General features: G+C 37.0%; 8 protein-coding genes, 1 non-coding gene and 1 pseudogene across 13 annotated transcripts; 3 read left to right on the top strand and 7 right to left on the bottom strand.

Annotated features, from left to right (window-relative positions):
- Window positions 1-36,272: 36,272 nt before the first annotated feature.
- Window positions 36,273-46,669, bottom strand: LOC121315592 (protein PRRC1-like). 2 transcript variants are annotated; one of them, XM_041249831.1, is made up of 9 exons: window positions 46,346-46,669; window positions 45,343-45,455; window positions 42,324-42,773; window positions 41,578-41,726; window positions 39,951-40,053; window positions 39,246-39,409; window positions 38,861-38,964; window positions 37,559-37,661; window positions 36,273-36,609 (listed from the first exon to the last, which is right to left on the bottom strand). In XM_041249831.1, exons 2-9 carry the CDS (start codon window positions 45,434-45,436, stop codon window positions 36,400-36,402), a joined length of 1,377 nt encoding a protein of 458 aa, XP_041105765.1. In that variant the 5' UTR covers window positions 45,437-45,455; window positions 46,346-46,669; the 3' UTR covers window positions 36,273-36,399. The 2 variants fall into 2 exon arrangements, with proteins under 2 accessions (XP_041105765.1, XP_041105757.1); XM_041249823.1 differs by having other exon boundaries at window positions 46,393-46,668.
- Window positions 46,670-54,840: 8,171 nt separating this feature from the next.
- LOC121315584 (multiple epidermal growth factor-like domains protein 10) lies at window positions 54,841-123,964 on the bottom strand. Its single transcript, XM_041249812.1, is given in 26 exon segments — window positions 54,841-56,093; window positions 56,450-56,656; window positions 57,106-57,150; window positions 57,271-57,394; window positions 57,733-57,860; window positions 58,401-58,637; window positions 58,975-59,098; window positions 59,100-59,104; window positions 59,805-59,933; window positions 60,300-60,428; window positions 60,915-61,043; window positions 61,933-62,067; window positions 62,800-62,946; window positions 69,409-69,511; window positions 70,353-70,516; window positions 71,427-71,547; window positions 71,853-72,027; window positions 78,009-78,221; window positions 86,544-86,680; window positions 87,307-87,427; window positions 88,045-88,291; window positions 104,473-104,565; window positions 106,175-106,275; window positions 107,846-107,947; window positions 108,341-108,473; window positions 123,682-123,964. Coding segments are annotated over 25 exon segments (3,393 nt in total). The 5' UTR covers window positions 108,457-108,473; window positions 123,682-123,964; the 3' UTR covers window positions 54,841-55,932.
- An 8,062-nt stretch (window positions 123,965-132,026) lies between these two features.
- On the top strand, window positions 132,027-169,197 carry LOC121315580 (E3 ubiquitin-protein ligase MARCHF3). Its single transcript, XM_041249798.1, has 5 exons — window positions 132,027-132,177; window positions 153,194-153,435; window positions 157,679-157,883; window positions 165,000-165,209; window positions 166,141-169,197. The coding sequence occupies exons 2-5, from the start codon at window positions 153,251-153,253 to the stop codon at window positions 166,297-166,299; spliced, it is 759 nt and encodes a 252-aa protein (XP_041105732.1). The 5' UTR covers window positions 132,027-132,177; window positions 153,194-153,250; the 3' UTR covers window positions 166,300-169,197.
- A 347-nt stretch (window positions 169,198-169,544) lies between these two features.
- LOC121315573 (lamin-B1-like) lies at window positions 169,545-189,861 on the bottom strand. The gene is made up of 11 exons (XM_041249784.1): window positions 188,987-189,861; window positions 180,431-180,587; window positions 176,949-177,074; window positions 176,479-176,649; window positions 174,576-174,701; window positions 174,110-174,330; window positions 173,027-173,252; window positions 172,822-172,926; window positions 170,687-170,806; window positions 170,467-170,565; window positions 169,545-170,170 (listed from the first exon to the last, which is right to left on the bottom strand). Exons 1-11 carry the CDS (start codon window positions 189,349-189,351, stop codon window positions 170,129-170,131), a joined length of 1,758 nt encoding a protein of 585 aa, XP_041105718.1. The 5' UTR covers window positions 189,352-189,861; the 3' UTR covers window positions 169,545-170,128.
- Window positions 189,862-191,526: 1,665 nt separating this feature from the next.
- On the bottom strand, window positions 191,527-198,819 carry LOC121315566 (protein JTB-like). The gene is made up of 6 exons (XM_041249771.1): window positions 198,596-198,819; window positions 197,507-197,611; window positions 195,922-195,962; window positions 195,038-195,123; window positions 193,600-193,679; window positions 191,527-193,190 (listed from the first exon to the last, which is right to left on the bottom strand). Exons 1-6 carry the CDS (start codon window positions 198,664-198,666, stop codon window positions 193,034-193,036), a joined length of 540 nt encoding a protein of 179 aa, XP_041105705.1. The 5' UTR covers window positions 198,667-198,819; the 3' UTR covers window positions 191,527-193,033.
- Window positions 198,820-201,616: 2,797 nt separating this feature from the next.
- LOC121315560 lies at window positions 201,617-206,767 on the top strand (annotated as a pseudogene).
- Window positions 206,768-210,602: 3,835 nt separating this feature from the next.
- On the bottom strand, window positions 210,603-224,458 carry LOC121315555 (phosphorylated adapter RNA export protein-like). Its single transcript, XM_041249745.1, has 5 exons — window positions 224,340-224,458; window positions 222,376-223,013; window positions 221,778-221,898; window positions 213,176-213,259; window positions 210,603-212,276 (listed from the first exon to the last, which is right to left on the bottom strand). The coding sequence occupies exons 1-5, from the start codon at window positions 224,439-224,441 to the stop codon at window positions 212,007-212,009; spliced, it is 1,215 nt and encodes a 404-aa protein (XP_041105679.1). The 5' UTR covers window positions 224,442-224,458; the 3' UTR covers window positions 210,603-212,006.
- A 904-nt stretch (window positions 224,459-225,362) lies between these two features.
- On the bottom strand, window positions 225,363-225,434 carry trnam-cau. Its single transcript has one exon. It is a non-coding gene; the product is annotated as a tRNA-Met (tRNA).
- A 505-nt stretch (window positions 225,435-225,939) lies between these two features.
- On the top strand, window positions 225,940-242,321 carry LOC121315548 (alpha-aminoadipic semialdehyde dehydrogenase-like). The gene is made up of 18 exons (XM_041249732.1): window positions 225,940-226,164; window positions 227,057-227,110; window positions 229,562-229,627; window positions 229,727-229,807; window positions 230,305-230,428; window positions 231,571-231,703; window positions 233,446-233,490; window positions 233,849-233,926; window positions 234,134-234,231; window positions 234,958-234,999; window positions 235,425-235,519; window positions 236,826-236,910; window positions 237,587-237,693; window positions 237,881-237,997; window positions 240,042-240,139; window positions 240,554-240,627; window positions 240,816-240,891; window positions 242,150-242,321. The coding sequence occupies exons 1-18, from the start codon at window positions 225,964-225,966 to the stop codon at window positions 242,202-242,204; spliced, it is 1,629 nt and encodes a 542-aa protein (XP_041105666.1). The 5' UTR covers window positions 225,940-225,963; the 3' UTR covers window positions 242,205-242,321.
- A 16,787-nt stretch (window positions 242,322-259,108) lies between these two features.
- LOC121315529 (GRAM domain-containing protein 2B-like) lies at window positions 259,109-275,063 on the bottom strand. 4 transcript variants are annotated; one of them, XR_005950284.1, is made up of 15 exons: window positions 274,650-274,738; window positions 271,502-271,628; window positions 270,392-270,476; window positions 267,231-267,300; window positions 266,637-266,740; window positions 265,939-266,034; window positions 265,703-265,774; window positions 264,924-265,001; window positions 264,360-264,471; window positions 263,621-263,737; window positions 263,440-263,527; window positions 262,822-262,926; window positions 261,032-261,089; window positions 260,775-260,862; window positions 259,109-260,433 (listed from the first exon to the last, which is right to left on the bottom strand). XR_005950284.1 is itself a non-coding variant. In XM_041249699.1 (15 exons), exons 2-15 carry the CDS (start codon window positions 271,612-271,614, stop codon window positions 260,392-260,394), a joined length of 1,305 nt encoding a protein of 434 aa, XP_041105633.1. In that variant the 5' UTR covers window positions 271,615-271,628; window positions 274,650-274,738; the 3' UTR covers window positions 259,109-260,391. The 4 variants fall into 4 exon arrangements, 3 of the variants coding, with proteins under 3 accessions (XP_041105633.1, XP_041105640.1, XP_041105649.1); XM_041249699.1 differs by having other exon boundaries at window positions 260,955-261,089; XM_041249706.1 differs by lacking the exon at window positions 271,502-271,628 and having other exon boundaries at window positions 260,955-261,089; window positions 274,650-275,063.
- Window positions 275,064-288,358: the final 13,295 nt, after the last annotated feature.

Here is a 288,358-nt window from a genome sequence, read left to right as displayed (position 1 = left end):
ATCTTTGTATGCAGTTTCATTCTTTTTAACTCTCCATTCTTTGATACTAATCTTTACTTTAACAAAGGAAGCATACATTTATGAGGTTCAACACAAATAATTAAAAAAAATACTGCATATTTTAGTGAATTCAGTGGTGGAGCTGAGTAAAAAAACTAAATTGTTATTGATATATTTAATAAATCCAGAAATGTATGTAAAAGAAAACAAAACATAAATAATCTGATGCTGTGAGCTAAACTGGTAGAGGGTCTATTCAATTGATCTATATGGGTATATTGTATATCTCATGATTTAAATGATGGTGGTATTTAGCTGTTTAGATCAATTGAATTGATCCTAGTTTGGTAAACAACTGAATTTAACAATAAAGTCCATGCAAAGTTCACAAATTAATATTCAGGTACTCTATACTGGTCTGAAAATATAGTCTCCATTAGAACAGCAAACAAAATCACATTAATAAGTACCATAGCCTAGAATCAGATTCTATATGGGCTAACATGTGTGCTAATGGTGTCCTGTCTTTATAATTACAATTTGATAACCAGTTCTCTATACATATTTGGTACTTTGTGTACTGATGCTACATCAGTACTTTTTAGAGGCTAGTTGACGGAGACCTGCTGTGACAGAGCAGAAGATCTGCACATGTGCTTGTATGTGTGTGAGAGTGTGTTTTACATCTGGCATCTTGGCTCAGGTGCAGAGGAATAGCCTGGGGTCAAGATGACCACCTTTACACAGTCATGCAGTTTAACTAGAAAAGCATGGAATGAGGCCAGGTGGGAATTGAATTACTGGTGTCAATGACCCCCTGGCCACAGCCTATAAAAAAGAGAAAGTAAATGTTTTTTGGAGATGGTTCAGTGAAGGTGTATGCCAAGTCTGAACAGTGGGACAGACAGTTAGAGAGTAAGACTAAGACTAAGATTAAGAAGAAGTGTACATGAGATAGCTGCAGCTTGGGTGTTGTTTTGTTTCACAATGTTTAGATGTGCTTTTGTTTAAACCTTTATTTTGTTCCAGTCTTTTGTTTATTTTTTGATTAATAAAAAGTATGGGTACTATTTCAAAAGCACAGACCAGCCTTGACCTAGGGGCTTTACCACACCTGCATATTATCTTCAGGCTTGGTCAACATTCTGGCATGACAAATGCTATCAAGATGTGACTGGTCTTTGCTTGGCCATGCTTGCTGAGAAGGCCAATTTATGGTTCAAGGTGAATTTTCTCTGTTGAGTGTTTTTTAATTAGGTCCAGTCTGTGACCACAACAGAAATGATTGGCCTATGTAAATTAAAAGTGGAGAATTCTAATACACTGTCTGTGTGTGTCTCACCATTAGGTTTGACCCTAATAGAGATCAGCTGTTTCCTTTAGAATGACTGTACATTGGACAGGTGTTCATAGTGAGATAGGATTCAGATTTAAGAATTTGACATCTGTGCTGAGTGATTGGAGTTATGGTAATGAGCATGTGAAAAAGGAGAACTCAGTAATTCATGTATCTCCTGCAGCAGCAACTCAAATGTCAAGAGGTTTAGGCAAACGTTTTTTCCTGTGTGTGAGGAACAAATCGCTTGGGTGTAAATTAATCAAATAAGTATGGTTCTGTCTCTGTATTTTTCACCCAGTAACAAAAAAAAGATGTTAAGGTTGAAATAGGAAGACCGCATTTGGAATTATATAAATTCTAACACAAACAAAGCAGAAGGTATATGTAATATGATTACAGTAAACTTCAAATTATTCACAACACCAAGTGCTGGTTTGTCAACTGGATTTACACTGACTTAATTACATCCCAGGATGGAGGTGATCAAAGGTCATTTTCAGCCGATGCGATTTTGTAGCCTGTGGGAAATGTCATAGTTGACAGGATATAACATGTCACCAACCATTATATTTGGTTCTAATCGGGTTTTGATCTTCTAGTGGTCCAATGTCTTTATTGATAATTTAAAACAATTAAAACAGTTATATAATTCACATGAAGTTTGGATTGAAGTTATACTTGCCTACTGCATTTCTGTTCAAATACTATCTTCAAAACATGAGCATGTACTCTCACACATATTGTCTCACACACACACACACACACACACACACACACACACACACACACACACACACACATATATATATATATATATATATATATATATATATATATATATATATATATATATATTATATATATATATATTATATGTGTCTGTGGCACTATTTGAAAATTGCGGTCCACAAGCGTCGTCCAACCAACCTGAACAACCTGGAGCAAATCTGCCAAGAAGAATGGGCCAAAATCACTCCGACACTGTGTGCAAAGCTGGTACATACTTACCCCAAAAGACTTAAAGCTGTTATTGCAGTGAAAGGTGGCTCTACCAAATATTAATGTGTGGGGGTTGAATACTTATGCAAGCAAGATATTTCAGTTTTTTATTTTTCTTAAAAATATTTCCCAACATAAAACCAATGTCACCTTACAATAATTGATTTTAAGTGTTTTAAAATAAAATATCGAACAGAACGAAATTTCAATGTACCATTTGTAATTCAGTAATATGAGAGAATTGGTCAGGGGTCTGAATACTTTTGCAAGGCATATATATATATAATATATATATATTATATATATATGATATATATATATATATATATATATATATATATATATATATATATCCGCATTTTGTTTACAATGTTTTTGTTGTGCTGTGAAATTAAAACTACATTATTTAAAATGATTGAATGATTTAAAAAGTTGTACACTGTCCTGGAATCCTGGAACTTATTAAAAGTTGTTTCAAACAACAACAAAAAAGTGAATGGCTTATAAGCGTTAGAGGTGTTCTTTGTGATCAATTCACCCAAAATCTAAACCTCCCATAGTGCTCTGACAGAAGTGTAAGTCAAGTCTATTATTAGTGTCAGGAGCAGGTTTCTTCACTGTGGGTGAGCTCATTAAATCTAGACTGAATCCAATTACTGAAGGACAGAAAAGATCACATCAAGTTAAAGTAGCCATTAATTATTACCAATTAAAATATAACCAATACAACTGTACAAAGACTACATGGTAAAATAAATCCCTCTTATAGATGTGCACAACTAACCTACAAAGCATTTTGCTTATTACCATTATTAATAGACTTAATAACGATATACTGAAAAAAGAAAGTTAATAGTGGAAAAAAAATAAATAAACAAAAAAAAACTAACTAATTAGATTCTCTGTGAACAATGTACCTAAGAGTAAATACTTCACAATATGAATATCATACCAGTACAGTATACTTTAGTCCTACTGTTTCCAGCAACCCTTCACCATATATTTACATCCCATAAAGTTACCATGGTGGTCTCTGTTTAAGTGAGTACATCACTCTATTCTGGTTTAGCACTCGATTCATTGCCCTGCTTCCTGTACTGTTCAAACCCTTGTATATGGTATGTACTGTCTATACTAATCCTTCCTTGCATCTGAACTGCATGTACTGTTTTCTATATCTAATGCTCATGTTAGTGCTCACGCCAGCAAAACAAGGAAACAACCTAATGACTGCATGTCCCCCAGCTGGATGGTATATTCCTACACCAGCCAGCAAGACAAACTAGCTCCCACTTTGAAGCTAGATGCAGCCTGCTCTGTGCATTGGACTGGATCAGAAATCCAAATGTTTCCTTAAGGTATAAGCCCCCTGTAAGCTACAGACTTATAGAATGGCAGCATTTTGGCAAATTCTGGTTTTCTAACACCATATCACAGCATTTTGTATTAATAAAGAAATGATGCTGAGCATGTTAATGCCAATTAAATTATGCATAAATATTTGCTGCACAGTTTTCAATGGAAATGTGCACTTTAAAAAAAGAAAACCTTTAAAAAATATTTTAAATAACAGTGTCTCCATTCAGGACAATAAATTGCCAATTTACACATTGATTTTGAAATAGTTATTTTTCCAGAAAGAAGAATGTCTTGATTTGAGATTGTTTCATTGGAAATCTGTTTTTCATTCTTTACACAAGTTGTCATGACTTATGAAAACAAATTGCCTGGCAGTGGTGGCTTCTGGATGCCTGTAGCAGATTATACTGGCTAGACAATGATACATCACATGTAATTTAAAAGCCCTATCAAGGGTCAATTAAAAAAAAACAGTTTCATCATTAGCTTCACAGATTAAACATGTATCTTTGGTACATAAATAACCATGATAATGCGATGCAGCCACTCGAATGGAACACTGTATTAACATAGAAATGTTATCAATCAAAATGGAAACCGAAAACAGTGGAAAATCTTGTGTGCAGGGTCAGCTTAGTGAAGGCCATGCTTCTTGGAGCTCAGCAGATGAAAGGTTGCCTTTTACTTTTCAGCACATGTCTATATAATATACAGCTATGGCCATATGTTTTGAATCACCCTATAGAATTAACTACTGTAATTTTGCTACATAAAATCCCATAAAAACCTGCTGAATAATGTTATATTAACATATCAAATTACATACCAATTTATAGTTTTTCATATACTTAACAAAAAAACTGACAAAAAATTGACAAATGTGACATTTTGAAATCTAACACTGTACTAATATTATGGCTTCTGGTAGACTTTTGTGATATCATTTTGTAGTTTCCTTGATAACATGATGCAAATAATGATCTAAATTATGTTCATATTATTTTATTTTTTAAAATTATGTCTCAATCCTAAAATTCTAGGTGATGCAAAACGTATTATTATTAATAACGTATTATTATGATTATATATAACGTATTATACTATTATGCATGATTCACTTCCCAGTAGCTGTCAAAAAATTTTGTCTAAGCAGAAAATAGGCCAATCTCAGGGTGACATTCTGAATACGCATTTTTGCTCACCTTTATTGATATATTAATTTGCATTCCAGAAAAACATCTCTGGGCAAAATGTATCTGCAAAGTTGCTTTTCATCAATTATTAATATCATATCAAAAATAGAAAATAGTTCCTACATCAAAACAGCTGTCATTTTCAGATAGGGACTGCAGCTTAACGAACAATACTGTGCAAAGCCTTTGACACTTTTGAAAGCATTAACATTTTAATTAGGTAACTTTTGTGCCCACTGTATAGAACAGTAGTTTTGTTGCTTTGACATGTTTTCTATTCTTTCCGTTTAGCCGAAGCAGTTTCACAATGCTTGTGGGTTGATTCTTGATTACCCAAGGAGGTGCATCTAGATGTTCAGAATTCAGACAAAGTATGTGGGTAAAATTGTGGCAATTTTGACAGCATTTGAAAAGGTTTTACTGTAAACTCCAGCACTTTGACTCCAGCTGTGTCAACATTGCTACTTTGATGACGTCTTAGACTGTGCAATGCCCTCCCAGGTGCCACTGTGTCTTTGTCGAGTCTCTCAAGATTCACCTCTGCAGACCAGTATCATTTCTGCTGTTGAAACTGTTGAACATATTGTGGCGATTCAGAGAGAGGGAGAGATGCAGAGAGAGCTTGTACAAGGTTCATATTCATAAAGCATTTTCCACCATGCTAAGTTTGCACTCTTTCTGTCATGCAAAAAGTTACAGAACTAGCAAGGGACAGGTAGGGGTTACTAAATTAACCTCCAGTTATTTATTTGAAAGTTTTAACTTCAATGTTTTGTTTTCATTATAGAAATGTTTAAGCATGGTAGTAAAGGCTTTGTGAATATGGGCCACTGTGGCAAAGTGGTTTGCAGTGCGTAGATGTAGAGGTGATGTGATTACAAGACAGAAGACAGACAACAAAGTTCACGGTCCAAACAATACGTTTATTTATAATCCCAGTCTGGCGACCACAAAGAATAATCCCAGTCAGTACACAACAATGTGTATTGAACAACGTGTTATAGTCCCAAAAGAATATGCACAGCTCGAAAGAATAAACACAGTAGAACACACACAAAGACCAGAGTGAGTCCAGAGTGAGTGCTAAAGTGCTCGTGGTGAAATACAATTTATTCGTGCTCAGTTGTGAAGTGTTGTCCGGGTTTCGTGCTGGCCTTAAGTGACAGCTCCGGATCGTGTTAGCCATATAATAATAAGAAACAGTACAATTAGACTCGACAAACAAACAAAACACTCACGGTTAATTCACAGTTCTCATTGCTTTGTTCAGCTTAACCATAACAAAAAGAATAGATCACCTAACCACGTCTCCTTTTGTACCATCAGAAACACCCCCTTGGTTAGCGAGTGCAACCGTTTCTCCTCCAATCCGCGTTTGCCACATCGCTTCAACTTCTGGGGTGGTGACTTCGTGTAACGTAGCTTCACCCCCTTTCTAAATGGCTGACTTCCACTTTTCCCTGGGAATGAATTGTCAGACCATCCAGTCCAGGGCACTCTGTTCCCTGTACACAGCGCCCTCACAGGTCGGGAGGGAGAGTTATAACCAAGATTCATTCTTTCTGTCACATCCACATTATTAGATTTATCTCTAATGTTGTTGAGGTCTTTCCTTTTTATATGATCGTTTTTGTTTTATTGGTTCTTGGCTGGAAGACACTTTAAATAAAACAATAATAATAAACAATCTGGTTAATTTAGAAAACCACCAATGTCTGCAGTACACAATATGACACAATATGTGAATGCATGATTAAAAACAAGTCCAGGAATGATATTTGTACCAGAACTAGTGCACTTATATTTTCACAATTCACAATTAATAATAGCAAGGAAACACATTTTAACTAGAGACAGATAAGGGATGGCTTATTAAGCAACATAGAAAGTCACTACCTTGGTTTTGGATTTGATCATAAAGCATGTCCAATAGCATCAAAGACCAAAACCCGCAATTTTCCTGAAAATGTTCCCAGTGTACTAAACAATTTGCAGTTAGGATTCATTAGGATTACATTTTCTTTTCAAGTTAGAATAATGATCACATTACCAATGCCACTCATAAAAAATGCAATGTCTTTGTTCCGTGACAGCTCAGTGCAACAGAAAGAATAAAAAAGGGAAATTCTAAATAAGAATGGGGTAATATTTTATTGAAATGTTTCAGAAAAATGAAATGTCTTATCTGACAAAACTGACAGGGATAATTGCGGTTGAACAGTTATGGATTAATTGAAAATATTTTATTCATAAGACGTTCATTTTACTGTAAAAATTGATACATTCAAGTATGATACAGAAATACCGGTAGATACTTAAAAAAAGATTTGGTTACCAAGGTAATATTTACACAATGCCAGAATACCAGGCAAGGCTACTTGCTTATTCTATTTTATTTATGGAATATAAGGATAAATCTGACTGTTAAATCTACCATTAAATCATCTGTAATATGTTGATACCAGATGCTAGAATATGCAATATGTTAATACCAGAGCAATTGGAATTCCACTGATTGGTGACTTTTGCTAGAATTACCACAGTCTTTTCTGGAACTGACATGTAAAGTGCAAGATCATTCTTGGCCTCATCTATTCTTGTGCTGACAGCTGGTGTACTACTGCAGGATGTTAACTGTTGATATAACAATCTTTTTTAGACAACCAATTAATGTGGTCAGTTTTTAAGACCTGAAATGTGTTTGTTTCCAAGTGTGATTGGTGAAGTGATTTGTTATTTAATTACAGCTCATAGAGGAAATAGTAACAGTAACAATTTCCCATAAGTCTAATATGATTATTACAATGATATACTGTTAATTATCATATATAAACTCACTGGCTATGTACACAATGGGAAAGCATGCACTTCACGAAAACAAATCAATAATGTCCCTGTACTCACACAAAGCTTACTAGTGTACCCCACAGCCTGTATCATTTCTAGTTGTGCAGAGAGATAAAGACAGGTTCCAACTAAAAGAGATGTCCCTAAGTGTTTTCTATCACTCAATGTTAAAACAACAAACCACTGTGGTGTTTGCCAGTGTTTTTTCTTCAGTAACGATGCTAAAATATTATATAAATTCCACCTTACCCAAATGTTGAGTGTGTTCCAGTCTGTCCTTACTGCTCAGTGTGAATCCATCCTGCATGTATTAGATTGGACCCTCCAAGTGGCATTTTGATCCCACTGCCAGACTGCCGCACTGAGATGTCCTGTGGCCATCAACACAGCGCCGGCAGTATATAACTCCGGTCTCACAGGCACCCCTGACTCACCTAGCATGTCACCATGCTCCTGTTTTCCAAGGACTCCTAATCCAGGCAACATGTTGTTAAATACATATCCACCGGGGTGTGAAATTTGACTTAAATGCTTAGTATGTGAGCCTATTGTATTCCAGCAGTTTTTCTTGAATAATGCACTGCAGCTGCCCCACAGCATTTATATGGCTTAATTTGTCTTTAATTAGCCAAAAGTTGTTTTGAAGATGATGGCCCTTTGAACTTCTTTCTAGTTGATGCTGGCATTGGATGAAATGTCACGGGATAGTGAATGAAATGTCATTTAATTGTATAGTCCTGTGGCAAAGTGGTTAACAGTGTGCAGGTGCTGGTGATCAATAAACAGACAATTATAATCCAGGTGCAGTGTTGTTTAATGATTTATAAAATGAACAGTAAACAATAAATTCTAAGTAATGTGTATTACTTTATTTATAATCACCGGGTTTGTCCTGTTCTTTATACACCCACAAGAAACACAAAACACATACACAAGTCTGTTAGTGAGTGAATTAGTGCTCATGGTGCAACACAGTTCTCCATGATACAAGTGCAGTGCTGTTGTCCGGTTTGGTGCTGGCCTTTGGCGACAGCTCCAGATTATGTTAGATGTCTAATCACAATAAACAAACAGTTTTTAGACATGGCAGTACAAACAAACAAAACACTCATGTTTCCACCAATCTCCTTTTAGGTGTGTTCTAAGATGACCAACTTACACCTAACCCTGGGAATGAACTGTTGTGCCATCCAGTCCAGGGTACTCTGTTCCCTTTACACAGCGCCCTCGCAGGTCGGGAGGGAGATCTAACACCAAAAATCATTAGATCTCTGTCACATATCCCACCGCTCAGAGTACAGCCGAAGGAAAACTCTGTTAAATCTACTTTTCCTATTACTCCCCCCTCCTGGGAAAAATAATCTGCATTTAGGTGGTCTTTCTCCACGTGGTGTACCATATGGTACATGAAGGGCTGCAGTGCCAGATACCATTGAGTTATCCGGGCATTGCTGTCCTTCATTGTGCTTAACTACTTGAGTGGGGCATGGTCAGTGACGAGATCAAATGAATGTCCCAGCAGGTAGTATTGTAAGGAGTGAGTAGCCCATTTAATGGATAAATACTCCTTTTTGACCACAGAGTAGTTGCGCTCTCAAGGGAGAGTCTTTTTACTGGGGTGTTCTACTCCGTCTAATGTCTCCGACTGCACCCAAACCGACACCCGATGCATCGTTGTGAAGGATGAATCTCTTAGTGAAGTCTGGGGTGATGAGTGTTTGGTCCTTGCAGAGTCTCTGCTTAACAGTATCAAATGCCCCCTGACATTCTACTAACCACTTAATTAAATTTGGTGCACTCTTTTTGGTGAGGTCAACTAAGGGACTGACCACTGTGGCATACTCGGGGATGAATCTTCGGTAATAACCAGCCAGTGGCGGAGGAAGAGGAAGATTGTCCCCACTGCAATACCTTATTGTGGGCCCCCCTCCCCAAACGTTAATTTAACCGTTATTTATAAACATCAAACACACCAAATCAAGTGTTCAATGTTGAACTATATTTAGTTGTCAGAATGTTAGCATGTATGAAACAGTATGTAATAAGAACGTGTTTTACCCACCTACTTTATTTTATTTTGCGTACATATTTACATCCAGCACTGCACTATTTTTTAATCATAAACAAACAGGTTTATGAACTAACCCTACTAGGATTCCTCAATTCTGCGATCACAGAAATGACTACAGTATTCACAATTCTGCACAGACATTTGCAGAAATTGTCTCACATAGGAAACCATTTTTATTATAATTATTATTTTTAAATCAGAAATGCAGGTATGTTGATTTGCTGTAGTTTATTTTGGTGCCCGCAGCAGCACCCAACAGCTTCCGTCTAAACTATAGGATGAATTGTGCACGCAGAATATAACTGCAAATGTCTGTGCTGAATAGTACCCCAAAACCTTCCATGAAGACGTGCCTCGTACCAGCCTCCGGGGGGAAAAAGTTAGGAATTAATAAGACAATAGCGATACCTGATGAAATGAGGGAGGATACAATCTGAATTACTGGCACTGCACACCGGCAGCTACAGTGATACAAATGTGTAACATCTACAAATATAAATGTGAAGGATATTATCATTGATTGCGTGGCCATTGTGCAGTTGCACCTGCTGCCCCTGCTATTGCTCTGCCACTGTGACAGGGTAACCCCAGTAGAGACCTCACTCCTGAGCCTTGGTTTTGGGTATTGCTGCATCCACCAAAGCCTGTACCTTGGTGACAAGGTCCTTTCACCCTTCCATTCCCCATTATAAATCAAAAATATTGCGTCTCTTTTTTGGCAAACGCACATTTTCTCAAGTTAGTTGTTAGCCGGGCTTTTTGGTTTTGACAGTATTAGCCAATGCGACCCCCTATTAAATTGGGACTCCAGTCAGAGAAAAGCTGAGCTAGATAAACTACAGCATGCAAGGATATACCGCAAGAGACTTTATGTCAGCCCGCCATGTTTTATTCACTTTTAAAAATCTCTTAAGTTGCAATACTATAGAGCAGCCCTCTTTTTTATGCTTGTCTGCAACTATTTAGGTCCCTCATGCTTTATTTGCTGAAAGACATGTTAAGTGCATTACCGCTTTACTGATGAAATGCCTTTTTTTCTGAACTGGTATTGGGGACAAGAGCACACTTTTTCTCACTGTTTAAATATTTCTCTTAATCTTTCAAATGCTGTATTTTTCCTGTGTATTTTACACAACAATGGGCTTCCAACAACAGGAACAGAAGCAAGACTCAATATTTCTATCCTGTATAGAGTCATTGATATTCTAGTATACACAGCATGTTGCTGCTCCAACACATTTACAACGGCTTCTTGGTGGAAATGTCAAACTTTTCCAACAAGAATATACCAACAACTGGTGCAACATAAAATAAAGAAACACAGAGCTACTTGTATAGAGCAGTACAATCTCAATAAGGACACAATGATGGGTCTTAACTTTTATTCTTCAGACAAAGGAGAGCTGCACTTATATACATATTTGCTGTAAGAACCAATGCCAGTGCCTTCATTGTGAATGGAAACAATGTTCACCACAAATCTATTTATCTTGGCAGGTAACTTATGTACCCTCCCATCCATGTCAGATTCCTCATCCCCTGATAGCAGGAAAGTTGCACCGGAGGTTGTTAACTTTACAAGGTAATCTCCTGTGTGTTATCATCCTAGACGCTTACATTTTCTTTCATAACGCCTATGGCAGATTTGTCACTGTGTCATTCAATTGCTGATAAAGAGTTTCCGCTGCTTTGCCCTGCTTCAGGCTTTCAAATTCCACTTTGTCACTGACATAGCTGCTTTATATTTAATGCTCTGTTTCTTTACATTATCTGGATAGTACACTATTATTACAGAAGAACCCTTGCCTCTAATTTTGAATTTGTCTGTGGTCCCTAACTTTCACCACAAAAGATAACTTTATAAAAACAACACTTTGAACCAATTAAATTTGACCTGCACTGTCTTGGTTCGAAGAAAAAAAAAAAGAATGAAATTCCGTCTCCACTTCAGATTACAGAGTGTGTGATGGCTGTCTCTTATACATCTCCCAGGCTTCCAATGGATTGTATTAATGATGAACCTACCTTGACCCAATCTAATGATGTGACATTGACAGAATAGCAGACCTTAACCTCATTCTCCTATTGTCACTAAATTGGGCCCACTCGGACTTAACCTTAAGACGGGCTGAACTTTTTTCAAAAAGCAGGTGCGGGTAATTGATTCTTAAGAAAGGTTAGAAGAAGTGATATCATTGTGAATTACAAGGTGAGACAACCTCGGGCCCTTATTTAAATGCTGAAAACTTGTGTGTGTGTCTTTAGAATTGAGGGCACAGATCAGTGAGAGTCTTCAAGAGTATCTTGTGTTGAGGGTTTGAAAATGATTTATAGTTTAGTGAAGTGTTTGCCATTGTAGTACTGGTGTCAGTCAGAAAGAGCAAGTGCCAAGATGTTCTAGAACTTGATGTTACATGCCCTCTGCTGAATTGAACTTCTGTGCCTCTGTGATTGCGGCAAACATAAAAAAAGGCCCAGACGTAAACCATACTTCTTAATTGTCTTGGGATTGTCTCAAAAAAGTATTTAATATGAAACAGACCGTTGCTATACACTACACACACAATCTATTTTAACACTTTTTTAACAAGAAGCTGCCACAAAGAATTTTAATATATTACAAAAGTGTGAGGATAGCTGTATGGATCAAAAGGTTGACATATAAAGCTTTGTCAGCTTGCATCAAGCCACAATACAATGTTATGCTGGGGCTCTGAAGTTGTTAAGTATGCATCCACACAGCATTTTCGCACTGGCAGTAGCATTACAATTAGATTTGTATTTTAATCTATTTTCTATAGACTCAGGAGAAAGGACCAGAGCTATCCTATATGGAGGATAGACGAGGCATTTGGTGACCAAGATAAATGAAGCTGCAGAAGGTATTCAAAACATTTGTGCCAGAACATAAATGACAAGTGCTGTCCTGTGAATGTAAGTAAAAGTGACTTCAAGTATGTAGCTTGAGTGGAAACAGATGTGTCTTGTCCAGTACTGAAGGTTTCTGTAATTTGGATCACAATAGCAAGACCTATTACATGTCACAGCAGGTTGCACGCTCTGTGCACTCAATTAGCCGTGACATGCTTATGCCCCCCAGTGGTGGTTTTCTGCGAACCCTGCCCTACCCAGGAGACTGTTTTGATAGACATATTAGTCAATGCAGCCACTGTGTGGAGGGATGAGCTGTTTGTACAGATACCCTCTACAATGCCCTTTGTGAAGTCACTGAGGTTCTCACACATCCAGTTCTATTGGAGCACCTCAATGCTTACAGAGGATTTTACAAATTACCGAAAAACCAAAAGTATGATAATTGTTCTTAATGCATAAAATTCCTAAAACCATCAGTTATCTTTACATATGTTGTTTGTTTTGTTATCTGGTATTTTTTAAAAGCTGCCTTAGGACAGCTCCCATAAAATGTCGTTCTAGATTAAGAGAGCTTGGTAAAGATAAAAACGAATAAGTAAATTAGTGATAGTTGACCAAAAACATTGCATATGTACAAAAGACATCAGAAGTCACATGAAGATGTGAAATCATAAAAATTGGACACAATTGTTGACTTGGCCTCTCACATTTATAACCCAGTTAAAAATACCAGATACTGTATGAGCAGTACTGGTTTTGACCTGGTCAGAGATTAGTTATACTGATATTCAACTGTAATGTCCAAGAGCTGTCTGTTCATACTGGTTCAAGAAAGACCATTTACATACGTATATCTAAATGTTGTAATGTGGTAAATTCTTTAAAGTGCAAGCAAGGTATATTGTTAAATGGGCCGAGAAGTTACAGCAGTTACCAGGCAGACCGAGTCATAATTAATATGAGATTCCTGACAACAGGAATGGCACTGCTGCGGAGAACTTGTTTATCTGGACAACAAAATACAGAGCGTAAGAGCCTTAGGAAAAGTATGAATGCTGTTATCTGAGGATTTGCACTTGCAGTGAAGCCTTTGTAGCAGCCCCTGCAATCTAACAGACTGTCACTGTGCTGTCTCTGCGTAGGTTCTGGAGCAGCTCATCATACAAATACAAAGAAAGGAAGGCAGCTCTGCATCACTATAGCACCGGTAAATGAACAGCGAGTAGCACATTAGCATACTCAACACAGCAGTAGATAATTACAATCAAAATCATCAATTCATCATTCATCAATGACCAGTATGAAAACTATATATAGTGACTTAAATAAATGTACTGCTATCAGTTTTAAAAGTATAAATCTGCTATGCTTTTATATTTTAAATGTGAGGCTCTCTTTGGTCAGTGAAGTTTTGTTACTTAAGGAAATATGCAAATATTTTGTTTGCTTTTTAGTTCCAGAGATTAGTAATGGCCCAGGAGATCGAGAATGGATGATATTTTTTTCATTGTTGCTTTAATCTGGTTTAAGGTTAAATAAAATGTGGGTTGTCCAATAAAGAAAAGTTGGAATATTACCATTGGGATACCACAAATACAAAGAAAAACTACTACCATTACACTGCAAGCATTGGCAACACAATGGGTTTGATAGGAGGCTGTGTGGTCTGGTGGTAAAGAAAAAGGCTTCTAAACAGGAGATCCCTGGTTCAAATCCCAACTAACTCACTGTGTGACCTTGAGCAAATCACTTAACCTCCTTGTGCTCCATCTTTTGGGGTAGACGTTCTTGTAAGTGACACTGCAGCTGATGCATAGTTCACACACCCTAGTACAGCGGTAAATAATTCCAGTCCTTGAGGGCTGCAGGGGGTCCTGATTTTTTTAATTCCACCTCAGCTCTTAATTACTGAATTTAACTAAATATTTGGTTAATAAGTCAAATCACCTATGTTTCCCAGGTCTTAACCAGTTGCTAATTGAAATGTGTCTATAAACCAGCCCTCAAGGCCTACCCCCGCCCTAGTCTCTGTATGTCGCCTTGGATAAAGGCGATTGATAAATTATCAAATAATAATAATACACTATGGTCCTCATATGGTAGCATGGTACAGTATAGTATATTTATAATATTGTTGGTATGTCAAAAAACCCAAGACGATGTCACGAACAACATTTGTGACTTTCCCACTGGTGGAAAAAGTGTTCTCATGAGACATGGCACGCATTTTCTTCCCATTTCAATTTTGAAAGCAATGCCATTTAGCTTGCATGCTTCTGTGAATGCTCTGTGGATGGTTTTTGCAGTTGTGAGCATCTTTTACATGAGGTCAGTTTGACCTCTGTACAAGTCTGTACAGATTTAAAATTACTCTGACCAAAAAGGTCTTCTATAGCAAATTGCAAAACCAAAAATAGCAGCAACAGACAGACCTGTTGAAATATTTTAGATGTTAGCCTTTAAGCGAGACTCGGGGGGCGGGAGCTGGGGCTGCTTAATTAATGTCTATCATTACTAATTTCCTATTTAAACCCCAATCACATGCACCTTGGCTGTCTAGTGTTTTTGCTTTCTCCTCCTCCTCCTTTCCTGTGCGCCTTTGCATCGGTCTCCGCTGGGGGGCAAGTGAGGCTCACTTCCCCGACCTCAGGTCAGCTACGCTACCTCTTCTTTCACATAGGGGAGTTCTCAGCGAGTGAGTCAGAGGGGACCCCCGCCCACACTATCCTTTCGCAGCTCAGGCGCTTATCTTACCGCGTCATGTGAGGCTTGGTTTTATTTCCCTCGGGATGTGGCCTGCTTTACGCTCATATTGCTGGAGTCCCAGACTAACCCATCTCTCTCTTTCACAGGTTCCCCGCGGGACGCCTCTCTGTTTCCGGCTTTGGAGGCCTGTGCCTTACCTTGTCTGAGGGCAGCACCAGTTTAGTCAGGGAACCCTTTACTATCCTTTCCTTGCAGGTCCTAACACACCAGGACTGTTCCTTTCGCTCCTAGGGGTGCCTCTGCCGAGCCAGACTCCTATTATGTGTTTTTCAGATCCTTGGGGCTAGAGCTTTCATGACCAATTTCAAGTCTGGGCCCTTCCATGCCCTTTCCTAAGTCTGGGCTAACGAATCTCGCTTCTATATCCTAAGTACAGGCTCTCTCCACCCGCTACACAAAAATGATAGAACTTGAAGCTACTGCATTAACAAGTAACTATGATGTGATAGGTGTTACAGAAACTTGGTTGTCTGAGAGTGATGGGGACGAATATAATATTTGTGGGTATACACTGTATAGGAAAGACAGGCAGGACAGAAGAGGAGGAGGGGTAGCGCTATACATAAGAAACAGTCTTGAAGCCCAGGTGTTAAATCTGGACAAAGAAAATAAAGCCTAATCAATATGGGTCAGAATAACAGACAAAAATTCAAAGGGCATAATAATAGGAGCATGCTATAGACCGCCAGATTCAGACAGTGAGCAAAATAATCTGTTATACAATGACATTAGAAATGCGTGTAGCAAAGGAGAAGCCATACTAATGGGGGATTTCAACTTCCCCCATATAAAATGGGAAAACCCGGTGGGTAGCACGAAGGATGAAATTGAAATGGTGGAAATGACAAATGACTGCTTCCTAACACAATTTGTCAAGGCACTGACTAGAGGGGAGGCATGCCTTGATTTAGTCTTTTCAAATAACGAAGACAGAATAACTAAAACAGAGGTCAGAGAACCACTGGCAAACTCAGACCACAACATGGTCTCATTTGAAGTGTTTTTTAAGACCCCGAAAGTAATGACTAAAGCTAAGGTTTACAATTTTAGAAAAGCAAACTATGAAGGTATGAAACAGAGACTAACAGAAGTAGATTGGAGTAAAATAGAGAAAACACCCACAGAAGAAGGATGGTTGTTCTTCAAAAATGTAGTACTAGAGGCGCAAAACAATTACATCCCTAAAGTAGACAAATCTAAATGTAAAACTAAATTGCCAAAATGGTTTAATAGATCAATTAAAAAAAATATTCAGCGAAAAAAGACACTTTACAGAGCATTAAAAAAGGACCAAAAAGAAAGTACGCAGAAAGAGTACACAGAACTGCAAATGCAAGTCAAAAAGGAAGTTAGAAAGGCCAAGAGAGAAATAGAAATGAACATTGCTAAGGGAGCTAAAACCAATTCCAAAATGTTTTTCCAATATTACAACAGCAAGAGAACATTCAAAGAGGAGATTAAATGTTTAAGAGATACAAATGGCAAAATCGTAGAGAAGAAAAAATAAAAATAGCAAATATATTAAATGATTACTTTTCACAAGTTTTTACAAAGGAAGATACTGACAACATGCCCCACATGTCATCCAGTTCCTATCCAGTTTTAAATAACTTTAGCATAACTGAGGCAGAAGTGTTAAAGGGACTAGGAGCTCTTAAAATAAACAAATCCCCTGGGCCGGATGAGATCCTCCCAGTAGTACTCAAAGAAATGAAAGAAGTAATTTACAAACCGCTAACCAAGATCATGCAGCAGTCTCTTGACACAGGGGTGGTACTGACAGACTGGAAAATTGCAAACGTAATACCGATCCACAAAAAGGGAAACAAAACTGAACCAGGTAACTACAGACCAGTAAGCCTGACTTCTATTATATGCAAACTTATGGAAACTATAATAAGATCCAAAATGGAAAATTACCTATATGGTAACAGGGTCCTGGGAGACAGTCAACATGGTTTTAGGAAAGGGAGATCGTGTCTAACTAACTTGCTTGATTTTTTTGAGGATGCAACATCGATAATGGATAATTGCAAAGCATATGACATGGTTTATTTAGATTTCCAGAAAGCTTTTGACAAAGTCCGCACAAAAGATTAATTCTCAAACTGAACGCAGTTGGGAATCAAGGAAACACATGTACATGGATTAGGGAGTGGTTAACATGTAGAAAACAGAAAGTACTGATTAGAGGAAAAACCTCAGAATGGAGTGTGGTAACCAGTGGTGTACCACAGGGTTCAGTATTAGGTCCTCTGCTATTCCTAATCTACATTAATGATTTAGATTCTGGTATAGTAAGCAAACTTGTTAAATTTGCAGACGACACAAAAAGTAGGAGTGGCAAACATTGTTGTAGCAGCAAAGGTCATTCAAAATGATCTAGACAAGATTCAAAACTGGGCAGACACATGGCAAATGACATTTAATAGAGAAAAATGTAAGGTACTGCATGCAGGAAATAAAAATGTACATTATAAATATCATATGGGAGATACTGAAATTGGAGAAGGAATCTATGAAAAAGACCTAGGAGTTTTTGTTGACTCAGAAATGTCTTCATCTAGACAATGTGGGGAAGCTATAAAAAAGGCTAACAAGATGCTCGGTTACATTGTGAAAAGTGTTGAATTTAAATCAAGGGAAGTAATGTTAAAACTGTGCAATGCACTAGTAAGCCCTCATCTTGAATATTGTGTGCAGTTCTGGTCACCTCGCTATAAAAAATATATTGCTGCTCTAGAAGGAGTGCAAAGAAGAGTGACCAGAATTATTCCAGGCTTAAAAGGCATGTCATATGCAGACAGGCTAAAAGATTTGAATCTGTTCAGTCTTGAACAAAGAAGACTACGTCGCGACCTAATTCAAGCATTCAAAATTCTAAAAGGTATTGACAGTGTCGACCCAAGGGACTTTTTCAGCCTGGAAAAAGAAACAAGGACCAGGGGTCACAAATGGAGATTAGACAAAGGGGCATTCAGAACAGAAAATAGGACTTGGCACTTTTTACACAGAGAATTGTGAGGGTCTGGAATCAACTCCCCAGTAATGTTGTTGAAGCTGACACCCTGGGATCCTTCAAGAAGCTGCTTGATGAGATTCTGGGATCAATAAGCTACTAACAACCAAACGAGCAAGATGGGCCGAATGGCCTCCTCTCGTTTGTAAACTTTCTTATGTTCTTATGTTCTTACTGTGCCACTAACAATTTATTTCTGCTTCTTTTGCTCTATCCTTACAGCCCCAGCATATGCCCTGTGAACTAAAATTTCTGTCAAGCCTAAGAAACTCTTCTCCAAACAGTCAAGATCACAGTTTTTGTGTTGCTGCATCTGCCAAAAATAATTCCTTTTTTAGTATTTAAGAATGTGCTGGATAGCTGAAAGAATGTGGCATTTTAAATATGAATGAAGGAAAAAAGTCATGTGTGCTAATTACAGTTGTTTGTTCTGGGTTGTTTTACATTTAGAAACAAAGGCCTAACATTTATTTAATTGATTTGACATACACAATCTGATAAAGGATACTGTCTGTCACAATGGCCTCTAGTTGTTATTTTTTATACTTGTATATGTGTTAGAGAAATCATAGGTTGCAGTACTTACACCACTTAATTTGTATGCAGGTAGTATGTTACGATTGCTTTCAATGTAATCTGATATTTTGTATATTGCCTTTTCATATCAATTCTGTACATTTAGCCAGGATTACCCTGTTCATAAATATTTTGTACATGTGGAGTATTCATGAGTGGAGAATGGGAGAGCGAGAGAGAGAGAGAAAGAGAGAGAGAGAGAGAGAGAGAGAGAGAGAGAGAGAGAGAGAGAGAGAGAGAGAGAGAGAGGAGGTAGCAAGCAGAAATAGAAAGAAAGCAATTGCTACGCATGCTAGTTTAAACTGGCACGATACTTGTTTGTTCTGTGTTCTGTTTGTTTGTTTTGGCCCTCGTGCCTATTTTTTTTTTTTTTTGAGAAAGTGTTTTATTTTGTTTAAACGTATTATTTCATTAATAAATACGTGCATCAGCGCATTTCATAACCCAGTTTGCTGTTGTGTGGTTTCATTTTTTGGTCTGAAGTCCCCATACACACCATCCTTGTCACACAGTGGTTTCCTCAAATTACATCTTGTAGTTATCCAGTGTCAATTCTCAGTTAACAATGACTGGGAGAGTTATAGGACTATATAAACCATTTCTGCAGCATATTAATCAACATACATATGCCATACAATGTTGCATTTTGATTGATTTACTTGTATTGTAATTTGTGTTATTTATAGGATATAACCCTATTGATTTGATTTCACGTTTGAGTATTCTGTTTTTTGCTTTGTAATTTTTATTGTAGTTTAAATAGCTATTTTCTTTTGTTTGTTTTTATTGTACGCTGCACATTTGATGGTATATACTGTATCTATGTTGATTTGGGATTTGAGGTTTGTAGGTTTTTGTGGGTTTTTTTGTGTTTCCACCCTGAAGTGGCTCACTACACTGAATGACCTAACAAAAATACTCACAAGGAAAAGAATATTGAGTACCCACAGGTGAAATGGCTAATAACTAATTGCCTCTAGATCAGGACTGGAGAGCAGGACCCACTCACCCTATAGAGCTACAGTAGGTACCTCTTGCTGCACTGTAATTCTATTGTTGTGCACATTGATTATACTGGCTGCAGACTACTGCTTGCGGTGTTTTTAGCCAATTCCACAGTTAATTTTTTTAGTGATTTTAATTAGTAGTTTTTAAGTAGCATATTGCACTCTGCCTGATTTTTTGTATTTTTTAACATTTAACCTGTCCTTAGAAATTTTGCACTCTGCCACACTTTTAGTATTTTATAGTATCTTTACCTGTTTTTATTTTAGTCCCCTCTTTATAATTAAACTTCTTTTACAGTGTTTCTTGCCTACAGAGTCAAGCAACCATGGAATCAGTAGACACTCCCTCCCCTTTCTCTCGCTCTTTCTCTCTCTCTGGATCCCAGCTTTAAAAAGACACAGAGTTCGGATACCAGTGAAGATCAAGACAAGGTAAAGGCGAGCATTGTACTTTTGGGCTGAGGCTGCAGAAAGGGACTTATTGTTTTTATATGTATTTGTTTTTTATTTGGTGCTGTTGCTTTTCTTTGTGTTGGTTTGCCCTCTTGTGGGGATAGTTGTTTATTTTCTTACTGATAAAAGAGGAATAAAAACCTTGCCCTGTCATTGTTCTGCTGTCCCGTCCTAGTTGTGTGGGTGGTGCATGAGTGTTGGCTCCCCTTTTGAGAATCCTAATCGACAGCTTGTTGCGGGGGCCCTACAACACATGCACAATGCTTTGTTAACCAAATACTTGAAGGGAACTTGCAAGTTGATTACTCAGTGAAAATAATTCTATATTGCTTATGGGCAGTCTACTGTTTTAATATGTATGGCCTCCTGCACAAGTCTGTGTTCGATTGTAATGCTTTTTAACTTGAACTGATAAAAGACAAAAATCTTCAAAGTCAAAATCCCTATAAGTCTGTCGGCAGAAGCAGCATTCATAAATAATGAAATACTAAAAATAAATTATTAAACACAAACTATAAAATAATTAGGCTCCTCTTCTTCACACTAGAAGTGCAGACATTGCAGTAATAGAGGAAAATAATTTCCTGTGTTGTAAGCTGTATGGTACAGTATATATAAAAATCTAAGGTATTTTTTAGCAATAGACAAAAACATTTTAGATAGAAAAACTGTAGCTAGAAGCCTCCTTTCAGCATTCAATTTCAGTTAATTTTTCAGCTTGTATTTAAGATTGCCCAGCTTTTTATAACCTTATGCTTGATCACTAATATATGCACTGTGAGAATCCCAAATGTTCCACCTTTTAAATAATACAACTGGGTGTATGGAAGTGCCACAGGGTTTCTACAGTAACAATATGTGTAATTAGTGGACCAAAAAGGCATATGGCACTTTTTTATACACTATACAACAAGCATAAAAATATTCTTATTTTCTTTACTGATTTGTATCTGAGTACCTGGTTAATCACTTACACATTGTTAGTACAGTATTCTTTTTTGTAGGAAAAAAGAAACAGCAAGGCCTAATTCTCACACACATGACTTTTCTCCTACTCATATTCAACCCCCAACTACATTACCCAAGCCCTGCTCACTGTCTACAGCCTGGCCTATCAGGGCCCAACAGAACAATACAGTCCATGTTTATGCAACTCTTTAGATAATGTGGAAAAACATTAGATCTGGGACTCGACCCAGGACCCTGGGACAGTTATCACATTAATATGCCTAAATATTCCCAATAACAATCTGCTGTTGAGAACTCTTCACACTACGCTCAATCGAGTTAGAACAAACGCCGGTCGAACGGTCTCATTAAAGTAATTCTTTTGTTCGTAATCGGGGGGGGGGGGGGGGGGGGGGGGGGGGGGGGGGGGGGGGGTTACAACGTTTCATCTTAGGTTTTTCGGTTGTTGTAACGTGGGACAAGAAATTTTCCAACGTAAAAGGTTGCAGATTTAAATAATTTCTGTAATTTTATATTTCATTGGTTTTAAATGTATGTTATTATTGTGTGGAGTGGTAGAGTGTTACTGAGGAAATGCACACCAACACAGAGCATCAAATACATTTATGAGAACATTTTCCCTTACACATTTTATATTCCCTTTATTATGAAGGACTTATAAAACCTATCCACTTCATAACCTTTTTTTAGCAATTAATAATAATAATAATAATAAATACTATTGGTTCATCCAGTACATAATATTATGTTGATGTGGTTCTAATGTATATAACAAGACATTCTGGCCCAGATTTATAGAAGGATTGCGCATGTTTTACGACAGTAAAACGGGCACTGAGGGTTCTGAATTCTTGTATGGGATTTGTAAAACACAAACAATGGCATAAACACACAATTAACACGTGACTTGTGGAGGTAATGTCTCTGTGTGCTTTAGCCCTTGAGGCATATGTAATTCTATATATGCATATGTAAATCTATTTTGCAAATGAGATATATTAAATATTCCGTCTAATTTATTAAAGCTGTCTGTAATTGCGGGCCTTGCACTTGCTTGATTATTTTAAGAACTCTGAAAAGCAGGCGTTAATTTGCGGCAGTCAGACAGTAGGCTATATAACAACAAGGTTGTGGGGGAGACCTGTCTGCAGCAAGAAGGAGACATAGTTTTCAAGGACAAAGAAACATTTCATAACATTTTGCAGAGAGCTAATTTTTTAACCCTTTTGATCAAGTCAGTTTGTAAATTGCGATTTATAATACTGTATTGTTTTGCAAACTCCAATTTTCAATACATGTTTCATAGCTTACATGACAAAAAAGAAAGTCTGCAAATAGAGAATATATAATCCATGTAAAAAAGGTTCTTAGAAGCACCTAAAAAGGTCTGTCCATAGTGGCAAAGCAAGGTTCTAACAAGAGCCTTTACTTCTTAGAGTCTAGGCATTATTAAAAGAACAGTGGAGGAGATTAAGAAAAGATGGAACGATATTCCGAGGTGCACAAAAGAAAAAGTCTCACAGGCATGTAATACAATGAGGGCTCATCCTCCACCGTTATTTTAGAAATGGAAGAAATAGGAGAGTTGTAACTGCATAGGACTTTAAGTAGAGTCGTAGTTAAACTGAAGACTGTTTGTTTGAATCTATATGGAGTTATTGTTGTTGAACATATTGCTGTACAATGGAAGGATTTTCCACTTGTTTGACTGCCTTGGATGTAAGTAAATAAAAATTATTGTTTCTGAAGTTTGTAAAGTCTGTACGCCTAGAATTATTCTATACGAAATAAGAAGTTGAACTAATATGCGAAGCACAGTATCTGGATGACGTGTCGTTATGTATAAGCAATCTCTGAAGTGGTACATTTGTTTATTAAGAAGCCACCGCACATCCTAGTGAGGTATTTCGAATGTGTAACACATCTTCTTGTGTTACAAGTACTGCTTGTACCAAAATCTCCACTTCCATATTTCGTTTCCAAGTGTAGCGTGCACGGGGGAAGGCAGCAGCAGGGCTGGTAGATGATGCAATCACATACGAAAACATAAGCCTAATATTGGCTCCATGCAAAGGAGCCAGCTCTTTTGTACAGTGGTATTGGCGTTATGCTTTAGTACGAGAGGTCCCAAGTTTGCGCCTGCACTCCATCTGTGTGTGGCGCCTGCCTGTGTTAACCGAAATCGCTACATTGGTATCAGAAGTGGACGCAGGTACCCCGGCACACACTCGTCGGACTGTAGCCTGGTGAGCAAGTCTCGGGCAGACTTGAGGCTGGCAAGGGAGAGTGTAGCATGCACGGGGGAAGGCAGCAGCAGGGCTGGTAGGTGATGTAATCACATACGAAGACATAAGCCGGATATACGCTCCTTGCAAAGGAGTCGGCTCTTTTGTACAGCGGTATTGGCGCTATGCTTTAGTACGGGAGGTCCCAGGTTTGTGCCCGCCCTCCGCCTGTGTGAAGCTTACTATACCAGAATCTAAGTCATTAATGTAGATTAGGACTAGCAGAGGACTTAATACTGATTCCTGTGGTACTCCACTGGTTACCTCACTCCATTTTGAGATTTTCTCCTCTAATCAGTACTTTCTGTTTTCTACATGTTCCATGTACATGCATTTCCTTGAATACCTACTGCAGTCAATTTGAGAATTAATCTTTTATGTGGGACTTTATCAAAAGCTTTCTAGAAATCTAAATAAACCATGTTACATATGATTTGCAATTATCCATTATCGATGTTGCATCCTCAAAAAAATCAAGCAGGTTAGTTAGACACAATCTCCCTTTCCTAAAACCATGTTGACTGTCTCCTAGGATACTGTTACCATATAGGTAATTTTCCATTTTGGATCTTATTATGGTTTCCATAAGTTTACACATAATAGAAGTCAGGCTTATTGGTCTGTAGTTACCTGGTTCGGTTTTGTTTCCCTTTTTGTGAGTATGGTAAATGTTTATAAGTGCTATGCTGTCCCCATCTTTGTAGTATACTGGATTAAGATGGACTTCAATGAAAGATGCAATCCATCAAAAAGACCAGATTTAAATTCCATACTTAGAGGTTGTAGACTTCATATACAATTGTCAGTCCACTGAGTTTTTTTCCTTTCACAAATTAATTGAAGCAAGGGATATTGAAGTCTTAAAAACAAATATGCAGCTTCACTAACAATGTTCTTTTTTGTTTTTTAATAAATGCACTTATGCGGTACTTTGTAATCTCATGCACCTGTTATAGCTGATTTTTTATTATACAATTGTCATGTAACTTGCCAGAACCTCTTTTAAGTGAAAACACTGGCACCTCAAGGGTTTCTGTATCCTGGATAAATAAAGTTTTATTCTTCGATTGCTTTTTTCCTGATGAGCTGGTCTGGAATCAAAACCACAGATCCTGAGGTGAAAGATTTCATCATCCCACTACAGTGCCACTGCCAACTCCCTGAGCCATGACCTAGCTTTTATAAAATATTTACAATAAATCCAATAGCTTTATTCCCCCTCTCCACAGGCAATGTTGGCAAACATTATTTTCCCCACATAGATTAATATTGAAACAGAGCCATCAGCATTAAGACAACAATTTCCCAGACTGGCCTGGCAGAGTGTCGGTCTGTGGGCATTAGGAATAATAAAGCCATTTGTTTACCTGTGCAGTTGGGACAGACACGATACAATGATTGCTCTTACTGTTGTTTCCAGGTCATATTATAAATGGCAGTCATTCCCAAACAAAATTTGCAATGCCCTTTTGGCATCATAATCACTGAGCGAGTGCTGACTATTATAGCTGACAATGACTCAGGAGATATAAACACCAAGATTGCCCTTTTATATCAGATTGGGAGACACAATGCCATCTAAAGAAGCACAATTTGTAAATTGCAGCGATGCTTGATGCGGTCCTGCAAAGCGTTTACCTTGCAGAGATAATGGCCATAGAAGGACTGTATATTTTACATGACAGATATTGGTCCATTATCAGTGTTTTCACTCTTTCATGTACTTGAGGTTGTTTCCTGTATTTATAGGATCTTATAAAGTTGAGACAGTCAGTTTCGCAGTCTGAGCACTTCTGTGCATTTTAATCTTGGATGTTATCTCAACATGAAACTCATTACACCCCTTACATAATTAAAAGAAACCTTCTACAGAACATTTCTTTTAGTTTTATAAGCGGACGTTGAAACAGACTTTCTCAAATGAGGCTACAGCTAACCCCCAGCATCCCACTGATAGACGTTGATAGTTATTACGTTTGGAGAGAGTCTGGTGAGGCATACAAAGAAAAGAAAAATATACCTACTGTCAAGCATGGAGGTGGTAATAGCCTTTTATGGAGTTGTTTTTCCTCTAATGGCACAGGAAATTTAGTTCTAATACATGGTAAAATGGATTCTTTAGCATACCAAAAGATATTGGCCAATCATCTGAAACCCTCCGTGACAAAACTCGGTTTAAAGCGCAACTGGACATTCCAACACAACAAAGATCCAAACCACACATCAAAATCTACTTCAGAATGCTTAAAGAAGAATAAATCAAGGTTCTGGAATGACCTGGTCAACGTCTCGATCTAAATTCGATTGAGAATCTTTGGTATGAGTTGAAAAAGGCCCTGTGCACAAGAGAAGTCCTCGGAATTTCAATGAACTGAAACAATTTTGCATTGAAGAGTGGTCAAAATCACAAATAAATCATGCCAAAAGCTAATTGACAAATATCCTAATCGTTTAAAAGAGGTTATTATTGCTAAAGGTGCCTCAACTAGCTATTCATTTAATTTTCCTTGTCAGGATATGAATACTTTTGAATGACCATTTTTGGAGTTTTGCAAAAAAATTGCTGAAATAAATAATTATAGATATAACTTTTTTTCTTCATCCACAAAAGCTAAACTTTTGCTACAAAAGATTTTTACACATTACCATTGAGGTATGTAAACCTTTGACTGCAACTGTATTGTATTGTGGGTAAAGTGTTTATACAGCAGAGGTCTGGCATGGAAATTACATGAGCAAACATCACACGCAGAAATGTGGACTAACTGAATTAAAAAATGACTGTGTGCCAGGCCAATGGTGGATTTACCTGTAGTTGGTTTTAAAAAGAGACTACATTTTTTCACTGGTGTTTTCAGTAAAACTGTTGAATATTCTGAAGAACACTCTGCTGTACTTATGTTAAATGTCATTTATAACCCTCATGATCCCTGGCCTCTCAGCCATTTGGTGTGCTCATTTCATTCCCTCTATTTGCTTGGTTGCATCTCTACTGTTTATTGGGATGCACACACATGAACAGATTAAAAACACGTTGCAGTTACGGTAGATGTTGCTACATGGATACCTCTTGCCTTCACACATACTAATGTTAGGAGCTTTCAAATAAGCTTTATTATTCTGTTTTTTTTTTTTACCTATGTACATCAAATCTAAACTCATAACAAGGACCTCATTTACATGGTATGCAAGGGTGATATTGTCAGTGTTGTGATTTGTATTATTCCTGAGTATCCATAAAACCTTGTATATTGTACAATGTAATGCCTATTGGCTCAGACTCAGCAAAGCTCAAATTAACTGGGCAAAAACATGGACCATTAATTGCAGGATGCATCATAACAAGAGGAACAAACACAGAGAATGAAAACTAAATTAGTTTCAAGACAGTCGGAGGGTTTAGTATCAGTCAAAATGACAAATGAACTTGGAGAAAATACAATCTCCAGTAAATCTGTTGCACATAATTATCTTGAGTGTGAACTCAAAAAGCACATCATTTAAATGAGGTTAAAAAAAAATAAAGATACTTAAGGCTTGAGGTTCCATATCATTGCAGCTGAGAAAATCACTCTTCAAGCTCAGGGATGCTTCAACCTTTTTTTCCATTGTATCCAGCTGTAAATAGCTGTAACTATTGATCAGAATGATGACCTACTCTCAGTGCAATCTAATTGTTGTTTTGACAGGTACACTGCTAATATATAATGTATTTTATTTTCTTGTGGATTGTAGAATTACCCTGACTCAAATACAGTGTTATTGCCATTGTCCGTCAAATGACCATGAACTTGGAGAAAATATACAATCTCACATTTAATCTGTTGCAACCACATAAAACTGTATCTTTGAAGTGTGAAACCAGTCAAAAAGCCTATCATTTAAATAGATGTTAAAAAAAAATAAAGATACTTAACATGCTTGAGGATTCCATATCATCTTAACTCATTGCTCTGAGAAAATCACCCTGTCTTTCAAGCTCTAGAGGTAGCTTGCAACAACTTGTTTTTTTTTTTTGTTTCCATTTCACATCAGTGCCAATCACTCAGCTCGTCCTCATCAAGACTGTAAGATATAGCTGTAACCTGCTTCTCTAGTCTGCTTTCTCTCTGCTCTCAGGGAATGCTGACCTATACATCTATATCCTTTTCCATCTTTGCTGATAACAGTTAGCTCAACAAGCTCTCTCCACAGCAGCCGCTGCTGCTGCTCCAGAGGTCACTTTATTGCTAGCTCAGCAACAACTCTCTAAGATTAAAGCTAATACCGGCAGATATTAATGATCTATCATTCTTCAATGCTGCTGTGAAGACTTATCTCCCATTTAACAAGGATGCTTTACTGTATTTATAAGGATCTGAAAAGACGTACTTTTAAATTATTATTATTTATTTTTATACAGTCTCTGCTAAAGTCTTTTAAGGCATGAATTTAATACTGATTGCCAGCCATAGGAATAATTACACATGCTTGATCAGCTGAAGAGTCTTTATAGAAGTAAGTGACAGAGCCACCTAGGGACCACCTACCTTGGACCAAGTTTCTCTGGCTTTTCTATTGTTGGCAATACAGAGTAGGTGTTTACTAGATGTCGTTGGCTCTTACAACTATAAAGACAAATCGGCCAATCTATCCTGTGTTACTGGATGCTGTTGGCTACTAAAACTGAAGAGCTGCTTCTCTTTTTTTTGTGTGCTGAAAAATAATTTTAAGATGCAACCAGCATAGATGTAATCAGCTTTTATCTAAACTAAAGCACACATTTAAAATATGTATCAAAATAGTAAATAGCATTCTTTTCTGTTCTTGTGACTCTCTTAAACCAAAGCATGGCAATTGACACATGTGTACTGGGTGTTAGTGTGAGCTTATCCAAACCATGAGTCTTGTGACCTGAGCTTGACTCAAACCAGCAGGCCTCTCAAGGTGAAAGGAATAACAACCCTGTGAATGAGCTCTCTGCACCCACAGTTGTGTCATCTGGTTTGGGTAATTCTGGACAGTATGTAACATTATTAATATCTAAGGATATTTAGGATGGACAAGCCACCAATCCTGAGGGCAAGGCTGTAATAACGTCTCATAAAGAATCCCTGGATATAATCTTGAGGGCAACGACTCTAAAGCTGCTTCTTTGAACAGTTGCTTCAAAGCATGCCTTTATCTGAGCTGAAGGTTTGGGAACAACATGAAAGGGAAGTGGATGGGACTCCCTGTAATAGTTAGCAGTTTAAATAAAAGGGTCAGTAAAGAGAATTGATTGAAAAACATATTGTACATATTGTGATATGTATAGCATAGACATTCATATAAATGCTGGTTTTTACTATGTCATAGGCCTAGACATGAAAATGCTATGATGGGAATTTTGCTAAATGTGTAATTTGTAAAATGAAGGATTGTTTCTTCTATTTTTAAGTTTTAAGTGTTTTTCATGAATCTCTTAACAAAAATAAACCAAAAAACAAACAAGAGAAATCTCAAGGTTTCATTCTCTCTAGGAATATACTGGTAAATAATGCTAAAAACATTCTGGTACGTCAACAAACATTTGCCCAGATCTTTAAAAAAAAAAAAAACTAAAAACTAAAAAAATGTATGTTGTTGAAAGAAATGGGGAAAAAAACAAAAGTACATGCCCTGCTTCTAAAAAAAAAAACATATTTTTAATGTGTAAGTAATGTAGCAATATATTCAGTCACAATTTTCTTTTTTGCTTTTGGTATCTCATCACCCATGGCATAATAGCTATTACTCTTCCCCTCATGTACAATAAAATGAAGAAAAATAAAGATTGCAAATGCACTTACTTTGCATCTAAATTAGCAGCTGAAGATATGAAATGTTTCCCTGCAGGGCAAAAACAGCCACCCCATGCTGCAGTTATCACTGGACACTGTCACATCACAATCACTCACAGACACTTACCCTCAAACCTTCTAACTGTTACAGAAACTAGAGCTACTGAAGTCAAACTAGCGCACCTTCAGACACACATGGGATTTGAGGGATTCGACAGCCTGCTCTGTTTGACCCTATGGTGTATCCTTTAGAGCTGGACTTCATTGCTTTTTTATAAGCTTTTTTGGGATAGGCACAGAAAGATGGGCCACACTCTTTATCTGGTGCAGAAAGATGGGCCACGCTCTTTACCTGGTGCAGAAAGATGGGCCACGCTCTTTACCTGGTGCAGAAAGATGGGCAATACTCTTTACCTGTGCAGATATATGGTTAAGCTCAGTTTTTAAATCCTCTCATCTGGCCCTTTTTCTTTAGTGTTTACTGAATATAATGCTAGTTCGTACACCTACTTACATTACTTGTAGTATTATTGTTATGAATCAGTCTCATTAAGAAGTGTTAAATTTGCTGCATCCTCATTCGCAGATTTGTCTCCTCCTCTGAGGAGTGAGTCTGTTGACCTACTTACCTTGAGTGTACAGAGCTCTTAGACAGAAAGAAATGTTCTCCTTCTGTTATTGTCTAAAAATAATAGTTAAGAATTTCTTTAGATTTACAAACCTTTTTGCTGGAAGTCTTTCAGTGAAGAAAACCGGCAACTATATGGTAACTATTTTACTGTCTTGATTGGCTTTTCTTACACTAACTTCTCACTCCCCTAGCAACCAGAGATAGAGCATGTTCTAGAAACACACATGGTGTTCAGTACAGAAAGAGAAATGTTAGCAAATATCAACCACGTTCAATCTGTTTTCAGTGTCTAGAGTGTATAATGTGTTTCAACACACTCAGTCCAGGAAGTTTACAAAAATGGTGTTTTAAATGTTATAGAATTCATAACTTGATTAGAACATTAATAACGCCACGATTTTTCCAGTTTTACAAACTTTATTAAAGCTTTCATCACAATGCAGAACCAGAAACAAACCAGACTTGAGAAGAAAAAAGGAAGTAAAGGAGAACTCTCTGGAAAGAAAGGTCTGTAACTTCACAGCTTGATTACATGAATTCTTACAAATCTTTTTAGGAACATATATCCATATTCCTCAATAGTTGTCTATTTATCGAATTGTGGATGTCAGAGATATATATATTTCTAAATATATCTACAATTTATTTAGTCATGTTCCAATTAAACATTGAAAAAATGTAAATGGGCCCCTTAATATAATCACATGCTCAAATTGTTTTACTTTTGTGTGTTTAAAGTGTTGTAAAAGTCTTCAGAAAATAGAATATCATCTGATCTTTTATGACAAAGGTAAGCCCAGTTAATGCCATCATAGCATAACAATGCCAGACATGATATTATTGGTCATTCTGAAGAATAGATTTTTTTTCTTGTATATAATAGTCTCAGGTATTTCTTGTAGACCAAATGACTGTCTATAACACAGGTATTGCCAGCAATAGAAAGCAAACCAGTGACCTATGGTAAAACCCATTTAAAATGACCTCTCTGAATGTGGCACTGTACACACACACAGCCTGCTTTTGAACTTAAGATCATCCATGTGGCTATTTTTCAATTCCATCACATCAAGGCATTAATAGCTGAAATCATGACTAAAAGAAGTCCATAAAGAAAATGTACAATATGTATGTCTAAAAAGGGGAATGCAGGTCTGTTTCCAGTGTGGGGTGGGATGTGTGTGGTTCATTATGCAGAATATGTTGTTTAAAATGCTGGGAATTTCAGAGCAGGAGAGCTACTGCATGTGAATGCTACTGTCAGGTCAGTGCAGTGTGTGGTGTTCCAGCTGTGATTCCACGTTTTGTTAATTCTGATTCTGTGGCTTGTTTTTTTTTGTTTGGAATTGTTAATTGTTACTTTAGTTTTAATAGTCAGTTTATCTGCATTTAGCACGAGGCATTGTTTAAGGTAGATTGGATTAATAGATGATTGTGATTATTTTTAATGCTGTGTGATGCAGGTTTTGATGTTACCTCTGTCATGCAGTAAAAACATATTCATTTTGACAGCTGAACTCTCCTGCGAGTGCTTAGGGGGCATCACAGATTATGGCTGTTAATGGCCCATCAACTAATAGTGACAGAAATCACACACTTCACACTACAGGCTATTGCACATTGCTATAAGACAGGTTAGTGTTCCAGCACTATGTTATTTTCTGTTAACATGCCTATTTATTTCCCAGCTAAATGGAGGTACTCTGGGTGCTGAAAAGGTCAGTAAGCTGCAAGTTGAGTTCTACCATATCCAAACCTTGCTTACAAAGGTCTGACTGCAACTCCTAATAATAGTACACACTGAACACCGAAAGGTTCAAATCAACATTTCTAGATCTCTAGACTGACAGCCTCTATCCCTCTTAGAAACAAGAAGCATCAATGCCAAGTGAACAGTTGGCTTTGTAATGTTCAATTTACGATGGTTAATTTGATATTCTTACCAGCGTGATACAGTTAGGCTTGTTTTTCCAATTGAAGCCACATGAAGAGGGGTCAGCTTAAATATGCATCAGGGTACCTGAAGTACAATCCAGTTTAGAATTCTATTCATCAGAAAAGATGTTATTAAAGATAAACGTCATTTTTGACAGGGCAAGTGACATGCAGAGAACAGGGATTACTGAATAAAAGCTGAGCCTTTAATGCAGCCTTTAAGCAGCTCAGGCTGTTTGAATGCCGACTCTAAACAACAAAACACGAAACTGCTTTTTTATACAGGAACGTTGATCGTTCAGGACACTGCAGACCTGGGGTTATTATTTGTTTGAATCCTAAAGATCTTGTTATAATGCTAGTTTTCTTTATATTATGGAAAGAAGTATTTGAACAGAAGGGTATGCCAAACTACATTATTTCAATGTAAACATAAACACAGCGGAGAATGAATAGTAATACTTTGAAACCAACCTGCTACAATCAAGATAGCACAAAGGATCACCAAGGTGTGTGACAGACAACCACAAGCAATTTTGAACAATCAAATAAAATTTTGTGAAATTTTGTGAAATAAAAAAGGGCCTAGTTATTAGTGTTTTAATGTACGATACAATTAGTCAAAGAATAAAAAGAAAGCACAACCTCAGTCAAGTTAAAAACAAAAAGCAAATCTGTTTTATACCACTTCACATTTCTTTTATGATCAGTATTAATACATAGATGTCCTTTAGTTTGCACTGCACTTTTAATTAGTCATATTTAAAGTGAACATGAGTTGATCAGCAATGTTTCATTCAATTTGTATAGTAAATTTATTAAGTTATGCATTTAGATGTATTGGATGATGTAAGATGCCATGAGAAGTCCACGCTATCTCTAAGGTAGGCATCATGGGACATCACCCCTAGAGGAAAACCCAGCAGCAGAGGAGGGAGAGGAATCAAGGAGAAACTCCCAAGGTTTTACTAAGATGACTGATATGTGACAAGGGAAACCACTGTTTCATCAAATCACCAAGGTTGTAACTAATATATTCAACATTCAACATGTATTAAAAGAACAATTCAAGGTCCAAGTGCTCAGAAGTGTTTACAATTACAGTATATGAATGGTTCTGAGGTCAGTTGCTCCAATGTTTTCTTTTGTTCCAACTGGCTACCACCTTCCTACCAGCTCAGGTTTTTTTTTTTTTGCCATGTTCCAGATTCCTAATAATCATGCTGTGTGAATACTAAATCTCTTTTGTATCCGGTGGCTGCCCACCATATCAATCAGATTAAAAAGTCTGGGGAAGATGGCAGTTTGTGAGATTGTTATTGACAGGCCACTTTAAATCACACAAGCTGCTGATAGATAAGCATCACAAGCTGCAAAGGTATCCATTAGTGCATTGCAAAATATTGTTATCTACACAGTTAATATCTTTCTGTCAAAACAGTTGCATCTATTAAAAATGCATTAGAAGCATCCATTTGGAGTTCGAGCACAACATTTATGGTTGCAAAGTGAGCTACAATATCAGCATGGCCATATCTATTCTATCAATATAAACTAGTTTACTGTTAGCAAACTGGCAAAACATCCCGAGGCATTGTTTCATCCCTGGCCTGCAGTACATTATCTGAACACATTATCTGATTGGCTTAGCAAAGTTCAGGTACATGATGCCTTTTATTTTTTCCTCGCTGTCAATGGGAATCATCTTTACAGATAAAAAATAAGCATTGGTGCACACTTGTATAATTAGATGATAACTGTTCAATAACTTCTATAAATAAATGACACAACACAATAAAAGCAGTAAACAAATGAGATGAGTCTCCTGAACATCAGTGGCACATATTTAAAGCATGTTTTAAAAAGACAATAAATGTACTGTATCTGTTGGGTTTTGTAAAATACTAAACTGATCAGAGAACATAAATAACAGTACATAAATATATTTGGAATATTATACAGTGTTCTTTGTGATGTATCTGATTAATCCGATTTACACATTAGAACAATTGTGAAACAAAAAGGGCTAAGAATGTTCACACAGTACAGTATATGCTTATCCCTGTTGTCAAAAAGGCAAAGCCACACACTAAAACCTGCCACATTAGTTGTACAACTTGTACCAGGCATCCGCTTTAGAAGAAATGCCAACAATGTTTTACTCGTAAAAAATATTATTTACTTCACAAATCTTGGGTTGTAAAAAGGTGTTTTTATAATTGTTAATCTTTTATCCCACATAATAAACAAACAACAATATAACCGTCTGCTAAAAATCTGCCATTTGTCCGAAACATAAAATGCTGAAATCTCATAGAAGAGTCACAGGTATGTATGCAAATCTCAACAGCAAACTAGTACTCTTATTTTTTTTTTTACTTTCACACTAACAATTGGCAGCCCTGAGGTCATTCACAGCTCTGTACTTTCTAGTTTTTCTGTGGTCACTCTGGGATAACGTATTATAGTTTTCAGTGGATTAACGGGGGAAAAAAAAAAAAAGCATTATTAAATATGTAATTTTTGGCAGGGCAAGTGATATGCAGAGAATAGGCACTACTGAATAAAAGCTGAGGCACATTTGCATTACACAGCCTTTAAGCAGCTCAGGCTGTTTTGATGCTGACTCTAAACATCAAAAAACAAAACTGCTTTTTCATACAAGAACGTTTCAGACACTGCAGACCTGGGGTTATTATTTGTTTGAATCCTAAAGATCTTGTTATAATGCTAGTTTTCTTTATATTATGGAAAGAGGTATTTGAAGGGTATGCCAAACTACATTATTTCAATGTAAACATAAACACAGCGGAGAATGAATAGTAATACTTTGAAACCAACCTGCTACAATCAAGATAGCACAAAGGATCACCAAGGTGTGTGACAGATTTCACAAACCCCAAGCAATTTTAAACAAAGTTCCCCTCATTGGGTTTTTAGTATTAAATTTGTCAAATCTTTCTGAATTATCAATGTTACTGTATTATACAAATATATTGTTACAATTCTTTATTTACAATATTCCTGTGATTCATTTGTTTTTACTCACATATCATGTGGTTGGAGTTTTTCTGATGACTGGAATCAAAGTGTGTTTGTTTTGTTTTTTGCATACTGTATATGGTTTATTCACCCTACAGTTTAAAGCCCATTTGTGTTATACTTATATGTGATATATATACGACTTTGGCAAAAAAATAACAATTTAGCAAGTAGAATAACTCCTTGTATATATTTTAGAGAACAAAAGTTTTTCCATAGATTACAATAAATGAGCCCATCTACAATGTCAATAGTTATATTTCAAATAATAAAATAAAAAAAAATAATAAAAAATAATAATAATAATAAAAATAATAATATAAAACTTTAATACATGGATCAAGAAACCTCCTTTAAAACCTTTCTGCACTCAAAGATTCTGAACAGAACTTTATCCGAGTCAATGATAAGAATTTAAGCTTCACTCCTAGTTCTGGCTTCTCTCGATACTCAGGGCTCAACATTAGCATCAGCTACTAGGTCCTATAGCAGCCAGATGTCAATTTTGAGTTCACACATTAAATTGAATTGATAAGACCTTAATTAGTTGCACATTTAACCAGATGTATCTTATGGGCCATAGACTTAGGCATGGCTAATAAGGTAATAGTAAAGCCTATTTTTAAAATTAATATTGCAAATGTCATGTCAGAACTGACTTCTGTTGGCTGTAAGACCAAATATTGTGGAAGCAGGTGCCTATTTTAAGCCTGGTTTCTGATAGACTGTACACCTCCTATTCAGTGATCTTTTATTACTCAGGACAGACAGCTCTGTAACAAGCATGGCATAAAGAGCTTAGAGGAAACTCTGAAAAGGTCCTATATCCCACTAAGGTCAATCAAACAATCCTTCAAGGTTTCACTGCTTACATTTTTTTTTTTTTTTTTTTTTTTTTAAGACCAAAATTCTACATTTCTGTTCAGATTTCCGTTGCCCCATATTAAAATCATTTTCAAAACATCTGCCATCTGCTAGAGAAGTTGAGGTTTCAGTTGGTTACAAAACACATTTACTTAGATTTTAAGTTTTAAACTTGAACAAACTGCAAACTGGAATGTTTAATTGCAGGAGCTTTCACTAAATCTTCTTTAAAAAAAAAAAAAATGTACAGTTATATTTTGTTTGCCAACTCATATGTTCATAGTACATAAAAATGAAACACACACTTGGATGTGTGAAAAGTTGTAGTCCTTTAGAAACCATTGGCTAAAATTGTGTTTTTGTGTTGCATTAAACGGTCCTGGGTGGCAGACGGTGTTTATACATTCCTGCTAAAGCTTTCGCCGCACTGTAGATCATCTGTCTTTGAGACATGCCAGTGAACATGACATGCCAGTCAGTCTTGCTGACATGAGGCAAGTTCCTCTCCATCACCTCTCCCACTGTCACCAAGAGACCCGACCACCTTAAGCTGTAGTCTACTGGTGTTAGAGTCTCAGCCTGTAAGGAACATTTAAAACAAATTACCATTTAGTTTGTATTCATAATGTAATGTGGTTATAAGCAGACGCTAATATGCAAACAGTTATTCAAATTCTAACATAAACCACACATCTGGTTACATTGCTTCTTAACCCCTTGACAGCCACTCGTTATTTTATTTTTCCCTTGGTCTAAATGTTACAGCGTTTCATGAAGTTAATCACTGTTATTATCTCCTGTCAGTTCAAGTCACTTGCTTCCAGTAAACAAAGTAAGGCCACATGTACCAGGATGATCTGCTATGGATACAAATTACTTCAGGATGCCACGACCAAGCACATTGAATAAAAGCACACACATTTTAACTGAACCTTTTTCCCCCTTTTAAGAGTCCTGACAGTTCTTAGTTTTACTACACACCTGTCATTGTTCACAACTTTAATTGGTAAACTCATCTGTCAATCAAATTTGGTAGAAATGGCACATGCCGCTAGGTCAACCAATGATAGAAAACAAATGATACAAAATACTGAGGGGAAACCAATGACTGCACAGAATTCACGTTCTTACAAAATAAACGATTATAGGACATAATACTAGTGGCATTATGTTACGTATGACTTTTTAATCCATCCCATTTCTTGAAAAACTTATTGGACAAGACGGTTTATTTTCAAAATCCCTGCCCATATGGAAGCAAGCAGTGCAATGCTAGTGTCGAACTGACAGAAGTGAACTACACAGAACTGAATACAACACACAGGTGAATCCCTTCAACAATTACCAGTCCATTTACAAATTAGATCAACCAAATCAAGGTTAATTGAAGGGAAAAGTAGAAAATCCAATCTTTTTGCATTACTCAAGGAGGACGTACCTGGTACATCCAGTGGCAGTCAAGTGGTTAAATATACTATGACCGTTGAATCCATGGGGAGTATTAATTATCTTCTGAATAAACACTGACCTGCTGAACATATTCTAAAGGCACTGGTGTGGCTTGTGTAAAACTTTCAATATGAATGCCATGGGTTGGGTCTTCAAGAATTAAGCAGCCAATATCAAACCACCTGTAACAATAACAAAATGAAAGAACTACATAGGTATTGTAAATATTCAACAATATAACCAATTGTTATTTCCATCAAGCACAGCACTAGCAAATATGTTGATCTAATTTCAAAGCACATTTGTGACATGTTATGTAATGTTCATGAATATGCAGTACACTTTTAATCAGTGATCAAACACAGTTAAGCAATCTGTGTTAAATCCATCAGGAATACAAATACGCCAATGCATCCTTTTACTTTTAATATATACAAATTTACCCAAGGCTACTTTCTTTTTAAAGTATTGTTGACAAGACTGATTAAAATGAAGAAGTTTAAGATTTTTGTGTGTGGGTGTGTGTGTGTATGCAGAACAGCATTTGAGCTTACAACAAAGGAATTTCTGTCTCTCAACAGTCAACCAACTCCACCCACACACACACAAATTAAATACATGAAAAATACTAAGAGGTTCACGTATATGTTCTAAGCCATAAAGGGTGCAATTCACAGAATGTATAATTTGAAGTGTAAAAACACATACAAAATACAGTACATGGCTTGTATATGTTCCTTGTTGATTCCTACTAATTTATTATCTGTTGTTTCCAACTAACGTGTGCAGCATCTGTAACAAAATCACTTGTAAAAGTGAAGTAAAATAGAAATGGAAAAAACTCATTGATACAGAAATTGACCTTGAAAATTATACAGAGCTGTGTACTAAATGTGAAGACAAGACTAAACAGAAGTCACAAGAACCATGGTAGCCATATTAAGTATGAGGTTTGTGTCAACAACAATCAAAGATACCCAACGTGACCTAGAGAATCATAGAATATAGTTCTGGAATGTCAAATCTCCACATTATTATGGCAGTCATATTACATCTCAAATGGTCAACAATGTATTCAATGTTTACCTTTCATAAACAAAAATATGAGAATCCCCAAGGAAAACACTGCAACAAATTTTTTTTTTTTTTTTTTGTTGTTGTATCTCCTATAAGGGTAGTTGTAAGGATCAGTTAGCACAAAAACGCAGTCAGGGGGATAAAAAAACAAAACAAACGAACAGGATCACCTTGGAATGTCCTGCCCCAGAATAACAACATCAAAAGAAATAAAAACTTTTTTCAGTTTTTTTGTGGCAGGAAGATATCGATCAACCTTGCTAGCTGAAGTTACATGTGAAGATAAAAGAAAAGTGCTTCTTACTTGTCAGGAGACAGCTCAGCAATAAAGTTCTCTACAGAGACTGCAGCCTGCTTTTCATGGATCACCCCAGCACGACGCAGGCTGTCTATCCGTTCCTGGGCACCCTGCAAGGAAAATGTAAAATACCAAGTTAAGAAATCAAAATTGTGTTGCCCTAGCTGTTTCGGCGTTAGCAAGAAGTATGCCAGCGGATGCATTACAATTAATAATCTTATAGCCACATGTGCTGCATAGTCTTTAGCTTATTGTCCATCTGATGCTATGCTAACATGGCCAGCTTTGTAATCACCTAGGTCACTCAGACCTTTTTCACTTTTCCAAAGGGAAACTAATTTCTTGTCTAAAGAAGACGAGCTGGAAACAGGGACATCTATATGCCACTCACTTTCAGTCCTGCTGCGTAACCCACAGGTTGGGATGCAATATTGGACTGACCAGCTTCTCCTGTAACCATCGCCAGCCCAAACACTTCTTGGAAAGCATCTCGAACAGCAGCAACTTTCACTTCCTTATTTGAAGTCACAACAATGTCCAGATCTCCACCAGATTCTAAAAGGAACAATTATAAAAGCATGAAGACGGAGGAACGTGATAATTCCTTCACAGAAGAGGAACATAAATTACATTAAATACATCTGAAATAATCTCAAAATATGGGTAAAAGTGGGCACATATATGTACATAGAGTATGGATGTTTGTACAGGTACTGAAATAATTTTCCTCTTGCATGGAGGAGTATGTAGATCTATCAATCTCAAGTCTGTTTTTTTGGGGGTTTTTTTGCTACCTGGGGGTTGGGGTGCGGGAATCCCCAAATCTTTCAATTCTTAAACCTATTGTAGGTCAGTCTGCAAAGTTAAGCCATTTTACCAAGATCTCACTTCACTTTCAGGCATTTTAGTTGTCCCTTTACCCACAGTACTTTCCAATAAATCATCTATCCAGATCCAAGCAACAACAATCAACCACAGGTCATAAATCTGCAAAACCTGCAACCACTGCACCAAGTTGTGTGCTGGTGAATGATGAAAGGGAGCTACACGGCAAGTACAGGAAACGGGTACACTGTGATACATTCTTTGTACTTACTGATATAGGGAGCCATTCCAGGATCCAAAGTGGTGATCATCGACTCCACAGAATGTTTGGTTTTATCAAAAACTGATTTTACCATTGGGTTTCCTGCAACACCCTAAAAGCATCAAGCAGAAACACATATGATCAGTTTCATGGCTGTTTTCTAAATCTACACCAAAAAAATGAACATACTATATACTAAAAGGGAGTAAACATGAAGAGGATTCGTAGTTATTGTTTGTTTTACCCTATGTTGCATGGCACAAGCCCAAAATGGAAAAAAACTAGGAAAAACAATATCACATTCATCTGATGACAATTTCACAGCTGGTGTATGATGTACTATAATGTATTGTACACAATACAGACTTTTACTGACCCCAATTTTGGTGCTACACACCACAGGGTTGAAGTCTTACGTTGAGTTTTTGATAGGTTTATGAATTGCATTATTTCTGCTCCCAGTCACTATAAATCCAGTTAAAACTGCACATCTATATGACACATACTGAAAAATTACTGTCTTTTTATGGCAATTAAAAAAATAAATAAATAAATTTAAAAAAAATTATAAAAATATGAAGGCGGCTAACTAGCCATAATGCTTGTTTAATTAAATCCAGATGATAAAAAATAGAAAAGCAAGTCTCTGCTGACTGAAATTTGATGTTTAATAGTTCTGCATGGTCTTACAGTTCCTGAAACTGATTAAAAGAGCTTTACAAAGTCATCTAAATTTTCATGGCAAGCTAGAGATATCCAAAGCAGGATCAAGGCAGGCAAAACTTTTTTATAAATCTTCCAAAAAAAGCAAAAATAAAAACCTGCATAAAAAAAACTACAGATTCAATAGTATGTTCCTTTTATCCAAAATATTTTAATAATGTAAAATGTAAAGAGAAACAAATGTTTTTATATAATCATATTCATCTTTATAGTGCATTGAACATAATTGACTGAACTTCCAACCTGCAAGTGGTATGTGTTATAAGAAGAACCACTCAAACAAAGCAACCACTGAGCTGACAAAACAGTAAGCACGTTCCAATTCTGCTGATTTATTAGTTAGGTGACCAATAATAGACCAGTATTTTTTAACAGTTACCCATGTTAATATTCTTGGTGTACGAGTAAATCATACAGGGCATTCTTTTTGTTTTCAGTTAAAATTCTTTTCTGTGCAGCACCACCTTGTGGATCGTTTCAGGAATGCTGTGTAATTCACAGGATGTGTGCCTGTTGCTAGTGAGCTTTCGTTCATTCACTAATGCACGGTTGTGTTACTACTGAATTTAGTGGTGTGAGCTTGGTTCATAAAAATTGCCGCCCACCCCCCCGCCCCGCCAACCACACAGTACTTGACTGATGAGGCCAGAAGTTAATACACTTGCCAAGAGTTACTGTGGCTCAAATATAAATTAACGCATGTTGTCAACTCTTGCACACTGAAGCGCTCTAACCTCACATTAAAATATCACACTCAGTTGTATATTGCAAACAGTGCTCTGTGTACCAATAAAATGCCTCTGATTTACAGGATACAGCCATTCTCTGTATGTTGTCAACATTTCAGATCAGGTGAAAACCAAACTTCTTCTTTAACACATTCCTTCATGCAGGTTACCTCACAGAAGCCCACCTTTATAAAGCCCCATATGCCTCCTGCATTGCCACTGTTCTCCATCCCCATCCTGGGATCTTCATGATTATCTGGGAAGGTGATTGGAGATTCAGCTCCAACACCAACAGACACAGCAGGCTGCTGAACCATGGGGTTTGACATCACTCCTGCAGGCAAGAAGCAACAGTGTGTTTAGAGAAGGGCCCTTCTCTAAACACACTCTACACAATTTAACTCAAGACAGCAAAACTTCAGAGAAATAACATCATGCAAAAACTTAAACTCAAATAGACAATCAATATAATGTTTCTATTCCAAAACTAGAGAAAAAAAAAACATGCTAACCATGTGGCATTATGCTATTACATTTTTTTTTTTAAGATTACCATCCAATAAAAACAGTGAACACAGCAGATATATAAAAAATCACCTTCTCTATGGCAAGTGCAAAACTGCATCATAATCTTATTACCTAGATTTTTCTATTTGCTTTTCATTCAGGCACAATGTGCCCTGTTTTTTAGTAATGGATACTCAAATGTGCATTATCAGTCAATGTATAACACAATTATTTTATAACAAAGCAAGGTGGCATGTGCCTAGTCTCAAAAACTAATTAAAATGCAATTTAAAAAACTAAGCTAATGAAAACATCTACAAGTTACCCATTGCTCCTAAGGTTGCCAGGTATCAACTCTTGACAGCCTACAAAACACATTTCGACCTTTTTACATAGAAGACTGAAGAGAAAAACAAACCATCACCTGTGACAGGCTGTGGGGTGGAGAATGATGGCATAAGAGGTGTCTGTGGAGTTCTCCCTGCGTGACCCCGAGTGATGTCATAGTGAGCGTTCATCGAAAAGCCTGTAGTGGGAGGACCAAAAGGAGGTGCAGACATGACAGGACCCGGAGGAGGAGCGCCAGTGGGAGGGAGGGAGGGAGAGGAGTAGGCAGCCATGGGGCTAGAGAAGGGGACACCTGGGACCGATTCAGCCAGCAGACTCACAAAGGGAATACCAGGGATTGAGGCCCCAGGAGGAGGGAAGGGAGAGGCAGCTGTCATGGAACCCTGAGCGCTGCCCAATGGAGGAGGCGCAGAAGATCTGATAGGAGGGAGAGAGGTGGAGGCAGGAGCCATGGTTGTCGAAAAGCCTTGGGTTGGGAAAGGTGACATGCCGGACGTGTTGGAGAGAGACAAAGGACTGGACATGGCTGAAATAAAAGAGAAAACAAAATATTGATTCAGAAAATGTCAATGTCAGCAATGCATCATCAGTATAAATATAATATGCAAATATAAAAGGAAAGGGTCACCAAGATGTGATGACTGAAACAAATGATATGCAAAGTGAACTCTGATACTTTTGACCCATACAAAGTTGCTCTAAAGTGAATACAGACCCTTTGGAAGTGTCAAAGACAGAAGTTATTCACATTTAAAGGGGCTATGTATACCTTTGGACTCATTAACTTTAACACTGCCATGCAGTGTTTGCATGACAAGATTAAATGGATGAATGGAATGGAGCTACAGGTTCGAAAACATTGTTCCCAATATGTTACAGTTTCTGGTGTCATTCCTTCAAGCATTTTGATGAAGCTCACAGTGAACTGGAGGGAAATGAGTATCCTACATTGAAGAGTAATGCTACAGTTTGAGAAACTTAAATGACACTTTCAGCCTCTTTCTTAAGATACTTTAGTGCAGTTGTCACGCAGCGACATCATGACATTCTCTGGCTTACATTTAATCAGTTTCGAATGCTGTCTGACCTTGAAGTTTACTCGAAAGTGCGCAGGCTACTCAAAAACTTCACAGGGACAGACCCTGTGAAGCAAAGCCACGCTGTTGAAAAAGCACTGGCTGACTTTGATGAATGGGAGAATGTACACGGTGATGAAGAGCTAGAAGGATGATGAAATGCAGCAGTATACAGCACTGAAGGCCACTACTGGAAAGGAATTAAGAACCTAAGAAAGGTTACAAACAAGGAGAGGCCATTTGGCCCATCTTGCTTGTTTGGTTGTTAGTCGCTTATTGATTCCAGAATCTCATCAAGCAGCTTCTTGAAGAATTCCAGGGTGTCAGCTACAACAACATTACTAGGGATTCCAGGCTCCCACAATTCGCTGTGTAAAAAAGTGCCTCCTATTTTCTGTTTTGAATGCCCCTTTATCTAATCTCCATTTGTGACCCCTGGTCCTTGTTTCTTTTCTCAATTTGAAAAAGTCCCCAGGGTCAACATTGTCAATACCTTTTAGAATTTTAAATTCTTGAATCAGATCGCCACATAGTCTTTGTTCAAGACTGAATAAATTCAATTATTTTAGCCTGTCTGCTTATGACATGCCTTTTAAACCAGGAATAATTCTGGTTGCTCTTCTTTGCACTCTTTCTAGAGCAGCAATATCCTTTTTGTAGTGAGGTAACCAGAACTGAACATAATATTCTAGATGAGGTCTTACAAATGCATTGTGAAGTTTTAACATTACTTCCCATGATTTGTTAAACAGGTGGAAGGAGCTTTAACCTGACTGGTAAAGAACCTTGAATGTGATCTTGTTCAAACTATGCTTAATCACTGTTCCAAATCAATCTGCTGGAAAAAAAAATACATAAATACAGTCACCATGTATTTTACCTTTTTTGCTTGTTCTAGTACATGCACTCTAATGTTGTCTGTCATTGTACATCAAGTCTGTTTCCTCGCTGTCCTATACGTTCAATCTATCTATTTAAATTTTCAGCAAATGAATAATTTGAGAATAGTGTTTGCTGTCAGTAGCAATACAGTAACCACAGTAATAACTAGTCTCCGGTTTGAATGTTGAGTTGAAGTGTTTACTTTCAGCAACGTTATTTCAGCCTATCACAGTAACAACACAGGACGGTGCTCTCTTGTCTCTAACAAAGCCAGGAAGGAGGCTTTGAACAAACTTTATCAGCACACTGTGAAGAAGTTACTGAACAAACAGCATGATCAGCAATTACACATGTAGACAAAACCACTAGATATTTTTAAGTACGATCTTTTTTTTGCCAATAATGTTTAGTACCTATAAGGTAATTTAAAAACTGAAACTTACACAAATACACAACCCTGTACTCAAATCCCAATTGAAAAATAAAACAGCTGTAGCTGACGGTAAAGCCCTCTTCTCCTGGTTCTATTGCTTAATTATAGACCTTAGAAAAACTGTCAGTTTCTTCGGCAGACTCATTTAATAATTAAAAAAAGAATTCTGATACCAACAGAATATAGCTCAGCACTGTCGTCTGGTATTTCCCTTTTAATCTAACTCCTCTAGTATCCTCTATTTACTGTGCTAGCCACTGCACACTGGTCTTTGGTGCGAGGTTTGCTGTGCTGTTCGGTGAAGTAGTGAGTCAGGAAAAGCAGCTCCTACATGCCCTGGGCACAGGATTTGTGCAGGACTGCTTTTTGCCAATGCACTTTTTTTTTTTGTTAAAATAGTCCTTTATGGTACCCTACATTTACATTATGCCAATCACTGAAACAAATTCCCTGTTTATGCCTTGGGGAGGATTTAGAGGGAACAATGCAGGTTTACAGATAAAAGACTTCAGCACACATCAGCGTGAAACTGAACTCTGAGATCTGAAGTCCTCTGTCAAACATTTACAAGAACAGAACATGGTCGGAACAAGGATCTGAACTGGAAGGGCCGCTGCACTAGAACAAGACATGGGTTTAACAAATCAAATAATTACAAACAAACTGACATCCATCTTGGTTTCAAATCCTGTTCTAATGCTTACCTAGCGAGACCGGGGCAGGGCTAACTGCTGCTGAGGCACTTGGGGGAGGTGGAGTGCTTGGGGGAGTTGTCTCAATTCCACTTTCTTCCATCATGTTTCTCTGTTGGAACACACTGCAACAAAATAAATAAACATGCAATTGCTTTTATTTTGCATTCTATAAATGTCGCAATGCTGTACAGTTCTCTCAATTATGAAGGAAGCATCTTATCTTTCCTGCTGCATTTACAAAATATAGGCTAGGCACACACCCTATAAAGTTTGCAAATGCAATTGCTTTCAGCCAGCATTGAATACATTTCCCATTCTGCAAATTAGTTTTGGGTAAAGGCACTAAGTTTTATAGTCCCTAAAACAACTTGTGCTGCAATTGATAAATCTTCTGAACCCAAGAAACTATTCCTGCGTTTCACTATCTATTGCAGCTTAAAGACGGTTGTAGCACAAGGCCGAGTTGCACTTTTTGCCACGTCTCCCAGCTTTCTGACCGCTAAAAACAAAATACAGTACAGGTACTACAGGTTGAATATTTATAATATAGATCAATACATGAACCAGCATTACCAATGTTTGTAAAGGTCCATGCATATTGAAATACATACACAAATAAATAAATTAGTGTATTTCGCTGCACAAATCATCGGTCTTTACTCGTGTTGAGACCGACTATTTCTGTAGCGAAATAATAATTCTTCTATCATACCACAGAAAACAATGTATACATGACGATGAATGTACTGCTGCATGAAAATCTGAAAACGTAATACCATACTGTGCTGTGCTACTGCATGCAATTCGTGTTGTTGGTATGGTAACTTGTATTGCTCCCATAATAATAATATGCTTGTATCAGCAGAACAGCTATGAAATTTAATGAAGCTTCACATTTTTGTTGTTGTTTAATTTTGTAAACAAAACAAGGACTGGCGAGTTAATTAATTGCATAGGTTCCTCGCTGTATCCGCTATTATCTCCATGCAAATTGATAATACGTGTCTCTCACCGAATTCCTGACAGCTGTGGAACGAAGGGGAGCGAACCTTTCCCTACCTCTTTCTTGTCGTGATATGCAGCTGAAATACAATGTTTTGTGCAGGGGGGAATCCCGACTCGACTCCTAAACACACATTTGGAGTTTCTGGTCCAAAATGGCCCCGGTTTAGTGACGTCAGCGAATGCCACGTATTACCAGCGTGGAGAGGCTGACAAAAAGCACCATTGTTTTCCTTGCGGAATGCGGATCAATGTTAGTGCGTGACAGTATGCCGTTTGAACATTAGCATTTTGTATTAGTCTATGCATGTATACGTTTTTTAAATTATTTTTTTATATATTGAAAACACGAATTTAAACATACGGAGCGCTGACGAAACTACCCAGTCGCACATGCAGAGTATGGAGTTAGACCATGGGCGTAGTTTGAATGCATTTGGGGTGGGCTGAAGAGTAAGGCAATAGTACTGTACACATACACCTCGAGTCTTACGATTGAGTCGTGACACACGTATTAGGACCTCTCACACGCGCACCTAATAAAATCTCACGCAGTTCCCTCCAATCCCACCTTAGTGGTCTTTATTTTGAATGTTTAAATACATTACTAGAACGTAGACGGTTATATTAGAGGTGACGTCACTTATTCAGATAAAAGTAATGTTTCTTTTATATTTTTCATTGATTATGAAGTAAAATAAAACACAGATAACAAAATCACAGAGTAACACTGGATGTTCTGTGACTGGTTAGTTCGTTTGTTTTGACCCCCTAGTGGTCACTTTTTATAAATTCCTAAGTGTCATGTTCTACTCTTAATTTCTCGATTGGTTGGAGGCATTACATGACTGGAAGTAAAATTCCCCATTGCCTCAGCACATTGTAGTACACTGCCTTGGAAAGCATTGTTCGTAAATATGTGTGTGTGTGTGTGTGTGTGTGTGTGTTAATTGTGATTTTAACATGCTTATTATATTGATGGTGTGCTTTATTGCGCTACTTCCAAGTTCTGTTAGTTTCCAGAGGTTGTGTAAATAAACAGCATTAGAGGATTGATAACCAGCAGTATTTTACGTTTGTTTCAGTGTAAGTATGGTTTAGTGCAGGGCTTCTAAAACTCGGTTCCTGGGGACCCCCTGTGGCTGCTGGTTTTCATTCTCAATTACTTAATTAGACCCTTAATTGAACTGGTAATTTGCTTAATTAGTCCTTTTTACTTGTTTTCAGCTCTTAAACAGTTGCAGTTCAAGTTACTTATCAAATGAAAAGGCTACCTTGAAATATGCAACTGTTCTATAGCTGAAAACAAGTAAAAAGATATAATTCAGCAAATGATCAGTGCAATTAAGAGTCTAGTTAAGTAATTGAGAGCTTGGTTGGAATGAAAACCAGCAGCCACAGGGGGTCCCCAGGAACAAGTTTGAGAAGCCTTGGTTTAGTGTTATACGATACACGAACTTTGACTATTGTGTGTGTATATGCTTAGGTTTATTTTTGTGTTATCGCTATGTCGTTACATGTTTAGTATATATTGTACGTATTCGTTATGTAAGTACTGGGGGTCAAGAAAAGTTACTTCCTTGTAGTGACCCCTGGGCAACGCCTCTGACGGCAAAAAGCTCTTCAAATCGAGCTTACCATGCAATGCTTAATCAAAATTGTGTAGACTGGAAATAGGTATATTTCGTATAGTATTAAAAATATGTCCAATAAGGTTGGTGTTATGTAGTTGTAATGTATGTACGCTTTGTAAGGAACAGCTGCAATTGTGATTAAGTACTGTGTTTCTTAGTTTCACACCATTTTGTACTGCTGCACGAGTGTTTAAACTATAAACATTTGCCTTCAAATGTTCTTCACGTCTCTTCGTGTAGTGAAAGAAGGAGTTTAACTGTCTGTTAAATTGTACAGTGTTACGTGCAAGGAGAACAGAAGGAACACTTGATAGTAAAAATATTCGGCAATAGTCGTAGGTGAAAGTGGAGACCGGAAACTCAATTAACTGAACACAACAATTTCGAGGAAGGGTATATATAGTACATCTGAAGTGATAAACCAACTGAGCACTTGTTAAATCTATTTTCGAAATTCTACCACGCTGTGCCCCATAGTGTGTGTGTGTGTGTTTCAATTAAATTTTCATGTAAGCATGCTAACATTTTTGAAAGAAACATAATGAAAACAATACAACCTTGCATGCAAATAGTCGCCTATAATGGGAGACTGATTTATAAACGACTTTACAAAACCTAGAAGTACAGTTAAATGGGATTGTAACAACACAAATCTGAATTATTGTTAAACTGCTAAAATCAAGAATAAAGCTGGCCAAATATAAGTCCGATAATGCATAAAATATTTAAAACGGATCACAGCTCATGTACAAGTATGCAATGATTTTTCTCTAAGATATCAAGAATGAAATGTAAAGTTCTATAAACAAAATAATGAAATGGTGGATTTGAAATCTAACAAAATACTGTACTACTAGTATGGCTTCCAGCAGGCGCTTGCCATATCATTTTGTAGTTTATTTGATTACATGAGTCTTAATAAAATATTTATGTGTATGTTCAAATATAGTTGTAGCCAAAAGTTTACATACCCCAATGGAAATGTATAATTTCTAGAAATTTCTCGACAGCAAAGAATTTTAGGGAAAATCTTTTGTAGCAAATGTTTTGCTTTTGTGGATGAGGAAAAAAGCTAAAAGAAACAGTTTTCTGCAATTATTTATTTCAGCATTTTTTTTTTATTTATTTTATTTTGCAAAAATGCTCATTCAAAAGTATATCCAAAACTAATGACTATCAATGTGACCAAATAGCTAAATTTTTGTTTCATCACTCCACAAAATCTTTGACCAGAACTCATATCCATCATTCAAATGCAGTTTTGCAAACTTTAAGTTATTGTCCTTGTGACGTTTTCCTAAGAGTGGCTTTTTCCTTGGCCTGCAACCACTGAGACCTTCACTCAACCTATGATTGAAATGGAAATCCCAGTCCCACTTGCAGCCAATTTACTTGAAATGTTTTTGGCAGTCAGTCTCGGATTACAATTAACCTTCCTCACAATTCTTCTATTTGTTCATGGTGAAAGAACCTTCTTTCTTCCAGACCGATGGAGCGTTGTGACAGTACCATGAGTTTTGAACTTCTTGATAATAGAAACAATTGTTGAAATTGGGATACTCAAATGCTTTGAAATCTTATTGTATCCATTTCCAGCTTTATGACAATAAATAATTGTCTGCCTAAGGTCTTCAGATAGAGCTTTACTTTTTCCAATGTTGATTTATTGGTAATGACAGCAGTCATCCTATGCCTAACTTTTATACTCTCTAAGAATGTGCTCATACAATCCAGCATTTTCTAGACTTTTCTAGAATTAGGTTCTGCATTATCATATTGAAATTTCTAGCACCTTGTAGACAATACTATCAAAAGGTATGAATACATTTGAATTAGCATTTTTTGAGTTTTGAAAAAAAATGCTGACATAAATAATTGTAGACATCTATTTCTTGTAACTTTTTTCATCATCCACACAAGCAAGACTTTTGCTACAGAAGATTCTTCCTAAAATTCTTTTTTTTTCAAGAAATTTGTAGAAATTATAAATTTCAATGGGGTATGTAAACTTTTGACTAAAACTGTGTATAGACACACATTTTTTTTTTTTTTTTTAATTGTGCCTCAATCCTAAAATTGTACGTGATGCAAAACTTTTGGTCATTGCTTTACATAACACCTACACAGTGAAACTAGAAAGTTGTCAGTAGAATGTTTCTGTTGTCCGAGTTAGAATGAACAATGGGTTATTGTATTAGAAAAAAAATAGATATTTGAATAAATCTTGTCATGACTAACTTTTTAAATACACAGTTAAACATTTATATGTCTCCTGTAATGTACCATAAGAGACAGTTTCATCAGTTTAATTTCACCTTCATATCATCTTTAGTTATAAATAGTTTTTTAAATTCATATTGGTGATATTAGTAATATTTATACCCTGTTTGTGTTTAGATCTGCCACTGTTTCAGACATGGGCAACTCTAACCCTTCCACTTCACCTTTGATCCAACCATGATCTTACATGTTTAATCAATTAACACTTTGTTCAGGTTCTAAAGCATGTAATTATCTAAACATACCCTTTCAGCCTTATGTAGAACAGCCCTCTAGGAACGGAGATGCTTATCCGATCAACTGAATCGACCCCATTGTCCCACAAAATAAAATAAAACATGTCATAATATAGTTATTCTTTAATATTCTTTTATTGGAAAGCTTGTTGCAAATGATCTACAGAAAACTAAAGCAATTTCATGTTTAACAGTGGCAATAAAAAGGTAATAATAATAATAGTTTTTCTTTTGGAAATTTCAGTGAATAAAATAACAAATTGTAATCTCATTTGATACAGTACATACACATTGAGAAAAGAAATGACAATGAGTGTGCATGTGTGGTTGCTGTTTACAGGTTATACATATTCAGATGTTTGCTTGGTGTCAAGCTCAGATGTGGTAGCTCTCATTTCTGTTCTGTTAGTGCAGTTGTATTGAGTGAGTCTAGCTATTATAGTTCTAAATAAAGCATCAGATCCAAACCTAGTGCTTTAACAGATGAATAAACCTGTTCATCAATGACAACAGAAATTGAAAAATATCAACTTAAACTAAATCTTCATTGTGTAAACTTCTGATAGACACAAATATACTTGCTCATATTATTGCTGATATTAAATCATATCTCATCTGATTTACAACATAGTCAAAGGAATACACACAAGGCCGCCTTCGGGAGGGGGGGGGGGGTCAGCCCTAACAACTGTCCTGGGCCCGAGCTCTATTGCTGGAAATATTTTCAAATGTTTGCATTCAAATCATACAATAAGCTTTAAGTGCCCCCCTTTCCTTGGCTGGGAAATGGTTAGCTTGTAAGCTCGCAACAGACCTGACACATACCGTCATCACCAGGGATCCTAGCTTTCCAGAAGAAAAATAAATAAATACAAATTCTCAGGTTAAAAAAACAACCTATAAAAATCTGTGTTATTCCTCAATTAAAATAAAAGGCTAAAATTGAGCTCCCACCATCACAGAAGTTAAACAAACAGTACTATTGAATAACAGTTAGCACAGGAATCATTTATTTGTACTCTTAAATTCTAAGGAAGTAACAAGCTCACAGGTGGCATCAATCATTAATATAAACAAACTTACCATTTTACTATAAACATTGCAAATACTTGTGTAATAATAATAATAATAAAAAATAGTATTCATACCAGTTTATCTCCGAGTTAGTCTTTGTTAACGGGATGGTATTGCCAAACTCTTTGACCCAATTTTAGGTGTGGGTTTTTTATCATTTTCTGCATTTTTAAGCAACTCGTGAAGTCGTAACAACGCACTGGATACTGAAGTAAACTGCAGCTCCGTTCGTTTCAACATGAATGTGACAGTGAGCCTCATTTAACCTTGACCTCTACCCCAGAAGCAGTTTTACTGAACAAATATGTTCACGCAAATTTAAAGCAAAATTGCCTGTATTGATGATTATATATGATACGTGTATTGATTTGATTATCAAACAAACAAAAAGCCTTGCATGCCTTTTGCCCAGCAAACTTTTTTGGGGAAAATATGCATCTCCATTAGGATCTTTTGCACACTGCCTGTGACTGTTGCTGAGGGAGTGTGGCAGGCTGGCGAGTGGATAGAGGCCCAGAGACAGTCTGTAGTTCAAAAAAATAATTATTTTATTATAAATACACAAAAATAAAAGGGCACAAGGGCCAAAACAAAGTGATTTAAACACAAAAAGAAAGACAAAAAGCAAAACTAACAAAAATAACAATTTCCAGGCTAGGCAGTGCCTTCATTGGATTTATCAAAATTCAAACATCACACTTCAAAAATCACACACCAAAAAACCACCAACCAGCTTCCTCAGCTCCCTCCTCCTAAATGAGAAGCAGAGGCCTCCTTTTATGTCAGGTGGCTGGGTGCTGATTGGTCGTTAATTAACCTAATCAACTAATCAACCCCAGCCACCTGAACATAATAAACCCAGACAGGTAGGGGAAATTAACCCTATCCCTGCCAATTTAAAAAGGGCAGCGCTTTGCTCTGCCACAGGGGGAAAGAGCTTTCAGTTTGATCATCAACGTTTTTCTCAAACATACAGGTAGGATTATTATTATTATTATTATTATTATTATTATTATTATTATTATTATTATTATTAATCATAGGACTTGTCTCGGGCCCCAAAATTCCTGGCTCTCTCTCTCTCTCTCTCTCTCTCTCTCTCTCTCTCTCTCTCTCTCTCTCTCTCTCTCTCTCTCTCTATGTCTATAGAAAGTCTACACCCCCTTTCAAAATTTTCACCTTTTGTTGCCTTATAGCCTGGAGTTAATTTTTTCATTTATCTACACATCCTACCCCACAACTTCCAAGTGAAAAAAATTGTAGAAAATTAATCAAAAATAAAAACTGAAATAGCTTGGTTGGATAAGTGTCCACCCCCTTGTAATAGCAATCCTAAATTAGGTCAGGTGTAACCAATCACCTTCAAAATCACACACCAAGTGGCTTCCACTTATGTTAAATTGTAGTGATTTACATGATTTCAGGATAAATTCAGCAGTTCCTGTAGGTTCCTTCTGCTGGGTGCATTTCAAAGCAAAAACTTAACCATGAGCACCAAGGAGCTTTCAAAAGAACTCTGGGACAAAGTTGTTGAAAGACACAGATTAGGAGATGGATATAAAAAAAATATAAAAGGCCTTGAATATCCCTTGGAGCACAGTTAAGACAATTATTAAGAAGTGGAAGATGTATGGCACCACCAAGACCCTGCCTAGATCAGATCGTCCTTCCAAACTGGATGACCAAGCAAGAAGGAGACTGATCAGAGAGGCTACCAAGAGGCCAATGGCAACTTTACAAGAGTTGCAGGCTTTTATGGCCAAGACTGATCAAAGTGTGCATGTGACAACAATGTCCCAAGCTCTCCACAAATCTGGCCTGTATGTTAGGGCGGCAAGAAGGAAGCCATTACTCAAGAAAGCCCACCTTGAATCCCATTTGAAATATGCAAAAAGTTTTGTAGTCTGACAAAACTAAAATGGAACTTTTTGGCCTAAATGCAAAGCGTTATGTTTGGTGCAAACCCAACACAGTGCATCAACTAAACAACTCCATCCCTACTGTGAAGCATGGTGGTGGCAGCATCATGTTATGGGGATGTTTCTCATCGGCAGGGACTGGGGCACTTGTCATGATAGAAGGCAAAATGAATGGAGCAAAGTACAGAGAAGTCCTTGAGGAAAACCTGCTGCCCTCTGCAAGAAAGCTGAAACTGGAACATAAGTTCACCTTTCAGCATGATAACAACCCAAAGCACACAGCCAAAGCTGCATGGGAGTGGCTAAGGAACAAAAATGTAAATGTCCTTGAGTTGCCCAGACACAGCCCCGACCTAAATCCAGTCGAAAATTTATGGCATGACTTGAAGATTGCTGTCCATCAACTCTCCCCTAGGAACTTGACAGAACTTGAACAGTTTTGTAAAGAAGAATGGTCAAATATTGCCAAATCTAGGTGTGCAAAGTTGGTAGAGACCTACCCCAACAGACTCACAGCTGTAATTGCTGCCAAAGGTGTTTCCACCATGTATTAACTCAGGGGGGTGGAGACTTTCAGTTTTGTATTTTTACTTTTTTTTTTCTCTCATTAAAAACTTTTTTTCCCCCTTAACAGTGTGAAGTATGGTGTGTAGATAAGTGTAAAAAATCATCACTGAAACTCTGAGGCACTGACACAACAAAATGTGAAAAAAGTTCAAGGTGGTGTACACTTTCTATAGGCACTGTGTGTGTGTGTGTGTGTATATATTGTGAGATAGCAGGGAGGGGGTTAAAATCCTTCCCTGCTAAAAACCTTGTGAGAATGCACATTTGGGTGTTATGGGGTTTAATTGGGTAATTGTTTTATTGTTTAGTAATCCCCTGCACCTGGTGGTAATTGTAAATTAGAGCCAGGCGCAGTGTATTCTGTTCCAGGCTGCTGCTGAGAGAAGAGCCTGACTGTGTGAGTGAGCAGTCGTATTGAGGTATTGTGTAAGGGTGTGTTTTTGAATGTTTGTGGCAGGTAAACGGTTTAGCTGTCCTGCGTGATAGTTAGGTTCCTGTTTATGTTTAGTGAGTGCTCCAAATAGGAGCTAGATGTTTGTTTTGTGTTTATTTCATTTTGTGTTTATTAAAAGTGCGCGTGAGCGCTGTTTCAGTACAATCCTGTGTGTTGGGTCGTGATTCAGAAGGCAGAAGAACCCGTGAGAGCCTGTGTGGAGAGCAAAAAGGTGACAAAATATATATATATATATATATATATATATATATATATATATATATATATATATATTCCACAATAAGTTCTTAAAAAAGGTAACAGGGCTTTAATAAACTTTACTATTACCACAGGAAAAACAAAAATACTGGACTGTCTAAGTTTGATTTTATTACACAATGGTATTTCTGTACAGTACAAATTGTCAACAAGCACCACTGCTGAATCATTTCTAAAGTGATTTACAGCTATATACATCATCTTTTATACATCAAACCAAAGCAGTACAGAAAAGCTTATATTAAAAAAGAAAGACATATCACAATACAGACAATTCTAGCATGTATAAAAAACAATATTTTATTTATTTTTATCATTTTTTTTATGTGTTTTTTTTGTTTTTGTTTTGCAATGCAAAAGGCCAGCTTAAGCATATTATAACAATGGGTGCATTTGGAAAAGTTCTCTTTGACAGCAGATAAGCAATGGAGGATTGCAGTGGATTTAACAAAAGTAGCAAAAATGCTGCACTGGGTAAAAGAAAAAAAGAAGGCTGCAGTACAGTACTGGTTACATGTACCTCTTGTTTAATAAAACTGTATCAGCTGCACTCTGCCAGACTTGTATTAAAAGTCTGTTCTGGGTATTCCTCTTATTGCCTAGTATATGTCTGCTTCACCATTACAAAAATAAAATCAAATCTGTGTTTTATTTGCTTGCTGTTGAAAAAACTAATGATATGTATTAATGATCACTGGAATAATTTAAAGTGAATTACCAGTTTATACATTTTTATTAAGACTTCTTAATATCAAATCACCCCTCAAGAGATTCACTGGGTAATTCCTGTCAAATCTTTCATCCTTACAAAAAAAAAAAAAGAACATTAACTAGCCTTTCAAAGGGATGCTTTGACAATCTAATTTGCATTGGTGTTATTCCATTCTGTTTAATTATTTAGTTTTGCCCTCTGGTTAACGACAGTGCAGGAAAGCTCTGATAAGGGTGTCCTTAGTGTGGCATCCTTGGAAATGTATGCTGAATTCGGAAACGTGCGTCAAGTTCTTCTTCAAAATGCAACAGTAATTACAATAAAGATAACAATAATAATAATCTACAGAAGACATAAACTGCCGGTGTGCAGGTCAGTGGATGACAGGTCTTCAGTCGGTCCACTGAGCTATGGGTCACCATGGTGCAACTGCTGTCTCTGACCTCCCCAGTGTTGGCTGGGTTCAATCTTTGCTGAGGTCCTTCCTTGGCAAGGAGGGACTATCCCGCACTGGGAGTAAATCGTAGTGGCATGGAATGTGACTGTTCTTTGGAAGATCATACGGATCCTGGACAAAAGACCCACCGTTGCTGTACTGTCCATGGACGACACTCACTGTAGGTTCTGAAGTGACCAAATATAACAGCTTTATAAGGTGACATGATATCATCCTCACCATCAGCAGCATCTTTATTATTACCTTCATATTGTCTCCTAACTCTTTCTTTAACTCTCACACAATGTATTTTTAATTGGGAAAACAGGAATAGAGAATGTGCAATTAAAAAACAAAACTGCTATAGAAAAAGACTACTCGGATGTGTTAAAATGCCATGAAACGTAATGTAGGACATACTTCTGTAAAATGTTACCATATGCTAGGTTAGTGCTGGATTTCCAGTTTTAACATGCTTTTTTCATGTGGTGCATTGTTAATCAAGCACCCTGTATAATAAACATTATCGTTTACTAGCACTTACCAACTTCGTAGACGTTCTTGTTGGTGGAGGCCGAGTTTCCAATTTCAGCATAGGGGGGATCTCTCTGTGCGGGTGACTTCATCTCCACGTAGCCACACTCTGTGTTCTTTGGCATCAATATCGGGGGGTCCTTTATGGTTGCATATGGGTTCTCTGTGCTGTTCAGTGAGCAGGAGCTGGAGTTATAGGTGGAGCCCTTCACCAGATCTAAGAGAACGGTAAATATAATATACCCAAGCAAGGGCTTATAGACTGTGCCATACCAATTACATTCAGAAAACTGGTGTTCAAAAATCCCAGATTTCTCTATAAACCAAAATAAGTCAAATTGGTTTGGAGCATTGAGGCTAAACAGAAATCTTTAAATCAGACAACTTCATATACTTTGTTATAAAACATTTGGAAAAATTTGAGCCAAACTGGGAGCCAGTGGATCTTGATCCGGTCCTATCCCTGCCACTGCCAGTGGGCAACCCCGTGATTTAATGTGTAACCATGGGAACATGACTTTGGAGTGCCTCAGTCTGTCTCAACTGAAAATGGTGTTGCATCTCTTTCTGTTGAGTAATGCTGGGTAAGTAACGTTACCCCTAAAAATCACACCCAACTGAACTGTACAAGTTAAATGCTGCATTTATGTTCAGGTACATACTTACCTTTAAGAGATTTTCCCAAGTAACTTCTGTCAACACCAAAGGCCCCTAGAAAAGATAGAAACAACATGAACTCTGGTTCGCTGAAGCATTTGAAGGTTACTTTACCTGCCCACTCCCTAGGAATACACTGTTAGCAGTTCCCAAACTAATTTGAAAAAAACTTACCAAGTTCGTTAAAGTAGCCTCCCTGTTTCCAGTCTGCCGGTAGTGTTCCTGTATAATCTGTCATTGGGGGTCTCTTTCTATGGTCCACATTTTTAAGGTTTACAAAAAGCTGGTTGTTTTTTGTCTGTTAAACAAAAAAAGAAAAGAAAAAGAAAAGTAATCATTGGCATATTAACTTACCGTAATCAAATCACTGTCCGTTATTTAAAGTATTAAAAGTGTATTAACTGTGGTTTTAAAGACCACTTTGCTATCCTTAATTATCTTTAGTACCCTTTTCACCATTATCAATGTTTAGCTGCACGGGGCCCCACTGCAAATTAACCGAGAAGAACCGTGGGAGCTTTCAAAATTATTTTTCACAGTACAACCAAGCAGAGCAATAACATCAAAACCTTTGGGACTTCATACCGAATGGAAGCAGAGACCACACGGCATCCATGTCACAGTGAAATCTCCTACCTTGCCACGGGCAACCCTCTCCATGTTGTTGATATGCGGTGGGTGAGTGCACTGGGTCAGTGTGTGATAGCTTGGGTTAGAGAAGTAGTTACTGTTGGGATTGCCACCATTAGCTTGTGGGATGGTGTCTGAAAGCACATACAAATAAAAAAAAGCCAGTCAGTGCCCCGGCTGTCCTGCAGTATAAGAAGAGTAAATAGGTTATTTTCAGTAGTGGTGTGGATTGGATTCCCCAGTGTTAGAAATGACAATTATGCAGACAGGGACGGATATAAGACTCCCATTGCATAGCAGTTTGATAAGACACACCTGAGCTTATTATCTACACATCGTGGCCAATCAAGCTTGTAGTATTGTTGAAAGAATCAGAAATATAATACAGTCATCACATTTTAAATCAACCAGGAACAACAGGAGATTAATTCAACAAAATATGTAGACTAAAAGTCGTCTTTATTGACATACAGCCATTATATAGCCTTATTTTTTTAAATTAAGTAAATGTTAAACTGCTTTTAGATAGAAAGATATCAAATCAATTGCAGTTATGCAGAATAAAATATTGCAGGGGCATTAACAGAGCCAGAGATAGCGACTATAACCAAAGTGTTCAACACTGCAGGGCTGCATTGGAAATGAGATTCTCCGGATTCGTTCTGTTGGTGTACCTGCGACGGTGTAGTCTGTGTTCATCACCCTCACGGCGGGGGTGTAAGTGACTGCAGGCATTGTGTTCTCCTTGCCCTTCTGCTTCTTCCGGTAGATAATGAAGAGGGCCAGGAGGAAGAGGACGATGAACACCAGGGCAATGATCCCTGTGATTGCTCCAATTTGGTGTGCGTCTGCAGGTACTGCTGTGCTCGTCCGACTCAGGCTGTTTAGGTTTCCTACTATTATCACCCCAGCTGGTAGGAGAGAAAAGAGGGTCAGAAACACATTGCAGTTAGACTCAAAACCTTTCTAATGAAAGTAAGAACTGATAATATATGAATTTTATCAACAATAATCATATATAATCGATATACTTGTACTTCATGCAATTTGTTTTAAAGAAATCTCGGTAATGTAGCAACCCAGGGTAAGTAGCACAAACTTGTCATTTGGAATACAGCCACAACAGATATTCAGACAGATGAGGACAGATGAGAAAATGCAAATAAATAAATAAATAAATAAACAATACAAACCAGAAAAAAATAATAACAACACAATACATTTTGACATAATGTCGCAGTGTTTTACCTTGATCACACCTTGGCCCCTTCCAGCCTGGGCTGCAGTAACAGGTTCCAGTGATATGATCGCAAGTGGAGTTGTTGAGACAGTCGCATACCTGTCGACAGCCGTAGCCATACGTGCCTGGGGGGGCATTCTGATAAAAAAAAAAAAAAAATATATATATATATATATATATATATATATATATATATATATATATATATATATATATATATATATATATATATAGTGCCTATAGAAAGTCTATACCCTCCTTTCAAAATGTTCACCTTTTGTTGCCTTATTACCTGGAATTAAAATAACACAACAAAATGTGGAAAAAGTTCAAGGGGATGTAGACTTTCTATAGGCATTGTATACAGTATATATATAATGATTTGTAATGTACTAAACAATGACCACAGTATACCAAGAATTAAGAATTAAAATTACAATTTATTATAATTATCTGTTACTTAGCATAATGTTTTAATGATAATGAAAAAATAATAAAATAAGTATCTAAAATGTAGATTATCAAGATCAAGAAATTGTGGCCCTTTACTGTAGTATTTGCTTAACCATACTACGAAATGATGTTCATAGTACAAAAAGTACAGTATTATGTACAGTGTGCAGTTTTTAAAACAAAAGGAATTTAAAGTTAGCCAACAGGGGGCACCAAAGTTATTGTTAAAATCCCTTGATGGTCAGACCATAATACATTATTGTAAATAATTCTGTCTAACACCACAATATTACTTTATAATTGTGTTCCCATTTTGCAATTGTACATGATAATTCTACTGTTATACTGATCCTATATTATGGTTTTATGTAGCTGGGCTTATTACTTTGTTCACAGTATTTCCCCATGAATCCTGTGCGGCAGGTACATTGTCCTGTTATGTGGTCGCAGTCCGCTCCATTCTGACACTGACATATCAGAGCACAATCTTTCCCGTAATAACCCAGGGGGCAGCCTGTAATGATAGGGACAGGACAGTAATAAAAAAAACAAACAAAAAAAAACATGATGCTATCATCTGCTCAAATAGTACCTCTCACTTTGCCCTCCTGCATTTTCTTATCTCTGCATGATTATATTTTTAAATAGAGGAATTCAGTTGGCATCTGCACAAGTGAAACAGAACAGTGCTTAGTTAAAGAAATACACTGATGCTATGACCTGTGAAAGAACCAAATGATGAGACATGACTAGGTTCAAAGTAAGCTGACTGTTCTGAGGCATTAAAATCACACATGTAGGGATCAGCAGCTTCGCTGCACACAATTCCGTGGAACTACTTGCTGAACAAAGTGGCTTACTGGGTGTTGACCTGACTTACGCTGTGTGCAGTACAGGCCAGTCCAGCCAGGTGTGCATTTGCACTCCCCATCGTAAGCACTGCAGTAGGCTCCGTTGTGACAAGTGCAAGTGTGGATGCAGTTGGGGCCCCACTGTCCTGGTGGACAGGCTGGAAAACAAAGGAAACACTTAATTTGGACACACAGCGAGACTTGGACATAGCACATTATTCACATATGTACATACCTGTCCCTAATCTAAAAACGCATTCACCTTTTTGAAAAAGAAGAAAAAAAAAAACACTTCCTTAAAGGCAACTTTTCTTTAGATTATGTTATGATTTAGTAGAAATATCTATTTACAGTATTTTCACATGTATTTCACATGCTACATTTAAATGTCTGTCTGAGATGAAAGATAAGTAAGGATTGCAGTTGTAACTTTGTCATGTAGAAGTACCGTGCCAAATGGTGTGGTTTTATCTTTCCAACAGGTGGCACTCATGAACCATCTTGATGATCGCATTGTGATTCGATACAAGTGTGTTTCAGGAATGACATTCTCATTTCCTTGTTTGAAAAGGAAATGATGAGTGAAGAATATCAATCTGCTCAAAATGAATATGTTTTAGGTAAAAGGGTGACGTGCCACTCACGCTGCGAGCAGTCACTGCTGATCCAGCCAGGGTAGCACTGACAGGACCCATCCATGGGATTGCACGTTCCATTGTTGGTGCAGGTGCAGATTCCACCGCAGCTCTTTCCAAATCTGCCCCTGGGGCAAACTGCAAAGAAAAATGAGCATTGTTAATCATCACTGGATCACTCTCTGTTTACATACAAGTACTCTGTTATAATTACTTTATTTTTATTGAAATTGACCTCGACCTATTCAAAATTGTCCCCTTAAAGAACCATGAAAAAAATACTGTTGAGAAATGTACATATTTTTTAAACACTCATTTTTAATTTTTTTTTTAATATTTACTGTTGCTATAATCTAAAATGACAGACAATGCCATATACAGTGCTGGCAAAGAAAGTGCATGGCTGGTGAATGTTTGTTGGCCTTCATAGAACAATGTTTTCAGGAGTAGCTTGAAGGACAATTAAAGTGAGTTGAAAGCTCAATAAACCTGTCTTAAGCTCCTGGGAGCAGAAATGATGGAAAAAGAAGAGACAAAGATTTTTTTTTTTTTTTTTTTTTTTTTTAAGAAAAGGCTTGAGTAATTTGAAGGAAAAAAGGGAAACTCAGTGGAACCGTAAATAAGCCATTAAAAAACAACCCTACCAGACAAATTGAAAATTCATAAACCATTCGCTGTTATAATTTGTTTTCATTTATTGGTTACCTGTATGCAAATTACTACTAATAATCTTTTGATTAAATGCAGTGTATTCTTTGCTATGATTTTTCACTAAAACATGTCCACTGCTTACTGAAGAAAGCGATGAAAGATAAAACAAGGACATCCTGGCCTCCCAGATTAAACTGCTTGACCACATTATTTTTATATCACTTTTAAAGCACCACAGTCTGAATCATCAACATGAACACCTGCATCATTGTGTACAGCTTGTTAAATGTGACAGCACAATAAATAGATACGAGAGCTGTTCAATGGAGTGTGCCATCCAAGGCCTTTCTGTTGTCTGATAATTAGTCATCCCCACCTTCATTGCAGAGGGCCCCTTTAAACCCTGGCAGGCAGTCACATTGTCCAGTCATGTGGTGACAGGGTCCATTGCTGTGTACGCACTGCGGGCAGGCCTGACTGCAACGGTGCCCAAAGAAACCAGGGGAACAAACTACAAGCAAAAAAAAAAACAAGAGATTCCTTCTTTAGCATACAATTCCTTAAATCTAAACTGGCCTTCTGGTTTCCAGAAGACATTAAGAGAACCCACAGCAAGCCCGATTATGATAATCATTCAAGTTCATTCATTTGATCATTTTTTCTCCAGGATAAAGCCATTTAGAGATGATCTCCTTTTCAAGAATGTAGACCTATTAAATATATTCCTTCTTACCAATGCCATGAATACCACAGTATAAAACTATTTTTAAAATCTTTGACTATGTACTCTGTATATGATAATAGCTAATCAATTATGCTGTTTTAAATATCGAATGTCTGTAATAACATTTGTAATTTTTGGAGATGACTATTATGTGTCTTCAGTGGCACTGGAACAATTTTTAAAGTGGGGGTGCTGAAAGCCACAAAACAAAACTGTAACCCCTGTATATGATGGAAGCCATGCAATGCCAAGGGGGTGCTGCAGCACCCCTAGTTCCAGCGCCCTTGTGTGTCTTTGTTATTATAAATGTCAATAAAATATTATTCTGAAAAAAAAAAAAGTTTTAAGTGAATATTGCTATGTATAAGCATCCATAATGGTATAATGAGAAACTATCTAGCACAGTTTCAACTGATGGAGGTAGAGGACAGGTATTCAATACACAGTTGCTTAATGATTACTGTATAAAAGAACCTGATTTACAGTGAATACACAGTAAGAACACGGTCCGATCCTTACTCCTTTGGCAGGTGGTGCCTCTGTATCCAGGAGCACATTCACAGGTCCCCTCATCAGGGGAGCAGGAAGCTCCATTTTTGCAGTTGCAGGATAATGAACAGTTTGGCCCCCAGCGTCCCTCTGCACACACGCTGTCACAATGCATACCTGCAAAGATGTTGAAACAACCCTTCAGAATGAAGAAAGGTGCTAACAATTAAGGGTGCACCCTTATCTGAATTTCAGAAACTACAGGACTTTGCCATCAACTTTATACTTTCTACTCAAGCAGGACTCCTACAGACATGGCACCTAGACACCCAACAACCAGAGCATGAACTCACCCTAATCCGCAGTCTATTGGTGCTAACCACGACCAGGCTCACTACTGCTGATACATTTGCAAAACAGCATAGTACATTCCACCCAAACTGAAGTCATGTATTTTTAGACCAGGCTTCTCTATATATAAGCCTATACAGTATGTAAGCCTATACAGAATATAAGCCTATACAATATGTTTTTATCCCCGCACTAGTTATGTGTCTAATCTGAACATGACACTCACTGACTAAAGGAAGCAGCTGCATATCCAGGGGGAAGCACTGCACTATTGACCAAATTACTATAGTTTGATTGTTACTGTAAGTTACAGATAATGACACAGTATGATGTGGTATGTGACTACAGATGTGGTCATTGTGAAACATCCACACTGAACAAAAATATAAACGCAACATTCAATTTCAAAGATTTTACTGAGTTACAGTTTATATAAGGAAATCAGTCAATTAAAATAAATTCATTAGCCCTAATCTATGGATTTTACATGACTAGGAATACAGATATGCATTATGGTCACAGATACCTTAAAAAAAAAAAAAGGTAGGGGCGTGGATCAGAAAACCAGTCAGTATCTGGTGTGACCACCATTTGCCTCATGCAGCACAACACATCTCCTTTGCATAGAGTGGATGTGCGATGTTGCTGCATATTGGCGGGAACTTGAACACGCTGTCGTACACATCGATCCAGAGCATTCCAAACATGCTCAATGGGTGACATGTCTGGTGAGTATGCAGGCCATGGAAGAACTGGGACATTTTCAGCTTCCAGGAATTGTGTATAGATCCTTGCGACATGGGGCCATGCATTACAATGCTGAAACATGAGGTGATGGCGGTGGATGAATGGCACGACAATGGGCCTCAGGATCTCGTTACGGTATCTCTGTGCATTCAAATTGCCATCACTGTCCGTAGCTTATGTCTGCCCATACCATAACCCCACTGCCACCATGGGGCACTCTGTTCACAACGTTGACATCAGGAAACCACTCGCCCACACGACGCCATACACGCTGTCTGCCATCTGCCCGGTACAGTTGAAACCGGGATTCATCCGTGAAGAGCACACTTCTCCAGAGTGCCAGTGGCCATCGAAGGTGAGCATTTGCCCACTGAAGTCGGTTACGACGCCGAAATGCAGTCAGGTCAAGACCCTGGTGAGGACGACGAGCATGCAGATGAGCTTCCCTGAGACGGTTTCTGACAGTTTGTGCAGAAATTCTTCGGTTGTGCAAACCCACAGTTTCTCAACTGTCCGAGTGACTGATCTCAGACGATCCCGCAGGTGAAGAAGCCGGATGTGGAGGTCCTGGGCTGGCATGGTTACACGTGGTCTGCAGTTGTGAGGCCGGTTGGACGTACTGCCAAATTCTCTAAAACGAAGTTGGAGGCGGCTTATGGTAAAGAAATGAACATTCAATTCTCTGGCAACAGCTCAGGTGGACATTCCTGCAGTCAGCATGCCAATTGTACGCTCCCTGAAAACTTGAGATATCTGTGGGATTGTGTTGTGTGACAAAACTGCACATTTTAGAGTGGCCTTTTATTGTCCCCAGCACAAGGTGCACCTGTGTAATGATTATGCTGTTTAATCAGCTTCTTGATATGCCACACCTGTCAGGTGGATGGATTATCTTGGCAAAGGAGAAATGCTCACTAACAGGGATGTAAACAAATTTGTGCACAAAATTTGAGAGAAATAAGCTTTTTGTGTGTATGGAAAATTTCTGGGATCTTTTATTTCAGCTCATGAAACATGGGACCAACACTACATGTTGCGTTTATATTTTTGTTCAGTGTAGTTTATGCAAACCCGCTAATGCATTCTTTATGATGTATGAATATTAATATTAATATTTGTTATTCATGAAATCTTTTTTTATTCATGTTTTTAAAAAGTCATTAAATATACTATGGCAAGCCTTTTGAGGGTGTAGCTTTACTATGATACTGAACACTTTATAAAATGTATGTTATCTCACCATTTAGTTCCGGTCGAAACAATTCCCAATTATAATAACAAGCAATAGGAAATAATTTCAGCACAAAACATGAAAATACTAAATTTGTATACTGCTTTATCCACCATGACCCACAGAAGCACATGACATGTTTTAAAAGGTACATTTCTGCCAGTCTTAACCTTCTGGGCTTCTTTTTATTAACAAACGAACAACTTTAAATTTTATGTTTTATACTCTAACCACTAAATATCTCTTTCAAAAGAAATGCCAGTAAAGATCCATTGTAGCAATTAGACCTTATTGAGTCTGCTGTGTTCTGCTGATGATTCATTTTGTCTGGTGTTGATGAGAAAAAGGACTGAATCAAGGGGTAAGTGCATAGCATTATGTAAGTGTCTAAAAGAACCTGTTTAGTTATAAATGTATTGTTTTGTTTAAAAGAAGAGGGGGAGGGCTCACAAAAACCTATCCATCACTTAAATTGAAACTGTCTCAAAATTATTAGCTGTAATTTAATAAACTATTCTAATTTGTATTCCTCTAAAAGGCAGGAGTGTTGTTTACAGGACTATTTGGTGTTTTGAGGCTGATAAGTAGTAATGTGATGGAATGCTAGGCCAAGGCTAGGGACAAAGAGCGCTTTGATGGCCTCTGCAAGTTGCTAGGCAATAGCTCAGTGGTCATGATAAACTCCAGTTAAGCAGCTCTGGAGAAATGTCTATGCACTTAAGGCCAAGCACATTATGCAAAGGGTACTGCCACTCCAAATCAGCATTCACTCAGCATCCAAACTAAAAATGAATGCGGGAAATATGTTTCTGGATAGGTATTACGCTTTTCTAGTAACTGAGCTGGCCTGGAATTACATTTAATTACGGTGCCACTGCAGCTTTTAAACAGTACCAAAATTTTTTTATATTAAATAACTATAGCACAGTTATAATACCATACTTTTTTTGTCATTTGGTACTTCCTAATTAAAGCATAGCAGTGCCATTATTCAAATGTAAACCTAGAGGTCACTAGAGCTTCTTGAGAAAAAATCTAAAGTTTAATGCATAGTTAAGTCTTAGTGTGTAGTGCCCTATTTGGTTTTCATTTTCTTATATATTTAAATATGGGTATATAATTCCCCTGTTGAAAACAACTCTGTTTTCTGGAAGATATTATCAGTCAACTGTATGGCAGAAATTTCAATTTACGTTAAGCTTCGTGAACTATACCAGAGTTTAACTGAGTCACATATATGTGCTTCGAGTTTAGACATGTTGGTACTGGAAATGAGTTTAGCTTTATTTAAAATTCAGTTTGCCAGCCAACATGTAAAAACAGCTAGAGTAATTTACCTATTTTTTAATCAAAGTACGTACATTTTCTAAAAGCAAAGGGGAGATCACATTTAAATAGAGACATGGCATCAAAGCTTCTCATTCTTGTTTTTCAATTACTTGGAATCACCATTGGTTGTAGGTGGTGGTGGCAGGGGATACCGATTTTCTGGAAAGTATTTTGAATTGGTGATTGTTGGGTCTACTTAATTAAATGTAAAGGAAGATTTGATTACCTGCAGTCTGAAACAATGGATTCATCAATAAATTATGTTGTTCATGTAAACATTGTGGGATCTATTTTAAGCATCTAGACTGCTAATCCAGCCATTGTAAATCTTTCTTCAGACAATCAACTGTAGTTTCACTGTACGCAGTAATGTTATTGCGTGGTCAATATATCAGCCAAGGGCCAAAACTCCTGCAGGTTGAGATCCACTTCTTTTGAGATCATGAAAACATACCCCTGTGTTTTGTATAGTCTAATTACAAAGTTTTCTAAAGAACGCAATCTCTCCCACCATGTTCTGCTACTGCAGAGTGTGATGGGATGCCTGTTTGTATTCTGTGTGTTGTTAAACACTAACAGCATCACTATGAAGTACTAAAGCCTGTGGCCTAGATGGGTTACTGATTTGAAACATATGGACCCAACTAACTATCAGCACACTAAGAAATACAACCACCTGTATCAACCAAAGAGCAAGCTGTGAATTAGAAAGAGTTGATACTCTATTATCCTTGATGTCCCTGTCCTCCCCAGCACAGAAGGGAATCGTTTCCTACTTTTAAAGAAGTCAGCAAGTAAGCCTTGGAACATTTCCCAATATTTAAGACAAAAGAGCACTTAGAATTGCTCAACATTTTACCAGTTCGTTCTTCATATGATATACATAATACTAATCACTTGAGCTGAGCATAACATTAGTCTTTTTTAATTGGACCTTGTACAGCAACATATGAGGGAATCATGTCCCCATCTTTCAAAACATACATTTTGAACTGTTTGAAAGTAAGCTGCATAATTACTTGACACATTTGATTAAAAAAAAAAAAAAAACACAATGATTTTAGGAATGTTACTTTGTATCTGTAACTGAACTGTTTAGAAGAATGCACAGTAGCTGGTATAGGGTTGGGAGGGCTTTAACATGACATTTTAATTTATTGTAAAAAACCTAAAGTACCATATGAAAACTTTCCTTAAGTCGGAAGGTAAAGATTCTGGTGGCTTTACTCCAATTGTTGTACACTCCAACTATTTACTGTAGGGTACTGTGTCTCTTTCTAACCCATTAACACTACCCATAGAACCTACCATTCCTAAAAAATCTCCCAATCAAGAGCTGACCAGACCCAATTCAAGTTATGGTATAAATAATTAAACCAACCAACATCTGGATTCGATAGCTGTCATCGGACTGGAAAGTGGCAGGCTTAAGCTCCACAAGGAGCTAACCAGTTTTGAAATGTAAGAACTATAAGTACCATGGGTAAGCCTTTCTGTGGAGGCACATACCAGTAAATCTAAGTCCCGGGTTAATCAGGGTTGGGGTTAGTTTGCTTGGATGGCAGCCATATACATATATATTTTAAGCCAAAAGCATGGTTTTAGTTTGCTAAATGTTTTCTTGTTGTGCACTTCCGTTCACTATGTAGGTCTGTCTGAAATGTGAAATTAAAAAATAAAAACATACAATAAATGACAGCATTTTGTTTTAAAGCAGGATATCGGGTGTCATACTAATGTGTTTGCAGCTGCTCCCCAATTGATTGACATTCTTTGCAGTCAGTGCTTCATGCTTTAACCTGAAGACACTACTGGGCTGAAACGATCTTCGATTGGGGTGTCCAAAGCTGGCAAGTCCGCACTTGTCTTTGTTCCAGCCCTTTTCTGGATGGTTGAATTGGACCAATTAAAACCCCACCCAGACCTTAAAGTACTTAATCATTTAATTTTGCCGTTAAACCTGGAGAGGAATGGCCCTTCACGACCATGACTGACCCCCCTGATCGAGCACGTGAAACAGTAACAGACACCCAAAGAGTAAAGCACAGAAAGAAATAACTTCCTTTAACCCAGTGTACTGCCTGAGATCTTGCTTTAATATGAAAAGGCATGTTTGCTCTTACATATGTTTCATATGGAACTGCACATTTGAGACCTACTGTACGTAGAGAATTGAAGTGCATGACAGGTAAGATTTATGGAATCATTTTGTTAACATCAACTGCTCACAGTTTCACACTAGCAATTTTCTGGACGTAAGCATCATATAAACCAGGCCAGATTGTTCCAGAAACTGCCCAGTGTCTATAGGCAGTTTCACGTTTTTAGACTATTTAAAGAAAGCACCTTTAGATTCCCATAAAAAAAGCAAAACAATTACTTTTTATAATTGTGTTTAAGGCAAAATAATGAACTTTGTGCCACAGTACTGCAAAATTGAGCCCCAACTGTTCTTTGACAGAGACTGATTAGACTGTGTATGATGAGCAAGCAACCACTTACTTGAACCTTGGTACAGGCTTAAAGAGGACAACAAGACTACGGAGTAGTCACAAGGTACCTTGCTGCTTCACTCATTGCTCTGGTGTTCATTTTAGAACAGATTCTACTAATACTGAATTAAAGAAACCTACATTTTAGCTACATACAAATGCAGAGTCCTTCTGGGAAAATGCCATCCTGAAAAAATGTATGGAGAGTTTCCAATCTTATGTTTATACCTTACTGTCCAATTGTAAATAAATTAAATTAACTATGCACAGCCTTTAATAAATAATACATATATCATATGATGGCTATATTTCTGATTTTTTCCCCAGAAGCACAAGATGATTTTTACACCATGTATTCTTTCATCCCAAATAATATTTAGTCATGAGCTAAATCTTGCTTGTATGCTTTCAATTTCCTCTTGCACAACTTGTTCCTGTGACTAATCTAACAGATGTACCTGTTGAGGTAGCAGTAACTGTAATGCTCACCTGTCCACCCTGCAAGGCAGCGGCAGTGTCCAGTGGCAGGATGACAGCCATCCGCATGACTGCAATCACAGCGTTCAGTGCAGTCCATTCCATAGGTACCGTCCTGGAAGAAAAAACAGACAGGCTTAGGCTGTAAGGTTGAACTGCTCATCCATTTGTACTGTGAATATCTCAAGTTTACTGTTCCCCATTGTTAATGTTTCAAAAAAAGTAGACAAGATTGGAGTTAAATGGCATTGCCAATGGGACTGCTCACACTCCAAAGGGAGAATAATGAATTAACTGGAGATTGTATATAAACAGCAGTCAAATAATAAGTTTGCACTTGGCTGGAATCAAAATGGCAGTCATGCCCACAATGTCACAGTGAGCCTTCTCTCTTACAACACTCATGGTTAGGTCTTTCAACTGGTGATCATTTTCTATGAAACATTTGTTAAACATATTTGTCTGATGATTTTTGACTAATTTGAGCTCTGAATGACCTCCAGAAAAATATGATTTAACAAAGGTCTTTTTTTCTGAACTCTTTTTTTTTTGTAAGAAACCTATGATTTTTACAGTTTATTCCCCAGTTTTTAAGCATAAACTAGTCATTTACTTATTTCATAATCATTTTCACATAATCCAAGCATGTGATCTGTTTATAAAACGTATTGTTTTGAAAGATTTAATGACAGTTTAAATGAAAATTATTGGCAAACATTATTAGTACTGTTTTCCACAACGTTGTAGTAAGCTGTGCATACAGTACTTTCTTAAATCTACAACAAATATAGTTGCAAAGTACTCATTGCTGTACAGTGTACAGACTGCCTTCACAACAAATTAGCATGCTATACATTTGCAGTGCAAGTATATTAATTGTTTATGAATATTGCTCAATATGAATTCCAATACCCGAGTACTATTTCACAATCAATCGTTGTAAGTAGCCTGATTACCTGACAATGAAACTCGCATTTCTCGCCTCTCCACCCAGGTGCACAAGTACAAATCCCAGTCAGAGCATTGCAGGCTCCTCCATTGGCACACATACAGGTTACATTGCAGCCAAGACCCCAGGTACCACTCGGGCAGTTTATTGAGCAGTCAACGCCATGCCAGCCTGCAAATACAGAAAGGGTTTTTTTTAGAAGAGAAGGCTTTAAAAAAGGAGAAGCTGTTTATTGTGCTTGTTTTGAACGTTTTCCAGGATGGGGACCGCCTTGGTGCTTTAGAATTTTTCCATCAGCATAATACCAAAAACATACATATTTATATCTACATTATAAACAAGTGCAGCGTTTCTCAGTTATAATTCCACAACAGAGGCACTGCCTCTCTAAAGACCTAGGCCATCTCTAACTTATCAAAATCATCCTTCCACATCTGCACATTCTTATACCTTGTTTCCATGGGCACGGGTTGACCATCAATCTGAGCTGATCTGGGCTCTCCCACACTCCTCCTGAAACCCTATTGATATACCTGAGTTGATGAAAAAACTCAATTTCCATGCAACGCGGGTTTGATGGATGTTGGCAGTTCTTTCCCAGCAAGCCTTGTGGCTAAGGTTGCATTAATTTGTGTAAACAACCGAAAGGATGGACGTTATTGCTTGCTTCTGAAAATCCTAACAATTCTTTGGAGCTTTTTGTTACTAAGAATAAACTAAACGAGAATATCAAAGCACGGAGAAACCTGCTCACCCCAGATTAGATGCTTACGCCCCCTCGTCACTTAATTGGTCCGTATTATGATGTACTTCCACACATCCCGCTTTGGCCCACTTTGGGAAAGCGTCAGAAAAAAATGAAGGGCAGCTCGGATTGGCAGCCAATGCAGGTCAGTTAAATTACCATGGAAACATAGAACATGACCCTTCTTGACCCGAGTTTCCTACTGCATGTGCAGAAAGTTTAAGCCATTAGAAAAATAAACTTCACCTCATTATGATAGCATCCCTCTAAATAAGGAAGAAGAATACATCATTTATATACTTCTCCATTCATTTATCCCCACAAAAACAACCCTACCTGCTTTACAGGTGCATGAGCCGTCCACTGGAGAGCACACAGCACTGTTCCTGCAGTTACAGGTGGAGGAGCAGTTCATTCCATGAGTCCCCAGTGGACAAGCCATTGAACAGTCTGGGCCCTGGAACATGAGCAAATTTTGTAATTCTTATTATTTTTATAATTGTTTGATTGACACTTTATAATCTCATACTCCATACTCAATCTTATACTTTTCATATAGCCATTAATCTAAAACCACCTCACCAATTACATTTAACAAGGATATGGATATGTACTGTGATACAGTATTTGGAATAATGACATACCATATATAATGTGCATATCCGATATGATTATATAACATGATCTGCATGTTTATGTATGGTATGTTTGAATGCTGTACTTAATAGAGGTCACACTATAAATCAGATCAGGATGATTTACCTTAAATCCAGGGGCACAAATACACTGCCCATTTACACAGTGGCAGTCAGCCCCGTTTTGGCAGTTGCAGATTTGTTGACAGGATTCCCCGTAAAACCCAGGAGCACATGTCTCATTGCAGTAGAGTCCAGACCAACCAGGTTTGCAAGAGCACTCACCAGACATGGGGTGACAGCTGGTGGGACAGGATAAAGGGATTTAAAGTTCGGGCTGGAAAGACACTTGTGTTCCAATGATCACAAATCATCATAACAGGGAAAACTACTATCAGAGAGAAACAGGACATCTATGTCAGATCAGTAAGACTCAATATCTACTTTGAATATGCAGTTGATACTTTTGGAATGAAAGCACATGATCACTTTTGCAGGAAGACTCATTATGAATGACACTTTAAAAACCCATCAATCATCGTTATACTAGTGCAGTAATCTGATTGATAATTCACCGCCTGTCATTAAAAATTCTTAACAAGCACATAAAATGTGTCACGAATTATGTTTATGCTTCATATGAATTCAACATTAATAAATAGCAAATAAAGTAATTTGTCTCTGTATCCGGTTTAACTGCCATTCTGTCACAGTGTAGTGTTCATTTAGATTTCCTAATGTTCTGATTTTAAAAGCTTTTTGCATGTTTACATAAACAACATAACTTCAGCGAGCAAAACACAACATTAAAGTACAAATTTAAATACAACAGCAAACCTGAGTAATACTTTAAACTTGGTAGAAATCAGAACAGTTATTCAAAACCCAGGCCCATAATACCTTATTGTATATTCTTGCAACAAAAACAAGGCCTCTGAGAAGTTGGAATATCAGTATTATTGGTAACTGGGGAAAAGCATAAGGAAACCACAACAAACATGATGTAATCCTCTGATAAACTGCTGGGATAGAATCACAACAGTGTTTTCACAAGTTTGAAGGCAGGGAAAGTAGTCAAAACAGACAGCAACTAAACCGGCCTTTGAAATTGAGCAATGTGTCAATATTACATTACATTATTGTTCCATTGTAAATCAATTTGTAAAAAAACACCTTTCATCTTTCATTGGGCTTTCAGAGGCAGGCCCTGGTGTTAACAGAAATAAAACAGATGCCCTCAAAATCTTATGCTTGTGTCCAGTTCCCATAAGACACATCATTTGGTGTACTCTGACTGTGAGCTCTTTTGGAAAACCCCTTTAGCTGAAATCTCACAAATTATAGTCAACTTAACTACAGTTCAATACATACCTTTTGATATTTAAAAAAAAAAAAATGTTGTTTGATCCCTGTGTACTTCGCATGCCATATACACTGAACAAAAATATAAAGCAACATGTAAAGTGTTGGTCCCATGTTTCATGAGCTGAAATAAAAGATCCCAGAAATTTTCCATACGCACAAAAAGCTTATTTCTCTCAAATTTTGTGCACAAATTTGTTTACATCCCTGTCAGTGAGCATTTCTCCTTTGCCAAGACATCCATCCACCTGACAGGTGTGGCATATCAAGAAGCTGATTAAACAGCATGATCGTTACACAGGTGCACCTTGTGCTGGGGACAATAAAAGGCCACTCTAAAATGTGCAGTTTTGTCACACAACATGCCACAGATGTCTCAAGTTTTGCTTGTTGCCAGAGAATTGAATGTTCATTTCTCTACCATAAGCCGCCTCCAACGTCATTTTAGAGAATTTGGCAGTACATCCAACTGGCATCACATCCCCAGCCCACGTGTAACCACGCCAGCCCAGGACCTCCACATCCGGCTTCTTCACCTGCGGGATCATCTGAGACCAACCACCGGACAGTTGATGAAACTGTGGGATTGCACAACTGAAGAATTTCTGCACAAACTGTCTGAAAACATCTCAGGGAAGCTCATCTGCGTGCTCGTCGTCCTCACCAGGGTCTTGACCTGACTGCATTTCGGCGTCGTAACCAACTTCAGTGGGCAAATGCTCACCTTTGATGGCCTCTGGCATGCTGGAGAAGTGTGCTCTTCACAGATGAATCCCGGTTTCAACTGTACCGGGCAGATGGCAGACAGCATGTATGGCGTCGTGTGGGCGAGCGGTTTCCTGATGTCAACGTTGTGAACAGAGTGCCCCATGGTGGCGGTGGGGTTATGATATCGGCAGGCATAAGCTACGGACAATGAACACAATTGCATTTTATCGATGGCAATTTGAATGCACAGAGATACCGTGACGAGATCCTGAGGCCCATTGTCGTGCCATTCATCCACCGCCATCACCTCATGTTTCAGCATGATAATGCACGGCCCCATGTCGCAAGGATCTGTACACAATTCCTGGAAGCTGAAAATGCCCCAGTTCTTCCATGGCCTGCATACTCACCAGACATGTCACCCATTGAGCATGTTTGGGATGCTCTGGATCAACGTGTATGACAGCGTGTTCCAGTTCCCGCCAATATCCAGCAACTTCACACAGCCATTGAAGAGGAGTGGGACAACATTCCACAGGCTACAATCATCAGCCTGATCATCTCTATGTGAAGGAGATGTGTCGCGCTGCATGAGGCAAATGGTGGTCACACCAGATACTAACTGGTTTTCTGATCCACACTCCTACCTTTTTTTTTTTTTTAAGGTATCTGTGACCAACAGATGCATATCTGTATTCCCAGTCATGTGAAATCCATAGATTAGGGCCTAATGAATTTATTTCAATTGAATGATTTCCTTATATGAACTGTAACTCAGTAAAATCTTTGAAATTGTTGCATGTTGCGTTTACATTTTTGTTCAGTGTAGCTTTATCCCATTATAAACAAGCAAGTCTGTGACATTCATCCCCCAACACAGTGGTATACAAAAGAATTGAGCTATCAATTACATGAAAAAGTAGATCACCACGCCCTTTTCCATTGTATTTATATGTGAATATGTAGGTTTGGTATACAGACATACAGATATGTCTTCATATACCCCCAGTTACTGATACTCACAATAGCTTGTGCTAAAGAAGGTCCTTAGAAAGTTTCATCACAACTTTGCATGTGGTTCTCTAACAATATGTGATTATATTATATCTCTCTCTCTCTCTAGCAGTCAGTCTATCTCTCTCTCTCTCTCCTCTCTCTCTCTCTCTCTCTCTCTCTCTCTCTCTCTCTCTCTATATATATATATATATATATATATATATATATATATATATATATATATACACACACAGTGGCTTGCGAAAACTTGAGCGTGCATAAGTATTCACCCCCCCAAAGTCAATACTTTGTAGAGCCACCTTTTGCAACAATTACAGCTGCAAGTCTCTTGGGGTATGTATGTATAAGCTTGGCACATCTAGCCACTGGGATTTTTGCCCACTCTTCAAGGCAAAACTGCTCCAGCTCCTTCAAGTTGGATGGGTTCCGCTGGTGTACAGCAATCTTTAAGTCATACCACAGGTTCTCAATTGGATTGAGGTCTGGTCTTTGATTAGGCCATTCCAAGACATTTAAATGTTTCCCCTTAAACCACTCGAGTGTTGCTTTAGCAGTATGCTTAGGGTCATTGTCCTGCTGGAAGGTGAACCTCCATCCCAGTCTCAAATCTCTGGAAGACTGAAACAGGTTTCCCACAAGAATTTCCCTGCATTTAGCACCATCCATCATTCCTTCAATTCTAAATAGTTTCCCAATGAAATAGTTTGCCGATGAAAAACATTCCCACAGCATGATGCTGCCACCACCATGCTTCACTGTGGGGATGGTGTTCTCGGGGTGATGAGAGGGGTTGGGTTTGCGCCAGACATAACATTTTCCTTACTGGCCAAAAAGCTCAATTTTAATCTCATCTGACCAGAGTACCTTCTTCCATATGTTTGGGGAGTATCCCACATGCCTTTTGGCAAACACCAAACGTGTTTGCTTATTTTTTTTCTTTAAGCAATGGCTTTTTTCTGGCCACTCTTCCGTAAAGCCCAGCTCTGTGGAGTGTATTGCTTAAAGTGGTCCTATGGACAGATACTCCAATCTCTGCTGTGGAGCTTTGCAGCTCCTTCAGGGTTATCTTTGGTCTCTTTGTTGCCTCTCTGATTAATGCCCTCCTTGCCTGGTCCGTGAGTTTTGGTGGGCGACCCTCTCTTGCCAGGTTTGTTGTGGTGCCATATTCTTTCCATTTTTTAATAATGGCTTGAATGGTGCTCCGTGGGATGTTCAAAGTTTCGGATATTTTTTTATAACCCAACCCTGATCTGTACTTCTCCACAACTTTGTCCCTGACCTGTTTGGAGAGCTCCTTGGTCTTCATGGTGCCGCTTGCTTGGTGGTGCCCCTTGCTTAGTGGTGTTGCAGACTCTGGGGCCTTTCAGAACAGGTGTATATATACTGGGATCATGTGACAGATCATGTGACACTTAGATTGCACACAGGTGGACTTTATTTAACTAATTATGTGACTTCTGAAGGTAATTGGTTGCACCAGATCTTATTTAGAGGCTTAATAGCAAAGGTGGTGAATACATATGCACACACCACTTTGCCGTTATTTATTTTTTAGAATTTTTTTAAACAAGTTATTTTTTTCATTTCACTTCACCAATTTGGACTATCTTGTGTATGTCCATTACATGAAATCCAAATAAAAATCCATTTTAATTCCAGGTTGTAAGGCAACAAAATAGGAAAAATGCCAAGGGGGGGGTCAATACTTTCGCAAGCCACTGTGTATATATATATATACAGAGCCTTTAATTTGAGTTACAACAGAGTTAAGACGACAGTCTGCACCTGAGGTAGCACAAAACTGTTAAATGTCCCAGTCTTAAAAGCACAAATATTGTAGTGGATCAACATGTTAACATATTTTTATGGGCAGCAGAAAAAATCACAATAACAAAGGGGTGGGGGGTATTTACTGTGTAACAATTGCAGGCTCTAATATCTCTACTAATATGTCTCTACCTGAAACAGCAGCTCCATTGAAAGAGTGGCCAGGCAGCTGTTGTGACACATAACAAATGGTCATCATCAACTGTGCCGGACATTTGAGCTTCAAGGACTGACACAATGCAGCGCTTGTGCTTCTCTGGCTCACGCAAGCGGCTGCACTTACTGAGAGAGAACTTAAGCAACAACAAAATCCAGTAGATCAACTACACAGAGGCAGCGTTGAGGCCCTCCCCAGTCAGAACAGGTCACCTCTATGAGAGCCCACGGGACACCTGGGTGAGCTGAAGACTCAACCTTTTACCTCAGAGATTGGTTATCATTTGGCCTGACCATCATAGCTTTGCCAGGCTCGTATTCCGATATATAATAGGTTTTCCAGAGCTGTTTTGAGTAATTGTTTGTTGTTGTTTATTCACATTGTCCCTGGGGTTGGTGTCCCTGTCAGCCGCAGTGCTAGACTAGAGTGATTAAAGCATGTCATGCTTGTGCAGTGGTTTTAAAGCAAAGCTCCTATGGAGATGAGGACTGGGAACCGGGAGGTCACTCACTAAATGAACCCAGCCAGGTCATTTCAGCTCCTCACTTCTGAATACCCAGATCTAGTAAAAACACGAAAAAACTAGAAAAACAATGCTATTTGGTATTGGATTGACCAAAATGGTTAACTACACAAATAAATGGGCTGTGTGGGTTTCTAATTAATGGTTGATTAGATAACTTAGAGGCTAACGTTATTTTGCAATTAACTGCAACAAGACATGTCTGAGTAAATGAAAATTGATAGTAACATAATATAATGTAAAGTAAAGTAACATAATGGCAGCCTCTTTGTAATTAGCATGACAACAAAATCTGAACATCAAAGGATATCCTAAATGAGCATCTACATTTTAGCTTTTAAATCATGGGTTAATGTCAATTACTTATGTGTAACTAGAAAAGAGTATTGAAAGAAGCTTTTTGTTTTAGGTAGATGGGGGGAAAAAAGACAAGATAACTAGATATTTGTTTAAATGTATTCTGATGTTGAGAAAGTGTTCTATTAATGTTATTTCTTACAGAATAGTCCCAATGTTCATATAACAGATCCTCGTGAATGTTTTTATTTTTAAGGTCCTCATTCAAAAAGAATCTATTTCATAAACAGCAGAGCCTTTATACAAACTCACTTATCAGAAATTATACCAGGCCTACTGTAAAAATACTGAATCAATAGTGACCTCTCAATATGCTGAAAAGCAGATCTTACCTCTGGGTGTTGTGAGAATGGCAGGGACACTTTTTGTCGCACTTGATCCCATACACTCCCTCTGGACACAGTCTGACCTCGCAATGCTCACCGTTGTAGCCAGCCTCACAAAGACAGGCACCGCTTATATGGTAGCACTTCCCTCCGTTCACACACTGGCATGTTTGGGCACAGTTTACTCCGTATGTTCCAAACGGGCATTCTTCCTGGCACCTGTAATGGGCATGACAGAATAGAAAGGGTGTAAGCAAACAAACTGCAAACATCAAACAAAGTAAAAGGATTCCTGTGATATTCCACACACAAGCTTGAAAAAACAAACAAACAATCATCTTTGCTATAGAGTTTTTGCCTGCAGCTTTCAAAACCCATGGTGTATTACACAACAACACTCCTTTATTTGTTGTTTTTAAACCAAGCCTAAAAATGATGTTGCTTTAACTGAGATTTACTTGAGAAGCTTCTATAAAAATGTTTTTTAAAAAGTGCATTGAAAAAAAGGAGCAAAGGAAAGCGCAGAAATCACCACTGTGTGCCTCATTTGCTTTCAGAACTCAGTTTTCACTGAAGGTACAACATGGTAAAAATGGTTTAAGTAGAGTCAAAAAGCACATTCCCACAAGATTGTTGCCTTGTAATCTTTATAAGCTTATTTAAAAATTATAAAGGCAGAACAGTCAAACAATGCACACACATCTAACTAACCAGAAATATTGTATAAAATAAAGTTTCAAATCATGTATTAAATAGTCACTGAGGAACTGGACTGCGGTTTGAGAAGAGGGAAAGGGGATATATAGCCATGTGGAGGTGTAAATAGAGCTAAGTTTTGGCAGGGATTGGGTTAAATCTAATTGGGGAAAGGCCATAAGTACAAAGGGGGATAACTCCTTTGTTTGTGGAGAAGGAATTAGGTGTTGAGTCTGACGTGATGCCGGTCCCTGTATTTGTTCCCTAAGTCTGTCCCAAGGGTGTAAAGTTGGAAAGTGGTGAAATGATGTATGGGTTAATCAGTTGAATCACAATAAAAGTTCCAGCTAATCAAAGAGCAAGCTGATATGTAAACACTTTGCTCCAAAGAGTTTATGAACCCAAATAGACTGACTGCAAAAAATTCCAGAAGATTTTTCTGGAGTTCCCACAGGAGCCATACATGTAGAGAACTCAGTGGCAGATTGCAGTATCTCAATATTTCAATAACCTCTTCATCCTTATCAGGACACCATGAGAACCACTTAATAGTGATATCCAATGAAAGCAGCTTCATTTAAGTTTTTGCATTGCAAAAATATCCCATAAAAGAGCTACAGTACAATAAATCAGTTCTTTGTTTTTTACACTACCAGAGACAGCTGTTGCACCGAAGGGGCTCTATTCAGAAAGTGGCGCTCATTTTCTAATAATATCAATTGCTCTGGGGTGATTTCTATAAAACAAATACTGTGCTGCCTTTTGACTGTTTCCTGTTCAACTCAATTTTTCAGAGTCAGTATAAACACTGCTCTCTGACAAATATTAGGACATCATTGACACACAGGCTTACAAGGATGCCAAACCAGGACAGCCATGTCTGCAGTGTTTAACATGCATCACCATCTTTTATACAGTGCCTCTGCACTACCAACTGTAAGCCTTAGACGGTGACTTTCAAGTTATTTTGTCAGAATATGTCTTGGTACTGGACAGATGTGAAGTCACTGGGGCTCGATTCTCAAACTGTTTCTAATGAACTACTTTTGTGCGGTTTAGGTTTTAACAAATATTAGGAGTGTAAATTAGTAAGTCTAATTCTCCAACACCTGTTTTGTGTTCGTAAAGGTAATAGCAAAATGACCAAAGTCTGCATTGTTTTCCAATAAATTTATCAGCATTCACATCAGATTAAAAAAATAATGATGTTTGTTAATACTGCCCTAATCAATCTTATCAATACTTTTATGGTTTCTAGGCTTCATAGATATATCTTCTTATTGTGTTGTTATATATTCTTATACATGTCACAGGGCTACACCAAATCATGCTGTATTGTGCATTATTTTTATATAAGGCCAGTACCAGTGTGTATATTGAAATATCAGAAATCAAAGCATCTATGCCTAGAATTTTACTCAGCAAGTTAAATATTCAGTTGGACGACTGTGTAGAACAGCCCAGTCAGGGTCAAGCAACCCCAGCTGTTTCAAACCAAAAATGATACCAAGGTATCTGACAACCCTCTTTAATTGATCAGACTCAATTTTTCCACATTCTATTTTTTATCTGAAATGTGCTCTTTGGGTTCTTTATCAATACTGCTGAAAGGCAAAGATAATTAAAAAGAAGACCAACACAGACTTGGGACTGGAACTTAACTGTACCCCAACAGATAGGATAACTAGGGCTAAAGACTAATCAAGTTTCAAAACTATAAACTGTATGTACCAGTTAGCAGCCAATGAATTATTTTATACTCTGAAATACATGTTATTTTCAGTAGCAGTTTTGCTATACTCTGCTCGCTGTTTTATGTCAACCCAGTGTACACTTCCACTGTAACTAATGACGATGTTAATGCATGTCTAATTTCCAAGCTTGGGATGATCATTGATTTAAACTAGACTGCATTGAAAAGTCTCTCCAACAGTCCAAACAGTTCATGCACAAATAACAACTCCTATAAATGTATGCATTCACCAATTGATTTGGAAAGCCTGAATTAGGTCATTTTTTACTGCTATTATGTCATACTGCCTCATATATGTTTAGTAATATAGTAAGCCCATTCAGATGCTAACACACAGTAACCTATATATTTTTAAAGGGTGAAAATATAAAATAAAATACTGTACACTTCCTATTTACCCAGCAGAAGAGGCAAATTATTGTAGAAGATAAAGAGACTTAAACCTACCCAGAGCTCTTATATATAATACATAAGCAAAATAAGCTGCTCTTCAAGTGTCTCACTGGTAGTGGACATCATAAAAATGAGTTCAGCATTCACAGTTGTCTTACTGCAAACATTCACCTTGGATAAACCTTCTGTCCCTTTCAGTGAAGTGCTTTCTTACAGTATAGGAACTCATTCTAAATCTGAACAAGGAATAGTCTTCCTCCAAGCTGGTTACACCCTTGCTGATCCGTATGCTTTCCAAACTTTCCATTTGGCAACATATGACATTTTTTTTCTATGCCAAAATACTTTTCTTGACTGTTTTCCAGCCCAAAGGGTGTGGTTAAAAAATAAATCTATGGTTTGTGGGAGTCAGTCATGACATGTGGGTTTGACAAACCCTTATTAAGTCATAAAAAAGCCCTTGTGTTGCTATTCCTGTCAGTTCTTTGGCTTTTTAAATATATGGTTTTGCTTTCTGATACTCTTAATTACCAGCTTAAGGACCTTCGTATGGGCTTGATGATGCACATCCTGATTTGAACCAAGTTTGTCCTCCTGAGGCTTTTACCAGGTTTTTGAAAACTGAGCAGATAAGAAATAAAAGTCATCATTTCATTCTGAGCCATTTTTTTTTAACTGGTACTGTAGCACTTAAAGGTACAATACATTTTGCAAAAGAAATCTAATTTATTGTTGACACAGTATAGTACATGTTTTATTAAAAAAATGACTGATATATACCCATAATGAACTTAGAGTTAAGCATAGCTTTAATTACTGACATTAGTAATGCGTGACAAACTTTATACAAGTTTACTATAGTAAAAGCATAGCAAAGCGTAATAAAGCATAGTGAAAGCATGCTAAAGCATAGGAAAGCAATGTAAAAAACAATGAGGTATGGTAAAACATATTAAAAAACATGGTAGACCAGGGTTAATTATGGTTAATGCATGGTATTAATATGGAAAAAGCATGGTAAAAGTGCAAAAAAATAAATAAATGTGCAAAAATACCATGGTAAACTTGTGTAAGGGAAGCTAAGGCAGTTTCGCTGCACATTTTATTTGAATGTTCTCATTTAATTAGTTAGGCTTTTCAGTCAGGTCATCTGGTAGCATTCCAAGTGCACATTCTGTAATAGGCAATACAGTGAACTGCTTTGTGCACTCCATGCCCTTTGTACATGTATGGCCTGCAGAATGTCTTATTCTATTGTAGACACAAATCAGGGCCTCTTTTGCCAAACTCACAAAGTGATCCACATCTCCCAAAAAAGAGATTTCACCAAATTATGCAGCACCATAAGATATTCTAAGTAACATTTCAGTTAGCAAACATGACAATATCAGCAAAATTTTATGCAATATATCATTATAAGGCTTACTCAAAATGGTCAGAAAATAAATGTATTATCACTGTACTATTATAAATTCCAGTAGTACTACCAATGTATTTATTAAATAAAACATATATAGCTGTATTACGATAACAAATCCTTTGAGTTTATCAAAATTCATATACCACAAACAGATGGCAAGTCAGGGAACAGAAATACACACATCTGTCCATTTGCACAAGCTCCTCTAAATGTTTAAAGATTCCTAAGGGTTTTCATATCATGTGGCTGCAACAGTCATAAAGCCACCAGCCACAAAGAATGCATCCACTTGCAGAGCCGGGAACCCATCCATGGTCTGGTGGTCACAGGAAAATCCTTAAACTTTCTATTCACTCACATCACCCATAATAATTGTATGCGGTGTTTATAGTTACATTTGATGAGTACAGATGGAAATGAAGAGAATAAATCAAGAAAATAAAAAAAAACAAAAAAGGGGGATTAAGAGGATTAAGTAGAGAAGGAGTTTTTCACCATTCAGTCAATCCAGATCATTTCCACATTATAGTTGTTCAATACCCTAAGTAAGGCAATCGTTATGATCACAGGTAGGTCGAGGCAGCTTGCATCATCCACTAACCACACAGTCCTTTTCAAAGTCTTCCTGTTTTTCATCCTACATTGTGTACAATACATAGTCTTTGTTAAGAATAAAACTAATTTGAGTCTTCCCAGTTACAGACCAGATAAGATTATTATGGATTTTCTGAATCCACTGTTAATCCTAGATGTGTGTCATCTGCAGACTTAACAAGCTTGCAGTTTGTGCAGTACAGTATCTTGGTCCAAGAAATTTCAATACATCAGGAAAACAAGGCTGCAGTGTTACTGCCTGTCTCCAGTCTTACTAATTCAATCAATTAAACAAACAGTTCCCTACCAATTAAGCTTTGTATAGAAGTTGCTAGATGATCTCATCTTGACCTAGTGGCATAACACCTGACCCCATGTTTTCCAGAACACTTGCATAAGGTACAGCATAAGAGGAACGTCTTGTAAAAAAAACTCAAACTGTGTTCTGAGAACTTTTTCAAAGGGAAAATAGGAATACAAAATAGACTCCCTGTTTTGTCAGAGGGACAGATTGAGTTTGTTTTCATATAAAATTATATTTTTTATAACATTCTAACATACTGGTCGACAATGCTCCTACTTTACCTTTCCAAGTGTTTCTTTTTTATTGCTTCATGAAACAAGATTATATAGAATAATAATTACGATCGCGCAGCTCATAACTAAAGAAAAAAGAGCACCAGAATACATCTAACATAACTTGCAACAAAGTTTGTGAGAATAAAGGGTCATGTGCTAATTCACAAGGCCATTGTAAATAACATGAATGGTGCAGACTTCGCCATTATAAATCTGATCTGCTTTATCATCGGGGAACCACAGTCAGAGCCATCATCTTTTTAGCTAGTTATAAAATATATTTAAAAAACACCTTGATTTATATTATGTTCTTCTACTTGTACCATGCAATGTCTTTTTCATGTGCGTTTAGTGTTCATTGCTCTTGATACCTATTGGTTTTGGGAGTGATAGCTCCAGGGTTAGGGTTAGGGTTAGGGTTAGGGTCAGGACAGAGTCGTGCCGTACACTTAATGCATTATCAGTTTAAGTTGCAATCGATAGTTAGCACTGTGGTACTGTATGTGAGACGATATGAAGCATGAGAAAAGGACTTGGGGGGTAGCAGTGTATGAAACTCTAAACTCCACTAGACAGTGTGGAGAAGCTATAAAAAAGGCAAATAGAATGTTAGGTTATATAGCCAAGACAGATTAATTAAAATCTACAGAGGAGAGCAACACAATTAATTCCAGGATTAAAAGGCATGTCATATGAAGAAAGATTGAAAGATCTATATAGCCTAGAAAGGAGAGTCATAGGTGACTTAATAGAGGTATTTAAAATGTCAAGGGGCCAAGGGTCTAAGCTGAAGAAGGGCATATTCAGAACCGAGGGGAGGAGCTTTTCACAGAATGGGTGGTGAACCATTGGAACAGACTGCCGGATACAGTTCTTAAAGCAAAGACTCTTGGATCCTTCAAGAATAGACTGGATGCAGTCATGAACAATATTGTATAACCCTCTCTGTGACCACAATAAGACCTTTAGCTAGCTGGAGGAAGGGTGCTTCATCTAGCCACGGATTCCTAGAGGTTTCATTTTCCCTATTTACCTGTTTAGGGGTTTTTGTTTTTCTTCTCCTGAGCAGAGTTGGGGTAACTCTGTAATTAAGTAACGTGTTACTGTAATAATATTGCTTTTGTCAATAACAATGTAATATAACACGCTACATTTTTAATGGGAGTAATATTACAGTTACTTTATGCAAAAATAAAATAAAAGTTTGTCTCGTTACCTATTCTCTGATGTACACCTACATTGGTGGTCTTTAAATTTTAATTCAGTTGTGCCCGTAAATGTGAACTGCTCTTTATTGTATTTTACAGATGCAACCTCAGTCACTGTTTGTAATCTGTGCTTTCTCAGTCAGCAGCAGCAGTACCTCATATGGCACGTGCAGCACAAAGGAATGAAAGTGTCTTGAGGGAATCAGATGATTCTCGGGCATTTGCCATTTACTCCCACCTTTTACTCCCAGAGCTCAGCAACTCTACGAAATCAAGTCAACCTGACCCTAACCCAACCCCAACCCTAGCCTTAAACAACGCCTGCCATAAAACCTAACCTCAAACCCAATACCTAACCCTAAACCTAATGTTCCTCTGTGCTGCGGCAGCACGCCATCAAACCAGAAACAACTTACGCCAGTGCCTTGAATATCAACACAATCCTTATGTTACCCCTTAAGACGTAACTGTTATTTATTTATCCTGGACATAGTAGCTTTCATACAAGCTTTATCAGCAAGATCGGGAGAGCGAGAGGAGAGAGTAATTTAATGAACCAAAAGAATAGGAACAGTGACAGCAATCTGCCCAGCCTGACCTGTTATATTTTGTGTTTGTGATTTATTTTATCTCACACTTTTTCTTTTGTGCTCTGTGAGCAGGTGTTGTTTTGTTAAACCTTTTATTTTATTTTTGTATTATTTAAATAAATGGTGCACAGCGTCTTTTGAACTGCAGTACTGCATCTTTGTTTTCTTCCTGCATCTGGGCTGACATCACCACACACAACATCCTGTCAGTTTTTTTTTTTTTGTTTTTGTTTTCTTTTAACAGTAATCAGATATAGCTTACATGATACACTGAAAATAACTTAATCCAGTAAATCAGACTAAATGGTTTAGTGTGATCCTTTCCCATGCATATAGACATAATGTTGACTTGTCTTCAGTTACTGAACCACTAAACCAATTGTGTAACAATTATTGTTGTGCAAACAGTAGGCTGAATGTCATGAGCAGGGTCTACTGTATGTCATTGTGTTTGGAGTTGCTTATAGTTTCTATTGAAGCATTTATATGAGGATTTCTGATTACAGTTGATCATTTTGTAAACTATTATCCAACACTGTTAGTCACTAAAAAACAAACTGTTTCCACATGAACCACTTAAACCACAGCACAGTTAACATTATCTCTGTTAATATAAAAGGATTACACATATTTGTTAAAGAAATCACAGCATATTGTTTCTCCCAGCTGAAAGAAGAATGACTAGGTCTATACGATAAATTGCAGGGCTATACTATGTTGTGACTGTGTCTATATTTTATTTCTGGAGTCTATCAATGCCAGCGGGTCATTTCTTTGAAATTGTGAGTACTTGATAGAATTGTCTCTGTCACAGGATAATACATTTATATATGCGACCTTTATGCAGGGCTCACATAGTGTTTTTTTTATAAGTTTTCTTGTTTGGATTTTTATTTCTATGAAGGAGTGTGAGGTTTAGAACTTCTGAATGTTTTGTGGATTCATCTTAAAATCTGTATACATTTTCAAAACAGGCACAGGTACTGTTTTTATAGCAAACCGTTCACCCAAAACACTCCAAAACCCACTTGCTGGCTATTAATAGATCTATGAGGATTTATGAAGACTCACTAGTATGCCTCAGTGTATTTCTTCACTAAAAGGCCTCCTAATCCTAACAAAGCAACAGGCCTCTTTGCTTGTATCAGTACATTTATAGTATAGAGAACTCCACTGACACCAGCAGAGAGGTAATCTGTACACTTGACCGAACTCAGCTGTCTGAATTTACAGGTGCTTTCAAATACAGCAGGGATGAACAATTTATCACAAGAAGTTCCCAAACATGTTGAAGCAGGCTTGCCTCACCTCTCTCCGGTGTATCCTGGGCTGCAGTTACACTGACCGGTAGCTGAGACACACATTCCTCCATTATGACACTGACACTCCTGGGAGCAGTTTTTTCCAAACCTCCCTTCTGGACATGGCTGACCACACACTGTGCCCTAAATCCACCACACAGGTCAAAAAGAGAAGAGGGAAGGAGGTGCAGAGATTAGGATTAGCCTCCCTTTCTGATAATTGTACTTTCTTTGATGACAATAAACTGAGCACATTCTGTTTGGTCTGTAGCTCTTGAGGTTCATTGGTAGAAGAGTGACTGTAGATTAGGGTTGCCCAATCCACCACACTCCAGGTTTAATAGGTAAAATAAATAGTTAACTACTTCAGCATCTGGATGGATGTTTATTTGTTTGAATAAAACAATTTAGAACAGGGAGAAAGGCTTGGACGAAAGGGCCAACTTTACCCACCCCTGCTGTGGATCATCTTTTCTTTTCTACAGTATTACTGGCAATGGCACAAAAATAGTAGAGTGGTACTGAAAGGAAATAGTAATACAAGGATTGCAGCATCAGCAGTATAAACCATTGGCAGAATGGTACATCACCGTGGTAACATGTTGAGTGCCAAGAATAGCAAAACTGCAAGTATACGTCAAGGCCAAGTGTTCTACTGTATCAATTTGTCAACAATTCCTTAAGCCAATATATATATATATATATATATATATATATATATATATATATATATATATATATATATATAGTTAAACAGTCAGCATTCGTACCATCCATCCAGCAGGGCAGGAGCATTCCCCAGTGACGTGGTGACACACTCCTCCATTTTGACATGGGCACCTCTCTTCACACTGAGGGCCATGCTTCCCAGGTGGACACAGGTCTTCACAGCTGAACTCCCAAAAGGAAAGAAGTATTTAGAAATACAAAACACCCTTTCAACTTACCAGATTCATGATCAACTTTTCCTTTCTATCTGCAGTTCACTGCAGTGCCTTATCATTTTGAAAATATAAATATACTATATTACATTGTACAACATAAGAAAACTGTTATGCTAACAATTAATGAATAATGTGAAAAAAAGAAAATATCTGGTGTCTGCACACGTTATTATTTTTCTTAATTTTCATGACTGCATCCCTGTTTTACCAATGTGCACTCATCATTTTAACTCCAAATACCCCTACTGCTAAGATAATTGAGGCAAATGAAGCAAGAATGAACTAACTGAAAGAAGACATGGTAATGATTGTGTAGCCTGGTGAAATAATGGCATATCCTTAACTCAAGGTAAAAAAAATAAATAAATAATGCACATGCAAGGTTAAAGATATTTCTTGCGTACAACATGTATTGACTATGTTCTGGCAGGAGTCAAAAATCTTTTCCACAGCGGCTTCTCATAGGAAGATTTAAGCCCGTTGCATAGTGTTATTGCAAGCTAACTGTTTACTAGTAGTGTACAGTAGTACTAACCACCACAGAGTAGTTAAGTGTTTACTCACAAGGCCCCAGTGTACCCAGGGGGGCACTTGCATTCTCCAGTAACATGGTCACAGGTAGCTCCATTTTGGCACAGGCATTTCTGTTGGCATCCGTTCCCATAATTCCCTGGACTGCAGCTGTCCTCGCATCTCCAGCCTTTGAAGCCCGGAGAGCAGATACATGCCCCAGTGATGGGGTTACACAAAGCTCTATTCTTACACTGGCAGCGGTTGCTGCAGTGAGGGCCCCAGTGTTCACTGTCACATGCTGTGATGTAAAAATAAATAAATACATTGATCAGTAAAAATAGAGGTTTTTCAACAACAAGCACAATGAAATAACTTAGCTATTTGCAGAGATTCTGTCTTGCCAACGTTATTGAGCCCACAAGCCTAACTGTACCATCTTTGATTCGGATCTCATCATTTCTGAGAAGCTAGATAACGAGAAATCCACAAAACACCAGATGCTGTAGGAAGTGGCATTGGTGGTTGTGGGCCTGGTGCTGTAAAAACTGAAGATCTCATTTCATTTTTTTCAAACAACAGCAGGGGTGTTAACCCTAGTGTCACTGCTCAATTCAAGAAGCTAAATGACCCCTGCCATTCCAAATTTCATTAAGAAAAATTTGTCTTCATTTTCCCAAATCCCATTGTTAGGAGGCAGGTATCACTTGACATAAGATACTGTATCTCTGAGGATCTAGATGCAATTTTCTTTTATTACCATTTGTAGCATTATCGTAGCTATTTCTTTCCATAAGACCATCAACTTATGTAGGTTACTCTCTTCCAGGACCATTAAACACAGGTATATTTAACATTTAAGTTAGTTATATTGTTGTAGCTGCATGGATATTAAACTAAAACTAAAAATGTATTTTTATGTCTCGTTGGTTTACTTGCTCATCGGTAAACCTTGGAATCTGGACCATTTCCAACTCCAACAACACTGCCTCTATCAGGGCTCTATGGGCCTCATTTACAAAAGAGCACTGAACATTCACAACGTATTTACTAACGGGCGATAATCACAGTGCACACCTTAAAGTGTGCAATAATTAGTTTGTTTGGAAACCAGGCTTTAACTACTGACAGACACACTATTTAAACCTATTGTTCTGGTCTGAAATCTATCTGGCATCGTTGAGGCATGACTTGCATTAACGTTTTCATATAAAGCAGTGAAAATTACCTGCAAATAACATTTTATATTAAGCATGAATAAACAATAATTAATATTATAATTTCTTAGATTTTATTTTATTTTATAGTTCATTACATTGGTACAAATAATTGGTTAAATAAAACACTGGACCAAACAAGGTATTATAATTTAAAATAACCTCCTCCATTAGAATTTCTAACTCCTCTGCGTGCAGTTTTAGTTTGCGTTGCCTCTGCCTGTCCCGTGGAGGGCTGCTTCTGTAGATCGCTCATTTTCGGTCAGTGTAAGCCACCTCCACCTTTCACAATAAGCCATTGACCAAAAGATACGCCTGGACTGCTGGGGCTTTTATTATCATGGTGGTCATGGGTAAGTCATTATCGTGCTCATTAAATTATCACTCACAATACATGTAGTGTGCACGCTATGGTACGTAACTTAGCCAAATAGTGTACGGGTAAATGAATGTGTCCTCTGTTAGTACATGGGACAGTAAATTTAGATTTATGGTGCACGTTACATCTACATTTAGCGCCCTTTCGTAAACGAGGCCCTATGGGTGTTATATTCAAAAGTGGCGTCTGTCTAGTAAAAGCTTAACAGCTGTTGCTTGTAATTCTATTAAAGACCCTGGTCATTAAAAGTTAAGCCTGTAAAAATGTTTAAATATTTTGAGATACCAGTGCACATTTATTAACAAAATTACTCAGTGACAAACATATTTAGCAGCCAACCCTATCTAAAAAAATAGTAAGCACTATAGACATTCACATTCAATTAACTTTATAACTCCAACATAAATACATTTAATAAAGCAGATTACTATATATTAAATATACTGTTGGCATTTTGGTATTTCTATGCTGCTACAGGGTTTCACTGAAACTGTTGGTAGACCAAAAATGTTTTGTGCTTAAAGGGATACATTTATCTTACTACTTGTATCATCCATCAATTCCATACTCAAGCAATGTAAAACCAATCAAAGGCTTAAGATAAGCGGGTGCACCTCAAATAGAGTGTGTCCTATTTACAAAGACTGACAAAGGCAAGGTACTTCAGAGAGTTGATGCTTCTATGCTTAACGGAAAGAGTCAGCTTTGTTTCAGGTTTTGTTAAATTGACCACACTACACTGAGCTGCAGAAAAAGACCCATCATTTCAAACTAAAGTCATTATTATTAATGCAGTATTAAAAGCCAATAGGTTTCTTAATTTAGGTTTACATGGGTTAGATAATGTGATAATCATGTGGTCAGAGCACATGCAATCGCTGCTCTGTGCTCTGTGGAACTTTGATAAGATTTGATAGTGATTCAAGGTTTTTTTGTCTCTCTCCTAAAGACTGACTTTCATTGTTCTTTTATGAACTGTTCCTGCGGCAGAGAAGCCAGACAACGAACACAGACCTACTTTCTTGTCAACTGGTTAAAAGTCCAGTATGCTTCCTTCGGCTGAGCATTATTTGAGGTAACATCCTATGATGCATTGGAGACATGATTTTACCTTTGTAAGATGCGTCCCAGATAACACAAAGGATTCGGCCTTGGGGGAATGGTTTGATGAAAAATCACAACTCCTCCTGATTGCCTTTGTTACCCCTTTTAAATATCCAACTGACCTGTGTTGTACATCACAGCACATACATTTAATGGCATTAGAATTGGTTCTTTCAATAACTGAGTTACATGCTGGGAGGAAAACAGCTGCTCTTCTTCTTGATCTTGTTGTTGTTGTTGTTCTTCTTCTTCTTCTTCTTCTTCTTCTTCTTCTTTGGTTATTATTATTATTAGTAGTAGTATTAGTAGTAGTAGTACTCTACTTGTTCAGTTTCTTTCTATGACTGTGTATAGGATATTAATTACTTAGATGCAAACATGTTAGGACATTGGTTTAATAAAATACACATTTACTTCGTCCTTGGATTTTTTTTCTTCCTTTACAACATCCCCAAGGGAAATAAAATTGCGATAAAAAATATGAAAGTGATTACTGTCATTCAGAACAGGGATGCAGGGCCCTGTGTTTAGTTTAATCTATGTCGTGTCATGTTTTGCAGAAAAGGCACTGCTAGTGTTGACTGGTCACTGATGATGGCCAAAACAAAGAGCAGAAACAGTATCTGTTAATTTTCTAAAATGAACATCCTTAGAGCTATCTGCTACAGACAGCTACAGATTTTCAGCTGCAGTTTGTTGAGGGTAACTAGCTGAATGTACATTAAAACAACTGCTATGTCAGAAAGGGGCTGCAAAAATGGACACACTAATTGACCTCTGGAATAAACCACAGAAGAAAGCAGTGAGTGGGGCAACTCGTCCACTTTAAAAACATCTACTAAACTCAATAAAAATAAATTCAACAACGTCTTAGATTTCAGTAATTTCTACAAGGTCTGTGTCAGAGAGGGGTGGATAATGTGCACAAGTGTCTTTTTGTATTTTTCTTTAGCGTTTACACACCGCTAAAAATACATTACTTGAAGTGACAAAGTCGGGGTGAGTGAGTATAAAGACAGCTTTTTTTGTTTTGTTTTACTATCTTTCAGTTTTTTAATTGTTCTTCATCCAAATCGGCATGTCAACTTACTACTTTGGAATTTTTTGTAGGTAATTGGTCACTCAGTTTCATAGTTACAGCTGTACATCTGTAACTGTAAAAGCAAGATGACTACCAATACTTTAAATTCTGTGAGGCAGCGCAGTGATTTAGACTATGTGGCAAGGCTCCAACTGTCTGTAGCCATCCAATATACAGACAGCTGGAACCTTGCTCAACCAGTCACATTGCTTGTTTCAAGTTCCATTGCCAGCGCTGGATTATAAGTAAGGTATAAACCACAATGGCTGTGCAGCTCCCATGATGTATACCACGCCTTTAACCACCCCAGAAGTGGTACATATCATTGGAGCCGCACGGACCGTAGTGTTTTATATCGCTTGTAGCACAGCTACCTGTCATTTGAGGTAACTAAAATAATTAAAACATATTTTAAATTAAGACAAATCCAGAAACTTATATTGTGTATACATCCACAGTGTAATATAGTCCCAAACTTAATTTAATTTACTGTTCACTTATTTATTAAAATAAATTGCACGTTTACTAATGATGGTCTGGGTGGAGTTTCAAATAACACTGAGGAAGGCAGGACAGCAGTTGGATTTTGAGGTGAGTTTGTGACCTTGTTATATGTGAGGCACACATATTCAAGTCCGTTTTCATCCTTTTGGATCTCAAAAGATGTTTTTGTTAGCTGTCGAACGCCCTCATGTTCACTTCATGCCAGATTAAGTTTAAGATCGAACCAGACTTTACGCATCAATCCGACCACGGTGTCAGGGGATAGTGCCTCAGTTTCACGCAGACGCTTCAAATCCAGGCTGGTAATTTGGGGGGTGGTATCTGGCCTTGTCTACCTGCTTTTCTAAATATTTTCATGACTGACAGAAATACATTATTGCTGGTTTTAAACTCACTCTCAGCAGAGATGTTAACACTTCAACTATTAAAATATCTATTTAGTCCAGCTCTCAGCGTTATAAAAGACTGAATACTGGTCGCCAGTTGAACTTCTTGCACTGGCATAACATTTTTGGACTTATTTCCTTAAAATAGAATTTCATTGGAGGCTGTGTGGTCCAGTGGTTAAAGAAAGGGGTTTGTAATAAAAAGGTCCCCAGTTCAAATCCCAATTCAGCCTCTGACTCGTTGTGTGACTCTGAGCAAGTCACTTAACCTTTTTGTGCGCCATCTTTCAAATGAGATGTTGTTGTATGTAACTCTGCAACTGATGCATAGTTCACACACCCTAGTCTTGTAAAGTGCTTTGCAATCCACTATGAAAGGCTCCATATAAAGATTAATATTAAAATGAACGTCCATATTTTTTTCTTTAAGTACATTAACAGCCCATGCTGTCATTTCTCTTAGTGTTCTTTTTCAATCTCAATCTTTCTTCTATTTCATTTAACTGTTCCTCATCTACTCTTATGTGTCTACTCTTGACAGTTGCTGGAACACTTATTTTATTTGTCTTTTTTTTCAGGTGAACTGCTGTCTTCACTCAGCAAGTTGGTGTTGTACCAGTTATCTGTTTTCATCCCCAAATATATCAAAGGAAATAGGTGTAATGTCACTCATTTTTGGCAGTAGTTTTGTAACTAATATCAAATAAAATGGCAGTTTGTCAAGGAATTTAGAATGTAGTGGTGAGTAGTGATTTACTCAGTGTGAAGCTGCTCATTAGTATGCAAGCCGTGCTATACGTTTTATATACGCACGGTCATGTGATGCTGTTTTACCAATCAGCCGTGTTATAATACACACGTATAATGTATTGCTTAATGGGTTTCAATAGTAGTAGATCCAGCATCAGGTTGTCAGGGATATCACATACTGTACAATGTTTGTACCGTATGTTTATTTCCAAAAACGTGTAACACTATATTAACGTATCTAGCGCAGAGAACATATTAACACCAACATTTAGGCAGGAAGTACCTGTATAACTGAGGGTTTTTCTTACAAAGTACAAGTCAAAGTAGTTAATGTACCTCTTAAGCACTGCTTGTGAAGAAATGCCATGTGCTATACAAGCTTAATGAGCAGCCTGTGTGAGATGTCTACCTCTCACACTGAAAGACATTGACACTGTAGCAGAGTGGAATACTAAACTGAAAGAACAAAAAAAATACAAAACAGCAACTCGTTTTTGCCCTGTAAAACAGCTTTGAAAGGGCAGACAACAATACAGTTCAGTGCAATATTATTGAACTATTTGACAGTATGCTACAATATTAATTTGGCCATTGTAAATCATTTCGGTAACAAAAATGCCAACATTCGTTATAAGGCGAAACACAAATAACGCGGTCTCCAATTATTAACCATGTTATAACTGGGTAGCGCTGGACAGAGAGATAGATAGATAGATAAATAGATAGATAGATAGACAGATAGACAGATAGATAGATAGATAGATAGATAGATAGATAGATAGATAGATAGATAGATAGATAGATAGATAGATAGATTTCATTATTGTTTACAAATACAGTATGACTGGGTGGGAAATGTTTTCTTCATTTAGTTTCTGAAGTGGTGACACCCAAGACTGGTACCACTGCACAGCACTGTAAATGTTTAACTCAACTTTCTTTGCTGAAAATTAAGACTGTAACTTTTTTTTTAAGTGTTCTTCGGTTGTTTTGCTCTATTGACCAATAACACCATTGTTGTATAGGAAAATAAAAGTTTAACTTGTATAGTACAGTAATCCATCGCGTATCTGCCCGTCACATATCTGTCCTAACCGTTTATCCACCACTGTTAGTTTACTATTGAACACAGAAGATTAGTTAAGATATTATACCAAAGTTTGTATGTGATCTGTGCGCTGCCACTGCTGGTAGTGTCACGTGAGCGCTTCAGTGTGATAGGTAACTAAATCCTATTTGCCTGCAGGGCGTATCAACCTCAACCTCCATCTCGATCTCCTGCCTGTCACTCAGCAGCGAATGCACACACCCATGCGGCAGACGGCTACTCTGTCACAAGCATTAATAACCTGTATCTTTCTAAACAAGGGATTTAGGGGAGCTCTCTAATAAAATCTGAATCACAATAATTGTTAGAATATAGTAATTGTTACAGCTGTGTATAAATGGTATTTAAAACTGGATTCATTCATCTGATATATTTACATATATCCGCCCTTACTCTCCACAGTCAGATATGCAACAGACTACTGTAGTAATAATAATAATAATAATAATAATAATAATAATAATAATAATAATAATAATAATCTGGAAATCAGAAAAAGTATGTCTGAAAAGGGTTATATTACCATACATAAACGATTAAACTAGTGAATCCTACACTTATAAATAGTGGCGGCTTGTCAGCCGAGGCAAGTGAGGCATGGTCTCACCAATAATTCCCAAAGGCTAAAAAAACATTTTGCATATTCTTTTTAATTGATTGAGAAAAACATTTAAGCACAGTTAAGCATATTAAATATATTAAAGTCTACAGAAGCGCTAGTGACATTATTTAAAAGTTACAACTCGCTTTCACCAGCAGCGAAAGTGCAACGCCAGAAAGCTGGAACAATGTAGTGCTGCCTCACTGCTGAGGGAGACACATACCTTGAGTGTCTCACAAAGATGCTTGTTACCATGGCAACTCACCATCTGGGGAGTCCCTGTCTGAAGGCACTGCTATGGTAACCATAGCTTGGTGAGGCACCTACTGGATTTGGAGCAGTTATAATTGGTGTGATTTAATTTTTTTAAAAGAATGTCTTCAGTTGAATCTGATATTATATGCGACCTGAGGTAAATAAGTTTTACAGTAAACTCCCAAGAAGAGATACGTTCAATTGTTAAGGACGTCAGAATAACACTAGCACTGAAGATTGTGAAGAAAGACGGTAAACGAACGTGGCAAGGAGTGCATAAAATGTCAGGAGGCGCTGTGAAAAAACTATTGTTGGGCATGTTTCCTTCTTTCAACTAAATAAGTCAAAGTTTCATCTTTTTTAATAGTATAATTGTCAATTTCTTTCCACGACATGACAAGATGCCTTTTTTTTTTTTTTTTTTTTAAATCAATGATTTTGTAATATTGTATTTGTGTCTTTATAGTGAATGTTCCACGCTGGTGTCACATAATGACTTGTAGAACAAAATACTACGTGGTTTTAAGTTTCTGATTTGCAAATTGGTTACATATACAGTTCTGTAAGTTGTGCATTGTTTACAGTGCTAATGTTGCTTTTTTAATTGATGGGGGTATATTTTACATAGCGACTGCAGTCTGTTATTTGAATGCATTAAAATGCTCTCAGAGGAGGCATATATGAAATTAGCTGAACAAAGTACATTTACTTTTAGTACATTAGCCATTGAGTGGGGGGGGGGGGGGGGGGGGTATGGGGGGGGGGGGGGGGGGGGGTAATAACTATTTTGTGATTTGTGCCTCACCTGTGAAAAAAGTCACATGCTGCCACTGCTTATACACAATTCCCATTACAAATAAGTTAAAAACTAATTGCAGGCATGCAAGAAAATTAACAGTTATTTCATAAATTATAAAAAAACATGTTCCCTGGTAATTTAATCTGCCAGCTGTTCAGAGAGGGCTAGCCTGGCAGATCTAAACCAGAGGAGGGAATGTTGTTTTCCATACATTTCATATCACCCTTCCAAAGCAGCACTCTACAGAAACCAAGCACATGGGAACCAGACACATCTCTGTAATCATAATCTAGAGAGGAGGGATGGCGTGCAGTTTCAAGCAAAACAGCATACTAACACCCTGTTAGATTTCCACTCATTGTGCTTGCCCAGTATCTGCAGTGTCTGGTGGTATGCATAGCAGTGCTTATATAATTAAGAAACAGATTGGTTAGACTGGTAGACTCTGTGTCTCTCCATCTTCTGAAAATGCATATGAAAATAACAACACCTAAAGGAAAGCTCAGTGAAAGCTAATTTTTGGTTACAGTAATTAAGACGTGAAATGTATATAGGAAGCAAACATTTCTGTGTGGCTGCTCTTAAACTAATAGTTTAAGCAGTCTACTGTTTTATTAATGTTAATGGATTTGATGAAAAGCATTTAACAGCATAGCTAAAATCTGATTCGTCTCAATAAAAAAGCATGGTAATAATGTTTCAGGGTGATTCACAGGAAATCTTGTGTGTGTGTTTTTTTTTTTTTTTTTGCTGACAGCATTTTCTTCATTATTTGCAATACTTTGAGCACAGTGTCCCTTGAGTACAGCAAGTGTACAGCAAATCTCATTCACAAATGTACACAGATTTAAAATCTTTGCATCTTTGCCTGGAGTTTATTCTCTATTATATTTCTTAAGTATTATTCACATTGCATAACACTGCCTGTATCTGATGCAGCACAAAAGGCAAAACAGTAAAAAATAAATAAAATGCTGTACATTTATCTAGAAAGTTCCAGAACAGAAGGTCGCAGCTTCCCACTGTGGGTTCGTACTTTACACTCCAATGGCCCTGCATAGCTGAGCTGGGGGAGGAGACCTTTGTTCTCACGGGCCGTTTTTCTTTTGAGCCCAGGGGACCCCACTCACCCTAGCCCAAATCCCACCCAGAATCTGCATTACCATGGGTTGACAATCATGGGTTGAGTAATCATGCTAAGATAGTCCTTAGCAGTCTAAATGCAAGAACAACACTAAATGCAGAACATTAAAAAAAAAAAAAGATCAATATTCATCCATCGTAAATGGTTAAGCCATATTTTATCCTTAACCTATATAAAGCTTACCATGTTTTTTCGATACCTATTGTATACAAAGCATCTACTATAATTGACCATGCTTTACAATGCTTCCCTGCTTGTAAACATGCATGCCTATAAAGTTCCATGCTATTACTATACAGTATAGTAAATCTACTCAACTTTTACTGTGACTATAAGGTTATATTAAGCCACTGGATAATCATGTTACTCCTGATGTACAGGATCTTATTGTAATTTTAAAAAAAAAAACTGGATATTATTGTTTTTCGTCAGAAACAATACACTATACTTAGCCAAGCGTTGTATATCACATGATAAATACAGGAATAACTTTTGAGTTTAAAATGTAACCTTAATGTACTTAATAAACTATAAAAGTCAAATAAACATATTTAATATTTTATCCGTTTGCACTGGAGGAAGTTTTTAAATGATTTGGTTTTCAATTTCATTTTAGAAACTGTAAAGATCATCAAATGCCAATGCTTCATGTGGAGCAAGACGAATTAGCAGCAGCTGGCAATGGTAATAGTTTCAAAATATGCACCTGAATGTATAGCCTTTCCTTTGACTGAAATCCAAGCTGTGTCTAATGTTACTACTCTAAGCATTTTCAATCAACAGGTCATTAAGAACTAAATAAACAGCTTAATAATCTTGTACTTTAGACACCCAATGGTGTATGTAGAACCAATACAAACTGTACATTTCAGCTGGCAATTTGGAATGCCTCAAAACTCAGTCTTAAGAAGAGCCCAGCCTGTGGAAATTCGATTTCCTTTTGAGGATCTAGTTCTCTTTTTAAAGCCTGTTTGCATTCTAAATCACGACAAAGTCTGTAGCCTGCAGCGTTTTTCTTCATTTCTTTTCTTTTCAGACTGGGCACAGAATAAAAGATTTTTTTTTTCTTTTTACTCCAAACAATAAGCTATCTTTTTGTTAAGATTTCCTGGCCAATGAACTGACAACATCAATGAATCTGGGTTTTCTGTGCTTTGAAGGAATCAAAGTCATATTGCATTTCACATTCTACATTAATCCACTAGGCCTCTTTCTAAGATTGGCTTTTAGCTAGCATAATACTGCCCAGTATGGACACGGTTTTACATTTAGTTAAAAGAAAACACATCTGTTCAAATGGACTGGGTACTAGACTTTTGGTCTCTTTTGCAATTAAAAAAAAAACACTGCCAATATTAAAAAGGTTCAAAAGATACTCTTTGTTAATGGACATGGCAATGTAGAAAGGATTCACGGTATGCTGACCTCAAACGGGGCTTTGTGTACAAAAATACTATAAAAAAATATATAAACAGCCCTGTCCCTGTCTGTTTTCACCAATGCAATCTGCAGTCTGTGCCAGTCCACAGCAAAGGCTGAGGTAAAACTAGAATAAACAATTGTAAGTTATAGCCAAAACATTTGTCAACTCAATTCAGAGGCCTGTACGTGTAGTTGTTTAGCATAGACTGTCAAAAAATAGAGTGATTGAGAATGGTTAGTTTGCTCCAAAAAGTGCATGCAAAACTAATAGAATAGGAAAAAGTAGAAATTAAATCCACAAAATACGATTTGAATTTTTAAAACCCTTGAGGAGAAGGGACTTTTATGGTGGCAACATTTTAGAAGAACTCCTAGGGCTCTGTTCTGATAAAGTGAGTGCAATCGTAAACGCATCGGTTAAAGTCAATCGCGTCTGCCCCGCAGGGAGTGGCTTCTCCAAAAGAGTGATTCTGATGAAATTTAAAAAAAACAGTGCAAGCACATTTCTCGCTCTCTCTTTTTTTTTTTTACTTTATTTGCTACACTAAATTTAAATAGACAGATACGACAGCGAGGAGGCAGAATATTTTATGTTGACAGACAACATTCAGAGGGCGAGTGCGCTAGAAGAACAGAGACTTTCTTTCAACAAGCAGGCAAAAGGTAAAATACATGAATACTGTATTTACGGTCGGATTGATTTGGAACAGTGATTAAACATAGTTTGAAAGATAAACTTCGAGTTCCTTTATCAGAGATTTAAGCCATCCTATTGACCAATCAGGTTAAAGGAAATCTCCAATCCATTTTTTAATTCGTTATAATGTTTCAAACTAGTTAGGCTTGTAAATTATAAGGCAACCAAACCGATACCTTGTTTCAGGTCAGCTGATAGTAGTGACTTACTTCAATCACAGAGACAAAGCAAATACATTATGTTTACACAGCAGTTAACTCATTTACAGTTGCACATGAATACACGCACACACACAACACTAGCAACAAGCAGGGAAAGGACAGACAGACATACACACACAGATACAGAAGTGGCATTCCTGTTTTGCTGCTCTATACTGTATGTAAATATTTCCACTTGTAATAATTGCTATGAAAATAAATTGCTACAGTCCTCGTGAAAATAAACGTAGCAGTCCATTGTATCTGCAAAATTAGATTTTTTCATTCATATATTTATTATTAATTTACGAAAAATATTCTTACGTTTTGTCATTTTTTTCATCTCAGGCTTTTTTTTTCTTTCTTTGATTTGATGCAGAGAGTTGCTACTTAGGACTACTTTACTTTTCATAGTGTGTTTGTGCTGTCATTAGAATCGCTTCGGTGAATATGTTAATGATAACGCGTCCCGAAATGTTTGCCGACCCATGGCGATAGAGCAACAGCTCTATAACATGGAAGGCCATCCGGGTCAAAAATGTATTATTTAGTACGCGTTCAAATATTTAGTACATGTATTTATTTGGACTAATCAGAATACATAAAAAACGATGTGATCTGAATAAATGTAAATTAACTATGCATTTTCTACGTAGGGGCTGGGCATTTTACAGACATGCAGCGGAATTACAAGACTAGCCAATCACTTTAGGGATAACATTTTTTCAATTTCAGACATGAAATGCGCTTAAAAAAAAATCAAGAATAAGGAAAATTGCAAATCGTTGCGGCGAGAGATTTAATTCTACAGTGCAAATATAGATTTGCTGAGTGCTGCCGACTTCTTGAAAATGCTGACCATTCAGTTTGTATAAATGTACACCATTGTTTTGTTATTTTCTAATTGTATTTATTTCAGTTCTACACTAAAATATTGAGTTACCATAGCTAATATTAGAGTCAATGTCAGATCTTAGTTACAGTGGGGTTACCACTGAATTAAAGCAATTTCTAAGGCTCCTGAGGCTGATTTTTAACTGGATAATTTATTACACAGTTAATAATTTATTTCATTTTCAGCAATATGGCTGGCCAAATTAGTATGCATAACAATTAGAATTACAACACATACTAATTTTCCCTATTAAGTGGGGTTGAACTGAGAAGAAAAAGGCGTGCTTCAGTGCAAAAACTGCTTACTCTTTTACTTGGTGCACAGTAATTCACACACTTCCCTTTAATAAAGACCACCTGTTCATAACTACATTGGTTTTTAGAATCAAACATTCACATTTGAATGTAAAACATTATAGGTATATATAACACCTGCCTTTGAGTGTCTTTTGTGTCTAAGATAATGTGTCAGCAGAATAAATATGACCTGATATTGACACACTGTAAACTACCCAACCCAAGATTCTGCCATATTCATTGAAGTAACTATTGGTTGTCCACATACCACATGTACAACAGCTCTGTAGAAACAGGATGTTAGGATTGTTTTTAGTTTTTTTTTTAGTTTTTTTTTTTTTTTTTTCTGAGGCTGAACTAATACCAGTTATATATGGCACTTACTTTACCTTCAGTTTCCACTCCTCATCAAAAGAAAAGTTCTTTGTGATCTTGAAGGTTTATACACTAGGTACATGTTCAGCTGATCCTAAAAAAACCTTGTTTTAATCTTTAAAATCATGTTTCTAAATGATGGAAAAATATGTTTTTTTTTTTTTATTTTACTGCTGTGCATGTTTTGAACAAAAAATACAAGGTTTTGTTTGTGGGTTTTTTTCGCTTCTTGAGGGTGGGGGGGGCTTGGGGTTAAACATGGTCATAACTGTCCCATCCCAGGTTTTTATCACATGACCTTAAAACTGCCTTCTAGATATCTTTGTCACAGGGTTGCACATAATTTACACTGGTTTCCATTGTGTACAGCTTCACAGACAATCAGACAGAGTGATAGTGACGGGTTCTGACAGACGTTTCAGTTCAGTAGCTTTAGGGGATGTCCTAAAGCATGTTAGTGGACAGCTCTTATTGATCTGTGTATTGTGTTAGGTCAATATATCTTCATTACAATAATCAAACCAGGCCCTGTATGTGCCTACGCTACTCTTTATTGGGTTATGTCTACATTCTCAATTGTGATATGAATAAAGTATGCCTGTGACTTTATTAGGGCTATCCTCTACTGCAAACATACTTTAAAATGCTAGTTGAGTTGACTGTCATTGAGATGCGCAGCTAAAAAATAAAACACTTTTGTGAAAGCAAGGTCCAGCTTAGACTAGCATAGTAAAGAAAGAGGTATGGTTCAGCATATCAAAACACATCGTAAATAGTAAATACAATGGTGCAGCCATACGAAACTCATGTGAAATCGGCACGTTTACCATGCAAAACTGCAGTAAGTTAATGAAATGATTTCAACATTTATTTACTTACAGCACAGGGTCATTATTCTGACTTACATTTTCTACACCATACTTTTAAAATGCTTGGGTTTGCTGATGTTTGGTGAATTGACTGGAGATTTTTTGTTCTTTTAAAAAGCAAATAAAGTACATTAATATGTGCTGAAATGCAATATGCGAGTGTTTGGGGGAGGGTGTTAATATTTGATATACAATTCCTGTTCCAAAACCTCTTTCAAGTAATATACAAATGTGATGTAATCATACCAGGCACAATAAAGGCAATTAGGGTAATTTTCACTGCCTAACATTGTTTTAATTCAACATAAGCTATCCTTCAATTCCCATAGCTAAAGAGGCCTAGTATGTTGTGATGGTGTGATTGTTTTCTTTGAGTGTATAGTTCCTCATCTTGAAGTTGAATGGGATCTTTAACCACCAAGAAGCAGACCTCAATTACCGCAGCTTTGAAGAGGTGGCTCCTCCAGCAGCCCAGGAACCCAAACACCAGGCTCCAGTGTTGGCAGATGGGGCAAAGCAGGTCAAAAGCAGACTAGGCCCAGATCTGTTTTTTTGGAACATCTTGAACACTGCTTTTTATTCTATGAGACATCACATCTGAAAACTCTGAAATAAACACCCTGTGTTACGTACAATGCTGCAGAATCTGGTTGAGATCTGGGGGAGCGAGGCACTGTCTAAAAAAGGGCCATCATAACCTTGTGATTACAATAGAACAAATTACAAGTTGTTTTGTGTTGCTTGATTGTCTTTAAAGGTTATGGAAACCAGCTTTGCCAGCTGAAAAGATTTCCAGATTGATTCTAAGAATTCTAAGATATATATTAATCCAGCAGCTTACAGTAGCTTTCAGCAGTACAAGAATCCACGGAATGGGATTTTATTTAAGGCTGGTGGCGATCGAGGTATACTTTAGCTTGGAAACAAATGAAAACATAAATACAATTTATAACAGAAAACAAATGTTTCTGCAAAACTTTCTTCCTCAGTTTTTATGCACTTTTATGCATATTTATTCAACCCTGCTTAACAAATATTTCAAGAAGTCTCTCTTGCAAATTTCCTGCGCTCCTGCATTAATTGAGTATATGTCAATAAGATTATAAATCACTTTTGAGAAATCAACCAATTGAATCAAAATTCCAGTTGCTATCTTAGGCACAGATGTCATCCTTTGGCATAGCTCTAAAGAACACTTTCTGTGTTTGATAGAAGTTCATGAGTATAATACTTTTTTTTTTTTTTTTTTTGGTGTTATTTATAATAAATAAAACATTTGGTTATGCTGTCTCTTATTATAAAATACTAAAAATAAAATATTTGAACAGCCATGAGAAACACACTTCACACAAAGTATTAACTTAATAGTATTAAATGAAAAGTTCTCAATTTTAGTGGAACAGCTCAAAGAAACTCCAGAGCAGGCCAGTACTGGTGATCTCTGTACTCTGATATCTCCATTTCATCTCCCAGGCATACTGCAAGATGGACATGATTACTTTTAATTGTGGTTGAAACATAAACAGAGCACAATGTGAGCAAGCACCTGCGCACAATAACTTTGAACAATGGTAACAATGTCTTAAATACAAACAAGTGGATTAATCTTGCCGATTCATGCCCTCACTCTGAACCTAGGACACCCTTGTTGTTCAAAGGGAATGGTATCACAATACACTCTCTATTTTGGTCTCTAATGTCTTGAAGACTGCTGTAATTGTAATCAAGGATCTTGCATTGGCAAGTGCAAACACAAACAAAATCAGTGGGAAAAGTCTAAAATCCTTTCCTTTTACTCTAACAAAACAAAGTGGTGGTGTAATTTAGTTACTTTATTTCCTTTAGTGAAACAGCCAGAACAATAGGATCAATTGGCTGCAAAATTAAACGTGTCCTCTTCCCTATTTTATGCCGGTCAGGTTAATGGACAAGTTCCAAAAGTCAGTGTCTGAAATACATGTGAACAGAAATCCTCATTCCTTCCAAATTCCAGCCAGGAGAACAATACCAGAGTGTAACCATTCTTTCCAGGTCAAATTTGCTACTCAGTCCTACTAAGACAACACAGGCTTTTAGTTAATCCCTAGAGACCTTACAGTTTCAGACATAACAAAGACCCTTTTATTAGATTTTGCAACTGTTGTTTAGACGAGAATTAAACAGCTGCGTTCAGAGAATCACTTTCCTTAAATCAAGCTTTGCAATTGTTTAGCAAAATCATTCTATTTTGGAACAGTGTGGCTTGGCTATTTATCTTTTTTATTATTATTATTAAAATATGATGAGGATGAAAAAAGGCTGAATGCACATAGATCCACAGTTTACAATGATGTTCAGCGTCTGCCCCCGCTGCACAGATGGAAAAGCAGGCAAGACTGACACGAGCAGGTGAGGACTTACCACTGGAGCAGTTGGGTCCACCCCAGCCAGGCTCACACTGACAGGTGTTGGGGGCACTACAACGGCCGTGGACACATTTTTCAGTGCAGTGAGCTGCAACAGGGAAGAGAGAGCGAGGGAGAGAGAACAAGGGAAAGTGAGGTCAAATTACATTTCTTCACACACACACACAAACACATCTCTAGTCACCCGATAACGTCTCAGGAACACGAGTTGACAGTGTAGATAAATGGAAAAAAAAAAAAAAAAAAAAAAAGCATTTTAATTCCAAGCTGTAAGGCAACAAAAGTTGAACATTTTGAAATGGGGTGTAGACTTTCTATAGGCACTGTATATATATATATATATATATATATATATATATATATATATATATATATATATATATATATATATATATAGATATAATAATAATAATATTATATATAATAAATTTTTTGTAATGCCACCCAATTAACACCATTGGCTTTAGATTGCAGTGGGCAACTTGTCTATTTCACTTCACTAGAATTATTATATATATTGAACAGAAAACCTGTTTGAAAAAAATACAGTGTAGCAAAGCATGTATAATAACTAATGATGGCATTTATTATTATTATTATTTCTGAGTGAAATTAAGCTTTTCAGGCATAGTTTATATCTGTATACAGGTTTAGTGGAACCAAGTAATGCTATTATTTGAATCAATGGTTGGCTGTTCCCGTGTAGTTTGTACAGTTTTTATAACTTTAAGATCAATAAAAGACAGTCCATGTGAAGAAAAAAAAAGTTGGGGCATGGTTTAAATAAAACAACTCTATAAGTTTATATAAGTTAGGTAAGCCTTTCTATACACTGTAGATATACTGTATGCAAAAAGTGTGACATATGTATGTACAGCATCACTACCAGAACATAATTAGATATTTTTGCCTTCTCTTGGTCCTCAAGAAACCCAATTAGAATTGCTCTTATAAATTTGAGCTACTTGGCTAATTTAACCCATATTTAATTCAATGCGTTTATACCCATATATTCAAAGTCTGCCAAATAAATAAATAATAATAATATTTAATTCAACGTGCTTATATAAATTCAAAGGCAATGTTGTGAATGCTTTAAGGATTGAAACTAGTTCTACCTTTTTTCTGTCTTCTTGCATACTGGGCATCTATTAATTGTAATTTAGAGGTAATATCATTTGCCAGGTAACAAAGATTGACATTTGGCCTCATTATAATTCTATCTGTCTAACTAGATTATACCACGTCTATTAACTAATTCCTTTCTTTTTTGTTTAACTGGGTGTTGACAGCGAGGCACTAGCGCTGCATTCATATCGATTTCTTTGTTGTTTTTCTGTAGCCCTCGGGGCAACAAGCAATGGCAATGTGCAACTTATATTGATTTAATATAAGCTTCAAATTAGATGTTGATTTGCATTGCAGATCTATTATATGACTTTTAAGAATTTCCCCCTCACTGTCTAGCAGCCTCTGGTGCACCAAGTTTGGGGTATGTTGCTGTTTTAAAAGAACTCCTAAGGACAAAATTAGATGGTAAAGTGCACTTTACTTTTCAATACATTTTGGAATGAATTGCCTACTTGCAGTGATTGAAGGATTAAGGCATTCCTATCATAGGAAATACGTAGCAGCAGGATAGTTAAGGGATAATGATCTTCACTTTACTTTCCTCTTTAAGAGTAAATGATACTTACGAACACACATCTCTCTGCTTTCATAAAATCCAGGGCAGCACTGTGATTTCCGCCTGTACATTGTTTTCTCGCCTCGCCTATAGGCTGTTCTATAGCTGACTCTATCAACAGAAAAAAAAGATACGTTAAAGCAAAGGGCATTACCCAGTCCTGTTCAAGAGAATGCAATAATATCATGCAATCCAAACCCAGGATAATATCGTCATTAAAATAAGACCTCCCAAGGTTAGAGGTTGAAGATGTTTAATGGACCTGACAAGGCTATTACTTAAATGATCATGGTTCTATTGCAGCATACTAAATTTAGGCCACTCGATGTGTCTAACTAGTGGATTGAGCAGGTTTAGTCCACTTGACTGGACTAAAGTTAGTACACCTTCTAATCCCGACAGCAGAGTACCAGAGGTTAATCACCACAGGTAGCTCATCTGCTAAATGAGACTAAACAAGATCCTGATTGCGGCGGCGGCATCATACCAAATCAGATTCGTGATGATCCTGTTCAAGTGGATTAACAGTACTGTGAAGGATAAGACTAAATTAGTATGCTTGCTTGTCCTAAGCATTTATTGCTTAAATTTGTTTGCAGAGGCAGCTGCATTTTACCTCTAAAATGACAAGTACATTTGAAAACTTTACTCTGTACATTTCTTATGTCCGTCACATTCGGGCAGTCAGATCTGTGAGAATAAAGTCTTGAGAAATATACATAGGCCCTACATTTTAAATACACTTTTTAATCATGTGCCTTTGCTACCGTTTTCAGTTTAATGCAATACAATTTCAGTTAATATGATTTACCTACAAACAACTAATGGTCCACTATCATGCAAATAAACTTCTCTATGCCTATGCAGCAGTGTCGACAACTTAAATGCAAGTACAGTCAGATCCACCAGTTTGAAATGTGCACGAAAAAGACATGACATTTATTTTTACTTAAATATGTTTGATGTAATAAAAATGCATTATTTACTTTATGAAGAATAATTAATTCTATAGGGTGATGCAAAACTTTTGGCTGTAGCTGCAGGTTTGTTCCCACGATCAGTTAAACCAATTACCGGGATCATCTGCTTGCTACACTGCAATCAGAATTAAGTTAGTAGAGATATGCAGGATTTTCTAGTCCGTATTTCAGTCCACTTGACATGGACTAAATCGCTGGTACGCTGCAATTGACGCCTTGTTTTTTAATCTCATCCTCATAAGCCTCAAATTAGACCCCAATTTGGTAACATTTTGCTAACATTTTGCCTATACAGCATTTGTTCTGGCAATTGGGGTCCCTTATAAAGCTTTACCATGCAAACAGTCAAAAACATTGCCCAGCACAGTAACAAAATTGTAAAGCATTAACAAGAACTCTGAACTGGAAAGAATTATGGTAAAGCACAGGAAAGTCCTAAATACATATGGGGAAAAACGGTGAACTCATTAGTTAGAATTCATGAGTTAGAATATAACACAGCTTACAAAAAAGCAGTGATGTTCTTTCTTTGATATCCTTTCTTTGTAGGCAAACATTATTATAAAAACAGCATGCACTATTTTGAGGTTTTGTTGGTTTTTAAATATACTATATTAGACTATTAGACTTTGGCTTTTCTGTGACAATGAATACAAAAAGTAAGTGTGCGTCCTTAAACGTGAAACTTTTCAATTTCTCACCTGTGTCTCGTGCATTTGAACCAGTTCAGGATGTCAGTACAGCTGGTATAGTAAATCTGATCAAACGGATGTGCGTAGGACTCTTGCACACTAACAGAATAACTACAAGAAAATAGCATAATAAGTTACTAGAATGTATTGATACCAAGTGCGTGATACAAACTCAAGACTTTTTAAGGACAAGGCCTCTTAATGATGTCATAAGCCTTTGGGGCAGCTGAAGGGATGGGGTATCACATGCTCTATGGAATGCTTAATATAAGTCATACTGCAAACTATGTAACAATTACAATTTGTATAAGGATGACTTATTATGATAAAGGGCACAAAACACAAAATACATCATTATACAATACACAAATGTCTTACACATTAAAGCACAGACACTCATATTCAATTTGAACGTACTTTAAAAAAAGCCCAAGTATAAAACTAAACTGCATACTTATTATAAACAAAAAATCTGTATCACTATAAGTGCTAAACATGACTTACCTTTCCCAATGGCTGCATACATTTGGATCCTCAAGATTCAGTGAAGATGTTGCTCGGACTAAGTAACATACCAAGGCAATTAAGAGGGATCCACAATGATGTGGAAAAGGGACCATCTTTCAAGATGCAAAATCTATAATAAAAACAACACATACTAGTTAAGCCTGAAAGATACTTTTATGTATAGAAGAATCTAAAATATAAAAAATGCGTCCCATCAGGACACATGTTTGGCAAACACTGTTGCAGCAGCAAAGGTCATTCAAAATGATCTAGACAAGATTCAGAACTGGGCAGACACATGGCAAATGACATTTAATAGAGAAAAGTGTAAGGTACTGCACGCAGGAAATAAAAATGTACATTATAAATATCATATGGGAGATATTGAAATTGGAGAAGGAATCTATGAAAAAGACCTAGGAGTTTTTGTTGACTCAGAAATGTCTTCATCTAGACAATGTGGGGAAGCTATAAAAAAGGCTAACAAGATGCTCGGATACATTGTGAAAAGTGTTGAATTTAAATCAAGGGAAGTAATGTTAAAACTGTACAATGCACTAGTAAGACCTCATCTTGAATATTGTGTTCAGTTCTGGTCACCTCGCTATAAAAAATATATTGCTGCTCTAGCGACCAGAATTATTCCGGGCTTAAAAGGCATGTCATATGCAGACAGGCTAAAAGAATTGAATCTGTTCAGTCTTGAACAAAGAAGACTACGTGGCGACCTAATTCAAGCATTCAAAATTCTAAAAGGTATTGACAGTGTCGACCCAAGGGACTTTTTCAGCCTGAAAAAAGAAACAAGGACCAGGGGTCACAAATGGAGTTTAGAAAAAGGGGCATTCAGAACAGAAAATAGGAGACACTTTTTTACACAGAGAATTGTGAGGGTCTGGAATCAACTCCCCAGTAATGTTGTTGAAGCTGACACCCTGGGATCCTTCAAGAAGCTGCTTGATGAGATTTTGGGATCAATAAGCTACTAATAACCAAACGAGCAAGATGGGCCGAATGGCCTCCTCTCGTTTGTAAACTTTCTTATGTTCTTATGTTCTTATGTTCTTATGTTCTTATGTTCTTATCCACAGATGGATGGTTTGGTGGAGCGCTTTAATCAGACCTTGAAGCAGATGCTGAGACGTTTTGTAACTCAAGAGCAAAAACACTGGGCATCACTTCTTCCTCCATACCTCCTTTTTACAGTGAGAGGTTCCGCAGAGTTCGATAGGGTTCTGCTGCTGCTTCCCTCATCAGAATCAAAATTATGTGCTAAATGGCAGGGGCCATATGAAGTGATTCAGGCTATAGGAAAGGTGAATTCTGAAATTAGACAGCCTGGGAGCTACGTAAGCTTATTGAGCAGTTCAGCCATGTTTTTTTTTCTGACTTGCCCAGCAGAACTAACTTTGTTGAATATGACATTATCTATCCCAAAGGTGTCACAGTACGAGAGAGACCTTACTGGAGCCTGGAAATTCGACAAAGTGGTGTTCGCAAAGAGGTTTGGGACATGGCTCTAACTTGGGGTGATTTGGCCTTCCAGGAGTGAGTGCTGCAGTCCAGTTGTCATAGTGGCCAAGAAAGACGGCATCAACCGCTTCTGTGTGGACTTCTGGAAGGTAAATGCTATTGCCAAGTTCTTTGTGTACCCTATGCCTCAGGTCGATGAACTTCTAGATAGACTGGAAAAGGAGAAGTTTATCGCTACTCTAGACCTGACAAAGGGATACTGGCAGATCCTCTTAACCTGCAGTTCTAGAGAGAAAACCACATTTTCAACCCCTGAATATGCAGCAGCATGTATTGATGACGTAGTTATTTACAGCTCCACCTGGCGAAAGCATTTGGCTAGGGTTATTGCCATCCTTCAGTCTCTAAGGGTAGCCTGGCTGATAGCTAACTTGGGAAAATGTGCGTTTGCCAAAACAGAGACTCAATATTTGGGATCTTTAATGGGGAATGAATGGATGGGTGAAACCCGTTGTCACCAAAATCCTGACTTTGGTAGATGCGGCAATCCGCAAAACCAAGACTCAGATGAGGTCACTATTGAGATTAGCTGGTTATTACCGCCGCTTTATGCTGGTTAACCCTTTAGTCGACCTCACCAAAAAGAGTGCACCAAATTGAATTAAGTGGTCAGTGGAGTGTCAGGGGGTGTTTGATACTATTAAGCAAAGACTGCCAGGCCCCCACTCTCATTACACCTGGTTTCACCAAGAGATTCAACCTTTGTTAAGACAATTATAAAAATGAACAGAAGTCAGTAGTGTCACTTCTTGATGAACTGTTGAAAATGAAATCAGTTTTTGAGCATCATATGCACACTGTCACAACCAGCTTGAATCATCAGGGTATTACAACCTGCAGGATCCGTTGCTTTGATCACCAAGTTAAAGAAGCAAACCAGTCCCATAACTATCCAGACATCCAAATACAGGTTGTGAAGAGTTTCCAGTCTAGCATATGTAACATACAGGCTCATTTAAAGTGGGAAAACTCCTTGGTTCCTTGATGAACTTTCCTTGATGATATCATTTGCAGCTAGTTTTAGCGAGTTTCTAAACAGAAGAGAAAAGCACAAACTCTTATACCAACCCGATCTGTAATAGAAAGCTACAGAAATAATATACTGGTACCACAAGAAGCATTCCACAAGTTCAAGTCATAGGATGCTTATAATTATTAACATAAGAAATCTATTAAAAAACATATGTCGTTTTTAGCCAAATTCTCATCTATATTGTCACTGTCAGTACTGCCTGTCAGATATCATAGCCAAACTGAATGCCAAGGATGACCTGGTACGTCTGCTTTTGATTTCCATCATTGTTTCTGGCACATGATTTGCCTAGTGATGATTAATGTAATCTTGTTTAAGGCAATATTCACTGGTCCAAGCTGAGAGATAAATACATATGCCCATACACACTGTCCAATTACATAATGTCTGTGAATGTTTTCCATGTGCTGTTTTCTCATGACACTCTGCAAGGACACCCTGTTCTACATCAGTGCACCTCAATGCATCCTGGCCTTAAGGCCCATCCCTGTTTTTCAGACGGGTGTCTGATGAGCTATTTCAGTCAAACTGAGCTGAATTGTGATTAAATAAGGTCTACAGCTATGGCCAAAAGTTTTGAATCACCTACAACTTTAGGATTGAGAATCATTTATTTGACTTTATTTAATCAAAGAAACTACAGAATTATACTGCACAAGTCTACCGTAATAGCAGTACAGTATTTCATGTTAGATTTCGAAATGTCAGTTTTCAATTTTGTCAGTTTTCTTGTTAAGTATATGGAAAACTATGAAGCGGTATGTAATTCAATATGTTAACGTAACATTATTCAGCAGATTTCATTCGATTTTATGAAGCAAAATTAGTTAATTCTATAGGGTGATGCAAAACTTTTGGCTATACTGGAGCTGTAGATTCAGATGATCAACATTAAAAGTGTTTGAATCACATAGAACTTTTCAAAACTGTAGCTTCTAATTTTGAAAGCAATCCATCACTACCTTCCATAGTTCCATTGGCATTTTTTGTTTTTTATCAAATAAAAATAAATATACTACAATAGTAAAAACTAAATGTCTCATTTCAAATAAGACATGGGGATGTGCAGAAAGTTCAAGCTTGATTGCTCTTTTAGAAAAAAAAAAAAAAAATCTTAACATTTATTTAAACATAAAACCATTAAAAATCAAAGCTAAACTTCATCTTAAAGGGAAAGTGATACAAAATGAGGAAAATGTTTTAAACTTGCTAGATGCACTACCATATAAAAAACTATATAATTGCATTACTACATATAATCTACAAATACACAATCCACATTTGGAATGACTTATTTACAGTGTTCTCAAATGCAATCCATTCTCTGAGGAATTACTGGGGTGTTGCTGATACTTGTGTATTATATACAGTTGTGGTTTTTTGGATCTTCTTTCAACTGCTTATGAAAAGGAATGCCTCTAATAATTACTAGTGTCCATTCTCTCCCATTCTACAGATGTGTGAAAGGCAGCATTCTGCTGAAGTGGCAACAAGCCTGTGAAATCTAATTTTAAACAGAAAAACAAATACCCTGCATATAATAGGAAATGCGTTTTGAGACAGTATGAATAATGGCCTTAGTGGCAGCCATGCAGCAAGGCCATGTGATAGGCAATACAATACTCATCAAAAGCAGCAGAGCGGGTACTCCTTACCATAAGGAGTCAGTAGCTTTATACTGATATTTTGTACATTGCATGTTGTTCCATTGCTTTTTTTCTATAATGTTTGTGATCATTCAGAGCTTCCCCTACTGCAGTTATAAAACACAGTGTTTCTTCTTTGTTCAGAAGTCTGAGTTTAAGGTTCTTCAGTTCTAGTTGCCAGTGACAAACATAGACTGCATTACATAGATCAGCTGGAGTGCCTTCAAAAAAATAACCAAATAAATAACCAATAGCGCTGTAATACAAATGCAATGTGCATTAGCCCATGACCCTGAATTTACCACATCTGTAATGTTTGACCTCTACAGGAAACGGGGTAAAAACATGAGAAACCCTTCTATGTACTGAATGGTTTACTAATATTTTTATTTCTGATGAAACAAGTCAGAATCGACAGATGGGAAGCAGGATTTTCAATGAATTGCGTTATGTATGTATTATGTATTTACTATAAATTTTAATGTAATGCACGTATTATGTATTTAAATAAACCATTTTTAACAAAAGAAAATCCTGTAAGAGCCATATTTTAAAATGTATTTTTTTTTTTTTTTTTTTTTTCACGTGTCTGGTTGTCACAGAGACTGCCGAAGTGGGAGGCATCAGAACCAGGAAAGAATGAAATACACAACAGACAGGATGAAATGAAATGATGAAGACGCCTGCTGGCGCCAATTTATTACAAAATAAAAGTTTTTAACAAACAGAAAACAACAGGACACGGCACTTTACGCCAAAATAAATAGACAAACAAAAACCGACTATACTTAACAAAACACGGTGCACAGACAGATACACTAACAAACACGGTGAGCAGATAAATAAACAAGTATCGTGCTGGTCCCACCAGCACGCAATAGCAATTGATATTTTAACTCTCTCTCTCTCTCTCTCTCTCTCTCCCTCTATATATACTGTTGTGCTGGGATTCAATTACTAATTAATTATTCACTTGAATCCCAGCACGTGAATTAATTATGTGCAACCTCAGATATTTATTATGTGCTCAGATATTAACTACTTTAAATGTACGTGAAGTGATGTACAATCCGGTGCCTAAATACAAATATACATTTTAAACACTCGTGTTACAAACCCGTTTATATCCCGTGTACCAATGACTACACCAACATTTAACAAACCACACGCAACATAACAGATAATATACACAGGGGCAGGCACTTTGTCACACTGGTCCAGTACGACTGATGTTGGATTGACCTGAAAATTAGTTTATGGTTTCACGTTTGGAGGGATGAAACAGGTATGGTTACAAATTTTTACAACAAACCGTTCCCCAACAATGCTTCAAAAACCCACTCCCTGGCTATTAATAAAGCTGTGAGAATAATTACTTGCGATCGCACATTGCTGTGATTTGCTGTGTTAGACAAACACCCTTCTAGTTTATGTATACAAATAGCCAATGGGTAGTAAAACAACAATGTTCCAATTTGTTTAAACATCAGGATATATGAACAGCCTTGATACTGTTATTCCATGTTTGCCAATACAAGAATAGGTAGTGCTTCAAAATAATTCAAGTTTGATATAAAATTCACAAAATAAGTGCCTCGTGAAGAACACCCTCTACCTTCCCCCATTTCCCCCATATAGGCTGACTGGACAGAATAGATGCATCAAAATCTTTGCCACAGTGGCTCGATTGTAATGACTGGGTTCTGATGTCATCCAGACCCTGACAATGTTTTGTCTGGGAAAAGTAGAACCCGGTTTGTAACTTCCCTGTTACAACTGGATTTTCTGCAGTTAAATACACTCTTCTTGTTTTACTGGGAGGAGAGTCACAAAGCATTCCAGCAATTGGCAGTGCCGTCACAGCTCAAATTCTATGCTTCTCCTGTTGGAAGCAGCTCTTCAATGGAAAGCTGCTTTAAGAGCACTTTTTCAATATTCTTTGCCTCATTATAGTGGAACCGTGCTGTTCCCATGTCTCTGATCAGTCTTACTCGATGACACACAGGCTTTTTTGTGATTTATTTTCAGTCAACGATACATAACTTTCTAGTCAGACTTAAAGGAGTTTTCCTTTATAAGGGTGTGTGTGATGTAAACAATGGTCCAATGTTTTGTTGTGGTGTTCAGTGTATAGCTATGGCTGCTGTTAACTGTCTATTATGCCAGTGGAATATATTGAGCTTAGTTTTTTGTCAACTTTTTCAGCAAATGGTTTATACATTTTTTAACAGTAACATTTTTAACATTTTTCTCAAATGTAGTCTAGTGTGACCCCACATTAATCTTTGATGTACTGTATCTATGTATGAAAAATATGTTTTCAATTTTTTTTTTTTTTTATGAAAACTTTTTTCAATATGCCCTAATAGGCTTCATGTTATGTTTTTAATATATGTATGTTGACTTGACAAGTCAGGCATGTTCTTATTTTTTTTCTTTAAAGGTTGACAACGTAAAAATATTACTGAATCAATATTTCCACCTGTCAGTGTTTTTTTTGTTTGTTTGTTTTTTTATGTGATTTACAAATGTGAGTGAAAACATTTGTCTGAATGAGAAAATAATGTATTCCTTTCCTTCTATCGCATTAATATGAGCAACATCCTAATACCTTTAGAAGCACCTGAGCCATATGGCAACTGGCCAGTTTTGTGTTCTAACTCAAGATACATTTTAAAAATCAGCATCTACCTAATAGTCTGAAGCATTCAACATGGCAGTGTAAGCCTACTTCACTGGGAGGCAGGGGGAAAAGACCCAGCCACCATTCCACACCGGTGTGGAGAGTGAAGCAGACACATAACTATCTCAGTCTTTACGTCAGTGCAGTAGCGGCTGAAGAGTTGTCTTATCGTATGGGGAGGCTGAAGAGTCTTATTATTGTATAGGGAGGCTGAAGAGTCTTATTATTGTATAGGGAGGCTGAAGAGTCTTATTATTGTATAGGGAGGCTGAAGAGTCTTATTATTGTATTCTGACTGACACTTTTCATATCTTTTTAAAGTTTTACCCCAATTTGGTTGTTAAACGCATTTTCTCCACAAGCCAGCAGAGGAAAGAAAACAGGAGTCTATTCATAGTTTATTCTAATAGATTTCAAGACCACATCACTTTAATATACTTTGCATACAATATTTTCTAAACAAAGCTGTTAAAGCAGGAGAAAGGCAGACAAAAGCATCAAGCACATCCTATCGACTTAATTTGCTAAACTTAAATAAATGATCAACAAAATAATAATATACCATTCTGTACAGCACATATGAAACACATTCATTTAATAAGAAGGAAGCAAGGTACATAACATTTTTAAGAAACAAACAGAAACAGTACTCTTAATTACATACAGTGCTGTGCATTTTTTTACTCTGATGCATTATGAGCATCAACAATTTACTGAAAGCCTCCACTAGTGTTTTCTACTATTATAACAACCTTGACTTGCATAAAGAAGGAAAAACATTGAGTGAAATAGCTCGCATCACTATATTTTCAAGGTGTAGAAGACAAGCGTGTTGCAGTAATAATATCTCTGTTAAGAAAGGGGAACAAGACTAAAAGGCTAAAATATGCACAAGAACACAGACATTGGACTATGGAACAATGGTCAAAGGTACTCTGGACTGTTAATGGGTGGACAACAACACCTAAGCTAATAAAATAAAAATGTGATACAAAATAAAAGTACACTGTCGGTTTACAAAAATAAAGATAGCAGTGCTTCTCTAAGAGCAGGACCCTCTTCATATCGCTGTTGTGCAATTCTTGCTGGCAGCTGAGGTAGCTGTTCCTCTGCTTCGCTGTCAGCAGCCACCTGAACACCTTGTTAGGGTCCTGGCACAGATTGTGCAGGATACAGCAGGAAGTAATAACTTGGAGAGTAAACTCGTTGTTCACTTCAGTACACTTCAGTAGTATCCGCCACCTCCCTTTCAATAGCCCAGACGCCTGTTCAACCACCACTTGGATTTAGCCCAGTATATTATTAATAAAGATATAACCCCCCCCCCCACTGTGGGCGGCAACACTAAAACAAAGTATTAAAAAAGCCAGCATGATCCATTAGCAAATCAGAAATTTATAACCATTTATATCAAACACGATGTCATGGTGATTTCCCCTGGAGATTCTCTCGTGTAACCTTGTTGTTTCCTGCTAAACAGCAGAGACTCCAACTGGGCCTTAAGCATGGCTAATTTAAATATCAACCCTCCACCATCTCCATTAATTTGCATAACGTTGGGGAGAAAGTGGGCGTTGCCAGTAAATTGAAAGGCTTCACATGGAAACAGAAAAAATGTACCAAGTCCATGTTATTTCATGAGACAAAAATGTCTTGAGTAAGAATAAACACACAACTAAGCCAATCTGGGAGGACACACGTGTGGTGATTGGCTAAAACAGGCTAAAGGGGAGAGCTGCATACCCCTTTTGGCCCTTTTTGAGATGGCTTTACTCAGTGTTCCATGCAAGCCAGCTGAAGAAATGGAAGAGTATGATTGGCTAATAGATGTGCTTATCATAACTAATGAGGGGACAAGAGCGCATCTGCCTCCTCCTCCTACTAGTCTCTGGTTAAGAGAACACCCCTTCTCTAAGCCGGATTTAGCCACCAGACAATATGAATTAATAAATAAATATGTATTACTTGTCATGACACACGTGCAACAGCATATGAAATGAACTCAGTTAAGTAAAAGAAAAGCAACAGGCAAGCGCATGTTAATAAACTATAACACACAAACTAATGTCAATACACTATCAAACTGAATTGCCACAGCACCCCTACACATGTTAAAAAATGCAGCAGCAATATATAAGACATGCATATGATTTAGCAGAATGATGAAGCAACTCACCAGAACACCAAATTGCAACCAACTTGTGCCTGATTCAGGTTTTTTTTCGAGAGCTTGAACCATTTCCAACTTTTTGTAGCAAGAAAAAGAGAGGTGCAAGTGTTCTCTTAGGAGACCTTCCTATAAGCAGAGGCTACTATAGTACATATAAATAAATACATACATTTTTTTATTTATTTCAATTTTGTGAGAAGGCAATGCCTCCTCTGCCTCCTCTGACAAGCCACAACTGCTCCAGCGATACCTTTGCACCAACAAATTGGTTATGCAAGAAACTATAGTTGTTTGTCACATTGGTTAAAAAGTGAATCTTAGCCATGGAGTATTGATGATTCAGTAATCCTGGAAAGAAATGCTTGATAAATGCTTGGTAAGTAATATGTAGACAGTCTTAACTAAATTGAGAAGAGTAGAGTCTTCATTTTAACATATGCCATGGGTTGTCAGGTACAACTAAGAAGCCATTGTTATTGACAGTGTGTGCAAAGCAGGAGGATTTAAATCTCCAATTACCATGGACTCACTTACAGGCCCTGTCACAGCTGCACAACACATTTTCAACAACTGCTCCGTGAGTAGACAAGAAGGCTGCTGTTTTTGCACAAGACTGATACAGAGAGCCGGCCTGTGGGGTAGATTAAACTAACCCTATAGCTCTTTGATGAACTGAGCAGCACACACTGGGTATATTTACAGAAACTCTTCGACACTGGCGGACATTACTTCTGATGTGTTTCCAAACACTTGAAGAAGCTATGGACATGTCTCAGTTTTATTACTGCAGATATAGCTCGATGTCTTCTTGTCACATCATTAACTTAATACTGTTTTGTAAATCAGATGTCTTTCGAAGAGTGTTTTCTAAGTTTCAAAGCCTGTTTGTATTCTGTCTGTCTAACTGTGCACACATCCCTCCAGTACTGGATTCAATACTTATGAAAATACATATTTACAAATAGGAGAAAAATAGGTTGGCAATTAGACCTTGGTTACTATATTAGTGTACACATTTGCATGGCAGATACCTGGTGCACATATAATCAAATTATTATGATTATCAATTAAATGTCATTAGCACTACAGAATGATCTGTGTAGTTTTATTCCCCATCTGACTTACAAAAAAATCAAATCACACCCCTGAGTTTCTTTGTGGTACCTTGTGGTTTGTGTTTATTTTGTAAAGCGGATTTAGAAAAGAATGGGTAATGTTCCTTCTGTCTATCCTTAGAAAACACTTGCATATTTTAAAAGGATGGATTAAACGATAAATGCAGAGGGAGGTTATCCTCGTTCTTTGAATAAGAAAAACTATTAGGCATAGTGTTATCAATATTTGTTTCAAAATCATCTTTATGATTCAAGCCTCAGAAATGTTGACTGCAAACAACTTGTTCTAAAAAGGATGAGACCAAGACTTTATAATAAACTCACCAGAAACACATCATGGAAGTCAACATACAGCATGCATCAACAGATTTAAAAAAATCTTTATATCTTATTAGTTTCTTCCATAAACACAATATAAGCAACTAAATACTAATACATCTTTAGTAACTGTCAGAATAACAGATATAAACAAACTTCTTGGATAGACAAGATGGTGGTTAACCTCCTGGCTTGCTTTTACAAGCAGCTTCCTGCCCTCACCCCAGCTGCAGCACTTTCAGGGGCTTCAGGCATTGTTTAAAATAGTGTTTCAAACAGTGGGAGGCAACAGTCTTTCTGCAAACTGGCACACAGTCCTTATGTAAGGAAGAAACACTGTATGTCACAAGCTGTCCAATCACTGTTCAGTAAAGGTCCTTTTCTTAAGTTTTGTCTCCCACAGAATAAAAACAGCTTGTCTGCTTAAGCCCTGCGCCTGGGAGGCCTGTATTCACCTCACTTAGCTGTGCTCTGCCATGGTAGTCACTCTTCTCGGAAAGTCAAGCTTGAACCTGTAGTGGTGCCCAGGCATTCTGCACTGGCTGGAATCTTCACACTTCCCTAAGCAAGCCTTGTATTCCTTAAAGGGCTTCAGAACACAAGCTTTCAACCCTTTGGGGGCCCACTGTAATTACACAAACATTAAACCAGCTCAAGTCTGAAGTTTGTTTTCAACTACCAGCGAAGCGTACTAGGAGAACATAGCAATTAAAAACTGCTCTTGCTTGGTTCTGAATAGCTTCCCATTTGAAGTCCTCTCACACAGTTTACACTATATTCTGGTTGACATGTTTTACTATGAATTTCAGGAAAATTAAAGTAACCTCATAATGAAAATATATCCCGATTTTCATGTGCCTATGTTTTCAATTTATATAAAAACTAAGAATAAATGTTCATTTTTCTATGTTGCCTATTCACTGTGCTACTGTGATTTAAATCAGTTTGGGGTTTACTGGCTGGTAGGTTCAAGTGACAACTTATACATGGTTTACTGAATTAAAAAATGTTTAAAATATCATAGAGCTATAGTTTTATTCTGTACAGAAGTTACTATATGCTGCCATCATACACAGTATACTACTTGCAGCAAGTAAATTCAGAAGAAAGGATAGTATCCTTTTTTTTAAATGGTATTCTTTTTTAATAAAAGTATGCCTTCCAATCATTTGTTGTTAACATTCATCCTTAACAATTTTGACTTCCCTTTTGAAATTAAACACAAGATTGTAATATCTCTACACATATAACCTGTGACTGATGCATTTGAACAGCTGTTTGCAAGAAGTTGGCAGTGTGGTCCAGCATAGAATGCCAGACACTGCCTCACTGTGTGATCTTTGAACAAGTCCCTTGCCAGCTTTTATGAGATATGGGGTAGTTCATAAAACACATGCCAGTTTTAGTTTTGCTCTTTCTTCTAATGAAAAACAAAAGATCAGGCAATTTACACGGGAAACTCCATGCATTTTTTTTTTAAATGTGTGCACTTATGTACCAAAATATCTATAGAAAACGGCAAATAGTTTTTTAACATGGGGTCCTATTCACAAAGCTTTAACGGACAGTTATTTAAAGAATAATGTATTTAAAGATTGTTTCAAGATGTGTTTTCTTTTTTTAAGCATGTTAACCACAAAGTTTGAGATTAAAGCCATCTCAATTTGGACCAAACCCTAGGAAGACACCCTTAGGAATTTATCATTCATTCACAACATACTGCAAGTTAACATCACAAGCGAAAGAAGAATGTCTGAAATCTATACTTCAGCAACTTGCCTGTCAAGTAATTTGATCCACCTTTCAGAGTGTTTAAATTTTTGGTCTATTCAGTGGAATTATTCAAGCTCAGCGAGGCTTGGAAATGAGTTAAAGAGGTTTAATTGCCTGTTTGACCATGACTGATGAAATCGTAATGCCTTCAATTAGCGCTTTTGGGTTCGTAAGGCTCCATCCAACTTGTAAATACTGTATATAGTGTGTGTAGCTTTAATTCCTTTAAAACATGTTCACTAAATATGAAGTAGTTCTGTTTTTCACTATGGCCTCCTGAGGGCCACATTGGGAAATAAAGATGCTTGTGCCTCTATCAAGAAAAAGGCTGCTGTTATGACCGGGACCCCCCACCCCCCTTCTCGGGGGAAAGAGCAGTTTCCCTGCCATCTTCTAAACTTCCGTAACGGTAGAAGATTTGAAGGCATTTTCTTTGTTGCTTTGGGGAACATTTAAGAGCCACTACGGGATGCCCATATATATATATATATATTATGGAAATATATATATATATATATATATATATATATATATATATATATATATATATATATATATACACACACACACACACACACATTGTGCATTCATATTGTTTAACATATTACATTTACTTCTGGTGCTAATTACTGTTGCCATAAGGGATGTTGTTTGTGTTATTTTCTTGCAGAAAATACATTTTGGTAATAACCTGGGTAACACTACAAGAAACTGATGAAACGTAAGTTAATCTAATCTACTTTCTTGTACATTTTACCTCACAGAATTTGAGTGAATGTCTGAAGTTCTGGTTTAGTAATTTCAGCATATGAGTGGGCAGAACATATTGATTTCACATTAAATAATGTCAAATGCAAATGTCAAGTGAAACTTACTGGACAAAAACATCTGTTACAGTTACACTGCCGCAGTTTCCACAATTCTACTGTTTGTTTAAACAGTCCACGTCTGGTTACAATATACTGCCAAATACAGTATATCTAAAAGGGGAACCTGCTCCTTTTAACCCATTCAATTCTCTCTTTATCATGTGTTGTTTGTTACTTTGTATTTCATTTTATGCTGTGTTTGGTTTTTTTAAAACATTTTTATAAATGACCAAACATGGCACCTGTACAAATGATAAGGTAAAAGTGCACCACTTCCCACCAGCATAAGAAAGGGCAGGGAAGTTAAAAGGTTTTTTCTTTTAATAAAAAAACAAAGTGTATGAATAAATGTTTATACTCCTTTAAGTGAAGCCATCTGCACCAAACCTTATTTTTATCTCCCTAACCCTCATCCTAAACCTTTCTCCTTTGCGAAAGCTTTAATTATAATTAGAAATAATACTGCTTGTATTGCCCACAGCTGGGTGGTTTGCCACTCCCAAATGTAAACAGGAACAAATGAGTGCAATCAGAGGTCCAGAGATTGTAGCTACTAGGGGCATGCTCCCAATGTGTAAACCCTAATGTTAGCTGCTACAACTATCCCATTGCTTGTTTAACAAAGACCTAAACTGTGAATTTAGCTTTGTTTCATAAACGGTACTTAACTCTTTCATCGAATCTGTAGACAGAGCTGCTGTTTTGGGGTATCTCATATTAGTTTGTTGTTTTTTACACTTAACTCTTGTTGTCCCCATTTCAAATAGCAGACACCAGAAATGCGGTCACTTCAATATTTCTCAATATTCTTAACTGTGCTACAGAAACCATCATGCCGATGACCACAAAAATATCTGTGAAGCCATGTGTCAAAATAACAGCACAGAAAACAACATCTGTGGAGCCCAAGTATTATCATAGGAGGCTGTTAATGGGAAAAGCAGGTCAGAACCCCAGACAGGTGGACAACCCTACAAAAATCACCCTGGAGATCTTAAAAAAAAAAAAAAAAAAAAAGTAACCACTATTCCCAGTCCACCCTTTTACCTTGGTAAAAGCATAAAAAAGTTTCCTGTGGTGTTGTTGTTGTTTTGGGTTTTTTTGTTTTTTTTTAATGTTTCACCTGCTTAACATTAAACAACACAGTCTTTTGACTGAGCAGTGATTGAAGTCAACCATGAGTAATGGTTCCTTTGTGAGCATGTCACACCAACTGCAGTAATACAAAGACTGTGACTTCAGGCTAGGACTCAGACCTATACTTTCACACAAACAACCATACTACAGAATGCGGTCACTTTGGCAAGATTTCTATTAATAAAATTGTTAATGCATATGGCATTTATTAACTTGGCTGTTGTTAATGATGCTGTGAGTTCTTTTTTGTTTTTTCAACGTACACCCCCTTCATAACACATGCTGTTAGCAACAACTTAGACCTTCACAGTGATACAAATATACAGACTGGCATTTAAAACGCAAAAGAACAATGATAATTTAAATGAGGAAGAACAAATTGGAACTGTGTACATGCCAGTGCCAATGGTGAAAAATGTAAACAAGCCACAACAAAGTACTGTCAAACGTTTTGGAATATCCTTCATCTACATAGAAAGATACAATTTCTAGGAAATGTTACGTTTGTCTTCACTCACTCACTGAAGCAATAGTGTTATTTTTTTGTTGACAAGTTTTGCATTGCAATACAGTAGCCTACTTCACCTTATATGTATTTCGCAGATTAAATTGGAAACTTTTTTTTAGCGTTTATTGCCTTCTGCTGTACTTTGAACCTCATAGTAATTCGCAAAGGCAAATGTTTCAAACGTATATATTGTTTTTTAAATATCTACTTTGCTACGTTATTATTCTTATTACCAATCACTATCATAACAATCATGCAGAAAAATAAACATAATGCATTGTAATGCGATATTTTAATGCACAACGAAATTCGCTTTACTGCCAAGACAATAATAAAAAGACATTTTCAACCATGCAAAAGTAAATAAAAGTTACCAGGGTCTTTGAAATGCAATTTATTATTTATCTTTTCTACCTGAACAGCAGAACGCTTAAACATCGACACCTTATGAGTGCAGTTGTTATTGCTGTAATGAAACTGGTTAAATAGCTCCTATTCAGATTGTATGCAATTATTTACCGATATATGAACTGGTAGAAACAACAAACTTTACCTTGTTTATAAAACTGTTGGTGTCCGCAGTACGTTCATGAATCCCGTTCGTCAAATTCTCTTTAGAATCCAATCATTTGGAAACTGGGCACTTAGAAAGAAAAACTCCCAAACAGTAAAGTTCTAAACCCATCCATTCATGTGGTATCCTGTAAATGTGAATTATTTAGAGTACAAATAAAAACCCTTAAAATATATACATTGGGGGAAAAAAATACAGTCAGAATGGCACTGTGATGCTCGCCTACTTCTAATGGCTCTAGATGGCAGTACTCCAGTACGAAAAAATCACAACAGTTCAGAATGGTGCAAGTGAACTTGCCCCGCTGCACCAGTCCAACGCTCCTTGTGATCTCATCACTTCAACAACCAATAAGGGACTCCGGACGCTTCAAACTAAAGGCAAATCTTAAAAACACTGGGACACAAACTGTTTTGTGATTTCTAGCAGAACGGTGTTTGAGTGTATTGTTGTTGTACACAGTAACGTGCATAGGCTTGGAGAGTATTTATTAATTTATTTATTTTAATCTGAAAATGTTAAACTGAGGAAACCGGGCGATAAACGTGTCAACGTTTTTTTTTTTTTTCATTTTTAAATGGACAAATGACATATTTAATCCAATGTTTGGGGATGAAAAAGTATCAAGCCTACTTACTGTGTAGGTACTAGGCCTGCAGGTTATGCACAAGCAGCACGATTAAAAGAAAAACTGAAATATACGTTGACATGCTCGCAGTCATTCAAAGTGTTTGCAGCTCTTGTCTATACAGGAGGGTATTTCAGTTTAACGCATGTTCTTCTAAAACAATGTCCAGGTTTAATTTGGAGCAGTTATTTATTAAGATGCAGTTTTGAAATGGCAGAGTGTAGCTTTAATAAAATATGAAAAAAGTGTAATGTTATCTAATTCCTGTAAACGCGTGATGTGGCTTTACAGACCAGCTCAGTATACAGTAAACATGAAGGCCTACATCCATATTTCTGTAATACAAAAAAACGCTCGTGTGCTGCAGGTAAAACGTTACAATCACTTTTTTTTTTTTTTTTTTTTTTTTTTTTTTTTTTTATCATATTATTATTGTGCTCAAAGTGCACAGCAAATTCATGTCTGTGTTAATCTGTCTCCATCTAGCGGTCATATACTTCACTATACTGCTTTTCACAACCTCAGCACCTTGGAGAGGTCTTAATCTTAGAGCCACCGCTCTTCCACAGCGCTGTGGCAGGTTCAAAAGTAGATGTCATCATTAGCACTGTCAACTCTTATTTGCTGGGAAGCTCACGTTTTTTGGACACTTCTCCCGTGACAGATTTTCTCCTGTATTTTTCTCAAAATTCAACCGTTGAAAACCTTTATGTCAACAAACTTTTAATTTCTGCATTCTGCAAAAATCTTATGTAGGTATTCACTTCAATTCAGACTACTAAGACCAGTGTACAAAAGCTCCATTATTTTGAAAACTGTTGACTGCTATGCATTACTTAAAACTGGTGTTATACAGATTTGAATGGAAATGCATGAGTAGACTTGGTGAACTAATTATGTAAAAAAATGTATGCAGTGCCAAGTAAAAATACTGAGCAAAATACTACATTTAGAAACATTATGCAGTCTATTTTAATAATGTAATCAGAGACATGCATTGCACTGTGCTTACTAATAACATAAATGTACTTTAACAGACATTCCATTATTATTATTATTATTATTATTATTATTATTATTATTATTATTATTATTATTAGAAAATGTAGATGTTAGTAAAATGATCACATCAAATTATTTTAATAACCATTTTATGTAACTTTATGAAAGCAGACTCAAAAAGTGGATCAAGACACGTTACTATTTGTTTTTAAAACAATACTAATCAGTACTAATAATAGAGTATTCGAAGAAAGGATCCTCGAGAAGGTGACGACACAGTGAAGATTTAGAAATGTATCTCTTTATATACTTGTCTATCAGACAATTGCATTACAAACATTATCCACTTACTTCATGTCCCTTTCCTTCTAATTTAAACTTTTTGAAAATGTTCCGCAAGGCAGAGATTCCCTTTACAGATATAAGGCTGTGCAAATAAAATGGAAAATGAAAGTGTAAATAGAACTTAAATATGGGCCTAAGACTTTAGTGCATTCAGATGCAATGTTTACAAATAGCAGCCTAGTTCATTTAAAACTTGTCATGCAGCAAATACAGTAAATGTGTTTTGGGAATTCTCCAATAATTAACAAATACATTACTAATGAGTTCAACAAAGCACATGAGAGATGTAATGTGTTCAACAATGCAGAATTTGACTTCCATGAAAAATGCATTATTTGACTATACTGCTAATTAGGTACATATTCGGAAACCCTTGAGAAAAGAGTGTGACAATCTCATTGTAATCACCAGGTGTTGAAGTGCATTAGTATTCTTGTCTCAGCATGGGAAACTGAGGCTTTATCACCAGGTGGTGATCATGAAATCTGTCAGGTAGATAATCATCTGCCAGATAATCCCCAAGAGGAAACAACAGTACAATGAAAAGAGAAAACTATAAAAAAACACACACACACACACACACACACACACACACACACACACACACACACACATACATATATATATATATTTCTCTGTGACAGTAATATTTTATTTTTATTTTTAAACTTGTACGTGGAATAAAGTTATTATTTATCAGCAGTTTATCAAAATAAATGATAGTTTAGCTGCAGTATAACTACACTGTAACTGCAATGTGAGAGCACAGTAGTGTATAGATTATACACTGTTATTGTTTGTATTGCTTGGTATCGCTTGGTTTTTACTGTGCAGTCCCACTGCTCTGGGGCCCATTTCATAAAAGCTCTGAGACTGCCATGTACTTGCGATGTGCTTGCAAGATCTGGTCTCCACAGAGTTCACACATAGATCACATGACAGAATACTTTGTCTAAAAATTCAGCAATGTGGCTGAATTAATTAATCCAAGTGTGGCTAAATAATCCAGGTTAATCCACTGCTACAGAAAGCCCAATCATTGTAAACTGTGCCACCACTAACAAATCGTTTTGTATGTGTTTTTATCTGTACCAGAAAAGCTGAGTCTTCCCTTCTAAAGAGCATGAGGTCCTGAAAGTATTTGTATCACCATCGACCATCACAGCAATGTTAAGGATATTCTTTCAACATTACATTGAAGTGACAGTTTTTTAAAGAAATGTTCATAGAAACCTGCCACACCATAGTATAATTTTAAGATTATGTTCGTGGTTTTTCTAACATCCAACTGCATTAAGGAGTTTAATGTTTTGTCTAAAGTAATGTTTAAAATTGATTGCAAATGTACAGTATGTAATTCAACAAAATAGAACAGAACATGTTATGATAAAATTGAACCTTCCATCGTGGTTCTCAATTTTTTGTAGCTATTAAAAAAAAATAAATAAATAAACAAGCCGTTAATAATACAGTATTTTATTATATATGTCAATTTTTACAACAAACAGAGCATTATTCGTCTAAATTTATGACAAAAGATCCACTGCAATACACTACAGTCAACCCATAACATTTATGTTACATGAGCCCAGACAGTTTGAGAACCCTGGGTGCGTTCACAGAGATCATTCTGTCCAGATTCTGTGCAGAATCTGACCAATTTATCCAATGACCTGCTAAGAATGACCAATCTGCGCAGAATAATCTCTGTGAAAGCATCCATTGGTTAAATTGGTCACATTCTACAAAGAATCTGCGCAGATTGATCTCTGTGAACGCACCCCCTGCTCTTAGTACTGTTACGTGGGTCCTAAAGGCAAGTGGTATTTTCTGATTAACAGTAATTGAATACTCTGTAAATGAAGAACAGACAAAGCTTATGGTTTTGACCAATTGAATCTCTTGAATTTGATTGTTGAGCTTCCGTGGTTTTATTGGTCTTCCTGGGATGGTCATGTAAGAATTTCTAGATCCTGTTCTTGAATGTGCAGTGGCTTAACTTGTTGAGCTATGTGCTTTAACATTTGCGTGTCTTGTATACTGTATGTGTTTTTGTAAAAACAAAATGTATAGACTATTAGTCAGGAGCACTGCTCTCAGAAAGTGAAAGATAAAACCAAATTCCAGGCGATTATTTTAAAGACTCGAAGACGTGGTTATTTCTTTAAAAATATACAATATGTGCGATCCAACTAATGTGAGGTTTATGGTCAGTCTACGCAAACGGGGGTATTTTTTACATCTGTTGATACATATGATATAATTTTCTATACAGTCGTCTGCAATGACGAAGACTAGCCCCAGTGCAACCAGCCAATGGTGCTGGTGTATATAGGTACTCTCTGCAGTTAACCCGTTCATAGCTACATTTCATAATATATGTTTCTTCTTTGGCCCCTGAACAGCTCTTGCAGGACAAACCTGGAGTACCTGTAGGGATATTTTGTTGGTTATACGTGAACTTCAGTGTAAGGCCTTGACTCTCATCCCTACAAAATGTCTTTTTATGTTTTCAGTACAACTCAATTGAGATAAGATAAAGAACAAAAAAAAAAGCTCAACATCACTTCGCAAATGGGTTTATGTGTCTCCTAGAACCAGTGTGAATTGTTTAAACAGAGGTCCAAAATACTGCATTTACTAAGTGTTTCAGTGTACTTGCTTGTAATCATATCATTGCACACATTCAGGACACCTACACTCTCAGGAATCTTTAGCTTCTGAAACTTGAACTGGCAGCCCACTCACAGTGCTGTTTCAATTGTTGGGACAGGTTAATGGTTACAATCTGCACAGCTGATATATCCTGTACTGTAGGTGTTTTATTGAGGGGATATACTGAGTCCCTTGTTAACACTGCTAAATACAATTAAAAATACAGGGATATACAGAGTCCCTTGTTAGCACTGCTAATACAATAAAAAATACAGTGGTAAGAGGTCCAGTTAGAGTGGTTTGCAAGTGTAATGGTTTCTGTATTTGATCTGCTGCTGTTCAGATAATTAAAATAGACCCCAAAACCTTAAATTTAAATCTTAATTTAAATCTGAAAGCTTAGTTGCTGTATGATGCCAACATTGCATATTAATTGCACTAGAACCAGGTAAATGTGCTCTTAATTAGTGTCAAAGCATTTACTGTAAAATAAAGCAAATCAAATGTTCTGTGTGCATTTCTCTACAGAATCACAATGTACTGGCTTACGTTAAATACCCTTGGACAGATAAAAAGCAGCGCTTTGTAGCTCCGAAGACTGTAAACAGCAAAGCATTTACCTGTCTTAACCCTGTTCACCAAGGTAATGGAAGCATTTTAGAGCATTTTGTTTTGCAGGAAAGCATTACGATGTTTCTTATTGTTGATCTGTATTTGAAAATTGAAGTGACTCATTTATATACGTATTCTAAAATGTTTTTTAAGTGTTGTATGATTTTTAAAAGAGAAAAACTGTACTGTAGGATGGCAATAAAGAAATATCTCTTTGTTAATAATGGCCTGTATCTATGAAACAAAAAACTATATTCAAATGTACAAAAAATCTTAATACAGCAATCGCTTATATGAAATGCGCCACCCACGTGAGTGCTAATCACACAACATTACAATCTGGGATTACAATTGATTTGTGTTACCATTATTTTGATCATAGTAGCTGTAGAAAATGTCACCCTTTCGAGACAAACTAAACAACTTTACAATTTCATCTGAAAAACAAAGCAATTCAGCCCATTCTGTCCTTCAGAATTATAACTGTCAGACGAAGGAGCACAGTTAAGTATAGAACAATTGAAATGTCCACAATGGATATAAAAACACCCAAATGGTGTTTGAAGTTACCAACTAAAGGTGTACTTTAGATTCAATGAGATCTACTCAATTGACCTAAACCGTAGTGTGTCTAAATACTGCTGCCATTTAAATTATGCAAAAATGAAATTTCCTGAGATGTTTTTTTTTTTTTTTTAATTCATATTCTTTCAGATTTTAAAAAGTTAAAAAGGCTAGACTCAGTGTTGGATGTTTGATTTTCATAACCTTGGCTCCTTTGCTAATGGTTTAAATAATGCTGTTACTGTGATCCGCAGCAGTTCAGATCAATTAGATTTACCCCAATGAGTCTTTTAGCAAAGTAGGTGTCAGGTTACTTAATTAGTATTATTTATGACTTTTATGTCCTTATTACTTTAAAGTTTATAAAATGGTAGAATAGTTTCTTATTTCAAACTAGGCATAGATAGTAGTTCAAGAAGGCAAGTTCAAAATTGCTTTTTGGCCGAATTGTTGTTGCAGTTACTGCTTTTGTGTTAAGCTCTTGTCATTCTCAACATGTCTTATGATCATAATAGGTTACTTTGACACTGAATAGTGCTACAGACAACAAATAATAATATGTAAATAATATTTTTTTGTTTGTTTTGCTTTTACTTCAAGTTTGTCTTGCAAGAAGTGGAAATCACACTGCCAGAGAACACAGTATGGTATGAAAGTATGACATCCAGTCTTTCATTTAAATGGACAGTTTCTGATGATGCATAAAGTCCAAACGCACACCCTTATGAAGAAGCTTGAAAGTATGGAAATAAAGGAAAGACTAAATCAGCTGTGACAAAATCCTGGAAATGTCAAGAAACCCTTTTGTTAAATACTATATTGAAAGTGGTAACGTGATTGTAGCTAACAAAAATCATTTGGCACATTTTTCAACCATGCACATCTATCCTCTATAAAGGTCTCAAGGTGTAGTTATGAAATAAATCTATGTTTTAGCAAACATGTTAGATCAAGTTTCATTTATAAATGATATCTTTTACTATCCTAGTTAAAGAAATGTTGGTTTGCAGGCCTTGCTTTCAAATAGTCTTCAACTTTTATGATAATTTTACCTGGAGAATAAAATTGTGCCCACCTCTTCACAGCCTTCTTTTCTGTGAGTAACTAAATGGCTGTTTCCCCTAATGACTGTTACAGGCTTTGCAGCTGGTAACATGCTTTAACCTACATTAGAAGACACTCCTGAGATCAAATGACCTAGGAGGCATGATAAGTTTCCTGTAAGGGAATGTAAGCAAACAAAGAACTTCCTTTTACCTAGTGTAGCAGATTTGTTTTTGTTGTTTTTGTTTCCCAGTTGAGTATTATTATTATATTATTATTATTATTATTATTATTATTATTATTATTATTATTATTATTATTATTTAGTTTATTTAGCAGACATCTTTATCCAAGACAACTTACAGAGACTATGCATCAGCTGCAGGGTCACTTACAACGTCTCATCCAAAGACAGAGTACAATGAGGTAAGTGACTTGCTCAGGGTCACAGTGAGTGAGCCCCGATTTGAACCAGAGAGCTCCTGGTCATATCATATCAGTTTCAGTCACAATGCCAGCTAACCACTGAAGACACAAAAACAGAAGTTAGCTTTATCCAAGGCTCTATCTAGTGGATATCCTGTGGCATGTTTTAACCTGTTCTAAAAACTTCAAAAAGTACTACATAATATGTAAGGTGACCATATGGCTCCGTGTTCAGTGGGACAGTTTGGAACAGTTCAGACTTTTCAACTCACAACCAAATGCATTCTGGTAAGCGTGGTCCTGTTTCTCTTAAAGGTAAGAATGGTAACAAGTAAAACGTACCAGAATTCATGGGGTTGGGAGCTGAATAGCCTGAACTATCATATTGTTGATATATTGACATATCCTAATGTAGTGAAGGGTAGATGATCTCAGTTTGTGTCCACGTCAGAACACAATTTAATAAAATGGTTGCTAAGCACCTTTACAGACCTCAAAACACGAAGAACAAAGACAAGCCCAGGACTAGAGAGAAAGCGATTCATCTGTCAGGCTCCTATAGTCAGTACACTGGAGAATACCGGCTTATGGAATAAACTTCCGTTTCCATTTCTGACAATTCATCAGATTGCATGAATGAATAAATACATAATTATTATTTATAAAAATAACTTGCATTTAATACTGTAGTAACGCAATACTGATAATAGGTACAATTTACATTTCATAGGACATTGTAGCCAACCAGCATGGTGTTATGTAATAGACATACCACACGAGATAATGTATCACAGTTTGTCGTTAACTGCAGGACATTTTGTTCACCAGCGGGGATTAAGTAGATCACGTTTACTATCATACAGTAAGTAGATGACTATCCATGCTCATCCACTAGGCGGTACAATAAGACCAGTCTCAAATTTAGACCCGCCCCACATTGTTTGCTCCCTGGTGGTGATTCTGCTTCCTCGCATCCAGGAGTCGATTGGGTCCTGCGTGATGTCACTCCAACAAAATATTCAGCAGCTGGGGGCCTGTCCGACTCAGTTACACTGGCAGCTAGCGAAGTTTGAGGAAGTGCTGAATCCGAGTTACAACAGTCATTGAGAGCATTTGTTTCTGTGCTACTTCAAGCGTTTGATTACTTCTAGTCATCTCAAGAAATAGTTATTTTGGCACATGCTTCGAACAATAAAAAGGTAAGCGATCTTAATAATGTTTTTATTCCAACAGTTGAAATTGACATGCATCTGTAAGAATACAACTTTTATTCAGTAATGTTATATATATATATATATATATATATATATATATATATATATATATATATATATATATATATATATATATATATAATTTCATTTTTTAAACGTTCGATACAGTGAATAATAACAACTGGATTGAGCGGTATCAGCTTTGGGTTTGCACTGTACTGTTAGAACATCATTTTTAAGACCAGTGTTAAAATCCAAGATCAGAATAGGAAGTTTGGTCAGTAGTACAACGGTAGGATACATGATATACTTTTACTTACACAATTGTATTTGTAGTTATTCACATCTGGTACACATTGGACTTAAATATATTTGATTCATGTCAGTTAAAAACAGTTAGTGAAACATGGGAGGTAGTAAAGATGCAGCTACTTGCCAAGTTTCATTAGGCACCATTTTTACTTGCATTATCCATGAACTGATCAAGCAACCTGTGAATCTCTGAGGAAAGATGATGTTAGAATATTTAAAGGTGGTACATTTTCATGCAAGGTGAAGGACAATGGCACTGTTTGAGCACCACTGTCAAGCAGATACAGTAAGCTACAGTAATTGTGAGGTGGGATTTGAGCTAATGTCCACTGGGAGTTAAGATGTGGCAACCAGACTCATTTCACCTTCAGTGATCTAATCCAGAGTTGAAAAGGAGGAGTGGCTTGGTAATTATCCCACTTCACCACCTAGATCCCCTATCATGGTATTTTGGCAACATCATTTTGGTTCAGCTCAGTTTTATTTTAAGTTTTGAGTGAACACATCGTTGAATAAGAATAATTATCGCTCCACGTCTGCACAAGTTCTACTTGCTTTTCAGATCAGTTTTTTTCAGTATTTTGTTTGGGCTTAAAGTCCCATTTAGTGGACATCTCTTCTGTAAAAAATAAAATAAAAATGTTCAAAGCTAGTGCAAGGGACCACATGAGTTATTTCAAGCCTATAGTCTGTCAGACTAGCTCTGATAGAACAAAAACCTCACTGCTTAAATATCAAAGCTTACTACTTTCAGATCTAAAGAGTCAACATATTATTACCATTTATGGCAATGGGTCTCCACCTCTATGGTACAAGCCCACCCCCCCCCCCCCCACCAAAAAAAAAAAAAAAAAAAAAACAGAACCTCAAATGGAATCAGGTCATAGTCAGGCAGAAAATGTGCTGTTTAATATAGTGGTGTAGTTAAAAGAGGATGTAACTGATGGTGCTTGCAGGCAGACTTTGTGCTGTGCAATACCACATGTGATTTTGTGCTCTGTGCACTTTATTATTCGAAGATATCTCTGAAAACCAGAACTTTGCGTAACAGTCTCTTTGACTTGGATTTGTTTTCAGCTACTCAACAAAATTAATCATAAGTTGCAGATCTGTCATTTGTGGTCAACAGTCACTGTCTAATTTTAACTCAGAGCTCCACTGGTAGGGTAGTGGGGTAGTGCGGGAGTGGGTGGGATGGGAAAGGTGAGGCAAGCTAAAAACAGACAGGGTGAGGCCACACTAGATTGAGGGGTTAATAATAGACTGGAAGGTACCACAAAATCTGACTAATCTGAAAAGGCGTGAATCTAGTATTTCAGTAAAGTTTGGAAGACTTACTCACTCAAATATGCAGTTCCTCATGGTTTAACTTTTTTTTTTTTTCAGAAAAGGATTATTAACTCTTTTTTACCTAAATGGTTTAAATATCAAATTTATAGGAAATACTTGTATACAGATAGGAGGTCTTGTGTGCCTGCAAATGAAGCTGCGAGTAAACTGTTGAGAATGCTGCAGAGTGGATAAATGATAAACTATTGAAGAAGTTGGTAGGCAGTCCACAAATAGTTCTATTTTAATATAAACTTAAACATACTTCTGGGATTCTGACAGCATAAACATTTAGGGCAGTACATGTCCTGTAATGTTTCAATTACAAACAAACTGAGATCAAACCTGTTTAGCTATAGAAAAATGCTGTTGGAATGTTAATGGTCTTAAGAAAAGTATATAGTTGTAAATCGTTAGTAAGGAGTAAACTATTTAAATAGAAAATAGTAGTCCCCAAATCTATCTAAAATAGAAAATAGGTTGCCAGCAGCATATTTAAAATTAAAAATAGTAAATACTGTTTTATAAATAGTATTTATTATTATTTTTTTTAATAGTTGACACTGTCTACTAGTTTTGGTATACACAAAACAAATATTTTTCAGTATAATGTCAGTACTGCATTTGATTAAAAATAGAAAAAAAAAAAAATCTATTAAACAAGAGGTATTTTGTAAATCGTAAAATAATGTCATGCCTATCCAATTCTTTGCTTGTTTTATACTGATACCATTGCATTCCCTTCAGATGAGAGCTCATAGTGTTCACCGGAAGCATGGCATACATATTATACAAAAGTACTATTACAGTAACTATTTCACCGTTGCACGACTTGTCCCTAAGCACAGTGGCAGTATTGACTGTTCCTGGAATTGCAATGTCTGAAAACTACGACCGGAAAGTACAACACTGGTCACAATAAAATACTCTTTAACATCAGACAAGACACACCTGTCTCCACACAGGCAATGTGCCTGGAAGTACGCATTGTGAGCGTCGGTAGCAGGTCAGTCGAATCTCTTGGCTAGTCAGTGTATTTAAAACAGACACACGCAATACTTGCTTCCATTGCTGTGTGGGTGGGAAATGGCATAAGAAAGGCTGCTAGAGGCAGAAGTCTTTCAGTTGCTGTTAGATTGTGTCCTTAATGGACAGTACAAAGCTGGAATGTATTGAAGTAACAGACAGAGCAGGTCTTCAGTTTCTTCAGAGTACCAACAGCCGCATCTTTATGAATCACCAAGCAGCTGCTTTGGAGTTGATGAGGCCACTTTGCTTTTAAAAGGTACAGTGCCTGACATTACCATGTGTTTAATGGCACAAGTATGATGAAGTGTGAGTGTTTACTCATTAAATAAGATTAAAAAAAAGAAAGGTTTGAAGACATGTTTGTTATACTGGTGCTGATGCAAATTATTACTTTATTCCTGTAAACCTCAAGTGAATGAAGTGGGTGCGTTTACCTTGTCCGCAGTTTAATTAGTAAATCAATGTATTTTTATGCTCGGATGCAGACAGACATGTCAGCACAGGAACTATTTTAGACTTTATTCAGTTGCACTTTTTAAAAGATACATTAACATAATTGCTTTTGAAAGACTGTATAATTTTAAAAGAAAAGCAGTCACAAAACAAAGTCCCAAGCAGCAGCAGCAGCAGCTTCATTCAGCCTGTCTAATCCATACTGTTTAAGTTTGATAATAGTAGTAATGTTGCTCTTGTTCTTAATGCAGATTTTAATGTAGGTACAAAACCTTTTTGTGTTTCAGCTCATCCAGCTCCATTTTAGAAGGAATGCACATAGCTTTGATTAAATCACATGGAATTACACCTTTTTCATTTTTCTTTTCTTTTGTGCTGTTCCAAAGGGAACTCAGTTGGAGCCAGGCAACTAGATGGGTTATAGAAAGAGCCATTGTTTTTTTTTTTTTGTTTGTTATTTTTTGTTTCAGGAGAAAGGTGGGTTTCTTAAGATTGCAGTGGTCTGCCCTGGTGATCTGCATTTCTTAAATAGCAGGCTGGTTTTACATTTGGAAAGTAGACCTTTACATGAAAACAGCTATGTTCCCGTTGTTGAAATGGGGAGCTTCAAAACCTTGCCATGTCTTTCGAGAGTCTCAGTTCTGCAGTACAACCAGTAAGTAATTTGTATGTGTATTAAACATATACTTTTTACGTTTAAACTGTATTAAACGTTTACACTGATGTTTACACTTTGTCTAAAAAAAGATATGCTTTTCAATAGGCGTTGAACGGTTTAAATATTTTTGCTTTTCCTGGATACAGTGACACGTGGATATGTAGTAGATACTAGATGGTAATGCCATGTCAGTTTTGATTAAAAGTTGTTTCGTGGCAACTTGCCACCCACTGTCAAGGTTATTCCCTTGTCTGCTTTTGCCTTTGTTAATAATGCAAACTGCTACCTGTTCTTTGAATGCCTAATAAGAAATACATGTCTTTCAGATCTGTCTCAGCCACTAGCTTGCTGTGTGAAATGTGGACAGACTTCAATTAAACTAAATTAATATTATATGGCACTCTTCCCAAGCATTAACCTTTATACCCATAAGATGTACATGAACATATTGACCATAAAGTCTAAAGGAAATTGGCATGTTTCTTGGTACCGCTTGGCTGAACGAGATTGGTTGGACCCCACTGGAAACAAGAGTCTACAACTCATTAGAGAGAAACTGTGTACATATTCCCGAAACATTTGAATGCAATTATAACAGGTCTTCATAATGCATCTGCTGGTATTACAACAGTACAGTGCAGCTCAATAAGGATTCAATTGAGTATTCATCTCTTTATATTGATGTCCAAATAATACCAACCATATTCACTTAATTTGTATATGGATTGCACAACAATTGATTCAGGCTTTCTCCTCTGCTGTGTTAACCCTTACTTGAGAAATGTTATGGACTCGTCAGTCTGCTTTTTGTTACACATGTTGGCTCAAGGTGCCCAAACTGAATTGGCGGATGTATTTAAATTGCCCATTGTCTTCATTCACAGAACTGTGGAAAAGTGCTAAAAACAGTCCCGCTGTGATTGTCCCCTCAGCCCCTTCCCACTTATCATCAGAGTTAAATGTATATGGCAAATCAAAAGTTGGAAATATGTAGATAGGCATTACAAAATACTGTGGTTACATGTTTTGAAAGCAGTTACAATTCTTGGCAACCACATCCTCAGGATGGTTCTGCTACCTTGCTAAGAACCGTTCGTTCTGACCGTATTTTAAATTTGTGGTGCTGCAGTATCAGCATTGATAGCGCATCGTGGTTACATGTGTGACCTGACCTGCAAATAAAGCTGTGCCTTAGTCCTTTTAACTCTATGGGCATTATACATGTAAACAAACACATTATCAAACAGGCCCACTGTTATTTCAAAAGGCTTTATTGGAAGTAGGATGCAAATTGTTTACATTTGAATATACTCATCAATCTAAATAGTGCTGGTTTGTAAGGACACTACTAAGTCACTGAAATAATAGAATTGAAGATTAACTTATATCCACAGTACCAGTGCATTTCTAATGCAGTGTGCTTCTTTGGTATTTGTTCAGCATTTCACAGACGTTTATTGTAGGACTCCTCCTGCCAACATTTTAAATATACTAAGTTTTCTCATGCGGCGAGTCAGTAGATTAAGAGTATGCAGTGAAAGCCACCTCCAAATTACAGCCCTCTATAGCAGAGCTTTCTGAAAACCTTGCTGTATTGTTTCTTCTAGGGGTATGACAAGAAGACCTATACACAACATTGCCAAGGCTGCTACATGGGACGCCCTACTTGAGTAATGCATGTAGTTTTCTAAAGAAGGGACATAGGAGCAGGTGGGCATGGAAACAAATAATTAATGTCCTTCCTGCCTAGTCATTTTCAAGGAAACAGAACAGCAATGTCATGTGCACCCCAGGAAGTCCTGTGCCATAACAATGTCAGAGTTTAGAGCTTTTCAGCCAGCAAATAATAGTCCTGAAACTTGGGACAGTGTGTGACAGCGAAACATCCTAATCATTCAGGGACAATCCTGGGAAATCCTGGGGTATTTGGTCATCATATCACCAGAACAGAAGTGATGGCTTTGTAATATGAATGGGGTGAGTTTGGGGTTAGGGAGGATTCAAGCATGCAAATGGTATTATACTGTACTTGGGGTTGTAAAGCATTCAGTTTTATTTTTAAAAATTAAATCCATATGTTTTTAGCATGGTGGGAACTCATTTCCTGATTGCATTGCTCTTTTGAAATTGTTTGGAGCCCAGTAGTGGGTGATTCGACATTATAAATTCGAAATTATATTGACTGATTTCAAGGGAATTATTCAAGCAATGCAAAACATCCCTCAAGTCTGATCTGATTAAAATACATGGCAGCTGGAGTCAGACGACAAGCTGGTCCTGGATTTGGATGGAAAGTATTCCGCTGTGCCCGATTGAGCTCTTGGACCAGTGCCCAGTGCCCAGTGGGTATTCAAACTGATGGATGGACACGCACAGACTGTGATGACTGGCTTTGTTTTTGCTACCGAGTAGGCATTCACTTTTGTCACAAGATGAATACCTTAACAAAACTAAGCTAAAGCCATTGAGGGTAGATTTCAAAATACAAGGTAATCAGCATAGACCCCAGGCATTTAACCAGAGTACAGCAAGCAGTCATACATAAAAGGTATAGAACATGGAAATGTCAGTTTTCTTTTTAAAGCCATTTGAAATGCCGCTGAAAGGAAATGTAGAATATCAAGCAGTGTGTAATTTAAACTCTGAGTTTTAATGAATGGTTTGCTGTGCTTATATATATATAAATTAAGACTTCATTATATTCAATATTAGCTAGCAGCACCATGAAAGAGCATATTGTAAATCATGTGGGTAAAAAACAAGGTTTTTTCAAATGTTAAACATGTTTGTGGACATTTAGCGAAAAGATTATAGAGATAGAGAATAGCACACCCTACTGAGGTTCATACTGTATGGAATAATGGTAACTTGGATCAGCCACCAATCAGCTAGACACATTGATCTATTTACTCCGAAATGAAATACAAAAAGCAGCAATTACAGTTCTGAAATAAATAAGAAACAACTTCAGACGACTCGCAAGCCACAAAATGAAATTCTCATTTGTTTATTTCTGGTTTGGTATTAGTGTTGCATATACTGTACAATGATAGATGTTTTTGTGAACCTCCAAAAAAATAAAATGTGGAAAATCAACATATAGAGAGGTTTTATGCCGGCAGTTTTACATATATGTTGAGAAATGTTTGTGTTGGGATGAAAGTTATAAAGTATCAAAATATAGATGTACTGTAAAGAGGGGGCACTGTCTGGCTGTATTTCATACTTGCATATGGTGGATGTAGGTCATGGTGCTTTACTTATTCATTATACCAATACAGTAGCTATAATTTGTAGCGAGAATGTATGTCTCTGACACATACCATTTACATAATATAGTTTTCTGTGACTTTTTGATCATTTGTGTACAGTGAGATTTCTGTGCTGTTCAGTCACTTATCTTGATCACTGTTTCCTTCTCTTCAGGCTGTATGTTTTCAGGCTGCCTTTGGGGTTTCAAGCATCATCATATTCCTCACATACCGTATTGTTACAGAAGATTATAAAGCTGCTGGAACAGTTGCTTGGTATTCCCCCTGAAGATCATGACAGCTGATTCTCATGAGCCAGCCCTGCCACCAGAGATTGTCATTTACCGTTTACTTTCTCCTCACTAAAGTCTATGCTATATGTTTAAATGGGCACACTTTTACAGAACAATTCATGAAACATTAAATCAATAATTGCTTTTTGCTGCGTTATGTAATGCAGCTTATTAAAATCTATATTGCAAGTAATTGTGGTATGCAGAGAGATGGGAATTGTGGTCGTCACAGGGTAAGGCTGCTTCTATTTTTAACTGTCAGTGGCCTCTTTTCCCACAGTTTCTTTGGAGCTGGAAGTGCTTGGGAGGAATACAGTCCTAATTCTCAGTAGAGTTGGTGAAGATGGTACATAGTTCCAAGATCTTTTGTCAAAAGAACAGTAATTGTTTTTATGGTTTATGGTTATGAAAGACACGCACAGTTGTAGTTTCTCTTGGTTCTCATTACATGTTATTGGCTGATGACCGTCTTTGTTTTTAGGGTTTTATTCCCCTGTAATTGCCCTAAAGTTTATTTATTGGCCAGGTCCCGTGTCTTTAGCAATGCAGTATGATTGTATCTATTGTATTTATTATCCTAATTACTGGTCGGTAACTTCTTTAACCAATAAACTAACAATTATGGGTTTTCATTTCATGTAATTGCCCATCTATTTTATTGTGTGCCTTATAAAATGTTAGCCTGGTAAATTTATTGTACCTCTATTGGCTTTACAATGCTTACCTGTGCTTCACTATGCTTTATTAGATTTTGCGATGCTTTTACTATTGTACACAGCTTCAGAAAGTGTTTGTGATGTCCACATCGTTAACTTTGTCCACGTGCAGAACTAAGATATTAGGAGGCTGAAACTCATGAACATTTTGTTCAAAGAATCCATGAGGTGATTCAGAATGTATATTCCAGTTACTGCTTGTGGCTCATTTCAAAGGATCTAATCCAGTCTGTAGTTGATTCCTTTTTACTGAACAGAGTAAAAGACCATTTAACAAGAACTGTACATTACTGTAATTCAGGGTCTCTTAAACATTATAGTCAAGTTGCTAGTTTCTTATTTTGAACTGCAAATGGTTATATTACTATGTATTAAAAAACAATAATGACATTTCCATATATTAGATTTCCTTCAGTTGTTTATGTTTAGTTTTGTAACATTAAAGAGCATTTTACTCTTCAGTAAATTTGTGACTGTTTGGATTAAAGGGCTTTGTTTTCTCTGCAGTTTGTTTACTGTAGCCTGGGTGGTTCCTCAATATATTTCACAACGTTATCACAGTTGCTTTTAATAATTAAGCATCTTCACAAGGGAAGCTTCTATGGGTTTGTCAGCCCATCCCTGCTGCTCCCCTAATATGGCTGCCATATGGAGGTCATGTGACTGATGAAGTTTCAGATGCATGGAGATGGTACACTGAGTTAATGTCTTTATTTGGAACACAGCTGGATTATTTATTTTTTTAAAGTTCTATTACCAGTATTGTCTAGTGAAAAGACTAAAATAGCTTTTAACTCTTGCTATATCAATCATACAGACCACATGGTTTGACATTCTCTCAATATAGTTCCATTGCAGGTGGTGTCTAGTGAACAGGTTTCAGTGCCAGACTGTTTTTCATAGTTCCATTTTACTTCATGTTTACAAACTGTTTCATCTGGTATGACATACTGTACTTTTGTGAGCAAAAGCTAAATATTCCCTGTAGTATTCTTTACCACTACAGAGCGTGCTACAGGAGGTGTTTTATTTTTGTAACTAAAAACCACCATTTCTAGTTATTTACGTACTCAAGATCAATAATCAATGTGAAACAAACAAACAAACATTCATAATATATTTTGAAACTTGGGTCAAACAGCTCTGTCAGAGTTAAATAGGAATTCATGTGCAATTTTAAATACATCCCATAAAAATTCTGGCAGGGCCTGACATCGTAAGATAACTTCTGCTGAGATGCATTTTTGATAACGAGCAAGGTTATTTTTCATAAAGTATCAAGCTTTTTATGCTCAAACTATCAAATAATATTATAGACACATACATTTTTTTTATATATTAATTTTAGGTTTTTGTATTCTTGAGCTACCATATGTCATTAGCCGAATATATCTAATACAATAAATACATAAATAAATCAAATACATTTTCAGCAGAGAATCAGTTTGGTTAAAGTGCAGCCAAAACAGTACTCCCTGCCCACACACTCATTCCATTGACTCACAGCTTGGTGTTTGTTGCTGTAACATAATTTACCGCGAAACAAAAATGTAACATTGGGAAATATAAACCATTAAACCTAGTTTAACATTGGGAAGTATATAGCATTAGGAATCTAAGACAATTAAGTCATTTGATTGCTAAAAATTTGCCATTAGCTATGGAGTAAAAATGTAAGTGCACAGCTCCTGTCCTCTGTTATATCCTCTGCTCATTATATGAATAAAACGGCGAGGGTCAGACACCACAGTGGCTTTGTGGAGGAATAAGTAGAGCGGAAATGGAACAATGTTGAAAAAAAAGGATTCAGTTCTCTTCCTCTTTACATTTATTCTGCAGACGTTTTTACAAATTGTGCTGATAATTAGGCTCCCTGTTCTTCTAATCCTCCTGATGATTGTGCCTTGTATAAACCATGCTGTTAGTCTGAGTTAAAAAGGAAACTGCCTTTCATCAAGCAGACTTGTTAGAAATGCAAAATGATGTGTGCACTGTATGTCTGAAGGAACTATTTTGTTTAGTAAAAGGTGAAAATGTTTGATCTGTTTCTTTGTTATTGCACTGCTAACTCTAATTTTGTATTTGTGGAAGGAGATGTTGTTGACATAAGTGTTCAACATACTATGAAAATACGTCATGGTTCTGTACATGCGTCTACATACTGTATATGTCCTAAGCATATTTAAAGCTTCAGATTATGTACACATTATTTTCCTTATAGTTGTGACCAACCTATGCATGGTTTCTGGCTTGTCATTGCATATACAAGCAAAAACTACGGCATCCATTTAGCTGAATTTGATCAAACTGAACAGGCTTTTATTACAGGCTTTTACTGAAGTTATTGAACAATGTTATCCATTTCTGTCACTATAGGAGAAAAGCATTCTGTTTGTGTGGTGTGTGTGTGGGGGGGGAGACACTTTTTCTAGAATCTAACAACATGAAGAAAGCTATCTGGGAGGTTTTTGGTCAGCCTTTGTTTAGCTCCCAGTTTTATTTTTAGCACTAGCAGTAATCTGATATTTATTGTAAATAATTAAAAAACTCCTGTCCCGACACAGTTTATCTCAGTTGCTGTCAAGCAGTGAGGACGTATTTTATGGCAAACATTGTTTTTGCTCCTAATCTGAGGACCTGGAATTCCATTTCATCTGAGTATGAGGGTTATTCTCAAGGTAAGATGGCTGGTGCTCTTTGGGTTGAGGGACTAATTAAATTGCAATTCCTCCATTGTTATTGTCAAGTATGACACAAGAGAATTGCTGTGGAGATGTCAAAGGTGGTAAAGATGTGATGACATTACGTACACTGGTGAGAAGATTAACAAATGGAGTCCCATTTCTCAGAAATCAGTCTGATCAGTACCTTTTAGAACAGGGGTGTCAAACTGAGTTCCTGGAGGGCAGGGCCACATTCTACTTTAGCTCTCAATTACTTATTTGGTCTAATTATTTGATTAATTGGTCACTTCTCTTCTCTTATACTTCTTATAATTGATAGGCACATCATTTCCTGTATCTTTTATATTGCTTTAATTTGAACTAAACACATTTTTTTAGGGGAATTCTTCATGGTATGGATACCTGACCCAATAAGCTAGTGAAGGCTATATCTTATCTAACTGTATTTGTTAAGATCTATTATTCTATATGCTGTGGATAGGTGTATAGGTACTTTTTCATGACACTGACGCTTGTAATGTGTTATTTCCTTTGGGATACATAAACTTGAGGCATGCCCTGTTTTAAATTGTGACCGAAATATGGTTTCAGTGCTTCTGAGACGTGCCTAAATAACCCTCCTTGTCTCTGGTTAATGTAGTGTGTGCAAATAGTCTGTAAATTAATTGTTTGGTGTGTTATTTGTTTAAACATAAATTCAGGAAAATGTTAATATGTCAAACTAGCTGTGTTTAGTCTAAGATGGTTAGAATGTATGGCTTGTTTCTCTCAAGTGCTAAATTGGCCAAGTGAAAAAAGACATTTTAAGAACGAGCACTCACTTTTCAAAGCACCATGGCTAAAAAAGGGCTTCATAGAAGACGCAGGGTCTAATATTGATTTAAATACAGACACTGTTTAAATTAATGAAATGTAGCATTTGTGCACCAAGGGTAAGGAAACCAAACTTTTATACTGTGTAATGTGTCTCTTTTAGTGCATTTCTGTCTGTAAAAATGTGTAAAACGCCAGCGACGGTACTGTTTTAAGAGCCTAAATGACTGCTGTAATTACTGTAGCTCCACCACTGTTGAGAGAAATTAGAGAGGCCACAATCTTTCAAAGAGTATGAAGCCTCAGATATCATTGTCGTTTTTACATCCTCCCTGTTTTAGGGTGCTTACAATACCCCTGAGTGGTTCTAGATTCTATTGCTCCAATATCGAGTTTGTATAATTTATCTTTGCTTTGAGCTTGCTTTGTCTGGAGAATCCTAAATGCCAGGACTGAGCAGACCCTCTCATTCCATTCAAATCATGTGGCAACATGACCTTCTCTCCCAGAACTCTCCCAGAACCACGTACTCTACATTTTCTATAGTGAAGCATTGTAATAATAGAAAATAAATAATTACATGAAAAACTATTTACAGTTTAAACAGTTAAAAATGCAAAGGTTGGTTCTATTTTCATTAATTAAACAGTAGCCATATTTACATGTGCTACTATTTGAGTTTTTGTAGTTACTATCTACAGTATAATTTCATTGGTCTGACAGGTTGGTCACGAAGACATAAGTCATTGTTTCAAATGTACTTCATAGTGTTTAAGCATTACACTAGGCCTACACAATGTTAGCATCATGTGCTGCTGTTAATGTGGCTACAATTATACTAAAAAGACAGCTAAGTGAATTTAAGAAATGTCAGAACTCATTAAGTGGTGTCAATTTTATTTTCATTAATGACTTGATTTAGGTAATTATCCATTCAAAGCTGTGATAATTGGCATAGATTTGTATTATCTTGCTGTGCGGATGCTGCAAACAACCTTCTAGCTGAAATAATGCCTTCATTAACTGCTCTTATTTAACACAATCCCCAGCCTGAGTCCATTAATCTCAGAGCTGATGCATTGAGAGTGGAACTATTAAGAAAAATCTTGAAGGCTCTAGGGTTAGCAGTGTGCCGAGTCGTCAGGTTTTTTTTCCTCTCATTTTGCGATGATCACCCTTTGTTTTATTTATATGCTTGGAACTGCCCTCAAGGTGGTTAAAAAAACAAACAAAACTAATGCACTTGCTGGTTGTTTTTAACCCTAAAATTTAGGCGAAATGCCTATTCACAGTAATGCCTGGAATGTTACATAATGCAGTAATTAATATGTAAGCACCAGTGCTACATTGACATTATTAGATGTAAAATAGAAGAATATTATACAAATGTGGACTGGAGTTGAGGAGTATAATGGTAAACTAGTGTCTGATGGGATTATGTTGCCCTGAGCCAAACGTGTACATGAAAGGTTTATGAGATTATGTATTACTGGTATGGAAGAATTCTAGTATATTTATACTGTTGCTATAAATGAAGACCTTGTGGGCTAGAGTGCAAAATATAATCTGTCATGTGATGGATTTTAAAACCAAGTTTCATTAAAACGTAATTTGAAACCACTTAAGGGTTTCATAAACCCCCTAATTTGAGGCACTGACGTACACAGTTAATGTAAAGGTTTGTAAAGTTAATTACAGTTTTGATCCTTGGTCCTGTAGCAATGCCATTTGTGTTCAGTCATTGTTTCAAGGATAACTGCATCAAGTGTTTCAGAACAAAAGAAAACACCTCTGACATGTGGCCTGTGCAGTCACTAAGGACTCTACGATATGTACTGTGTGTGCCTGTACTGTCATTTGAAAGCAGCTGTGACAGTTTAGATTACATGATTTCAGAAGTAAATTTTTGTATTTAGCCTTTTAGTGGCCACAGTTGCGGCATTATTTCCTGCAAGCCTGGCTGACTGCATTGCTGATGCTTTTATGCCCAGGATATAGATGACTGTGGCACCTCCTTTCTGATTGTAAGCCTGTGTCAGCACTTTATTTCTGAACTACCCCTCAAACAGGTGCATTCCACTGGGGCTCATTATTAGATTGCTGTCAGCGGGAGCTGCTGTGTACTGATGTTTATTTGTTTGCCACTTATCCAGGAAACCATTTGAACAAATAGGACAATGGATTGAATTGCGCGGGGATTCATTCAACCGTAAATTCAGTGTGTACTGTATCTTACTAAAGTGTTCTTTAGTATGATATATAGAGGTTTTTATTATTATTTTTTTTGTCCTCATAATGACAGTCTATTATTCATTGAAGCAAAAAAAAAGTCAGCCAAGTTTTTTTTTTTTTTTGGCTATCAGACTTCTATTGATCTGTTGAGCTTCAGCAGCATCCTGCAGTCTCAGTTTCTGGTGACCTTACCTGCCCTTACATACTAACCAAGGAGAATGTGTCTGTCCTCCAGAATAGTATCCAGCCACCCCTGAGGCTTTTATTTTTGCAGTCGGGATGTGAGGTCATCTGGAATAAATGAGACACCCAAAACAATTCAGTAACAATCAGGCACTGTATTAATGTAAAAAAAGAAAAGGTAAATTGCAATTGTACACACCCTCTCCTCCTTGAAAATTAAAGCGTTTACTATTGTTACTAATGGTAATGGAATTTTAGAGAAAATAAATGTAATTTCAAGCTACATGCTCCTTTAATGTTCTAACATTTACCACATTTCAGTAGATAACTTTTTACTGCTACAACGAGAAATAGAAAGCATTGACGGGGGTGCAATTTTTGAAAAAATCTTCTTGTACAAAAGGGACAAAATGCTAGAAAAATCTAATTACCCCCTCCTCATCGCATAGTAGAAATAAAGATTTTGGTTGTAGTTATTTATTTGGACAGTGAACACAATCAATCACAAAATTCTTCAAGATACACACAAGGTTCCCTGTGACCCCACCTCACCTCAACAAATTTATAACATACTTTAAGGAAATATTCCTTTCAGTGAAGTCTGGAACACATTTGCTAGTAAATTTAAGTAACATACTAAGAGTATAACTATAATAAGCAATACTTGGAGTTATTTAAATATAGAAATACCGCCTGATGTACAGGTGTTTAAGTTGTTGCATCACAGATACTAAATCATTGCCAGTTATTACTGCTGCTTTGTGGAATTTTTTTTCATGCTCTTTCAGTTTTGTAACTGCTGAACCCCAGATTAGGACTTGTGTATAACCTGTCAAGTTTCTCTGCATTTTTTTTTCTACCAAAATGCACACAATATTTACAGTATGCTCCATCAAATTCAAAGACAAAGGTTTTTTTTTTTGTGCTTTGTTTTGTTTATTTTTATTATACACATTTTTTTAAACCGTGCACACCATTTTAAAGCTATTTGTCCTCATATAACATCTGCTGGCTAACTGGAACACTGCTGCAGCAGGGTGATCCTGGATTCATACTCTGATGCAGGGCTGGATTAAAGGACATGGGGGCCCTACATAAACCCATATTTTAGGGGCTATATGCATGCTATGGCGAATGGTGTTATTGGCATATTGGTTAATCCGACCCTGCGTTGGGGTCAGAGTGTGAGTGGAGTGGAACGAGCCAATTGTTTGTATATGGAGCGTGGGAGCGGAGTGGGGTAGTTGCTGGAGCTGAGCGAGGAGCGGACATTTCCAGCCCTCTCTTTCACGGAGAAGAACTGAGCATGGTTTTAGTTTTCTTAAGTACATGTTTGGCCATGGAGTTTGCACAAAAAATAATAAAAAAGAAAGTGACAAATACAGGTGCAGTCACTGTACAGTATTTTCCATCATGCCTGTGCATGGTAACCACTCATTTTCCAGTTTCAAACCAAAATTAGGCACTTTTATGTTTGCAGACTTGGAAAGCTTTTATATTCAATGCGATTGGTGTTGCACTTTATAATTCATTATGGAGGGAAAGATATATATTCTCCCGATTGTGGAGCTGCCATGTAAAAATGTGAGAAACGTCATCAGTGTACCCATCTGTCTGCGGTTGTTAGATAGCCTGTATTGTTTTTATACAGTTCTACAGTTATGCAATACAGCGCTGTGAATACAGTTTATATTTTCTGCACTCTTAAGGGTAGTTCATACACTACAGTGTGGCCCATTGAGATTCACTCATATGTGTTCGTGGGTTGCTTTGAGCTTCCTGTGAGATACTCAGATACAAACAAGTACAGTATAAAGCTAATTTGATATGAATCATATGCAAAATTTGAAATAGGTGAGTAGACCGTGCACAACATCGTAGGAACATGTTAATTGCAAGATGATGTTTCCTAACTTCTACTTTTATTGTCAATTTACGCATTTTTTCAGTACCAAGCAGTGATAGTGAGGATGCGTGTTCGAATTGAATTTGATAACTTATCTGAACACTTTGTGCCGGCTTTTTTTCTTTGCTGAAGCTGGACATGAGCTTGTTAAACTGTGTTTGCCTTTATTGCCTTGTACCATACGACAGAAATGACATGCAACTAATAATAATAAACAAATCTCACTGCTGTTAGTGATCATTTTAATTAACATTCAACCATCTGTGGGAACATGGGACACAAAATGATGCAATATGGATCACAGAGAAAATGTAATATCCACTGAGGTTAATGGATCAGTGATTCTGTTAGTTTACCAGAAAGTCCAACAGCTAGTATATACAAAAGCAGCAGAATTACATAGCAAAACAAAAACTGTTTTTTTTTTTTTTTTTTTTTTTTTTTTTTTCTAAACTTGTTCGTAGATTCGTTCTACAGACCAGTAGTAGCATTGCATTCAACAGAACAAAACAATGTGGTTTAACACTGTGGGCTTAAACCGTTCTTGCCGGCTGCAGACATCCACATTTGAATTCCCTTCAGCCTCCCGCAATTGTACACATTTACCTTTACCCGGCTTTTTTTCTAAAATTCCAACCCCCCCCCCCCAAAAAAAAGGAACATTTCTAAAATGTAAAGAGGCATGCTGTGCACATTTGAGACAGGCCAGGATTTTAAATTGGCCCTTAAACTGAAAAATGAAATTAAATTGAGCCTGACTCATTTTTGTCCTGCAGACTGATGCCGCTGACATAGTTGGACTAGGGACGGATATTTCCCAGGAGGTAGAAGGAGTGGGGCATTTGGTATTGTTTGTACATTAGCAGGAAGCTGCTTCCGTGAGAGACTCAGAGACCAGGTATTCTGTGTTCAAAAAAGAAATGCCTAGCTGTCATAAAAGAACAAAAAGAAATGCCTAGCTGTCATAAAATAACAAAATTAACCAAAAGCAAGCTTCTGTGTGACTCTCTTCCTGTGTGTGTGGGCCCGTACGCCCCCGATTGCAATTCTTATAAAATGTCCCAAACAAATGGCGACCTCGCGGGGCCCCAATTCTTCTGGGGGCCCTACGCTATAGCGTAATTTGCGTATAGGTTAATATGGCCCTGCCCTGATGGCTTTTTAATTTTTTTTTTTTTTTTTAAAGGGCAACACTCTTTCCCTGCACTACTCACTGAAGAATAAATACATAGATGAATTAATACATAAACACATTGCCATGAGATTTACGGTATTTTAAAATAATAATACAATATTGTACAGATAATCTCATATATGAGCATTTCATTTCTATCATTATAAACATATTTGTCAGTCTTCATGTTTTAATAGCTTCATAAAATCGATGGATTGTGCATGCGCAATAAATAACTAATATCAGTTCTGTTCATTTTTTGCCAGGGAAAGTTTGTCCTAAAATGCTTCTAAACAGTAAACTTTACATTTTTTATTTATCTATTTATTTTTAATTTTTAAAAATCATTCCAACACGCTTGACTACAAAGTAGACTCTAATTTTATAAATTATGCAAAACAATTTTTTCTAATCCACTAATACCTTAGCGACTATGTTTTTATTTTATTTTATTTTTTTAACTTTACTAGATTGCTGAATTTAAATGTCAGGTTCATGTATTAATAAAGCACTAGAAGATCAGCTTTTTTCACAGCTAGCCAATCGGAAGTGATACAGGTGGGACGTAAACACTTTTTAAAAAATTTGTGTGTAGGTGCCAGACTTCCGCAATTCAGTTTTCAGAAACTTGCATGGCTCTCTGGAATATACCCGGAGTGTTTTTCTAGCAGCAGAACGAACATGGGGAAAAATAAATACATGAAATGTCCCTCACACAAATCTTGCTGTCCCGGGTGTCGAGCAATATGAATTGCACACCCCTGAATGATGAGAGATATAAAATAAGTTTTGCCCAAAGGTAACTTTAAGTTCCGTGACTATTAGACCATTACAGACTAGAGGAAAAGATGTGAGAATTATTTCTTGCACGAGATCATTATATTTTTTTTTACAATCGATGCTACTTATACTAAGACCAGGAATGCATACTGAATACTCTGGAATGGTCCAAAGACATTGCTTGTGTGCATTGGAGGACATGGCAAAACAGATGCTTTTCCAGCTACAGTACAAGACATACATATATGAAGAGTCTAGTTGAAAACAGACTTTTAATGCATAGAAAAGGTAGGAGTGGAATAGCTGAATGCATAGGAGCTCATGCTGACTTGTTGTTACCAAAAGGTACAGTTGGCCAACTGCGTTTATTATTATTTTTCATTTTTAATCTCCTTGAAATTCCACGGGGAGCCAGCAGCTGCGATTCCAGCTGCCCATTTTGTTTCCTTTTGTGAGCAAACTGAAATCATTACATATCCCTCAGCTACTGGGATCAAGTGATGTAACTAATGTCAACATAACAACCATAACTGGACTAACAGAGCTCAGTATCAGAGAACTCTACTGTCCTGAGATTAAAGTGAAGTAATCTGTAGAGTATTTTGACGATCAAATAACAGCCAAAAAAAAGTACTTGTTTTTTATTAATACTCTTGCCTGTGTCATTGTGATCCACAAAAAATATCTTTATTCCATTAAATCAACTAAAGCAGAAAGAGACCCCCATCACACACACACACACACACACACAATATATAAACACTTACAGTTCCATAACTTGCTCTGAACAATAGGATCCCTCACATGTGATTTAACAAATGAGACTGACACATCAGCAGTGCACATCAAGGTTTGGCTCTTAACCTAGATTCTAATCAGGGACTTCTTGTTAGAGTACAGTACAGTTCAAATGTTTATATCTGTCTGATTTCATTTGTAATGTTTAAGGTATGAATGAACCACCAGTGGTGCAACAAGAATAATTGTAGCTTGTAATTTTATAACAGCACAGATCTCCCAGTACATGTTCTTCATTAAAAAAAAAAAAAAAAAAACATCAGGGGCTCAGTACTCAGCAAAGCCAGCGCGATGGATTTCATGGGTTTGGAATGCCATTGCTGTTTAGAAGTCATGGTTACAGACTTGAAGATTGTCAAAAGATGTAATTTCGTTGGTTGTCCAGTCATGCACAAAGATGCAGAAGAGTTGAAACAGTCCAAGGTTATTAACCCTTTGCTTGGGGGAAATAGGGTCCTATACGTAAAACTTAAAGGAATGTCCCGAGGATTTTTTTTCATTTATAATCATAAACATCCTCTAGGCAAAGTAGTGCTTTGAAAAATGAGAATGAACTTCTAACCCTCCCTTAAAAAGTTAAAAAAGGTTTCAGGAACTGCAGGCTAATTTAAAAAAAAAAAAAAAAAAAAAAACGTAGTTCTTCACAAAACATTCCACAAAACAGTCCTTAAAGATTTATGAATATGGTCCATGTTTTTAAAACAGAAAAGTAAACTAAGTATTATAAAAACCAATGAGAAGCAAGTGTACTCATTCTAAATGGGGAGGGGCAACAACTTTGAAGTCAAAACATCTGCAAGACATTTTCTATTTCAAAACAGACATGGAAATGAACAAAAACTACTTTTGTTTAAAACATGCAGAATGTTTCACTTTCATGCAGGTCTTTTCATCAGGAGCTGAGTGGTTGGAGAGAAAAAAAAGCTGTATGCCAGATGCCAGACAGTCGTTAGAAACACATAAATAATGCTGATGGCATACTCCAGACTATCAGAAAAAGAACACATGCTAGATACACTATTTGTGGCTGGATGGTCTTATGGTCTTGGAAGTTTGGGGAGAAATGTGTGCATCTGGATGTAGTAACTAGACGATTAAACTCAAGCAGCATGTCTTCCCTTTTATGTCTAGCAGAATGAATTATTAACAGGCGTTAATCTAAATAATCATGATTCATTTTCTTAGCTTTAGTACAATTTCCCTTCCCTTTTCTTTCAAACCAAAATTTGTTTTTATTTTATGTGATTGCAATCAAGAAAGCCACACCACTTGCTCTCTCTATATATGGAGAGCAGATAGAGCCAGCACCGTTGACAGGTCCCATTGTCACATGGTTTGAGGGGGAGGAGGAAGGCTGTTCAGTTCTAGACAGTTAGAATTCTCCAGGTAAAGGGAGATACAAAGAGAAAGCGATAATCACTGGAAAAACAGAACTCAGAACCGCTCTCAAGGAATGCAAGTATCAATAAAAGACAAGGAAAAGGCGGAAGAAATACTGTACAGAAAATTACATTTCAAGCTACTTGCTTTTGAATAAAGGGGTAATTTATTGAGGTCTCATTATAAATGAATTATGCACTTAAACCATTAGGATATTGTTAATAGGGTTAAAAGCCTTGTGGTTTCTTTGTATTTGCATCTTAAATTAAACATTAACAGGGAAGGCTGTGCTTCATTCCCAGCTAGTTTTGCCTTCCTACTCCATTTTATTACCAGAAAGTGCCTTCTTGACTGTGCAGCTTGTTTACATCCTTTTAAATGATGATTTAGCTGATACAGTTGATTGTGACTGAGGAAAAAGCCTGTTTTCATTTAAACACGTTGTCATGACTCAGAAACTTAAAAGGAAGAAAACAGGAAAGCTGCTATATTTGACTCCAGGTATAAGACACTATTTCACACATACCTGAAAGCACATCTCTCACACTTTAGTTTACACATCTATTACTGCAAAATAATAAACTGGTCATGCGTCAAATGTCTCCATGAGCAACATCTTACATGTGCTACAGATCTTTTAAACAATACAATTTTACATCATTTTTTTGAACAATGCAATTTTGTATTTGGTTTTAATTGCAGTTGCCTTTTGATTTTGTAGTAAAAGGGGAACATTTTATAACAATTTAGGAATTCAATGGTGATTCTAAATGAGCTTCTACGAGTATATTTTGTATTATTTTAAGATGTGACTGTTAAAGAAAAATACTAGGCTGTTTTTCTTGTTGGTAGCTAAGCCATTTAAACTATTTAACCTACAAGGTGTACACAGACAGACAGAATGAATATATATATATATATATATATATATATATATATATATATATATATATATATATATATATATATATATATATATATATCTGTAATGCATGTGTGTGTCTTTTCAGATGGGCAACACTATATGAATGTGTGAGGCTTCAGCTGAGTAATTGCTGTCTGCTGCTATGACAACCAGCGGCTGCAGTCATCTGCCTGAGGTCCTGCCAGACTGCATAGACTCAGCCCCTCCAGGAAAGGCTATCGTTGACTCTACCAGCCTTGTAAACGGACAGCCGCAGTATGTAATGCAAGTTTCAGCCAAGGACGGACAGCTGCTGTCAACAGTAGTCAGGACTCTCGCTACACAAAGGTATGAGGTTGGGGGGTGGAGGTGGGGGGTAGGCCGGTGAAGGGAGCGCTAAAAACTCTCTATTGAGATTGGAGACTCTGAGGCATGGTGTCTCTGTCTAGGCCTGATATGCAAGTTGGGGAAGGAAGATGGAAAGTGGTGTCATCCATTCACATAGAAATGCAGAAGGCAGGAACTAGATATCAGGAACAGAACTTTAACTTATTACATTTCAGTTGAACTTCTGTGGGTGAATTAGGAGAACATTTATTTCATGTCAGGACAAGGTGTAACATTTAGCCAACTCTTATATCTTGTCTTTTTTTTTTAATTGGTTGAATGAGTAATGGTAATTTCTACTTAAAATGGCGAGTTGCTATTATAATGATTATGATAATGATTATTATTAATAATAATAATAATAATAATAATAAGTATTGTATTAAACTCTCAGTGGTTAGTGTTTCTATAGTTTCCCCAGAACAAACTAAGTACAGTACAGTCTAAAGTGAAATCAGGCAAAACTTTGCAGGTAAGAACTTTAAAGAGCTATCAAAAATATTTGACTGAGATATATTCTGATGGTACAAACAGGGATAAAAATGGTAACTAGCTTAATAATGTAGGAAGCGAATGCATAAACATTGTAAAATATATCTATTGCAGCCATAGCAGTGCAGTGTGTGTGGCAAAAAAATCTATCGGCATACAATGTAGACATATATGGATAATTTTATATATAATTTTTTTTATAGTCCTAGAGGTGCAGGGTTGAAGTCTTGTGTAATTTACAGCAAGTTGCCATGATTATGTTTTGAGCTCCAGCTTACTGGGTAGAATTTATAAAAGCAATGACTAATTTGAGCTATTAAATTTATATGCATGAGGGAAGCCTTTGTAAAGGACAAGGTTGTTCTGTAGATCAAAGTATAAAGCCCCACCCCCCTCAGAAACTGCAGTGACAAAAGGCAGCTTTGGAAATCACAGCTGCCTGCAGCTGCACAGCACAGGGCTGTCACTGGGTTTCATTATAGGCTGCTTTGTTAGCTGTCAGGAGTTTTCACGGCACGCTGCCTATACAGGCTGCTGAAAGCTGTCATGATGGGTTACTTTCTGGTGATGTCAAAGTTCAGCTACAAGGACAGGGAAGAGAGAGAGTTAAATCAACTACTATATTTTGAATTAGAGGATCACTTTGACTCAATGGTTTGTCTCCTGACCTGCTCATAACAGTGAATTAAGGGACTGGATCTACTTGCCAGTAGTTTCACAGTAAGGTGACACTGCATTTCAAGTGACAACACTAATAATGAACCTACTGACCACTAATCACTTTTTTTAGCATTTTTAGGACAGTGATGTGATCCTGATCCCATTTTTAGCTTTCCTAGTATTCCTTTTTTCATTGCTTCAGTTAAAAAAAAAAAAAAATACGTAAGTACAGCACAGCCACAACACACACTTTTTAATGGAAGTTACCAAATAAAGAAAAAGGTTCAGGCATTTGGCTGTTGTGTGGAATTTTCAATGCTTTCAAAGTTTTACTTATTTTTTTGTTTCATAAAACACGTTTTGTTTCCCGCTAACAGGGAATTCCACCCGAAATCAGTCAATTTCTGCAAACATCCCCGCCAGACATCTCCTGTTTCCAACCAAACTCATTCCTGTGATTTGTATGTATGGATATTAGTAATATTTCCTCCCCTGGATGTATTTTGTTCAATTCAAATACTGCGCAAAGTTCAGGAGAACTCAAAGTTTAACCATGAAACTTCCCATGTGTTCATTGTAAACCACTTTATAGAATCACCGGTTAATTGAACGAATCACATACGTGAATCAAAAAATGCATTTCCTTTGCAGCAGTTCAGTCTATGCAAAACATGCTGCTTTTACAGAATGTTACTTTTTGACTCTGTATCCATTTGCTACACATTTTGTATTCACAAACTGAATACAAAAAAAAACACATTAATAATGACTTCCTGACAATGATGTCTGATCACTTGACCTTATAAGCTTGCTGTTTAGCATTTGATGGTTGGTTATAATCAGAGAATGTTGGGTGGAGGTTAACACTGATAATGTTAATCTGTTCATTTTTCTCCACAACTTCCTGCCTATTCAGCATTTTTTGGCTGTAAAACCAGTTTTGCATGTAGTGCAAAGATTATGTTTACAGCTGGTTATAGACCCTGATTAGCACTAATCTTGGGCTACCTTACCTAAAGTAATGCTCAGCAGTACAAGTCTAGTAATCAGAGTGTAAAACCAGCCGTTAGTCTTTGATGTCAGGAAAAGCAGAAACCGCTTCTGATATTCTGTCAGGGCATGAACTGTTTTCATCATCAGATATTAAGGTGGCAGGGCTCATGAAGCTGGGACATCTTTAACCAAAGAATTAAGAATTCTGGGACTAGACACAACATGAGCTAGAGCCTTAGCAAAGGTTTATGTCTCATCATATGCCATTAACCTTCAGTATTAAGGCCCAGCAAGTGCCCTATGTCCTTAGCAAAGTCAACTAGAGGTTTTATTGTCCCTGTTCAGCTTCTGTGATACAGGTATTAGGACCCTACCTGAGCCACCTACTGCTGTGCTGCAGTGGATAACCAAAAGAGAAAAATGATAAGGGACTGATAATGTTGTTATGTTTAAGTTAAAATTATACTGTTAGTTTAAGTGGGTTTGTTTTGCAATACACTCAAAATCAGTTTTTTTTTTTTTTTTGGTTCTTCTGGTAAACTATTAAACTGGTTGTTTTAAGCCAGTGTTCCAGTTCTTATGTCAATCCATCAAACCAGACACCTTTACAAAGGTCACAACATCCATACAGTACAATACAAATTACATTTCTAAACGGTGTGATTCAGTGGCATTTCAAATGTCTGTAGGAATCAAGTTCCACAATCTAGCTGCCTAGAAACAAATTATTTTGGACAGTCAGTTTGGTTCAGCAATTATGAACCCTCTATTAAAAAATTATGTAGAGTCTTGTAACCAACAAACAAAGCTTTCCTGAAGCGTGGGACATTTAGCTACTTTAGGAGAGACTGCGGCTTGAATAAAGACATCTATTATGGTTTGTAGCCTGGACAGGGTTTTTTTTTTTTTGTTTTGTTTTGTTTTTTTTTTTTTTTTTTTTTAATATTTCTGAATATTCTGAATTCAAGTGCATCAGAATAATCGTGGTTTGCAACTTTGCAATTTAAGGCCAGCACTTTCACTTCATTGTATTATCAAGGATGGCAATTCTTCAGAAGCTGAGCAAGTACCAACATTTATATATTTTATATATATATATATATATATATATATATATATATATATATATATATATATATATATATATATATATTTTCAGTTCTACCAGTGGTTCGATATAGAATAATAAGGAAATAGTAGGCTACAAGAACAGGACTGGGGTATTAATTAAATAGATATCTGTATTAAGAATGAAAATACTCAAGGAGTAGTATTACTAAAAAGAACAGCTTCTGTTCATCCAGCAATTGATTGTAATAAGTTCATAATTTCCAATTTAAGGATTGATAAAAGCTGTCAACTTTTATATGCTTTCATGTTGTTTCATAGAGTTTCATAGCTAATGAAATCTGTGATGGAAATAATACTTCAAACAACTATGCATTGGAATTACAGTGAATTAATATAAATACTGAATGCAGTGTAAAAGAGGTGCAGGTGATGTGCAGTCTGCTGATATAGACGCAAAAAAAAAAAGTTGTGGGGTTTTCATAATATTTTTAGATTTTATATTTGCATGAGTAGAATCAAATATGTATGACATTAATGACATGTTCTGGCATGTGTATGTGTAATAGCAATGTAATACATTTGTATGTGCGCAACCTTGCAGCTCACATATTCTACATTTTCTGTGTTCCTATATGACTGGGTGTTTGTGGCGATTATAACTTGTGAATTGATTAATTTGCTTTTCATTCTTGGATACTTGAATAAACCTAGACATATTTGTTTTTTACTTTGTTCTCTTCTGTGGCTCTATGGTTGCCATAGTGATGGTTTCTTTTTCAGCTAAGTTCCATTTCATACACTACTGAAGTTAAAAGCAGTAGTGTATCATGACAGAATCCACTTCAACTGAGCAATCTGATTGGAAGATTGTGATGGTGTCATTTAGAATCAACCACATAACAGGATGATGTTTTAGAAAGACTGAAAGAAAGTAAGCCTGCACCAGGTACTGGATTTTGATTTGCTGTGTTTGTCTGTGGTGTCTCAGCCCCTTCAATGACAGGCCTATGTGCCGGATCTGCCACGAAGGCAGCAGCCAAGAAGACCTACTGTCCCCCTGCGAGTGTACAGGAACACTGGGGAGCATCCACAGGAGCTGCCTGGAGCACTGGCTCTCCGCCTCCAACACCAGCTTCTGCGAGCTCTGCCACTTCAAGTTTGCAGTGGAGCGCAAACCCAGACCCTTGATAGAGGTGAGCAAAAGGGCTGCCAGTTCTGTCTTTTGCAGATGGTATTTTATGTACTTCCATACAGACGGAGAGGGGAAAATATTCAACACTTATTTTATTAGCTATATAAACATTATTATTGGTCCCTCTTTTGTATTGTGTTGCAAATCTTTAGGTTTTTCTGTTAATCCAAGTTATGTTAATATTACAAATACCATGCTAAAGAAAAACAGCTACATCGTGGTGCCTTCCTGGTGGGTCACATGATCTCATTGCAGCTAAACCATTGGTGTGAGTTTGAGCTACAGCACATGCAAAGTGCTGAGGTAAAAGGAAGCAGCATCAGTTCCCTGCAGTCTTTGAAATACCCAATCTGCTATATAAATTATAAGCAAAAAAAAAAAAAAGGGCTCCTTTAAACCAGCCTTCCCTAAAAATAATCAATAACCCTTTCTACAGGTTTACAACTAAAGATTTCACATATATTAAATATGTTTGTAATGGACTGATTACACCGTAGACTATAAGACTTTTGCACTGCAATAAGGACTTCCTGTTAACATTTTATTATTTTGCTTTTATGTATCTGCCAGCTTAACTGTAAACTAATTGGTAAAATATAAATAAGAATGTACTTACCAGTGGGGGAACTGGAATCCAGAGTCCAGCGGGAGGAGGAGTTGAGTAGGTTCCTCAAAGAAAAAAAAAAGATGGAGATGTATATCCAATTGAACTGTATGGATATGAAAACAGGGTAATTACAGATTTAAAAATGAAATTACTTTGAGCTGACACAGCCCCTGATGTTGTTACAGCCCTCTTTGACATCGGTTGAATAATTAGGAATTTGTGATGAGAAGTGACATTAAGATCACAACATGCCAGAGGCAGGAATGGAGCTGGGATAGGGAGCGCTTTACTGGCAGTAGAGATCCTCATTGCCCAAATGGAATGTGGCATCTGTTTCAGGAGCTCATCATAATTGGGCAAGTTTAAAAGTAACAGCTTGCCTGCTTGGACAGAGTGAACTTGCCCAGAAAGTGACTGGCTGGTGTTTGATTGGGATGTTGTGAAATTAACCTTTTTTTTTTTTTTTTTTTTTTTCAAATATTTGTTTTGAGCCTGCAAGCACTTATTTTCCTTTAACAGAAGCAAACAGACTAAGAAACCTTGTCTGCAGTTATGCTTTTTTCTATCAATTTCATAACTTTTTGTATCATTCAACACACACACATTATATATATATATATATATATATATATATATATATATATATATATATATTAAAAAATTCTCTGGAACTTGAGGACCAATTGCTCCTTTAATGCGGCTAACGTCACTTCCAAGTACTGCTCCTTAGAGTAGCTATCCAGCATTCTTTCCTCACTGGGACGACAGTGAAGACGTGTCTTGGTCCGCTGCCAAAGCTTCTTGCATCAAGTGTGACTTTCACGTTCAGCATATGTAGCTTTTTCAATTCAGTGAGAGCAGCGTGTAGATTTTCCCAGCCCTGCAGCGGTCTATCACCACCGTCACAGATAAGTGCAGATCCAGAGCCTAGCTTGTTCTGTATGTCTGTTGGAGACCTAGGAACATGACTTTTTTTTTTTTTTTTTTTTTTTTTTGAGGACAGAGGGTGGATGCAGAAAACTGCAGCAGCAGTTGATGTTCTTGCTAAAGCGACTTGTGATCTGTATTGAAGATGAGCATCTTGAACTACATTCATTGAGTGTTGCAGCAAGGAGTACCACATCCTGATGTCTAGAGATGAGATGCCGAACATCCCATGTTCACGTTAATGCAGGATCGATCAGTGGTTTACTACTGTCATGTCTGCTTGAAATGGAAAAGGTGAACTCGCATTCAGAGATTTGGGTTTCATAACTCCAGTCATTCTCCTAATAGTGGAACTCCTGAACTCATAATCAAGACAGATTTCCAGTCTCGTACCACGTCTCTCACCATGTATTAATGTTGTAGTATTTGAGAGGATGAGTGGACATACTAGATGGGAATTAGCATTAGCCTTGACTGTGTAAATGGCTGCCATGATCCGAGTATGGAGGAAAGCTGGAGCGCTGAAGGAGGCTTTCTTGCTTCTGAAAGATATATATTTTACAGGTCAGGTGAGAGAGAGAGAATTTGTGATATGAATGTTCTGTCTTGGAATAATGCAAATTGCGAAATTGAAGTGTCCGAGGAACTGCCCACCAGGGTGAAAAGATCAATGATTAGGCGCTTCCCGATATTTTGTGAGTTATTTTTGAATTAGAGACTTGGAGAGTCTGGGTTTAGAGGAAGCAGATGGAAGGTTTTGCATATAAATCAGATGGAGAGAGACAGGGCAAGTCTGTGACTGCAGGGCAGTGCAGAGCATATGAGCATTTGTTGCTGCGGGATGGAGTGAATCTGTGTCTGACCACTGGGAGTATGTAGTCTTCTATTACTTGCCCTCGAATCAATGGTAAGAGTGCGTCATGGAGGGTGGCGGCTGCTGATTGGAGCCTGAAGTAGATGCAATAACTCTATTGGACTGTAGAATGGATAGAGGAGGGTGGGACCCAGACTGCCTAGGCTGGGGCAAGCAAGGAGCCACTGAAAGAGAAAATGTAATGAAGGAGGAATTGCAAAGGTGCTGGAGCATTGACTATGCCATTTAATCAAGGATTATTGCTGACAAGGCGTTGCTGGAGCTGCTAAGCGAGCAGGGGAGCAAATGAAATTCAGCTTTGCTGGGGTAAAATCAAAATGTGAAAGTATGTTTAGCTCAGGAAAACTGGCAGTGTACAGGATGGGAAAGTTCACCAAAATAGCGTTATGAAGCCTGTTCCAAAAAAAATTAAACTCGACAAACAATAACTCAGCCATTTGTTACAAGCAGCTTTTCAGAAAAGGAGATGAACTTGGAAAATAGCTTTGTGAATCAAGCCATCAATGTTGCATAAATGAGAAGTTGAAACCATGGTGGCTGGATTTGATTTCTGACTACAGGCGTTATCTGTGGCCATTGAGAAGGCAGATGCCCAGTTGCAGATCGGAAGGTTAGCTGGGGAGACCGGAAGTGCTGAACCGGAGACGTCGGCCATATTTGGAGTGGCGAATGTCAACGAAGTAACGCAGAAGCAACCGGGTTGTCCATATTGTAGAACTGTATCAATTAAGCAATTGAAACGCGATGGGGTGAATGAAGGAGTTCATGTGATGTCGTAGAAAGTGTTATGAAGCATAGGGATGAGTTCGGGTACGTCTCCTGGTTGCAGCGCTGCTGCTGTGGAGAGAACTGCCGCTTGTCGTATGGTTGTGTGAGCGAATTTGCTGAATTACGCTTAGGAGAAGAGGCAACGTGGAAGCTGATATAAAGGTACATTTGTTATAGCAACGCCATACGCTCGCTTCCAGCTGGGAAGTCGATTTTTTTTTTTTTTTTTGAAGTTTGACGAGTGGTTGATCGTTATAAAATAACTGCTCCGGAGGCTGCGCTTGCAGCCAGGGGTGTTTTGATATCCGTAGTGCTGGGGAACAGGTCTGGGTGCTGGGTAGAGGACTGTATTAAGTTGGTCCATCGGAGAAATAAAGATATTTTGAGGCGAATCTGACGTAGAGGTTGCTGCAGCGTATGAATACCAACCAAAACAAAAGACAAGAGCGAGATATAGTGCACAATTTAAATAGGAAGAGATAGAGATTGACAGATGGTACAGCCAGAGCGGATCCCCGGCGCTGCGCAACCCCGCCCAGAAACCGGCGAGAGCACAATGCCAGTTATTAGGAGCAGCTGGGACAGCTGCTGAATCAACCCCGCCCGAAGAGGATATACCGAAAATACGACCGCTTCCTTTCCCCCAGCTGAATATGATCAGAAGGGACATGACGGCGTGGTCTTGGGATAACTGACTGAGAAAGAGAGAGGAAAGCAGGTGCCTTTTACGGTGTCCCCTGAACTACGCCATAAGTCTACATTTAAATAATATTTTCTTTTCGCAGCCTGTTATTATTATTTGACCATCTAATCTCTTTGCTTTTGAAATTGTGGATTTATTACGGTTTCTTTGTGCTGATTGTCTTATGCTAATTACAAGTTCATTTATGTCAGTGTTACCTCCTTGGTCAGAGCTTTAGATTGTCATTTTTGCCACTTTACTGTTGACACTGTGTGTTACTGATGTGCTGTCTATATTTGCCAGTGTGCTTGCTGCTGGTATAAAAAGCCATCTGTCTGCTCATGTACTCCTCAGCAGTCTAAGGGCTTAGCAACATTTCTGCAGAAGCCTGCCCTGCAGTACCTATTTTAAACTTGCATCTTGGCTTATTTTTGTTTGGCCAGGGGAGAAGCCATGATACCCAGCCAAAGCTAGCTAAGTTAACCAGTAAGATATCTGAATGTTGCATAATTACTGAATTAGCACAAAGGCAACGTTTCATGGCAATTGGCTATTAAATTGACCTTTTTGGGGGAATGTATTCTGATAAACCAACGGATTCAATTGTGAATTCAAGTGCTTTTATTAGACGCCATGAAAAGATATGGAGGACAACAAAATACTATGGGCAATACAGCCTTATATGATTCATTTGAAAGGGTTATATATGAATTCATGCATTGTAATGAGATCTTGACACAGTGTTCATGGCGTGGAATTATTTTCTCAGATGGCAAGAAAGAACATAATCCGAGGGTTTTTCAAGTATTAATCTGCTCAAAATATGTCATGCGAGAAAATAATAATTGTAAAAGCCCAGTGTTGCGTGGTTGAGCATGAGCCATTTGTTTTTGTGCACAATAAGAAATGAAAACAAAAGCCTGTTTTTGGAACTGATTTTCTGTACAGTGCTGTGTTATGCCTCACATGTGGAGATGCAGCATCAAGGAAGAATGGTTAATATGATAGCACTGGATTGATTTCCCTGCTGTGACTGAAAGACAATGGGTTTGTGCAGGACCCCCGATGATAATAAAGGTGCATGAAAAAATGATTATGAAAATGGTAAAATATTCTCCAGCAATTCACTATTAGCATCAATATATTTAGTTTTGTTACATTTGTAATCCAGCCCTTATGTTAACATTACATGATAAGTTAAACCTGGTGTAAGCTTCAGTATTTTGTTGAAGACAGCTTATTACAGAAATAATCTTCCATTTGGCATAGCAGAGCCTCAAGTTAAAATGAAGTGTTAATCATTAGTGACAGTATTTGCTGATACAGGACACAGGTTTTTTTTTTTTTTTTTCCATTGAAGAAATTGACTCAAGTGACACTGACACTACTCCTCTTTTAGAAAACCCCAAGCAGGTTCTATTTCATCCTCCTAAGAAAGTGAACTTTACGGTATATTTCATAACACTTTAACATTTGAAAAAGACTTTGATAAATATTTGTAAGAAATATTTGATATTCACACAACAGCAGTTGGCTTCTTTAACCACAGTCTAGATAAGTTTCATGAATATAAAACTAAGACAGATAATATGAATATATAACTAGTTGTAAGATGGGCAAATTGTACCGCAATCTGTTTTTCCACATGGTGCAAAGCTGGATTCCAGTCATCCCCCATGCTGGAAAGGGCCCCGGCTGCAGCCAGGATGAACAGGTGTTTGCGGCTGCTGCCATCACTGCCTCTTGGGTGCCTATGGTTTCTGATGCCTTTCTCACACAGAACATTTTGCCTCATTGATAAATAAAGTACTTTTTTCATAAGCCTCATGGATCATTTCAGTCACAGGTTCCAGTCAGGTGCAGGAGTTGATTATCCCACTTTGGAATTTTGAAATGTGCTTTGAATGGTGAAAGAAAAGAAAGGGTTTTCATTGATTTAGCAGGAGTACTAAATTACTGTAACAAAACAATCAAATGATCCTTTAAAAAAAGGAGAGAAACACTCTTCTGTTATAGGAATTAAATAAAAGCATGTTCATTTTTGTGCATTCGTTTCAGGTAATGTTTTCTTCATGTGTCCCAGCACAATGATTTTTAATGTCATTATTGTTTTCTGCAGCAATCATTAACTATACAATTGACCTTATCTTTCATTTAGACCTGCTTCTGCCTTAAAAGTACATACATACACACATCTTCCAAACATCAATTATAAGATGACAGGATCTTAATTGAATAACATATTGATTGACTTTTTAATGGTCTTACTTCAGGCGTTATGTAAGGTTCATATCTCATATTTAACAAAAGTACAGAGTTTTCTGGATTTTATAGGGCAGAAGGAATATGTTAAAAGGACAGCACTGTAATTGGTTTTTGCAGTATCGGGTCATTACATATTTATCTGCATAATGGGAACGTAAAACTAAAACTAGAAGCAAATCAAAACTGTATTTTTCTGTGTATTGATATACAACTTGTTAATTTCAAATACAAAGCATCAGACTCACAGGTTTGTTAGTCTGTTGAACAAGGTCAGCAGTGTAGAGTCCAGACAATTCTACACAGCAAGGGCATACATATGTTCTAATTGTATATGAAATTAAATAAAATGAATGGCAACAAATTAGCAAATAAAACAGACCACACAAATCCCTGCATTCTAAAATATTGCAAATGTTACCATAATTGTGGGTCATTGTGTCAGTAGAGAGACTTATAAACAGTATTTTTTTTTCACGTTGATAAATAAGGTACAGTGGGGTCCGTAGGTATTGAAACCATCTAATACAGGTGAGTACCGAGCAATAAAAGTTCATTTTAATAGAAAAGGTTGTTGGTACATCGCCCAGACCTGCTCCAGCTCAGACTTAATGCTGTTTTTGCATTAGCCATGAAAAAGTTAAATGACTAAAAGATTATATATGGTCATCTGCCTTTTTATTCAGCTTCATATAGCCATTATATGCAGATCCATTATGGGGGACAAAGATCATTAACGAGCAAGTTGTGAGTCTTCAGCTAGCACTAACAGGTTCATGTTATTGAAGCTCATCTATGTAAAATGAATAAAGCTGAAATTCTTGGAAATTATTTTATAACAGTGAGCATGCCATATATTACAGTATGTGTATCAGAGTATGGTAACATTAAATTCTTCATTATAGTGGAATATAAATAGATAAGAAGAAACCATGTATTTCTCCTATCTCAGTACAGGAGCCGTGCAGAAAGATTATCACTTGTTTGTATTTTTCAGTGGTTAAAAAATCCAGGCCCTCCTCATGAGAAGCGGACGCTGTTTGGAGACATGGTGTGCTTTCTCTTCATAACTCCCCTGGCTACAATCTCTGGCTGGCTGTGTTTGCGTGGAGCTGTGGACCATCTGCACTTTAGCAGCAGGCTGGAGGCTGTTGGACTAATAGCACTGACCGTTGCACTCTTTACTATTTACCTCTTTTGGACATTAGTGAGTGCTCTATTAATGAACTTAAATAGACAGCAGTCAGGCAGGCATATGTTGCTGCTAGAACATACATCACAGCGATATACTGATAAAGGAAATAGCCAAAAACACTTGTCTGTTTGTTTGAACTTATATCTGAAAGCTGTATATTAAAAGAACGGATTTGACAATATCCTGAATTCACTGTGTGAAATTCTAAATGACATTAGAAATATATACACCACAATGACATTTCCTTTTTAAACCCACTCGAATCAGTTTTGTATCAGGAATTTCCCAGTATATCTTTGTTGTTCATAACCGAGTTAAAATCTATAGAGTGACAGCAAAAAGAATGTAATAGTCACTTACAGGGTTTTACAGGACAGCAAGGCACATACTTCTTAACCAGTGCCTGTAATGGTTATAGAGAGTACAGCTACGGCCAAAAGTTCTGCATTGCGTAGAATTTTAGGGTTGAGAAATTACTAAAAAAAAAAAAAAAAAAAAAAAAAAAAACTTTAAAAAAAAAAATCTAAACATAATTTTGATCTTTATTTAACATCATGTAGACAAAGAAACAACTAAATGATATTGCAAGTGTCTACCGGCAGCCATAATAGTCAAACAGTATTTCATGTTAGATTTCAAAATGTCACATTTTAAAAAGGTTTTCAGTTTTCTGTAAGTATATGGAAAACTATAAAGCGGTATATAATTCAATATGTTAACATAACTTTATGAAGTGAAATTAGTTAATTCTGTAGGATGCTGCAAACTGTTGGCCATACCTGTAAGTTATTTGAACAAGTGACTATACTATTTTCCCTCAGCAATGCTTTCTCATGGGGGGAAATATATAACTCCTCAGTAGGGACGGACACAAGTTATTTAAAAAAAAAGAAAAAAAAGTTTGCATAACCAATTTTTTTTTTTTAAATCTCTTTCTCTCCAGGTTTCTTTCAGATATCACTGTAGACTGTATAATGAATGGCGTCGGACCAATCAGAGAGTCTTACTCCTCATCCCAAAGTCGTCTAGCATACCGTCTATGCAGCGCGCGCTGCTAGGACTGCCTCCAATCAAAAGGGATTCCAAGGAGACAATTGTTTGACTTCAAGCTTGCCAGACATTAGAAGCTGTGAACACTTACAGGAGCAGAACTAATTCCATCCAAAGACTCATGGCTTGTGAATTTTTTTTTTTAGCACAAACTTTATTAATAGCTGAAGTTTTATACTGCACAAAAGTTAACAGGGCAAACAGGATTTCTCCAAGGCTAGCTTCCAGAAAGATATGACTATTCCTGCAACTTTTACAGATCATAAAGTGAAATTTGTTGCTCAAATATTTTACTGTATATTCTCAGCAATTTTTCTGAGCAAAATGGCTGGGGCATCCTACCAGGATTTCTACCATAGAGGACACCAGCAATGCAGCGGCATTCTAAAATGCTGTCTGTAAGAGTCCTGTCCTGCCTCTAAATGCCTTGAATACCATGTGACTTTTTTGGTGGGAAGTAGCTAAGCACAGTAATTTTAAACTACAAGAAAAGGGGCATTTGTCAGGTGTTTGCTAGTATGAGCTTAATACAGCAGGCTTTTTCTTTTTTTAAAAAAATATAATTCTTAACTTGTGTAGTGTAAAGACTTTATACGGCTGTGCTTTTATTTATCTTTTTAAAGATGCATTTAAATGAAATCCATTTTTAAGTTTTGTGATTGTGTATGTTTTAAAAGCATAAAGGTTCAAACAAAAACCAAATGGAGTATCATAGGTGTAAATGCGAACAATGCATTAAGGTTGGGAGTTTGTTTCTAAATATCCATATGTTGAAACCTAGCTAACTAGTGCAGTAAAACATTGTGCACTCCAGTGTGAAATGAGATAGTGTGATTATTTTGCTTGTTGATTTTGTTCTTGCTTGACAATGTAATGCATTTGAGACCTGAGTAACCTTGTGTCAAGACATGTTATTTTAGGCCTTATTCCCGTTTGATGTCAAACATGCCACAACACATCTTTAGCGTTAGTACCCAGGTGACTAGAAGGACACTTTCGTTTTGTTAAAGCACCTGCAAAACAATGACCCACTGAGGAGTCTAAACCCACATTTGTAAAAAGAAAAATAAGTATTTCTTTATAATTAGCCGCTCCAAAGCAGCTTCCAATTACATTTTGTTAGTCACCTTATCCTATGGTGGTTGCAGTCACCCTGAGTGGTTTGCAAAGCAGTTACTCAATGTTTTAAGGTGCTGCGATTCCAGGAGCTGCTCTGTTTACTAGCCGTAGATGTGGAGCAGGCTAGGTCAGCAGCAAGTGTCTTTCACCAGCCTCATCTAGTGTACAACTGTATATCGCTAGCACTGAAGAACAGCTGAACTTGGACTAATAAAATGCAAAAAATTAAAAAGCACAGTATTTGAATTGCATAACAAAAAATTGTAGTTCTCTCTTACAAATTAAGAGCGAGTAAATTGAAAACCAGTAGAATAAATGTCAGTAACAACATACTGGGTGCGTATTCTCTCTTTACATCATTGGTTAAATCCTGCTCTTCACATTGTATTATTTCTTAAAGTTAAACTTTGTCCAGTGGCTTAGACAAGCCTCACATGAAGTCTCTGTATTTAATCTTAATACCATCAAATGCTGTGAGTGTTTAATTTTAAAAACAGTGTCAGTATACATATATGATATAGATTTCAAATAAAGTATCCCATTTCTTCTTATCCAAATAGTCCAGAATTAAAGCAGTAGTCTGTGCAAATTTTATACGAGTCATACCTTTCTAAAATCAAAAACATTTGGCCCAACATCACTCCAAACTTTTACCTCTGCATTTGCAAACTGAAGCATCTTCCTAGGAAGTGCCATGTTTCAACAACCAGTAAATTCAATTTCAGCACAATGTGATTAACCAAACAGCCACAACAGTGTGACATTTCCTGTTTTTATATTCTGAGGACTGTTGATGCTGGCAGGTTAAACAGATACTTTACCACAGAAAGTTAAGATGCTTGTACTGTTCCTTAAAAATGTTATTATCCTTGAAGTCTTAACAATCAATGACACCACTGTTGTTGTTGTGTTTTTAAAGCATTACATTGTATCAAAGGGATGTTTGCACTTCCTGTACAAGTCAAAATAATATATTCAGCACAAAGGGTGTTAAAGGATGATACTAAGAAAAGGGTAAGAAACTGATTTTATAACTTTGCTTGCCACCGCTTTAACCTGTAAATTTGTAAAGGTGACAGAGCCTTATTTTGAATACTTGCGGTGAGGGGACCAAAGAAATAACTACAGTATGTGCCTCCATTGTAAACTAGGTACAGATGGTTTAGTGTGAACTCTCCAGGTAAAAATTCCAGAATTCATGTTTTTCCTCCATAGAAATAATTCATAGTTTAAAATGAGTTGGCAGTTACTTTAAAGTATTACCCAACTCAATTACAAAATGAAAGGATTAGTTAAGTGTTTACTTAACATGATATGTTATTAGGCATATATACTGGCATATGTCCAATGTTACATATGGAAACACGCACATTGACTTCTGAAGCTTTTTCAGTTAGCCGATAAACATTAGTGTTTTCATGTACATTCCTTTGGGGAAAAATACTGTAGGTTCTATCAATAATAAAGCAAAATGTCACCTGTTATAAATCTTTACACTGTAGATTTCTCAGTTACAGTACCAATAAGGTATTAATGTGAGGAAGGCAGATTCAAACTGCAAATACAGGCAGTAATTGATGTTTAACATTGTCCCTTTTCTACTTCACAAGTAACTTGTCTGTTGTATCCACCCCATCCCGGTGCGTGTTGTTGCACTGTACCTCTTGAAACACAGAGATGGTTTACCCGTCTATAACGAGTGCAGTTTTCATGACAGTTTGTAAATACATGTGTAGTGCAAACTTTGAATTAATTTGAATATAATAAAGCACTGACCTCTTGTCTGGTTTTGTGTCTTGACTCCCCTTACTAGTCATGATCTGGGGATTTAAATGAGGCCAAATAATTTAACCAAGACAGTCTTGAGACTTCAGAATGTTTACTAAAAGTACTTTTGGGTATCAGTTAAATGTTATAAATATTTTGTCAATGGTTTTTATATAAAAAAGCCTATTGCATCCAAGAACTCATATTCACTAGTCATCTAGTTGAATTTGCTGTGAAACACACAGGGAGACTCAAAGTTGAGTGACAGGTAATCTTTGGAGCTACAGCATGCTAGGTGGTGTCTCCAGAACACCCCCAGTGAGTTTTCCCATGAATGGCTAGAGTTACCAGCTGATGCTGGGCCGGGGGGTACAATGACCATGAAGCAGTAAAAGCAAAAAGGACCTTCAATAAAAGTTAAATACATTTATTTTCACTTGTAAAAAGGATACTGTCTAAAATTTCAAAACTGCAGTTCCCTGCCTAGCTAATGTACACATCACACTAAAATCAGATTCTATCCTTCAGTTTACCCACCTAATTACCCAAAATAACAGCCTTCAAACAATTTAAAAGAAAAAAAAAATCTTTAAAGTAAAAGTAATTGAAAAAATTCACAGCACCTCAACACGAGTAACCGTGTCAATTTTAAACGGCAAACTGCCCAGTCATTGTAGAAGGCTTTTGCTATAGTCCTAAACTACACATTAAAACTACTCAGTTAAATCAATTTGTACAAAACTGTCAAATGTAGTGAGGTTAAGCAATTGATTCACATTACCAGTAAAATAAAAACAAACTGTGTGCTTTAGTGTTGTACAATAAACTGTAAAGCAAATAAAAAAACAGGTTCTAGAACCATGGTTTTTACAAATAACAGTCCAACATAAAAAAGGTACAAAAATATGTATTATTTCTGAGGAAGGTCTGATGTAGGCAGCTTAATTTTTAAAAACAAAAAAACCACACCATAATACAGGAAGTATAGTTGATGTTCACATAATTGAACAGCTTCTGTTGGATGCCCTTGGATCTCCCTGGGGAAAAAAGTTAAAAAGGAATTCATTTTTGAAAATATCAATTCGGCATTTAAATATTGTTTAGAAACACTGCATTTTGAATATTGTCCGATTGTGGTAGCTAGGCAATACAGGTAACAAGAGTAACAGCAAATTATTCTAGAGTCCACTAGAGGGAGCCAAGATGCTTTATGCTGCCAACCAGTCATTCAAGAGGCAACGCGTGTTACCATAGGAATCTCTTCAGGACAGACCAGGCTACACTTTACATTCTTCCAGATAAGACATCTAAAATGATACAAGCAGAGCTTTACCTGCTCGTGGAAAAGGCCTTCCTCACTCACTTCAACCACATCTTCCTCATCCTCCTCTGGAACAGTGGTTTGAAAGACAGTGGTCCTCTGAGCAATTTCCTAGGTTAGAAACATGAAAAGATCATCTGATTAGTTCTAGATTAAGCAAGGACTGGAGCTGCCAAATCTCTTTTGTATTCTTCCATCCTTGCAAATATAAAAGCTTCCTCAGATATTGTACCTCTCCCTGAGAAGTCTTCAGAACAACTTTCACATCTTCCCCAGTACCCCAGGAGCTCTGGTTTTTCCAGATAAGGTCTGTAGGAGGTCTGGCTCCAACTCCAGCATTGGAAGCCCAGATCTGTTAACAAGACACAAGTTACTTCAAGGACAGAAATAAAAAAAAAAAATTACATATACAGTACTGTGCAAAAGTTTGTCAGGTGTGAAAAAATGCTGTAAAGTAAGAATGCTTTAAAAAATAGACATGTTAATAGATTATATTTATCAATTAACTAAATGCAGAGTGAGTGAACAGAAGACAAATCTAAATCAAATCCATATTTGGTGTGACCACCCTTTGCCTTCAAAACAGCATCAATTCTTCTAGGTAAACTTGCAAAGTCAGGTGTATGATGAAACAATTACACCATACAGGTACTAATGATCATCAATTCAATAAGTAGATTGAAACACAATCATTAACTGAAACAGAAACAGCTGTGTAGGAGGAATAAAACTGGGTGAGGAACAGCCAAACTCAGCTAACAAGGTGAGGTTGCTGAAGACAGTTTACTGTCAAAAGTCATACACCATGGCAAGACTGAGCACAACAAGACACAAGGTAGTTATACTGCATCAGCAAGGTATCTCCCAGGAATAAATTTCAAGGCAGACGGGGGTTTCCAGATGTGCTGTCCAAGCTCTTTTGAAGAAGCACAAAGAAACGGGCGACGTTGAGGACCGTAGACGCAGTGGTCGGCCAAGGAAACTTACTGCAGCAGATGAAAGACACATCATGCTTACTTCCCTTCGCAAATTGGAAGATGTCCAGCAATGCCATCAGCTCAGAATTGGCAGAAAACAGTGGGACCCTGGTACACCCATCTACTGTCCGGAGAAATCTGGTCAGAAGTGGCCTTCATGGAAGACTTGCGGCCAAAAAGCCATACCTCTGACGTGGAAACAAGGCCAAGCGACTCAACTATGCACGAAAACACAGGAACTGGGGTGCAGAAAAATGGCAGCAGGTGCTCTGGACTGAAGACTCAAAATTTGAAATATTTGGCTGTAGCAGAAGGCAGTTTGTTCGCCAAAGGGCTGGAGAGCGGTACACGAACATGTCTGCAGGCTACAGAAACATGGTGGAGGTTCCTTGCAAGTTTGGGGCTGCATTTCTGCAAATGGAGTTGGGGATTTGGTCAGAATTAATGGTCTCCTCAATGCTGAGAAGTACAGGCAGATACTTATCCATCATGCAATACCATCAGGGAGGCATCTGATTGGCCCCAAATTTATTCTGCAGCATCACAACGACCCCAAACATACAGCGAAAGTCATTAAGAACTATCTTCAGCGTAAAGAAGAACAAGGAGTCCTGGAAGTGATGGTATGGCCCCCACAGAGCCCTGATCTCAACATCATCGAGTCTGTCTGGGATTACATGAAGAGAGAGAAGCAACTGAGGCTGCCTAAATCCACAGAAGAACTGTGGTTAGTTCTCCAAGATGTTTGGGCCAACCTACCTGCCGAGTTCCTTCAAAAACTGTGTGCAAGTGTACCTAGAAGAATTGATGCTGTTTTGAAGGCAAAGGGTGGTCACACCAAATATTGATTTGATGTAGATTCTTCTGTTCACTCACTTTACACTTAGTTAATTGAGAAATATAAACTATTAACATGTATTTTTGAAAGCATTCTTACTTTATAGCATTTTTTCACACCTGCCTAAAACTTTTGCACAGTACTGGTGTGTGTATGTATGTGTATATATTTATATATCTATATAAAAATGCGCACACACACTTACGCACCTTTATGCGCTTTTGGAATAACGCGGACGTTGTATTAATACGGTTTTTGTAATTAGATGGGTTGCATGCCACACAGCATGCACCCCAGTAACACCCACCTCTCCTATGCCACCACCACGCGTTCAACATAAGTACAGTAGCAAAATGTCTATTGTCAGTAACAAATAAGCAGTTTAAAATAAAACCGTGAAGGAAATAGATGTACGAATGTGTTTTGGAGGCAGCGTTTCCCCTAACCCCTACCATTTCCTTTATTTCCTATGGGAAAAAGTTAGTTTGTCCAGATTAAAACCAAAATACAGGCATGCAAAAAATATGTTTGATCATTGCAGGTTAGACTTACTGTGACCTTCTGGTTAGCCTTCAAAACATATTTTGAGGTAAACTTGTAAGTGGCTGAGGTTTCTCCAATTGTTCTAATCAGCTCCATACCTCCCATTGGCTGATCCTGTGAAAAGCACAGTACAAGAGAACAGTCCAGTTAAGTAATGCAACATGTACACTGTATAAACCAGACTCTTCATTAGAACAGCAGTAAAGAAACCCACCGTCTCTGCTGTGTTTTGCAAACGGATGAATTTCCCGTCAACATCCAGCTCATCAATACAGATGCTGCCTGTGGCAGAGGCTGAATGGGAGATGCTGACGCTGCTGCTGGCCTCAGACTCCTCCACATCGACACGCTTTCTCTTGCCGCGAGTTGTGCGCACACTGCGGCTTGAAGAGGCACGAGACACTGTTACCCGGGATGAGGGGCTAGGAGACAGCCGGAGTCTGGCGGGAAGGAAAGATCACACAGATACAAAATTAGATAAAAGCCCAGTTTAACTTGCCTGTCAATTGAACGAGGGCGTGTCGCACAGACCTCTGACTGGTTGAGGAGCGGGTCGACCACAAAAATTATGCTCTCCTATTTCTCTGGGTTGCCCCTAGCAGGACACAACCCAGCAGAAGCTCTGGTCGGAGAACTAAACAGAGTCTACAAACTGAGATAAAACAAACTGCCGGTTCCTGATACAGCAGCAGGCAGCAATGGATAACCAAAAAAGGTAGCAGAGACAGCTGAAGTCTCCAGTCGTACTATTGGTTACCACGCACCCATACTGGTAAAAGTACAGTCCCCGGGACATTATATTATTTTTTTTTATTTTTTTATTTTTTAGGTATCAGAGCAACCCCACTAAAAGTATTGAGGGAACAGGAGAATATCACAGAATCTGGTATCTCGCAGGACTTTTCTTTCTAGTTTTATTTAGCTTTATTATTTACTTTTATTTAGCAGTACCTTGGGGCAATACCATTGTTGGTAGCAACCCCGAGTGTGTCCACAACAAAAGCATGCGTTAATAAATCCTGTGCTCCGGCGAAGCATCTCAAAAGACAATGACTCCCATGATATCAGTGAACCACCCACACACTACATTCAATTAGTAAGTTTAACTGCTTTGTATTGACACAGCTCTGCTAAAAAACAGGCCTACTGCATTTCGCTTTACAAAAGCAGTGGACATATGCATGAAAGCCTGTTTGAATCAAGTCTTGGCAGCACAGAGACGAGCAGTTTCAGCTATTCCCTTAAATGTACACTTTTGTAATATTTAAAAGGTTCCCCCCCCCTTGCCAGGTCTTACCTCTCCTCCTCTCCCTCTAGTAGCTTCCTGTAGGCGTTGATCTCCATGTCCAGGGCTAGCTTCACATCTAGCAGCTGCTCGTACTCGTTCAGTTGTTGCTGCATTTTCTCCCGGATCTCCGCAATCTCTCGCTCGCTCTCAGCCAGGACTCTGCGGCTGGTATCCCTCTCCCTTGCCAGTGCATTCTCCAGCTCATTGATCCTATCCTGCCACCCTCTCGACTACAAAAAGCAGGTTCACATTAGTTGGTAGAGAATTGCAAACCACTTTCACAAGTCACATTGTAAACCTACAAAAAAATAAAATACCCACACACAACTTCATGTATGAACATGCAAACTTGATTAGAATCCCTTTTCACGCAGACAGTATTATTAGGCTCTCAAACATATCTGCAAGTACAGCCAACAAGCTGTGCTAGTTCAATGCATCTCCTCTTAAAATACTTACAGGACTAGCCACTTACCTCTCTCTGCAGGGTTTCAAGTTGGGCCGACAGGCTCTCTACCCGCAGGCGGGTCTCCTTCAGTTCCTCCTGGGCCATGTTGGCTGCGCTGCTGTTCATCTCCGAGGACAGCCTGGCGTTCTCCACCTAGATTCAACAGACAAACAGGTCACCACTTTGAATTGAGCACACAATGGCATTTAAAAACGAGGAACCGAGTCCCCTTAACAGTTTCAGTTTGTCTTCCTGACCAACATTAGTTGGTTCAAGATTGACAGATTAAAACAGGTCAGTACACTTATAATTAAGGCTGTGTTTTCTTCAAAGTCATCAGATTTCAAGATGTGTGAAACGTACCCATTGCCATGCAATACGTAGGTCAGTGAATTACCATTTCTGAATAGTGGAAATACACATTTATCACCTAAATACAGGAAACAAATACTTTAGTGGTGCACTACCGGTCACATTTAAGAATCTGGCAGCCAGTTGAGTTTCCTTCCAGTAAATGATCAAACATTGCATAGAGCTGCACGATTTATTGAACCACCCAGTTGCTTATCCCACGATTTCCACATGGAGCGCATGCAAGTCCAAATCTGTCACTCCCGTGAGACTACCATGTAGGGTGTTACCTGCGCATCTGCAAAGCTTCACATCTTTGACGTTCTACACTAAATCAATATGCAGAACATATGCTACTATAGTCTGCAATTTTGTTTTTGCTGGCAGCAGTCCCTAAGAAATGTACTTGACAGACCAGCCCATCCATGCACAGCTGGGCAGCTGCACTTGCAAAGTAAAAAATGGACGCATACTACAGAGAATGAGATAAGGGTATTTCTCTGATGTTACAAGGGGCTGTAAGGAAACCTTGTCAGGATTGGTACTGGTCAAACAGACAGATTAATTCTGCTGTTGATGTACCTAAACTTCTTAGATAATGCATATAACAGCAATACACACCCGTACCCAAAACTGGAACATATTTTACAAGGTTGAAAATCTGCAATGCATGTTTTCTGATGTGTATGTAGCTGATAAAGATGTTAGCAGAGATGAGAAAAGCATCTGCTTTGAAATCTATCACAAATCATCACAAAGAATTTCTAAATTTGCAGCACTATTACTAGAGGCTGTGTGGTCCAGTGGTTAAAGAAATGTGCTTGTAACCAGCAGGTATCCGGTTAAAATCCCAGCTCAGCCACTGACTCCTTGTGCGACCCTGACCAAGTAACTTAACCTCCTTGTGTGCCGTTTTTAGGGTGAGACATTCTTGTAAGTGACTCTGCAGCTAATGCATAGTTCACACACCCTAGTCTATCTTGTAAAGTGCTTTGTGATAGTGGTCCACTATGAAGATTATTATTATGCTGCAAAAATATACTGTAAAAAAAAAAAAAAAAAGTATTGTTAATGCTACAATTGCAAGCAAATTGTTATTTAAGCTCTATTGAAATATTTTTATAATAAAAAGGGTGTATTTAAAAATAAAGCTGAACTGTCAAATTGTCAAGAATGAAAAACCTGCACAAAAACGCCAAAATAAATGGGAAGCTCAGTGGTTAAAATGTCTTCCAGCATTGGAAATATTCCTGCTAAAGATTGCTCTGTCCAGTACAAGGGGCCATTTCACATGTCTGTTTGCCATTTCAGATGGTGAAAATAGAATGTCTTTAAAAAGGTTGACAAACTAAATATTCTCCAATTCAGCATTTAATGTGGTCCAGATGTGCTTAAATATTTAGGAACATTTGTTGTAGAATTAAATGTTAAGCAGTTTTCTGCTTTATAAATGTTTAATTCTGAAATATTTATTTTTAGACCGTGATGTGCCATGAAAAGTTTGTGTGTGTGTGTTTTTTTTTTTTTTTTTTTTACTGTGTGTGTGTGTGTGTGGGGGGGGGGGGGTTCTTCTCCATACCTTTGCATGGTAAGTCTGTTCCATCTCATCCTTGTAGATTTTCACTTGCAGGTCATGCTGTTCTCTCATCTCAGACAGTGCCTGGGCCAGCTTGAACTCATACTCCATCTGACGACCAGAATCCACCTCCACCATCCGTGTCTCGTGACTTCTGCGAGTTTCCTTGATCTCCTTTAGGAGACCCATTAGCAGACAGAGTCAATGTTAAACAGCAACTGCTGCAGACATTCCCATTATCTATCCATTAGATACTTACAATAAGGGATACTCCCATCCCACCTCAGGTCTACAAAAGTGGATCATTTTGGATACAAGTAAATAAGTTTACACTGCCCACCTCCTCCGAGCACATGGCCAAATATTTTCAAAACAAGACAATAGTTTTGGACCACATTGTGTTTTTAAAAAAAAAAAAAAATGGTGACCATACTTAAGCGATTCTAGATACTGTCAAGCACAAAGTGACTTGCCTCTTCATACACGTTCCTGCGGAACTCCAGCTCCTCACTGAGGCTCTGGCAGCGGTTCTCCAGGTCCACTCTCAGGAGGGTCTCCTCTCCCAGCTGCTTTTTTGCAGTCACCATCCCAGTCTCCAGCTGTGGATCACAAGAGAACAAGCATTCAACATCACTGGGGCTATTCCATTAATAATTTTAAATCTACAATTATAAAACACTAGTTTCCACTAAGCCATAAGAAACATTCTGCTGTGGAAGGGACTTGTCAGACCTATACATTATTTATACTGGACTGGGTATTGGGCAAATGAGCCACCACTCAAGGATGCACGCAGCTCAAAATCTACCAAATTCAATTACATACTACCGATTTACTTCAATAGCTAAAGTGGTGAACCAGACTGTTACTGTACATGATTATTGTAACACTTCTAAATACTTGCATTAGCCTGTTAAACCCCCAGCCTCCCACAGGTAATTTCCACCTGGAATGCTATGGTCTTAAATAAATGACATTATCTTCCAAAGTATAGACAACACAGGTATGGTTCAGGGCTTGAATTCAAGGTAGAAGATAGGTAGAAGTCTTACTCAGTACCACACTGGAAGGAGATAACCAGAAAAAAAAGAAACTTTTCATTTGTTTATATTCCATCGTCATTTTTTCACCTTGTAGCACATGAAGAACCAGATTTTTTTCCAGTGCTTCCCCAACATGTCTACTACACTGGATAAAAATATGAAAATGCTTGAATAAAGGGATCAAATTCTACATGAGATTTTACAAAGCTAGGTCCAAGGGTCCCCAAACCTCTCCAAAAATGAATATTGTGTAAATGGCCCGTCATACACTAGTTTGAGCAAGTTCTAAAACGGAGGTTACCTTCTGGCACCTCACATGCTATACATTGCCACATGAATTAGATTTTGTAATCCTCTTTCACTTATTTGTCCAATATTTCATTCAAAAAGTTTGTCTTTTTGGGCTTTGGGGTGCCCGAAATGTATCCTTGATGAGTATGCATGACAAATACTCTCAGTTCAATGCCACAACTGTCAGGCACATTGCTCTCGCATAACTGTTTGTGCAGGAGAATGATGCTACTGAGATTTTTTTGTAGCTCTGAATTTTCAGTACCTGACTATTTGTTACTCACTTGCTTAAAGTATGTAAATGTCAAGCAGCAATATAATGCTATTTTTTTTTCAAAATAAAGTGGTTACACTCATTTAAGCACTGCTGACAGGTGAACCTATGTTGATTATTGGATAAAGGCATCTGCTAAATGTCTACAATAATAATAATAATGAGATTGCAGACACCTTTGCTGCTCTAAATCAGGCTGCCAGACTGAATACACCTCAGTTCCTTTCATCTTTACTTTGATTGACATGTGGCAAACAAAGGAACCGAGCGAGTGATTGTTGGGGCAGGCAGACAGCTTATCTTGAAAGGCTAAGAAACCTACACTCTAGGTGAGTAACATCACTCCTTGTAATCATGGAAATATAAAAAGTTTGCTAAACACTCCCATGCAATAATCTAAATCAATGAACATCAATGAGAAACTAATAAAGATGGCTGGGAAGCAACAATTACTTCTTGCAACTTGTATTGCATCGTAAAGATCAGGGACCGTATACAGCAGCACAGCACAGATGAAACATGGTGTTGCTCTTTACTATGCAATAAAAATTGTTAAAATATATTTCTATGTGCCCCTTGAGAGTCAAATGGTTGCATTTTCCAACATTTACAGTAAAAATGCATATTGAAAATTACGCAATAATATTAAATGTAGTTTGGATCCATTATACTTACAAATCCTGACAAGGATCCAATCAGTCTTCAAATGTTGCTTCACAGACGCTGAATCATCGCTCTCCAATCCAGAAGGTTGATCATTTTTCGCAGTCACTTTCACTATTATCCATCTCCTCCAAAAAGACTGAATCGACTTCTTTTGGGATGCTTTGGAACACTGCCCGCCATTTCATAAAATTTTATAAATTTTACAAATTTAAAAATGATCAGAAAACTGCAAAAAACCTTGATTCTATGTGCGTAATGCTGCGCTCTCGCTTGCAAATATGTCTTGTTTACATATGCACATAGATTACTCTTCAATGGATTGGGCTATAAACAAAATCAAGGTATAATTGTACAGCTTGTGACTTCCCCTACAACGTGATCAGGGAGATTTTACCATCAACAGACAGATGTAAGGCCAGAGCAGCGAAACGCACAGCTAGTCAATCCGAGTTGTTTTTGAACCGTGAGGTACTAGACACATACTGAAGGGAATATCTCGGCGGTGAAATGGCGAATTCGAAAAATCCAACGTTTTTGATAGTCTTTTTTTGCTATTTTGCTTTTGTAATATTAAATGATTTTTTAAATTATGTGTACTTGCAGTTCCATGTTCTGCCCGCAGGACAGGGGGGCATAAGAGGTTAGGGGATATAGCTTACATTTAAATACTAAACTGAAACAGGAAATGGTAAGAAAACCACTTAATGAGCTGTTTTTCTAGAGCTCAGTTGAGAGCCGTTTAAAACTACCTCTGAGAAAGCTTTGACTATGGCTCCCCCTGCTGGTGAACTCTGCAAAGAATGCAAATACAATAGAGACAACCAACCACTATGTATCACTGTTCAATACAGAAACTTAGAGGGGGGTAGGGGAAGATGTGAAATTTAGGGAATTACAGCAATTGCAACCAGATTTTACTTCAGTCCAAATGTAAACAAACATTTTCATTATTCCTAATACCTGGTGCATGTCATTGTCCATTCAAAATAAAAATCTACATTTGCAAGGGAGCCCTTAATTCTTAAACCTTAAGGTCAAAGCAAACAAATCACTGAATACACGCCAGGGAATTACACCACAAGTAATTTTACGCATTGAAAACGTATCACGCATAAGTGCGCAATATTAAATATCACAGTTAACAGAGAACGATAAAGAAATGTTGGATCCCACTGAGAACATTGATTCATTTTGCCAGAAAATGCCACGACAAAGGTCCCACGTTGCAAATATATCAGCAAAAGAGAAAGATGTTCTTTGCTTTGTACACTGAAGGTGGCACCCGATGTGATCCAGAGCGCTCTACCGCAGGGGAAATTGACAGACTCGTTTTCATCGACAGCTGAGCGTCTTCCTAATTTGAAAATATTAGCTTTGAGATACATAAATGCAGGAACAAATACAGCTGATGCTGAGCGCAGCAACCTTTTTTTTTTTGCTAGTATTCTGATATCCAGTACGAGAGAAGAACCCAATACAACCGCACGACACTTTTGTTACTTTGCACATAATTGATTTTTTTCTGTGCATAATTCCCTGGGGTGGAATTGAACAGACCATGTTAACACCCAACTCCACAACCCAAAATGTGGCATATGTAGCAGTTGCTATAGAAATGCTGCTCCGATATATCCCCCTTACAATTATTTCACCACAAACCACAGCCAAACCGTGCACGCACTTGTGAAATTTGATCTTGCAGATCTTCCAGGCTGGCCTCCAGGGATCTCTTGTCGCACAGCGCTGTGGCCAGGACGGCCTCTTTGGAGTTGAGGGACGCCTCCATGTCTTGAAGCTTGGCTTGGGTTCCATTAAGTTCGGCCTCTTTCTTTGCATAGCTGCGGGAAAGATGAAAAGGTTGGTTTACACACCACAGCTGTAAATGTTAATGAGCTGCAAAGCTTTTAAAAGTTTACAGGCAAATCTGCTTTCAATTATTTGAAACCCAGGTGTCACGGTATCAAATTTTGACGGTATGGTAACCATCAAAAAATATAAATCACGGTTATCGTCGTACCACGGTATAATGCCAATCTAAAGAAATACAAACCGTCAGGTCATTTAACAAGAAAAATAACTAAAGTTTTAAAACAAATACAACACACTGATACTACAGTTCTATCAGGCATTACCTAACTGGAAGTAGTGTTCACTCCAGCTCACACAGGCTCAGCAAAATAATGCTGCTTTTTTATTTCAAATTACCATGGAGAAACACCAAAATTAACATTTTCTGGACTGGAATGACAGGGCGTAAGGATGTGACCACTGGACGGAATCCTGTTAATTAAAACAGGGTTTTTCAAATGGGGGTATTTCTAAGGGTCATAGGAGGTATGCAGGACAAATAGAAATTAAAGTAAGACCGAGTTTATAATGATCTTGAACTTCAACAGTATTATGTATTCTCTAAACCGTGATGTGTACTCATTTAAATCTTTGTTTAGCAGTTCAAAATGGATGGCTTAAAAAAAAAAACGACCACGTCCACATTTTCCACCTGTACGCACACACAATTCCGATTGCATGGATTTCCAATCTGACATATATAGGTGAAGCAGGTGTCTGGCGATTATACCTGGAGAATGGTCTGTGCTGCTCATGGTCTTTGTTGTTTTCAGCTTGTCGTATCAGTGAAGCAGTGTTTCTGCATTTTTTAGAAGTATAAATGCTCCAGTAAACACAGGGATCACTTTGACAGTTTGTTCATTACCGTGGCTGCACTTTATTAACAGCAATACTGGTTGGTTGAATGTGTGTTTTTCTTGCAATAGAAAAATAAACACAAAAGTCAGATAGTGCAACATAGTTATACAGAGTCCCTTCAGATCATTTTTAGTTATTAAATTTAGGTTTTATCTTGAGGTTAATGTTTTTGATATTGTAAATAATTTAAAAGGCACACAATTACGCCAAGGTGGGAAGTAAATAGTATTGTAACGTTTACAGTGCAGACTGTTTTGTACTGTAAATACTTTTCCCAATAGAAAGCGAAAGATTCCTAAATACTACCTTTTAATTCTGCCTGTTTGGTTTTCTGTCTCAGCAATTTGTCAGTCCCAGACTTATGTAAAATTGTATATTGATAAAACAGGAGAAAAAAAGAAATGTGTTAACCAAATTATTCTGCCTTATGCAACTGTGGTACCATTCACCGAGCGAAAATTGTAAAGGGTACTTATCTGAAACCTCCTGACAGAAGGGGTACAGTTTAAAAAAAAAAAAAAAAAGGTTGAAAACCCTGACTTGACTGCATTTTAACAGTAACGAATACAAAAGGAAAGAAGAAAAGTTAAGGTGGGTGTGACACTGTTGCAAAGTTAAACTACAACTAAGGAATTTAATGGGAATAAAATTGTATTAATTTTTGAATACATAAAACCAAAATCCCTACAACACTATCAACTCTGGAGACCGCAATACAGTTTAAAAAAAAAAAAAATACTACAAACGGCTGTAGCATCTAGGTGTCACCGACTCGAAAAGACTGTGTGGTCCAGTGGTTAAAGAAACAGGCTTATAACCAGGAGGTCCTTGGTTAAAATCCCAGCTCAGCCACTGACTCATTGTGTGAAGCTGAGCAAGTCACTTAACCTCCTTGTGCTCAGTCTTTTGGGCGAGATATTGTTCAAGTGACTCTGCAGCTGATGCACAGTTCACACACCCTAGTATCATATCTTGTAACGCATCAGATGTACATGCAGCTATTGGCAAGGAACAATGTATGTAAAAACAAAACAATGTACATGCATTTCTAATGATGTCCCATTTGAGAAACCAATTCCAAACAAGCAATGTGACCACAGTATGCAGCTTCCAGGTCACAGAGCCTAACACGGCAGCAACCCCCCCCCCGGCCCCAAAACATTATTTCAAGAACCAAAATGTTTGTGGATAGCTTGAACACATTTGTACCAAAAGATATACAGCAGTAGTAAACAGTTGTGCAAAGCTTAAATCACAAATGACCAGAGCATTTCACTTCACTGCACCACACGATTTCAATGAAAAACCATGTTGATGACTCTACATTCCTGGTGGGGCTTCAGAAATGGCCGATATAAAATATTTTCTGCTGTAATACACAGCTTATTTAATAAAATTCAGCTACACAGCTCAAATCACAAAGACTGAATGCATCCCAATAAAATGACTATAGCAGGAAAGAGGTGTGCCTCCATGCAATACAGGGAAAGCATTCCTAAACAATACTGTCATTCTTTTTCGTGTAGGTTAAGGAATTCGGGGGGGGGGGGGGGGGGGGGGGGGCGGCGCGACAACCAATTTGGCATGAAAATCATGTTAGAAATCACAAAAAACAGTAGTAAACCAAAATGAACAGCCTGGCTTGATAATTATCTTTATAACCAAAAAGACTCCTCCATAATGGAACAGTGTTCAAGGGAGAATGTCAACTGTAGAATCAGTACGGAAGAACACTTGCCAAAGACTGGACCAAGACCAGCAAGAGCTTGATCCAACCAGACAGAGCAGTCTAGCTAGTCTAATGTTGTAAAACCTGCCCCTGACAACATACAGCTTCAGGCAGCTGAAACGCTCCTTAGGAAAACAGTTCCTTCTGCTGCTCTGTCCATCTGTTCATTCACAGGCTCTAGAAAAGGAAGGCAGCAGGCAAGCACAGCAGTTCCACAAAAAAACATGTCCTGTCCAGGTCTCTCAGACTAGTATAGTTAACAGATAGGACTTTCTAGAAGAGAAAAAAAAAAAAAAAAAAAGCTATTGCAGAAGGAAAAAAATCTATAAAAAATTGAGCTTGCCTTTCAAAGGTTTGTTCCCATAGCCTACCACAAACCCCTCAAAAAGGCTGCAAGTCTTTGATTAACACTGCCTTGCCAAAAAGCCATTGCGATTTGCATCTTGTATTCTAGTCAGGGGTCTTGACAGAGCTGGCCATGTTACAGCACCAGGGTGTGGACAGACCAAACACATACCTCATTTGACAGTTAGCCTTGGAACGTTGGGTGTAACTACTGTTCAGTAAAGATTTGCAAAGGAAAGACAAGCCTCAGATAAGAGCTCCCTCTTCCAGTCCCAAAGTACCTCAAATTAGATTAGATTATTTTCAAATAGGCAGATCCATTTACTATGGACAAGATGGAAAGGTAGTGTGAAAAAGGAGAGATGAAATATTATAATTTTTTTCTATTTAAAATGTATGTAATTGTTTTGTCTTTTTTAAAACAGCACATGGTAGAAAAAAAATGTCTCCAAATGCAATGTGCTGGTTTCATAATCCCACAACTCAGGTCAAACAAACCACTCCAGAATGAAAACAGATACAGTTGTAAAGCCCTGCCCTTTTACGGGACTGGATGTCGAGAGACAAATTATCCCCGGAAACAGTATAAGAATTTTAATTTACAACTGCTGTACACATTTGAAGATTTGGGAAATTACTAGTCTGTCCTTAATTTTTTAGTATATTTTGACAATCAATCTGATAGGAGGGCCAGTTCTGCAGGATGTGATAAGAACTTTTGAAAATAGTTTTAGATACTTGAAGTTCCCCACTATTTCATTTAAGCAGCTCCTCCTAATAAAGTTAGCAGGAATGCAGAAGTTCAGCAATGCTTATTCTCGCAGTCAGTCTGAATTCCATACCTCGCTTCTAATATCCTGTGGCTTATCTTTAGTTAAACAGATAACTCAACTAAAAACAAAACAGGGAGGAACTGGCAAGGTAGTCTGAGCACAGTGTGCATTTTAAACGCATGACTAATGCAGCATTCATAAACGGTTTAAAAACAATGCTTTTATAAAAAGCTGCATTTAATGTATAAGCTACCAATGAACTAAAATGCACTGTTCACACCTAGGTATTTCAGTGTTGCACCCTTGCATTATACATTATGGAACAAACATTTAAAGTCTAGGGCTCCAAGAATTTGTTAAAAATAAATTAAAAATGTAGAAAACTATTTCCTACCATCTTGGTTTCATTTTGATAACCATAAAGGGACATTAAATATCGGGATAATGGCAACTGAATCGTATTTAAGTTACAGTATTTATTTTAGACCGACAGAAAAACAAATTACAGGTAGCTTAAACATTTGTAAACTACCAACCTGAAAAAATGATCAGGTTTTGCGCATATGCAAGTTGTGCAAGTTCTCCTATTTATTGATCTTTGAGATGGCATTATTACACAAGGTAGAAATCCATGTGCTTGAAAGAGTAGTGTTCTTTTTTAACCCCTGCAAATCATGTAATCACTTCCTAGTTGCTGTAGCAGAAAGGGCACTGAGGCCATAGTTTGCCATGAATAGACATATTTTGACAGACTTTGCAGCAATTGAGATGAGCACCCATGGCAATTGCCTCGTGGCCACCATTAATTGAGGCCCGATTCAAGTCTAGAGTTCTTGTAAAAACCTGTGAAGCCATTTGCTGCTTTTTCAACAAATTTTAAAATGAAAAACAAAACAAAAAAAAAAACCAAAAAAGTGTTCTACACAATAAGCCAGAGGGTTCTGTACTTGGACAGAGTCATTCTTCTGGTGGGTCTCATCTGCTTCATGTGCAGTTTTGTAGCAGGATAAATGGGCTTCAAGGGTGATATGAACAGAAGTTCACAGTAACAGTGGAAAGAAATTCAAACGAACAGGTTTGGTCAAATGTTCTTGCCGAAGACTACAACAGGACTTTATTTGGACAACTGCCGTCCAGTTTTGTCAGCTGTTTTCTCCATAGGCCACACATTTGCTGTGTCACTCAAGTGAACAGCATGAGGATTCAAAACTGTGTGGGACCTTTCATAATTCAAGTTATGTACTACATTAATCATTTACTCCAGCGAATATGGATTAGTATCACCCGTTTAAACAGCACCCATTATGCCCTTAACTACTCAATGCAAAAATCTCTCCAGTATCAGGATACTACACTGCAAGGGCAGAACACTGAAGTAAATCCCATGTTTAAAAAAAAAAAATATATATTCTTCCCATCATTGAACTTTCATACTATTTTTTTTTTTTTTTTTTGGGGGGGGGGGGGGGGGGGGGGGGCAACCAAAGCTTTTTTTTTTTTTTCCCAGCCCTGCTAAAACATTGTAATCCAGTGAAACATTCCTTTGCGCAAAACATGGAAGCTGTCGCGATAATAAAACTCATACTTTTTTTGCACAAAATCATGAACACTGTCTATCACTGGGATACACTTTAAAATATTTTGCTCAATTAGTTTTATATATGCAGCAGACTAAACAGATCATAATAAATCCAAAGAAATCTTACTGCCACGCAGAGATCCTCAAGGTAAGCCGATACATATGGCCACAGTACTGTAGCGTAAATCAAAAGGTTGCGTGAGCAAGTCAGTCAACACATGCTGTGTTCCAAAACAAACTGAATTGCATTAATCTATGCTGCAGGGTAATGGAACCCGGTCATTCCAATTTACAACTACATTCATCTGACTGGATCTTCACTGGGCCCCCTAATACCACCATGTTACTATTTTATGGGGAAGGGTATTGGCTCTTTATGTTTTATATAGAAGCATGGCGAAACTAAAATCAGGAGAAAACTCAAGTGGCAGTAACACGCACATCTCTTGGGCTGGAAAAATCACAAGGGTGAGTTCAGGTGAAGTGGGACACCTCATTAGGTAAAGTGAGACACCAATTTCTTTTTAAAAAACAAGCCATGTTGCACTGCATTACAATAGATTTTAATGGTGCAGAGTGCTTGAATACACTTATTTAAATCAGAAAAACAGTTAATCTTTAGGCAACTATTTTTAACGTTTACAATTTACAAGTAAAACCAATTTTAAAACATTTAATTTAGTATTGAACATTTCATTTTCAAACATGAACATTTCATTTACTAAACTTCAAAAACTTCTGAATATTTTATTGATATATTTTTGGTATGCGCCATTTTAAACCGATATGAAGCTTATTGTATACTTATTTTAAATCATTAAAAAAATAAATTTAAAACATTTGCAAAGTACAAGTATTATCAATTAAAAAAAAAACGTTTAATCTGATGTTTAACATTTGATTCATTTCATATGTGCCATTTTAAATTGATTGGGAGCCTGTGCATGTCAGCTTTCTTCTAAATTAGCCTACTGCAAAAAAAAAAAAAAATGCAGTCCTTGCATGTGAAATTACTGGATGCCTGCCTATGGCATGCCGATGCCCCTTAATGACCTTGACGCGACACTGTTGGGTGGATTTGGGCACATTCCAGGCACGGGCTAAAAACCATAACTGGGGAATGCCTCTTATATTCTGCAATCTCCCTTCATCCTGTCCTGACTCCATTGATTAACTTCTCTCCCCAAGCCTTTCTTCCCTGACCAGCTCCCGGACCTTCCTTCTGACTACCTTTCCTTTTGGTGCCACTGAACTTTGGAATTCATTTTTACAAGTTAGTCACAATTCAGAATCAATATTTCAATTCAAAGTATGACATCAGGCCCTGCTCTGGCTTCCCCCCGGAGAAGTTGCAGTGGCTGGAGCCCGGCCTGTATGACATACCTCTGACCCACTTTATACCCCTTAATACATGTGTATTTACATGGTAACAACATGCTGGTAGGTAGGTACACTCTAAATACTAAAGTAGATAAACAGGTATTGGGGTCTCCTTATGTAAAGTGGGATCTTTTCCCCCATTAGTATAGGCTTTAACAGTGTCCCAGATTACCAGAACCATGCTGTCCCAGTTAACCTAACTTAGGTAAAGTGGGACAGTACAAAAATGTTTGACAAAAATATTAAACATAATGAACAAATTTTTATTCATTTTGAGGCACAAGGATATCACATGCATAAATACATCATAATCAAGCACTGTTTACTGTCTAACATGTATAACCATAACATTAATCTAATCCGAATGTTATGACATTGAGTTTAACCTGTCCTTTCAAGGACTGGCGTTCCATATAAGGAATACCACGCACCTTAGTGATGTCACATCAATAAAATAATTGCTCATATTAAGTAGATACCCTGCAAGAACTTGGTAACAACTGTTGATTGTAAATAAACACAAAGCTTAGCTGTCCCACTTTACCTGAACTCAGCCTATTAATATGTATTAATCAATAATGCGATGCCTGCAAATCAGTAGAGATAAATTCATATGGCAAACGAGTGATAATTACACACATTAGTAGTTTTGTTTAAATAAAGCAAAGCTGAAAATTACCAATACTTGCTCAATTATGTTGCCTATATAAAAAGTACTTTGCACGTTTCTCCATCGGTTGTTAAACAACGTGTTAAACATAGGCGAACATGTCCAGATGTTAACAGTTCATTATGAAAGCCAGTCAGTTAAGGCACAGCTCCCTTTATACAAGTCAGGCATAACTGAATGATACGACAAAAAAAAAAAATGCAAGTCTACATTTGACAGAGCAGATACTGCCTTCGTTTAACATGAAGTAATTAAGACCATTTGTATTGAACAATAATCCTCGTGTTAAAGAAAAAAAACACCTCCACCCCTCCCTTTCAAAAAGGCCATGATCTAGTTGTAGAGCTGTACTATCAGCAGTCTACTATCCGAGCAGAACGACCACCTTTATCCCAACCATTAAAGTGCGGGAAAAAGAAAGCGGGGTACAGGCGACTGGAATAGTCTGGGTTGCGTCACGGTTATATCAATATAGGCCTAGAAGTAAATCATTTAACATACGACTAGAAACAGATAAGACTTCGTCAAACATTTCGGTGACCTATGCACTCCACCCCCTATAGTATCCTACAAAACAAAAAGGTGTGGCACTCACTTTTAGTTCCAATGTATCGACTAAAAAACATACCGTAGGCTGCACTAGGTTAACAAAGTATCAACTACGCACGATACACGACCACCTTTGATAATTTTCCTCAGAAAACTTGATGTCTAACTCAGTAAAGTTCAATAGCTTTGACATTTAGAGGTGCAAGTAATTTCATCTCAACACCCAGGATCGTTGCTGGTCTGACAACAGAACTTTTGAAAGCGCTTGCGCTCACACCAGGTGGAATGCACAGCGTGCGCATTTCAAACTTCAAATTAATGCTAGTTTAAGTGCCTAATCACAACCTTTCTTACACCTACAACTGTTTAAACCGGTTTTGTTTTTAAAGTTCATTTTCGCATGATAAAGTGTACTTTTGCTTATTACAGAAACAACCTTAAGTTTTCCTACAAACGTAATGTACGTTACTCTTAGAAGTGTTACATAGCCTACAAAAACATCTTACTTTTGCAGCAGTTGCTCGTGCTCCGTTTTGATCTTGCCCAGTTCAATCTGCAGCTTGGCTCTTTCTCTGGCTGTATCATCCAGGGATCTCCTCGTGTCTGCGAGCTCGTTTTCATAGAGGGACTTCAAGCCGGTGAGCTCCCGACTCCGTACGTCTTCTTTCTCGGAGATCTGCAACTGCAAGACGCTGTTTTCTGATTCCAAGCTCCGCACCTTGTCAATGTAGATTGCCAGACGGTCGTTCAGGTTCCTCAAATCATCTTTCTCCTGCAACCGGCTTATCCTGGTAGGACTCAAAGGGGTGCTTCCAGCGCTGGAGCGGCTGCTTATTCTTTGCCCGGCTGGGGTGGAAGTTGCCGTCGCCATTGTAACAAAAGAGACAAGTAAGGCAGACAAAAGAGCCAACCGGCAGAGATGCAAAAATAAATTTTAATTTTTTTTTTTACAGCAGATAAAAATATAAACTTAAAATAAACGTTGTTTAACACTTTTGTAATATAAAAAACAAAATACACGAGGACACTGCTGATTTAAAAAGCGCCTTTTTTCTTGCAAATTTGTGTAAATATATGGGAGTACTGATTTAGCAGGAGAATGAAAAGAAAACAATAAAATGTTAAAAAGCAAAACAAATGAGTTAGGAAAGCTGCAAAAGAAAAGAAAGCTCCAAAAACCGCCTCCTTTTACTACTTTGTCTCCTAACAGAATGAAAGAAAGGGTTTGACTAATATGGCCGCTAATTTACATACAGGGGCAACGTGACTGTTTAAAGCCAATGATATTTTGTAACGAAACGCGTCCTTTAAATTTGGGCGTTTGAGACAAAATTCAAAACACATCAGCGTAGCCTGGCAAGCCGAACAGCACACGTGTAATGCATAATGCGTCAGATTTGTCCCGCTCTATGCAATACAATGCACATTGCGATCTTTTTGTTGAAGAAAAAACTGGTGTTACATATTGCAACATACATAGGGAAGCTTTAAATTGTAACTATTTTTAACAGCAGTAGTAAACATACACACATCGCATCTCTATGTTGATTATTTTTTTCAGAAACACGCAGCTTTATATGCTTGTTGACATTTGTTATAGTTCAAAGATTTCGTTTCAATGTTTAGTGAAAAATAAACCTTTCATTTTTACCCCTATACGCAATTTACACACGCCTAATATTGGTTTGAGAGAGATAAATACATCTGCTGTTCGCAATTGCAGTACACATGTATCTTTTGAGATCATCGTTTTATATTTATTCAGCATTTAAATGTTAATTATATTTATGTGTTTCAGGAAGGCACTGGCACAGCAGCATCCCTTCTAACACAAAGCAGCCGCAACCGAAAACACACGTAGAACGCATCAGTAGTCGTTGAATGTTTAAATGTTTTAATGGTCATAAACAAACGCGTATATTCAATTGACCTAAGCAGTGGCAGATCGAAATCTTGTTACTGTTTGATCATTGAATAGGATTATGAAAAATCAAACATCTAATCGTGAATGCAAAGCTCTGTAGTGTATTAATGTATAAACGTACAGAAAGCCATGAAGGGACTTGTTTTAATTTGATGAACTGATTTTTTTTCAATACTGGGCACATTTTTTAGATAACTTGGAGAAACCCTGAGATCAGACTGTTTACCAGAAAGACAAATAAAACAGTACCTGGTTCAGATTAATGGACTAAACTAGTATTTCCAAGTCTCAGTGTAACTGGCATTGTAAATTCCAGACGTTTAAAACACAATTCATGTTAGGCATTTACTACAACTAATAAGCATGCTGCCCCACGTAATTGTAAGAACAGACTGATTCTGCTGAAGAAAACTTGGTGCTGGAGTTGAAGACAGATCAACAGTGCTTGGTCAATAGAGTTGCCTCTTCTAAATCAGTAGTCAAATAGTTTATTTTTTTTTTTATGACCATCAACTATTAAGATAAAAACTGCACTTCTGTTAAATATGCACCTAGGGCATTCCAGATGTTATTTCGTGTGCCTATAATCAACACTCTGTCTTAAGTCTTTCATATCCGCTGCACACTAGGGTTTGAGATCTGTTGTCTAAATCACTGCAGGGTGATTTAAAAAACAAAACAAAAACATAACTGCTCTGGTTTGTCTGTTCCGTACAACATCATGGATCATTCTTGCTGTGTTACCTACAATGTGGGCCATGATCTTTACACTAACTAGAGCGTGCATTTTGAAAAGATTTGAAACAGACTTTAAAGTTATAAATGTAAAAAGTTGTCAGGATGTGAACAATGAAAATAAAAAATTATAGGTACATTATTTAAACAGTTGTAGCAACATGTGGGGACAGGTAACGCTATATTTTTTGGAACCGCGCTACTTACTTTTTAAAGGGATAGTTTGATATCATCTGCTGGTGCCTGAACACTGAACAACCAACTGAATGAGCTTACTTACCAGTGGGTTTAAATAAATTACTACACACATGCTATTCGTTATTTCATATTTGAATCCACAAACAATTCAGTAACTTGTTTTCAAATTAAAGAACTCAGTCCTGAAAACAAAATCAAAATATTTATGGTAAAACAACAGTTTACAGTACAAAAGCAAGAACAAAAAGACATGGTCAGTACTTGACAGTGCTTTACAATACTGCTAATAAAATAAACAAAAAAAAAGGCTTACAAATGTTACTCACTGGTACATATTTATTCAGCAGTAGTCTGAAAATGAATCAGAAACCCAAACAAAAAGTACAAACAGCTGAAGGAAGTTTCAATGTACCAAATCAAGAAAGCCATTTTCACAAACAGGCCTCCCAGTTATCACATGTATTTTAATGGGATCTGTAGTGATTAAATTAAGCCCTATGACCCACAGTATATTCATTTTAGATTGCCTAGATAGACTTACATACTTCAAGATAAATATTAGCAGCCACTTCTTTACTGTGGTGTTACAATACACTTTCTTCACTTCTAGTGAAAACTGTATTTGATCATTTGTGTGTCATGAATAGGTTTCTGAGAAGTTTTAAGTAATTCTGATCACATTGTGTTACTACCATGTACTCTAACATACCAGAACAGTCCAGAAGAAAGCCAATCATAGAATCAAATGTAATTGTTTTGTGTTTTTGCATGTGTTTTGGCTGGAGTTAGCCACAGCATTGCATCAGATGAAAAGGACTGATGTAATACACTTCAGGAAGATTCCATAGAAAACATTTTTGTTCATAAGTATCCATACATATTAGTTTCCTGTAAAGTAATACACATTTTAGATTGCAGTCTTAATTTAGGCATCTGATTTTTCTGCATCGCGTCACATTCTTAACTGTGTATGTTGACACCACTAAAAACTCCCACCACCACAGCTGTAAAAACACAACTAGAGCTACAGTATCAGTATAATGAAAAGAGCTGATCTCATGACCTACATCCACCGTACAGACAATTAAAAATGTAAATTGGATACCATACGACCTTTCTGTGGTACAGTATTTTTGCATTTATTGATGGTACTAAGAGCGCCAATAAAGCAACCCTCTCCACATCAGTTGGATTGCTATGTATCATAAAATATTTTGTTTTGTGCCATAACTAAAGTCATATACAAGTCTTTATTCATTGTTTTATATTTTATAATTATTGATTAGTGGTAAAAACATAAAACATTTGTCTATATGTATTACCCAATTTCTACTGCACTGCATATCTTGGGAGTGAGTGTTTAAGTCCTATACATATACAAATATAAGAAGTATATTTACTGATCTGTTCGATAATTAGAAAAATAGTTAACAATGTTTTAAATAGTTCATAACTATTTAAATAGCTTGAAGATAAAAGTAACATCAATAAATAATAATAAAAAAAGAAAACAGTCAAAACCACATTAACAATACACACGTTTTTTTCAGTGGAATTTGAACAGCAGCACAGACAGTAGGGAACTGCAGTAGACACTTCACTCTCAAAGGCCTACACGTGGACTGAGACTTGTTAAAGCAATTCACAATTTACAGAGAAACGGGGGGAAAAAACGTCAGCAGCCAGTACGGTCCTGCTACATTGCTTCAATCTGCTGCAGGACTTTATATTCTGCACGCCTGTCCAACGTGCGCTGTCGGAACAGAACGAGAACTGCAAAGACTGTGCCAAAAGAAAGCATGCCGCCTTCAAACTTCCAGAACTTCAGTTCCTCTTCGGCAGCTGAACGGCAACTAAAATAAACAGGCAAATCAACCAAAATTATAAGCTTCACATTTACAACTTGACAAATGATGTATCTTTGCAGATAAGAAGAATGCTGTGGGACTGCATAAACACCAGGTAGTATCACGCATTCATTACTGCATTGAAATGAGGTCATGAAGTATTGTGGGTCTTAAAATTCAGTAGCAAATTAACTATAGCAGCACAGCATTAATGACATGAGAAATCTGTGTTTTGTGAACAACCTAGGCATACATTAAACCCAACTGTGACCAGAATGGTATGGCTAGTCACCTAAAATGTTTAAAGTGTCCATTTATAGTGTATCTCCAACTTGCACCTTACAATAAAAAAAAAATCACAACTAATAACCAATGACTAAATTACTTGAATTCAAGTTACTGAATATTGACTTACCTTCTGTATTCTACTTGGCCTGAATGGTTGCACTTTATTTTTTCCACAAAGCCAGAAAACGTGCATTCCGATTCGGTCTTCTGCGGGTTTAATGAGAAGGCAATACAGCAAACATGTATAATACTCTTACTTCTTGTATTGAACTGACTTACTAATATTATAGACTAGTCCAAAACATTAAAGGGGGAAACATGGTGAAAAAATAACACCATAAACGTACAGTCAAAAAAGCACTTTGCATGAGTTGTCCCCTCTTCAGATGTGATCAGTAGTACAAATGGCTGCTCAGGTGATAAAGTTATTTGATGTTGGTTTGTGAATCATGGGCTCTAATGATGCCAGGTGGTGTCAGACAAAGATTTCTGACTAAGTCCAGACCAAAGAATGGGATGATCTAGAGATCAACACCATGGGAGCCCATACTTGATACTGAGGCATTCATTTGGATAATTTTCAAACTGTCTAAAAGATTGACCTCCAGAGAACAAGCCTCTAGACATTTAGATTTTCATGTTCAAATACATGTCCTTGATGTTACACATAATCCAATTAATTTATCAGTTAGTGTCAGTGTGTAAAGAGCGATACCTTGAAATACTGAAATGTGATTCTTCTAGTTAATTATGCTTTGGAAAAATTCAAGTTTGCGTCTTTAAACTTCCGGAGTACTGTACTTGTAATATATTGTTTTTTTGTAATGTAAATGGTACCTTGTTTAAATTATGTAATAAAAAATAAATAAATAAATAATAGGCGGCAACAATATAAATAAATGTGATTAATGTGTTCCGTAATCAAAGAGAAACAGATCACTTAACAACAAATTTTGTAAGGAACTTCACAGCAAGTGTCAGTTGGTTGGCGGTGCTTATGTTCAGGTATACAGTATCTTTATTTGGCTAACGTGCGGCATGGGGTTTAGTAGAGTTCCAGTTTCCAGTCTTGTTCTCTTCATTATTAATTATTAAAGTTACAGTCCCACAATCATGTGTCTTTTGTAAAGTATAGCTGTAAAAGACACAATACACCTACTGTATAACATATCTATATATATACACACACACACACACACACACACACACACTAGATAGACAGATAGATTACCCATAATTCTACAGTTACTGCTTTCTCCCACCTTAATTCGAAAGCTACTTGTATTTACTTACTCTCCTGTCGATGTGCTGATGAACCCCAAACAGGGAGAAACATGTATGCCGTTGTTGTACTCTCAGCATTTTAAAATGCTGTGAATGTAGCAGCCTTTTTGGCTACTTTCACACAATTTGACTGGCTTGTAATGCTTCCATTGGCATATCCAGATTACCCATAATTCTATAGTTATTGCTTTCTCCCACCTTAATTATCTAGTGCACGTGGTTCACCATCAATCCACATCTTACATCTGATGATTTGTTGTAATCAAAAAGAGTTTGTGTACCTTTCTATAGTCATCGCATCGAGTGCACTCCTGTTGCACTGTGAATTCTTCAATCTCCCAGCAAGACTGACGTTGTGCGTTGCTAGCTATTTTTTTTAAAAAAAGAAAAAAAAAGTCACAACCAATACAAGACATGCACTCTAAAGTGTAACTTATATCATGTTGTGTAACTTTCTCCTTTCAGAATTTTTTTTGCAAAATCCAAATTTGAGAGTAAACTCTCATTCTGTTGCACAGCCCTCTGCTTGGTGTCATGAAACACATATTTTAAGGGATATGCCATTCATTGGGATTATGCCTGCTATGCTGTGGAAAACCATTCACTACAGAGCATTTCAACTTGGTAAGGTAAAGCCACCAAATGTCCACCACAGGTCTTAAAGTAGCAGACATCTACAATACTGTTAAATGTATTAACTGCTCACTGCCAAACAGCTGGTTGTCAAATTCTCACAAAACACACCCTTGACAGGAGTGGATTACAAAATGGCACTTCTTCACAGGTGCTGATTTTAAAATGGCTTGGGTGATGAGAACACTGATTGGCTGTACAATATTCCAAGTAGCGCAGCAGCTTAGTCTCTTCACTGAGCTGTTGTATTCTTACAATATGTTTTATTTGTGGAATGGGCTACTTTATAATTGCAAAAAAACACTTCAAAAGGTGTGCATTTTTGAAAATGATATATTAATCATTTCTACAATAAAGCATAAATACTAGCAATAATGAACAGTAGGTTTTATTGACTGAATGAGCTTCATTAATTTTAAAGTTCATGTATTTTAATATTTAGTGAAGGCAATTCAAATGGCATATTTATTAATGCATAATTAAAGCAATTAAGATTTTCTGAATATAGAATTCCTTTACATTTTACACTTACTTATTCCATCCTCTTGTTTGAAGGGTGCTCCTTCACAAAATCTGAAATGGAGAGTACAGCATGGGATTACTGAGACTGATTGCACAGTCAAGAAAGTAGGTAAAAGATATGCGGTTTGGACTATACAGTACAACTCATTATAAAACACTACTGCTGTGAAATGGCACCTCTCTATTTTTCTTTCAGAATAAACTATTAAAATGCCATATTTATTAATGCATTAGTCTCTCCAATAATAACAAAAACAAGAATCATGATTATATGATTTGTTTTTTCTTGTCACAGCCAGCTCTTAGCAGCATAGGTCATGGCTTATAGAATGATTCAGTTAAGGCTAAGAAAATACTTAACAAAGCAGTAAGAAGCTCATTCTTCTCCACTTTTCTAATTCTCAGACTTCTAATTTAGCAACTGTCATATCATCATTAAAACCCTGTATGTAATTTTACTATTGAGTACACTTAAGTAGATAAACGATATGTTTTTTGCACACAAAATGAATGTTTGTCATCATTACTATACAAATAAGTATCAACAATTTTGTATAGTCCTGTTTCTCAGTACCTTTATGTAAAAGTTAAGAATTCAAAGCTAAATTTAAAAATGTTGACTTTGTAGTAAGTGTGTATTATCTATGAAACAATATTTAGGAAACAAAATAACAACAACATAAAAACTAAAGATATACTTATTTTAAATGAAGTCATATTGCTACAATGGAATATATATATATATATATATATATATATATATATATATATATATATATATATATATATATATATATATATATATATATATATATAATTTATTTTTTTACTAACACCAAAGGGATCATTAAAATGGTCCTGATAAAGGACTCGTTGAAAGGTATCCCAATCCTTGCAATTTGTAAGTACTCTGGTAAGTGGTTCTGGTTTTCATTAGCCTCTCACTCTAAAAATGATATTGTTTTTATATATTATATTTTAAAGGCCCTTTTATAAGCACAATAACACACTTGACTGTGCCACACAGCATGCCTGCATATCACCTTCATGTTGTGTATTACTGCCTACCCTCTGGCAGGTAAAACCATTCAGCCCTGATTCCTTACTACCGCTATGTCTACCATAACAGTGCTACAATTGTGAATCCCACTGTAAACATGCCTAGACTTTTTTGATGGAGAAATGTTTAATGTAATAGAAAATATCTAAAGGTTTGAAGAATACATAAAAAAAGAATAACCTCAACAAAAAAAAAAATACTGGTGCTTAAAATATAAATGTTATTAATATAATTAACTTGAATTGTGCACTTAGCATTTAGTGTTTGATTATATTGTTTTTCATTTTTTACAGTTTACAGCAATCAATAAGTGTATGATGCACACACTGCCTATCACTGTACATTTACATCACAGTACAGTTCATCCAGCAATTGTGTCAGCCAGAAAAACCTAGGCATCACTGGCTAATTTGCTTAGTTGTTTCCATGATTAGAATTTTTACCATGTTCATATTTTAACCAAAAGTTCACCACCACACGTCGCCCCAATTTTATTGAAGAACAAATTAAACATTTCTGAAAAGTGTACGCTTACCCAAAGTATGGATAGAAAAAACTCCATCCCATCCATAGGAAAGGCAAGGCACCAAGTGAGCTAAGTTTCATCCTCTGTCTTTTATTTAAACAATTCCTTTGTAGGCTGCCGCAAAAGAAAACGATGTAAGTAACATGCTGAAAGTACACAGCAATGCAGCACTGTAAAGACTTTGTGTCACATCCAAATATGGCAACACTACTTATCTTAGGTATATAACTTCAATGAATGGTGGCTTTAAATGTAATCACCCACTTTGTGTTACTACTATGGAATAACATAGTACAGAAAGCTGACAGGTGGTACTAATAAGGGGCAACGTGAATCTGGAATGCTCAGCATGGCCACCATTCATCTCAGGTTGCAATAATTTTTTTTATTTTTAAACAGAATGATCATAGCCTCTATTTAAATGACGAACATTATTACAAATGATTAACATAACAGACTATTACAGCTGGTGTCCTGCCCATTGTTTGTGACACATTTTGGGGAGGAGAGCTAAATTAAATAAGTTTGTGCTTCATAGCGCTCTTATTTCTAACTGTTTGTACACAACCAGCATGTAGAATATTTGACCTTAATGCCCATGCTTTGATGTTTTTATCAAAACCTGACAAGTGGTTTACAGTAACTCAGTCTGTAGGTGTCAGGTACAGTTCAACATTTGACAAAGTTTGAGTCCACTAAATACCCATATCGGAGAGTACAACATTCTGAAGTGTGTGTGATAGGCTTAGTAGCTTTTTCTGCCGAAATGATTGAAACGGTTTTCCTTGTGGACCAAAAGCCCCTCTGCTGCTGATTGCGGAGAAGAAAATTAAAATGCATCCAGAATTATACACTTAATATTGATATTGCACATATTTACACACCGAGTACTGATATTGCACTGTATATATTTATGCATGCTTTACAGTTACACTTCATGGGCATTTGTCCTTCACAGGCTTACGCAACATACTACGATTAATGCATACGTTAATACATTTCCATACAGATTAGAACAAAAGTATTTTTCATCCAATACATGGCACCGAAAGTACAGTTTGTGACAATTAAACAAGCATATTATTAAAAATAACTTACTCTGCCTGGATCGGTTTCACGTAGTCAGACAAGTTCGGCCTGTAGATATCACATATTTGAAGAGTTGTCATGACATAATACTTTAAAGATGTTAGAAATTATTCTTTATACATTTGTCTGTAGTTTCCCCCGTTATTTTATAACACACTATCCTTGCATGTTAACAAACATCTGACAACACGACACAGCCAAGTCATAATGCAAGCATTGACATCAGCCCGACGTCATTAATAGGAAATGCTTTTCATAAATGTGAGTGATGGTTTCTTTAGCCAATACGTTGCAAGTTCTTTGGGAGGAGGGCAGCAGTTCTCCAATGATAAGTCTCTTTGTGATCAGATTCTATTTCCTTTTTTTTCTGTACTGTTGTCAAGTTGCTGAACTAGACAGCGAGTTTGATTGCAAAAACTGCAACTTTCTCCGTAGAGATTTCCAACGGTTCAGAAACGGTAATGTGATGCTGTTGTTTCATTACCAAATCACACAAGAATCATGTTTATATATATATATATATATATATATATATATATATATATATATATATATATATATATATATATCAAGGGATCATGTGTTTGAAACTCAATTTGTTTTTAACCTCCATAATATCCAAAAATAAATAAAATATATATAATGTCATGCATTATATAATATTTATTTGTATGGTATAAGTTGATCAGTACGACATAGTATCATGCTGACCACCATGGTATATACAGGTAACATTTACGTATTGATACATGTCTATGACAGGGCATAATCCCTGCATGTGTAAATGCCAGTACATACTGTTTGTTCTAGGTTTATTTCTTTTAAACTTATAAATTGTGCACGTTAATATACAATTCTGATTATATATATATATATATATATATATATATATATATATATATTATATTATATATATATATATATATTCTATATGATATATATATATATATATATATATATATCTATATATATATATATATATATATATATATATATCCCAGTCTTCTAAACAGATCTCCCCAAACAAAGTATGACGCTGGTCTTCATTGATCGTCAATTACGCCTCAGTCACTTTCTGCACATGGATTTGGCAGGGATTAGATATTACCCCATCTGGACCTTGCCCAATTTAAATTCAAAATACAGCTCTGGAAAAAATTAAGAGACCACTGCAAAATTATCAGTTTCTCTGGTTTTACTATTTCTAGGTATGTGTTTGGGTAAAATGAACATTTTTGTTTTATTCTATAAACTACTGACAACATTTCTCCCAAATTACAAATAAAAATATTGTTATTTAGAGCATTTATTTGCAGAAAATGACCACTGGTCAAAATAACAAAAAAGATGCAGTGTTGTCAGAGCTTGAATAATGCAAAGAAAATAAGTTCCGATTCATTTTTAAACAACACAATACTAATGTTTTAACTTAGGAAGAGTTCAGAAATCAATATTTGGTGGAATAACCCTGATTTTCAAGCACAGCTTTCATGCGTCTTGGCATGCACTCCACCAGTCTTTTACGTTGGTGTTGTGGGGGCTTTATGCCACTCCTGGTGTAAAAATTCAAGCAGCTCGGCTTTGTTTGATGGCTTGTGACCATCCATCTTCCTCTTGATCACATTCCAGAGGATTTCAATGGGGTTCAGGTCTGGAGATTGGGCTGGCCATGACAGGGTCTTGATCTGGTGGTCCTCCATCCACACCTTGATTGACCTGGCTGTGTGGCATGGAGCATTGTCCTACTGGAAAAACCAATCCTCAGAGTTGGGGAATATTGTCAGAGCACAAGGAAGCAAGTTTTCTTCCAGGACAACCTTGTACTTGGCTTGATTCATGCGCCATTCACAAAGACAAATCTGCCTGATTCCAGCCTTGCTGAAGCACCCCCAGATGAGTCAAATTTTCAGCTTTGCCCAACACCTGGTCGTCTAATGGTTAGATGGAGACCTGGAGAGGCCTACAGCCACAGTGTCTCGCACCCACTGTGAAATGTGGTGGAGGATCGGTGATGATCTGGGGGTGCTTCAGCAAGGCTTTGGAATCGGGCAGCTTTGGCATGAATCAAGCCAAGTACAATGTTCGTTTTACCCAAACACATACCTATAAATAGTAAAACCAGAGAAACTGATCATTTTGCAGTGGTCTCTTAATTTTTTCCAGAGCTGTATATAAACTTCATTTTGTAGTGGATTTATTCTCCGCTATCCAAAAAGACTCAGGATTCAGGTTTATTGCCCGCTCTAGATATTTTAATCAGTGTATACAAGGGAAGAGTCTACAAGAGACTGTTAACCCAAGTAGGGCTGCAGTTGATATTTATACAGTTTGTACAAGCTTGTAAATAGGGTGTGTCTGGTGTCTGTGTTACCAGAAAATTTCAGTAGAAAAGTAAGATCAAAACAGAGCCAGTGTTATCAAAGGGCCTAAGTGTGAGGTGTATTATTGTCCAGAGAAGGCATTTCATATATATATATATATATATATATATATATATATATATATACACACACACACACATACACACATATTGATATGTGTGTCATATATATATCTTAACTTATTCAAAAGGAGGTGTTACAATCGATTTTTTTAAAAGGTGTTAATATGTAAACGCCCGAAGACGGGACTAATCTGTACGTTAGAATCACATGGAAATATATGGGTGGTTAGTCATGTACTAAATGTGTACATGTCCACTTACTGCCCGTGTCATTTATTAAATATATATAAATTAGTCTTATTATTTGATTTACTTTTGGTCGGATGATCAGCATTAATAGCTGAATACCAAACATAAAGTAATTATATTTGTATTGTAAAGATTATCAAATAAATAAAAAAGTTTAAATGTACTAGGAACTCTTGGTATACCATGTGAGTAGTAACTGTACAACATTAATATATATATATAATATATATGGCTCTATGAGATATATATATATATATATATATATATATAATATATATATATATATATAATATATATATAATATGGATGATTCTTGTGGGATTTGGTAATGAAATTAATTGACCCATGTAATTGTGTAAATTACATGGTGTTACAGTTGGCTATTTTAAATTAAGTGTTTTACCAAATGTAATAAAACATAGTAAACTAAATATTAATTACAAGCAGTATTAAATAAAATTCATCGTTTTGTACCAAAACAACAACAAACAAAATGTAATATGTCAGGTAAAAACAAACAAGCGGGCTATGCTAATAGAAAACCTCAATTTTCCATGTAATTGGCCAGTATGAACCCTGCCTCTCCACCTAGTAAGTAGCCCGATGAGGGTCTCTCTTGTCTAGATAATTACAAGCTATTGCGGTCAGGGTTTTTTTTTTTTTTTTTTTTCTAAGTGGCAGGTAGTTTCTGCTTTTGTCGGAGGAAGGTGGGCTCAAGGTGCTGCGTGCTTGCCAGTTTTACAGCAAAGCACACGTCTGATCCACCAGAAACAGGGTTGGATTAAATATCATTAGTACAAAAAATGAGTGGCTTTTTTCCGTTGAATATGAAAGACATTCCCGGTGAAAACTGGCAGTGTGTCCGAGTGACGGTTGACATTGGAGATACTGAAGGAGAAAATCAGGAAAGTAGCAGGCAGAACATGAAAAGCATTTGCTCTGATTACGGGTAAGGAACTAGCTCGAATGTTATGCTTCCCCATGTTTAAGAATGTGTTTGTGAAGTGTTCTGCATATCCTTTTTTTGTAATGATACATATAACTTAGTTAAATAATATAAGTGTTTAAATTATACCTGGACGTAGTGGCTGTGGCTGTCAAAAGTATTCACCCACCTTGGACATTTCCACATTTTATTGTGTTACAACATGGAATCAAAATGAATTTAATTAGGAGTTTTTGCCACTGATCAACACAAAAAAAGTCCATAATTTCAAAGTGAAAAATAAAAAAATGTTCTAAAATGTTCTAAATTAATTACAAATACAAAACAGAAAATAATTGATTGCATAAGTATTCACCCCTTTGAGTCAATATTTGGTAGAGGCACCTTTGGCAGCAATTACAGCCATGGGTTTATTTGGATAAGTCTCTACCAGCTTTGCACATCTGGACACTGCCATTTTTGCCGATTCTTCTTTGCAAAATTGCTCAAGCTCCTTCAAGTTGGATGGGGACCTTTGGTGAACAGCAATTTTCAACTCTTTCCACATATTCTCAATTGGATTGAGGTCCGGACATTGACCTTTTTGTTTTTAAGCCACTCTAGTGTGGCTGTGGCTATATGTTTGGGGTCATTGTTCTGCTGGAAGATGAACCTTCTCCCAAGTCCCAGGTCTCTTTCAGACTTCACAGGTTTTCCTTCAGGATTTCTCTGTACTTTGCAGCATCCATTTTGCCCTCTATCTTCATGAGCTTTCCAGGCCCAGACGCAGAGAAGCATCCCCATAGCATGATGCTGCCACCACCATGCTTCACGGTAGGGATGGTATTCTCAGGATGATGTGCGGTGTTAGGCTAGCGCTTAGTGTTGAGGCCAAAAAGCTCTATTTTGGTCTCATCAGACATATAATCTTCTTCCGCTTGGTCTGAGAGTCTCCCACATGCCTTCTGGCAAACTCAAGCCAAGATTTGATGTGAGTTTTATTCAACAGTGACTTTCTTTTTGCCACTCTCCCATAAAGGCCAGTTTTGTGTTAAGCACCCGGGCTATTGTGGACTTTTTTTGTGTTGATCAGTGGCAAAAACTCCTAATTAAATCCATTTTGATTCCATGTTGTAATACAATAAAATGTGGAAAAGTCCAAGGGGTGTGAATATTTTTGAGAGCCACTGTAAACGTTTGTAATTCCATGTGCTGAGGTGACCAAATTAAAGTATAGAAATACTTTTGGCCTATAATACAATGCTGTGTGATGTGTAAGGCACAAATGTGTATGTGAAAAGGAGTTTGAAGGCCTGTAAGTGATATAGTGGTGCAATATATTGTGTAATTTTAAAGTACCGGTAAATAGTCTGGTTCTTTATTCTAAATTTTGGAAGTTTCTGATAACTCTGATATAATCTATGGATATGCACTGATCCTAAATATCTAAAGGACCAGTTAAACACAGGGTAAAATGATGTTGGGTGGATGGGACAGATGTAAAAGGTTTTACCTTCTTCTCCATTACTCAGACGATTTGAGCTGGTTTGACCAGACTTTGGTACAAACAACTTACACCTGTCCTCTACCAATCCCTACTCATTATTTTTATTATTTTGCTAAAGGTTTATGGCAATAGAATGTATTTAAGTGTATTTCTCATACCTCTCCTTCTCTAGGCAACTGGACTAAAATAAAATGTAAAGGTTTACATTTTAGAAAATGCTAAATTCCCACTATTCTAAGCTGAGGCCTATACCATATCATAACCAGCTTTGCTGTTTCAACTACAACTAAACATATCAATTTGGGTGTTCTAGCAGACGATACTGTAATTTGGTTTGCCAACCCCTGTTTCATTGTTTCCAGTGCTTTACTTTTCCTAGTTTTTCTGACAACCTCTTTGATGATGATGATGATGATGATGATGATGATGATGATGATGTGGAATTGGAAGACTGGAAGCCCCCAGATTCTGAACTTGTTCAGAAGATGGTCTCTCAGAGAATTACCTATCTGATGAAAACCTTGTCAAAGATGCTTTCTTGCTGAAACATGTCAAGAGAAACAAGCTGGGTTACATGACTATCAAGTTGCTGACTTCATTCAAAAAGGTAAGAAGCACTGGTTTAGCTGGAATATTACTAATTTCTTTCAATGTTGTGGAAAGGCAATACAATCCTGTAACCTTTATTGGCATCTCTACCTTTTCAGATGAAGCTCTTAACAAAAGATTGGCGGACGGCTGCTTTTGCTCTGCTTCACTCCGCTAAGCTGGAGCTGAATGAGGAAGGTAAGAAGGTGTTTCGGAGAATCACGGTCCCAGAGACTCTGCTCATGCAGGTGCCAAACAGGCTTCTCTTGGTGTGGAACCTGCCAGAGCCATTGGCCACTAGATACCTCTGAATCGACTATTGCTGTCTTTGGCACTTTTGGTACTATAAGTACAATCAGGATCCTTCGACCTGGGAAAGAGCTGCCCACAGATGTAAGGAAGTACACCTACGAGTACCCTGATCTGGTCTCCATGGAATGCGTTTTAGTGGAGTATGAAGCCCTAGAGGCAGCTGGTAGAGCTTACCGTGAGCTTTCCAAGGCTAACAGCACTATGAAGGTGATTCTTGTAGGGAAGTGGTCAAGGAAGACCACCACACTGGATGCAAGTGATGCAGAAGAGAAGTCTGATCTGAAAGGCATGGCAATAATCAGCCAGAGGATGGAGCAACTGCATTATGGAGGTGAAGATTCATCTGCCTACAGCTCTTCATAATCAGGGTTTGCTTCATCTCCTATCCCAACACCAAGGTGTTATCAAGGCCTGAGCCCTTACATCACCCTCCATAGCCTTGGGGTTTCTCCCAGGTCCAGCCCATGGACCAGCCCTCTCTCTAGCCCCAGGATCCTGCACGTAACCCCCACAGCCCACCGCATGTCCCCGCTATTGGCTTCAGAGATGTGGAGAAGCCCAGATAGCAACCCAGAGCCATGCAGAAGGAACCTAGATTACTCCTCTGACAGCAGCAATACTACCGGACTCTGGGTTCAGAGGCGCAAGCTGGCAGCAGCTAGCACTGCCTCCTCTCAGGAAGCAAGCCAGAAACAGAGCTCACTGAGCCCATTGGTGTTGAACAGGGCCCTGAATGGGGATCTTTCATCTGGGGTCCTCCGCTTCCCTCATGGCCCAGATGGAACTAAAGGGTTCCATAACAGTATTGGGAGAGGAAGGGTTGTCTTTAAATAAGGATATCTCTCTCTCGTGGGGAAAAAAAGGCAGTGTCAAATCAACAATGTTCTAGCAAGCAGGTCATTTAGTACCCAGAAAACCAAACTGCCGCATTCATAAAGTGTGGATCTCTGTGCAGTGTTGGTTTGGCTCTGTGGGTGCAATATGTTTTTTTTTTCTCTTGTATCATTTTTTTTAAAGGTATATTTATAACTTCTGTGACTTCTGCAGAAGTTAAGGCCCTGTAAAGAAGACACCTTTAGTGTGCAAACGTTTAATTGGTTAAAATGGTTCACCTTTAACAATTAAATTGATTTATTTTTGAGAAATGCAAAGTAGAACATGGTGTAAAGTTTACTCTGATATAGTTGCCTCAAAGTTAAAATGCACTTAAATCTGTATGTGTGCTGTACTTAGGATTGGCCATGTAGCTTGTTAGTAGTCCAATCAAATGCAAACTGCAAATATTGTATATTTAGTAAACCTGTAACTTTGGGTGGAGGGGAAGGGGAGGGGGGTTCCCCAGTTACAGAAGTGCCTTGAATAGCTAAATCAACCTAAAGTGTAGTGTTCAATGAGGACCATTAGAACCAACTGGGGCACGTGTCGGTGCATTGAGTTTCTAAATACTTGCATGTACACATGTAGATGCTGAGCACTGCCACCTTTTTTTTTTCTCGTGATGGTAAAAGAAATTGGCAAAGTTGTGTATTGAAATGTGTGTTTCTGGCTTATTACTGACAAAACTATATTCTATAAGTTAGGATATTGTTTGTTTTGGAAATCGCATGTCAAATGGTGAACTCTAGTTGATTTGAAATTCATACAATGCATTTCATTGGATTCAAATCTGTATTTAAAAAATAATAACCAATAAATGAAATAAAGTGGATCAAATAAATAAACTTTCAAATAAGCCTGAAGTTTGTGAAAAGAAATGCAACATGAATAGTGTCCTTGTATTTAAGTTCCCATAGAAATTAATAAAGTAATTTTAAACTGCCAGGAAAGGGGTAAGATTGTGCTATTTATTATTTTATTACATCTAAATAAGGATATCAAACCCAGAAGAAATTAAAGACAAAGTGACCTCTTATTGAACTGGAACCTTTTTTAATCATATCAATTTGCTCAATCATCGGTGGCTCTGTATATACAGTATGTGTGTTCATTTCATTATTTTGCACATCCACCTCTACCATTGCTAAATTTGAACATGTTCATAGTGAAATTACCTTAACATTGGGATTCTGGTGTTATTTTTTATAAAGGAAATTATGTTAATAAACAGGTTCTACTCAAGTGCCCTTAAATGTAATCTCATTTTGTAGATATAATGTCACTTTGTAGAAAGTAGGCTTTAAATCTCTAAATGTAACTGTTTTGATAATTAACATATTTTTTCCAAATTCACATACAGTAGTCTTTAGAAAACAAGCTTGTATTAAGCTTGACTAAAGCATATTTGTGGTTGCTGCAAAAGCATCAAGATACAGGATTATAATTACCCACTTACTGAAACACACTTCTGAAGCTTTCTGCCCGGATGTTTCCATGACAACTTTTGCAATTTGCTCCATTGCTCTGAAGACATTTGTAGCAGAGGGTTATTTTAAAAGTACAAAATATGAAGTGTTGTGTTGAGACAAAGTATTACAAAGGAACGCAAGTTCAAGCATGACCTATTTTGTACAGTGCTGTTAAGCTGAAAAATGGTAATTTAAATATAGTGCTTTTTCAATCTTGATCTCTTGTAATGCTGAAATAAAGAAACTAAAGACAACTTTTATAAAGTACTTTTTTTTTTCATCTTAATGTGCACAGTACACCTGCCCAGTTTATGAATGAACTTGAAGATACTTGGGTAGGTTCTCTTGCTTCCTCTTCAATAGGGATTGTAGAATTTTAACTTTATCAGGGTTAGGAGCACAGAGCAATCATCACCATTATCTGGCAGCAGTGCAGTGAATTAGTTGGGGAGAAGGACCTAACAGACATTCTGCGAGCAATCTGAAAAACTCTGGCACGGTGTTGCCAGACCAGGCTCTGCTCATGTGGTTTATGGAGAAAGGACACAGTACAGCTAGTAGCTGGAATTAGCTCTATTGAACTAGCTAATTGGTTTAACTATAATGACAAAACCTTTACATAAAAGCTAACCTCTGGGATATAATGGATACTATGGATTTTTTTGTTTTGTTTTGTAACAGGTTCCAGGTCTCTAGCTCGTCATGCACAATAACAAATCTTTACAAATGGTCATACAAAGTTTCCTTAAAATTGAGCCAAACTGGGCAACCAGAACCACTTTGTTTTGCTTCTCTTGCCCTGAATTGCAACAGATTCCAACGGCCTGGTTTACATGCAAAAATGGTTTTGCCTTTCTGACATGACATTTTGGTAGTACCTTTTAGGTAGTTTGGGTTTACATGTAGTTTTTTTTTAGGAGAGAAATTCTTCAAAATTCAAATCACCTAATTAATATTAAATATGGCAGGGTATATTTACTGTAAAATGTTCTGTTAATGTCAGTGCCTTATGTGACTTCTGATATCATGCAATTTTTTTAAGTTTTTGGTTGTGTTGAAGAACAGCAAGTGCAGCCTGCTTTCCTATATAGAAGGTTAGCTTCTTCAGTTCTAATCCTTATGGTCATCTACAAGTTAAAATCTAGCACTTTACATTTATGATATAAAAACAAATATCCAGTCAAAATGTTTTGTAGAGTACATTTACATAACACTGGTAGTAAATCTACAATACGCTAGCCTACTTGCCCACATTTCCCACTACGTAATGGTAATCCACCCAGACATCTTTTGTTCTGTAAGTTTGCAGCAAGTGATATTAAGCCTCATATTTGTCTTTTTAAAACTGTTTGCTTTCTTTCATGTTTCATTCTTGTAAAACAAACCTTGCCCTACAAATTAGGTTTAAGAGATTTTTCTTCAACTACACATGGTTGCTAAAACCTGGTCCTGAGGTCAGTAGCCTGCAGCAAAACATAACACGGATTCCCAGTTATGCTAATGTAATACATTTTGGGGCACAAACGTGACTTTTTATTCTTGGGTGGTACCCATGATAGATGCTACTTAAGACTATAAAAATGAATTGCATCTTATCTTTCTATACTTTGCAAATTATTGTTTGGCTGTGTTTTTTTTTTTTTTTTTTTTTTTAGTTCGTAGTAGCTTAAGTATTATTATTATTTTATTTTTATAACTTTGCTTATAAAACAGCTAAATTATAAAGAACTGTCATTTTAGGAGTCACCTGCAAATGGCAATAATTTGAAACAAATTAAAAGCAGATCTCAGTTGTTAAATAATTGCTTGGTACGGTTTACCCACGCTTTTCAGCTGTACATTTTTTGGCTATGCACTCCCTATAGCAATGTGCATGATATGTACTGTTATGTCACATTCTCATGTTAAATTGAGAGAGAATTTGGAGTTTCTAAACTTTATGTAAACCAAGCCAATATTATACAATAAGATAAACTGCAAACACCAAATAGTCATTACGTGTGCTGATTTCGACAACACAATAAAATGAAAACAAATGCTGGTGATGGAAGTAGGTGTTTTATGCACAACAACATGCAAAACAACATTGTGCATTCGTAAGCAAACACACATTATTGAGTAAAGGGCATGCCTCTTTTCCTGTGATCAGTGTACTCCGGTATTTGGAGTAGAAGAAGGTTACAGGAGGATTGAGCAGTTTCTGAAGAATTTTGTACAGAGTTTCTCCCAGCAGGCCTGTCCTCTCCTCCCCGTGACAAAGACGCTCATGTTGCTCCCAGAACAGAGTCACCTCATGAGGTCCATGGGGGATCCCAGCGAGCTTTGCATTCTAACAAGAGGGATTTTAAACACATTACAGACACTTTAAAGAAGTGTTTACAAATGTGAGAAGAGGTGACAATTCTGCTCACCGCTCGAACCCATGAGTAAGTCAACGGGGTTGACGGAACACCCTGGCTGTACTAGTGTATGAACTATCCTAAGAGTGCAGAAAGTATAAACCGTGTTCACAGCGCAGTATGGTGCATAACCGTAAAACTGTATAAGAACAATGACCGGAGACAGATGGACACACACACAGAAAACGTTTCTCATATTTTTATATGGCACAAATGCAGCTCGCTCCACAATCAGGAATATATATATATATATATATATATATATATATATATATATATATATATATATATATATATAATAAAACGTTTTTTTTCCCATTTATCTGCACATCCTACCCCACAACTTTCAAGTTTAAAAAAAAATATATTCTAGGAATTTGTAGAAAATGAATTAAAAATAGAAATTTAAATAGCTTGGTTGGATAAGTGTCCACCTCCCTTGTAATAGCAATCCTAAATTAGCTCAGGTGTAACCAATCGCCTTCAAAATCACACACCAAGTTAAGTGGACTCCACCTGTGTTATATTGTAGTGATTCACATGAATTCAGCAGTTCCTGTAGGTTCCCTCTGCTGGGTAGTGCATTTCAAAGCAAAGACTCAAACATGAGCACCAATGAGCTTTCAAAAGAACTCTGGGACAAAGTTGTTGAAAGGCACAGATCAGGAGATGGCTATAAAAAAAATAAAAAAAATCTAAGGCCTTGAATATCCCTTGGAGCACGGTCAAGATGATTATTAAGGTGTGGAAGGTATATGGCACCACCAAGACCCTGCCTAGATCAAGCTGTCCCTCCAAACTGGATGACCTAGCAAGGAGACTGATCAAAAGAGGCTACCAAGAGGCCAATGGCAACTTTGTAAGAGCTAGACTTTTATGGCCAAGACTGGTCAAAGTGTGTATGTGAACACAATATCCCAAGCACTCCACAAATCTGGTCTGTAATTTACTCAAGAAAGCCCACCATGAATCCCATTTGAAGTATGCAAAAAAAACACCCAGGAGATTCTGTAGCTATGTGGCAAAAAGTTTTGTGGTCTGGTGAAACTAAAATCTAACTTTTTGGCCTAAATGCAAAGCGTTAAGTTCAATAATAAGATGTCTATTTATTTATTTATATATATATATTATATATATATATATATATATATATATATATATATATATATATATATATATATATATATACACACACACACACACACACACACACACTACTGGTAATTTGTTTATTAAGGTCTCATATGATTTAAAGAACACACATTTTCTTCTTTCAGAAAATGCAGAAAACATTCATATTATTCTTCCATTAATAAATACCTGACTTCATATTATTACAAAATAACAGGTGCGTTGAGAGTTTCCATGTTTTGTAAAATGTAATGGTAAAGAATGGTGTCCACCCCAAAAAAAACCCATCAGATTACTGTATTATAAACAGGTGGGGAGGGACATTTGGTATAATTTACAGTTTAGGGATATTTGGTATAATATTTGGTATAATTTCCATTTAGATGGAAGCCAGCTACAGAGAAAATTGATCAAATTCAGTATTGAAGCAGTGAAATAGAGGACAAATGTAAACCTCATAAAATATGCAAGGAAAAGGCAATCAAATATTCAAAATTACTGTTACACACTAGTTAAAAGCATTTTGTTTCCTGAAACTACCCGAAAGTATAAGGAAAGTTTATAAAAAAAATCTACACTATCCACCACATACTGACTCTACATAAGAAATGTGTGTTATAAATCTAAGGCACATCACACAAGTATAACTTCAGGTGTCATAGTTTAAAGTTAGATAGTTCTCCATCACTTTTTTCAGGTTCTGTCAAAGATGACTTTGTGATCACGTTTTGTTATGTAACGTAACTCAGTTTTCATGATAACAGAAACGCCACAAAGATTTAGGATGTGCCTGTATTTATTACTACACAGAGGATATGTTCAGCCCAATACAATACAGTACATGGATCAAGACAACTGAACAGAAAACAACTTCAAAAGTATTTTGCATACATTTATTAAAAACTGTTCAACAAAAAAAAAAATTGTTTAACCAAAAAAAAAAGAAAGCTCAGGATTTACATGAAGTGCTCAATGGTTTTAAAAAACAAAACAAAACACAAAATCTCAATACATCATGAAAACAAGGTGGTCAATTAGGGTCAAACAAATCAGAAACCAAATCAAAATCCCATATTCATGAACAAAGGTTGTATACAGTAAATCTGGTCAGGTTTCAGATTTATATTTAAATGCACAGTAGAAGCCTGTATTTTAGCCACTTGTAAGTTAATAGCGTTTGATGGTAAAACAAAGCAGCATAAAAAAGGACACCTCTTCATCCAACATCATACACACATATTCATCATTTGTAGTGCTAAAGTAGACTCAATTTCTCTATAAAATGTCCTCTTGGTATATTTAACTTAATAACAACTTTTATACCATTAATGTTTAGATTTTAGGATGTTCTTATTGCCAAAAAAGGGCCACCTCTTTAACCGAGTCATCAATTTGCTGGATTTAAAACACAAACTCTGGCATTTAACCCCCCCCCCCCCTTTCTGAAACCTGCAGGCATGCAATGAGAATTCATAACCAAAAATGCCTTTGCTAGAGAACATGAGCCTAAGACCACTTTTGTTAAAAGCTTTCTACTTCATTGGAATTGTATATCACAGAAGCCTCTTCCAGATCCAGTGCTGTCTCGGTGGGCCCTTCATGGGACTCGTCTAAAGAAGCCAGGGCCTCGTGTGTGTCGCTAGCGAAAGTCTCTCGTGAAGCATCATCATGTTCCTGGAGGTTTAGTGTCTTGATCACCTTTTTCATCTCTTTCCCCACTAGCTGCCGTCTGCGCTTTTTGGCAGCTTTTTTGCTTGTGTAATCTTTGCGGTTTTCATCAAGGAATATTTCCTGGTGAAACAAAATGTACGTGTTTTTTGTTTTGCCTCGTTGAACTCGTTATTCCACTGTCCTATGCCTAGGAAAGCAATTTATATATATATAGTGCCTTGCAAAAGTATTCAGACCCCTGACCAATTCTCTCATATTACTGAATTACAAATGGTACATTGAAATTACATTAGTTTTACGTTGGGTAATATGAGAGAATTGGTCAGGGGTCTGAATACTTTTGCAAGGCACTATATATATATATATATATATATATATATATATTTAGTGCCTTGCAAAAGTATTCAGACCCCTGACCAATTCTCTCATATTACTGAATTACAAATGGTACATTGAAATTACATTAGTTTTACGTTGGGTAATATGAGAGAATTGGTCAGGGGTCTGCATACTTTTTCAAGGCACTGTATATAGACAGTAATGGGTAGACATTACAAACTGGCTAATGAGTTGTCACGTGGACAAGATCGGGAAAATCAGCAGTCCCTCAATTTCATTATGAAAGAGGATGGGCTGGAGCAGCTGTAAACAGCTTTCCTGTGGTATTTTTGCAGTTTTGCCATGCTGGTGCAGGTACTATGCATTTACCGTAGCTTAGCCTGGTTAGCCATGTTTTTTAATATGCTTTACCATATCTAGCTTTTCTTTACAATGCTTACCGATGCCTTCACTATGCTTTATTACACATATGCTTTTATTAGGGTAAACTTTTATAAGTTTTATAGAACTTTTAACTGAATAGTGCACAGGATTAAAAATCACAAAAAAAAAAAAACGATCAGAAAATGGTTCAACAACTAAAAACAGCTGGCATTTTCTAGCAGCTGTAAGTATTAAACATGCCAAATGTTGCCGTACATAGTCATCTTGATTTACAGAACTACAGCAAGATATCTTACCCTTATCTTCTTGTTTGTGATGCTGGGAGTGTTTTTCAGCAAGTTCAGGTAAACTCCTCCTGGTGTTCGCCTCCTACTGCCGTCCTGAATAGGAAACAGAATTCATAACCATGACCACCAGTGTCAAGTAACTAAAAGCAAACTGTGGGCATCGTTGCATCATTCATTCTATTCAAGTCATACTCTTTACTTTCTTACTCTATTTGTGTTCACATCTCCAGAGTGACAACATTGTGTATGTCACAACGGTGCTCTATATGTCTTTGAGACAAACAAAAAACTGGCATGTTCACATTATGAAGCGCATAGAATCCATGGGCAATGGTGTTCCACTACATGTCCACATTTTGCACTGACATTTACAACGAATGCTCCTTTTGAATCAATTAAAAAACACAGTAATTGGAGACGGATCAATGATATGATAGAATATTTTTTGAAACACATAATAAAGCTGGAGAATTGAACTCTAATGTTCTGATGATACACAAAGGATCTCTAATTAGATGTTTTCAGCCTTTTCAGCAGCTTGAAAAAATAACTGCCTCATCTGAACACCCACAGTCCTACTTGAGCCACCCTAGTTGTGCTACTTGAAAGCACTGAAAATTACAATACAATTTTTCTGAGAATGTCAGCATGCTTTATATGGGAACAAAAGAGGCATGCACTTCAACATTAAAGCTAAAATGTACCAACTAGGGCTGGGTATGGGCAGTGTCTTCACGATACGATACATATTGCTATACGAAGGTCACAAGACGATACAGAAAATGAAGCTTGAAAGATAAAAATCACTATTGTCTCATTTCCATGTGCAAGCAATTGCAATAACACTGGTAAAGCACTTTTGTTGAAATAAGCCATTGCCCATTTTGCTTTCGTTTCCTGTTTATTCTTTTAAATACATTTCTTTAAAACAAAATTACAAATCAGGGTTCCAGACAATAGCTCCAGGTCAAAAAGGAAAAAAATAAAATCAATAAATTGGCAGCGAAATTCAATTGCTGGATGCCACTTCAGGAGCAAGTTAGTTGCTACCATATTCAACTGCTTAAAATACAACAACTTAAGATACTAACGTGATACTAAAACAGTACCTTAATGCCTGTACTCACTTGTTTGTTGCCACATTCTGCCGAGTGGTAAATCTATACAGCTGATGACTGCAATGAACTCAGCATGTTTATATTTTGAATATTGTGAAAGTGTGTCTGGAATTGGTGATGACACCTCTAATTGTGTACAGTTGTAGCATGCTGCAGCTCCAATGCTCAGTGAAGTCCTGATCTGACAGCATGCAACACAGACAGCTCTTACGATCACGTTACTGTTTGTTTTTCAGTAAAAACAAGTTTAAATTCAGTGAGTTGGTTATTTCGATATTAAATAGTACATGTTTACACAACACTCAAACATGTTTGGTCACCAACACAACTGTTGTATGAAATTATGGGGTTAGCGTTTTCTGCTGGTCTTAATACAGCACCTATCTGCACTTAAGCACTTGTATTCGATGAAATTGTTATTATAGTTAATTTGCTACCATCCTTCTTGCACTTCAGTTTATTAAAACATGTGATGTCGTCCCCCCCGCCCCCCACCCCCCACACACACAGACATCATAGCACATTCATAAATATTGACACATGCTTTTTTTTTTTAACCGTAGTTACACTGTCACACTAAACACCCTTTAAATAAATACCCTTCCCACAAATACTTAGTCTTTGTTATGCACTGATATTTGTTTACCAAACATAAGAGGCAGCTTATAGCTCTTTAATTGCATCACAATTGTATCATACTGACGATGTGTGTACCGGTGTCATGGGAAATAAGTTGGCGTTTGCCTTTTTGAGCCTTTCTACGCATGCGCGAATCTTAGCGCTTAAAGGCAAGGTTAAACCGCCGACTTTATGTACTTTTATTCAGAACAGACTGTTATTGCGATGTTTCCAATGCCAAGTAAATTGTTTTACTCTTAAAATGTTGTCAGGATCTTTATTAAAAGTTACATTATTTGTGATAAAAATCTCAAACACGTCGGTGTCATATTAATAACATGTTTTTCATGTTATTATTTAATAAAATGTTAACTTTAGGCTACATGTACATGGGTTATGACATAAACTGAAATAATTTATCATTTGTCGAGCGATTTATTTTTATGTGCAATTATACTGGTGTGTAATAACAGTTTCTAATACAACATTATCTATTATTTAACAATAGGTGTTGTTTAATTCCCAGTTTACAAAGACATGGCAAACTCTCAGAGTTGTCATTTTTTAAATTTGTAATCGCCATGGATATTTATTTTTTCTTCCAACAAACAGAATACATGTATAAATTGTATGTGCTGACATACTGTATCAGAAATCATTATGCGTTTGTCTTGCGATTTATTTTGACGTGCAATTAGCCTATATACTGCGGTCTTAAGACAGTTTTGAAATGCCGCTCAAGTGTCAGACACTAATCTCGCAATCAATCAGACGCATAATATTTGGTTAGTGATATATTCTTAAAACAAACCTCCAGCATGGAGTTGAAACCCACACCTTATGTAATCCTTCCCATACGCATCCTTACACCTTTGTTTTTAATATATATATTGTTTTGTATATTTTGAATTGTGTACGTGTATTGGTTTGTTTAATAAAAAAAGTGCATTTTTTAAATACCGGTATCTTTGTTATTGAGAAATGTACATAGATATAAGTATTACTGTATGGTATGCAATTAATGCTATATGATATCTACATTATATTCATGATATCTTTATATTTGATAAATGAGATCTGGTGTAAAACATAATTCGAAAATAACGTTAACAGCACGTTCTCACACGGAGTTTCACATAATAATCTACAAGTAAAAAGCATAACCTGTGATATGACGTTTTATCTTTCCTGAAATATAACGTCTGGTGAGTGGGGACTTTCACTGTAGAAGCGAGGATGACAGATTTGCACAGGGTACGAGATTATACTGGATGGCTATCTGAATTATTAGTACAGTATTTGGTGCTGTGCGAATACATCCACCATATCAACTAGGATTACAGATGTTAATTTAATAATAGAACTGCACTTTTGGACAGTATGTATTAGAAGCCAATCGTTTTGTGCGTTTCTCAAATTATACATACACCTTAAAACACCACCTTCCACTAAAACATGTACGTTTTCTACATTAACAGGTTTTTAGATATCCCGTAGACTTGATTACAACGTTAGTGAGCCTACATAAACACTTAAACAGTTGTTTCCTTACTCCATAGTATATGACATGTCCACAAACGACAAGGAAATACACATTTGGCAAGTAGTGATTTTAGCTATGTATAGACATAAATTACACTGAAATAAATTTAAAAATATTTATTCATGTTAAAAAAATAATACAGCGAGCAATTTCCTGCAGATAAAATGTGCCTATAATACAAATTAAACGTAAATATACATTACGATGTCACCTAAAAAAAAAAAAAAAAAAAGCTGTCCACAACACACTTCGATAAATGAGATGACAACATATTTAAACAAATATTACTGTATGCAATGCAAAACTCGTTTTCGTTTCTCAAAAAAATGCAAATAGCGTCCTGTAATTTTCGATGAATCTCCTGAGAACCTTGCCTTTAAGTTCTAAAATCCGCACATGCCTAGAAAGGCTCAAAAAGGCAAACGGTAATTTATTTCCGATGACACCGGTACACCTTTCGAAGTTTCTAGTATCTCCTTCATAGTAAATCTCGATCCACTACAGAGGATAATAGTTTTACATAAAATAAAAAGAAACATAACACGTTATCATCCCCTAAAATTAGTGTAGCAATCCATAATTCACTTTTCAAGATCTTATGAATTCATGCTATGCAAATATGTTTTTTTCGTTGCTTGAAATGACAACATAAACTGCAACTTTAACAAACTGTGCTCACAACTACTGAACTAAAACATCTTGCTTAATAATAATAATAATAATAATAATAATAATAATATAAAACCACTGTACTCAGAGGAACGAAAATGTAATTTGTTATCATACAGCAGCAGTTCTCAAACTTCATTGCATTGTGACCCCCTAGTTCTAGCAATAAAAATGACTACACAACAATATTTAGTTTTTTAGTTTTTTTTTTTTTTTTTTTTTTTTTTTTTACAGCCAACAGTTAAAAAAAAATTACAAATGCTTCTAGGCTGCCACGGTTTACACGATCGTACCACAGACACCGCTTCTTGATCCAGCTTTCGATTTTGTCAGTGAGAGAAAAGACAAATATCTCGTCCTTGGAGTGATGTGTCAAGAATATTTAAGCGATCAAAAATATCTGCCATGAAACCACGTAACCCAAGCCATTTAGCACAAGCTTTTTTTTTTTTTTTTTTTTTTTTTTTTTACTGCTGATTGGGTTCTTATTGTTAGCACTTCTTTTGCTGCAGTGCCACTCGATTCCCCCTCATTACTCCCGTTTCCAACACTTTCCCTCAGAAAGCTGTTAATCGTTTGATATTTATAAAGCAACGTTTTGAACCTTCACAACAAAAATCAGAGACTACAGAAGAGCATCCCGCTAACATGGCAAGCTGGTTGCTAGGTAACAAGTTCAGAACTTTTAGACAAGTAGGGCGAGGGGCTATAATTGAGTAAAAAGTGGCAATAATTCTTAATAATTCTTCTTAAACTAAAATGTTTTTATTTCGCAGGTATTCGACACAACTTTGTTTTGACTGCTCCATCCTTACATTCCTCCTTTTTCTATTTTGACGCCAGCTGCTGTGCTCACTGTACGAACACCGGAAATCGACTGGCAGAGGAGTTGCAGCGTTCAGAGGCAGTGAGTAATGAGCACATGTTTTGTTAGATACTTGCTTTGAAAACACAAAATGTCTGACACATTTTATCAATTTGTATTACGGTATGCATTTATCGGGTTACCGTTTAACCTATTACATCCCTAGCACCAATCCCCCAAAAAACTGTTTACGAATGTATTCATTTTTGTCGCATTTACAACCATTTTGGTCCCAGTCTGGAGCCCTGCAAATTTGAGCCTTACACATTTTACAGACCGCGTGACTTAAAGAAGTCAAGCCCACACTCCACTTTAAAACGACCACAGCAGGTCGAATTTTGCCGTCGTCCTGATGAGATTATCAATTTTAATAATTGCCTCAGCTCAGCTGTCGGCGGACTTGAACACAATGAATAGTAGGCAAGGCTTCTAGAGTACATGCTAATAAATAACATTCTCCAATTATCAGCGTAGACACAAATTAATGCATGCTCATGTTTCTGCTAGCAAACAAAAAGTCACTGTATCAATAATCGTATTAGGGCTGCTACGATTAAATCAAAAATCGATTTTTCAATCTATTCCAATTCTCATTATGTTGGAAAACATGGATTGGGAATTGATTAGCAGTTTGCTACGCATGTGGACTGGCAGAGCTATACTGGTGTTCTTTTCTGAAAGTAGACTAATATTGCAGATAGCAGACTGTTTGGTTCAAATTGCATGTACTGCTAACCATTGATCTAGACATTGCGTCTACAAGCTTCTTGCCCAACATTGACTGCAAGCTAACAAGATAACAATGCTGTGGACTACAATTAGCACAGGCTCTAAAGACTTCAGAGAGATCGAAAGAGATAATGCCGCTGGGATCAAAGGGGTCCCAAGAAGATAACAAAAGGCAGATTTATGGACCTTGTCTCCAGGAGTGTGAAGAATGCACTGAGTTCATTGGTTGTCACACTAGACTACACACACACACAATAAATTAACAGAATAATGTGTTGTACCTTGGCCATTGGTTAAGTGTCAGAGAAAGGGGAGGTGGACCATCTATACAGAAGGGTATTTAATGTCATGCAAACATTGTAATGATGAGTATTCTGTTTGTCCTGTACCTGGGACCAGACTCCCTGCATATTTCAATAAACCTAACAACTGATTGAAGAAAAGGACTCTCTGCATTTTCTTGAATCTACTTAATCACCATCATTTTTTTTAAAGTTACTTCACATTACAAACATTGATATAAATACTAGATAATCAATTCAATAATTACATGTTGTAACATGCATAGTTAATAACATTACTTAAGTTTAATCAATGAAAATGCACTGAACGCCCTGCCTTGCTATTTACAGTATTTCTGCCAGACAAGCAGTGGGTGTGCTCTTCTTTTCCTGCTCGTGTTAACTAGCATCTGATTTGCTGGTCCCATCCTACCAGCGAATCAGTTTTGAAAATGCTTTGTAAGCACGCCCCTCTGTGTATTTGATGTAAACAAAAAAGCGTGCTGCTGTGGCGAGGTCCGCATAATAGTGACACAATAAACATGTTACCTGTTGTGACAATTGCAGAGCAGAAAGCCTGTGTCAGGCAAAAACGTTGCTCCTACAATTTTCTAAGAAGTATATTTATATTCAACGATAATCATTTTTCTATAAGCAGTTCGATTTGATATTGTGCTTGTGCTTTTATTCTATTGCCATAATTATCAATAAAGAAAGTGTCGGGTTTGTGTATATGTACGACTCTGAGTTCCGCGGTATCCCCCGGTGCTGATCCCCACTTCCTGCATGACGTCACTGCTCAGTGTTTGTATGTACCGCTAAACTGAGTGGGAGAGAGATGCTTACACAGTAGTCAGATTGATTTCAGTGTATTAGCAAGCTTTATGGCTCTAACTTTGTTGGGTCCAGGAAATGTATTAAACTAGAATAAGCCCTTTACACAGTTCAAGCAACTTGTCTGACTGCAGCAGAGTTCAACAGCACGTCTCTGTGTTATCAACCAGGCTCAGAAGATCGGGATCTCCTGCGGATTGCAGCTATGATTTATACAAAAAAAACTCTGAAGCTAATTTGACTGTTGGTTGTCCAGGGGTTATTTTTTGAAGTGGTTCATATCAAGCCAGGGCTCTTTTTCCAAGATGGAGTCTGGTATTGTTTGAGGGGAAATCTATAAATACAAAATAATGTTTAAACGTCTGTTAAGATAATTTGTGGCTCTTTGGTAGCACTTAATGAGTTTGGTTCTACAGAAAGTAAATATAATCCTCACAAAGTTCTGAAGTGAATGGTTTTTTTTTTTTTAAGACATTGTAACGCATTGTTACCTAAGCTTTCTACACTGTCAAGCAGCTTTTTCGGCTCTAGAATAAGTTTCTTTTGTTTATATTTTTTATATATATATATATATATATATATATATATATATATATATATATATATATATATATATATATATATATATATATATAATTTGTCAGCAACAATCTAAGTTTTATTAAATCTGGAACCTTACAGTTAAAGGCTACTTGTGCACATTGAAGAAAACTGACTATATATAGTTTGCACTTCTTTGGAGTTTCAAAATTAACTGATATATAACGAATATTTAACAATATTCAATAATGTTAAAAAAAATTATAAAAAAACAAATCAGTGATGTTAAACACAATTTTGGAGTAATTATCAGCTTAACCTATAGCGGTATGCATGTTAATAATAATAATAAAATTATGTATTCATTATTATTATTATTATTATTATTATTATTATTATGTTTTAGGCAGGGTTTTCCACATTGTGTTTCACAGATAGTGAAGGTTAGGTTGTACAGTATTAACAAGATGCAATGCCTGATGCTGCAGCTGTCACTGAATTAAAAAAAAAAAAGTTCTTCATAAACTCATGTTTATATAGACTACTTTCCAAAGTACTGTAATCTGTTTGGAATATGTATTTCAGTAACACCCCTGTAGTATGTTAAACTTTCCTTAACCTTGTTGCGAATATTGTTGTGTTTTTTTTTTTTCTCCTGACGCTACCAAGGCGTAATTACCCCTCACATTCAATTGTAATGCACAAGACTTTACTTAACAGCAATGATATTAAAATAATCAAGTCACGGGGAGAAGAATGGTGCGAAAATGTATGTGGGCTGTACAATCATTGATATTTAGTCGAACAATTTGATTTTGTGTGCCCAATTAAATCGATTTCTATTTGGAGGCTTAACTGACGGCAAGAAAAATATTACGGTTCACCATATCAATCGATGAATCGGCACAACCCTAGTACAAATTATTAGTAACCCATCATACTGAATCTCTCACTGTATAATCGATCCAGATTTGCATACCTCTTCAATATCATTTTAGTTTATTTGCAGAAATCAAAGTGGGATTGATTAATGTAACTTATCATAGTTTCATGGTACATAGACCCTTCCAAAATAAATGATTGTTATAACATGCTTTTTATTAAAATCTGCTCACGAATAGGGAAATCTTACCTGTCAAGAAACAGAAAAAGTTTTACTATTTTGTAGCTGGTAAAACAAACACAATAAAACTAAAATGTACTTAGCATTTTCAGAGTTTTTGTAGCTTTTAGCTCCAACATGTGTGAGCATCTTCAAAACCAATTTGTGGGGAAGCTCTTTCACTGTTGTGCAAGACCATTTCAAGCTGCAAATTGATTTTAGCCATCAAGAGCAAGAGAACAGATAAACACAGTATACTGCCATTAAACATATACTGTAACCAGTTAAACAGGGTTTTGAAGTATTACTTACAATAGTCAAGAGTCCACCACTTTGCTCCACCTCTGAAGTTTCCATCAATAACTCAATAGCTTTCTTCTTCCCAATGCTTTTTACCACTCTTTCAAGCAGGTCTTTTTTAGGTTCCCTTAGTCTGTAAAACAAAAACAGATTTGCTTTGTGTCTAGTTACTGTGTTCTGAAATCAACAACAAGACAACATTTATTATTTACAGTATAGTGCTTGGAACATCCAGACTTCTAAATTCAAACCTTGTCTTGGAGACAACGTAGAACAGTTTGGAGCACAAATTCAAATAACTGGCACATTAAGGGCCACTGGAGTCATTCTACACTATCATTTAAAAGCACCCTCATCTTACAAAGCAAATTTTAGGATTTCTTTTAGATCAAATTGCTAATTTTTAACCATGATGACTTAAATAAACCCTTACAAGCTAAAAAATATTATTCAATTTAGTAACATTAGTCGCCTACCCAAATTTCACAAAGCATTTTCTGTCCAGATCTATAGTTACATAAAGGAAAAAAGACATAAAACATGCACTGGAAACTTGGTGAAACATAAGAAATGGGCTTGTTGTTCTTTAAAAGATGAAAAAACAGCTGACCTGTGAGCAATCTCATCTATGACTTTTTCTTCTTCATCGTCTTCTGTGATCTCATACCGGCCCTTATAGTCCATTTCTGCTTTCTGGCCCAGACGTTCCTTTGCTGGCCGCTTCCTCTTGAGATGGCCAGCCCCGTTCTCTTCCTCCACCTTCCCTTCTTTCTTGCTGTCCTGCATATACTCTTCCAATTCTTCATCCAGCTTGGACATTTCCACCCCAAACTGCTGCTGCCGTTCTTTCTCCATCATCTTCCGGGCCAAGACATAGTTATAGGTCTCGGACTGCCGACAGCTCATGCTGATCTCGCCCTCCATTCCCAGAATTCCAAGCTCTGCAGCCACAGCCTCCTGGTTCTGGTCCTGTACCACTGACCCCCAGATGTTGTTCACCTTCTTGACGGGCTGGCTCTGGCCGACTGGTGGGGCTGTTGCCACTGGAGGTTTGACAGGAAGGGGGTTGGAACATTTCTGGCGTTTTCTCTTCCACAGGACCTTGTCCTCGTCGGAATCTGAGTCACTGTTGTCACTGGAATCTAAGCCTGCCATACTGCGGTATTGTGTGACAGAGGGAGCAGTGCGAGGGGGTGCTTCACTCCTGCTCTGGAATGCTGTGGTGGCAGAAGCAGCAGATTGTTGTTTCTGTAAGTGTAATAGGAGACATTTACATAACAGCATGGTAGAAGTTATACTGAGAGATTGTGCCATCTAATCAAATTTTTAGAATACGGATTAATAATAAAGACAAAAACTGTTCCAAAATACTCCCCAAAACAGCTACAGTACAAACTGTTTCCCCTAACTGCACTTTTAATCAACCTTGGATTATTTATTTATTTCACTGCTTTCACATTTGTTGCCCTGAGCCTGAACCTATTTGAAATGACTTGAATAACAGAGATATTGTAATACACTGTAACCTGATGTTCTATTCAATTTGCAAACAATTAATAATATTGTACATCTTGTAATACTGCCTTTGTTATCAGAACAAAGCAGTTAACAGTTAATACATTTTTTCATCTTTAATATTGCATTTGCACTCTTATCTAGTCACAACAGATACACCGAGTTGCTGGCACACACCTCTAACCTGGTTTAGTCTAGTGTCCTGCTGGATTGTCTTAAACACTACCTTCAAACAAAAAACAGATTCAAAAGGTAAACTTCCTGAATTCTGAGCACATCACCCTTCTGACTAAACGTCACTGGTTTACCATGGTATGATAACTCAGTCCTAGCTAAATAGCTCGAGAGACATGGCTCTTTCTAACCTTGCACTGAATCTGCACAGCTACTCTACACCCCCTCTCCAGGTGTCTCCAACTAGTCCAGCTAAAACGTATTTAATTGTATCTTTTGTACTTTACTCGAATGCTTTATTTCTTCGATACTTTTCCACATAGAAATATGTATATACACGTGTTTAAAAATCACTTGCTTAAAGTGTATACAAACTACAGTGTGTCTTTACGTCTCACTGTAAAATACTTACTAGCACGACAACATATGCTAATGTTTTTTTTTTAATACAAGCCAAACTATAGCGTCTGTTTGCAATGGTGAAGGTGATTCTGAATTAATTAGCTAGACAAACCGACGGTAATGGGGTACAAACAGGAGCAGTAACTTAGTTGATTATGTGTCCACGGCACGGGGAATGAAAAAAAAAAAAAAAAAAAAAAAAAAATCAAACTGAATCAGTTTTTAAAACATTTTTATATAAAAAAAAATGTAATACAAAAAGTTAATGAAACAGCAACAATCACAACAGTCATTACAATCGCAACATGTATCACAATGCTAAATGATACATCTCGAACGATCTTGTTTTAAAACATATAGTAAATCGTGTAATCCAAGACGCTGTGTGGTCAACAGTCTTGTTTACACTCAGTACAATGCAAACGTAACCCCTAAAATATCTTAAAGTAGCATATTATATGTCACCAAAGCATTCCCGTTTACCTGTAGCCGTTCGTTTGTAGCTATTCTCATTTCTGAATCCGAGTTGGAACCAGATAGCTCCCCATCTTCCAGATCCTCCATCCTCACAGCACCCCCCGCCATCTCCACTGACCCGGAAATAAAACAACTCCCCCTAATTGGCTACAGGAATGATAACCTTTCTAGGTCGGCTCCGGGTGCTCTAGTTGCTAGGGAACAATGCAGTAACAACGTGTGCAACCTGCTGCAAAACAAAGGAAAACGTCCTTTTGTCATCTAATTTAAGTAGTTTTAAAATTCACTAACACGCATTAAACCTTGCTTTTAAAACATCTGTGGTTTCTTTACAAATGTAACAAGTGTGAACAATGTTTTTAATGTACTTGTTTTATTTATGTATTTTATGTTTTTGAATATTTATAGGTAATTGTTTACACATTTTATTTTCACGATTTCAAATCTGTATCTTTTTTTGTGTTGCACTATCACGATAGTATTAAACGTTAAATCCACCATAACAAAAGAGTAAGGAAACTCAGGTACTTTTGCAGTGCAGTTTTTGCTGTTTTAAAAAAAAAAAAAAAGACATAGAAAACAGTGATCTGCATAGCGAGACAGTAAATATTTTCCATCTTCCTCCAGAAAACGTACTAATACCCATATTCCAAGTAAAATATATACCAAACAGGGATCCGGGTAACTAAACACGGTTTCTTTGCATATTGGCTATTGCCTCGCACATCTATAATTACCGATCTCCCCAGTAATAATTACCAGGAAACACAGTTCTTCATAGTTTCTCGTAATTTTCCCACCGCATATACTGTATTAATAACAATATTCCTACTAAAAAAACGTATAACTGCACATTTTAAGATATTTTCACATACAGATCTGATTACTAAAACTCATAAAATATTTATCGCATGCAATCATCTCAGTCATCCAATCGTCATTTTAAGTATGACCCATAAAAATATAGCATCCAACTGAAATCTACTAGTATTAAATTAGTATGTTAAATTTTAATATGGAAAAACAAAATAGCAGAGGATGGTTTCGATCCATCGACCTCTGGGTTATGGGCCCAGCACGCTTCCGCTGCGCCACTCTGCTTTTGTCATCTGCAACACTGTTTCAATATGGATAAAACGGGTTAAGCAGTCATTATGGGCTACAGTTACACTAAGAAATTTTGCAGATTTTCGCAATGTTAAAACAATACTTCAAACTTTATAAGTAAATTTCACTTTTGCAAATACTTGTCACTAATACTAATATAAAATAGAAGCAAAGCTTATTGCAAATGTCCAACGTACACAGGTAAAAAAAATAGGCGTGTATTTTTCTGATTGAGACGGCTTAAGTATAAACCAACACGCTGTAGCATTGTAATGTGTAAAGTATGCTACCATAGTTTATGTGTTCATTATAATTTGGTTTGCTCCTATACCGACTTCACTTCTTTGATTCTTGTGTGGAACGTTGCATTATGGCACACAGCACCAAAATGTCCTCCTGCCCCTGACAGCACCAAAAACGCCTTGAGGGTAGAGCCACCTATGATCCAATCACAGCGTTCAGTTCAGATGGGCTGGTCCTTATACTTGTGTCTGCTGTCTTAATTTGCCAATTTACTCCAGCCATGCAGCGAGTTATTACCCAGACTCTTAGTATTATAAAGTATTCGGGTTTTAGGACGAAAGTCCTGTTTTCTTGTTACAGGCAGACCGCAGCCATGTCTACACTCATGATTAATCAGCCCAAGTACTCCTGGCTGAAAGAACTGGGACTGAAGGAGGAAAACGACGGAGTTTACAACGGGACTTGGGGAGGGAAAGGAGAGGTAAGAGGGAGGTGTTAGTACAGATAGAGATAAAAGAATGGCCTGCTAAAAATAATCTGAAACACGACAGCAAGGTAGGATTAACCCATTGAACGCGTTGATAAAAATAATAATGTTAAAATCATTGGCAACATGCACGCAGAAAACTTTGGCATCTTAACTGTTGTGATTATCTAAAGTTTAACCACCAGTGTCCCGAGTTATTTATTTCAACCCCGTAACACCGATTAGAACAGTTTCAAAACCAATGTCTGCTCATCCATCACATTTTTTGGGTATAGTTCAAAGAAGTGCATTTGTTGAATTAATTTTATTGTTAACTATTTAATTTTTAAAATAATAACCCTCTAATATTATTATAAAAAACTAGGAGGTGATTTTTTTTTTTCTTTCGAATAATTTCATTGGTAGTTTTAATTAAATAACAAATTCAGTCGGAAGTAATAATGATTATTTATCTATTCTGATTCTTGGAACATTGAGCTATGTTTCTTCTTATTTTGACAGGGTACCTGTCTGGTCATTTTTCTTTCAGTTTATGCAAAACATTGTACATCATTAAAAATAAATCTAGAGTAAACATTGGTGTGTTGTGTCTGTAATAAAGGATCCTAGATTACCAGCAATGGGTACTAAATTACTCTGTATTGTGCTTTACAAATGTGCCTCACTTCACCTTGGCTGGAGTGCCCATCCTAAGGGGTAGAGTGGGTAGTTTGGTCCTAGAACTCTGTGGTCATTGACTACACATTACTGCTGACAACCAATACCATCTGATCATGCTTTGCAGATACCCTGGACTGGTGACATATGAAATAGAACGTTCCCTAATACTGGTCTAGGCTCGACCACATTCCGGTCGTAACTCCAATCTAATCTCTACCTTTTGTAGGTCATCACCTCATACTGCCCTGCAAACAATGAGCCTATTGCCAAAGTCCGACAGGTACGTTCTTGGTTTGCTGTAAGTCATTATTTATTTGTATGTTGTTGTGGATATTGTTGTCCAATGGTTAAAGGATTCACATCCACGTTAGAATGGAAGATCAGCCATTGGGACACGCCCTTTGACCTTGGGGAAAATCACAGGTCCGAAGGGTACTAGGTGGAAGTGATGGGTTTGATGGACGCTGTTGAATGATTTCCAAATCAAATAACCTCTCTTGTATGTATGCAGCACAATGAAAATAAATATTCTGTTTACTGTTTATGTAATAAAAAAAATGCCAGTTCTGATTTTCTGCAGTGTAAAAATGTTCTGAGTAACATGCTGAAGTCTACTGCCAGAAAATATATGAACTAAACATTTTAGTCCTGGCCCCATTGTAAGGGCACTCCGGGCACCTTGGATGCGGATTGAAGTGCGGTTCGGTCTGCTTGGAGTGATATGTGAAACCTCTGAGAACCACGGGATCGCACCAGGGTGTGCATCAAACCAAGGCCCCGTACACACACAGCCTAAAAGCGGTTGCTGGTTCATCTTTGCTCTTAATACAGTTTAAGTACACACACAGTTTGATTGCAAAAGGCAGCGAGTACCACACTAGTTAATCCTGTTCAGAACAAGTGTGTGTGTGTGCATGCACTAAAACAACCGCAGTAGGTGCTCGTGGATTTCTGTGCAAGTAAAGATGTCATTGTTTGATGGACGCTGTTGAATGATTTCCAAATCAAATAACCTCTCTTGTATGTATGCAGCACAATGAAAATAAATATTCTGTTTACTGTTTATGTAATAAAAAAAATGCCAGTTCTGATTTTCTGCAGTGTAAAAATGTTCTGAGTAACATGCTGAAGTCTACTGCCAGAAAATATATGAACTAAACATTTTAGTCCTGGCCCCATTGTAAGGGCACTCCGGGCACCTTGGATGCGGATTGAAGTGCGGTTCGGTCTGCTTGGAGTGATATGTGAAACCTCTGAGAACCACGGGATCGCACCAGGGTGTGCATCAAACCAAGGCCCCGTACACACACAGCCTAAATGCGGTTGCTGGTTCATCTTTGCTCTTAATACAGTTTAAGTACACACACAGTTTGATTGCAAAAGGCAGCGAGTACCACACTAGTTAATCCTGTTCAGTGTGTGTGTGTGTGTGTGCATGCACTAAAACAACCGCAGTAGGTGCTCGTGGATTTCTGTGCAAGTAAAGATGTCATTGTTTGTCAGACATTTCCGTGTGATAAACATTGCTAAAATTTTTTATATATATTTAGGAGCCTGATGAGCCATGTTGATTTTGTAATATTAATGAACAGTAAATTCATAACAGTAGTATATAATATACTACATAACATATAATACTTTTTATTTAGTCAAAGTACAGTTGTATAGTATTCTGATGTAAGAAAAAAATATATTTTTGGTTTTCCAACTTAAATAAAACAATATGGGACATTTTGTGTCCCCAAACGCAACAGTGCGACTGCAGCTATTTTTTTTTTCACACTTAAGGAAAGGTCTCCGTAAATGACAAAGATTAATTTTTAATCCAGTCATTTGGAGACCGCTGAAGTCATTCCCACGGCCTTCTGGTCGGAAGATTGTCCAAATGTTTCGCTGTACCGACATGGTTCTGCAGATCGTCGCCACTGTATTTAGCAATGCAGAAAAAGCAAAATGGCGTCTCCACTGGTTTTGCAGAAAAGAGCAAAGCTGTGCTTGACGAGCTCTCGATCAATTTACGTATAGTACTTTCTTCCAAAATAATAAACAAACACAGCCTCCATGCTGACACCACACAGCCCGAGTTCAGTTGTTAGTTTAAACAGGGAGTGCACTCATTTCATTAATGAAAGGCATGTGTGCACAACAAACAACCTCAGCGAGTGCAGATTGTTAATACGGTTGTTCTGCTAATCGCAGTGTGTGTGTACGAGGCCTTGTGAACCAAGATCACTTGAAATGGTTGCCTCGTTTCGCTTGGAAGTGGACTCGATACGTTTGCCACTTTGCTTTGTTTCAACTTTTTGCGATATGAAACAAAACGTATTCCAGTTCACTAGGACACTTTGGTTCATCCACATTAGTTCTTTCAGTGCTGAGTTAGTTTTTCCAGTGCTTAAACCTGAAAAAAAAAAAGTTAGTTTGCAAGTGAACCGCGAAAGTTTCCTAAAGGTCAGAGAACGCCATTTGTGCTAAATTGTGTTCTGGTTTTGTGATGTGAATGATACTGGGATCTTGCTAATGACCAACAAATGAATTTGATTTATCAAAAGGCTCCAGCTAAATCTGTTTAAGTACAGATCACATATTTAAATAGCTTATCAAGTTCAACTAAAAGTTTCATCCTCTGATCAATCTGTTACAAAAAACAATTACAGTGCAGTTAATGTTATACTTTTGCCATAGATGTTTAGTATGATCTTGTGGGTAGTAATCTGTGTTTCCTTTCCAGGCGACTATGCAGGAATATGAAGAAAGTGTGAAAAAGGCAAAGGATGCGTGGAAAGTTTGGGCAGATGTAAGTAGAGTCACTTTTTTTCACTGGGTAATGTAGATGAACACTTAACATATTGTGAAATTGAACTTTAATACTATACTTGAACATTATTTTTTGTAGATTCCAGCACCAAAACGTGGAGAAATTGTAAGACAAATTGGAGATGCTTTAAGAAAGAAGAGTAAAGTTCTGGGCAGCCTGGTAAGATCTGATCTAAATCATTAGCTAAGTTTATGATATAAAAAATGAGAGCTCAGGTTTCTAGTGGTAACAAACATTCGTGACCTGAAGGTGCAATCAACTGTTCCTCATAACACTACAGACATTTCACTGCATCTACAAGTATTGATAGCAAGTACATAGATGTTTTGGGGGAGCACTGTGTTAACACAAGCTGCAACTGAGTGTTCCATTAGTTGTAAACAAATGTATAAACCAGTAATGCATAATAGAAACATCCATACAAGAAACAAGCAGCATATGCACTGCGAACACACTTGCATAAATATCATCTCCGAGAAAAGCTACCCCCCCTCCTCCTTTCTATGGAGTATTTGTTTAATCAGCCTGCTACTCTGCTCCCTGTTTCTCAGAGAGGCTTTTCAACTAGTCTTTATTTCACTGCAGCTCACCTGTTTGTCTTTGTTTGATTATTGATTTTCAAGTTTTCTTTTTATTTCTGCATTTATTTTCACTAGGTTTCCTTGGAAATGGGCAAGATCTTTGTTGAAGGTGTCGGAGAAGTCCAGGAGTACATAGACGTCTGTGACTATGCTGTCGGCCTCTCTCGAATGATCGGCGGACCTGTGCTACCGTCTGAAAGTGAGTTGCAACTTGACAAAAGACACATTCGTTATAGTCAGTTTGGAATTGCAGTAACAGACAAACATTGTTTTTTGGAGTTAACGTGTCTTTTATTTGCGTAACATTGTGACCGTCTGATTACGACAACAGTGTACATTTTGTTCCCCTCATCATTGTACTTTGTGTGTGGATTTCAGTAGTGTATGACAGGATTACGGATTTAATAGTTTATCTGGTTAATAGTTACATTTTTTTACTTTTTTACAGTACTTGTGTACTTATGTAACATACTGTTTTTACAAGGTTAAAACAAAGGATCTTGAATGTATAACAGAGCAGATATAAAGTAGCTCCTTGGAGAACATGCACATTGAATTGCTACTTTGGCCCTATATGGTAGTATAAAGTTAAGTTTAATTTCCAATTTGTAGGAGAAGGAATTAAATCAACATACAGTGCTACCCCGTTATAATGCAGTTGTCGGGGTCCATAATTAAGAGACCACATTGTTTGTGTTTCACCTTATAACAAATATTGGCATTTTTGTTCCCAAAGTGATTTACAATGCCCACAAGGCAAATTAATATTGCAGCATACAGTGGAAAATTAAAGAAGGGGACACACAAATTTGCAGGTACTCGAATCCACGGTTTATTGGATGATTATTCCCGACCCCTGTTCAAAAACAAGAAACAGTCTTGCACTCTGACACAGCAGCTTGCCTCACTCAGCTCTGCCCTCATTGGTGTGGGCACCCCCCTATGTGCTTTCATGGACCCGCCTCCCTGTTGACGTTTCAATGACGCATACAGTTGTAATTACATCATTCAAATATATGCATTCGTAAAATGGTACTTATTATATTATATGGCCCACAGTGTGATTTGTACAAATAATAAACTTCCATTCTTTGGCAATTTAGCTTTCTTGTATTGTTTTTGTTTAAGGTATTTAGGTTCACAGTTACATACAGCATTTCAAATTGTAATACTACGTACTTCGTTTACAAAGTACTGGTTTCCATTGTCCCTTGGAGTCCGCTATAAGTGGAGTGCACCTTCATTGATTAATAACAGAACGACTGACCTTCCTTAAAAAACAATAGTAGAGCAGTGTCCGGTTTGCTGTATAATAAAGTGTAATGTGTTTTTTATTTCCAGGACCAGGCCATGCCCTGATTGAACAGTGGAATCCAGTTGGTCTTGTTGGAATCATTACTGCATTTAACTTCCCTGTAGCTGTTTATGGTTGGAATAATGCCATAGCGCTGATCTCTGGAAACGTCTGTCTGTGGTATGGGAATAGCTAGACTTTGCATAGGTATAGTGGTACATATATATTATATACAGTACCAAGAAAAAGTTTGCGAACCCCAGTGATAATTATGGAAATTCCATAGTTTTACCATGGTAGCCTTATTTTAATCAAAACCTTTTCTTAAATATCCAATAGGGTTTATGTTAACCAATAGCATGTCTTTTGAAACAAAATGATGTATGAATTAGAGTAATTAAGATTCAGGGTATGTGAAAAAGTAAGTGAACCCCTGGTTTTATCAGCTCAATTAAGGGGATAATTAGAATCAGGTATTTAAATAATTGGGTAGATCTTCAGGGGTGAGTTTGGGAGGACCCACCCTATATAAAGATTAGAAACTTTGTGAGTTTGGTCTTCACCATACAGGTGTGTGGAAACACGTCATGCCACGATCAAAAAATCTCTGAGGACCTCAGAAAAACGGTTATTGATGCTCTTCAGTCTAGAAAGGGTTGCAAAACCATTTCTAAGGATTTGGGGCTCCACCAATCTGCTGTCAGTTAGATAGTCTACAAATGAAGAAAGTTCAAGACCATAGTCACTCTACCCAGGAGCAGTCATCCTTCCAAAATCTTTCCAAGAACAAACCGTAAAATCATCAAGGAAGTCACAAAGGACCCCACAGTAACATCCAAGGATCTGCAGGCCACTCTCGTCTTGGCTAATGTGAGTGTTCATGACTCAACTATCAGAAAAAGACTGAACAAGAATGGTGTTCATGGAAGGACAGCCAGGAGGAAACCACTGCTCTCTAAAAAGAACATTACTGCCCGTCTGAAGTTCGCCAAAGAGCACATAGATGATCCTCAAGACTTCTGGAACAGTGTTCTCTGGACAGACGAGTCAATGTTAGAATTTTTTTGCCTCAATGAGAAACGTTGTTATGTTTGGCGAAAACCAAACACTGCGTTCAAACAGAAGAACTTCATCCCAACCGTCAAGCATGGTGGAGGGAGTGTGATGGTTTGGGGCTGCTTTGCTGCCTCAGGACCTGGATGGCTTGCCGTCATTGACACAACCACGAATTCTGCATTGTATCAGAAGATTCTAGAGGAGAATGTCAGGTGATCCGTCCATGAGCTGCAGCTGAACTGAAAGTGGGTCATGCAGCAAGACAATGATCCTAAACATATTTCTTCTGGCTGCAGAAGAAGAAATTCCGCGTTTTAGAATGGCCTAGTCGAAGTCTGGACCTAAACCCCATCGAAATGTTGTGGCAGGACCTGAAGTGAGCTGTCCATGCAAGGAAGCCCTCAAATGTCACCAAGTTGAAGCAGTTCTGTAGGGAGGAAGGGGCCAAAATTCCTCAAAACTGATGTGAGAGACTGACCAACAGTTACAGGAAATGCCTAGTTGAAGTCATTGCTGCTCAGGGGGTTGCCCCCATTTACTGAATCTAAAATTTTCACATTTTCACACATGGATATTTTACGTTGAATCATTTGTGGATAAATAAATGTAGAAAAAGTATCATGTTTTTGTGTAATTTGTTTAATCAGGTTATCTTTATAGGTCTTAGATTAAGATTAAGATCTAATAACATTTTAGGTTTGAAATATGTGAAAAGGGATTCACAAACTTTATATATATACACACACATACATACAGTGTAATAAACTTCATACAGTTTATCGGATAAAAAAACAGAAATGCAGAATTTGTTGGAAATTAATATCTGAAAGCTCTGTACTGATTGTACCTTTGTTTTCAATTAATAGGAAAGGAGCACCCACAACTCCATTAACCAGTGTAGCAGTCACAAAGTAAGTACTGTTTAGTGTACCATTACCATCACCTTGAGTAAATTTCTGTTTTTCCAGTAGTTCCATTCAAAAAGTGCATAATAATTAGAAACTTTGAGAAGTCTTTAGTGTTATTTGAGATATTGTGTATATTTTTTTCATGTCGAGTGAATCTTGTGTTACTGCATTATGAACCAGATCTGGGATGTACTGGAAATTTTAGAATTATACTTTTTTTTTTTTTTTTTTTGTGTGTAGATGTTTACATAAGGTTCTTGCCCATGTCTAAAGCAGTGTTTTAAAAATATTATCAGTACATATTAATGTTACTTAGCTAGCATTCACCTTGTATATTTTTTTCCCTCCAATCATGTTTTAGAATTGTTGCAGAGGTTTTGGAAGAGAATAAACTACCAGGTGCTATTTGTTCTATGACCTGTGGGGGAGCCGATATTGGGTAAGATTTCATTTCTAATCCTTGGTCACATTTGCCAAGCATTACTGTTGCACGACAGTTGTAGTGTACTGGAAATTTCAGGTGCAGTGTTCGTCTTTGTTCAGAATGCATTTAAGACCTGCAGTGTTTCAGATGAGCAAGACATTAAACCTTATTGTTTTATTGGTTGGTGTTGCTGTGTTTAATCAAGTGGTGTGTCCTCTTCAGAACTGCCCTTGCCAAGGATGAGCGAGTGGACCTTGTATCCTTCACTGGCAGCACCAATGTGGGGAAGCAGGTAGCCCTGACTGTACAGGAGCGATTTGGTGAGTTTTGATTCTAGATTCTCAGTGGCTTCGTTTACAGTTTAAAAACTCCAAATTCTCTCTCCAGTGTCATGAAAATATGACATGGCGCGTACAATCCTCACACTGTAGGAAATGCATTGGCAAAATATGGTACGACTAAAAAGGATGGGTAAATAGCCTTCTCGGGATGAGCTAAGGTGTTTCTTTTTTGTTTGTTTGTTTTTTTTGTATGGCAACATGTCTGAAAGTCATACCATATATACTCTGTCCCTAAATGTTTCCAGGTAAATAAAGGCGTGTGCGTGTGCGTGTGCGTGTGTGTTTAATTGAGGTTACTCTTTAATAGCTCAAAGTGCATAGTATTCTCCCACTGTAGTCTGCTTTTGTTTTGTTACATTAGATCAGTCACTTGGTCCCTTCCTGTCTGTAATGAAAGTGATACAATTGAAAATAAAGTGCTATCTTATAGTATCTCATTTGATTTTCCCATCAATAATGAAATATTGAGAGCAATGAATTAGTGAAGGCTTGTTGCACAATGAATTATAGAACACGTGCAAGGTGCTGTCAACATGGCCTAAGTGTGGCTTAACCAAATGTGTTTAATTATTGAATTGTGAATTATCGAAACATGAAACAACGAGGGAGCACTATGTAAGCTTTAGCAAAAGCATCTGCCCTGAGTTAATTTATTTCTAAAGGAGTCCAAAAGATCATAGTTCTTCCTTTTTTGTCTCCCGGCAGGACGGCAGTTGTTGGAGCTTGGTGGGAACAATGCCATAATAGGTAAGTTTACTTTGTTAGTGAATTATTAAAACAGGATAAAGTGTTCCTGTCACCAATTAAAATATATTGGATTAATATCTAATATTAGCATGTGCTACAGTAACCCCATTATGAAGTAGATGCCCGTCTTGGCATGATTTTTTGTAGTGCTTCTTCATTTAACACAAAGCATTGTGCATCAGCAGTAAAAACAGAGCCACTTCACATTAAACAAGATATTGTAATTTGGAAAGGGGTACAAAATATGAATATGGCCTACTAGTATGACATCATGAAGTCATTTACTCGCTAATGTTTGACAATTTTGTGTATTGTCAGTTTTAAACTGCAGTTGTGACAAGTAGTTCACACACAAGAAAAAGCTCAGTTGCTGTAAAAGAAGAATGATCCATCAACCTTCATACATCTGCTTTATATTTTCGTAGTTTTCGAGGATGCTGACCTGAACCTTGTGATACCGTCGGCTTTGTTTGCTGCTATGGGAACTGCAGGACAGCGATGCACAACAACTAGGCGATTGGTAGGATTTGAGGCCTATTTTTTTAAAATAATTTAAAATAAACAAAGTTTGTCAAGAAAGCAGTAACGTGGTGATGAGTGAGTTCGCTTTGACTTGTGAAATACTATGGCTGTAATTTTCTCATGCCATTTTGGTAGTACCTCTCAGGTAGTGTGGGTTTCAATGTAGTTTGTGTCCGTGTTCCAATTTGGCCTTGCGTGACTAATGATATTGTGCTGCTTTCTTACACTGGGTTTCCACAGAGTTTTTAGTTTGTGTTGAAGCACCGCAAGTGCAGCCTGTCTCATTCCCACCAAAAAAAGAATAATAAAATACAGGAAACAAAAGAAAACAGAAATGGCGTTACACACACATACACATGAAAATAAATATTATATATATATATATTCCTCAAGAAAGCGCTGTGTACTATCCTTGCATTATTTGCTAAATATTTTTTGACTGCATATATATTTTATTATAAACCTGTTAAACACATACATATACAATATATGCAAGTTTTCCACCAGAACTGTAACTTCAGTAATTTTGATTCTTATAGTCTATGAGCTGAGCTAAAATACCAGCACTCTAGGTTAGTAATTAATAAACGATCCATATCCATGTTTAGTAGAGTACATTTTTTAAATACTGGTCGTAAATCTGCAATTGGCTACCCTACTCGCCCACGCTCAAGGTAGAGCTTGAACCTGTATAAAATATGCAAATGTTTCCATTTCTTTAACGTTTGTTTTTTGAAGTCCACTAGTTCAAACTCTTAACTTTTCTTGAGTGTTTTATATTACTGGTAATGAAGCAACATTGTAAAAATGTGTGTATATCTGATAAATTATACTGCATCGAGTCTATAATGTTGAGGTAAACCGAACGCATTTATCAGTTTTGCATATATATTTAACAAAGCTAGTTTTACTTGTTTGCAGACACTGTAATATGTGAACAGTAACAAACATTATAATTATTATAGCTAATAGTGTAAGGATTATAGCCCACATTGCCAAACAGATAACACAGCAATAACAACCCATGATGTCACTCAGAACACAAAGCCAGAGCACTTGTAGTTTGCATTAATTTCTTTCTAATCGCTCTTCCGGCGGTTATCAGAGGCACACCCCTGATATCAAACCTGAGTGTAGAGTGGGCATCTTCAAAATACCTTTTGAAAAAGACTTAAAACTTTAAGTGTAAAAAAAGTTATCAGGATGTTGGCAATGAAAAGAAAAGTGACAGGTATGTTATTTAAACAGTATGTGTCTTTTTGAACAAATTCATGGAATGTTGTTTGTTTTTTTTTAATTTTAAGTTCTTACATGAAAGTGTTCACGATGTAGTGGTTGAAAAATTAGCCAAGGCCTACAAGCAAGTCCGAATCGGCGATCCTTGGGACCGTAAGTACATTCTAATTTGACAGTGATTTATTCATTTTGACTTGGCTTTCCTTAGTGTGTGTGTGTATATATAATAGGGAAGTATTTTTGTAATCAGGGTTTCCAGGCTATTGCTATTCCAGGTTTACTCGCACATTCGGATATTGTTCTATTGAACCCAGATTAGCCTGGCCCAGAAAGCTTTCTGAAGATCATGTGGGTGAATGATGTGAGAACTCAAAGAGTTTGCATTTTGAAAATATGAGGGAAGACACTATACTGGGTCAAATTTAAATTTGTTTTAGAAAGCACATTTCAATTATAATAGATGGAGAAACAATCCGCTTCATTGTAATACTTTCCTGTAAACTGGGAAATTCGAAAACTGTGCTGCAAGTGCAGTAATTTGAACGTGTGTTAACCTAACCTTCTCTGCACTATACTGTATCAGCAATGACTGTACTTCAGTTTTAGTTTGAATTCGAGATTTACCGCTTTTAAATTGAAAACTGCAGCAGAGCAAGACAGGTTATTTTCAAGGACCTCTGTAGGTAGGAGAGAAAATGTATTGATTAGCTTTCTGTAACTTAAAGTGTACAGGGTGTGGAGATCTATGCAACAATCAGACATCACACTGAGTCTGTCTTGGACTATTGAAAGCATGGGTTTTCATCATTTTTCCTGTTTGTGTTCACAGCTAGTACTATGTACGGACCTCTCCACACCAAACAGGCAGTAGACATGTACTTGGCTGCAGTTGATCAAGCCAAACAGCAAGGGGGCACTGTGGTGTATGGAGGAAAGGTAGGCAGCAGAGTGGTATTTCTAAAATAGCGTGTATCATATTTAAAAAAAAATTATAAAACATCTTTTTAGGACTATTGCATCCTAAGTCTTTAACATTTATATTGGAAACTATGTTGCTGATCAATAAGGTAACACTTTGTTTCTATTAATAAATAAATAAATAAATAAATAAATAATGTTTTAGGTGATCGATCGACCTGGAAACTACGTGGAGCCCACAATTGTCACTGGTCTTGCCCACAATGCACCTATTGTCCACACAGAAACATTTGCCCCGATCCTGTATGTGCTCAAGTTCAAGGTAAGAACCTTTGCAAACTATTCTTGGCTGCAGTAATAACATTTTAGCAACGGTCATCATCCCTAATGTACAGCCACTTGAACTTCGCTGGCACCACTTGTGGAGAGAAATAAGTTTGGTAACAATCCCCAGCTGATTATTGACCCAGAACTTGTGGTTGTGGATATGCGATACAAATAGCAAACCTGATAAAAAGAAAAAAAATGTACAGAAATGTACAGTAAGTATTCTGAATGCTAGTCAACCTGCTGTGTTTTAAATTCCTTCCTCTGGTGTAACGATAGCCATTTCAAGGTAGCATCATAATAACAAAAACTTAGGTGTGACTGGCAATGCTAATGTAAGGTGAAACACATCCAGGCAATCTTAACAAATCTACACATCTTCTGTGATCTATGAGCTGAGCTGCATGATAGGCCAGTGGAGCAGTTAAGGCTATCCTACAGAGGTTCAGGTGGCTAATGGTACTTAAATGAGCTCTCGTTCTTGTGAGAACAGGTCTAGCCTATCTTTACACTGGTATTTCAGCCAGCAAATACATTATTCTTCCTTAAAGTAGAAACACCTAACAGAGCATGTGTGTGGTAATGGACACATTCTGTCCATATGTAACACCTGTCACATTTCATAAGGTGCACATTATATGTAAGTGTTGTTGATGTGTGATATTTTACCCTGAAAATCCTGTGAATTTTTGAAGGAAACAAAACAGAAATAATAGTTCCTTGACTTGCAATAATACTAAACAATTAGGTGCAGTTCCTTCTGTTTTATTTAGGCTGAAAATGATATACCCAGTAATGGCCATCACAAATCAAGAATACGAAATAAAAATAGCAAGTCCAGCCAAAAAAATAAAAAAGGTGTTGCTTGCCATTTACCTTACAACCACGAAGCAATTCATTTAACAAGGATTGCTTGCTTTTTTTTTTTAACACTTTGTATTTTTTAGTTTTATATTTCTCAGTATTGCACAGTTTATAGACATAGTTTATTTACACACTTGCCTATTGCTTTTCTCTTACTTATTCATTCATATCGTGATTGGCCTTGGCATATTGTGTCCGGCTCCGTCTTAGAGAACACTTCTCTTGCTTCCCTAGGGGTGTTCTTAGGCAGAGGCTACTGTGTTTGAAAGTATAGTGCATTGCATCAGTATGCAGTGCTCCCCCTTTATAACACTGTAGCCGGGAGCCATAGTCAAGAGACAGTGCTGTATGTGTTCCATATTGATACGAGGATACTAGTGTTAGTGTAATAGCATTATGGGGTCAATGGGAGCCATGACTGTACCACCTTCTAACCTGTTCCACAGTGTGACAGGACAGCTTTGTAGCGACATCCCCAGACCAGGAAGCTGACCAGAGGCAGATACTTGCGGGGTTGAAAGCGCTGGTGCACGTTTTTATTCAAACAAAAAATAAATCGAAACACTGCACGCAGAGCAAAATAAAAAGGACCAACAAAACAAGTCACGAACACCATCAACAGCAGCACAGTAAAAGTAACAGACGCAAGGGCCAAAATAAAAGGTTTAAACAAAACAATAATAGAGTGCTGTCAGGCTGGGCATTCGCCTTCACTGACTACCCCAGAATAAAACATAGTTTAATCCACAGGTTACACTCGCCCAAGCACCAACCTCCCAAACAAAGGATTTCCCCATAAATACCATGTGGTTGGAGCCTAATTAACCATTAATCATTCAATTAAGGCCCCAGCCACATTCTCACATGTATTTGACAGGGATAGGAGTTAACCCCATCCCTGCCAACCACTATCACCAATACACAAACCAACACTATTTACAAGCAGGGCCCTGCCCTGCTGCACACAGTATGAAGGGCTGCCTTACAGAGAGGGAGTACTGTACTTATGATCAGATATTATGTATGTCCTGTGACAGAGCTGATAGTGACAGTTTTAGTGTTTTACTAAACGATAATAATCTCTATTCATTTTAGGATGTATCATGTCAACTAAAATGCACTAAGTTACAATTAAGCTTCAAAGTGTTCCTAAGCAGTAATATTTCTTCCTGCAGACAGAGGAAGAAGCTTTTGCAAGGAACAATGAAGTAAAACAAGGACTGTCCAGCAGCATCTTCACTACCGATATGGGCAAAGTGTTCCGCTGGCTGGGGTAAAGTGTTATTGTACACTTAAAATTGATTGTAGAGGGATTGTTTCATTGGCTCTGGCACTCCTTGATGGGTCTGAATACTTATGCAAGGCACTATATATATATATATATATATATATATATATATTATATATATATATATATATATATATATATATATATATATATATATAAATATGGAGTATGGATGGTTTCAGATACATTTTGTATGTTAGAATGTCTTGTTTTTTTTGTAGCCCAAATGTCATTGTTTGAGATATCTGTAAATTACAATTTGTTGTAGAGTTCTGTCTAAATAATTGCAAATTACTATTTTGTAAGTCTAGCACTAGATTACAGTGCTGTCTGTTGATGTTTCATTAGGTCAGACTTCGATAACATTCTCCAACCTTTTTTTTTTTTTTTTCCCCCTAGACCCAAAGGATCAGATTGTGGAATTGTAAATGTGAACATTCCCACTAGTGGGGCTGAAATTGGAGGAGCTTTTGGTAAGCCAGACAATGGGCAAGGCCATCTGTTTTGTCATTTTTGTGAATGAAATCCAGTTCATTTCCTGGAAAGGATAGGGTATTTAACTGGTAGTCTTTTAAAAAGTATTCCCAGACAAGTGCACACAACAGTATACATTTACAAAAGGTATGCTTCTTTTTTACTAGTTGTTTTCATTTATTTGTAGGTGGTGAAAAGCACACAGGTGGCGGACGAGAGTCCGGAAGTGATGCATGGAAACAGTACATGAGGAGATCCACCTGGTAAGTGTGCAGTCCAGATACAGGACCGTTACACAGCCTTTACTACCGTGTTAACTTTGCACTGCGCCTTTTGTTTTTGTAAAATTAATTTAGCATGAGGGTTAAATGCTTTGGGAATACGGCCTTTAGTGATCTCACAATATTGGAACACGTTGTTGAAGTTTTTTGTGAATCATCTAGGCTTTTGAAGGGTGGGTGCTTGTCACAAAGACGGCTGTAGTGGGTGATGTCAGACCAGAAACAGGAATTGGGAAATAAACAACAGAGAGGTGGAGTTGGGTGGAGCTGAGCAATTGGTTTCTCTCAGCATTCAATAGTGAACAGACAGAAAATAAAAGGTTGTAAAGACAAACAAAACACAGGACACGGTAGTTTCGCCAAAATAAATAGACAAACAAAATGGACTACACAGACAAACATGGTGAGCTGATATTTTAACTATTATTATTATTCCAATTATTATTACCTCCATCTCCAATCTCGTTCTCCACTCACCGAACACACAACCCTGAGTGAGTGAAAACATGCTGCTTTTATGCAGCTGTACCGAGACTCGATTGCTAATCAGTCATTAAATACAGTAAATACAGTATAATCGTAAATCTCGAAAAACTATTCACTTCTAAATCTTTTGTAGTCATTTTTGTATTACTTTAGTATAAATACATGTTAATTTGGATTCATATGTTGTTTTTTTCTGACTTTATGTGAACGAAAAAACACACATTTGCCCATTTTCCCATTGGAAATAGTGATATTTTGAAATATCACTGTCCTGCTCACAAAAGCAAAGTTTGTGGGGAATGATAGCCATTTTCTCTACTTTTGAGGCATAAGCAATTAGGAAATAACACTTACTACCCAGGAACAAAAAAAAAAAAAAAAAAAATTGTTACACGGTGTTATGTATGAATTAGACAAACAATGAGTAATTAAGATTCAGGGTATGTGAAAAAGTAATTGAACCCCTGGTTATATCCATTCAATTGAAGGGGATAATTAGAATAAAGTGTTTAAATAATTAGGTAGATCTTCAGGGGTGAGTTTGGGAGGCCCCACCTCTATATAAAGATCGAAAACTTTATCAGTTTGGGCTTCACCATACAGGTGTGTGGAAACATGTCATGCCACGTTATTTGGTTCATGTAATGTGACTTGGTCTACTGTTCTAGAGGGCATTTCTGGTAGTTACCATTGTTCATGTACAGTAGCACTAGATGGCTCTAATTAACTTTTTTTTTTTGTTTGTTTGTTTCAGCACCATCAATTACAGCAAGGAGCTGCCTCTTGCCCAGGGAATCAAATTTGAGTGAAAATAAAGATCTGAAACTCCCCCAAACCTCCAGCACTTCTATAAGCTTTAAAAGGGAGAATACAAATCATGTTCTCCTACAAGCTGTCATTAAACCCATGATGTCTCAATTTGGGGGAAAAAAAAAACTGCTTTAAAAATAATGTCATATTAATGATTGTTCTGGCATTAGTTACTCTTGTCATTTTAAAAATTATACAGTTCTTCATACAGTTCCCTTGATGTTGTCATCTGTGCACTGCCTGAGTTGGAATAGTGTGCTGATTTATGTAGGTAGCATTTTTAATACAGATTCTGTCTATACATCTAGTCGTGCTGTTTGTCCAATGGACACTAATTATTTGTTTTGACATACAGTACCAGAATGGGAAGTAAGATGTTTGTTTGAGATGAGTTGTCATAACCTGCGTTATCAAATGTTTTCTACTCCTTTATGTACCTGTTATGCAGCATTGATTTACAGGGAGAAAGTTTGTAAACTGAAATAAATCTTGCATTTATTTTGAACGAATGTATGAATGATTTTATTTTGATGAATAGTTGGTGTGGCTGCACTAGAAAAACAAAATACCTTGAGATAAAACCAGCTTTGAAATCAAATTTCAGGTTTTTGGCTGGACTAGACCAGAAAGCCTATATATTGTTCTCTATATCGGAAGCATCACATTTTAAGATTTGCTTGACAATATGTAGCAGGATTATGTCAATAATGAGTCTTAGTCAAATAGTGCAAACATGAACAACAATAATACACTTTCAGTCTTACAAGTGGGACCTTTTCTGTGTTAATGGAGAAGATTTTTTTTTTATCTAGGTTCTAAGGTAATATGTTTTACAATCCATATTTTTTTGTGATTTGTGGATTGTAAACTGGTTGAATGGTAAATCCCCAATGTTATTTAAAAGCTTGCTCATGTTCGTTTTTATTGGAAATTGTATTTTACTACAGAAAATGGCACAGCATATACTTTTTTGGAAAATTGATTTATTTATTTTTATCTCGAGTGCCATCTATTTTAAAAGCACTGGTAAAGTTGTGTCCTTTTTGGCTAGAGTTATTCACGGTGACGTACACATTACATAAGAACATAAGAAAGTTTACAAACGAGAGGAGGCCATTCGGCCCATCTTGCTCGTTTGGTTGTTAGTAGCTTATTGATCCCAAAATCTCATCAAGCAGCTTCTTGAAGGATCCCAGGGTGTCAGCTTCAACAACATTACTGGGGAGTTGATTCCAGACCCTCACAATTCTCTGTGTAAAAAAGTGTCTCCTATTTTCTGTTCTGAATGCCCCTTTTTCTAAACTCCATTTGTGCCCCCTGGTCCTTGTTTCTTTTTTCAGGCTGAAATAGTCCCTTGGGTCGACACTGTCAATACCTTTTAGAATTTTGAATGCTTGAATTAGGTCGCCACGTAGTCTTCTTTGTTCAAGACTGAATAGATTCAATTATTTTAGCCTGTCTGCATATGACATGCCTTTTAAGCCCGGAATAATTCTGGTCGCTCTTCTTTGCACTCTTTCTAGAGCAGCAATATCTTTTTTATAGCGAGGTGACCAGAACTGAACACAATATTCAAGATGAGGTCTTACTAGTGCATTGTACAGTTTTAACATTACTTCCCTTGATTTAAATTCAACACTTTTCACAATGTATCTGAGCATCTTGTTGGCCTTTTTTATAGCTTCCCCACATTGTCTAGATGAAGACATTTCTGAGTCAACAAAAACTCCTAGGTCTTTTTCATAGATTCCTTCTCCAATTTCAATATCTCCCATATGATATTTATAATGTACATTTTTATTTCCTGCGTGCAGTACCTTACGCTTTTCTCTATTAAATGTCATTTGCCATGTGTCTGCCCAGTTCTGAATCTTGTCTAGATCATTTTGAATGACCTTTGCTGCTGCAACAGTGTTTGCCACTCCTCCTACTTTTGTGTCGTCTGCAAATTTAACAAGTTTGCTTACTATACCAGAATCTAAATCATTAATGTAGATTAGGAATAGCAGAGGACCTAATACTGATCCCTGTGGTACACCGCTGGTTACCACACTCCATTCTGAGGTTTTTCCTCTAATCAGTACTTTCTGTTTTCTACATGTTAACCACTCCCTAATCCATGTACATGTGTTTCCTTGAATCCCTACTGCGTTCAGTTTGAGAATTAATCTTTTATGCGGGACTTTGTCAAAAGCTTTCTGGAAATCTAAATAAACCATGTCATATGCTTTGCAATTATCCATTATCGATGTTGCATCCTCAAAAAAATCAAGCAAGTTAGTTAGGCACGATCTCCCTTTCCTAAAACCATGTTGACTGTCTCCCAGTACCCTGTTACCATATAGGTAATTTTCCATTTTGGATCTTATTATAGTTTCCATAAGTTTGCATATAATAGAAGTCAGGCTTACTGGTCTGTAGTTACCTGGTTCAGTTTTGTTTCCCTTTTTGTGGATCGGTATTACGTTTGCAATTTTCCAGTCTGTCGGTACCACCCCTGTGTCAAGAGACTGCTGCATGATCTTGGTTAGCGGTTTGTAAATTACTTCTTTCATTTCTTTGAGTACTACTGGGAGGATCTCATCCGGCCCAGGGGATTTGTTTATTTTAAGAGCTCCTAGTCCCTTTAACACTTCTGCCTCAGTTATGCTAAAGTTATTTAAATAGGAACTGGATGACACTGGATGTTGTCAGTATCTTCCTCTTGTGAAAAGTAATCATCTATGATTTTGCCATTTGTATCTCTTAAACATTTAATCTCCTCTTTGAATGTTCTCTTGCTGTTGTAATATTGGAAAAACATTTTGGAATTGGTTTTAGCTCCCTTAGCAATGTTTATTTCTATTTCTCTCTTGGCCTTTCTAACTTCCTTTTTGACTTGCGTTTGCAGTTCTGTGTACTCTTTCTGCGTACTTTCTTTTTGGTCCTTTTTTAATGCTCTGTAAAGTGCCTTTTTTCGCTGAATATTTTTTTTAATTGATCTATTAAACCATTTTGGCAATTTAGTTTTACATTTAGATTTGTCTACTTTAGGGATATAATTGTTTTGCGCCTCTAGTACTACATTTTTGAAGAACAACCATCCCTCTTCTGTGGGTGTTTTCTCTATTTTACTCCAATCTACTTCTGTTAGTCTCTGTTTCATACCTTCATAGTTTGCTTTTCTAAAATTGTAAACCTTAGCTTTAGTCTTTACTTTTGGGGATTTAAAAAAACACTTCAAATGAGACCATGTTGTGGTCTGAGTTTGCCAGTGGTTCTCTGACCTCTGTTTTAGTTATTCTATCTTCGTTATTTGAAAAGACTAAATCAAGGCATGCCTCCCCTCTAGTGGGTGCCTTCACAAATTGTGTTAGGAAGCAGTCATTTGTCATTTCCACCATTTCAATTTCATCCTTCGCGCTACCCACCGGGTTTTCCCATTTTATTTGGGGGAAGTTGAAATCCCCCATTAGTATGGCTTCTCCTTTGCTACACACATTTCTAATGTCATTGTATAACAGATTATTTTGCTCACCGTCTGAATCTGGCGGTCTATAGCATGCTCCTATTATTATGCCTTTTGAATTTTTGTCCGTTATTCTGACCCATATTGATTCGGTTTTATTTTCTTTGTCCAGGTTTAACACCTGGGCTTCAAGACTGTTTCTTATGTATAGCGCTACCCCTCCTCCTCTTCTGTCCTGCCTGTCTTTCCTATACAGTGTATACCCACAAATATTATATTCGTCCCCATCACTCTCAGATAACCACGTTTCTGTAACACCTATCACATCATAGTTACCTGTTAGTGCAGTAGCTTCAAGTTCTAGAATTTTGTTTCTGATACTTCTAGCATTTAGATAAATACATTTAATGGTTGTCTTACCTGAGTTGTTGTTCTTGTTTTGATGCGGTCTCCCTTCTGTTTTTTTGTTGATTTCTCCCCCCTTCCTTTCTAGTTTAAATGCTTCCGAACCTGCTCGAGGATCTTTTCTCCGAGTAGACTAGTTCCCTTGTTATTTAAATGCAGTCCATCCCGTCTATACAGATAGTCCTCGTTGTAGAATGTGGTCCAATGATCAAGATAGGTGAAGCCTTCCCGTGTGCACCACGTCTTCAGCCATTCGTTTTGATTAATTATTTCCAGCTGTCCATATGGTCCTTTGCAAGGTGCGGGTAGTATACCAGAAAATACCACAGTTTTGGTTTTCTCTTTTAATTTCCTTCCTAGCTCTCTGAATTTGTTTTGCAGGGATTTTGGTCTGTCTCTTCCAATGTTGTTTGTACCGATGTGGACGACTACTACCGGGTCGTCTCCTGTTCGTTCTAGGAGCCTGTCCACGTTCTCAGTGATGTGCTTGACCGAGGCTCCCGGAAGGCAGCACACTGTTGTAGTAAGGGGGTCCAAACTGCGAATTGAACTTGCTGTGTTTCTCAATATGGAGTCCCCAACAATCATGACCTCCCTTCTTTTTGCTGTCTGGTCACCACTGTCAATAGGGTCCTGGATGTTGTTCCTTTCATTCTCTTGTTGTTGGTTCTGCTCATCACAATTCTGAAGTGACTCAAATCTGTTGGTTGTTTTGATTTCTGGTGGTTGTGTTTGATGAAGTTTCTTTTTTTCCCTGCTTCTGCCTACCTGAACCCAGCTGTTCTGACCTTCTATCTCCCTGGTGGCTTTCAGTCTGTTAGGGGTGATGCAGACTTCCATGAATTGGGGGTGTGCCAGTTCCTCAAGATCCTGTTGCTGTCTCACTTCTTCCAGCTCCATTTCTAGCATAGTAGTTTATGCAAATCCTGGATCGCGCGGCACTTTACGCACACTTGGTTTAGCTCCGCTGGGTTTTCTCGGATTTCCCACATCAAGCAGGTGTCACAGATTACTGGCTTGAAGACCATGTTGAGGGTTTTTTTTTGAAGTTTGGTTTCTTCTGCAGCCGTCAACCTGCTTTCAAACTGCTTCGAAACTGCTCTGTACTTTTCCACGCCTGTACTTCTCCCACTCGTTGTCGCTGGGAGGACTGCCTCGTTTAACTGCGTTGTTCTGCTGTGCTGTTGGCTCCTCCCCTCGCCCGTGTCTCAGAAAGGCGTTGAATTTGAATCAGCTGCTCCGAGTTTCAGCTTGTTTGTTATCAGAAAAACACACGAGGCTGTTTGACTTTGAGCTGCTGCTGTGTTTCCCCAATGTCCTCTGTTTTCTGATTAAAGCAATTCAAGATGCAATTTCTCCTTTCTGCTTCGAAACTGCTCTGTACTTTTCCACGCCTGTACTTCTCCCACTCGCTGTCGCTTCCACACATTGAAATGCCTAGCTGCAGAGGAGAATGCGTGATGCAGCCCATTAGAACGCTAAATGGCTTTTTTAAATTACAATTTACAAGGTGTCAGTAGAGATTTAGTTTTTCCTTCGATCTGCGCAGTGGAAGTAACTCCTGAATAAATGATCTGTGGAGGAAAAAAAATTATAATTAGTAAATGATGTATTTAGTGTAGACTTTATCTGGAGGGAAAATAATAATGCTGTGACTTGTAATGCTGTACAGTGTATTTATGAATTCTCTAAAAATAAAATGTATGCTACTTTTTTTATTTTTTATTAATTGATAATAACAACCGCTTGCTAGAGCCAGGTCTGGGGAACTGGTAAATTACCATTTAGATAAACAGCTGCTGTAGACAGTTCTGCAAAATACCATGTTAATAATTCAACCAGGCATGTCAAATTTATGTCGCTGTATAATTCTGAAGTGATTGACAAGAATGAATTACACAAAAAATCATACACAATTTAACTAAATTGAAAGATTTAAAGCCGATCTCTAATTATAAAACAAATAGGCCCTTTCCTAATGAAAATTGACATTTCTTTCACACCGCCTAATTACATTTCCACAGCAAACGATTACACTGAGTAAAGAATTACTTCTTTTAACACTCGAGATCTGAATACTTATAGCCTTTTGTAATAGTAATAATACAAATATAATAGATTTTAGCAGAGCAATAAATTATATGAGGTGCCTTACATTGCAAGGTGAGAAGGACTGTTAGAACTACAGGCCCCCTTTTTTCAAACATAAAACAACCACACCAGAAACGTGACTTCACATCATTAGTAAACAAGCTAGTGAAATACATTCTGCAAAATGGGATGCGGCACACTGTGTTTGTATTCAAGTTCACTTTTAATATATTCAATATTAAGGAAGCATATCTAGACACATTTGTGCATTTTTGGTCTTTTTTTTTTCTTTGCAACCATTTTGTTTATTGTAAACAATTCAGTCTTCAGTGTGTTGTTTATCATTACGAGATGTGATAATATTGGTTAAATATGGTGCTTATATAAAACATAGATGTAAAGTAGAAACAATTCGTGGGCCTAGGGTTCAATACAATAAGAAGGTGGCAATAGACAAGTTAATTTCTACAAATATACTCTATTGTAGTTCCATATTAATAACAACTTCCACATATAAACAGACCCTTGTCCTTTTTGTCACCATTTAGAGTTTCACGATTCTAAAGTAGTTCTATTAGCTTTAGAGGGTGTCTACAGTACAAAAACAATCTACTTAAAACTTGAGTTGATGTCAGTCCGTGAGATTTCTAATTAATTGAAATGAAGTCATTGATGTGTGGGTCTAATTTTTCAAGCGCTTTTAAATACATGTATAAACAAGGATGCATCTGTGAAACTCCAAGTAGCGCACGATGGTGAAATATCTTGGGTGGCTCGAGGATTTCACAATGCACACATCCGGTGTAGTGGCGTTTGTACTACTGGTATGAATGATTACATTAATGCTAACATTACAATGAGTTACAGTAGTGTTCATCATACTTCTCTTGATCTCAATTGAATGTATAGGTTCACAACCAAATACACAAGGAAGAAAGTTAACAGTCACTTCATTCTTACCGTAAAAATAGTATATCAGCAGGATGTCACTAGAATAGGCTCTGAAGTTCATTATTTTGCTCCATTTTCCTTTCCAGTGAGAGCCGTGGTGTATAACCAATAGCCTGTCATGTAGTTCCCATGATGACTGATATTAACACACAGCATTGTCCTACAATGATAGCATGCTTTGCTGGACCAAATTATATGCAGTTCCAAATGTATTTCATTTGAAAACAAAAACATTTTGTAGTGTAGATTGATTAATGTGTTTGTTAAACTGGAAACTACAATCGTTTTCAAGATGGGAATAACATTTACACTGAGACACTTTTATTAAAGAGCATAATAGAAATTTGATCAGACTTTAATTTAGATTTGAAAAGACTGGCTGCTTGTCTGCCTACAGTTCCATCCACTGCAAGGTCTTGATGGCAGAGGGATACAAACAAGGCATGTAGTCTGATTTATATTAATAATATGAAGGGTGTCTGCAAGCGGCCTACGCTCCTTAAGGGTCAGAATATTGGATTTTTGACAGTCATAAAACAGATATTAGCACAATGTGTCACAGACAATCCATTTCTCATTATTTTTTACACCCAAGTGCATTGAAAGCTGACAAAGAATGCAAAACTGATTAATGTAGTTTTAAAATCAATGGGCTCCCATATTAGTTTATGGTTTTTACTGGTTTTAAAATATATTATTTTCTGCACTGTTTTTAATTGCCTCCTAATACATTACCAGCAGTGTTTCTCCAAATAGTTGTCCCAAATGATAATGAAACCTGGTTTTAGTGGCCATTATAAACAGTACAAGTTGTTTATCAACATTACAGTTATTGCAAACAAACAATAAAAGTTCATGATGGGAAACATTTAGAAAATACTATACATTCTGATTCTGTACCACAGGCAGGCATTAAGCAGGATAATTTACTGATTGTGGCTAAGGACAGTCACACATTTTTATTGCAAGTTTAATATGTCATGTATTGATAATTTATTAATTGAACTGTACTTCATTCAAAATAAAGTTTTGTGGGATGCATTCGAACATTCTGTTATATGTATAATACATAATATATATCTATATATATAGATATATATATATTATATATATCATATATAGTATAGGATAGTTCTCAAAGGCTACAATCCCAAACAATTCAACATAAATTAAAAGGTAAAATACAGAAAACTGTGATTTACGATTGATGCTTCATGAGGAACAGTTCTAAAGTTGACTTCATTCTGGAGAAAACACATTTCTACCACTTACCTCTGAAGGGAGTACAAGCAGTAACCATGGAGAATGTGGCCACGCATTCTACTGAACAATTTGCTTATAAGATCTGCCTCCGGTAAAAAAAAAATGTAAAAAAAAAAAAAAAAAAAAATCTCTCTCTCCTCTCTCTCTCTCTCTCTCTATATATATATATATAAACATAATTAACTGAAAGAGTAATTCATCTTAATCTGATGTAGGCGTCTACAAAACCTTTGTGTAGGGTTTGTCTCCCAAAAGCATTTACTGGAAGACTACAGTGGCCCCTACTGTTACTGTAATGTTTTTTTGTTTGTTTTGGGTTTTTTGTTTTTCCATGATCTTCAGCCACCTGCCATGTGACGTAGCAACAAGAGCATTCTGTAATCGGCAATGCAGGGGTAGGAACATGTACTGTATTTAAGAAGCCAACGACAGTAGAGGATATTTTATCAAAAACACAGATGTGTATACCAAGAAATAAAAATAAGGTTTTAGATAGAAAATGAAGATTTGAGATGGGGAGAAATTAAAGAAGATTTAAGATATACACCCACACTATGTAGTCATGCTCTTCTGGGAATATGTTATTCAACTTTTCTTCAAGTAGCCTGGCTTCTTTTCGGTTTTCTACATTTTTACAAAGAATTTCCTGGTGTACCAGTGTTTATTTTCCTTTTTGGGAATTTAGAATTAGACTATGACAAAAAAACAGCATTGGAGAGGTCTGTACTGACATATTTATTTTTATAATTCTGCAGTATTGTGTTATGTGAGTAATTGTCCATAGGTCCTGCTATTAAATTGGAAAACTTTCTCTCTGTCAAAAATCCCAGCAATGACTAGCACTATTTTTGAGCTGGTCAGAGATGGTCTGAGCAAGTGGGCTCTTGGATGCTCGGCTTTGCAAGAGAATGTAATGCTTGTTCATTAACCAGGAAAGGACATCCACTCTTAGATAAAGAAAACAAAAGTTTGTTTGACATTTAAGATCCATTTTTTTGTTTCTGGTCTCATCATCAGAAGGCAACAGATCAGCCAAATCTTCCACAATAACTTGTCAAAACATGAGATGTACCATATTACATCTCATCAGGGATGTAACAAATCTCATATTACAACATCTCATCCATTGCAACATCGCCTCATTCGCAAGAACAGCTGTTAGAAAAATCTGTACCACAACCTTAGTGTTCTATGCTTATCCTATATTATTCTTAACAAAAGGGACCTGTAAGTTACATTATGACTTTAACCTATAGGAAAAATTTGATTTCTTCACATTTTTCCTCCAGCACAGGTAATTTACCATGAAGAATGTATCAGCAATAGTTAATGTAGGTGTCTATTTTTAAGACAGAGAGAGACACATGTTATAAAGCAAACAATTACAAGAGGCTTGGTGACCCAGTAATTAAAGAAAGGGGTTAGCTACCAGGAGGATCCTGGTTCAATCCCAATCAGCCACTGACTCACTGGGTGTGACCCTGAGTAAGTCACTTAACCTCCTTGTGCTCCATCCTTCGGAGGAGATGTAAACAGAGGTCCTACTTTAAGTGACTCTGCTGCAGTTGTGATGCATAGTTCACCCCCTAGTCTTTGTAAGTTGCTTTGGATAAAACTGTCTGCTATAATGACTAATTCATTAAGAATTATTACAGTAGTCATGTATTGAGTACCTATTATAGATCCCTTGACTGTCTCATTGTTACATATAATGCATAACAGATAAATCCATCAGGCACAAATCCATCAGCATATTAATTTTTAAACAATATATTGTCACCTGGTTATAATTGTGTGCCATTGTTGTAATCATTTTTTTTGCAGATGCTTTATAAAAAAAAGGGGGGGATTTGTGTTTTTTGCATAACTGTGGTGAGTCAATCCCTTGATCTGTAGGGAACAAGCCAGTGGTCTAGAAATATGTATCTATGCATTTTTAGCTGGGAGCACTCCCCCTGTATCGAAACATCAAACATTCAAGGGGTTCTGTGCTGTTCGATGGTCAGTAGTCCAGATTATGTTTTGTACAGTACTACCATGAAATGTGCTTCTACTTTCCCACCTCCAGGGGTGGCTGTCTTTCACTTAATGGGTGCTCAGTAATTGTGAAAGGATGTTGTAAAGGCGTTGTATGAACATAAGCTAATTTTCTTTCATCTGGATCGGTTTTTGTTTAAAAAAAATAGATTACTTAAAACAACCGAATGGCAATAATAAGGTTAAATCTTGTTTTTCATAATGTAATATACATTTTCAGTGAGTGAAGAAGACTTTCAGAAGTCTATGGATCTGTTCTTTAGGATTTGAAGGATGTGCTGCTTATAAATGTCTTTAAAAAAACAATCATTTACTATGCTCATCATAGATGCTTTGTATTGAAAACATGAATTCAACTTTTAAAAGCAGTTTGGGCTTTCCCAAATGAATACAAAGCTGACGGATGAGACATTATACTGAAAAGGATCCAAAACAGAAATTCAAATGATGTTTAACCTTTAAGAGACACCACCTGTGAATTTAGTTTCCCTTGTCTCTTTAACCTTGCTTCATTTTGTTAACACACACACACATATATATATATATATATATATATATATATATATATATATATATATATATATATATATATATATATATATATATATATATATATATATATATTTGCAAATTTTCGTTTAATTTAATCGTTTAATTTAATTATTTTAGTGTGTCCATTTATAATTGTCTTCCAATCCCACGACCAAGCCAGTTTCCTTTTTCACCCAGGAACTCGAGAATGGATGTCAGCGAGCTACCGTCCTCTGGAGGACAAAGGCCAGCCCTGCAGGTGTCCATGCTACACTTACTGGGTGCCTAGTCAGCAGGGTTTGCTGCAGAGTGATAAAGAAAACAGTCCCTCCCTAACCCACAGGAGCAACAGGAGTCCCCAGCGAAGAAAAGCCTACTTCACAAAGGAAGGATGCGAACCTGTGCCCCATGTGACTGTGCTTCTACCAGGTGAGCCACTTGGGAACCCCCTATAAGCCAAACATTTGACAGCTACTGTAAATGGGACAGTGTTTCCATGACAGGCATACCGAATGTAAAACAGGGCCTCTGTCATAGCTATGATATTTAAATAATAAAACCACAGCATATAATGTAATTAACAATGGCCAGTCCTAGAAAACAATAGTGAAAAGAAGCAAATTAAAATAAAAACAAATATTAAAATTACTTTGTAGAAAATAACCCCAGAGTCATGAGTAAAATCACCATCCAAAACTTAAATTGTAAGAAATGAAATAATTCACAATGAATGAACAGTATCTCCTCTGTCATTCTGTGGGAAGGCTAGTCTTCTCACTGCAACACATTAATAGCTTCTAGACTAAACGTGAATCAGATCTGAGGTAAACCCCATAATTAAACTCATGTGATGTGGTACACGTTTCGCCCTGCAGCACCAGTTTCACAATGACAGACGTGCACAGAAAAAAACAAACAATCTGCCTATTTTAAACACCCTTTGACTAACGTATAGGTCTTGAAAAACAATCATATAACAAGACATGATATATTTTAACCTGAAAAGTCAGACGAACATTTTGTAGAATCATTTTCTAGCCATTTACTAGTAAATCGGTGATGGTAAGACCATTTGAAACAGCTTTGTTCTTTATTGGCGATAAAATCTAACTTAATTGATTACGTTTCTAAAGAGGATATTTTTGGTTCCTTTAAGGTTTAGAATACATTCAGCAAAACGCACATTTCTTGAGTAAAATACACCTGTTCATATAGGTGCAACAAAAACACCCTCAATAGAATAGAATGCTGTAACCTGAGTATAAATATGTGTTGCATAATCTTTATATAATGCATACATTATAAAACAGTTGGTGTCACTGCAACTAGTACCTCATTGAACCATTGAACATTGCTGTTGAAAGTTTGTTCTAAACTTAGAGTTTAAAAATGGAATGGGAAAATATGAAACTAGTCAAACCAGTTAAATACATAATGCAATGCAACCTGTCAGACAGGAATAAACATTAAGTGAAAATTACGATGCATTTAAAAACAAAAATGTAAATTAAACAAAATTACATTTCTAAGACACACACAGCTCACCTCCATTATCTTGGGCTATTAGATAAATTGTACTTGAGTGAAAATAAATCTGGAAACAAAACCAGGAATCAATATAACAAATGTTAAGTTGTAACGCTGGTGAAAGTAAAGCAAGTTGCTTTAAAAACCCTGGTTATACCTTTACAAAATGAACACAGTTGTATATCTCTATAGAGAAAAGGGTCACAAGGAATTTGTTTGAATACTCACAATACTAATATAGTCACAATAATTATGACGTTGCAAAAGAGAGAAAATTGACAAGAATATGCAAAATACCGTAACTGAAAAGAAATGGAAAGCAATGTGTATCTCAATAGCCCAATGTGCTGTGCACCAGCAGCACAGCAGCCAGAGCATGCATACAGCTATAACAAGGCAAGCATGAATATCAGATATTTTATTTAAGATTGCAAAGGGATATGCGGTAAATGTATAAATAATCAAGTCCCAATTTTAATTGAACCCAATTTTTGTTTACGGTATGCCACCATGCGATTCCATTTCACACCTAGGATTAAGTTGCATACACCTCGTCCTGCGTCAAATCAGCTTATTTATGCAAGACTAATTAATCACCAATTCATTGTTTAACACTGCTTCTAGATATTTCTCAGTCCAGCTCAAGTGATGTTATTATATTTACACTTGTCACGTGCAAGTTACGAAGCTCAAAAAAAATTCTGGACAGTACCATGTATGGTAGCAACAGAAACAGCTGAATCCTTTGAAAAAAACACGCTCCTATGCTTTATTCCAGCAAAGGTAACTAATACACAATAAGTGGACTCCTTCCCTGGCTCTCATTGGATTAAAAAAAAAAATATATATATATATATATCTCCTGGTTCCCAGTTCAGCTGACATTACATGGCAACCCTGCCTTTGTTAGTAAAACTGAGTAAATGGTTTATTTGATTACAAACTCTGGGAAACTCAACCTGGGCTGACCTATTTTGAATCTATATAGTTGTACTGTGGTAAACACAATAACATCTGAATGTAAAGGTACCTGAAAGGTATCATTTAAAATAAAATAAGAAAAAGATTATATCAGGCAAGCATTCTGTTTCAATTATCAACAATTTATGATATCCTGCTTTTTTGTCTCATTGAATTAGTATCTGAAGCCTTCAATCCCTAAATAATGCACACAGGAAAAATTTAGACAAATGCATTACTTTGTAACACCTTCTAACCAAGCCACATTTTCAAACACAATGACAAGTGACATAGATTATTTACAGAGGGTAGTGAACATTAAACTAGATCAGGCATTTGATAGGTCTAGCATCTCAGGAGCGATTGTACTCTGCACAGTGGAAAGAGCTGTAAAACTATACCTGCTCTCATAACAGACCATGCTGAGAGCAAACACAGCAGAAGTTAATCTTTATTTCATGAATACTTTGTTCCAGAAATAAATCATTTATTGAAATGTGAATTATTCAAGACACACCATGGCCTTTGACTCATTAGCACAGATGTGTATTGTTTTTAATGTCCTTTGGTTACTGCAATTAGAAACAATCACTTAATATAAAATCTGTTAAAAGGTAGTATTTGTTTGAATCAATTACAGAGTCAAGGGCTATATAAAAGTAGCATATGGTGTGGTTTGTGTAACATATGAAGATGTTAGGCAGAAGGGTGTCTATTTGCATAGGTTGTTGTCGTCCCCAATGAGAGGGTGTAAGTAATTGCAAAGAAAGGCCACTGAGTAAGGTATGTAACAGAAAAATAAAATTAAAATGTTGAAAATGTTGCTTGGAGGTCTTTTTGAAGAACCAGAAATAAAGTGGGTCAGTTAGGTAAAAGGTAAGGTTGTGAGGATGAGGCAGTGAAATTACAAATGAAGGAAGGAAAGTATACACGTACATAAGAAAGTTTACAAACGAGAGGAGGCCATTCGGCCCATCTTGCTCGTTTGGTTGTTAGTAGCTTATTGATCCCAGAATCTCATCAAGAAGCTTCTTGAAGGATCCCAGGGTGTCAGCTTCAACAACATTACTGGGGAGTTGATTCCAGACCCTCACAATTCTCTGTGTAAAAAAGTGCCTCCTATTTTCTGTTCTGAATGCCCCTTTGTCTAATCTCCATTTGTGACCCCTGGTCCTTGTTTCTTTTTTCAGGCTGAAAAAGTCCCTTGGGTCGACACTGTCAATACCTTTTAGAATTTTGAATGCTTGAATTAGGTCGCCACGTAGTCTTCTTTGTTCAAGACTGAACAGATTCAATTCTTTTAGCCTGTCTGCATATGGTATGCCTTTTAAGCCCGGAATAATTCTGGTCACTCTTCTTTACACTCTTTCTAGAGCAGCAATATCTTTTTTATAGCGAGGTGACCAGAACTGCACACAATATTCAAGATGAGGTCTTACTAGTGCATTGTACAGTTTTAACATTACTTCCCTTGATTTAAATTCAACACTTTTCACAATGTATCCAAGCATCTTGTTAGCCTTTTTTATAGCTTCCCCACATTGTCTAGATGAAGACATTTCTGAGTCAACAAAAACTCCTAGGTCTTTTTCATAGATTCCTTCTCCAATTTCAGTATCTCCGATATGATATTTATAATGTACATTTTTATTTCCTGCGTGCAGTACCTTACATTTTTTATTAATTTTGAATTAAATGTCATTTGCCATGTGTCTGCCCAGTTCTGAATCTTGTCTAGATCATTTTGAATGACCTTTGCTGCTACAACAGTGTTTGCCACTCCTCCTACTTTTGTGTCGTCTGCAAATTTAACAAGTTTGCTTACTATACCAGAATCTAAATCATTAATGTAGATTAGGAATGGCTATTATTCCCCACAAACTTTGCTTTTGTGACCAGGACAGTGATATTTAAAAATATCACCATTTCCAATGGGAAAACGGGCATTTCAGAGCAAATAATCTTGGGAGAAGGATTCTTGGTCAACCACCACCGGTTAACTATTTGGGAATACTGTTGGAGACACCTGCCAGCTCGACTGATAGGGCCCTACCCATTCCACGAACTTAAATGTGACACGTACCGTGAAATTGTGAACTTTTACACTGCACTAAAATCCAATGTTATATGTACGGTTACAGGTTCCTGATGGGATTGTTAGCTTGTTTAAAATTAAAAAAAAAGAAAGCTCATTATGAAATAGACAGGATTTATTGATTGACGACAACTAACAACTGGGCTTTACTCACGGATTGGTAGACACAGGCATCCAAGGCGGGTTTAGAAGGACCTACGTAGTGCAACTGCTAGTACTGTCAGGCAAGTCAAATTAGACTTTACTATTAAACATGTCCAAAATAAAGTGCTACAATCACTGCAGCAGATCATGTAAAAAAATTGTAAGAAATTATCCGTCTCTCAAGTAGTAGTATGAGCAAAAATACATTAAAAAGCACCACAGGACAAAAATAAATAAATAAAATGTCAGTAATTTCGAGACTTCATGTTTATTTTTTAGCCTCTGGAAATATTGTCCAGCTACAGACCCCGTCCCTAGCTCGGCAGTCTGTCAATTCCAACAAACACTGATTTTTCTTATAATAGAAACTGTAAATACAGTATAATCGTAAATCTCGAAAAACTGCTCACTTCTAAATCTTTTGTAGTCATTTTTGTATTACTTTAGTATAAATACATGTTAATTTGGATTCATATGTTGTTTTTTTCTGACTATGTGAACGAAGAGACACACATTTGCCCGTTATCCCATTGGAAATAGTGATATTTTGAAATATCACTGTCCTGCTCACAAAAGCAAAGTTTGTGGGGAATAATAGCCATTTTCTATACTTTTGAGGCATAAGCAATTAGGAAATAACACTTACTACCCAGGAACAAAAAAATAAATAAAAAATAATTTGTTGTTATCATTTTTACATTCAATTCCAAAGTGACCCTGTAGCTCTTCAGGACCAGGGTTGGAGACCCTTGCTGTACAGTCTGCTGTGCAAAATACTGCAGTGACACAATAAAGGTCATACTTTCCTTGTTAAACTTTTTTTTTGTCCCCCCCCGAAAAAAAAAGTACAAAATTCAAAATCAAGGCTTCAACTTCTAAATTCAAGAATATAGATATATTTAAAATATTCCAGCAATGACTCATTCATTTGGAAACCCATGTCTGGTCCTTGGGGATAACATGCAAAAATGAAAAGGTAAATCAAAAAAAATTGTAGAACAAAACCAGTTTCAAGTCTAGGACAATAAAGACAATATAATGCATTTATTCCATATTTCCAAATTTAGAAACATTTCACAGAAATGGTTAAAAATATACCTAATAACATTTTTTATATAAATAGAATCCATCAGATTGTTGCTTTACAATTTTTTTCAAAATCTGCAGAAACAGCCATCTGGTTCAAAGAGACATAATGCCCCACAATCCAGCACTACTGTGCTTTAAAAAAAAGAATAAGTAGCAGGGTTCCGAAAAGCATAGCATCACGCATCCGCACACGTTGCTAGAACTGCTTAAAGCACAACTATTTTCTCTTTCATGGTTAACATCTTGACGTTTTACTCTTATAACTTTAAAGTATTTCGAAGCTCTTTTCAAAATGTCCGCTCTAGTACACCGATAGTAAAGATTATTGCCCACATTGTCAAACAGGTAACACAGCAATAACAATCCATGATGTGGTCCAGAACAGAAAAGCCTGTGCAGTACTTTTTTAAAAATCTCTTCCTGCAGTGATTTAGGAGAACAGATCTAAAACACCAGTGCACTAGAGAAGAAGAAGAAAAAAAAGAAGAGCTTTGAAAACACACTGTAAAAGTTATAATTACAACACACACCAAGATTCGTATATTCATTTAAAAAATGTCAAATCACTACTCCTGTATGGCTCAAAACGTGAAGAAAGACAAGGATAATAATGAAGACGACCAACCGATGTTTGCACAAGATTCTTCACGTTTACTGGCCAGATAGTCAGCAACATTGACTTAAGGGAAAGGGCCACGAAAGACCCTGTCGAGGAAGAAATCCGGAGGAGAAAGTGGGGCTGGATTGGTCCCACCCTACGGAAGCCCACCTCCAACATCACCAGACAATCCCTGACCTAGAACACACAGGGGAAGAGAAAGAGGGAGACCGAAGAACACCTGGAAACGCAACCTTCAAGCAGACATGAGTGAATAACACCTGCAGAGAACTGGAAGACAGTCAGACACATTGGCAGGATGTCGTCGATGGCCTACGCTCCAAAAGCGGTGATGGGCTGAAGCAAGTTAAAGTTGCAAGTATAAAAAGTGGTAAGGACGTAAACAAAAAGAAAATGGCAGTTAAACAGCTGCTGCAACACATGGTGATGTATAATGCTATATTTCTCAGAACCCTGCTACTTACTCGAAGCATTTTATGTACCAGACAATTCTTCATACAGAATAAACATTTGTTTCAGTTACCCCATTTTTTCTTACAAAACATTTCAGTTTCTACAGTTTTATGCATAGCTACCCATATGCAGATCACCAACGATATAATCTGCAATGCATATGCCCAGCACATGCAAGTGTTACGCAACAAAAAGCTCAAACATTACACTACATTTGGAGTGGAGTACAACAAAAGTTTATTTGGTCTAGCACCCATCTACTACACCCACCAATAGTCTTTGGGCAATAAGCTATTTATGACTCCTGTTTTCAAGAGAAACTAGCTAATTGAAACAGTGTAGTCCTTCACAGGAAAGGTTTCACAATAAAATAATGTTATTGCACATTAGTAAGGATTTTTACATTCCACAGCATTAAGGCCACTTAAGTGTTCCACAGTGAAGTACAGTCCACATGATCTGGGCTACAAGTACCATCATTGTGAGGTTCTGTCCAGCAGAGAAGGTCTTGTGGTCCCAAAGGCAAACAGCAAAACATTAAGGTTGAAAAACTTCCATTTCAGTTAACCCTTTTTATTCCGTTTCATCTAGAAGCCTTTGTAGGTTTTTCTTAATCTGAAAAAAGCACAAAAGGATAGTTAATACAATAATGAAGTGTTACATTAGCTTGAAGTATTGGTACTAGTTATTGAAATTTCTGCTTACACCACAACCCTCCCAATCAGTTTCTGCATTGTGATGCTCAAGAAACTTGTGTTAAACCTACTTTAATACAATTGCATGACTGATACAAAATGTAGCTTACAAATCAAACATGTGGCTTCCCTATATAATAACCTTTGTATTACATCACTCTCTATGCTAGCATTTTCTCCACTTCTATGCCTCTCCTGCAAAATCAACATTTAAAATATATATATTTGAAGTTGGCAACACAACAAAAATAACCTGCACACCTGTTCTAGTTTGGCCAGGTTTGAAGTTAACTCCCCATGAATCATTTCTGCATTAACATTTGATTCTGAATGTTGCTGCACAAAAAGCCTGCAAGAACAAAATGAGTGTTATTTCAGGTTGCACACAAACACACAATGTCGATATTAAAATCTCCCAAGTTATTTACATCAGTAACATACCAACAGGTTTCAAAATGTTCTCCAAAAAAAGTCAGAATTTCCATATGATCACTAGTGTCTTCCCTATTGACACATACCAGGATTCTTCCCAGGAATTCCGTACAGCCGGGCAGCAGAACATTATAGCCAGGAGCACTTAACAGAAAAATAAAACTTGCCTTACTTTAAATATATAATACGACAAAGAATTTGTATGTGTTGTCTTTTGTTTGCTATATCTAGTTGCTCTTCTACGTTTTCATGACTTCTTATAGTAAATTACCGTGCTTATTTAGGCACTCCACGATGTGACTGGGGAAACCTTTTCACTTCCTTTTTAGCTTAATTATTGAGCTTCTTGCATCATTTAAATTGTTTTCTTTAAATTAAGTTTTCTGGACATTTTGTTAATGCACGTCTATTTGTTTTTTTTGCTTTTCTACATTTTTTGAATGCAACTGTTCACTAACAATTTTTTTTTTTTTTTTTTTTTTTTTTTTTTTAACAGTACTCGCACAAGTTTGGTCACCATCAAAACTGTTGCATGAAACCACAGTGCAATAACCCAGCACTTCTACACTTAAGCATTTGTATGTCAGCCGATATCCCATTACGCCTTTCTTGGCGTACAGCCTCTATAAATGCCCCCCCCCCCCCCCCCCCAATATCTCTCACATGCACCTGGTTAGATATTGTTAAGATATCACAACAAAAGAAATACACTTTTGGTGCAAATGTATAGTTACTATGTACTTACATATGACTTTATGGTACAATAATACAAGAAAAAATGCCGACGCAAATATAGTATTAGGTAGTGAATTAAGTCGATGGCTGGCTTATTATAACCCCCAGCATTCATCGTCACTATTTTTGTTTTGAAAATAATTGGTTATTTTTTTTTTTAGCAGTCATTTAACATTATAGCCTTTCGAATTGCTTAAAATGGAAAACCTGCCCCTTCAACTCTGATAGGTTAAATGTTGTGTCAAGACGTAACACAGCTGTCATGTGGTTCCAAGAATTTTTTTCACCCAGCAACGCGCAACTGATCTAGTCTGCTAGAAGTGCAATCAATCCTTATTTTTAAAAGCACAGTAGCATCTGCAAGACTGGCGGCCCGTCTAGCTGAAAATGCCTGGGGAGAACCCTGCATACAGTAGGTTACAGCAGACATATCCCTGCCCTAAGAATATTTTTTCTAATGATCGCCTTAAGCAAGTTAAAAGTAAACCACCCCCAAAATCTGCACACATTTCATACTTTCAATTCAAGACACAAACAGAACTGAGGCTTTTTACCTGTGGTTGGAGGGATATATAGGAAAGACATTGAGCTAAAACCACCATCGTGCTGTGCAGATTAATGCCTTCTGATTAAACATCACTGAAAACAGTCACGGAAGCACTGCATCTGATCAACCTCAGGTTTAACAGATTGCTCAAATGGCAAAACTGTTTAGGTGTTAACATGTTGGCCTATGCAATTTTAACAATGCCTGGGTATAGAAATTAATCAATGTTGCTGACACCATTGGTGTTTTGATGTTTTAATAACCACAACCATAAAACCATGCAAAGTTCAAAACTGATCATCCTCAATTTTTCACGTAAGTAAATTATTGCCCAGTGTCAGTCACTTTGTTACTTTCCCGACAGTATTCCTCCCCGTCTTCCAATGTGAAGACATCTTAGATCTGTTGCATTTAAAATGTAGTCATTTTGGTGCATTACATGATAGCTGCGATTTGCACTGTACTATGCAAAATGTGGAAAGAACCTGAACGCTCATCCTTTACTCACCACAACTTTAAATGTATGCATGCGAGTGCTGCACAGAGCCACTTTCACAAGATTGGCAATACAGTGCAAAGGAGGCGTGCACTTACTCATTTTCCCGATACTCTGTCAGAGAACCCAGTGAAGTCAATCGCTGCTCCAAAGCCATTATTTTAAAGCCCATATAACACGATAATAGAACTAGGACACAAACACTGAGAAAAACAGAACATTAATGAATGTGAACTATCAGAACACAGCAATTAGGTGGGTAAAGTATTCCAGTTATAACACACTTTACATCTACTACCGTGCATTATGTTTGTAACTGAACTGTTCAGTTTATTAATTTAACTCCCATACCAAATGCTTGTAACAGTTACAAGTCAAAGCTAAATTAAATACAAATTTAAAGGACTTGACCAAATAAAATACCTACTGCTCTGGACCCTGTGTTTTAAAACGTTTAGCAAAATTGATTTGCTGGAAAACAAGCCTGCTTCAAATGTACCAGACCTATAATGAGTATTTAGTAGAAAGAAAACCCTATGATAGATAAACAAATTGTACTTTTACTGCAAAATAGGAAAATATATCCATATCGGTATATTACAGAAGTTTCCTCTTCCCCAGTTTCTGAAGTTATCTTTCCTACTGCATACTATTGGAGTTATCTTCCTAAACCTATATACAGGTCTGCAGTGTTGAAAGAGTTAAATGTTACTTACAAGACCAAGTAGACAAGGAGAAGGGAGTTCAAAGATATTGGCCATAACGATTTCATTTTATGCAAAACACCCACCAGCTTGGAAGAACCTGCCACATACCAAAAAGAGTGCAGATGAACCATGACTTTTTTGAAAAACGTAACTGTACAGTGCTCATCTAGGTTTCTAACGAATCACTTACCTTTCCTGTGCACACTCATGTTTCTTTCAGGATTTTGTTGCATGTGAATATCAGCATTGACAGGTAGATCTCCATTCTTAACCACATTTAGGAAAGTAGGACACACTCCTGGGAATTCTTGGGGGGAGGAAAAAAAATTGAAACCCTGAAGTGTTCAAGTATAATGTTTCAGCCAAGCAGGGAGCATTCTTTATATTGCAACCCTATAATTAGTTCAATCTAGTAGTTCATTGTGATCTACTTTAGTTCTGCCCCCAGACTGGTTGGTAACAGCTTCCTTGCATTGATTAACTTTGCATTGGCACTTGTTACAAGGTACTCCATAAATTGTGAATAAAGTTCACATCTACTAAAAAAAACAAAAAAAAACAAAAAAAAAACCCAACACAGCATGCAGGATAACACCTATAACTATAGACCCAGGGATTATTTACCAAAGCCTTGACTTTAAAAAAAAAAAAAAAAGCCATGCCAGTTGGTGTAAAATAAGTGTCCGCAATGTTTCCCAATCTAAAATTTACATTCCTAGTGGCCATCTGAGTTTACAACAGATGTAACTGATGCCGTCTTCTAATCATCCAAGACCTTTCTCTCCCTCAAGTTAAATGTAATTTGTTATAAGGCTTTTTCTAAATTAAATACATATCTAGCCGACCACATCCGCTAGCTCTATTTTCACTAGACAGTTGCGTGTTTACATATCCAATGTCAACAGCTGAGGCTTTAAGGTTTTGCTTACCTGGAATACTTCCATACTCAGGTGTCTGTGAGCCAGAGCTGGTAGTTTCCTCCATCTCCTGTCTTCTTTTCCTAACTGCTCCATCCAGATCAGAGAAATCTGCAGTAAAATCCTAACAGACCAAATTAAATGAATCCCAATGTTTGTGCTAGATACACCTGATCAATACATGTTTACTGGTCATGACAAAGTATTAAAGTATAAATCAAGCCAGATTAAAAACATGAACACACACTTCCTGTACCATTTGCGAGTAACACAAAATGTGACATAATGGAACATTCTGTAAAATCATAGAACACACTTGTGTTGACACTGGGGTCTTAATTATCTAAAAATCAGGATATAAATATCGCTGCCCTTTTAATCACAATAAAAATAGTTAAATTAGCAGAAAAATTGGGGTATTAAGATGCACCATTATTTACATTATTAAAGTAGACCCCATAATCTCAAAGCGTGTGGTCTGCAATCATTGATATGAGCAGGAGGGTAAAAATGTGGCAAGGAAATAGTACATTCCTACTGAAAAAAAGAACACAAGAATGAGGTCAAAATACCTACCAGAGGCAAGGATGTTGGACGTTCTGCCCTGAAGCTGTTTTCAGCCGATATGACTGGACTGTTTCCGGTACTTTTGTCCTAAAACACATTTTGATTCCATTAGCAGTTACTGTTTCCAAGGGAATCACTTTGACACAGTGCCATATATAGATCAACCTTTTATTTAGATTCTCAATTTCTCGCCTTATTCTTTGGAGGAACAATGTAGAGCACCCTATTCTACCATGCAGGTGCACACTCAGTAAATGTGTCCTCTCTTCTGGACAGAGTAATCATTTTCCAGTTAGATACACCCATCTTTATTAAGTGTAGTAAAGGTGAAAGACAGTTACTTTCTTCTCAGAGAGAAATGATCCTATACAAAGAGAACTGTGGTACAAAAACCTGCATGACAACATTGACAAGAGTGCCATCCTACAAAAGATATCTATCTTTTAAAGATAAGAAACTATACAAGGGAAAGTTGAACTCAAATTAAGGGTTACATGCAAGAATGTTATCCGCTACACATTTATATAACACTAACACCAGTGGCACATATTAAACTACTCACAATGAAGTACGAAAGTAATACACCAAACACAAATACTGAGGTGCTGAATGATACAATTTACTGTCAGAACTGTCACCCCCATTAACCTGCTTTCTTTAAAAACACTACTCAAGCCATTATCACAGCATCTCAAAATCAGCATCATATCTTAGCCTGGCTATTGAACTGAATGTATGGTGCCCATAAAGACCATTAAGTTACACTGTTATTTAGTAAAACTACTCACCTCCAGGTGAACACATATGGATTTCAAGACCTTATACGTTGTATCTCTGGAGAGCAAAGACCCAAACATATGCTGGAAATAAATAAAACCAAAAAAGAAAAAGCCAAAAAGTCAAAATGACAGATTTTGACTCCTTGAAGAAGTTATCATGGGCTCTGCAGCTTAAACTGGACAGTGGGAATGAGGGATCTGGAGCTGTACAATGCAGAACAAGACATTTTGCTTCATTTGCTTACCCGGTCATTTGGGGTTGCTATAACAAGTGCATTTGGCACTAAAATGGCAGTTTTTGTTTTCTTAATAAGGGTCACGGATGAGACTGTGATAACAATCTGGTGGAAGAAAAAAAACATGTAATCAGGAGTAGAAATACTGTTCAAAGAAGCAGAACTATTCTTGCAATACTGTCATCACTTAGATAGTTTAATGAGGCACAATTATGTGCAAGTTACACTTTAAGAACAAGACTTGTAAATAGGATTATCTGAATGTGAGCACACTAGTATAGTAAAACAGACAAATACACCCATTAGGAATCTATTCATTTACATAAAAAAAAGCATACTGCCTTCTGAGAATTACTTTGCTCAAAAGATGATTCATGTATTTGTTTTGTGGTTTGCTGAGTGGAAAGATTTCCCAGACTGCACTAGGTGGTGCTATTTGGACAAATAGCTCCATTCCAAGACATTGTTAGAGGTCTAAAGAGTGAACTGATGTACACTAATGCCTGTATTCACTTCTACTTAAAATATGTGATCACCTGCTATTAACTAGCCTGTATTTATTTTATCCACACAAGTGAAACAGACACCTTGGATACAGTAAGCGGCATCCGGCTCAAGTTTCATTGCAGTTCATGAATAGTAAAATGTCCATCCCTCCAAATATAAAGACTCCTTGTTTGCAGCAAGAAAAAAAAAACCCTGCATACCCTTGTGTCTTTGCCAAATACTTTGGAATGGAAACAGATCCAGTTTTCTGAAACATACAGCTTTCCTTGATAGAGGATGTCTTTTTGTAAGGCACATGTATAACCTAGACACAAATAAATACAATGGTTTGCAGTGGAATACATCCTCTGTATAGTACAATACAAACACTAAATCTACTGTTGATTAGGCAATGCACACCGGCTTCAAATGTCAATACAGGTGTGTGTATTGAGCAAACATTAGAAAATCGAAATTTACAGGCAACACAGTTTGATTATATTAGTTATATGCACATATGACTGCTCAGACAGAAAACTACAGTGGTATTTGTGAACAGCTGCAGGTCCTTTTACCCATGCAGCCCCTTATAAGAAAAGGTAAGTAAATCCATCATTTAGGTGCATATATATATTATATATATCGTATTATATATATATATATATATATATATATATATATATATATATATATATATATATATATATATATATATATATATATATATATACACACACACACACACACACACACACACACACTTTGTACTCTGTATAAAGTAACTTTTAAAAATGTGTATTTCTGAAGTTTCTTACTTTGTTTTAGAGGCTCGTCTTTACATACTTCCCGAAAAAGCTTATGAAACTGTGCATTAGTCTTAGTAAACTGCGGAAAAAAAGTAAAAAAACAGATATATATATATTATACACACACCACTGCCTACAAAGACTACACCCCCTTGAACTTTTTTTCACATTGTTGTGTCAGTGCCTCAGAGTTTCATGCATTTAAATGAGGACCCCCCCCCAATCTACACACCATACTCCACACTTAAGAGGAAAAAGGTTTTTAGAAAAAAAAATACATATTAAATACAAAACTGAAAGATCATAACTGAATCAAGTCTCCACCCCCCTGAGTTAATACTTGGTGGAAGCACCTTTGGCAGCAATTACAGTTGGGAGTCTCTACCAATTTTGCACACCTAGATTTGGCAATATTTGACCAATTCGTCTTTACAAAACTGTTCAAGCTCCGTCAAGTTCCTTGGGGAGCGTTGACGGACAGCAATCTTTAAGTCTTGCCACAAATTCAATTGGATTTAGGTCCCGGCTCTGACTGGGCCACTCAAGCACATTTACCTTTTTGTTCCTTAGCCACTCCAAAGTAGCTTTGGTTGTTTGCTTTGGGTCGTTGTTATACTGAAAGGTGAACTTCCGTCCCAGTTTTAGCTTTCTTGCAGAGGGCAGCAGGTTTTCCTCAAAGACTTCTCTGGACTTTGCTCCATTCATTTTCCCTTCTATCCAGACAAATGACCCAGTCCCTGCCGATGAGAAACATCCCCATAACATGATGCTGCCACCATCATGCTTCACAGCAGGGATGGTGTTCTTTGGGTGATGCGCCAAACATAACGCTTTGCATTTAGGCCAATAAGTTCCATTTTAGTTTTGTCAGACCACAACATTTTTTGCCACATGGCTACAGAATCTCCCAAGTGTTTTGAAGTATGCATAAAAACAGGATTCAAGGTGGGCTTTCTTGAGAAATGGCTTCCTTCTTGCCACCCTACCATACAGGCCAGATCTGTGGAGTGCTTGAGATATTGTTGTCACATGCACACTTTGACCAGTCTTGGCCATAAAAGCCTGCAACTCTTACAAAGTTGCCATTGGCCTCTTGGTAGCCTCTCTGATCAGTCTCCTCCTTGCTCGGTCATCCAGTTTGCAGGAATGGCCTGATCTAGGCAGGGTCTTGGTGGTGCCATACACCTTCCACTTCTTAATAATCATCTTGAACGTGCTCCAAGGGATATTCAAGGCCTTTGATATTTTTTTATATCCATCCCCTGATCTGTGTCTTTCAACAACTTTGTCCCGGAGTTCTTTTGAAAGTGCCTTGGTGCTCATGGTTAAGTCTTTGCTTTGAAATGCGCTACCCAGCAGAGAGAACCTACAGGAACTGCTGAATTTATCCTGAAATCATGTGAATCACTACAATTTAACACAGGTGGAGGCCACTTAATTTGGCGTGTGATTTTGAAGGTGATTTTTGTTACACCTGAGCTGATTTAGGATAGCCATTACAAGGAGGGTAGACACGTATCCAACCAAGCTATTTCAGTTTTTATTTTTAATTAATTTTCTACAAATTTCTAAAATATTTTTTTCACTTGGAAGTTGTGTGGTAGGATGTGTAGATAACGAAAAAGAAATAAAACAAACACAACTTTAATGCATTTTAATTCCAGGCTATAAGGCAACAAAAAGGTGAAAAATTTGAAAGGGGATGTAGACTTTCTACAGACACTGTATATACATTTATTGGCCAAACCTGCTCGTGCGACCACCTTTATTTAGCGACCACTGGGTCTAAGTGACCACTTTAAAATTCCTCCCAATAATGTGTGTTTTTATTTAACTGCATTAAGCGAGTACCTGTCTAACATGACCAGTGACCACAATTCTCTTACCCAGCAACTGACTCAAACCTGCATTAAAGCATCCTTACACAAGGCTATTGCTATAAGAAATACGATTTTAAATGGTACGCCCTAAATTCAAAGGAATACGGTAACCACTTTAGCTATCTTATCAGTAATCAATAAAACAGCGCTCTCTTGTAAAGAAAGAGAGAACATGTGGAGAAACAAAAGGTCCTTCCTAGATCAGGGGTCGGAAAGTGGCGGCAAAGTTAAATAGTTGTTTTGTTGGTGGCGGCCCACAAGCCATTTTGTGGGCCGCCAGGGTGGTCCCTGGTTAAGTTGAGGTTGCCAACCCCTGCCCTAGATGACAGAATTAACGATATTAAAACTTGTAAAGACAACAAGTGCCAGAAAAACTAGAACTAGGCAAGCATTCATTACTTATCACAAAACAATGCATTTGCAAAACAAATTATCTATCTAAATGAATGTTATTAAAAATACATACTTCCTTTTGTTCCTATCACATGTTCTGGCTTTTACACTATGCAAGACATACATGATTACAGAAAAGCATGTCAGAGACAAATAGAAAATTCAGAATTTATGGGACCTCTTAAGAGACCACTTGTGTTAAGAGGCCACTATTGCCCCTTGAGTGGTCTCTTAAAACAGGTTTGATTGTACAGGCGATCCTCGACTTATGACTCTTGCATTATTATCCTGCTTCGACTTTGACATCGATACGGCATTTACGAAACGGTGAGACCTGAGCCATGCGTCACGAGAGGCTTAACGTCAGACTATCGTATTTCCTGCTAGGAGTACCACATACACACACTGAATACGCCATTGGAACACCCCGGATCTGTACTTTTAAACAAGCCAGGTAGGTGCCTGAGTATTAAATATTTGCATGGGTACACTACAATGGGTCATTTTTGTAAAACTATATTATCTGGCTGAAATCAGGAACGTAACCCCAATTTATAACATTGCTCCTATAGGAAAATGTGCTTCGACTTACAACAAGACTTTTAGGAACCAATTGTGTCATAAGTGCGAGGACTGCCTGTATTTAAGAAAACTGCTTTTCCTACTGACAAAACTTGTTATTGACACAATCACAAACTTATTTCTGACTATATATGGAGGTAGGTCACGGTAATGTTTACTGATGGCTTTCATTTTGTACTGAAAGCTGTGCCAGGGGTTGCTTTAGATCACTCACATACTTATTTAGTGACAGTTTGCAATGGTAATGGAATTATTCTTTGCAACAAAACAATTCAGTGAAAACAGTGGGGAAGGGGAAGATTTAAAATTACTCACCTGACTGGTCGAAGATTTTTTTCTCTCGAGCTTGGTTTCACACTCGGAAGAATTTTGAAAAAAGTTTGTATCAAAGGTCTTGGACCTGGGTGGGGAGAGAAAAAAAAAAAAAAGGTCATCACAGATCACCAAAAACGTCTCTGCTAGAATGTTTCACAAAGTTGGTGGATGTATGACAGCTGAACTGATAATATTAATGAGGGGTATTTGACTTGAATACGAGTTAATAGTGAGAAGGCACTTTGTTACTGGGCCTTTATTTTTACTGTCATTACAAATTATAAATTGATTTGCTTCTTGACGCTTATTTTTTCAGTGGCTCAGAAAATACCGATCTATAAATTAATAGGTTTCATGATGTTCAAATGAAAAACCCCAGTCGTACTGTAAAAGGTGAGATTTACTGCGGCATTTTGCTAAAAAAGCTGAAAGGGAGTAAACCTAGATACAAGTACTAGAAGGTAGTAACCACACATTGTTCATAATGAATTTGAATGGATTTTATATGGCAAGAAAACTAATAAAAAAAAACAACAAAACATAATATTGCAAATTATGCTTACCAGGATTTCCATTTGCCTTGTGTGTTTGTATATATTTAAAAATAACGCTGACTACTTGAAAATAACATTGTTGAGGGCTTCACTATATTTTCACCATAAACACCAGATACAGGTACAGAATAAAACAGAATACACGATGCCATAACAGTGTCCAGCACAAAAAAAAAAAAAATTCAGTAACACCTTGCCTTCTGGTTGGGGTTTACAACCAGAGTGCTTTCAGCAACTATTGGTTAAATAATAAACACACACAAGGAACCTGCTAACGGGGTCAATTTACCATGCTAGTCGATACCCACTGACTACCAAGCATACCTAAGAAAGCTTATCAACTTATCTGCATCAAGAAACCTTCAATACTGTGATGGTATCATCTTCCAACACAATTCCAAAGGGTGAAATTAGATAGTACCAATTTTTCCTCTAAAACTAAACATGATCCGACAAAGTTATTTGCATTAGCCTGGAACTTGCAAAAGGTATTTCTACCCCTGCCTTGCCTCACCTTAACTCAAACTATTACAGTGCACAGATCACAGTGCCTCACCTTACAAGAGGTGATTTCTTTTGGGTCTGAAAGAGCTCTGCATCAATATTCAATGGCTGCAGCTGCTCATTAAAGCAGCTTCCCAGCCACCTTCTGTTTCTCTTCTCCCCCATTCTCAGTTTCAGAGCTGCAAATAGGGAACGCCATGGTTATCTTAAGACACTGATGCAATTTAACAGTGTAATTTACACAAGACTGATCCCCTAACCTTTCAGAGTCACTCACAGGATTGTAACTTCTATACTGGAGTAAACACACATTGAAAATAGGAGTACCATAGGTCTGTCTATTAAGCCGTTAATTCTGTAGAACATAAAAAAAATGCAAGATTTTCCCGAGGCTCTGTACAGTACTCGAGTGGTAATGCTTACAGTCAATATCTGCTTAATCATAGCCCTGGGAATAAGCTGCAACCCACTGCTGAGTTCAAAGAAACTGTTTTCACTTGAGGCAGTCATTTGATAGGATGTGCAACCTTTCTGCAGGCTGCATCTTGCTCTTCTCATTGGCCATTAGCCAAAATGTATTTTATTTTTATTAAAGCCCTTAATTCTCACCTGGCTGAAGAAAGAAAATTAACAAGGTACGAGTTCAACGTAAACATTTGTTTACAGAACATATCAAAAGGAATGATTTAAAATAAAAAAAAGTTTATGAATCCATAAATACAGTGTAAAGCACCAATTACTGAAGAATTCTGACACCACAGACACTCACATCAATGCAAGCGCCAGAGAAATTAGAGCCTTGTAGACCAGTCCTACATTTCTTCAACAAACTAGTATCCAATCTCCAAGCAGCAATGGGTATTATCAGTTGCAAGAACATAAATATTTAGGCAATATAGTATACAAAATTAACCTAAAGCATGAAACATTTCTTATCATTCAATTATTGACCCTGCATGATATACCAAATAAAGCATGGGTATTGTGGTTGGGTAAAGTCTGTTTTAGTTGTATTATGTTCAAAAGATAACTAGTTTATATATGTTGGCATAATTTCAGCAAATCCCACCATTAAGGTTTTGTCAAAGCATCCTTGAGCTTTTCTTCTAAATATTCAACCAAAAATAAACTGTACAAGAGTAACATTTACCAGATTAAACAAAAGCAAATTCAAACAAATATCTTGTGATTTTAGAATGGTATACTACTATTGTGAACATGTTGAGGTAATTAAGTTTTTGGGTGACTGAATTATAGTTTGCTTTTCTTTTTGCATAGAACAACGAATGGCTTGGTTTAAGTAAAAAAAAAATAAAAATAAATAAAAAATTGCAACCTTTTGCCACACTAGATAGTGTCTTCTGCAAAATGGGTTTACATGTAGTTTTATTTTAGGGAAAGATATTACCCTTGAAGTCAAATGGAAAGATTAACATTCAAATATGGGAGGGTATAAATGTGTCTGTCAATGTTCCAACTTGGCCTGCACAAGCCACAGATGTCAGCTTCCTTTAACTGGCTTTACAAGATATCTGAATGTGCAGAACATGGCTATTGCAGTCTGCCTCATTTGACCACACACAAAAAAAAACCCCTAACATGTACATGTTTAGATAAATTAAATATGGGGTTTACAGCAGGATACCAGTTTCAAAACAAGTAACCAGACAAAGTATTACAAATCCTACTTAAGAATAAAACATTGACAAAATGTTCTGCAGCCCGTATCTCCCCAGAAAACATACCAGAATTATATGGTGGAACGCTTAACACTATCATTTAACAAGGTACTATTTTTTGCAGATTTGTAGACTAGTTCTGCAAACCTCCCAACTGAAGGGTAGCTTAAAACAAATTCTGATCCACATGTTAATTTCTGAAAAAATGTGTTTATAAAAACGAGAAGTAATCTGCAATTGGCTATAATTTGAAGCATTGCGTGTATAGATAATTTTTAAAGGAATGGTATAGCCTTTTAGTTGAACGAGGTTATGTGAATATTTCCGCTTTAGACTTGTTGCCAAGCAAATATCCGTTGAGTAATTTGGGCAGTTTTTTTTTTGCCATAGACATCATGTTTTTGCAGCGCACTTCCTAAGGGATGTTCACTAGGTCAAATTTTCATGGGAATTTAAAGTTTTTAAAACTGCATGTAAACCGTTCAAGTGAAGACTTAAGCTTTATAAATTCTAACACGAATGAATTTCATTCTCATGGGTGCAAGTATACCAAGTGCAACATGAATGAATAATCTGAGGATGCTTTGCACTCATTTAATTTCCCACTATTAGCCAATTAAATAACTAATTATTCAGACGGAGCTCTACAGCAAGCAAGTGATGGTGTTGAGTGGGCTAATTCACCATTTCAATAACAACAGTTAAATAAACATCTGTCTAGATTTGCACCAATTCGCTGGTACCCAGTGTTATTTATATAGATGCATGCAAAATAGATTTACTACCTGTTTAAATGTGTTAAATTTGTAACTGGGAAATAAAAAACAAAACCGACAAACTTGACCGAAAGAAATCAGTTCCGAGTATGAAGCTAACTTGAGAAGCGGTTCAAGAAGTGTAACATTTTGACATTCCAATTGTACTCTGTAGTACAAACATTAAGTTTCAAACTTCACAATGTTTCAAAACGTCTATACACTTTTGTTGTGTAGGTTGTAAAATCAGAGCCATACCTAGGCTTGAATCTGTATTTAAAAAAATATAACGACGTTTAAGAGCCATTAAAACAGTATCGTTTTTGTGAATTAACTGTGTAGATTCAGATCTCTACAGGACTGTTCTCTGCAGGCCCTCAGAAGTATATTTGTGCCATATTAATAAGGCAATGAACACATTGGTGCCGTAATACGTGCTCGTTTTCCTTCTTTTTCTATTTAAACTACATTCCCAAAGTTTAATTCCTTCCCGAATACCGAAATCACAAAGTTACCCAACTAATCTAAACAAAACCCCCTGAAACAAAAACAAACACAACTAGGTATTGAATAAGCGCTTTTGTATGATCCTGTGTAACACATTTATGCCACTTTTTTGTAATTGAATAAAGGCGTCTGCCAAATTAATATTATTATTATTATTATTATTATTAACCCTACCACCACCACCCGTAACTGGATTAGGCCCGTGGCACACTGCCCAACTTCATTTTTTATTGAACAATAAAAAGTACTTATTACTTACTGAAATGTAACCCCTCTTGGATCTTTTTTGCTAGACGATCTCAACAGTCTTATTTCTTCCACGGCAGTACAGCGCTTGCCTTCATAGTTTTCCTGCTCTTCCATCATAAACACAATCTCGTATGAGCACACACTCTCTCTCTCTCTCTCTCTCTCTCTCTCTCTCTCTCTCTCTCTCTCTCTCTCTCTCTCTCTCTCTCTCTCTCCTCCGTGCTACTTTTGTATCCGGTTAAAAGTGGTGATGATTTGATAGGTGCATGCTATATAACGTGTTAAATTGAATAGTAACGTCAGCAGAAGAAAGTAACCCGCGTACAATAAGTTCCCATGATGTCTCAGGTTATTTGCGACGCCCTGATCTTTTACTTAAAATGAAATAAGTTAAACAGGATGTTAGCTCGTCTGTTATCATCATTTAACTGATAAACAACATATGGCTACCTTCTTAAAGCACCATTTTTTAGAGTACTTTCTGTTAACCAGTATAACCAGTTAAATGATATACAAATGTGTGTGTGTGTGTGTGTGTGTGTGTGTGTGTGTGTGTGTGTGTGTTACACACACACACACACACACCATTTAGTTTGACATGATTAGCACGTCTATTAGTCATATTCTTCTATTTCTTCAGCTGGCTTGCATACAACTGTGAATAAAATCATCTAAAAGAATAGCAAGGGTGGCATGCCTGCCCTCCCCTTTTAGCCAGTCACCGGCCTTGTGCTTGCCCACATTGAAGACCTTGGGTGCTAATACTGACCACAGTGAAAGGAACGAAACACGGTAAGGATGTAGTGAATGCCTATAGATTGTCAATTTAAAATTTGAATACTATATATATATATATATATATATATATATATATATATATATATATATATACACACACACACACACACACACACACACACACACACACACACACACACACACACACACACATACAGTGCTTATAGAAAGTCTACATCCCCTTGAACTATTTTCACATTCTGTTGTGTCAGTGCCTCAGAGTTTCATGCATTTAAATTAGGATTTTTTTTCTAATTATCTACACACCATACTCCACACTGTTAAGGGGAAAATGTTTTTATTGAGAAAAAAAATATATATTAAAAATACATATTTCATTTAAAATAGATAATTGCACCCAACTTAAAACTTGGTGGAAGCACCTTTGGCAGCAATTACAGCTGTGAGTGTTCGGATAGGTCTCTGCCAACTTTGCAGACCTAGATTTGACAATATTTGACCAATTCTTCATTACAAAACGGTTCAAGCTCTGTCAAGTTCCTTGAGGAGCGTTGATGGACAGCAATCTTCAAGTCATGCCACACATTTTCGATTGGATTTAGGTCGGGGCTCTGACTGGGCCACTAAAGGACATTTACCTTTTTGTTCCTTAGCAACTCCAGTGTAGCTTTGGCTGTGTGCTTTGGGTCGTTGTCATGCTGAAAGGTGAACTTCCGTCCCGGTTTCAACTTTCTTGCAGAGGGCAGCAGATTTTCCTTAAGGTCTTCTTTGTACTTTGCTCCATTTATTTTCCCTTCTATCCTGGCAAGTGCCCCAGTCCCTGTCGATGAGAAACATCCTCATAACATGATGCTGCCACCGCCATGCTTCACAGTAGGGATGGCTTTCTTTGGGTGATGCGCTGTGTTGGGTTTGTCCAAACCATCTGGAATGAGCTAAGTAGGGTACATCTCCAGGGTCTTCAAGTGGGCACCTTCCATTCTCTGTGTTTCATTGACTAGCCCATGACACCTCAAAAGGGCTCGACCGTGTATCTGGTGTCCAGGCATTACCCCCCTCCATTACCCGTACATCAGCGTTTCTTTCTATTGTGCTTGAGATCCCCAATCAGAATCTTTCCATCTCAACCACAGCCAGTTGCTGCTTCTCTTTACTGCTTCAGATAAATTCTTCACTGTGTGACGCAACTCTTGGCCACTGAATTCGATGTCTCTGAGAAAATCAAACAAATTCTCGACAACCCACCTCTCCATCCTTGCTGTTCCACTTCAGCAGCTATTTGAGCGTACCAAATTCTACCAAATTCTACCAGGTGAACAAAGAGTGCTGATCCAGACCACAAGACAATATCTGGTCAAAGATTAATGGTGAAAAAATAAGCCATTGACCAACATCTGCCAACATTTTCCAATCTCTAACAGCTTCCAGTTGTCCTGGGCGAGGCTTGGTTTTAACAGCTTTTCCTGGCAGTTGCTATACTAGGTGAAGAAATGTTGTCTTTTATGTATAATGTTTAGATGGAACTGGTGGCAACTTATTGGTCATGTTACGCTTGTCTTCCAATGCTAAGGCCAAACATCGCAGCACCTGGTCATGGCACCAAGTAAACCGTCCTTGGCTAAAACCCACCTTACATCCTGTCAAAATGTGCTTTAATGTTGCAGGTGATGAACACAAAGGACATGAGGGATGTGCTCCTACACAGAGGTTTAGGTTCTGTGGTGATGGGAGAACATCATATGTTGACATGAGGGGGAAACTGAACCTGTTCTGTAAAAATTCGGAAATAAACTGGAAACTCACAACATGTAGGGCTTCTGAAATTTAGTTTTTAATCAATAATACCTGATAAAACAAATAATAATAATAAAAAAAGAAAAATTGGTGGATAGCCAATAAACACAAGAAAAAAACTATGGAAATGGTTAATCAATCCATGTTGACTATCCTTTTCCCATTAAAAAATAAAACCTACTACAAAAATAATAATAAATACATTTCCCAGTGCTGCTGGTAATTACTCCCGCCTTCCTCACTTGGATCACTGGTTTGTTCTGAATGCTTTAAACCCACCCCAACTAGTAAGTAACGGCACATTCCTCCATTTCTACTGGACACTCCGCTTGCAAGATTTAAAACAAGATTACAATGAGGAAAACAGAAGCCCTACTTATATGGTACTGCCTATGGCCAAAAGTGTTGTATCACCCTATAGAATTAACTCATTTTGCTTTATAAAGTTGAATGAAACCTGCTTAACACATTGAATTACACAATGCTTTGTAGTTTTCCATATACTTAACGAAAAACTGACAAAAATAAAAAAATCTCAAAATCTAACATCAAATACTGCTATTTGCTAAAAGCTACTATTATAGCTCCTGTCTTTGATTACATGATGTTAAATAAAATTTCTAAATTATGTTCATATACTTTTATATTTATTTATTTATTTTATATTTTTATGTCTCAATAAGATTCTAGGTGAGGCAAAACTTTTGGCCATAGCTGTACAGTAACAATGCCATATATTATTTGCCAACTGACTGATATGATAATAACAAGACAAAGTAGTGATCTCCCAAGCGCTGCAGACAGACCTGTATAACTGTAGCCTGTAATTTGATCATTTCATTATTAGTTTTCTGGAAAAATGCAGCAAAATATAAATTGAAGCAACTGTTTGACAGTTTTAAGCACACATATAGTACCAGTCCACTCATACTGTTGCAGGTGCTGGTAACTAAAATATATCTGCTTTCAACAACCACTTTAAAAAATAAACACCACATTCAGCCATTTAGACTGAATTGCCTGGCTTGCTATTACCCTCATCTTTGGAATATGTACTGTAAATAGCACAGGAAGTAGGAAAGAAAGTCACTTATCATAACTGCATAGATCCAATACTTTCCATAGGACTGGAAGGAGTGGAGTGCGTTGGCTTTAGAAAAGTACACTGTCTTCTATAAGAACACAGGACTGAGTCATCATAAGCAAATTCTTTAACCATTGAGCTGGCACTGAAGTATTTTTCTGCAAAAGTGTGGCCGATCTCTTGGATTAAAAGTTTCTAGTCAATTTTTTCCCCGGCTACTTGAATCTACTAGGTGTCTGCTTGCTTTGATCAGTTAATAAGTGATGTATCACAAAGTCATTGTGGGCAGGAACATTTTGAGAGCAACATTCATTACTTTCTAAAGGAAAAACTGGGTAGTCTTTTTTGTTTTAAGAAATATGGAATCTTGCCTCTTAAGGGCTTTAGCTTTCTAGGATTATATACCTAGTAATAAAACATACTGTGTTGGGCATTTATTGTCTGTTTTAATCCCACTCACCCCTTGATTAAGACATACATAGAGCTCCCTCTTGATTTTCTAACACTGGGGATGAAATTCTCTTCAAAACTTTGATACTGGAGGCAATCGTACATAAGTTCTGCAAAGGGGATATACAATTGCCTATTGAATTGTCATGAAACTTAGTATTAACTTTATTTATCATAATGTATTGAAAATATCAGATTTTGGAGATATAAGGAGGTGTCTGTATCTGTCCATCTGTATGTCACACATATTTCTGTGTGTGTGTGTGTGTGTGTGTGTGTGTGTGTGTGTATATATATATATATATATATATATATATATATATATATATATATATATACACACACACACACACACACACACACTGAGTATACAAAACATTAGGAACACCTGCTCTTTCCATGAAATACTAACGAGGTGAATCCAGGTGAAAGCTATGATCCCTTATTGATGTAACCTGTTAAATCCACTTCAATCAGTGTAGATAAAGGGGAGACAAGTTAAAGAAGGATTTTTAAGCCTTGACACAATTGAAACAATTGAAACAATTGAAACATGGATTGTGTATGTGTACCATTCAGAGGGTAAATGGGCAAGACAAAAGATTTAAGTGCCTTTGAACGGGGTATGGTAGTAGGTGCCAGGCGCGCCGGCTTGAGTGTGTCAAGAACTGCAATGCTGCTGGGTTTTTCACGCTCAACAGTTTCCCGTGTGTATCAAGGATGATTCCACCACCTAAAGGACATCCAGCCAATGGCAGGCCAGTAGTCGAAAACAGCTCATTGATGAAAGAGGCCAAAGGAGGCCGACAAGAATTGTGCAGAGCAACAGACGGGCTACAGTTAGTCAACTGACAGTCCAGTACAACATTAGTGCCGAAAGACCCATAAAAGAATGCACAACTCGTCATACCTTGACACGAATGGGGTATGGCAGCCGACGACCTAACAGAGTTCCACTTCTTTCAGCAAAACACAAGAAACTGCCGTTGCAGTGGGTTAAGGAACGAAAACACTGGACACAGGAGGATTGGAAAAACGCTCCTGCTGTTTTACGCTGATGGGAGGACTAGGGTATGGAGAAAACCACATGAGTACATACATCCATCATGCCGCATGTCAACATTGCAGGCTGGTGGTGGGGGTGTGATGGTGTGGGATGTGTTTTCATGGCACACATTGGGCCCCTTGATAAAAATGGAGCAACGTTTGAATGCCACAGGATATCTGAACATCATTGCCAATCAGGTGCATCCCTTCATGGCAGCAGTGTATCCATCTGCTAATGGATTTTTTCAACAGGAAAATGCCCCATGCCACAAGGCTAGGATTGTTAAGAAATGGTTCCACGAATATGACAGTGAATTCAGCTTACTGCAGTGGCCTGCCCAGTCACCAGATCTCAATCCAATTGAGCATCTGTGGGATGAGATGGAATGAGCTATTTGGAGTAGAGATCCACTACCAGTCAACTTGACACAACTGTGGGAAGCATTGGAGTCAACATGGGCCAGCATCCCTGTGTAACGCTTTCGACACCTTGTAGAGTCCATGCCCCGACGAATTGAGGCTGTTCTGAGGGCAAAAGGGGGTGCAACTCAATATTAGGAAGGTGTTCCTAATGTTTTGTTCACTCAGTGTATATATACATAACTGGTTATCCAACTGTTGTGAAACTTGGTTTTAACTTTATTTACTTTAAGTTATTGAGAGTACCATATTCTGTGAATATAAAAGCGGTATCTGTCTGTTCTTTCATCCATCCCTCTATTAGTTACACATTTTTCATACAGTATATCTGTACATCATAGCCCAAGCTTTTACAGGTAGGAAAGAGACCCAGAGACAAGAAGGTACAGTTCAAAGGGCTGTTGCACACATTTAGTAGACAGAAACAAACACCGGAACAAATAGACAGGCAGAAGGGCCACAATAAAAGGTTAAACAAAACAATAATTTGCCCTACAGGCTGGGCCTTCGCCTTCACCTTCACCTTCACCTTCACCTTCACCTTCACCTTCACCTTCACCTTCATCTAGTGCCACCACACATCAAAACACTCACCTAGTCCCTCTCCCAAACAAAGCATTTTTGCTTCCTTTTTATAAATGTGGCCACTCCCCAGTTAGCACCAGTGACCTAATTGAGGAATGTCCACATCTGTGATTACTGGCAGGCAGCTTTAACCCCATCCCTGCCAACCTTACATTCCCACACACACACTATTAACATGGTCACTATTTATATGTCACGGTCATCATTTGGAATTTACAGCTATGGCAGGGGATGCATGTTACTGGCATACTTGTGATATGTTGCAAACACGCAGAGGTATTGTTACCTCGAATCAAGACATCAATTTGAGAATTGTTGGAGCGACAGTTTTAATACCTGTAATGGATGTTTTTTTAAACCTGAAGCTGCAGAGACGCCCCTGGTTATTAAACACCATCATGTTGTTTTATGCTTTATCAGTTACATTTTTTTTTCTTATACATTTTTCATTAACTTTATAGTGGGGGTCTACAGGAACTCATCCTTCATTTTAAACACTCCAGCGAAGGGCGAACTAAAAAGAAACTTAGTAAAAGGTTTGACAGATGTTTCTACAAGAAGGGGATCCAAAAACTGGCAGCAGCAGCAGTACCCTAGTAATGTTGTTGAAGCTGACAGCCTGGGATCCTTCAAGAAGCTGCTTGATGAGAGTCTGGGATCAATAAGCTACTAACAACCAAATGAACAAGATGGGCCAAATGGCCTCCTCTCGTTTGTAAACTTTCTTATGTTTTTATGGTCTACACTCATTTCCACATTATTCTCTGACTAAATGCAAATCAAATTCAAACAAAATGTGAAATTGAGGGAGTGGGTGTATTATTCAATTGTGGTTTGTTTGGTTGCAAATGGTTCAGTCATGCTTTATTTCAGATTAAGCTAGTTTCAAGGTTTGTTTTGTTTTTACTAGACATGGTATTATTTACACAGAAATTCCACTGTGAACCTGAACAGTGTGCTAAAGTTCATATTTGCAATCCGGTGCACGGTGTGCTTGGACACCATCATTCTTTATAGCCAAGTAGAAGCAAGTACTTTACACTCTGGTACACAGGGCAAAATGTGGAACGTTACCCTTCGTGTTCGCAGTGCCTTTACATTGACATTCTCTAATCAGGACAACAAAACTAATTCACAAGGTATTATAAACATACAATTACTTTGTGGCAAGTTAGCTAATGTCAAGTGTGTAATAATGGTTTAGAATCTTGGGTATGAGACAGTTAAGTTTGTTAGTTGTGACACTGGTCTTTGAAACAACTGCAGAACAATTAGCAGACCACATTAGCAGAAATGACAACACAATAGATTTGAAACAGTTACTTCACAATGGCCCTGATATAATATCACCTTGGCAATTCTGTGTTACAATGTAATAATTTTAGAAGGTTTCTCACAGCTACACATACTACCACATGTTTTGCGTGATTGTAGCAATATACAGCATAGAAGAATAGCAAACAAAAGGGCAGGAATCCAACAGCCTAAAAGGGCATGCATTTAAAAACTGGATATGTTAGATTAATCCCATGCTTTATAAAAAAAAAAATTGAAATTCAGAAATGTTCTTCTTTGTGCTCTACTATTTCAGACACAATGAACATAATTGTAAGGCGTGGTCATTTCAAAAGAGAAAAAATAGGTAAGCTTGAGATCACTGCATGTATTTCCAGACAAGTTGATGGTATACAGAAATAATATTGAAAAAGTGAATCCATTACTTAAATATGCTGGAATTCATGAAACAGAAATCCATGGTGGATCTTAAAGCCATTTAAAATGTTTAAGCCAAATTTTTTTGTGCACCTAATTTGCTTTTTTTTTTGTGTACTGTTTTGCATTAATATTAATAGTGGGCCACTGAATCACTCTTGGGGGGGAGAAATCCTAGCCTGGATTAATGTAAGTAAAGAGGGCATTAGACACATGTCTAAGCTATAAGACAAGGTATAGTACAGAAAGATAGAAAGAAAAACTGGAATTATTCAATATTGGAGCAACATAACCTAGAACCACTCAGAATTCTAGCAAACATCATAACATAGAACCACTCAGCACTATAGCAAACACCATAACCTAGAACCACTCAGAATTCTAGCAAACATCGTAACCCAGAACCATTCAGACATATAGAAAACATCATAACCTAGAAACACTCAGAATTACTGTATAACAAACATCATAACCTGGAACCAATCAGAATTTTAGCAAACATCCTAACCTAGAACCACTCAGAAATATAGCAAACATGATAACCTAGAACCACTCAGAAGTATAGAAAACACCATAACCTAGAACCACTCAAAATTATAGCAATCATCATAACCCAGAACTACACAGAATTATAGCAAACATCATCCTAGAACCATTCAGAAATGTAGGAAACATCATAACCTAGAACCACTCAGAATTATAGAAAACATAATAACCTAGAACCACTCAAAATTATAACATACAACCTAGAACCACTCAGAATTATATCAAACATCATAACCTAGAACCACTCAGAATTATAGCACCATACAAAGTAAAGACATATCTGCTAATCAATTAAAGTGCCATTTAAGTATTTGCATTATTGTATGCTAATTTCAGTTACTGCATATACTGCCTGCATTCACTGTTATCTAATATTTATGAACTTCTTGTCTTTTGAAATAAAGGTTTAAATCAGATAACAGAGGTAACAGACCACTAGATTGTTTGTTTTGCTTTCTGCACTAATGTACTCCAGAGATGATAGTACACCCCCCCCCCCCAGAGTGCTACAGGCCAGTGAGATGAGCAAAACAGTGTCCTCCAAACCCATTCTCATACATTCTTTCAGCTTGACAGTGCAGGAATGGTCACCTTGGAAATTGTGTTATGCCTACAGTAATATATCATTGTTTTATTGTTAATGAAAATACATGTGTACAGTTGTTGCATACCATACCTGTTTTGCTTTGGGGGTCCTCTTCAACATAAATAGAAATGTGTGACTATCCCTAATAAAGGGGGTGTCCAAAGTGGTATAGAGTAAATTCATACTAAAACTGTAGATATCAACCTTTTCCAAACCTTGTCAAGCTGTTGCTGACATACTGGGAGAGTCCTATACCCAGTTTATAGAAACAATGATGTAACTTGGATCTGTTGAGACATTTCAAAAGAACAACAAAACACACACACACACACACACACACATATATATTATATTATACATATATATTATTTGGTCACAATTGACCAAGAGGTTCAAAATATATATTTGGGATCTTTGATCCTTAAACCTTAAATTAAAGACTGATATTGAAAGAAACAGAATTAAACATTTCACTAGGACAGTTCTTTCATCATTACCTTTCGTCCTTAAAATGGACTTTGCGGTAGTGACTGTTGCTTTTTAATCTTGGTAGCTAAAAGGTCAATTCAGGTGAAATGGAATTGTGTTGTTTTTACTGCTGTGAAACATTATTTATAGTACTGAACTGTGCTGATCAATATTTCATCAGCCCAAGCATTTGCTCTTTATTCATCTACAGCATGGTCACTTTAGGTCAGTGGGTATAGAACTAGAGATTGTTTTTTAAAGGATTGTTTTGACGAGAATGAATAAGAGGAGGCCATTCGGCCCATCTTGCTCGTTTGGTTGTTAGTAGCTTATTGATCCCAGAATCAATAAATCCCAGAATCCCAGGTACTCCACTGGTTACCTCGCTCCACTTAGAGGTTTCTCCTCTAATCAGTATTTTCTGTTTTCTACATGTTAACCACTCCCTAATCCATGTACATGCATTTCCTTGAATCCCTACTGCGTTCAGTTTGAGAATTAATCTTTTATGTGGGACTTTGTCAAAAGCTTTCTAGAAATCAAAATAAACCATGTCATATAGGCTTTGCAATTATCCATTATTGATGTTGCATCCTCAAAAAAATCAAGCAGGTTAGTTAAACGCGATAGTCTGTTCCTAAAACCATGCTGACTGTCTCCTAGGATACTGTTACCATATAGGTAATTTTTCCATTTTATTATCTTTTCCATAAGTTTACATATAATAGAAGTCAGGCTTATTGGTCTGTAGTTACCTGGTTCAGTTTTGTCTCCCTTTTTGTGGATCGGTATTATTTTCGCAGTTCTCCAGTCTGCAATTCTCCAATACAACCCCTGTGTCAAGAGACTGTTGCATGATCTTGGTCAGTGGTTTGTAAATAACTTCTTTCATTTCTTCTTTCATACCTTCATAGTTTGCCTTTCTAAAATTGTAAACCTTAGCTTTAGTCATTACTTTTGGAGTATTAAGAAGCACTATCACTTCAAATGAGACCATGTCAATGCTGAGAAGAAAAGGCAGATACTTATCCATCATGCAGTACCATCAGGAAGGCATCTGATTGGCCACAAATTTATTCTGCAGCATGACAACAACCCCAAACATACAGTGAAAGTCATTAAGAACTATCTTCAGCATAAAGAAGAACAAGGAGTCCTGGTATGGCCCCCACAGAGCCCTGATCTCAACATTATCGAGTCTGTCTGGGATTACATGAAAAGAGAAAAGCAACTGAGGCTGCCTAAATCCACAGAAGAACTGTGGTTAGTTCTCCAAGATGTTTGGGCCAACCTACCTGCTGAGTTCCTTCAAAAACTGTGTGCAAGTGTGCCTAGAAGAATTGATGCTGTTTTGAAGGCAAAGGGTGGTCACACCAAATATGGATTTGATGTAGATTTTTCTTCTGTTCACTCACTTTGCATTTAGTTAATTGATAAATATAAACTATTAACATGTCTGTTTTTGAAAGCATTCTTACTTTACAGCATTTTTAACACTTGCTTAAAACTTTATTATTGATATATATATATTATATGTATATATATATCATATAATCTATATATATATATATAGCTTTTATATTATAAATTATATATATATGTATGAATGTATAGGAAAAGTTCCCTCGTCATACTTATGAAATTAATTTATAGGTTTTTGATGGCATGACAATTACTTGTTATTGTTTATATTCAAATCCATGATTTATTATTACATGATGTAATAGTGTTCTATATAGCGTGACATCATTTTTACTTCTATCTATTTATATATTTATATTTAATCTTTATTTTTATATTGCGCCTTTCATAGTGGACCACAATCACAAAGTGCTTTACAAGTTAAGAGACTGGGGTATTTGAACTATACAACAACGTCTCACCCAAAAGGTGGAGTACAAGGAGGTTAAGTGACTTGCTCGGGGTCACACAATGAGTCAGTGGCTGAGCTGGGATTTGAACCAGGACCTTCTGGTTATACGCTTGTTTCTTTAACCACTGGATCAGTGCGTGTGCGTGTGCAGGTGTGTGTGTGTGAACAAATTAGAAAAATGCAACAGCCATTTAAAGTGGTGATGTCAAACACAAAAGCTCAAGTTAGGAGAAGCAATTGGGGCAACCTTCTCAAGCATTAAGCAAATAGGCACGTTGTAATCTTTTTGGTGTTGTCGGTGCCACGCCCCGTGTGTGCGTGTGCAGGTGTGTGTGTGTGAACAAATTAGAAAAATGCAACAGCCATTTAAAGTGGTGATGTCAAACACAAAAGCTCAAGTTAGGAGAATCAATTGGGGTAACCTTCTCAAGCATTAAGCAAACAGGCACAACTGGAAAGGTGCTGGGGCCCAACATTCACACAATTGTTGCTTCTAACCTGGCTTCTTTTTTTCTCCTAACTTGGGGTTTTGTGTTTGATATCACCACTTTAAACACCTGTTGCATTTTTCTAACTTGTTTTTTTTTTTTTTACATTGACAATGTTTTTTTATAGATAGAATGTACATCCTGTCAAGAAGTCTCTGCACAGTTTAAACTTGTTGCCTAATCACTCTGTTGCCACCCTGCTTTGGGTCAACTTCTGTGGTTATTTCAGAACTACCCCTAAAAATTACAACCCAGGCGTGGGGCTTACCTCAGTGGTGTATTGAGCAAATCAACCCCAAAGTTGAAATGTAACAGATTTCCAAAAACCAAAGTCAAAACAAGACACTAACTGAATTAATTAGCATTAGCGCTATATACATTGTGCTATGTAATACCAAACCCAGGCATGTTCAGTATTATGTACAGTATGTAGATAAAAGTAAAAAGAAAAAAAGAAAACAGAGTTCCAGATGCGTTGTTTATTTGTTGTTACCAGCATACAGCCAACAATCTCCATTCCAAGTTCAGACACCACCCTGTGGAACTACTGCAATTTCTGATCTGCTGGTGACCAGTACTAATGAACACACATTTTTTTTCTTGCTGGTAATCTGGTTTATATATATATATATATATATATATATATATATATATATATATATATATATATATATACACACACACACACACACACACACACACACACACACACACACACACACACACACACACACACACACATATATATATATATATATATATATATATATATATATATATATATATATATATAATGATGAACTAAATAGTAGAATATTACATTTCAATGGGTCCTGAACAGTACAATCTCTACCCAAAATATTAGTTATAAAATGTTAATTTGTTTTAGGCCTAATGGTTTATCACTTTAAAATGCATTATAATTTAGGATAAGTGAGAAAAAAAAATGTTAATGGAGCTGAGGTGCCATCTGGTGTTTGAAACAGAGTACTGCATTGCCATATTTTACAGAACTAAACCCAGCCTCTGTGTTTCCTTCAAAAGCAGAAGTCCTAAAACATGCAGTGTCACAGTCGGACTGTGGTCTTATAAGATGCTTTCTACATCACTCTGTGTTCAACAAAATATTAAGTTATATTTCTGACAGGTTAATTGCATTAAAAACACATAAAACAAAAAACAGAAAATATATAATTTGATTATGTTAAAAGGTATTTTAACAATGAGTGACCCTGAAAGTTTTTCACACGTGGAGTTATGAACATGGATAGTGTGTATGTTATTGTCTGGCAAAGTTTGATTAAACTTAGGCAAGTGGTTCTCAATATATATAGCGTATTAAATATCTGAACATGAATAAATTAATTACCTTGGAGTTCTCAAGATCTTGTGCTATACCAAGTATAAAGCGATTGAGTGACTGGTTCTGGAGGTAAAAATGTAAGGGTAAGATACTTACAGACATATGAGTCTCCACTATATACCCGTCACAAGGGATATGAATCCTACAAGGGGAGGCGGTGGGGGGGGGGGTTAACAATATAACAACATAAATCTTGATTTACAATCATAAGCTGTCCCTTCAGTTTATGCCTCCTTTTTAAATTAAAAAAAGAAATGAACAAGAAATGAAAAAGGTTACACACATTTTAGTAAAGGATTTATGTGTTTGTGTAGGGATGAAATGGATTGATTCATGACTGTTAGATTAGAAGATAATTGTCATGCCACATTAAATTAAAGCTGAAAAGAACTGTGTGTTCCTGCAACTGACACAGATTACAAATGATCAACTGCTGCAGTAGTCAAATAATAAATAATGAAGACTGTACTGTTGAATACAAGCATCAGCTATCGCCTGTGTTTTATGTAGAATTTATTTAGAACAATCATATGTGTTGTCACT

Source organism: Polyodon spathula, chromosome 1 (genome assembly GCF_017654505.1).
Source record: "Polyodon spathula isolate WHYD16114869_AA chromosome 1, ASM1765450v1, whole genome shotgun sequence".
NCBI lineage: Eukaryota > Metazoa > Chordata > Actinopteri > Acipenseriformes > Polyodontidae > Polyodon > Polyodon spathula.
Note: the sequence above shows the minus strand (reverse complement) of the source record. Positions and strands in the feature narration are given on the sequence as shown.

What these genes read in the sequence shown, in the direction of transcription:
- LOC121315580 (XM_041249798.1), top strand. Translation starts at nt 153,251, where the DNA reads ATGACAACCAGCGGCTGCAGTCATCTGCCTGAGGTCCTGCCAGACTGC. An exon ending in AGGACTCTCGCTACACAAAG is followed by an intron (nt 153,436 to 157,678) that starts GTATGAGGTTGG and finishes GTGGTGTCTCAG; the next exon opens with CCCCTTCAATGACAGGCCTA. An exon ending in TTTACCTCTTTTGGACATTA is followed by an intron (nt 165,210 to 166,140) that starts GTGAGTGCTCTA and finishes CTTTCTCTCCAG; the next exon opens with GTTTCTTTCAGATATCACTG.
- LOC121315573 (XM_041249784.1), bottom strand. Translation starts at nt 189,351, where the DNA reads ATGGCGACGGCAACTTCCACCCCAGCCGGGCAAAGAATAAGCAGCCGC. An exon ending in CACGAGCAACTGCTGCAAAA is followed by an intron (nt 180,588 to 188,986) that starts GTAAGATGTTTT and finishes TCTTTCCCGCAG; the next exon opens with CTATGCAAAGAAAGAGGCCG. An exon ending in CTAGAGGGAGAGGAGGAGAG is followed by an intron (nt 173,253 to 174,109) that starts GTAAGACCTGGC and finishes CCTTCCCGCCAG; the next exon opens with ACTCCGGCTGTCTCCTAGCC.
- LOC121315555 (XM_041249745.1), bottom strand. Translation starts at nt 224,441, where the DNA reads ATGGCGGGGGGTGCTGTGAGGATGGAGGATCTGGAAGATGGGGAGCTA. An exon ending in ATAGATGAGATTGCTCACAG is followed by an intron (nt 221,899 to 222,375) that starts GTCAGCTGTTTT and finishes TTTGTTTTACAG; the next exon opens with ACTAAGGGAACCTAAAAAAG. An exon ending in GTGGTGGACTCTTGACTATT is followed by an intron (nt 213,260 to 221,777) that starts GTAAGTAATACT and finishes TTTCCTATTCAG; the next exon opens with GACGGCAGTAGGAGGCGAAC.
- LOC121315548 (XM_041249732.1), top strand. Translation starts at nt 225,964, where the DNA reads ATGCAGCGAGTTATTACCCAGACTCTTAGTATTATAAAGTATTCGGGT. An exon ending in TCTGGAAACGTCTGTCTGTG is followed by an intron (nt 231,704 to 233,445) that starts GTATGGGAATAG and finishes TTCAATTAATAG; the next exon opens with GAAAGGAGCACCCACAACTC. An exon ending in GCACAACAACTAGGCGATTG is followed by an intron (nt 235,520 to 236,825) that starts GTAGGATTTGAG and finishes TTTAATTTTAAG; the next exon opens with TTCTTACATGAAAGTGTTCA.
- LOC121315529 (XM_041249699.1), bottom strand. Translation starts at nt 271,614, where the DNA reads ATGGGGGAGAAGAGAAACAGAAGGTGGCTGGGAAGCTGCTTTAATGAG. An exon ending in AAGAAATCACCTCTTGTAAG is followed by an intron (nt 270,477 to 271,501) that starts GTGAGGCACTGT and finishes CTCCCCACCCAG; the next exon opens with GTCCAAGACCTTTGATACAA. An exon ending in CTCCTTGTCTACTTGGTCTT is followed by an intron (nt 262,927 to 263,439) that starts GTAAGTAACATT and finishes TGTTTTTCTCAG; the next exon opens with TGTTTGTGTCCTAGTTCTAT.
- LOC121315566 (XM_041249771.1), bottom strand. Translation starts at nt 198,666, where the DNA reads ATGACAACTCTTCAAATATGTGATATCTACAGGCCGAACTTGTCTGAC. An exon ending in TTTTTCTATCCATACTTTGG is followed by an intron (nt 195,963 to 197,506) that starts GTAAGCGTACAC and finishes TCTCCATTTCAG; the next exon opens with ATTTTGTGAAGGAGCACCCT. An exon ending in GATGCGATGACTATAGAAAG is followed by an intron (nt 193,680 to 195,037) that starts GTACACAAACTC and finishes TTAAACCCGCAG; the next exon opens with AAGACCGAATCGGAATGCAC.
- LOC121315592 (XM_041249831.1), bottom strand. Translation starts at nt 45,436, where the DNA reads ATGATGGAAGAAAGTGGAATTGAGACAACTCCCCCAAGCACTCCACCT. An exon ending in TGGAATGGCTCCCTATATCA is followed by an intron (nt 39,410 to 39,950) that starts GTAAGTACAAAG and finishes TGTTCCTTTTAG; the next exon opens with AATCTGGTGGAGATCTGGAC. An exon ending in GTTACGCAGCAGGACTGAAA is followed by an intron (nt 38,965 to 39,245) that starts GTGAGTGGCATA and finishes TTTTCCTTGCAG; the next exon opens with GGTGCCCAGGAACGGATAGA.